The sequence below is a fragment of the Ambystoma mexicanum genome, chromosome 2p (assembly GCF_040938575.1).
Source record: "Ambystoma mexicanum isolate Mex_15411 chromosome 2p, UKY_AmexF1_1, whole genome shotgun sequence".
Taxonomy (NCBI): domain Eukaryota; kingdom Metazoa; phylum Chordata; class Amphibia; order Caudata; family Ambystomatidae; genus Ambystoma; species Ambystoma mexicanum.
Genome location: NC_090923.1, coordinates 554808273 through 555096630, shown reverse-complemented (window position 1 = coordinate 555096630; position 288358 = coordinate 554808273). Strand labels below are relative to the sequence as shown.

General features: G+C 45.5%; 1 protein-coding gene across 1 annotated transcript; it reads left to right on the top strand.

The window, feature by feature from the left end:
• Nucleotides 1-67654: 67654 nt before the first annotated feature.
• On the top strand, nt 67655-256689 carry ABHD14A (abhydrolase domain containing 14A). Its single transcript, XM_069644013.1, has 5 exons — nt 67655-67803; nt 119052-119340; nt 213901-214016; nt 228000-228235; nt 255055-256689. Exons 1-5 carry the CDS (start codon nt 67797-67799, stop codon nt 255235-255237), a joined length of 831 nt encoding a protein of 276 aa, XP_069500114.1. The 5' UTR covers nt 67655-67796; the 3' UTR covers nt 255238-256689.
• Nucleotides 256690-288358: the final 31669 nt, after the last annotated feature.

Sequence of the window (288358 nt, the reverse complement as noted above, 5' to 3'; positions counted from 1 at the left end):
ATCACATAATGGCCTAGAATATACATTGAACAACAATGGCAAAAGGCAGGAGCCCTGCAGTACACCTCACGTAAATGAAGCTGGCAAGGAGTGTGCGTTATCCCTAATGACCTTTGCCTGTCTTGGGCTAAGAAAGGATTTCAACCAGTTTGCAGCTCTACTAGAGCATGTTCCTATCCCGACCAATCTGTCCGCTAAGAGATCTTGATTAACTAAATTAAAAGCGGCAGAGAGGTTGTAAAGCATGATTAGAGCTGTACTGCCCTTATCAATGATTTACGAGATTTGATTTTAAATCTAGAAGGGCCATCTTTGTACCATGCTTTGAAAACCTGATTATCTGATGGCAATAATTCCTTGTTGTTCAACAAAGTCCTGGTATTGGCAACAAGTCACTTTGTCCAGGATCTTTAGCATAAAAGGCAAATCAGTTATGGGCCTGTAGTTGCCGGGATCGGCATGGTGAGATTTTCTTTCTTTAATAAAGGTGATATCCATGCCTCCTTGAGGCAATCAGGAACCTGAGCCTCTGAGAATGATAAGTTAATAAACCTGGTAACCCAAGGAACAAAGGATGTCAAGTATTCTTTAAAATAAGATGCCGAAAGAGCTCCCTATGCATGGGGAGGGTTTCATCCCATGGACAATGGTTAGGATCTCACTGTCTGATGCCTCCTTTAAAGAAAAGGATGTAGAGGAGGCCAACATATCAACTGGGGGAACAACAGGTGTTTCGGCCCCAGTGCTCCTCATGATTTTGGACTTGTTCTATAATGAGAGTTTGGTGGCGGGATATTTTCTGGACAAACTCATCATGGATCTTTTTACACAAATTCTTGTCAATTGCAGTGTTAGTTTTGACCGATGTACCTTCCAATTATTGCAGAATGGAGAACAATTCTCTTGAGTTAGATTTAGCTGCTTTAATACGATCATTGAGTTTAGTTTCCTCGGTTTCAAAAATGGTATCCTTAAAACCTTTTACTGCAACCTTATAGACCTTTAGAGTGGAGTCTGAAGGATGCTTTCTCCAGCTACGTTCGGCCATACGTTTAACCTTCCTGGAAGTTAAAACTTTGGGTGTAAACCACTGGTTCTGTTTAGTTGTTTGTTTCTGAGATCTGGTGCATAGAGGCGCCAAAGTATCAAATGCAATAATAGTAATATTTCTATTATTCTGTGCTGGCCTCTAATACCTTTTATAGCTAAACTTTCGCTTATTGCGTGGGCTAGTGGTTCAGGGGAAAGAATATACAAGAGGTGAGACAGTGGGTAACCTTTCCTGTACCTCTATTCAGCTTGAAGAAATTCAATTGATGGCAACTGACCTCCACACAAGCATGTAGCGTTTTAACAATGGATCTTCTTTTTAGACCAAAAACGTAATGGCGCAAAGTGGTGAAGAGAACCTTCCAGCATGCCTTTTCCAAGACTTTTTCTGCGTCAATTGAGAGTTCCACCATTGGATCAATTTTCTCAACACAGAAATGTAGCATGTCTAGAAGTAGGCATGTGTTATGTATTCCTTCCCTTGCACTCATGAGCCCCCCAGATCTGGCTTGATCTCTGTGTGCAGTGATTTTTGCATAGATTTTAGTGTTGCCATTAAGGAAGGAGATTGGCCTGTAACTCACACATTTGTACTCATGGTAACCCACTTTAAGTAGAACTGTAATTTTAGCTTGGCTTTGGCTTAGCATCATCCTCTCTTTGTCAGCATTTGGCCTCAGCAGAGCTGTTTATAGATTTCAGTTCTGTAACCATCTGAACCAGGACCTTTCTCGTTTCTCATGCTTTGGATTGGTATCTCCATTTCCACATCTACAAAAGGGAAGCTCAATAGTCTGTTCATTTTTCCCTCATCCAATCGTGGAAGGTTGAGCTCACCCAGGTAGCAGTCTTTTTCCCTGCTGTCCTGAATCCATATGTATACAGTTCAGTTGTGTTATTAGGATTTGTACCCCGCACCGCTGCCCTTTGCACAGTCTCCAGGCAGTGGCGGATCTGAAAGAGAGTTGGTGGGTTTGTTGAGTTATGCGGAGAAGGAAGGCACGATTGCAGGGCTTTGTGTTGAGGTTGCAGATCTGAAGTACCCCGGCTCTACATTTATGTCATATTTCCAGATGTGAAGTATAGGAGGCATCGATGGCTTTGTGGCCTCGAGCTTATAGTGTGTGTATGCATTGGCCAGAGTCTGAGTATGTCAACTGGAGTTAGAGGTGTAAAATTTTGCAGTATTCAAAGTCTGACGAAAGGGTCGTTTAAAAGCCGTCTTTGAGTTGCAGTTTTTTTTTATGTTTGGTAAAGTGGAGAGAAATTGAGGGATAGTCATGGAGTTAGGGGTGTTCTTGTGGGATTCCATAGTGTTGTTAAATTATTGGTCAGTTGCCTACAGAGGTTAGGAAACACTTCACAGATACTGCCAGATACTGAATACTTGCCTGTCCACAGCAGTAGTTAGTGTGCATGCATGGTTTCCTACCCTTTGCTGTCTGAGGTCATCAGCTAAACATTTTGAGCATTTTGCACCTTGAGCCCAGATGTGTAATCCTTTGGCAGGATAGCTCTGCTGTGGGTTGTCCGGGGTACAGGGTGTGCACTAGCATTGTGATTTTAGGATGCATATAAGGGGCTGCTGAAGGTGGCCTGGATTCTATGAGCGCTGACCTTGACATCTCAGCTTTGTAGCTCTAGACGAGATGTGCTTAGTAATGAATATGGACTGATGTTCTTTTCTGTCGCTATGTCTGTTTTTTCTTTTCTTGACCCTCTTGGCCACAGAGACAAGTGTGACCAATCTTCCTTTTTACGATGCCATTTTTAAGAGCCATTGCAGGTACAGCTCCCACATAAGGTCCTTACTATCTTTGAAGAAATAAATTCCCAAGAAACTAACTTGAGCTAGCCTGACACTGAGATGGTCTGCAATGGTTGGGGAGGCCATGCCCTCAGTAGCTCTTGCACAAGCAGGTCACATTGGACTACCCTCATGATTGCCAATAAATTCTTGTAAAACTCAATGACTCAGGGAGGGGGGTGTGGCAGCTGCTCCGAACCTTCTCAGAGGGAGTGACCGCCATCTTCCCCTGCTGGGTTTTCCAGGTAAGTGCGCTGCCATGCTTTCCCATGCAGCTGGCTCATATCCCCTACCCCACCCCCTTTTTCAATGCAATAAGGCATCCTCCACCCCCTGCCTACTTACCTTCTTGTTCCTTGTCCATTGGCTGTGCCGGGAACAGCATTGTTCCTGGCACAGCATCAACATCAGCAAGGCCGATGTATGTATAGTCCCTTCCTCCCAGTTCATGGCAGCATGTTTTTTCTTTTTTGGGGTAAATTGTGGTTTTGCAACTTACAAAATATTAGTACCCCGGTACATCTTGCTGGCATACTAATAGCAATATTTTACAGGCGTGGGGGGCATTACTGGGCCTGGTAATACCCCGGGGCTTTGTTAAATATGGCCCTGGGGGATTAGGCACGGTAATGCCCCCCCCAACCATGTAATATTGCTTACGTAAAAATAGTTGTGGAGGGATTTGAATACATAGTGGCAAGTGTGTATGGACTGAATGGGAATGATAATGTTTTGCTCTATGCCCTCTCCCAGACCCTCACTATGTGTGGCCATATAGTTATAGTGGGCGACGTGAATGTGCCCCATGACACGGTTTTGCATAGATCTGTAGATGGCAGATGCTCCTGCACTGTGAACAGGGAAGCACTGCAGCAGATCATGGTTGGCCGTGGATCATGTGGGAATTGGAGATTCAAATTCCCTGTGTAGAGAGATTGCACCTATTTCTCACCACCACATAATACTTCTCACCAGTCCTTCTGTTATTAGTTAGCAGGTCCTTGATCCTTCAGATACACTGCAGTTACATCAACAATATTAAGATTTCAGACCATGTTCAAGCTGAGCTGACCCTTTGGGGTCGGGGAGGCGACTCTAGAAGCAAGAGCTGGACATTTAATAACTAGTTGCAACTGGACACAGAATTCATGAGGCGTATAGAATAGACAAATGTGGACTACAGGAAGAACAATGAGGGAAGTGTGTCCTCAGCAGGAGTGTGTAGGGATGCTATTAAGTAGCATCTGAGGCAAAAGTGAAAAGTTACCCCTCCCTCGGGTCTCCAGTGCTAGTCAGAGCTTTATTCCCAAAGCATCTATACTTTTTCGAAATGCACTACGCCTACACAATCTCTTCTTGGTGCTTATAGGTTCATTGTATTCACTTTCTGTTTGTTAAGCACTCTCCATAATAGAATACAATTATTCATTACATGCATAACATAAAAACATAAAACATTTCACAACATATTCTCATACAATGTGATTCAAGCTTGTTCTCTTATAAACTTGTCATGTGGGGTTAGTATTCAAAGAAGTGCTTCTATTGCAAAAAGAGCATCAGTATTACACATTGTTTGTATAATTGGTTTACAATTGCCTGCAACACAACCAAACAAAATCTTATGGCTAATCGGGGCTGATTGTGTGTCACTTTTCCTTGTCTAGACCACAGTTTGTTTTGTTCAGTAATGGTTGCGTCTTCAGGTTTGCTGCACCCTGTGTTTCACATACTAGTATACAAAGTTGCCACTTTTTTAGTTTGTTGTTTGGATCTTGTTTTCAATAGAGTGTGTTGACACACTGTGTTTCGGCCTTTTGTGGTAATGGTTCGTAAATCCAGCGACCATACCATATGATTTTTTAGTAGGCCTTCCTCAGGACGGGTATAATTTGTAGATGGGATACAAATCAAAATTTGAACCCTTTGTTTTGTATGGTAATCTATAGCGCAATGACATAAAAAATTATAAAATCATTTCGAGACAGTGAATTAACACTGACACAAAATGATTTTATTAAAGGCCGAAACACACCGTGTTGATGCACCAAAAAAAGCCATAAAAAGAGATAAAGAGAGTTGCTGCAAAACTGAGAAAAGAGACTTGGAAAGCTAATAAAGAAATACAACAGAGATCTGTCAGAAAATAACCTGCAATCCCTCCTGAAATTGAAAAGCGAAAATGGATTTTCATATTGGAACAGATATTTCCCTTCGTGTCATCCTCATCTCGACTTTATGTACCAACAGCCACAGTACTCTGCTGTCTTGATTACTGTCACTCTACCTACCGTGGGTCAGAAGATGGTCATAGGCCCATTTTAAAAAAAAAAATGAAAAAGGGTATATTCATTTTTTTGGACGCAAGGTATTTCAGTTGGTTCAATTGTGTATCCTCAATGTACTTATATGAGTAGACAATCAATATATAATAAGAAATGGGAAGGATTGTAGCAAAATTGTCTGTCATACATCAAAACATTTTTAACTTGATTGTATTATATGCATGATGAAACAACATAATGTTAAGAAGGTGGCTTGCTTAGTAAATATGTGTATGCCCAGAGCCTCAGCTTGTGACTTGACTCTGCAGCAAACTCATAAAGCAATGAAGGGAGTGTGACATGCTGATTATCAAGGGATATATTTATTTTAGCTTGCACAGCAGATGAAAGAACAGCAGTCAGCAATGGAGCTTAACCCTTAATTGCCACTTAAGAAAAGCCATGAAGTTTTCTTTGTCAAAGTAACAGTTCTGGGGGCCCATTTTTATTGAAAGAGTTGAAGGGCCCAGACGCTGTCCCTGTTGCTCATTTCTGCTTCTCCGCATTCCCGAGACTCCCCTCTTCTCGGCTCCTTATCTGGGTGCTGTGGGCTAGATCCCCCCCACTATAGCTAGAATACAGCATGGAGGGCACTTCAGCACAGTTTATTGTGCAGTTCCCTGCACCAGGAGGGGATGCCTGGGAATGGTAGAACATTTGCTCACATTTGTAATTGCATTGTATTTGTGAATAAGGAATGTGCTCATAAATATGAGCTCCCACCTCTCTCTCGCATAAACACACACACACACACACACACACACACATTCATCTCCGATTAACACATGAAAACGCCCTTTGGCAAATTCTCAACTGCACATCTTTGCATATTATTTCACAAACCCAAGTGAACGCGCAAATGGAAACATATCTTTGTGAGCAGTGTGGTGTGCCACCCTTTTTAGAGAACGAGTCCCTCCCAGGGCTCATGCTAATGTCACATGTCTGTGACCTCCTAAATAAAAGGGACGAGCCATTTCCAGCTCGTCAGTCGATGCTAACTGACCCCTGCCTGCTGTGTTATATGGGCAACGCTGTCCCTGATGTCCTTGTCCACTGGTGCAATTCTGCAGGTGTGCTGCAGACCACCTGCTGGGCAACTCCGGCTTGACGGCCTGGGTCCCCCCAGGGGACCCCCAGGCCCTGGTCTGGGTCCATATGATCACGGCCCATCAAGGTGACCCACACCACAGGCTGGCGCGTGTGTCCGTGAGCCAGACTGACATGTTACAGCATTGTTTCACAGAAGAGTTTTATAATGGTGCAATCCCATTGATGCGATCTCTGTGAATCTGTCCCAATGTATCATGAACAAAGTTCCAAAACTGCACCCTGAATTATATCAGAAAGGCCTGCTGTCTCCACTGAAAGGCGTTAACATTTTTCTAAGAATGGACAGACCTCTCATAGACAGAGCCTGTAGTCACGTTGTCCCAGAATAATAATCCCACCAAGACAGGAGGAGAATGAAAGCTCTCTGCAAAGTAATCCTAGGCTCGTGGATCTCAACTGGGCGCTGCGCCCAGATTCTAGTGAATGCTTTCCAAATCTGTCTGGGCTAGGTGACTGTGCCTTCATTGCTACTCATTGCTACAGGGCCCAGCATCCTCTGGGCCCTGCTGTAATAGCGTGTACAAATATTGTAGAAAAAGTGAAAGTGTTATTTTTATCGCAGTTTTTTTAGATGTCGCAAAAAAGGTGCAAAATATATTCTTTTACCCATCTGCCGCTTTTTAAAATTAGTCTATTACACACAGTCATGTCAATTTCTGATATCCAGTGCCCACAGAAATATGGGCTCCAAGCCCTGTAGATCACTTACATGTTGTGCATTCCTTTGGTGATAGGTCAACTTCTCTTTACTACTCTAGCAGCAAGTTAACAATAAACAATTATGAAAAACCAATAAACAAAACAAAAAACTACAATTCCCAGCAGCCTGCAATGAATTCGTAGTTCGTTTTTCATAACTCAAATATCACGTGGTTCCTCAGTCCAATCATATCTCATCTCCTATAACCCCTGCCAGTACCACAGTCCTTCCTCTTTCTTTGCTGCTCGAGCAGCCGAGTTAAGTACCTTGATATGATATGATATGGCATTTGTAACGCGCCTATACACAAGTGTTTCAAGGCGCGACCTTGCATTCATTTCAATACGTATGTTCGGTGTGAGTGAATATAATGGTTTATTGAATATGTACATTTATAGAATGTTTTGATAGAATGTACACGCGTACAGCAGCGGCGCGTTAGGCAATAATGGCAGAACATATCCGCATAGAGTTAGACGCAACGGGATTTTCGTTCCGGCGTCTGGGCTTGCCTCGTTAGGGGACACTGTAAAAGGAAGTTCGCAACGGCGCGACAGGACTTTTCAGTTCCGGTGCCATTGTGAACGTTAGTACATGGAGATTAGGAGACCGCTGGTGATATATACCAGCGGAGAGGCAAAGCGACTTCAGCAACAGCTGATTTGAGACTCGCTCACTGCAAGATATACGGGGGAAGAGAGCAAATGAAGCTCTGGCATCAGACGCCACCTGACGGCCGAAAGCAGCACCGCAGGCTTATTTAGCCATCGCGGCAAGTCAAATAAGTGACAGGCTCAGTCCCAGGCAAAACTAAGATCAGACCCCTCATTGGCTGCCTGATTGAGGAGGGAATACCTTGAAAGGTATTGAATTGAGATACTCTCTCCAGTACTGACGGGCTCAGTCCCAGGAATAATGGTAATTTTACCAGAGACTCATCGAGCTACGAACAGTAGATAAGCAAATTGACGGGGGCAACCCAAGAAAACTGTGCATTAATTACACAGCAAGAATTTAAGATGAGTGGTTACTCTAATGACTCTGAGGAACCTCATGTGAGTGGTCTACGCATGAGTGAAGCGGTGCATAGGATGAGTAGTGCCGAGTAGTGCCGAAAGACCCCACAGGGAAAGGGGCATAATGCAGGACCTTGCTGCTTTGTCACATGGCAAAGCGCGCAGGGTGAAAGGGGGAAGGAAGAAGACCCGCAGGGATCCCAGATCCCTCGGGTTCGCCATGCAGGGCCAGAGCAGACAAGAGAAAGGCGAGGTTTTGTGAGAGACGTAACATCAGTTCAAGCGAATCAGATGATGAATGCTGCAGAAGCAGTTCTAAATCTGACAAATATGGTACGTCAGAGAGTCAGACCTCCTCAGAAGAGAAAGGGTGGGAGCCAAAGGGCAAGAAAGGCAGGAGGGAGGACGATTAGTCACACAGAGACCAATTTGACCCGGACGAGTTGGTACACCAAAGGTCAAATGAGTGGGAACCCCCCGAAAGAATTACGGAACATATAAGAAAGAGACTGAGAACACCCCTGAGCAAGCAGGCGAGAAACAAACTAAGAGCTGAGTGCCCCAGGCCTAGAGTGCTGGATGGGGTGGCTGATACCCCGGAGACTGATGAGAGAATAATCACGTTCCTGGGGAGATACGGCAGGGATGTGAAAAAAGGAATAGACAGGTCCTGGAGGACCTGTCAGGACAAACTGTTGGATATGCTGGGGCCTATCACTAGAATTTGGGAGCTCGCTAAGGAGGCCAAGACAAAGAAAGAGCCCATCGACCCGGAGATAGTGGCTGGTTGGGCACAGAAAATCCTATGCCTGTTGGAGAATGCCAACACAGCGTTGGCTACAGAAAGGAGGAGGTCCATATTAATGAAGTTGGACTCTAGGCTGGGAGAGCTGGCTTCATCTGAGCAAGCTGCAGCAGTGAAGGGAAAACTATTTGGGGATCTCTTCATTAAGGATATGGAGAAGTTGCCAACACATATGCGCCCATGGACAAGGCACAATCATCCCTTAGGAAAATCTTTGGGAGGAAGTTTTTTGACAGGGCTGGAGGAGGCAAGGGCTGCTTGTCCAGCCGCAATCAGTACAGAAGGTCCTATAACGACAGAACCAACTGGAAGAAAGAGGATCGGAGGTCGAACCCTTTCTTTTCTTCCAGGGGAAGAGGCAGGGGCAGAAGTTGGAGAGGAAATGGTAGACAGCAGCACCAGAGTAATCCAGGTGAGAGAAATGAAAGCAGCGAAAAAAAGGTAGAAACAAACATCCCTCCATTAGGAGAAGGGGTGAAGTTACATGTAGAAAGTTGGGAGGAGATATCCTCAGATGCATGGGTGAGGCAAACAGTTCGAGGTTTTCAGTTAGTTTTGGCAGGAACCGTCACAGGTAACCTCACCAAAGCAGATAAAGTTCAGCAAACTAGACGAGGATCTGTTAGACAAAATAGTAGAGTTACTCAAGATAAAGAACGCAATATGCCCAGCCTCAGACAGTCAGGAAGTTTCATAAGCTACCTTTTCTTAGTGAAAGTAAGACCAGTAATAAACCTCAAGGGTGTGAAATATTTCCTGATATACAGACATTTCAAAATGGAAGGGATACACCTTTTAAGGGACGTCCTTCAGAGAGGACATTAGTTAGCAAGGATAGATATCAGAGATGCATATCTACAATTCCGATTCAACGGGATCAGAGGAAGCTTTTACAATTCTTCTGGAAAGGAGAGAAATGGGAGTTCAAATGTCTTCCGTTTGGTCTAGAGTCAGCTCCCTGGTGCTTCACCAAACTTTTGAAACCAGTTGTAGGACACCTGAGAGAACAGGGGATCAGAATGATTATTTACCTGGATGACATTTGTCTGATGTGCCAGGACAGAGAGATTCTGGTGGTGCAGATTCGGAAAACAACAGCTTTGCTACAGCAGCTGGGTTTTCTGATAAACTGGGAGAGGTCGGAGCTACAACCAGCACAAGAGATGGAATTTCTAGGCTTCATCTTAGAGACAACTCAGGGTTCTCTCAAGCTACCGTTAGAGAAGGTGAATTCCATAAAGAAGGAAATAAAGTGTATGATGACAAGACAAGAAATCTCATTGCGAGAGATAGCGAGGTTGGTGGGTCGTCTGTCATCATCGATTCAAGCAATATTTCCAGGACCTCTGCACTACAGAGCATTACAGAGGTTAAAGATAGATCATCTCAGGAAGGGTCTATCGTACGAAAAAAAAGTGGCTATCTCTCAGGAGGCGAAGTTGGAGCTGGAATGGTGGTATTGCCACATGGAGGCATGGAATGGCAGGGCGATATTTGGCTCATCCCCGGACCTGGTAATAGAGTCGGATGCCAGTGGATGGGGCGCCAGATGTGGAGATCAAGCGATCGGGGTTAGATGGTTGAACGAGAAGTTGGGTCTGCACATCAATTGCCTAGAGCTTCTGGCGGGATCCTTCGCAGTCCGTTGTTGGACTCGGGAAGGAGTGAAATGTGCCATTCTTTTAAAGATGGACAATGTTTCGGCAGTCAGATACATAAATCGACTGGGCGGGATGAGATCCAGCATGCTGACAGAGATGGCCAAAGATTTTTGGCAACTATGTCTCCAGAGGCGAGTCAGTGTGAGAGCGGAACAACTGCCAGGAGATCTCAATCTGGTGGCAGACTGGAATTCGAGATACTTGAGGGACTCCAGCGATTGGTAACTGGACAACTCAGTATTTCAGGAGATGATGCATCAGAGAGGTCTGTGTCGGACGGACTTGTTTGCATCGAGATTGAACAGGAGGATCTCCAGGTTTTACAGCTGGAGACAAGATCCGGATGCGACAGCAACGGATGCATTTCTCCAGGGTTGGGAACTAGCAAAGGAATATGCCTTCCCTCCGTTCGCCATGATAGCGCGCACGGTGGCGCAGGTCAGGAGACAGGAAGCAGCAGTGATTCTAGTGACACCCGATTGGAGGGATCAAGTTGGTTCCCGGACCTTCTGGAGTTGTTGTATGAGGCTCCAATTCTGCTACCTCACAGAGAGGACATATTGTTAAGTCCTACAGGAGAAACTCACCCATTGGTACGATCAGGGAACTTGAACCTGATAGCATGGGCGATTTCAGGAAGACCTGGGCTAAGTCAGGACTTTTGGGGACTGCTCAAGAATTTATTAGAGTGTCATGGGCCCCAGCTACCGGGAAGGCCTAGAGAGTGGCATGGATAAGATGGAGTGATTGGTGTGTGGAGAGAGAAGTTGATCCCATACAAACGGATGTAATACACATAGTGAATTTTCTGCTGGCAAAGGCTTACAGGACTATTAACAGATCTGCGATATTGGCAGGTTATGAGTACATTGAGGGTAGACCAGCAGGTGAGCATCCCCTAGTTAGCAGGCTACTGAAAGGTGTCAAGTGCAAGAGACCACCCACACCTAGATATTCTTGTCTGTGGGATGTGAGCGTGGTATTAAGGATGTTTGAGGCTTGGCCAGACAATGAGAATCTTCGTAGGAAAGCGCTGGGGGCTAAGTTAACTACCTTGTTATGTTGGATTTCATGCAAGAGAGTGTCTGATGTGAAGGCTTTAGAGGTAAATAGGAAATCCTTCTCACCTTCAGGGGTAATATTCTATATAGAGAAGGGGACAAAGACAAACATTAAATCGGTTGAGTATATGGCTTTCCGAGGGAAACCTAAGTTATGTCCGGTTAGGTGTTAAAGTGTATGAAGCCAGGGCGAATATGGTGAGGCCCAATGGGGAATGTCAATTGTTGCTAGCTATTAGGAAACCTTTTAAAGCAGTAGCATCGGCCACATTGTCTAGATGGGTAAGATGGTGCATGGCAGAGGCAGGCATAGATGTGGGTCCGTTTGGAGCTCATTCCACGAGAGGTGCTATGGCGTCATCGGCCTTTCTGGCAAGAGGCCGACTGGAAGATATTTTAAGGGCGGCAGACTGGTCTAATGAGGAAACTTTTAGGAATTTCTAGTTTAGACCAGTAGATCAAGTAGGGTCGTTGGTAGTAAGTAAGCTTTAAACGAGCATAATCTGAGCCTCTGAGTCTTGACATAGAACACAGATTTTCCATACATTTGTTACAGAAAGTCATGATTCTATTAAAGACTCAGAGGCTAAAGATTATTCCACCCAATTCAATAGCTACATCAAAAGTGTGTAAATATGGTATTTAAAGAGTAATGTAATGTTGAAAATGGTATTTTAATGATGTTGTTATGCGATTGCCCACCCGTTCATGATGAGATAGGTAATGGTATATATATGTGTAAACAGGAGCAGAGCAGAAGACAACAACACCTTGAGAGGGGAACAAAGTGAAGTTAAGAAGTCGTCTACCAGTTGGGGCGCATGTTTTGGATGTTCGATCAGCAGAAGAAAGAGGAAGGACTGTGGTTCTGGCAGGGGTTATAGGAGATGAGATGAGATATGATTGGACTGAGGAACCACGTGATATTTATGAGTTATGAAAAACGGACTACGAATTAATTGCAGGCTGCTGGGAATTGAAGTTTTTTTGTTTATTGGTTTTTCATAATTGTTTATTGTTAACTTGCTGCTCGAGTAGTAAAGAGAAGTTGAGAGCATAATCTTTCCCCACCGAGTCTTTAATAGAATCATGACTTTCTGTAACGAATGTATAGAAAATGTGTATTGTTTTCAATACTTAGCAGCAATCAGGACATTAGAAATAGGGTTCTCTAAGTTTAGTAGGTACCTGCATCTGTTTGCATTAAACATAAATACAGCAAAATGTACATATTTTGCAGCAATATTTTCTTTACTTGCGCAACATTTTAAAATCAATTATTTCCTGGTGGGTCAGTGGGTCTGAATCGTAACTTAAAGAGCCATCAATATTAATTTCCAGTAAACAATAGTTTTCCTGCAGTGTCCTCTTGTGGCCCACTAGTATACTGCAGTGTTTTTTTTAAAAAAAAAATTAAGTAGTCTATTACGTACACTTGCTCTACCACAAACGTGTACAGTCCACACTTATTCCACCTGTACTACAATACCTGTGAATTGTTACACATTTGTTCACAAACACACCTACCGACCCTAACGAACACTTTGTACAAATCACAGTGTCAAAAGATGCCTAGGAGAATTACTAGTCCTTTAATTGGGTTAAGAAATCGAGGGGAGCTCCTAACGAAAACCTCAACAATATCTCAGGGTAGTGCCTAAGAAGTGTGTGGCACGGTACAACAATCGACACAGTAGCTATGGAACCTTTGAAAGATGCGTTGCGTATTTAACGAAAGGAGTGGCCGAGTTGAATATTATACGTGTTGTGAATGGGAGAACATTGATTGTAAAATATTATGTTGAATATAACAATCAGCGATACAAAAATGACAAAAAACCTTCAAATGTAAATAAATCAAAATAGGTCAAACTATGACTCTTATGTATTCGTTGAATTCGTTTTATTACATAATTATAATGACAAAAATCAAAATATATGTTTAAAAAATCAAACGCTCTATGCACTACATTATATTTTCCCTTCAGAGTTTTAGAAACCAAATTGCCACCGAAAATGTGATCACACACGTGGGTGACAGCAACATCAGCCAGGACTGAGAAACAGCTGGCAACGGCCTGCTCAAAGGCATGAGAGTGATTCTCCTTGACCTTCTCTATTCCATCAATACTCACTGACAAACTGGGGGTAACCTTTGTTTATCACGTGGTGCAAGGGCTATGCCACTTCAAGAACTGTGCATGTTCCTAAATGTAAAAATGGAAGAACATGTACAGAAGCGTTTTGAGTATGTTAAATGAAGGCCTTTGCTAATCAATTTTTAAAACACGTCATGCCTAGTGACTCCTTTGAGATCAGGAAACTTTCTTGTTTACAATAGTTTAATGGGCAGTCAATTACCTTGCTGCTGTCCAAAAGTGCAAACAGTGCCTGCCACTGTCAGAATGTTGTGTTCCTTCAACTTTAAAAAGTATCTTTTACAGGTGAATGCCCTTGCAGGACACGGCTGCAGTGTAGTTACGACGCAGGTGGGCAGGAGATGCTGCTCGTCGGTATGTAATATGTTGCACCTACGTCCACGCATATAAACCTTTAAAAATGGAAGATCGGACCTTCTGCGGCAAAGCCCTCACAGGACAAGGCCGTGGTGTTGTGCAACGCGGGTGCGCAGGAGACGCTGCCCGCCCATCGGTACGTAATACGCTGCACCTACATCCACGCATCTAAGCCTTTAAAAACGAGGATGGGAACCTCTGTGGCAAAGCCCTCACAGGACAAGGCCGCGGTGTTGTGCGATGCCGCTGTTTGGCGACAAAGGGGTCAGAACGCAGATTGCCAGCATGCAGCGTAGTCACCGACCAGAGGTGACCGGAAAGGTAAAACAGGTGTGGGCGGGGGACGCAGCCATTACTGCGTCCTACTAAACTGCCCTACCTCACGCTTATCTCCTTTTCAATGCATATCTCACCCTGCATTGTTTCTACATATTCATTGGGCTAGCCTGCTGCCGGGTAGTCATACTTTTGTTCTCTTCTGTTCTTGCAAGCTGTTTCTCTGTTTTTCTGTTGCATCTGTCATGTTTTCTGCCCGTCTAGGTTAGGCCTCAATCACTGCTTCTCTGCATTCCTCTGCTGTCATGCTTTTGTCCCTCTAGGTGAATGTATTGATCTCTATCGCTCTGCTTTGCATCTCTTATGCTGTGATCTCTATTGTTTCCCTCCTTTCTCTCTTGGTTGAGCTGAGCCTGGTTGGCTCCCATCGCATTTTCCACGCACTGCATTTTGCTGGCCATGCTGCTTGTTTTCGTCTGCACTCTGCTGTTGCCTGTTGCTTCCTCTGTTACTCCTCCCCTTGTTCCTGACTCCCCTCCGTGTGCACCCTGTGGGGCATAGCTCTGTGCCTGTTGCTGCCCATGCTGCTTGTCTCCACCTGTGCTATGCTGTTGCCGGTAGCACCCTCTGTTATCCCCCCTTGTTCCCGACTCCCCTCCTTGTGCACCCTGTGGGGCATAGCTCTGTGCAGTGCTTTGCTTCTCTTCTCCTCCTCTCGCTTCTCCTTCACCTCCCTCTTTCACACCCACTATGGTGCTCTAAATTTCCCCAATCTTCTCTAACTGCTTTTCTGTCTCCTATCCTTCTCTTCTCACTAAGTCGGGAATGAAGATGCTCAAGAAAGACACTCTGGTCTCCAATCCAGGCCTTCCCATTGCTAACACCTATGTCAGTGCCTCTTCCAAACAAACTCTCACAACATTCTCTTTGTCTTGTCTTATCCCGACCTATGGACCTTTCATATGGTCTCACTTCTCTCTCCTTTCTCCTTCTCTCCAATTAATGGTGGCACCCGGTGGGAGGTCCTCATAGGCCCCTTCCAGTCCTCCAGAGTCATCATTAATGTACATCTAAATGGCACTGTCATGGCCCAGGGACCTCAGCCCAATCTCCTTCTATTTGATCGGTGCTTCCCCCACCTCATCAACTTCCTTCCTTCTCCTGGTATTCTTTCTACCACTTCTCGGGCTACTCTGCCTCCTCCTCCTTCTACTGCTCTGGCTCCTATGCCATCCACTATATCTTTGGCTCCTCGGCCACCTCTGTCGTCTTCCTCCCAAGCCCCTTGCCATCCACTACCTCTCTGGCTACCTTGCCACCTCCTCCTTCCACCTCTCTGGCTCCTCTGCCACTTCTGTCTAGGACTCATCTCCCCTGCGCCCCTCACCCCGGAAGTCTTTCAAAAGTGGCAACCTGCTCCATATGGCTACTCTCAACTCTTGCTCTGCTGTAAAACACTCCTCTGACATCTTCCACCTCCTTGAATTTCTAGACTTGGATGTTCTTGCTCTTACTGAGACATGGTACAAGGCCTGCTCTGTCACAAGTTTTGATACGCTCCTCCCTGAAGGCTACAATATACTCTCTGAACTCAGGGCCAACAGGCCCAGAGGCAGAGTGGCCCTGATCTTTTCTGAGTGGATCCCTGCTTCCATCATCTCCACTCAGACCTACTCCTCCTTTGAATGCCTGGTCCGCAGGCTCTCTATCTCTCCTGGCCTCTCTCTTACCTTGGCCACCATCTACAGGCCAACTGGCCTGGTCACCCTCTTCCTCTCTGAATGGGCTGCTCTCTCCTCTCTCCTATCCTCTGCTTTCCAGCTTCTCCTCCTTGGGGACCTCAACATCCAACTGGACTCCCCAGACTCCTCTGTGCTCTTCTGCAACCTATGTGACTCTCTTTCCCTCTCCGTTCTACCCTCTTGTTCGGCTCACTCTGCCGGCCACGTCTTGGATGCTCTCATCTCTTCAGGCATTCACCTCTCTAATCCTCTCACTACTCCTCTCTCCTGGACTGACCATTTTCTTCTCTATTCTCACTTGAAACTTCCTGTCCCTTTGTCAAAGGCTCACCCAGCACTGCCACCTTCCTTCACAGTCATTCGACATATGAAGCGAGTGACAGCAGCCGCCTTTGCCCCGGCATTCTCCCCTCCACCTACTCCTGCGGCTGACTCCCATCCTGACACAGCCCTTTCCAACCTTCACCTCTCCATCTCTAACATTCTGGATATCATTGCCCCTGTTATGAGGATCCCCCTGAAGCCTGCCACAAAGTACAACTCTTGGTATGACTCCGATTTGGCTACTCTGAAATTCAAGTTCAATGTAGCTGAGCGGAAGTGGGGAGCTTCGGGAGCACTCTCTGACAAACTGGCCTGTCGCCTGCTCTAAAGGCAATGCAGACTCTCCATCTTCTCTAAGAGGGTCCACATTTAAGCCCACATCTTTGTGGCTTCTAACAACACGGCTGAACTTTTCAAAATCTGCAAGGGGCTGGCCAATCCTACTGCAGTATCCTCCTCCTCCACACCCACACAGGGCTTGTGCACAGCTCTGGCTTCGCAATTCACTACTAAAACCCAGGACATCCTGTCTGCACTATACACCACTTCCCTTCTCTCTCTAACCACCCCTCTCAGGTCTGCATTGCCCCCCCTCCTCCTCTCCTTCTCATCTCCTTCTCTCCTGTAACACCTGAAGATGTTTCCAGACAAGTCCGGTCGATGAAAGTCTCATCTAAACAGGTGAACCCCTGCTCCTCCAGAACAATTAAGGACAACATTGGTTCTCTCACTCCAGCCTTGGCTGGTTTCTGTAATCACTCCTTCACCACTGGCACTTTCCCCTCTCTTCTCTAGCACTCCTTTGTGCACTCCCTACTACCTTCTGCTGACCCTCAATTCCAGCAAACTATCGCCCGATCTATATCACTCTTTTCCTGGCAAACTCCTGGAGAAGTTGACTATGTCCCAGCTAACCCTCCACCCTGAAACTGTTGGTTGTCTCCATGGCCAGCAGTCTGTCTACAGAGCAGCCAGAGTAACAATAACTGCACTCCTGAGCACACGTGAAGATCTGCTCTCAAATCTCAGCTCTAGCTTTTCCTCTGTCCTCATTCTCCTTGACCTTTCCTTTGCTTTTGACATGGTCAACCACAACATCCTGATTACTTGTCTCAGCGAGACCCTTGGCATCACGGATCAGGCTCTGGCTTGGCAGACCTCCTTCCTTCTGGACTTACCCTCCTCGCTCTCTACATGTGGTGTTCCCCAGGGCTCTATCCTCTCCCCTTGGCTCTTCAAAAACTATCTGGCCCCTTTGGCCCTCCTAATCTCTAACTTCACCTCTAACTTTCAGTGTTATGCAGATGACGCACAGATCTCTTTCAGGCTACCCTCGTCCTCGTCCTCCTCCTCCTCGCTCATTCCATATTATCTGCTATTCATTCATGGTGCGCCTCTCACAATCTCTGCCTCAACATCAGCAAGACTGAGATCCTTCTCGTTGGGACCCCTGCTCCCGCTTTCCCTCTCTCACTCTGGTTGTCCTCCCTAGGCCCTCTGCCCTCACCCTCTGGTGAGGCAAAAAACCTTGGCTTTATCTTCAACTCCACACTCTCCTTCTCCCCACACATCACGACCCTTGCCAAGAAGGCCCACTTACAGCTGTACCTACTCAAGGGTATTCTCCCTTTTCTCACCTTCCCCCAGAGGCTCACTGTCTCCAGAGCTATGGTTCTCTCTAGGTTGGACTACTGCACCATCCTCTCTCTCCATCTCCCTACCTCTACTCTTCACCCTCTTCAACTCATCCAGAACAGGACATCAAGACCTATCCTTGGCCTGAAAGCCAAGGACTGCATCTCTCTGGCCCTGAAATCCCTCCACTGGCTCCCGGTGACTGCAAGGATCAAGCTTAAGAACCTCTGCATCGTCCACAATGCTTTTTGGGGCAGTGGCCCTTCAACTCTCTCTTCCTACGTACTTACCTCTAACTCTCTGTGTGTGAGTCGCTTCTCCAAGCAGAGATTGAGGGGCAGAACTCTCTTCTCTGCAGCTGATTCTCTCTGCAATGGCCTCGCGCCTCTCTCTCCGCCTTGAGCCCGATCTACTTTAGTTCCGGAAACTCCTCAAGACCTACCTTTTCTCCTCTTCTTTCTCTTTCCCTCTTCCCCGCTACCCTTCCCTTGCTCTGACTGCTGGCTGGCTGCCTGGTTGTCCTCTGAGTCTTACAGGACACAAGGCCCCCCACTTGACCAGTCGCCCTGCACTTGCCGCCTGGCCCTACTTGCACTACCTCAAGGCTAACCTTGCCCTACCAGGCTTGGATTGTCCCTTGGAGTCTCAGCCTCCCAGCACTTTACTCGGGGCCCTGCTGCCATGGGTGCACTTCTCCCTGTACCCTCTCCCCTGCACTTCTTGTTTGTGCACTTGCATGATCTCAGTGCAGGGATACCTCAGCCCAGAATACCTCCAGTACACCCGTGCTGCGGGCCAGTGAAGAGATGTTAGCCTCTGCTGTCACCAAGTGGGTGTCATTTTAGTGAGGTGTACTGAGGGGCCCATGCTCGCTGGTCCCCAAAGCTCAAGGTCTGGTGCACACCTAAGTATCTGAACCCGACAATCTGAGAAAAGTGCACTGGGACTGAGGGTGTGAAGATGCTATGTGGGTGAAACTGCCATGGAGGGTCGAGGTTCTTTAGGGTCAGTGAGCAGATTCGGTTAAATTAATGTGGCCCACAAGGAGTGCTGGTGAGTACACAGCCTCCCTTCTCCTGAGACGCTCTTCACCACCATTCGGTAGGAAACGCCTTCAAGTTTAACAATCTACGTTCTGCGGCAGACCACTTAACAATAGAACATGCCGAAGCCACGGTTTCCAATACAATATATATATATATATATATATATATATATATATATATATATATATATATATATTATAGGGCTACACTATACCAATGACTTTGTAAAAAGTCTATTATGAAAAACATTTAATACGTTTGACGTCTCTATATATAACGTTTTCCAAAGATGCTTTGTGACCTGGTGCCCCTCATCAGACTGGAACTGGTGCAAATTCATCCAACAGTTTAAAAGTTATAAAGCGTGAAGAAAGGCGTGCATTTTAGTTTTTGTATTAGTTTTCCCTTTGGGAAAAATTCACAATCATTGAACAGGTGCACAACCTAAACCGCTAGACAGATTTGCTTCAAATTTGTTTCAAAAGCAACACAAAGCATATATCTCCCATAGGGCACTGCAGCAACTGAGGCATTTAAAAATGAAAAGTCTCATTTTGTAACTTTTTTTCACGATGACATTCTCTTGTTTCCCTGCGAGAGCGGGAAATGACAACACAATTAAAATGGTATTGGGGCAGGGCGAATAGGATGCTTGACTTATGGATGGATGTGAGGAGCATGAAACAGAAGCAATTTGGGAAGTTTCAGGGTATGGGCCTTATCACGAGTTGGGCGGTAGCCCTTAAATGCGGCGATAACGCTATTATCGATACAATTAAAGCTATTATCGATCCACCCAAACATGAGTATGGCAGCATTTACCCCCAGCTATAAACTTTCGTGAGAGGCGTACTCTCTGATAAAAGAAATCCACCAGTTCCTGCGGTCTAACCAGGAGGCTTTGGGGGGGATAATAAATAACCAAGGAGTTTGCCATGGAGTACAAATGGCAGTTTAGGGGGGCCTGGTTGGTGGCTGTTCTGCAGAAATTCTAACAGCCAAAATCCAAGATGTTTGCTTTTCAAAGGAAGGTTTGCTGTTCACTTTTGGACTCCCTTCCCACTCTATAAATCCAGATAATGATGATAAAGACAAGGGTACTGGTAGGGGGGGTGGTTTTTTGGTAACAACTTTGTCAGAAACCCCTCTGCATCACAAGTCGTCTGTCTCCCCACGGTTCCCACTCGAGACTACCCCTTTTCCACACTCGAGTCGATCAGCCACAAGACAGAGCCATGACCAGCACCAGTGGGGGAAGAGGATCGCTTAGCCCCCTCATAAGTTCTCATTTCATTTGGCCACGTGGGAGGGGGGGGTCACCATTCATGAATACTCAAATGATTAATTGCCTGGGTCCTGAATTCTGCACGCGTCTGCCTCAATTCAAGGGGCGAACATTGTGCCCACCCCTGTTGCAAAACTTTGTGGCATGGAACTTACGGCCCAAGCGGACATGGAGGCTGACGTGTCTGAAGATAGATCCTCTTTCACCAGTAGCGCCTGGAGTGGGAACTTGATGAACATGTGCTCAAGGGCCTAACCCCACTAAGGGGTCTTAAAGAAACCAGCCAAGGCACCCAATCAAATGTTGACTCACCAGTTAAGGAGTCTCACACTGACCAAGCATGCAATTGTAAACTAGTGCTCTCAGAGCTCGCTGATATAAAACATGTCCTAATGGTCATGGTAGAAGCGCAGGGGAGGGGAGGAAGGGCACACTGGCCCATTGGATGTAATGGGGTCTCATAAATCACCTTCGAAACAACCAAAGAAGCTTCATACACAGGGCCCTCCGAACATTGAAGACTGTTGTCAATGCACCTGACACTATGAAACAATCCCCAGGCATCACCGTCTGTGAGCCCAATGTGTACACCCATGTGACCTTGACGCAGGAAGAGCAACCTGCCCAGATGCAAACACTGAGGGAAGCCATTAAGGAAGACCAGGATACAAACATAGGAAGAACCCAAGTCTCCAGTATAGTGGATAACAGCGCACAAAGTCTCAGCCCCAGGGATCGCTTGAATGGCTGTCATGACTATGGGGGCACAGTCTTTCTGCATGGTGTTCCCAAATTGGCTCCAAACCAGCGTGAATCATGGGATGCACTTTCAAATATGTGCCTACATTGGCTTCGCTCTGTAAGGGGCTGTACTTATGTGACCACAGAAGCCACAGTGAGTTGCTATAGAGTACGTAAAGTGACTGTCAGCTTCAGTGATTCTGGTAAGCTAGAATTCTGGGACCAACGAATGGCCAAGTGTGACTTGGGGAGAGCAAGGAGCAATGGCTGCACTGCAAACAGCAGGATTGGGATTAGCCCTTACCCCCCCTTTAGAATCGCTGCCCCATCTGGGAATACAGCATGTAACTCTGTTCTATATCGTGCCCATTTCAAGACTTTGGGGAGAAGGTTAAATGGCACCAGCCGTGGCTCTAAGTCTGAGGGGTTTCGAACTGTTACATGTCAAGAGAAAGGGATTATCCCTTCTTTGACTCACTGTGCCCGATTGTGATTATTAAATCGTTGGGGTTACAATCAATGTTATATTGTGTGATTTATTGTTAAATGTAAGTATATTTTGCTGTGTCAGGTGGTACTTTGATGGCCACATGGCCGAATAAAGGTTTGATGATGATGATGATATTAGGAGAGGATCTTGGTGCATTTAAGAAACAGGGAGGATGTGGAGAGTTAGATTAGCATTTGGGCACAATTAACATTTACTGTGGGCTTGGAATAATGCATATTTTCAATTCATTTTCGTCTTTTTGCAGGTACCAATGACGTGTTCACGAGCATCTTGAGTTCTGCATTGTGAAACCTAGGACTTTCTAACTTTCTATACAGGACTCTCAGACCTAGGCGTTTTTTTCTCTGGTGTTTTAACTACTTTGTGAAAGTATGTAAACTGCATTGTGAAAGTATTACGCTGCATTGTGAAACCTAGGCCTTTCTCCCACTATACAGGACTCTCAGACCTAGGAGCCTCTTAGCAAAGCATTCATCTAGCAAACTGTTCCACCATTGTCTGAGCTCCTGTCGTCTTGTCCAATTGTCTACTATTGTCTCGTCTCTCACGGTCTTGTCTGCTTGCGGCCCTCCCTGTGTCCTTCCCTAGTGTTCCCCCTACCCCACCGCCTCCACCCTCTTTTCCCCTCTCTCCTCTCCCCACCCAATCTATGGTGCTCTCAGTCTCTCCTATCTTTTCTAACTGCTTCTCTATCGAATATCCTGTTCGCCTCATTAAATCTGGTATAAAGCGGTTTAAAAAGGACATCCTGGTCTCCAACCTAGGCCTCCCTATTGCTGACACCTATACCAGTGCTTCCTCCAGGCAAACCCTTGCCGACATCCTCTTTGTCGTTCCCTCGCCCGACCTATGGACTCTCCATATGGTCTCTGTGCTTTCTTCTTTCTCTTCTCCCATTAATGGTGGCACCCACTGGGAGGCTCTCCTGGCTTCCTTCCACTCCTCTAAGGTCATCATTAATGTTTACGTGACTGGTACCATCTTGGTCCAAGGCCCTCAGGCCAAACTTCTCCTCTTTGATAGACGCTTCACACGCCTCATCAATTTCCTTTCTTCTCCTGCTGTCCCCTCTCTTCCCTCCATGGCTTCCTTTCCTCCCCCTGCTGTCTCATCCTTGGCTACCTTGCCCTCTCCTCCTTCATCTTCTGCCCCCTCTTGTGCTTCCTCTACTCCTCTGCAGGGCATAACTATGATTTATACCCCTCCACAGAAGTCTTTTAAGGATGGCAACTTTCTCCATATTTGTCAGATGCGGGCTCACCCTCCCAATTCTCCTCACCTGATTCTTCGGAGGATGCTTCAGTGGGAACCTTGAACGGGGTCTTGCGACTTAATCTCTTCTCCGTCGCCTGCTTATCCTTGGGCTTGTGGTCCTTCCAGTCGTGTAAATAGGGTCTGGCTCTCCCGGAGGCCACCTTGGCAGAGATAAAACCCTGCCCTCGGAGGACCCCGGGGAGCCAGCCCCAAACTCAGGGAAAAAGCCGAAAGGCAGAAAAAACCCTGGATAAACAATGGAATTTCTGTAGTCCAGGTGGGTTTGACTGAATAAGGAATTAGAATCAGGGATCAGCCAAAACAAGTCTCTCTTCTGAGTTCTCCTTGCAGAAGATATGGATCCCCAAACCAGGGAAAGAAGGTAAGTAAACAGAACTCCAGAGGATAAGGACTGGCTGTTCGTAGTATAAATTTAAAGAAACAAAGATAACGGAATAAGGAGGAGTAAGAGTAGTTAGAGAGGAACTGAGGAAACAAAGGATAGTCTAGACCAGAACAGGAAATTGTTAAGAAAGGAAGAAGGCAATGTGCACGGAATCTCACAGTGTACAACTTTGAATCTAAATATGTGCATACAAAACCCATGACTTGTGTATACTAAAACCCAGGAGAAACAATAATACCTATATATGAAAAGGAATGTGGGGTAAGCACTTAGAACCTCCTTATGACTGAAAGGAAAGTCGGCAAACTCCTTACCCACCATGCTATTACAGATACTGACAGCGCTAAACCCACGTAGAGGGCAAGCAAGGACAGGATCTGTGAGCTGACACTCTGGATGATACAGAATAAGGAACTTAGAAACTGTACTCACGAGGACCGGAAAGACCACTTGAATGTCAGTAAACTCACGAACCCAGTTGATCAAACAGGAACCCTGAAGGCTATAACAGCAATGGGTGGAGGAAACTAAATTCATAAGACCCTAGTCAAGGGGCGAGTAGAAATAGTGATATAAAATAGTGAGGAAACAAAAGGGCATTTACACTGGGACTAGTTATAATAACACCCACACCTAATAATCCATGGGAAATGAATGCAGAAGTGAGATGGAAAACATGGAATGGATCCCAATAGAAAGTAAGGATCAGGAGCAGGGAAAATGATATCACAAAAGGAAACCTTGAGGCAGGAAGCTAAATCTATAAAGGGAAAGACTAAAGCATCAGGTTTTTCAGTAGCAAAGGACAGCAACAAAGAAACAGAAAACACAGGCGAATTGGGCAGCATCAAAGGGTAAAGCACAGAGACAGGCTGCCTGCAGACAGAGGAAGACAGAAAGGGAAATCCAGTGAGCAGAAATCAATTAAGCACAAGAATCCGAAATCCAGGGCAGAGGAACAGGAAACAGGAACTGGGCACTAGGCACAAAAGCTAGGAACAAGGAACAGGAACTTGGTACTAGGCACAAAAGCTAGGAACAAGGAACAAGGAACACAGCAACAATGACCAGCGCTGGACTGAAGCAAACTGAGGCTTTTAAAGCTGCTTAACGAGCACACCCCTCAGGCGTGCCGCCTGCTGCACCTGCAGCCACAGGTGTTGCCTATCCTCCACCCAGCCTTGTCCTGCAAGGGAGGAGATGAAGCAGTGAGCCAGGCATTCTGGGAAGCATAGTCATTTGATTAAAGTAGCATGCTGGCTGCCAAAAACCTGGAATGGATCCGGAAGGGAAGTAATTTGGAAAATAAGGTTTTAGCGCTCCCAATTCATCAGGACACTGTAGCATAAGGTTCGGAGGAAATGTCCAGTAGGGAATAAACCCCAAAACATGCCCCCAAGTGGCGGGAACGGGAGCGAAGGGAGCGAGCCGAGACACTATACCCCCTCCCACGGCCGACTCCAGGCGGCCGTTACTCGCACAAAACATCTTCTTTCCATGACAGGAGCGCTTTGTCTTCAGAAGTGGCACTGACGGAAACGATGACCCACGGGCAGAAGCAGAAGGACTGGAATGAATAGAATCAGGCTGCAGTCTATAAGAGCCATAGGCAGGTTTTTGGTGAGGAAGAGACTCATGGGTCGAAGAAAGGCATGAAGGACTTGCAGGACCTGAAGCAGAGTTGGAAGGTCCAGGAAGCTCAGTCTCTGGGAGCGAACACTCATACATCATTGAGGAGGGAGGCAGGCTGGTGCAACATGCTTTGGACAATGATTGATGCTCTGGTAGCCCCCCTGCTGAGAGCGGACACACAGGAGGTGAGAAAACAGCAGGTTTCAGGAAATGTTCATGTTCAGACAAAGAAGGTGGCGGCCGAGGTAGAGGTTCGGATCTTCTCTCATCATCCATTCGATTAAAGGCCTGTGGTTGAGGGTGACCAAGGTTCGACTGCATCTGTCCCACGCCGTGGGGGTCTGGAAGTCCAATGGGTTGTACGAGGTTGGCACTCTTGGTGTCAGTCATGTAGCCACCTTGTTGCACATGGAATACAACCGCAGGAACGTTTGGCATACCGATAGGAGTGATAGACACAGTACTTGGTACATCAGGCACACTTGCAGCAGGAGCAATAACGGGCACATCTTGAACTGCAGCAGTCATATCCTTCATTTTGCTAATAGCACCCGAATGGTGCAGCAGTTGGGGGGCCGTACCCGTCCCTTCCTTCAGGCTCATGTGGGATCCGGCAACAAAAAGGCTGTCAAGCGGCTGATCCAAACCGGCCCCCAAATGTGAACCGTCCAGCCCGTTATCCTGGTTGGCTACTTGTTCGATGTCTGGGCCATGGCGGATGGTATCCGTCTCCCTCTTGTAACACTCCAGGCAAGTCCAACGGCCTTGCATGTAAGGCCTTCCCGAGTCGTGATCCAGCTTGATGTTTCTGGCAGAAGTCTCAGACTCAGATGTAGCATATGCGGGAGGTGCTGATTCTACAGTCAAGCAGTTGGGAGAATTAACTTGTGTAAGAGGCAGGCCTTCTGGTGATCCTCCTGAAGCATAAGAAGGGCAGATTGGACGTTCATCCGTAATAAATGGTTGGGATTTAGGAGGTAGCTCTGAAGTAGATTAATCTGCAACACGATCAAACAGAGCAGACAGGTGCACCTCCGATATTGGCAGCGAGGCTGAGCAGGATACAGGTCTTTCATGAACTGAAGCCAAACTAGCAGTAGGCTCTGGGACCGAAGACAGGCACTCAGGATGTGCTACCGGAGGCTCCATGGCTGAAGGATAATCCGCTGGATGAGTCACTGTAGCCGAAAACAGGCATGCCAGAGGAAATTCAGAGGCTGAGGGCATGCAAGCTGGAGCCGTCTCGTTAGCTGATGACAAACTTGTCAAGGTCTTTGACTCTGACCACGTACATGGTGAAGGCTCTTGAGTGATTGGCAGACATAGCAATTGTTCATTGATTGAAGACACGGTAGACAATGATGACTGCAGAGCCGTGGACTGGATAATCGAAGAGTCAATGGTTGTAGGAGGACAAACAGAAGTCCCAGAAGTCAACAGACACATTTGTGGCTCAGGAATGGAATGCACCTTTAGGGCGGTTGACTCCTTGGCACCAGTAACCAAAGACTGAGCTGTAACCATGCTGTCCCTCTCCTTAGTGGATGACACAGAGTCTCTTCCTTTGTAAAAGTCAAAATCAACCAGAGGAATCACCATAGTAAAGTCTCTGTTAATCAGGATTTCGTCAAATGTCCATTCCTCTGACTTAGCTTCTGAAAGTGGCATATTAACAATCAACAGTTCAGGAATTGCCTGCCGGGTCTTTGGTTCAGTATACTGTGGAATGAGTCCATCAAAACATGAATTTTGTACTGTCTTTGACTGTTCATTGAGACAAAAATTGGCAGAAGAAGGAGCGAACACAGAGGTAGCATCGTTTTCCACATCAGCTTGAATGTCTACTTCAGTCTCAGCAGCTAGATCAAGGGCTGAACCTAAGCCTACAGTAGTGACTGATTCTGTGTATGCCACCATTGTGGATTGTGTTTGGGAATCAGAAGCATGTATGTGTTCAAGCTCAGAATTATGACTGACTGCTAAACAGGAAATCTTAGGTAAAGGAGTGGCTTGTAAATCTTCAGTTAACGGCAATTCCTGACAAACGGTAGAACAATTGTCAGAACCTGTGCCCTGAATAAGCGTTGTGCTAGAAAGAGAACTTTCACTCCCAATAGAATCTTCATATTGACAAGTATCATGACCTACAAAAATCTTCACACTCAGGGATTGAACAGTATTCACTTCATCAACGGATAAAATTTGAGGTGTATTCAGAAAAGACCGTAAAGTCTTATTCTCCTCTAGTAAAGTAATGTATTCTTGTTTTAACTCCTCAAGTTCAGCTTTTAGCATGCCCCGCCTTAACTGTACATCCCTATCAGTAGGCACAGGGGAAGGCATGGTGGCATCAGGGCTGGATCCTGCCCTAATCATCCGGGTGTGCACTGATTGTACATTGTCATTTGCTGCTTGCAGGTTTTGTGATCTATACTCACTCTTACCGACTTGCTCTGTGTTACCCTTAAGCAGACTACTGACATCAGACCTCTTGACATTAGGGACTACAGTAAGTACTTGTGCAGAGGAGTAAGCAGTTGACTGAGGGCTGAAAACAGAAGATATGCAATGAACCCCTCCATTCTTTATGTTTGAATCATGAAACTGTTCAATCTGAGGTAGAGCACAACCGGAATCATGGGGTTCAACAACAGACGTTCTCGTGTGTAATAAATCTAACAGTGTGTTGTTTTCCGCTGCTAAGGCTTGTGCGGACATAGAATCTGGATCAAAATTAAAGACAGAACTAGGATCAGGCAATGTACGATGGGCCATCCTGTGGGTAAAATACTCAGCACGTAAATACCCATTTGTATCAATGAGTTCTTTTAAGTCAGGATCAATGATTTGATTGTCACAGGTAGACTTAGGGGAAACTTTCTGTACTAACTTGTTAGTGACCTTGCTGCCTTTCTTTCTTAAACTGGCCATATTCAAACGGGAATAACGGCTGGTCATTCTGTTAAGAAAGGAAGAAGGCAATGTGCACGGAATCTCACAGTGTACAACTTTGAATCTAAATATGTGCATACAAAACCCAAGACTTGTGTATACTAAAACCCAGGAGAAACAATAATACATATATATGAAAAGGAATGTGGGGTAAGCACTTAGAACCTCCTTATGACTGAAAGGAAAGTCGGCAAACTCCTTACCCACTATGCTATTACAGATACTGACAGCGCTAAACCCACGTAGAGGGCAAGCAAGGACAGGATCTGTGAGCTGACACTCTGGATGATACAGAATAAGGAACTTAGAAACTGTTCTCACGAGGACCGGAAAGACCACTTGAATGTCAGTAAACTCACGAACCCAGTTGATCAAACAGGAACCCTGAAGGCTATAACAGCAATGGGTGGAGGAAACTAAATTCATAAGACCCTAGTCAAGGGGCGAGTAGAAATAGTGATATAAAATAGTGAGGAAACAAAAGGGCATTTACACTGGGACTAGTTATAATAACACCCACACCTAATAATCCATGGGAAATGAATGCAGAAGTGAGATGGAAAACATGGAATGGATCCCAATAGAAAGTAAGGATCAGGAGCAGGGAAAATGATATCACAAAAGGAAACCTTGAGGCAGGAAGCTAAATCTATAAAGGGAAAGACTAAAGCATCAGGTTTTTCAGTAGCAAAGGACAGCAACAAAGAAACAGAAAACACAGGCGAATTGGGCAGCATCAAAGGGTAAAGCACAGAGACAGGCTGCCTGCAGACAGAGGAAGACAGAAAGGGAAATCCAGTGAGCAGAAATCAATTAAGCACAAGAATCCGAAATCCAGGGCAGAGGAACAAGAAACAGGAACTGGGCACTAGGCACAAAAGCTAGGAACAAGGAACAGGAACTAGGTACTAGGCACAAAAGCTAGGAACAAGGGACCAGTCACAACAGGAACACAGCAACAATGACCAGCGCTGGACTGAAGCAAACTGAGGCTTTTAAAGCTGCTTAACGAGCACACCCCTCAGGCGTGCCGCCTGCTGCACCTGCAGCCACAGGTGTTGCCTATACTCCACCCAGCCTTGTCCTGCAAGGGAGGAGGTGAAGCAGTGAGCCAGGCATTCTGGGAAGCATAGTCATTTGATTAAAGTAGCATGCTGGCTGCCAAAAACCTGGAATGGATCCGGAAGGGAAGTAATTTGGAAAATAAGGTTTTAGCGCTCCCAATTCATCAGGACACTGTAGCATAAGGTTCGGAGGAAATGTCCAGTAGGGAATAAACCCCAAAACATGCCCCCAAGTGGCGGGAACGGGAGCGAAGGGAGCAAGCCGTGACAGAAATTCGCCAAGTTAAGATTTAACAGGCAAAGAAACGGGGCAGTCTTTAGATGACCAAGCTAGACAACAGTAACGGGAGACAAAGGAAGGAAAGGCGAAAGTCGCCTGAAGAGTAGCGGTGAGTCGGGAAAAATCACACAAGGTAGCCTGAAGAAAAGATAATAAATAAGGGATAGACACTGGCTATAGACAGCGATGGTAGGAAGGAAGGTGCAGAGGTTCGTAAAATGGACTGCAACTCTCCGCTCTAGCCACTGACGGTGGCGGTGAAACGCAGGAAGAAACCAAAAGTAAAAAGCAGAGAGCGAGAGTCGCGTAAACAGATAGCAACGAAAAGTAAGGCTGAAGGAGCGAGAGAAAGAGAAATACAAGGTAACAGAAATGGAAATTACAAAGGAGGGCTGTAACAAGGAGCTTAACAAGAGGGAAGGCAAGTGTAACCACAGAGCGATGTTCTAAGGTAGAAAACACAGATACAACACACCGGGTAATGGGCGCAGTCTAAATTTATACGTGACTCTGCCATCTTGAGTGAGGACTAGAGCGGGGAAAGAGGTGCAAGTCTAATGCCTTCACAGTCTCCATAGCGTCCGTCCACACTTTCTGACAATATTAATAGAAAAGGACCTTGGCTATCAAGCCAGCGGTGTGGGCTGCACTCCCAATAGCAAAAAATAGGCTTTTTCGTTTCTTGAAGAAAAGAAAACTAGGTTTGTGTATCTTCACAATTAAATTATAATTTATTCTTCAATTTGATTCCTAAGTAAGTAGTCATTTTCATGAAAACATGCAGATCCATAGAAAGGGCCATTGCATTTCGGACATTGTTGAGCTTCATCAGGGCCTATTATATCCTTGTCATACAATCCCAATTCATAATAAGATTGTGCACAAAGCAAAGTATCAAAAAAGAATCAAAATAATATACAATTATAAGTAAATCCCAAAGGTTATGGCAGTCCTTTTGTCATAATGTTCAGCATGATATTTCATAGTTCACAAGTCAGATTAGCATATGGATTCTACAAAAACCCGTCATATTGTCATTTCGACAAACCATATTGAACAAACGCATTATAATTTTCACATCCGTTATATATTTGCCCCATGCCACATACATAGTGAATAGAAAAGTGAGAAAGATGTTGAGGAAAATGTTGCATAAGTAGTTCATACATACGTATTGTTGAGTGAAAAAGGTTGCACTGAAAAGGGAAAGAAAAGAAGAGTTGAACGCTATTGGATTTCAAACCTGTGGTAAGTAACCAGCATAATGTTGCCTCTAACACTTTACATTAGTAAGTTTCAAATATGTCCACAGACCCGCTCACTTTGTCTATGTAGCATGAATCTGTAAAACAGTCATAATAACGCATGGTTGGTAGGTATTAGATAAATGTTACGCCGAATGCCGTCGGCATCATGATTCACTTCTTACCTATGCAAGCCTCTCCGTCGTCCACGGAGATTATGTTACAGCTACGTTATCGGTGCTGTAACTCGTAAAATATTATGTATGAGATATATATATACTTATGTATGCAAGTGTTTACTGGAAGAAAGAATTACTTTTACCTGAAATGACTGACGTTGCGGCAGTCGTGAGTGATCAACTATGGAATTCCTTTATCTAACTGAGCCGCCTGCAACCCACGTCGTGTACAGCTTCTGTGTAAATAAATGCTAATTTAATCTGGAAGTATCTATGTACTGTATCTGTTATTCCTATTGCTAGTATCAAGGGGTCTCAACATCAAGTCTTCTTACCTTCAGTAAGCAGAAACACAACAGAGAAGAATCTGTGGGTGTCTGCACCGCGTTACTGTACAAGTAAACTCCTGGTCATCTTGGGAACCAAGACAGGTGTTTCTGACAGCCATATTGGCATGGGACAATACGTGTGTATGCATTGCAAGTTCAAACTTCTGTTTTGCCGTGATACTGAAGAATCATAACCAAACAGGTTTATTCTTTGGACATCTGGCTACAATCATGCCGTTATCAGGAATAAAATAAAGCAATATCTAAGATCCGTAAATTAAAGTGGATACTTTGCATCTAGACTGTTTAAAAAAAAGATGCTTAAGTGTTACATCTACCAAACTTAAATAGTAGATAGAAAAGATGGACTGTAGCTAGACAATATGTCGGTGAGCCTGGTGTATTCTGGGTACTGTGGTACTTTAGAAGCAAGTGCTTGGATACAAATGCTACTTAATGATATACATGGTGATATATGTGCTTGTGGTATCCAATAGTAAATAGTAGATAGGAAGGAGAGACTGTAGCTAGAGATAGCTAGACAGTGTACCGGCGAGCTTGATGTATTATGGGTACTGTAGTGCAGTGGAAACCTAAAAAGGGTAAATAAGTACTACTGAATAATATCAATGGGGAATATGTACTTGTGGTATCCAATATTTGGGAGTACTAAAATAGTAGAAAGAAACATAGAATTGTCATTGGGCATTGTATATTATGGGTGGAATGTAAATGTGGATAGCGGAAAAAAGGTAAATCCGTGGTTGGATACAAATCTTACTAAATAATGCCAATGATGATATATGTACTCATGGTATCCAATCTACAGAAATATACAACAGTCAATTTCACTACACATTTTTTCTCAACAAAACCTATTCACACATTGATGTTCATGTTAAATGTTCGCATTACTGATGATCAAACCATGGGCATCTTAAGTGATGTGATCAGACTGTACTGACAGGAACTTTGTATATGCATTATAAAGGAAACAGTAATCAGAGAAAACAGTTAAGATTCCATTCTTCGTTGATTTCTCCTGGTGAGAGGGCATCCAATCTTTTTATCCAATAGGCTTCCCGTTGTGCTCTTTTTCTCTTGGCATTAACATGATGTCCTTTAGTATCAACAATCTCTAGAATTTGGAACTTTAGTCAGTTTCCACAGGTCAGGCACGGGTAAGTTCCTGGATTTTTGTTGGGATGTTTGTTTGTTTTTTGGCCTTAAGTATCCACTAGCATGTTCCTTAAATTATTGCTTTTTTGGTAATCAAATACCGGTGGTTGGGACAAGAATTGTTTAGTTCTTTTGTCACTGGTTAAGATGCTCCATTGCTTCATTATGCTTTGCTTATTCAATCTGCTTTGGTAGAATATGTGGATACAAACACTAGTTCGGGACTCCTTCGTTCCAATTTGTTTTCCGAAAGATTGGTACAGTCCTTGGTGTTGGTTTTTGACAATGCACTTTGTAGATTTTTATCAGGATAACCTCGACCCCAGAGTTTCTCTTGCAGTATGGTTAAATGTTCATTACACTCTTCAGGGTCGCTCACTATTAATTTAACTCTGAGCATTTGATATGATATAATATGGCATTTATAAACAAGTGTTTCAATACACAAGTGTGCCCATAGGGTAAGTTACTGAGGATGTTCGGAGGATGAAAACTCATCTTGTGCAATAAATTGTTCTAATTCGTTGGTTTTGAATACAATGTGGTGGTAATATTGGTGCCAATTATTTTGGTTTGCACATCCAAATAGTGTATGTTAGGGTTACCGATCTCCAATGTAAATTCTTCTTTATTTCCACTCCATACGCCAAAGACATCGTCTATATATCTATGCCAATTTTTGACATACTTTTTCCAAATCGGTTGTTCTAGTATGTGTGTGGTTTCAAAATGATACATTAAGCTGTTAGCATACGCCAGCGCCATAGTAGAACCCCTGGCTGTTCCTGAAGTTTGTAGGTAATAAGTCTTGGTGTATTCGAAACAGGAGTTCAATGCAATTAAATTGAGCAATATCATTAAAAATTCTTCTGACGCTCTTATTGAATCCTCATGCCAAAGTAGCCATTCGACTGCCTCTTGTCCCTGATCATGTGGGATGCTTGTATACAAGCTATTCACATCAATGGTGAAAAGAATATCTAACGGTGCAAGTTGGATTTGACTTAAAATCTGTAAGAAATGCATAATGACCTTCACATATGTAATGGTGTTTTGTATGATGGGCTTTCCAACTTTAATTTCCTCAAGAATTTTGAAAATTGAAAATTAACAAAGTCTTTGCCAGCACTTGAGACAAAAGATAGCCCTTTAGTCAGAATTGTAATCTCGGTCTCAGTTAACTCTTGATTGGAAAGATCAACAACTAGATCAGAATGAGTTACTTCCCCAAACGTTTCTTTGCGTTGGACCTGGTCAGGATCCCTGGGCGAGCGGTGTCCTTGTCACTGGAGGGTTCATCCCCTCCTTATTTAATCCATCAATAGGTTTACTCTTCAGTACCCAAATGGCTCATTTTCCTTTTTCCATACCGAATGTGAGCTCACTGTTGTTTACATGTGATGTCATGCGTTTTAAACGCATGACGTCATCACGTTCAGCCATCACTGTGCGAGATAGTCCCTGTAAGTAAGGATGCCACGCAACAGAGGCTGTATACCACAGACTCTGCGCGCGCCAAATTCTGATCCAGGGATTTATCCCTTTTCTTAGGATTCACTTAATACAGGTCAGAAACCTCTTCTTTCGAGATTCACAATTGTAATGATACGATGGGGTATTGCGCATTGATACATTATTTGTCCATTTGCTATCCCTAGATGCAACTTCAGCAATTTGATTCTGATAGGGTGTCGCTGGTGATGTGTTTATAATACACCAGACAGGATAGTTCAAACATATAATTCATTTTATACACTTAATTCATTTAATTTTAGGTACAATAGAAAAATGGGCCTCATTATGATTACCCCCAAACTCGGATCTGGGTCCTGAAAAATAGGAATTATCGGGCCATTCTGACCTTTGCGGGCCCGGTAATTCCCATTTGCGGGACCCCCACCTGTTACATCCCCATTCCCATTTGAGCCCCCATAAGGCTCAATGGGAATGGGGAGGATGCTATCAACGGTTCCGTTAATGACGGGACTGTTGTTTACCTTTGTATGTTGAAATGCACAAATTGGATGCCCATGTATTGTTTTGGTTTTTACTGAATGTTTTGGATAATGAAATTTGACAGCTTTGAGAACGACCAGAGGGTCGAAACACATGTTGGCTGTGCACCACATCAAATATATTCCAGCTATCACAGTTTTATATGTTGTACATCTTTGATACCAAACAATTTTTGTTCTAAAACTAATCTTATCCCGAGCGCGAGTCACCTTCCCAAAACTTCCATTATTCGTGCATACCATTTTCAAACTCTAGTGGATGGGTTTGTAAGTTTGGGGTACTCGCTGCTGGTCTAGAACTTTGAGTGTTCTTCAAGTTAGGGTGGTAAGTAGCACACAATAATAATTTCAAACCCACTTTTTCTATTTATTGTTCGTAATGTGCTCTTTTGCTCCACCTTTTATCCCTGTGGGGAACGGAACGGGCCGTCAGGTGTGTGTGATTTTGGTCAATTGCCAGAATTTGCCTGACCCTTGAGTTGGGACATGTCGGGAAACAGGTTGCATATCAGTCCGTTTTCTTTCCTGTCAGGAGAAAGTGTTTGTGTCAGAAAAGGGGTGGGGCAGTGTTTTTGAAAGTCTTACGAAAGACGATGGGGAAAAGGTGTGCAAAGAAGGGGGATACCGCGTGTCACGCGTCAGTGTCCCACTTCCACTCCCTGAGGACTCCCCATCCAGGTGATGCTCCCTCACTGGTCCATCCCCAGGAACTGGATCCAATAGCGATGTCTGAGTCCTGGCCACCTGGATGACAGATACACAGGGTTTAGCCAGGGGGGAGACACCTTCAGGTTTCTCACATATCCGTACCCTATGCAAGGTGGATATGTCTTTTCTTTGGTTAGGTCTTTTGTTTTTAAAACTGGGCGGAGAACAGGGATGAGAGATGTCCATGAACTCTCATATATTCCACTGATCTATTTTAGTAGGTAGAATTGGAGTGGTTTTATCAGTCTCTCTACAATAACCTATGAACTGGATCGCAAGGATTGTCTTGGGTTTTGATGGTTCTGGGTTTTCCTAGTTCCATACTGGAGAGTTTTGGGAGTCGTAGGTCTCTTGTCAGGATCGTTGGCGTAGAAAATCTCTGAAGGGAGGTGGAGACTCCTGTAAGAGAGTAGAGAAGATGAGAAAGTCTTGCCCCAAAATAGCTTCCTCAGGGCGCCCTGGAATTATGGCTGATGGTATGTTTCAGGATTCACCCCGGATTTCAATGTGAACTGGGACTTTAGGATATACCTCATTTTCTCTATGTACACAGGTTACTCTGACTAGGGCCACGTGGTATAGTCTTTTGTTGTAAATAAATCAGCCCGTATAGTGGTCTGCTTACTACCTGAGTCGATTAGGGCCCTTGCCTGTTTCCCATTTACCCAAGCCCTTTCGTATATGAACTTTGTAGGGGTTTGACATAAACAGATGCCAAATGTTTCTAACTCTTCCTCAGCGTCCTCCCACGCTTCACCTTTCAAACAGCTTATTACCATAGGTTTGTCCTTTATATTCTTTGGACAGTGTCTAGCAAGATGTCCTGTTTCTCTACAGGAAGAACAGAACAGTGGTGGTGGTTTGCTTCCTTTTACTTTCTCCCTTCTACTTTCATCTTTGTAATTTTCCTGATCTCTATTCTCTCTCGAGGCATCCCTTCCTTGACCTTATATGAGCCCTCTTGTTTATCTAGTGCTTAGGTTTGAGGACGATGAATGGGTTTATGATCTCTTCGATCTTCCCATCGATGGGTTAGGTGGAAGCGCTTGGCTGCGTCCGAATGGTTTTGCGCAGTCTCTACGGCCATGGCTTGGGGATGTCAATTTAAATGTAGGACGGATTTTTGCAAAAAGGGGGTAAGGAATTTTAGATTTGTTCTAGGGTAATCATCTGCTTTAGTTCTCCTAAGGTTTTATCACTGGTCCACAGGGCCACATTGTTTTTAACCCGTTCACTCATCTCTAATGGAGTTTCTCCTGGGTTCAGCCTAATGGTTCGTAATGTTGGTCTATAACAATTGCATGTTTGTCCTACTCTTTTTAACAATCCTTCCTTGATGGATTGGAACGAGGCTCACTGTGCAAGATTAAGTAGTTGATAGGATGATTGGAGTTCACCTTTCAATAAGGGCCCCAAACAGCATGTATTAAGATTTTCTTCCCACCTTAATTGTTCTTCCATGCGTTCGAAGTTTAGGAAAACATTTCCTAACACTTTGCCCTGGCGATATCAATTGGGCGATGATATTAGTTAGGTCGGCCATTTCTTTCAGGGGTTTAAGGGTTCCCCCTGTGATGTCCGAATCAGAGAAGAAACAACTCTCGACACCCTCGGATAAGATCTTAAAATCCTTGCAGTCCTCAGACTCCGAGTCTGACGAAGGAGTAGATTGGAATCGATTTATTGTGAACCCTGATGGTACTGCCACAGGTGAAGACTGAATACCATGGAGAAAAAAAGTCTTGAAAGGAGGGGCATTCAAAGCACTGGATCTGATGAACGAAAAAAACGGTTGAACTTTTAGAATTATTCAGTCCCACGGTTGTAGGTTATAATGAGAGAGAGGAAGGGTATCTAGTAAGAATTGAGTCTTGAAGAATAGAGCCTGTTGACTAGATGGAATAAGTAATTGAGAGGATAACACCTCTTTTAATGTGGATACGTGGTCAGATTGTAGGAGAGCAACTATTCTATTTTCCCCTTCTGGTGGCCCCATGATTATTAGCATGGGTTTTCAATTTTGTCAGTTGAATCATATCCCACCATATGTAGGAACCCTTGGTGGCAACAGTAAAGACAGACACAAGTGATCACAGTTCAAGGGTGTTTATTAACTGTATGCAGGTTGGAAAAACACCTAATCTAAACCTAAATCTAAGATGGGAGCAAGTGTCGACCATCAAATGAAAAATAAGGCAGTGCTAGTGGGGTTGTGTCAAATAAAAAGGGCCTATACCAAGAAAAACCTATTGCCAATCCTTACAACTAATGCAAAAGAGTGTGGGATAGTTTTCACGAAAAGAAAGAAGCGTTCACAAAATAATACGGCAGGATGCAGTAATTAGGGTTTTCCTTTCCTACGTTTTGAGCATGGGTTAGGTGGAACAGCACACTTCTTGAAATTTCCCAGCACGAGATGACAATTCTGTTCTTAGCTCATCAGGAGCCTTGATGGCCAAGTCTCTTTTACTTAAAAGTCTCTTGCCTTCGAGGGTCAGAAAATAACAAACCAAAAAGTTCCTTTTATGCGATATTTGGGGTGATAATCGCTCACACCTGAATCCCCCTCTTCCGGCATTAACACTTCTCGATTCTCAGCCTCCCTCCGCCAGGTTCACTATGGCTCTTGATTAGGGTGATTATAGTTCACCCCTGGGTCACCCTCTTCTCAGCACTGACCCTTTGTTCCTCGTGATGTTGGGTGACAGTTTTTCACCCCCTGGATCTCCCTCTTCCAGGATTGGATCCCAAAACAGTTCTTCTCGATATCAGGGCCTTTAGTGGTTGCTTCTCCTGGTTCCGAGGGCCTGATAGGTTTAAAAAGAACAACAAACAAAAGTTCCATTCGGATTGCGCTTCAGGTGATGGTAGAACCCCTGGGTCTTCCCCCTCTTCTGGGCGCAGACCACTCACAAGTCGAGTTCAACAACTTTATCAAAACAGTTCCTTTCTCAATGAGCTTTGGGTGGTGCCTTTCCACCCCTGGATCTCCCTCGGCCAGGCTCATACCCCAAATAACAAGGGGAAACGTTCCTTCCCATTGTCTTGCAATTGGTGCTTGCTTTCACAAACCTTCACCAACAATTCCTCGTGGGTCTTTTAGACTTCGCCCTTTCCATTAGCATCCCTCGGACGGTTTCACTCTTGCTAATCTTCAGGAAACACAGTTAATGGGCTAATCTTTCACCATGCAGGATTCACTTCCCTTAGTGCTCATCAATCATCTGTCGGTCAAAGACTTTCAACAGTACAGAGGATTTTACAAGACCCCTGTATGACCACTTTGACCTATCTTCGCCTCTTCCCAAGGCCTTTTGGTTACGGTAGTCTTTTACTGTGGGGTAATCACCCAGAGATTCTTGAGTGAACACCCACATGGTGCCAGACTCCTCTACTACTGGTTTTCCCCATTACAAATTATTAACAGTTTTTTGTTTGTTCAAAGTCAAATAGCCACTTCCTTCTTTTCATTCAACACAGTTCTGTTTCTTTATCGGTTATCCCCTCGAATCATCGGCTCTGATGAACTGCCTAGCTTTCTTTCTCCTTAGGGTCAAGGCTGGTAGCACAGAGACAGGTGTCTCTCCCTGGCTTGGCAATCAGCAGAGAAGGGTCTCGCGTACTGTATACATCTGCTGCAACACATGTTGGCTATTGTTCGCGGATTTATCATTCGCTCTGTGGAGGCTTCACAGGCCTTTTTCGGAAAGGACAAGGTTGACTCTCCCCTCGTCACCCTTTCTGCTCCTCTTGAACTGGTGTGCTGAGTTAGCTCATACGTCGTGCCATCTGCCTTGCTCGTACTGTGCTCTTTTGCTCCACCTTTTATCCCTGTGGGGAAAGGAAAGGGCCATCAGGTGTGTGTGATTTTGGTCAATTGCCTGACGTTGCCTGACCCTTGGGATGGGACATGTCAGGTAAACAGGTTGCATATTAGTCCGTTGTCTTTCGTGTCAGGAAAAAGTGTTTGTGTCAGAAAAGGGTGGGGGCAGTGTTTTTGAATGTCCTACGGAAGAGGATGGGGAAAAGGTGTGCAAAGAAGTGGGGTACCGTGTCTCACCCATTGGTGTCCCACTTCCACTCTGCAAGGACCCCCCATCCAGGTGATCCTCCTACACTGGTCCACCCCCAGGAACTGGATCTAATAGTGATGGCCGTGTCTGGGCCACCTGGATGACAGATCCCCAGGGTTTAGCCAGGGAGACACCTTCAGGTTTCTCACAGCTATATCCACATTGCGAGCCTAGTGGGCGGTGATCAGACCTTTTCGGGGTTCTACCAGGTTGGGTGCTAAAGACTGTTCTTTGGTATCCAGATTACTAAAGGGTTTTCCCTTAATCAGACCTATAGCTGCTTCAGTGTTACCTTTCTGGATCTTCCCCTTCTTCTGAAGGCCCTTCAATCAGCTCCCTTTGAGCCATTGGAAGAGGTTTCCTTTTAAATCCTGACCATCAAGAGAATGTTCCTAGAGCCATCACTTTGGCCAGGTAGCTTGGGACAATCTGTGTACTCTTGTGTAGGCCCCCATATTTGGTTGTCCAGGATGAATCATTCATTCCTTGTTGTCATAAAGCCTTTATCCCAAACGTTTCTTCTAGATTCCACCTGTGGCAGGAGGTGGCGCTCCCTACCTTTTTTCCTAACCCTTGATCTCCCAAGGAAGTTGGTTGGAGCCATTTGGATGTTTGGAAGGCAGAGTTAGTCTATATGGAATACTCAAAACACTTTCCGAAAGCAGATATTTTTTTCATCACTTTCGGGTGAATCGTCCAGGGTTTAAGACCTTGGTTCTTACCATTAGTCAACGGGTAATTGTTAGGGAGAATTTTCATTTATGTGCCTATTCCCTTTAACCTTAGAGACCCACAGCTCTTTTGGTAGAATTTGGCTAGAATCAGGGTTATTTAAATGTTACTCCTGAGTGAGTGGGACTTTTTACCCCACTCTGTCATGTGTTTTTCTGACTGGGATATTTGGTTTCTTACTGTTTAATGGAGTCTGGTAAACTCCATAGACATCTGTTTTTTGCATTGTGACACATAGCACCTTTTCTTGGGTGAACTACTGTTCCCAAGAATAGTAAGATGACATTTGTCTTGCTTACCTTTTCTTTTGTGGGTCCAGCACACACCACTCTATGTGGAGTTCTAGGTGGGGGGAAACAAAGTAACTCCTATCCCACTTCTCATGTAACATTTTGTTACACTAACACACTTGAATGGCTGGTGGTAGTGGTTTCTCTTTCACTACCTTGATGCCATGTATTTGCAGGCTAATTTCTCACGTGTAGTACAGCACCCAAGGGTGAACTTTTTCCCAAAACGGCCCATGTCTTCTTTTTCATCATTTTGTATCAGTTAGTTCCTTCTGGGCTTTTACTCTGTTGTTTGAATCGGGTTTGAGTGCTTTGTGCAGTTTGCCTTTGGTGGGCTTCAGACCTGTAGCCCGCCCAGGCTCCAGTGTGTCTGGAAAGACAGGAAGTGAGGGAGGGTCCCGAAACGTCCCTGTCATTCGTCTCTAGGTGTGCCTGAGTGAAACCAGTTCTGATTGGCCGGCTGGCTGTCCCAGAGGACAGCCACCATGGTGGATGATTGACAGCCTAGGGCTGTGAATGAATGGGAACTTGCTTAAAAGTAGAGGTTTTTGGGAGAGTTGACCACTGGAGGGCAACATCCGACGAAGAAGTGAAGAGACACCAGCAGCACCCTCCTGGACCGCAAAGTGCCCGGGGGAAGCCCTGCAGCAGTGCTGACCCCATTTTGGTTTCGACTGGGAAGACCTGCAAGGACCAACTAGCCTTGGGACAAGCTTCATTTTGGCACAACCCCTGACTTGCCGTGTCTTTCCAAGGCTACAGAATCCCAATGCCTGGGGACCCCTGACCATCATCTACTGCATTGTCTTCGGAAGTGCAAATCAGGCCAAAACATGGTTGGCATCCAAACGACCCTACAGAAGCAGGAAATCTTCATCTTCATCTAGAGTCTCCCCTCACCAGAGTCCAGGACCGAGGGATCAAGTAACTTCCAACCGGAGCTGTTCGTTCTTCTTTGGTGCTGAGAAAAAGGTGCCAAAACCACAAAAGGCTGCTGAATCAAGGTGAATCCATTGTTGCAGAGTCCCTCTCTCTCTCTCTCTCTCTTTCTAATGCTGCCACAGTAGCCTGCCAGATGTTCTCCCTTTCCTCGCAGCGACCAAGGACCAGGTACAGGGTCTGCTACATTGCGACAGGAAGGCATCCAGCTGGAACTAATTCTTCAATTCTCAGGTACTGTGGGGCTTGGGGTACATCTACCTTTTGCCATTTGTGGTGCTTCCTTGCTTGGGCAGTACTATTGTAAACCCTTTGTAAACTCACCAGCACTATTTTAAACCCTTTTTAAACTCATCTGCACTGGCCTCCCAGCGTGTGTTTCTTCACGGTGGCTCCTCTTGAGCTTCTGTGATTTTCTCCTGAACTACTGACTATTTTAAAACATTTTCTAAGAATAGAGAATTCGACCTTTTAACTGGCCCATTGACTTTGGCTGTCATGGCTCCCTTAAGACCCCATTCTGAACCTACTGGCAGTGCTTGTTCCCTTACAGCTTTTACTTGTTGAACACTATTATTGCTGGGATAAAAGACTGCCTATATCCCTCCGGGAGAGTCTAACTATTTTACTACTTACAAAGTATGTTCTGATCTAACCTTAACTTTTTGCAACTCAATATTATAATGGTTATCACAAATATGTGCTAATACTGACCTCAAATGACATCACTCGGTATGCTGGAATATGTTTAGTATAAGAAATGTTTACTCACCTACTTTATTGCTCTTGTTGAATTGAATCTTAACTTTGTTACAAGTAGTTGCTGCTTTTTAAAGATTGTCTAATTATCCTTGTGTATATATATAAATGAACATTTATACTATAACTTTAAGTGTGTAAGTGCTTACTTGGACAACTGTATTTACTAATTTCATCGTACAGCTCTACAACTCACATAACCCCTCTTAAAATAAGCAGGCTGCTCAGTCACTCTACCAACTTGTGTAGTACAGGCCTATATTAAAATGTGGGTTACCTAATACCAAGCGATAAGTCTTGTAAAGTCTCACACCAAAAAGTAAAGTAAGAGAATGATAGTTCAGAGCTTAGCTCCAATCTGCCAAATGGGTCAGAAGGTGAAGTGGATTCTCAAGGGTTGAGCAATCCCTCTTCACAACCTTCTCCTGTGCCTCAACAACATCCTATCACGACCCCTGTGGGTCACAATGTAAACCCAGAATATCTCTCACTTGAAAGAATGAGACTGGAACTAGAATTTAAAAAACTTGCTGCACAGTGTGAGGACAAAGACAAAGAGAGAGGGCTCAGAGAAAGGGAAATGCAGCGGAGTTGGCTGCTGAGTTGCAGTCTGTGGCAGTCTACTCTCTACTCCAGTGAGACCAGAGCCTTTCTACAGTCTCCTCTACAGTTTCCTGTTTTGTGGGTGGACCTATAAAAACCTTTCCTAGCCGCGAAGCGGCCGCAGAGTTGGCTGCTGAGTTGCAGTCTGTGGCAGTCTGTGAGCAGGCAGGGAAGGCCCCCATCACCAACATGGAGGACAGACGAGGGGAAATGCCCTCCTCACCACCATCGGGAGGCGAAGATGAGGAGGAGCGGTGGATGAGAAGTTCAAGCTTAAGGCTTGCCTCCCAGAGACTCGACCTACCCCGCCCCTCATCAAGACCAAGGCATCCACATAAAGCGGGGCTTCATAACGCCAGCCTCTCAAAGCAACTGCATCATGTGCCCCCCATGGAAGAACTACCCCAGGACAAGGGTGAAGTCCAGGCGACCTGCCAAGGAAAAGTCGCATCCAGCGATAAAAAACTGCAAGCCTGCTTCACCGCTGTCAAGAACACATCTGCACTAGACCAGGAGGTCTGCGAGCCTAAATCAGCGATAGAGCCGGGGAATGCGGACAAGTTCCCAGTGCAGCCGACCGAAGGGTGGGCGGCGAGGGAATAGCAGGTGGCCCCCCCGACTCGGGACGCCGGAAAAAGCCCAGGAGGGCTCACAAAGTACTAACCGGACCATCCCTCCATTATTCACCATGAGCGTGGAGCCCGTCACGTCAGGGTTCGCACAGGATGGAGAGGCTGGCCCCAACCAGGGGATCCCTCGCCGCAGACGCGCAAAGTCGTCGGCACTTGTTTCCCCTGCTGCGAGCTTGCAGGGGAGCGTGGCGGCTCCCCGACTAGCTCTGAATGCGTCATCGGAGAAGGAGGCGGCGCAAGCTCAAATTCCAGGTGGACGAGAGCGAGGCTCCACTTCCTCAAGGGTGTGGAGCCAAGGATCAGCAGAATGAAGGGGCCAGACCAAAGGAAGCTGTTCAACTTGTTACACCGCAAATCCACTCAAGTCAAGAGAGTGAAGTTCTTCCCATTGACTCTCCGTCTACATTTATTTTCCCCAAAAAAACACAAAAAATACAAAAAAATGCATCCTTCCAAAAGAAGGACAAATAGTGAAAATAAGAAAAAGGACTGGCATAGCCCTAACCAGAGATATCCTAGAGGGCCGGAATCTCTAAGAGTGAAACTTGTGTCACTAAAAAGAAACTATGCAGAAGTAAAATCACCTAAGGACACTGTCGATGACCGGAAAGACGGTCTCAACTTGTACAAAAAACCAAAGGAATCCACTGTACAGAAAGGAAATAACTATTTCAGAGACAGCAGTCGGAACCAAAAAATAGCAAAACAACAAAGGCTAGCTCTTGCAACAGTTTATAAGCTGGAACAGATCCCGGCAAACCTCGAGAAGACAACTCTAAATAGGGGAACGGTACTGAAAATTTTGAAACGCACCAGAGATCTCGAAGAATTGACGATGGAGGATCTGATACTAGTTGAGCCTTACCACAAAGACCAAAAAGCAAAGGCGTACTTACATGTAAGAGCAGAAGCTAAAAGCAGATGGTCCAAAGAAGGCGAAGCAGACCTTCTAAAAAAGGGCTACTTTATTACAGAGGTGAAAAGAACATCGAACGATTGGAAACTTCAACCCAAAGAGAACACTTATCCGCCTGGGAAAATCCACTACAGGTCAAAAACAGAGTCAAATGCGCAAAACCTGATCCAGACCCCAAGGAGAGACTCTGCCCCATGGTCGGACAACATTGGCATGAGCAATAACCGACACTCTCCGATAAGGAGACCCAATGAAAGAAACTTACATAGACCAAGCGAAATGCAGGAAAAAAGATTCCCGTCTAAGAGAAGGAATTCGTCTCACTCAGAAACTAAGACTGGACAAAAACTGTCTGATAGAAGTTATAAAACCTCGAGACACTCGGACTGTTCGTCAGCCAAAGATAACCTGTCAACATTTGCACCAATTAAGCAGCTCTTGGTATGGCTTCCAAAAACCTCTTCAAGCCACCTAAAGAAATAGCAACAAATACCCAGTGAAATGGCGAAATTAACCAAAGATGGAAAAGCATAAAAGACCCAAGGCCAGAACCTGATCTCCAAACTCGAACACTTAAATGATGTCTTGGAACACCAGGGGTTATACTCACCTCACAAAACCAGGGGGAGTAAACCTTGGGGAGTTTGACATCATTACCCTCCAAGAAACATGGCTCCTCAAACCTCCAACAATTGATGGCTTTTCAGTTGTATTTTCCCCAGCAAACAAAGGCCGCCTGGGTCGTCCATCAGCTGTTCTCCTTGTGGCAGTCCGATCCGGTTCACGACTTTCAATTCAGAAGAAGCTTTCTGCTACTCAAACTCACTTAGCAGTACTAATAAAGTGGGAACGACTGGACGCGAAGAGTCACTCTATGAACTCCTCTTTGATTACCATAATCACAACCTATTGGAATCCTCAAGTCAACTCAGATAGACTCTTCCTAGCAACTATAGAAACCGAGATCGATGGCATCATGACTGCCCAAAACAACCCCCTTATAATTCTAAGTGGGGACTTGAATGCCAAATGCCCGACGGGACTCCCGAGAAGCACTTCACCACGTCCGACAAGCCAGGTGGAATCACGTGGCAAGCAATGGCAATCCCTCATGGATTCTAGAAACCTCTACAATATTGATCACTCTCTTCCTCAGGCCATATATATTAACACTTGGGAAAGAGGTTCTCAAGAAGATACGATAGACTACATATATGTATCAGAGCCGATGCTGAGCCGAATTACAACTTTTGAGGTCATAAGGGCAGAAGCAAGTGACCATAACATCCTGAAAATCACATGGCCGACTGAAGGGGGTGACAGAATTCAAATGCCAGAAAAAATTGAATCAAATGCCCAAGGAAACCGCTTAAGACTTACAGCGGAACGAATTAAAGAACTGTCCAAAAACTACGCAACTCACTGCTTGCAGGAAAACAGGGGGACAATAAATTCAACTGACTACCAACCCTTATTGGTTCAGTATCTGATACCCAGGAAGCCAAATCCAAAGGGTACCCAGCAACCATTACACACCTACGACAAAGTGTTGGTAATGAAACGTCGCACCCTGAGAAAGGTGAAGAAGCAGGCAGCAACCTCTGAATCAGATGGACCAAGGGAAACCTGCCTGAATGAACAAAAGCTGTACAAATCCTGGTTAAGATTCCAAAGAGCTCTCCTCTACCAACGTGAATCAGAAGAAATGCTGAGAAAATTGGCAGTTAAGAACTCAGGTGCTTTCTGGCAATTGATTAGGAATACAGGAGATGGGTCAACCTCAATAGGATCGAACAATGTCTCAGAAGTCTGGAAACTACACTTCTCCAGAATATTCCAGCTCCCCAGGCAAACTATTCCTCTTCTGGGGTCTGAGTCAAATCCAACTACCTGGGAAGACTTCTCAAATGAAGAAAACATTGTACTGGCCTTCAGGCGTCTTAAATCCTCCAGAGCTCCTGGCCCTGACGGAATCACCAACATAGACCTAAAAAACCACCTAGAGGAGTGGGCGAGCTTCATTGGCCAGGTGTTCAAAAAATGTTGCATTGCAAGATCGAATCCGAACTCCTGGCGCTGCCATCTATAAAAAATGAGACAGAACTGACCCAGGAAACTATCGCCCCATTGCGCTTTTGGACACAATTGGTAAGCTCTACAGATCATTCCTCTTAAAGAGCTTCCAAAATTGGGCTAAAACAGCCCCCTGCCGAGACCCCTTTCAAGCAGGGTTCATGAAAAACTCGGGGACCACAGCCAACATCATGATGCTAAGTGCTATAAAGGCCAAACTCACGTCAGGACCTGGGAAAGTATACCTGGCGTTTATAGATCTCAGTCAAACCTTTGATCAAATAGACAGAGCTCTGTTGTGGTCCAAACTGGAACAATGGAAATGTCCGAGCAAATTTCTTGACCCAATAAAGACTTTTCACAACAAGACGTCAATTAGGGTCAAGTTAGATCAAGCAGGCCGGTTGTCCGAAGAAATTCCGATGCTCAGAGGGGTGAAACAGGGCTGCCCGCTGGCCCTGGTCTTGTTCATCTCCTTTCTTGGAGATTTTAACGAAAACGCCAGCAAGACTAGATCTATACCTCCAAAAATTGGTGAGACTTCTGTGGCTCGTTTATTATATGCTGACGATATCATCCTTCTTGACCAGACTGAAATTGGTCTCCAAAGACAGCTCGAATACTTGGCAAAATACATCTCAAAAAACAACTTAGAGATAAATAAGGAGAAAACAAAAATCTTGATACTTGGACAGTTGCCAAGAAAGAACTCAAAAAACTTCAGATGGCATATTGAAAACTCGACCATAGAAGTGGTGAAGTTCTTTAAATACCTGGGGGTGACGATGGATAACTCAAAGTCTGAGACTTCGATGCAAAACCATCTATGGGACAAGACACGAAAACTCACTACCCAGGCAAAAATAATCGACAGGAAATACGGCCGTTTTTCACCCCTACCGGCCATAAAATTTTACAAAGGCAAAGTAATTCCGAGCTTGGCATACAGATGTGAGGCAATGCCAGCGATTCCCACTGCGATTTGGCCAAAATTGGAAGCCTATTTTTGACGAAAAGTCCTTCAGCTTCCCAACTCCACACCTATCTCAATCATCAGAAGAGAACTGGGAATCAACTCCCTGAAAGCTGTTATTGAGGCAGGTGAAGTGGCACTGTTTAGGAAAATAATAATGCAGGACTCACCGCCCCTGTATAACATAATCAAAACCGAAATGGCAGAAGGAAGGAACAAGTCTCTTACCACCTGGGCAGCCAAGCAGTGAGCACATTTGGTCAACAGTGGATGTTCTGAAGAGGAACTGATTCGAAATCCTACGAAAATAAAACGGAAAATGGACCAATTGGATTGGATAGAGACTCCAACACTAGCAGGAAACAACAAACTCCAAACTCCAAATGAAACAACAAATTACATTCAACTACTAAAGTCCTAAAAAGATTCCCAGATAAGGCCTTAAGATCTATTTTTCTGAGATCTCGTTTTAACCTGCTTCCGACCAATGAAATAAGGGCCATCCGGGGCCAATCGCAAACAAATCACTGTCGCTTTCACAAAACTGAACACGAGCCTGAATCGGTAAAGCACCTCCTGATGCACTGCTCTAAAACGAAAAAATGGCGATGAGCGTTTCTGAGACCATTGATTAATCCTAATCTCCTGTACGAAGAAGACGTCTGGTGGAACCGCCTCCTGAGTGGATCCAGGACTACATGGTCAATAGCAACAGCTAAAATTTGAAAGGCAGCCTTAGAGGCATGCTTCCTTAAAACCAACGAAGACGAGAGGCTAGGTTCTGACCAATAAAGGTTGGAACCGGAATCTGAATCCGCTGTGAACATCATAAGGGAACCTTTAAACTTTTAAACACTGAGAAGGCTGGAAAGAAGAAAACGAAACTTTGAACTTCAAGACTTTCTTCTTCCTCTTCTTTGCAAAATCATTGATTTGATAAAATCAAATAAAAAAAAAAGAAATGCAGCACGAGTATGATATGAAAAAGATGTCCTTTGATTCTGCTTCCTTCACAGTGTCTTCTCGGTCTACTAGTACCAAGAGATCTCACCTACTAAAAGAGGCTGTAAGTATGTATGATCACAGACTTGATGTGTTGGATTGGTTAAGAACATTTGAATGAAAGCACTCTGAGGGATATATCTACCCTCTACAAAAAGGAAATATTGTTGGCAAAACGAGAAACCTATAACACTAGAATAGCCCAAGCTAATTCTAGTATGAAGGAACTCTTTATCATCCTAAAGCAAATAGAATCTCCCATCCCAGTGCGAGACAACTGTGTCAAAGACAAACTCTGGTGCACCAATATTCAGCTAGCCCTAGCTAGCAAAGTGTCAACTCTCCAATCTAAAATTGCCAAGAGAAAATCCTCACTCAGTTTGGATACTAAGCCCAAAATGTCCATCACCCCCCCTAAGAACAACAATGAAACGCCTTGCTTTCATTTCTACAAAGTATCTATTACTGAGACTGAAAAAGTCATACTATCACTCAAACCTTCAAATTGCCAGAGGGACCAATGTCCATCCCAACTGATAAAGGACGCTGCCAGAGACCTTGCTCCCTTTATCTCAAAACTCATTAATGCCTTATTCTCAACAGGATCTATACCTAGTAACTTAAAAGAGTCCTGGGTTCTCCAATTGCTTAAAAAACAGACGCTAGACCCAGCCATACCCACAAACTACCGCCCAATCAGCACCATGCCATTCCTCCTAAAAATTATAGATAAAGTGGCGTACTCTCAAATTCAGAAACACCTTGAAACCAACAACCTGCTAGGAGCACGGCAGTCTGGCTTCCGTCCCTAGCACGGGAACGAAACAGCCCTTTTAGATCTAAAAGCACAAATTGACGAGCTAAGAGATCAAGGAAAACCAGCCCTACTCCTCCTCTTGGACTTATCAGCTGCATTTGACCTTGTTGACCACAAGGTCCTTTGCAGGCATTTTGACATGGCTGCACATTTCTCCGAAGAAGCCACTAACTGGATCCAATCCTTCCTCAATAATAGGACCATGAGAGTCTTCTCCACCGCTGCGGCAGCAGACTCCATCCCCATCACATGCGGCGTGCCTCAGGGACCCTGCGTTTCCCCCACACTCTACAGCATCTTCACAAAGCCCCTTTTCGATGATATGGACCTTCTTGGTATCACCTACACTAACCATGCAGATGATACTCAGATTCTCCTACCACTTACTGGTGATTATAATAAGGATTTGGCCTTGGTGAATAGGGTGTATCTCATCATCCAGGCATGGATGGCCAATCATGGACTATGCCTGAATGATGACAAAACTGAAATCATCATCCTTGGCACACCGGCCACCCTCAAAAAACTGGGCCCCAACTACTCCTCTTTTAACATAGATAATAACCAAATTACAACCGCCCACGCGGTAAAAACTCTAGGCTTCTACTTGGACTCTACCCTCTCTTTCAACAAGCAGGTGAACGCGATGGATTCTGACACCGCCTACACCTGCAAATTGATAAGAGCAGGCAAACCCTTTCTTTCCAATAATAGTTGCATCACACTTGCAAGAGCGCTCGTGTAATCAAAGCTGGACTATTGCAACTCGCTCTATATTGGGGCCAACAAGGAAGTGATCAAAAGAATTCAAATCTTACAGAACAACACGCTTAGAGCAGTATTAGGCATCCCCAGGAGAATTCACATTACTGAACTCAGAAGGGCCAACAATTGGCTTTCAACTCAGGAGAAAATCCAGCTAAAAGTGGCCTCCCTTGTTTACAAATGCCTAATCAATGCCGCACCATGTTACCTTTCTGAGAGATTCATAAGAACAAAACCAACAAGACTTACTGGATCTGCTAACGCCAACACCATTTCTACACCTAGATTTAGATTATCCAGAGTCGGTGGTTGTAGCTTCCAGGTAAAAGCAGCTCAACTCTGGAACTCCCTACCACCTACCCTGCGGACAAATCAACCATACTTCACCTTCCGACACAACCTTACAAGATGGATCAAAGACGCAGACAAATAACAGACCACCATTCTGCCTGGACTTATCCTGCATCTCTCTCCACTTCTGCACTTTGCACACACCTACTGTAAATACGTGCACCAGTACTCCTGCCGACATGTTTATGCTCTGTATATTTCTTGTTTCCTTTTGCCTGTGTATATTTCTTGTTTCTTTATGCCTGTGTTTGCCTGTAACTAAGCTGTAACTTGTCTTAAAAATGCATCCGGTTACCCTTGGGTCTGGTGCGCAATACAAGTAATAAAGACAAACAAACAAACAAAAACAAACAAACCTATGGTTTGCAGAATATTTGTGGCAATGATTTAGTTGCATGGATCATGTCTAGGCTTCCCCTGAATGGTTGTGATGCTATTATGGAGTTGAATGCTAATGAAAGGAAAGATTATGAACTAGTCAAACAGGCTCTCTGGGAAGACAGGTTTGGGAAGACTCCTGTTCAATACCATAACATTTTCAGAGACCATAAAAAGAAGGATGGTACCCCCTGGGCTACCTGGGTTTGTTTGTGAATGCCTGGAAAACCTAGATGGTTGGTGTAATGGTTACAAAGTGAACTCCTTTGAAGGAATGAGACATTTATTTTTACAAGAGAATATTTTTTCTGCCTGTTCTCCTGAGCTGAGGCAGCACCTGCCTGACTCTAAGGAACTTGATCCCAAGAGGCTAGCTCAAGCTACTGACATATGGGTAGCCAACAGGGCCACTCATGAGGATTCTGAGGAATCTCAGAAAAGGGATGAAGGAAAAAAGCACAAGAAAGATAGTAAAGAATATTCTAATCCTCCAGCACCTAAAGAGGGGCACAAAACCATAAGGGTAAATACTAAGGGTAGCCATAAAGGTCTAGTGAAACCTCTGGGGCCAAACCAAAGGGAGGTTACCCGAAACCCCCATTCCAGAAAAGCTTTCGTAAATGTGTGGTTTGTGGGTCTGTTGACCATGTGAAAGGGGGCCCCTTCAGGGGTCCACACTGTCTCCTTAGCCTTCATTCCTGAGGATGAAGCCCCAATGACAAGTGCTCACTTTCACCTACTAGCTGAAGAACCCATTGGAGTTCAAGCTAGTGTTTCTTTAGTGTCCTTGGGTCTGTCCGAACAACAGAGTATAGATGTGTACAATACCATACCTGACAAAACAAAAGAATATTAAGAGGACAGCGTACTTGTAGATGGCCAGGAGACTCCTGCCATCAGAGACACTGGTGCCAGCATTACAGTGGTATATGAGAGTTTCTTTAAACCTGAGGAAGTAAATAATGCAGTAAAAAAGGTCCCACTAAGATTACTGGAATCACCATCAAAATTGTTCCCTTTGCCAGCCCTTATAGAGTGCAATAACATGACCCTGAGAATCATGTTAGTGTGCAATCCGAAGTACCTGGGAGAGTCCTGTTGGGTAATGACTTAAACACTCTCAGATTAGCCTCCAGTACCCCCAGGCCTCCCAGCAAAAAGAAACATCGAGCTGACAAGATTAGCCAGAGAGGCAACCTTGAGAGACTCTCAGTTTGAGATCAAGGAGACATCCAGAATCTCAAACCAGCAGGCAGGTAAACCTTCGATTTCAAGAAAGAAGAAGGAGACCAAGGAGAAATCCAGAGTCTCTGGTAAGAAAAAGGGTCTCAATCCCAAACCCGCTCTGAAAACCAGGACCTCCCCCGAGGACAGTCCCAGGTCCCCCCAGTGACCCCATCCCCAGCTGAGGCTAAGTGGGTGAACAAACCAACTTATGAAGAACCAGCTACTGGTGAGACAGAGCTGGAGGAGGCCCTTCCCTGCTTGGAAGATCTGGATGCTAGAGACCATCCGGAGCTGCAGACTTTTCTTGCAGAAGGTAGACCCTCTAGGTCAGATTTCAGCAGAGGACAAAGAGAGTGTTCCTCTCTAGAAGGTCTGAGACAACAGACAGCTTCCAAGCTGGAAGGGCAAGAGCCAGCAGAGACTCTGCTGGGAGGATGGTCTCCTCTAAAGTGAGCCTACAGAATCTACCCAGGGGACTTTGGATGACTGGTAGTACCCCAAGAGGTGCAATCTATTCTCCTACGACTAGCACATGAGATCCCTCTGGCTGGTCACGTGAGTTCCAAGAAGACCACAGGGAGTCTTTATCTGTAATTTTACAGACCCAAGATGGGTGCAGATGTTGATAAACATTGTAGGATCTGTCAGACCTGCCACACCTCTGGCAAAAGTAGTTCCAAGAATGTGGCACCTTTAGTGCCCCTCTTAGTGGTGGGGGTTCCTTTGAGAGGGTGGAGATTGACATTGTTGGTCCCCTAGACCCTCCAACCTTCTCAGGCAACCAATTTATATTGGTTGTGGTAGACCATCCTACCAGATATACTGAGGCAATCCCTATGAGAACTGTAACTGCCTAGAAATTGACTAAGGCCCTCGTAGGTATTTTTACTAAGGAATATATCTCTGAAAGGGGGTCACATGTAATGTCCCACCACATGCAGACCATGTGGAAAAACTGTGTAGTAACTTACAAGTTCTCAACTGCCAACCACCCACAAATGTGGGGGAGAGGTTTAACCTTAACCGGACGATGAAGAGCATGATAGATGCCTTAGGTGGAACCCCTGAGAAGAATGTGGGACCTTCTACTGCCATGCCTTCTATTTGCTTATAGAGAGGTGCTTCAAGCTGGAGTGGGTTTCAGCCTCTTTTGGCTCCTCTATGGTCATTCAGTCAGAGGCCCTCTGGCCCTGATCAAAGAAGGGTTTGGATGGTGCTCCATCCCTAAAGCCAGTCCTTGTCACTGACTATGTACTAGGCCTTAAGAGGAGTAGGGTACTCTTGATGACTAAAGCATTCGAAAACCTGATCTCTGGTCTTGCTCTGTTCAAACATTGGCATGACCAGAAGGCCAACATGGTGGAGTTTGCTCCAGATCAGTTCCTACTAGTCATGGTTCCTACAAGGCAGAGAGCCTTACATGACAAATGGATTGGACCCTTCAAGGTTTTAGGCAAACTTGGAGAGGTGAATTATTTAGTGGGGCAACCCCAAGGAGGCCCTTAGGGTCTTTCACACTAACTGTCTGAAGGCCTATGTCTCTAGACCAGAACTTGGAGCTTTGCTTCTAGACTCTGAGCAAAGAGGAAGAGGAGAGTGAACCTCTCCCTGATTTCCTCAGGGGACACCCTTCAGATGAGAAGATTCGGCAGCAACAGGAGTAGTGCAAAGCTCTGTTGACTCAGTTTGCCTCCGTTTTGACCTCTGACACCAGGCTTGACCCCTTGAGGCCAGCATGATATACTCATTGGTGACAGTCTCCCTGTCAAAAGCAGGGGCTACATAATGTCTGATCATGCCAGAACTCACATAAAGGAAGAGGTCAACAAGATGATTGACCTTGGGGTTATAGCGCCATCTACCAGTCCATGTGCTAGTCAAGTTGTAATAGTGCCAAAAGCAGCAACCAAAGAGTTGCAATTCTGTGTGGACTACAGAGCTCTGAATGCAGTCACAAAGACTGATGCCCATTTGTTACCAAGGACAGATGAGCTGGTGGATAAACTTGGAGCTGACAAGTTCCTCAGTACAATTGACTTGACCTCCGGCTATTGGCAAATAGCACTGACAGGCCATGCCAAGAAGAAAACTGCATTTTACACCTCAGAAGGCTTATATCAGTTCACAGTTATGCCATTTGGACTAAAGAATGCACCTGCTACATTCCAAAGGATGGTGAATCAGGTTCTCAATGGGTTAGAGGACTTCTGCATGGCATACTTGGATGACATTGCAGTGTTCAGCCCCACTTGGGAAGACCATCTTCAGCGCCTAGGATATGTATTGCAGGTTCTTGAATAGGCCCATCTGACCATAAAGGCAAGTGAATGTCAAATTGGTCAGAGCAAAGTGGTCTACCTTGGGTATAAGGTAGGAGGAAGTGAGATTAGGCCCTTGCCTAGTAAAGTACAAGCTGTACAGAACTAGGCTACCCCCACCACACTCAAACCCAAGCGAGAGCCTTTCTAGGTGTCACGGGGTACTACCGGAAATTTAATTGAAAATTATAGGAGCATCGTTTCTCTCTAGAAGGTCTGAGACAACAGACAGCTTCCAAGCTGGAAGGGCAAGAGCCAGCAGAGACTCTACTGGGAGGATGGTCTCCTCTAAAGTGAGCCTACAGAATCTACCCAGGCGACTTAGGTCGACTGGTAGTACCCCAAGAGATGCGATCCATTCTCCTACAACTAGCACATGAGATCCCTCTGGCTGGTCACGTGAGTTCCAAGAAGACCACAGAGTCTTTGTCTGTACTTTTACAGACCCAAAATGGGTGCAGATGTTGATAAACATTGTAGGATCTCCCACACCTGCCACACCTCTGGCAAAAGTGGTTCCAAGAATGTGGCACCTTTAGTGCCCCTCTTAGTGGTGGGGGTTCCTTTTGAGAGGGTGGAGATTGACATTGTTGGTCCCCTAGACCCTCCAACCTCCTCAAGCAACCGATTTATATTGGTTGTGGTAGACCATGCTACCAGATATACTGAGGCAATCCCTATGAGAACTGTAACTGCCCAGACATTGACTAACGCCCTCTTTGGTATTTTTACTAAGGAATTTATCTCTGACAGGGGGTCACATTTTATGTCCCACTACATGCAGACCTTGTGGAAAAACTGTGGAGTAACTTACAAGTTCTCAACTGCCAACCACCCACAAATGTCGTGGTGGAGAGGTTTAACCTTAACTGGACGAGCATGATAGGTGCCTTAGGGGAAACCCCTGAGAAGAACGTGGAACCTTCTACTGCCATGCCTTCTATTTGCTTATAGAGAGGTGCTTCAAGCTGGAGTGGGTTTCAGCCCCCTTTAGCTCCTCTATGGTCATTCAGTTAGAGGCGCTTTGGTCCTTATCAAAGAAGGGTATGGAGAGTGCTCCATCCCTAAAGCCAGTCCTTGTCACTGACTATGTACTAGGCCTAAGGAGGAGGATGGTACTCTTGATGATGGTACTCTGCATCAGCGTTCAGCACCAAACTCATCAATGCCATTAAACCCTACTTATCCACCCCCAACCGCTTGGCCATAGCTAGAGCAACTATAGGAGCCAAACTCAATTATTGCAACGCCCTCCTAGCTGGCACCTCCGCCAAAAACATTCACAGACTGCAAACCATACAAAACAATGCCCTCAGAGCCGCCATGAGCAAACCCTAGAAGAGCCATATATCCCACGCCAGACGTGAAGCCCGGTGGCTCCAGGTCAAAGACCATATTACTCTGAAACTCCTCACCATCACTCACAGATGCATCAACAAAACCGCTCCAGCATACCTATCTGAAGCAATATCAAGGACCACATCCACTTGCCCCACCAGAGCTCAGTACACCAACCAGCTACACATACCACGCATAAGGAGAGCCACAGCGGGAGGTCTAGGCTTCTCCTATATTGCACTGAAACTCTGGAATTCACTCCCTGCCACCCTTAGAGCTGAAACCTCCATCTCTGTCTTCCGCAACAACCTCAAGGCCACTAACCTCAACTAGCAAGTGGAGGACTGCCTCCTCCACTTCTGCCATGTATATTGTAATATAACACAAATGTAATATAACTATATTGTAACCTGTATGTATACTGCTAATGACTATGTAACTATACTGCAACCTGTATATATATATATTTCTAATGACCATGTAACTAAGTAACTAAGCTTTGTACTGTAACAAGTGCCACGATGGCCTCTGGCTGTTGTGCGCTATATAAATACGAATAAAACAAGCAAACAAACAAACAAACTGAAGCATTCGAAAACCTGATCGCTGGTCTTGCTCTGGTCAAACATTGGCATGACCAGAAGGCCAACATGGTGGAGTTTACTCAAGATCAGTTAGTACTAGTTATGGTTCCTACAAGGCAGAGAGCCTTACACGATAAATGGATTGGACCCTTCAAGGTTCTAGGCAAACTTAGAGAGGTGAATTATTTAGTGGGGCAACCCCAAGGAGGCCCTTAGGGTCTTTCACACTAACCGTCTGAAGGCCTATGTCTCTAAAACAGAACTTGGAGCTTTGCTTCTAGACTCTGATCAAGAGGAAGAGGAGAGTGAATCTCTCTCTGATTTCCTCAGGGGACACCCTTCAGATGAGACGATTTGGCAGCAACAGGAGTAGTGCAAAGCTCTGTTGACTCAGTTTGCCTCCGTTTTCACCTCTGACACCAGGCTTGACCCCTTGGGGCCAACATGATATACTCATTGGTAACAGTGTCCCTGTCAAAATCAGGGGCTACAGAATGTCTGATCATGCCAGAACTCACATAAAGGAAGAGGTCAACAAGATGCTTGCCCTTGGGGTTATAGCGCCATCTACTAGTCCATTGGCTAGTCAAGTTGTAATAGTGCCAATAGCAGCAACCAAAGAGTTGCAATTCTGTGTGGACCACAGGGCTCTGAATGCAGTCATAAAGACTGATGCCCATTTGTTACGAAGGACAGATGAGCTGGTGGATAAGCTTGGAGCTGACAAGTTCCTCAGTACATATGACTTGACCTCAGGCTATTGGCAAATAGCACGGACAGACCATGCCAAGAAGAAAACAAACTGCATTTTACACCCCAGAAGGCTTATATCAGTCCAGGGTTATGCCGTTTGGACTAAAGAATGCACCTGCTACATTCCAAAGATGGTGAATCAGGTTCCCAATGGGTTAGAGGACTTCTGAATGGCATACTTGGAAGACATTGCAGTGTTGAGCCCCACTTGGGAAGACCGTCTTCACTGCCTAGGATATGTAGTGCAGGTTCTTGAATAGGCCCATCTGACCATAAAGGCAAGTGAATGTCAAATTGGTCAGAGCAATGTGGTCTACCTTGGGTATAGGGTAGGAGGAGGCGAGATTAGGCCCTTGCCTAGTAAAGTACAAGCTGTACAGAACTAGGTCACCCCTACCACTCAAACCCAAACAAGAGCCTTTCTAGGTGTCACTGGGTACTACCGGAATTTCATTGAAAATTATGGGAGCATCATTTCTCCCCTAAATGTCATCTCTTCTCCCAAATTCCATATGAATGTCAGATGGAATGAGGAGTGTGCCATGGCATTTGAAGGGCTGAAAAAGCCCCCCAGCAAAGCTCCAGTCAAAATAAAAAAAGGGTCTATACTAATAAACCTATTGCCAATCCTTATTTCTAAATACAAATAGTGTGGGAAACAATTGTATGCAAAAGAAAAAGTGTTCAAGAAATGATATGTCAGGATATTCGAGCCATTGGCTTCCCTTCCCCATGTTTTAGCATGGGACACTTGTGCTTAGCACACTCCCTGGCTTCTCTAGCACGAGGATGCAGTTCAAAACCTCAACATTAGGGTCTTCTGTGCCAAAGTCTCTTTGCCATTCAAACTCTCTTATTTCAGTGGGCCTGACACAACACAACAAACATTAAAGTTCCTTTCTTCAGGATTTCACATGTACAGCTTCTCGGGGGAGTTACTGTTCACCACAGGTCCCCCTCTGCCGGGCTCAGACCCACTTTAACACAAAACCTTCAATTGGTCTCCCTCCACCAGGACTCAAACCAAATGTATCTACTTTTCCAAACTTTGTTTACTTCATCAAAATCGAAAACTTTCGACTGTGTGCAGGATTTAACTCGATTCACAATTCTTTGTTCTCTTCCTAATAGAACCCTTTTAATTTCACTTCTGCCACTTCTCAGCTGGATACCTTAAAGAGACCTTCGATTGAGCACCCACACAGTGCCGGACCACTCTGTCAAAGGTATCGTATCTTGCTTTTAAAGTTCAATCACTCATCAGCAGTTCAACTTCACTTGTGTCTTTTATCACACACTTTTTAACAATGTTCTTTCCGGCGCTCGCCATACAGTGTTACTGCTTGCAACCTTGGCTTCAACACAGACCGTTCTTGTATCAGTCTCCCCAACTCACTGGCTGTGTTGATTTCACTGACGCTGCTTTGTTTTTGGAGCCAAGGACGATAGCACGGCGGCTTCTACTTTTCCCTGCCTTGATTGTTGACGCGGGAGGGACCCGGGTATCTCCGACACACAATGCAGGATTCTTCAGCCTGGTTTCCAGGTCTTACACTTTCTAATCTTGCGGGCTCTTGAAAGTAACAGTTCCTTATCGGAAAGGGCAAGGGAATTTCCATCCTTGCGATCCCCTCCTGTTTTGTTGTCTTTCTTCTCTCGTTCAGCTGCTGTCTCGAAACTGCTGTTTCCTCGTTTGCTTTGCCTCACTCAGAGTGTGCTCTCGTGCTCCTCCTTTTATCCGTGTGGCAAAGCTTAATGGAAGGCAGGTGTGTGTGATGGTCAGTAATTGCCTGACCTTGCCTGACCATTGTATTGGGACACGTCCGGTATACTGCTTGTGTATTAGTCTGTTTTCTCCCATAACGGGATGTCTGTGTGAAGTGTTCATGTTGTAAAAGGGCGGGGGTATAGTTACTAAGTATCCTACTTGGTAGGATGGGGTAAAGGTGTTACAGGGAGGGGCATACCGCATCTCACCATCCGGTGTCCCACTCCGACTCCTCGAAGACCCCTCACCCAGGTGATCCTCCTGCACTGGTCCACCCCCAGGAACTGGATCCAAAAGCGATGGCCGTGTTCTGGCCACCTTGAAGTCAGATCCTCAGGGATTAGTGGGTGAGACACCTTCTGGTTTCTCACATGCCCTTCCCCTATGCGATGTAGCTGCATCTGTTTCACAGGGAAACCGGGAAAGGAAATCGACGTTCCCCTGGTCTTTATATTTTTTTTGGTGCTCCAGAGTGAAACAGTAGGTTTGCAGGTCTAAGAACCATCACATTACTCAAGGGTTGGAGTCCTTTGGTTGGCTTATCCACACTAATGGATAATGATCTGTGATGAGTGTGAACTTCCTTTCTAGGAGATAGTATCTTAGATGGGTGATAGCCCATTTGATGGCAAGGGCCCCTAATTCTAACATAGAGTCGTTTATTTTCATGTGGCAAGAGTTTTTGACTAGTGAATAGGGTAGTGTGTTCTAATCCATCACAAACTTGTGACAAAACTGCTCCTAACCCTGTAAGAGAGGCATCAGTTTGTAACACAAACTCTTTAAAAAAATCTACTACCTTTAGGATCGGATTCTGTCACAGGCTTTGTTTTAAGCTGTTGAAACATACATCGTCCTCATCAGTCCAGTGAATCTTCTGATGTTCAGCGTTTTTTAATTTGTCTGTCAACCTAGCTGTTCTGTCTGGGAAATTAGGGATAAATCTACGGTAATAAGCAATTAATCCTAAAATGCTCTGAGGTCCCTCTTGGTCTTAGGTGTGAGGTTATCTAGGACGGCTTTCACATTTTCTCGTTCAGGCTGGGCACTGCCATTCCCTACAAAGAAGCTGAGAAATTTCACAGCTGATTGAGCCAGCTTACATTTGGATGGATTAGCAATTAAGCCGGCTTCTCTGAGGTCTCTCATAATAGTTAAGAGATGGAAAAGATGGTCTTCCCAAGTCTTACTATAAATTACTATGTCGTCAATATAAGCCCCACATAAATGGGAGAAGGGCTGTAATATCCTGTCCATAAGCCGTTGGAAAGTGGCAGGGGGCCTGTCTAGGCCAAAAGGGAGGACTTTGAGCTGGAATAGTCCCAAGGGCATTGAGAAAGCTGTCTTTTCCTTATCACGTCCATGTACTGGGACCTGCCAGCACCCCTTGGGTTGATAGGAAGGTGGCGTTTCAAAGTTTATCAATCAATTTGTCAGCGATGGCGTTCACATGTCGGAAGTCTATGCAAAACCTCCAGGAACTATCGGGTTTGGTGACCAACACAATAGGGGAGGACCATGGTCTAGAAGAGGGTTCAATAATATTTGAAGAAGCAGAGTCCCAGATCTCATGCGCTTGTTTTGGAAGGATGAATATCCACACAACTTTAGTGAAAAACCATTCAGGTTTTATTATTGTAAAACAGGCATGTAGTCTTGTATGGTCAGCCGACACAACTACAGGATTCACCAAATGTGGAACATGTTCCCTGGGGGAATATGCGATGAAAACTAAAATTGCTAAATTCATAGACTACAAAGACTTCATGATTAACAAGCACATTCATTGGTGAAGCAAATATGTGATTTATGCAATCATCTGCGTATGTGATAAAATATATATAAGCAGTACTATCCGGGAAATTCGCATCAGGATCAGAGAACACCTCAACAGAATACACTCTCAAGACCCAAAGCTTTCCCTGGCCAATCACTGGCAAGTGAACCACCAACTTGAAGACGAAAGGAAGATTTGCTTCTTGGGACTCCAAACTGTGAAATGTGGTACCAGGGGAGGAAACAGAGAATGAAAGCAAGAATCTAGAATGATATGCAGATAGATTCAGATGCATGAGGAATGGATTGTACACGGATCAGGACTATAATGTATTTTTGTAAAAAATCTTACCATGTATGTTACCCTCAACTGATATCCCCGGGGGCGTCTGGAAGGCTCTGAGATCTGAAACCCTGGATGAGTAATTGACCAGTGCTTAATAATGAATCTGCAATTACAGAAGGGAAGATTTGTGATAACTGTATCTAATGGGTGAATCTCCCACCGCCCTCTGACCGATTCCCTTCCCACTGGGTTCTTTTCTCACCTTAGTTATTTGTAGGGTGAGCTATCCGTCCTGCGTTTCTTGTGCAGGGGCGCTTGACGTTTGTTGGCGAGCTGCCCGAGTTGCTTCACTGGTGCAGTATGCCTTCTTTGGGCTTAGGCCTGCTGTGACCCCGAATCTGCCGTTAGGCAGGTAGGTTTGTTAATTGTAAGTCTTTGTTCTGTTTATGGTGGGAATTCGTTAATTTCTTTATTTCCTTCTTTACAGATGCGAAGGTCTTGATGCTGGCGTGCCGGATGGAGAGGCACGTTTCTAGGTAAGAGAAAACACGAAGTGCAACGCCTTTATTGTCTTTTAAAGCTAACTTGTGTTTTCTTCTTCTTCTCCTCACAGGCCGCTGAGGTGCTGCGAGTGGATGAGAGCGTGATGAAAAACAGGCCCCCGGAATCCGTTAAGGTAAGTACAGCGCTGTGCGGTTGTTTAATATTGAAAGCAAACCTGAATATGTCTCTTTTCCTTTGCAGATGTTGCTGTGGTACTCCGGATGGAAGCGTGGCGTAGCGCGATGGAATTCAGGTAAGACTGATGGAATTTGATGTTTTGGGAGCGCGCGTTCCAATATTGTTTTTCCCTTTCTCGTTATTGCAGGTCGCAATGTTCGAACAGTAGCTTTGGTGGCAGTTCACCAGAAGTCCTTAAGCTAGTACTCACAGGTGATTGATGTTACTTCTTTTCTCGGTTTCCACAGATTGCAGCCCAGTTGAGATGCTGAGTGCTGGATGGTATTTTCTCAGGTAAGACAGAATAATCTTTTTCTTGCAGGATTACAGGAAGATGCTGAAGACCAGGAGCTGGACACGGTGAGTGTCACGCTGCATGTTGCAGAATAACACAAAGCATGTTCTGCAGTCAGGGTGTGGTTTATATAGCCCAGGTAAAGTAGTACCAGGGAAAGTAGTTCCAGGCCTGCCCTGGTTCTTAGAACTAGACTGTGTGGGTGCTTCCATGTTGGATTTAAAGGCGCATGTACATAAATGGGACCTAGTCTGAACAGCCCTTCCTTCCTAAACATGAGCCTGGTGCCAAAAGCGCCAGGACTGGCTCCAGGAGCCCTTTTGCAGTGGTTTTAAGGCCCTCAGGGTTCTGGTGGGAGCCTGCTTGTGGCACAACGTGTGCCCCCTCACAGTGGTCATGACAGATACATTATAACACATCTAGAGCATATTTGAAGCAGATTAGATCCTACATAAAGGACAACAAATTTACATTGTACCTCAATGGACACTTTTATTTGCTGAGCGCTATGTACTAGCTCTTCGTACCCCAGAAGTAGTTCCTACCTAACGGCTGATGCTCGATACCCAGGAGCTGGTTTTAGCTCCTGCTCATCAAATCAATTTCAAACCATGATGGTGCTATGCCTTAGTTATGCTTAATCAGACTTTGTCGGGTTGGAGGAGGGTAATAGCATCCAGGGAGGAAGGGGACACAGGGGTCAAGCGGTAAAAAGGAGTAGAAAAGGGATTCCTGGGGAGGTGAGACACCTCACAAATAAGTACTGGGACAAGGAAGAGTTGGATTAGGAATAATGAAGAGTACCAGTAAGTAATCCCCACATTCCCAAGCGCACTACAAACCCTAAAGTACAGTTGAAAAACTGGCATATTATTTTGTTTGACGTACAATATCTGTCCAGTAAGACACATGGCTAGATGCATTCAGAAACAAGCATTGGCATTGCTAAAAGTTTGGGCTTTTGTGTAAGCACGGGAAAGACATTTGCCCAGTACTGCCGTGGATTAACTGGCCATCGTACCTGGCAAATGCCTAATATGTATACACAAACCAAAACTGTTGGCTTTTCCAATGCTTGTTTTTAACAGGACTTCAGTGAAGGGCACGCATAGTGCTTATAAATCGAGTGGCTGAAGATAGACCTGGTCAAGACATTTTTATTACACCCGTAGCTCGTTTACAACTCCAATTAAGTAATTGGCTCATTACAAGTTTGGTAGTGACGGAAAAAAGTGGCAGTAATTCTGTTACTGTCACTTTACTCGTACCGCCAACCTACAAGTTTACCAGTGGGGTGGCTTGATTTTCCTCCAGCCAAGAGCTGGAGGTAAGCCAGGCACCCGACTTGCAAAAAACAGCTGGTATTACATGCACCGGTATCACCAGTGGAATGGGGATTAACCTAACGTTGCTGGCACCTGTAAGTGCTGGTAACAGTATTACCGTTCAGGGGTATCTTGCCAGAACTACCGGTGGGATACCACCAAACCTATAATGAGGGCCATTAACCCTCAGAAGACTGGTTTCAAAAGGCACTGGCAGGCACTTCGCCCACAAAGTTTTATGGTCAGGCTTGATAAAGCTAGATTAAAGAGAGGATGTGTTTTGGGACGGGAGCGGCAGGAAGTGGGTGGCAATGGCCATAGGGACTAGCATGGCCGTGGGCAGGCAATGGGTGGGTAAGTGAAAAATACCTACAAGCTTTGTGTCCCTCCTCATAAGCCACTTATCCCTAGCTGTACGCCATTGCACTAATTTCCGTTTATAGCGCCAACCAATAACCAAAACTAAAAAGTTGATGTCACTGAGCACAAAACTTTCAACCAATATCTATAGTCATGAGCAGACCTGCCTAAACTCTAGGTCTGTCCTGAACATTCTGGGTTCTCATTATCTTCTCTGGGGAAGAGCATGACACCTCTGTGATGATTTTCAGGGCCTGCAATAAAACGTGTGGCTATCTTCCTTTTACAGTGATCAGAGGATACCTCTGAGAGAAAGGGTAAAGCATTTAAACACTTACCTCTTCTTTGTTAATGTACATTGTTAAGAACGGATGGGGGCATTGGCCATTTTGAATCAGAAAACCCAAATACATCTCCATTTAAGTACACAGTTCTGTGCCTTATTTCAAGATGAAAATATTTAAACTGTCACACATTTTCATGTGTTATTACTTTGCATTCTAAAACTTGTATGGCTCCATCCAAGGGGAGCGGGAGAAGAAAACTACATATGTAGTGTATTTGTTTAACATGTTTGTTATATCTTTCAACCTAATTAGTAATTATTCTTAAATAAAATATATATATTTTGCTTATTTGGTTACTTTTTGGCTAAACAGAAACCTTAATATGTATAACTGCTGCAGATAAACATTTTTTGATGCCAGAGCCATACATGGACATAAACAGTGGGGTAAACATGACAAATAAACATGTTTCTGCTTTGGTTACAACTGTACAGATAAACATGTTGTGTCCTCAAGCCTTATTTGAAGTTACACCTTTCTGTTGTTAACATGCCTATGGCAAATCATAAAAAAAGTGTTTTGTAATCTCCTTGGAGACATAGAATCTTCACGATGTTACAATGCTCTGTATGTGTGAGCCATCCTTCTGGGGCTTTATACTCCTACCAACTAGACATGAGAATATATGCGGTCACATGCTTTAGTTACAGACTGGTCCCTGTTAGGGAGAATTCTCAGAAATGTGCTAATTACTCTCTACCTTAGAGACAACTAGCACTTTTGCTGGACTCTATAGGACTTTTTAATTTTCACCCTGGAGAGAGTGAGACCTTTTTCCCACTCTCTCATGTATTTTTCTGTAATTTAAACACTGTTTCTTTTGATTTTGGATTCTGACAAACTCCATAGGCATCATCTTTGTATTGTGACACACAGGCACCTTCAGTGCAGTGGCACAGGGAAGTCTCTTAGATTTCCTAAAGGTTTGTAATACCTTCCCTTGATGAAACTACTGTTTCCAAGAGCAGTGAAGTGAAATTGACTTTACTTACATTTTGTAGCTTTCTAGACCCAGCACACACTATCTTACAATAGGGTGCTGGAGGGCTTACTTAGTATCCCCTTTGTCTAGTTTCTCATGTAACATTTTTATGTTACCCTTTCTACGATTAATGGCTGGTGGCAGTGGTTTACTTCTAACTACCATTGGGAGTTTTTTACTGCGGGCTGCGTTCGCAGATGCAGTAAAGCACCCATGGGTGCCCATGTTTTCAAAATGGCCCTGGTCTTCTTTTTTCACCATTTCTTGTTGGAAAGGTCCTTCTTGAGATTTACTCTGCGCGCCAAACAAGAGTTGGGCCCTTTGTTCGTTTTGTCTTTGCCGGGGTTCACAAGTAAAGCCCGCCTCTGGCTCCAGTATGTCTGGCAGGAAGTGATGGAGGTGCCTGAAAAACTCCCTGCGTTCAATCCCTTGGTTACAGGAATGCACCCAAAGGTAATTGGCCGGCTGGCTGTCTGGCAAGGGCAGCCAACCTGCTGTGTGATTGACAGCTAGGCTGGAATGAATGGGAGAAACCTGCATAAAAGGCGAGGCTTTTTGGCTTGGAAGGCAGAGTCGACCGCAGGACAAAGATATCCGAAGAAGCACTTGGAAGAGAAGTCTGCTGCAACTCCTGGACCATTGCTTTGCCCGGTGAAGCCCTGCTGTTGTGCTGAAGCTCCGAATTCACCTTGAATAGAGAAGCCCCGTAAGGATGACTTCTCCGCTTGAGTTGGTGGGACTAATCAACTCCAAAGTGAACTCGTTTGGACATCCTCTCGGAGCTGGCTGTACTTCCAATGCTTCTGCTGCTGCAACCGAAGAGCGAAACGGAGTGCATCACTTTTAAGTTGGACCCGAGGTTGTGGAAGATCCCCCAGACTCCCAGTAAGCAGGACTGACCAAGCCTGAGCCACCTCAACAGAGTGCTGGACCCCAGATGAGAGGAAAGTCCAGAGTGGTATCCGAGAGCCGGTGGTGGTGCGATTTGCTGAGACGCAAGGTGCTGAAACCGCAAAGTGCCGCTGAATTGAAGTTTTTCCTTTTCGGCTGCTGACCGTCCCATTGCAGTGCAAGAGTCCCCAGAAGTCCTGCCTCTTGTCCCCACGACTGAGGCCCAGGAACAAAAAGATCTGCAGAGCTGCACAGGAAAAGAAGCCAACTGGATCAATTTCTTCTAACCAAAAGGTACTATAAAGTTTGAGAGGACTTACCTCTTGTTGTGGTAGCCTTACTTGATCTCAGTTGAGACTTGCCTTGGTTGCTTCTGTAGAGTTCCTTGCATCTTCTACCTCTCACAAGCCTCCCTGCTTGTGGCCCTACATTGATTTTACTTTTTCTACAAAGACTTCTAAAACATTGTGAAAGACTTTTACTTCCCTGCAAGAAGTGCTTCAGCTCACCTAGACTTTTGCCCAATTGACATTGGCTGGCCTGGCTGCCTCAATGACACTTCTCTCCTCTGCTTGTGTCTTACCTTCCCTCCAGGAAAAAGTTAATTTACTTTGCATGGGGGTTGGGGGGGTTCAAAGGTGCGTACCTGCTTCAGAATATTTGTGTGATCTCCTGTTTTATTCTGAAACCTCTTTACTTTAACACTCATCTTAGTATTGCTCTAAATGTGCCAGTGATATATTAATGTCCAGTGTCCTAGCTATTTAAGTCACCTGAGGGTGAAGGAAATGTTTGTGTGCCATCCTAGTGGGTATTTGCTGATTTAGAGAAACTAAAGAGTGTGTATTTTGGAGTGTATTTGTGTGTTACTATTATATTGCCCCTTCTGAAGAAGGCTTATTCAAACTGACTGTTAAATAAATTAATAATTGTTTAATCAAGAAACCTTCAGTGTGTTTATTTGGATACTTGTCACTGAATCTCTGTGTAACCACCCTACTGCTCACATTGACCCTTCTTGAGACAAGCCTGTCTGCTAAGCCACACTACCAACCTGTGTAATACAGACTTATAGCAAAGATTGGGTTCCTGTTGCCAGGAGGTCAAGGATGTTGTAGTGCACCCAAAGGGTACTGCACCAAATCTTGACTAACAGTGCCAAATCCTGGCTTCACCACTTAACTAAAGTACACATACATGTCAACCCTCCCGATTTAGGTGGGAGACTCACGATTGTTCTGTCAAAATTGTTGCTATTTTTGACTGTGTCCGACCTAAAATATCTCAAACTCCAATGCAGTTCAATGGGGAAATGTCATTCTCCCGCTTCCCGTGATAAAATCTCCCTCCCAGGGGATCCAAAATGTTGGCACATATGAGCACACAATCTTGGACAAATGATTCTATTTCACTGTGCCTTATTGTAAAGCTAGCGCTCGCGAGCCGCTTAAAGCGCAAGGAAAGGAGAAGCGTGAACGCAGAGTTCAGCGCGGGCACCAAGGAGAGCAATCATCCAGCTCTCAACTCACCCGCTTTTGGCGGGTGTCACCCGCCTTGTAAACAGGTGAGTCACCCGCCAAGCCTCGTGCACGCCCATTCATTTCAATGGGCCTCTCACCCGCCAAACACAAAATCGGATGATTTCACCCGCCTTTGCATCGAAAAAGGTTGAGAGCTATGATCATCTGTTGGCGCTCCTCCACCGGCAGGAGAGAACTTCTATCCCCATGAAGCATATGGCCCGCTCCAAAACATAAGAGAAAATCAAGACTGAACAGCATTGAGTTAAACGCTGAATGTATATAGTTGCTGTGAAGCAGTTGAATAAAGGCAGCAGTTCCACAGCCCTGAGTGTATCATTATTATACACAACTTATCTACGGAAATGTAATACAAAAAGCGTAAACCCTGCTTTTGTGCGCTTAATGGTGACCTAATAATTAAACAGAACACATTTGTGCTGTTGTTTATGATTAATAATCATTATTAACAAAACAGGAATATTCATGTTTTCCCCTTAAAAAATAAACACATCCATGATGGGGAAAAAGAAGATACAAGTCATGAAAAGCAACAAACAAAGCTCTCAGCATATACCAGTTACAGGGAACGATGGAAGTTAGCCGATGTATGAAGATGGGCTGGCTTGCCAAAGATATCACAGTTCACAAGATGGAAAGAGAAGAAGCACTACTATGTATCTGCAGAAACTGCTAAACCAAAGCTTCAGCGTTGAATTATGCTAAATCATCTGTAGTGCGAAGGGGACAAATACATATTAAAAGATGTAAAAAAAAAAAAAGGTAGAGACATCTCGGCGTACTATTTAAGATTTTTTAATGAGTTAACTTTCTAAATAGAAATCAGTAAAACAAATATACATGAGAGTTAATTAAATTATTTCTTTAGCAATTAATAACTAGTTTATAAATTCATAAAACATATTTCAAAAAGAAATTAAACGGAGGAATCGGGCATGTAGAGTTTACATAAAGAGACGCGAACAAATCAAGATGGCCGGCGCAATGTGCGTACCGGGGAAGGTTTCTGTCCCGCGAATGCTTCTATTTGATGGGAGGGGGGCCAGAGATTACGGATGTGACGCCACAGGGGGTGTGACCCAGGCCGCTGCAGACGCAGAAGTAGCAGAGAAGACTGAATCGCCGTGATGCCCGGTGAGGAGATGGGCCGCCTATTCACCATATAAACAGGGCATTTAAATTGCTACTTAGTCCCATCCCCCGACTAAGCTATGTTGCGCCTGGAAGGTTCTGTCCGTCCACCGCCCCATGATCATTATGACAGGAATAATATTACTATGACAGGAATAATATCACCGTATGATTAGAAGTGGCACCTTGCCTCTAATCTTCCCAATCAGATTAGAAGGAGTAATGTTCCTAAAATGTTGTGGCACGCGCTTCTAATCCCATGTGCAATATAGCAGCATTACGGACGCTGTGCAGACACTGGTTTAAACACAATCTTTGACGCCCTTTAAGAGATTAGAGGAGATACTCTGCCACTACACATGATTAGAGGATGCCAGTGATGGAAATGAGGGAAAAACAATCGAAAAAACAACCAGTCGTAACTTTTGTATAGAGATTTTTCAGGCACTGCCGTTATAATACTACCTTGACATAAGGTGGCAACATCTGACAAATGGTTTTAATACCTGGGGTATTATGGCAGTGGTTATGGTTTGAATAGTTGGGCATATTATGGCAGTGGCTGAAAGAGGCCTATCTAATGCACATACAAGAGGCAAAACTTCATTACTCCTAGTCTTACTTTTCATCGTCCCAGTACTTGCCTCTTCTCGGGAACCCTTTTTCACTTTTTTTTCTTCTTTTCAAATGCTTGCTACAGGAGTTCAGGCAAAGGAATATATGCTTAGATTATTTATTGGTGATCCTCATAACTAATAGTCCTACTTTTCCTAATCGCTGTACTTCCTTTTAAGGCCCTGCCTCCAATGACAGAAACCTATTACCCAATTAAATGTTACGTCCCTAGCTCCAGGAGGTCTAATACCTCTCCTCACCAACCATCCCCAATTAACTGGTGATGGTAGGAGGACTATTATCCCTTAGAGGGAAAGAATACATTTAATGAAAATAACCAGTAAATAACCTGGGCTTTACATCAATTTCCCCCCTTCTTCATCCCAGCGCTCACTTTTGCGGCACACCAAATACAAAAAGGATAGTCCCTATGAAACAACACCCCACACGATGTATGTTGTGACTGTCATTCAAACTGAAACCTTTTTTCCTTAGCGCGTGCCAGAACTCAGAGCACCAGCACAAGAAGCATAGGCTTCTTGACTGGCCACATTCAAATGATAGTGCCTGATGAAAGTATTCGGGTTGTCCTGCTTAGGAGCCTTGCAAATGTCCCAGAGAGATGCTCCCTGTGCACCCCCTTAGGACGTGGCCATGCCTCTGGTTGACCTCGATGTATGTGATTTCTACGAATATATTTTCTGTTTTATTTTCTATAAATCCCCCTCCCCTGCCTGGGCACTTATGGGTAGAACGTTTTCCCTTTGCTTACCCTGGTTCTTGAGGCAAGCGTCTTAGCTTGCATTGGTGGCCTTATGGCTCCCACCAATACTAAAAGCCTTTTCTGGCCTCACTTGGCACCTAATCTTGTGGGCAGTGGGTATATCGATTAAAACCCCCTCCACTCTTATTACCTAATATCAGATATGTACATGCATTTAGCCAAACTGTATAGTGGATACATATTTTGCATTTATGCTGTGTACAGTAGTCCTATATTGTATTTAACATAATTATGTAGGGTAGCGATATTTGTGTAGCGTATCCATATTTTGCATTTAGCCTGACTGTGTAGGGTAGCCATATTTTGCATTTAGCCTGATTTTGTAAGGTATCCATACCATGCGCTAATCGTGTAGGGTAGCCATATTTTGCATTTGGCCATATTGTGAGGTAGCCTTTTTTTGTTGTTGCATTAAGCCTGATTGTGTAGGTTAGCCGTGCCTTGCATTTGGCCTGACTTTGTAAGCATTATTGTGTTAATTAACCACATTTTGCATTTAACCTGAACATATATGTTAGCCTTACTGTACCCTCATCTTGTAGCTGGCCCTGCAGAGTAAATGTGCCTACCTCACATCTGGCCCAATGGCATAGGCAGTCAATGGGCCCCCTGCCATGCTCTGGGATAGGCTTGTGTGGCATGTATATTGTGTATTGTCCTGCTTGCTGCCACATTAAGAGACATATTGTGACATAGTTACAGTCAACTGGACTCTACCTCCTACTCTGCTCAGAGGTAGGTAGTATATTATACACGATTTAGGGACAACCTGCCTGAGATTATACAAAGTGGGATAGCTACTGTACAGTATCTCGCTCCTGAATGCCCTCAAGGGTAGCCACACTGGCTCGTCGCCATCAAATCTGCTAGGCCCCATTAGGATCTTGCCCCCTTTCACACTAGTCAGTTACATTCTCCTTGACTCCCGACATAGTCAGTGTATCACCTTAAAAGCCACCACCCCTAACCTAGACTCGCTCTCAATTAATCAAGCTAATTGCAGACACTGCAAAGAAATATCCACAACATAAAGGGACCCGCAAAACAATAACCACTGCGGAATCGACATGGCCGACAAAATCCGCTCAACGTCCTAGGAAGGTTAAGGTCTTTGTGATACAATAACTTATACACCAAAGACACAACCAAAGGAACCTAAAAGAAAAGGAAAGAAGGCAAACAAAAATAGACCATAGAAAGAACCTTGCATTGATAACCAATGCTCTTGAAACCAAGCCACCAGAAATTAAGAGAAAACGTCAGACTCCCAGGAAGGAATTAGCAACTGTGAATGCAACAACAAATCCACATACGGAACGGAAAACCCAAGGAGCAACCCAGGGACAACAGCAAACCAGCAATTACCACCTCTGGAACAAAATCATAGAATACTCTACAATAAAATATCAGCCTGAGATTCAATGGAAGGCATTTACAACTGTGAAATACTCGTACACATCCAAGTATTCAAAGGAAAAACCACAAGAAGACACAGAAGTACAGAAGATGCCACGCCACAGGAGAGGCCGACTTAAGAAAAACCACAGAAAAAGAACAACCAAAATGGAATCCCACTAAGATACACTAGTAAACATTAACACTGCCATGGAATGCACACACACGCACCCAACGAAAATAAGAGCAACCACAAAAACCAGACAAAAATCACTTTGCTTAACACCCTACCTGTCAACGGACCACCCTCCAGAACACCCAACAGTCGGAAACATTACACGTCAGCAGGATATCGGGACTCCAAAGGGAAAGGCAAGAAATAAACAGAAGGAAAACAATGGAAAACGCCTCCACTCAGTACATTACAAAAAACCATCAGCACCATCAACCTGAAACAGAAGACGATGTGAACCCAATACGAAACCTAACCAAACTACTTAAAACTGACCCAACAAAAAAACAACCTGTGGCCCAATAACAGCAAAGAGCGTCGCCAACAAGACCAGAAGACACAAGCAAGGACAAAACAGGCCGCATTAACGAAAACCATACACTGCAACCTAATCGATGCCAGCTCTCTGTCCAAACACACAACAGGGATCTATGATCTACTTTGTGACACAGGGATAGACATCCTATTCACAGAAACCTGGCTAGCTCAAAACTTCAGTCATACTGCACAGCTCCCTGCCTGACAACTTTAAGTGCCTACTGGCAAACAGAAAAGGAAAAAGGGGAGGATGACTCGCAGTGGCAAATAAAGAACAATTAAAAATAACAGCCGATCCAATAAACATCCAAAACTGCTAATCCCTTATCCTACGCCTGACCCGCAAACAAGCCTCACATTTGTGCTTGTCTAAAGACCCTCCACATTTGACGCAACCTTCGTAAACACTTTTGTAGAAGCAAAATCCACAGCAATGAGGAGGCGAACCCCAAGCTAAATCTACCAATGGATGAACACTAATAACCTCAAAAGTAACCTAGACAAAACAGAAATGATTTCACCGAACAACTAGAACATCCTAAGGCCCACAGAACTGCAAATCCACATGGAACCATCCAGAGGAATCCTAATGGACAACGAGCTAACGCTAGAACGACAGGTCAATGCAATAAGAAATTATTCTTCCATCTGCACACTATCAAAAAGCTAATACCTTTCTCTTCAAGCACAGAGCACTTGCCGTCCTCTCCCTAATCATGTCTAAGATAGACTCCACCAACAGCAAATACCTTGGAATGCCGGAATACTTGCTGAGGAAACTGCAATGAAAATAGAATATGGCTGCCAGACGTCGCCTCAAACTCTCCCGAAGAGACCACATCACACAAGCGCTAAGGATGCTACATTGCTTCCCGGTCAAAAAAAGAATCACCTTCAAAACAATGTGCATAACACACAGAGCAATCCATGGCCATAGAGCAGAATTCATACAAAAGAAAACCATCTACAAACCAGCACAAATACATAGATCCAGCAACGACATCCACCCAGAACCGAAACTCTATGCAAGATAGAAACTTGGAGGAACAGCCTTCTCTTGCATAGATGTAAAACTCTGGAATTCGCTCCTGAAAGAAATACGAACTACGGAGGACCATTTATAATTAAGAACATTTCTAAAATCCACCTGTTTCTTCAGCACCAAAGGGGATGAAAACGCTTGAATAGCATGTATGTACCGCGAAATGAAAAAATACACAGAAAGGAACCCTCAAAACTAGAGACTAACACACCCGACATGAAGCGGGACAGAGCAAAGGAATCTACCCCCTTCAACACAATCCAATGTGATAATCCAAGCAAAATCCAACAAGAGAAAACGACCAGTAAAAAGGGGAAACCAACCACTAATGTAGTCCAGAAAAACACCCTACTCTAATTGCCTAATATCAAATACCAACTAACATTTGGCGTTCTCGTATAGGCTATTCTTATTCAGCATGTACCCTAACTGTGGAGGTTGGCCATTTCCAACCTTGACCCGAGTGTGTGGGATGGCCTCATTCTGCATCTGGTCTTGTGGTGTAGCTGTGCCCTGTGCACCCTTCTGTACACGGGGACAGGCCCTGTGTGGCATCTGTATCATAATGGGTTGACTGAGACAGACTGTATGGGGTGGAAGGCGCATCACACTTAGTTGGACTGTTGGGGTCGGGAAGGGTGTTGCACCCAGATGGATTGTTTTGGGTTGGGGACGGATGGATTGTTTTAGATGGACTGCAGGGGATGAGAGATGCATCACACGCGGATCGGGTGCTGGAGATGAGAAAGGTATCGCACTTGGATGAAGTGTAGAGGGTGGGAAGTGCCTCAAAGGGATAGACGGCTAGGGGCAGGAGATGTATCGCATTTGGGTGGAACGCTGGGGGTGAGAGTTAGTGGCACTAAGAGGGATTGGTTTGGGGCAGAAACCGTGCTGTACTAGGATTGAATGCTGGGGACAGGAATGGGTATTACCTGGATGAACGGTTGGGGGTAGGAAATGTATCCCATTTTAGATGTAAATGTTGGATGTAAGAAAAATGTATTGCCTCTCACTAACCATACTAAAAACTCACCGTCTGCATACACACCCTCAAACTCTGAACTAAACACAACCGTACCTGTACCGCATGCACGCACTTCACAACACCCAACATGAAACTAAACCATACACAACCAAACCTCAACACCACATGACGGCTACAAACCGAAAACCCCCCATGCTCAGTGACCGGTTTCTGCGAACTGAATCTGCCAACGGCACATCAAATATCTCCCTCTCAACCCCATTAACACGCCCCAACCCCCTCCCATTATAGATCCGCCAGAGCGCCAACAGTCCACACATGTGGTGACAGTAGCGCCAACAGTCCACACATGTGGTGACAGTGAACCGTGCCAGACCAATTAACATATTGTGCTACTCGGTTCACGCACCTTTTGGGATAAAGAACCACTACCAGCTTCAACTCCCAAGGGATAGAACGGCCTGACTCACTTCTCTTTTCCTGTAACCTTCTAACTGGCCTCTACCAGTCTGCATTTCTCATACGCCAGCCTGGACTCTCCACCTGGCCTGATATGTCATGTCATTTATATCGTGCCTGTACACAAGTGTTTCTAGGTGCTACAAGACGAGGAAAACAGAGGGAGGACAAGACAAACAATCTTACTAGGCCCTGTGTCATTCAGACCGTGCAAATGCGCTACGCAAAGTGCAGGGGGAAGGTAGAGGGAGGCGTGCCAGGGAGAGGAAAGGGAGGGGGGGTGCAATCAGGGCCGCAATGCTCTGATTAAGTGCAGCCAGGGCAGCGCGGCTCGGGGTAAGTGCAATGAGGCAGGGGACTATAGGTGTTGGGGGCTAATTATGTGGCTTTCTTGGCTCGGCTGCTTCACTCTACCTCTTTCTCGCTCCAGTTTTGTCACGGCCCTTGCCAAGGCAGCTCCTGTCTCACTGGTACTCCTCCTCTGTCACCATCTCGACTCTCACTCTGAAACACTGTCCCAGCCCCCACTATGTCAGGAGATTTCGGCCTCCTTTTATACTGATGATTATAGTTGTGTGATTAGGGCAATAAATGCTTCGAATCATGGGTCCGCTCCCACCTCATTTCCTGTGTTGCTAACAAAAATGAACCCGAGCGAAATGAGATCAGAACATCTGTACACATTTAAACAATACCAAGTCTTGTCAAAAAAATATATATTTATTTATAAGCAATTTACAAATATTTATTGTTCTCAACATCCACATTTAAACACCACCATTCATTCCATCATTCATTCACAATTTCACTATACATGTCAATATTCGGAGTGGTTGCAACAGAACCATCCGTCTCCTGAAGAAGGTCGCTTATATTTGCCGGCTTTAATTAGGGGCCTATTGTGACGACCGAAACATATGTTGAGTTACAGCAAATAAGCAATATGCTATTTGTTTTTCTATTAACACTTACTGTAATCACCAAGAGGTGTTGAAATGTATGTTAATATATTGGTTCTAGGTGGTCTTAGTACCACACGTGTGGAATATTGACATGTATAGTGAGATTGTGAATGAATGATGGAATGAATGGTGGTGTTTAAATGTGGATGTTGAGAACAATAAATATTTGTGTAAATTGCTTATAAATATATTTTTTTTTTACAAGACTTGGTATTGTTTAAATGTGTACAGATGTTCTGATCTCATTTCGCCCAGGTTCTTTTTTGTTGTTCCATTATATTTATCCTGTAGAACCTGTGGCAGTAAGGCAATCCCTATTTCGAAATTCTGTGTTGCTATTGGCCACGGCCCCTTGCCCCACCTCTTCTCCATGTTTGTTGATTTCTCCCTCAGCTGGTAATTTAGTTTGGCTCTGTCCTGAGCCCACCATGCTAGGCAGGCAGATTATGGCAGCTTCCTGCACCAGCATCGAGTTTGCCACGATTGTGGTTCATTGGAACTCCCGTTTGATAGTATTTCGCAATGCGGGCAAGCTACAGCTATCCACGTTCAAATGCAAACGTTTTTTGCTTGGATCTTCCTGGCAGATTTGCTTTTGTAGCATCTTCAGTGAACACCAATGAGACACCAAGGCACACTTGAGGAAATATCCCTAATGATTCGACAATTCAGATTTAAACTAAAAAGATGCATGTGTTTAAAAAAATAAATAAATAATAAAAAAAAGTTTATTCCATTACTATGTAAATATCCTGCAATTACAAAATCTTCACAAACAGCAACAATGTGTACATACATGATTTATACAGTTATTAATCGTGATAATTTAATCACTATATTCAAAAGCAGTCCACAATAATAAGCGAAAAACATCAACTTTTGTTTCTGTATCCACTCAAACGTTCACTACGCATTTCAGATATGCATCCTTCATCAGGTGAATGTGTTAAATAGGCACTAATTTAGTGAGCACTTATAGATTGGAGGAATTTCCTTACATGATGTTGTAATGGAATAAAAAAATAAAGCATAACACATGCATCTTAAGCTTTTGAGTTAAAATATCAATTTGAATTTTTTGGATCATTGGGAATATTCCTTCACGTGGGTTCCATGTGTTAATGTCGCTGTGAAAAAGTGTCCAGGTAGCCGACTTATTTTTTCCTGAACCTAAAATTCTTTCCCCGAATATTCTAGGCGGGGTATAATATATTATTACTTCCATTCCTAGAATATTTGGGGAAAGTGTTTGGTTGTATGGAGGGTGCATTTTTAGGGAAATGTTGCCACCAGGCGGGCATTTTCACGGCAACATTATCTCTGGATATCCTCACTTGTGCATGGACAGAAGCAATGAGAACATTGGTGCTTAATTAGCATTTTGTGCACTTGTGTATATACAGTCCCATAGCCCAGGATTTACCCAGAGCATATTAAATTGATTGAGTGTTTAATTTTCGGAAACAATTACTTTACTTTGGTAGTGCAACCCTACTCTTCTAGTCCCATGTAGCTTCTTCCCCAGCTTACATACTCTGAGCTTGGAAAGCCCCTACACATATGCAATCATGAAATAAGCCCATAGCGTTCGGCAAGTCACCCGATTTCTCTTCCCCTTTCTTCTTACATGTTACTTGGTTTTTTGGTCTTGGTCTCACCCATCTGGGGCTCTGGAGTCTACTGTACTGCTATTAGCCCCTCTTTCACATTTACGCAGTACTTTTATCTCTGACCACTGTTTGGGTTTTCCTGGTGGGGATGGAAACTGTTCTTTACTCTCTGCTTTAGGAGAATTGGGTAAACTCTCTTTGTGGGCCAGTGGATGTTTCCCTCATAAGCGGACTCCTGACCTTGGCCAAAGGAGGACATGGTAAACTGTGGGGGTTTACCATATTTCAATTTCATGGTGTGGGTTGCTTCTCCACTTACATTCCAAGGTGTCTATTCTTCCCTTTTTGGCTCTGCTCAAGCAACTTTGTCATGGTGAGTAAAATGAAAAATTATTTTAGGGACTAAAAATAATTCCCATTACCAATGTGTATTTCATTAGAAGAGTAACTCTGAACGGATATCTATACTCCTTTGCACCTAGCAATCCATGCAAATTAAAGGATACATGTTTACCGTACAGCTGCGCTTCAGGTGAAGCAGTAATAATATTAGAGAGCCTTCCCATGATAGTTCTCTGCTGGGATCACTATCCGAATATGTCCCTGGATCAAGGGTCTGACCCAACCATGCTCTTTGTTTCCAGTTCTGTTGTTGGAAGCATTTTTACTTGATTTTTATTTGTTGGGATTTACATATTTTTGGTAAATAAGTTTCACTACAAGCAACATAATCGGCAATATTCTGATTCTTGTCTATCCACATTCTAAGTGCCCACCCTCCATCTCCTTTCCCTCTCAAGGCCAGTTGCAGACAATCATCGCAAATCATGTCTTTGCTCCAAATGTCCTGCATTTGTTCTTTCTGTTGATTCTAATAATGGTTGTCCATTTGATTCCAATCATTATGGCCAGGGACTCTTGAAAAATCTCAAATAGCACTGATTATAGTGGGCACCCCTATCTTGCTGCTTTGGTTAGAAGAAATGTGCCAGACTAATGCCTGTCAATCCAGTCATGACAGAATGTGACTGGTAGTTTGCAAAAAACTAACTGAAGAGCCTTTATTACATTTTGTTATTTAGTACATTAGATGGACAGTCTTTCAGTTATTCTGGAATATTTAATGATCCAAAGTAAACTCTCCCTGACAAGGGAAAGGGTAACTCTTCTAAGCAGTTGACCAGCACCTTAAGAATCTTCTCAGATCCCAAAAAGACGGTATGTTTATTAGATCAAACCGTTTTTGTCCATTCAGGTAACTTCATAATGGAAGTCTGTCCCAGCCTCAGTGTGCATACAAATAGATCTGCAAATATAAGATAGGATTCCCCAACTAACCTCTATTAACAGGACTAGGTAACTACAGCCCAGGAGGACAAAGGTAGATCAGGCTGGACTGTGCAAATTATCACTCCAACGAGCCGACCCTCCGCCCAGGACAAATCCTAACTTCCTGGATAATTATTACTTTCTCCACAAAGCTCTTAACAGTCTTAAGAACTTCCAGGCAGCCCACTCCATAGCTTAGTAACGTTTCAGATCAAATCCCACTCGCATTTAGGAGCTCCTGCACTTCAGCTTTCTTCTCTGGGCATGGTGTACAGGGTTCATAGGCACTTGACAGACCAGTATAAGACTGTGCAGGTACCATCCAGTGGCACTCTCACATCTTAATGAAGAAGTATTGCTTGACAACAGCATGTCCGTTTTGGGTTTAGAAATTAGGTAGAAGAGTGTGTGCTTTTCTGTTTCCTTGGCTTCACAAGGCATACATTAGTTTTAAAAAAATTGATTCGCAGAGCGTGCTAATTACAAACTTCTTGATTAGCAAATCTACATATTTGAATAGCAATTGTGTGCTAATATTTTAAATTTCACCAGTTATTTGTACCCAAGACATACAATGAGTAACAATACAGCATTTTGTGTACTGCTGAAGTGAGACATTAGTGAGATGAGTGTCTGTAAAATGTAAAGGTTAGCTGCATGAATGGTCACAAATAGATATGATAAAAACAAATATGAAAACGGGTTTTCAGTGCAGGGCTCTGTGCAGCTGCTCGGTGTTGCATATGGCAGTGTCCGTATATTGTAGGATTCACATGCTTGTCCCATCGTTTGCTATGCAAGGAGAGGTTCGGATGTTTCATGAAACAAAAAGTTCACAAAGTTAAAGGAAAGTCATAGCCTGAGACTAAGTATATAGTATGGTGTTGCAGCAGGAGGGTAATTGTCAACTTAAGGTGGACAAGATGGCCTTTGCCTGCCATTGATATGATTTTCAATATAGCTTTAAATACCACCATCAGGGGAAGGCAGGGCTGCTAATAACCTCAAGCTTGGTAGGCTGAAGGACATCATTTCAGCCCTGTACATCCATGAAAGTGGCATTTATCACTATTAGTACTCAGAGCCACCATCTGTGGTACCAATAATATTTGAATGGCCTTTGGCACTTTTAAGAGTGGAGAAGATTATTACTGTTGCACTCTCTCTCCATTAGCCACTTTAAACTTGCAGGGAACAGGGAAAAGATGGTGGAGAGCACCCTGAGGGCAAGAGTGGAATGCAGGGTGAGCTGTGCTTTCTTTGAACATGTTAATTTAAATAGCAAGCTGTGCTACACAAGTGTCAGTTTAATTAGCAAATCATCAGAATTGCATAGCAAATTGCTATGCGACACTGCTTATTTTATGCCTTGCTTCAGCTGAACACACATAGGCCCTGCAGGAAGTCCTCAAATCTTGTGGCTAAGGTAGCCGGTTGTTTCTTCATGAATGCCTTATAGTGGGCAGTTGCCATCCTGCGAATATCGCCTTTGACTTAATTAGCTTGCATGCATCATTATGTTACAAGGTTACCTCCTTATTTAATTGGCTCATACTACATTCCATGATTTGTCTACCAATTCCTTGCAGACAAGGGCAACACGCACTGCCCTTATCTATACTAGCCCAATCTAGTTTCGCTCATGGCGCAGTAGGTTTCTTTGTCAAACTCTCCTTCAGTGTCCACAGCACTCCATTATGCACAGAGACAGTTCCTGGCTCTGACACCCCCATCAGTGTGCCTGTCTGTGCCAGAACTGGCATCTGCTGGAGCAAATCCAAAACTGTTCTCTGGTTATTAGCCATGATAGATTACAATATGGCTGCCATCTTGGGTGTGGTCACAATTCACCTCTACTTGGACAGTGGTTGGTGCTTTAAGGCCACTACCGTGGTTATGTACAAAGGACGTATAACACAGCAGAGCGCACAGTGCGTCTATTTGAATGATTATAAGAGCGAGTGGGAAAGGCGAGCGAGATAGACAGGGTTTGACAGTGACAAAGCAAGAAAGTGAAATGGGACCTAACAGAAGCCAGTGAGTGCCGGTAGGAAACCAGGTTGTTTTTGTTTTGTTTGTCCTTTTCGTGCTTTTTTATTACTGTGAATGCTTTGCACCTTTCATTCCCTGTCATGCGCATATCCTTTCTTGATTGATTGTGATGCTCACTAAACCACTCACCCTTATACTTTCTTCCTTATACTGTACTGCTCATCAACTGTCCCACTGTGATTATGCCCTCTGGGATTTTCTCCCATATGCCCCACTCTAATTAAGCTCCTTGTTGTCCTGCAGTAAATTTGCTCTGCCGTGGGTTTGCTTCTGGTTGCTCCACTGTACTTTAGTCTCTTGTGGGGTTTTCTCCCATGTGTCACATTGGGATTTTGTCCACTGGCCCCCTTGCAATTTGGGGCCCTTTTGTGAGTTTCTTCCCATGTGCCCATGATATTTCATGTGACTAGTTCCTATATAACGCTTTCTACAAATTAGGATATAGAGTTGTTCCTAGGGACCGCACCAGGATTCTGACCTTTCTGGAATCCATACCTTGTACTATTCTCACCACTTTCTACTTGGTACCCACTCTGGCATGCTCCCCACGTTTTTCGCTCCTCCCCAGCGTCACCCCCACAGTCGTCCACCAGTTGCTGGACACTGTCCTCTGCCAGAGGTGCCGGCCGACACAAGGGTGCCTCAGAATATTGCCTTGCAAGTCCCATAAGCGAATGGCACCACTACTTGGATGTCGGCATGGCCACACTAGATGAATGATTCAAGTTGCCCACTCGGCCTTCTACTGTCCTCCCAGTGCTAACATTCATTCTCAACTGCAGAACACTCTATAGGCATCCCATCTAAACCACTCATAAATAATGGCCATTAAATAGCCCTCCCAACAAACATCAAACTTAACACAACACCTCTAAAATCAACTTGCATAACCAATTTATTTTAGACTACAGTCATAAAAGTATCCCTTCTCTGCACACAATGACCGAGAATGGAGACTTTTGTGTCCGTAGTATTAAAATGAATTGGCTATGCAAGATGATGCCTCTATGTTCTCGACACAGGACAACTAGAAAAAGATTTTCACAAAGAGCTTAGGGAGCTAACTGGAAGCATCAGCAGAGCTATCGTACATGTTCCTCTCCCCACTAACATAACCCTCCCCCTGTTTCAGATCATCCAGGGCTCCTGATAGACTTTGCAGATGGCATTGGAGTACAGTGTTAATCCCAGTGACATACCATATATGAAATTCATGAAAGGTCTCTAATACCCAAGATGGGTATATCAGCTTGCTAAAGTAAATCTATACTTTACGCATCAATGTGTGAAATGCTTTAGAAATACATTAAAATAAAATTTTGGTATCCAGTTTAAGAATAGCAGTTGGCCTAGAGGATTAGCGTTCTTCATTGTATTGACCTGGCTTCCGTACCACAGAAATGGCAGCTTGCCTGCCCACCCCATTGAATCAGAGTTTTTGCCAGGCTTCAACATAGGGTTTAACAGTTTTCGAAGGAGCTTCACGAATTTGGGGGTTTAAAGTACACTACGCATGATCCAGTACTCCATATTTATTTTTGCATTTTTTTAAAGCGCTCACACAGCCCAGGGGCATTGAGGCGCTGTTGCAGGATTTTTTTTTTTTGTTACAGGATGTATTCTCCTTAGTTCAAGGGAAACGTCTATAGCTTCAAGTAAAACTCTATGGGCTCAAACATGTCTCTGGGGTTGTATACTCTTCAATCCAGGGAACCCTTCGGCTACATTCTTCTTTCTCCATCACTCATGCCCCGAAGTACCTTTTCAGTCCCCCAGTCTGTTGATTCAGCTCCTCTTCTCGTCTCTTGGGAGACTTCCTTGCCTGGATCTCTGGTTCTACGCTTGACATGTGCTTGAATGTTAGGCCTTGACAATGGCACGCGCAGGCAGTGTCCCAGCATCTTCAACCAGGAGACTGATTGCCTGAACTTCTCTACAGACTGGGTCTGCTTCTCCTTGCCACATACCTATTTTAGGGTACTAGATTCAGTCGCCAAAACTCTGTTCTCATCTACTGCCTTGAAGAGTTGCAGTTGTCTCGTGCATGTACCTTGGCCTCCACATCTCCTTCACACACCTCTACTTGGAGTATGCATAAAATTCTTGCAAATCCAACTTTTATTTTACTATGCATACCATTTATGCACCAGTTGAGAGCGGAGGACACTGCAAAGGGCAGGTTTGACATAAGCTAGAACACATGCGTTGATATATCTGCATGGATGAAACTGCAGGCCATGAAGGAACAGTTCAGACGTTTTTCACTGAGCTGTGCGCTCCTAGCCTGTCAGAGCACACAGTGAGATGAGAAATGGGTTCTTTCTTTCCAACTTCTGCTATGTTTTGTGTCTAGAGGAGAGAGGCATTTTACATGCATATTTATTTTTCTAGCATTTTAGGATTGTTGCAGTAATAATATGGACAATTTATAGTTAAAATTGGGAGTATCCCTTTAGTAAACAAATGAATCCTTGCTGGCATTGCACAAATGTATTTTTCGGAGCTAATGTGTTGTGTGCATCATAAAGTTGCATTTATGTGGTGTGATCAACACATTCATGTGCAGAACATTTTCCACAAAAGTAATATTTGTTTAAAGCCAGACCTGTCTGCTACACAACGTTTTTGGTTATGTGTTGTATTCATTTTTAAGTTGGGTAATGTTCTGGTTGCTTGTCTCATATTATTTACACTCTTGCTGAGGCAAATTATGTTTACTCTTACAATTTAATTTGATTAAAACGATGTGTAAAACTCTCCCCAACCTACCACCGTACCTGGGGCACAGATTAGTATTCAATGTCCAGTTTAAACCCCCATTAAACCTTAACTTGGGGTCAGTATGGTAAATGGCTTTATATATTGTCGACTACAGCAGGGCCCGTGCTCAAGGGTAGAGTGATCATCATTACACCAAAACCATGTGTCGCAGCCTCTTTCAAATCTTCAAGGCTCCCTTACATTCAAAACCTGACTCTACAGCCAGTGTAATGAAATAGAAACTCAGCAAAACATGTTTTGGTAGCAGTAATCCAGATGGGTATTTAATTTTGTATGTAGTGCTTCATGCAGGCGTTTTCCAACTTCTAAGCACGATCAGATGATTTCTGAAGGATGCCAGGCTAACTCGGGACCGCCAACATTTGACCATGAGATTAGATGTAGATTTTAGCATTCAGCTCTTTCCTCTCTGCGCTATTGTGTTGCAACACTGGCTTACCATTAAGCACGACTAGTTCCAGTAAATGAGGGTTTTCATTAATCATCAACAAGCCTATGCTGTTCACGGGAGAGTAGCTTACCTTTCTCAGGACCTTCGTTTCTGTTCAGTGTGGCGCTGATTGCATTGCTGCATCCCACTCTTCTCTATGTGAGTGGAACCTGTACTGTGGCCAACTTCACTTTGGTAATCTTGTACTGTTCAGACCGATGATGTTCCTGTTGCATGTGAGGAAAGAATGATCTTCGAGGTCCATGGCGTACCTTTTCCTTATTAAGAGTGGAGTGTGCACTCCTGAAGCCTATATTTCATCTGTTCTAGAGAGCAATTCCTTCTGTGTGGGTATTTTCTAAACTTGCTTTACTTGCACGGATCCATGCTCTGCATGTTGACAGCTTGCATTGCTGTTGCCCTGATTTGCGTTTCCTGTTTCTGCAAGGGAAGTCCAATTTGGCTTCTTCTATAGATGACGTATTATGTGTGAGCAAAGCATTTATGTTGCTGTTGTACCTGTTCTTTGCATGCAGGGGAAGCTCACAGTGTTGGTGCTCATCTGCTCCGTTTGTGAGAGGGTGTTTGTGAGAGGGTGTTTGTTCTAGTAGTGCACACTATGATTTATCTGTTAATTTGAGGGAAATCTGCTATTCTGTCATGATGTGGGCCGATGCTGTATAACGATTTCCATACAGTTTTAAATTTTGGGTGCGTCGCCTGGATTTTCACATACTTTTAAATCTTTTGTGGAGAACAAAACTCTTTTTTCCGCCTTTGAAGTCGCGTAAAGTTTAAAAATAGGCATTAAAATATTCCCACTTCAAAACGGAGCACTGGTTGTTGTCTCCAAACTCCTTCTGAATACTCTCCCCTTTCTCTCTTGATATCTCTGCGCTTCACTCTACTATCCTGGACATTAAATGGGAGAGTACCCCAGGACGGGCGACTTTTGGGTGGAAAGCACTTCTGTGGTTGCTTAGGTATTCCCCATGGTCTTCCTGGCTCCAAATCTGTAAATGGTTTAGTATACTGTGTACTGGTTTTCCTTCTGGAGACGAGAGGGATTATGGTACATGTAGTCCTTTTTTTTTCCCGTAGGTTTGTAGGAAGAATCTGAGTAAACCGGATTAGAGACCTATTCTCTGCCATTCCTCTTGATTGCACAGATCCAGTTAGGATTGTATAATGGTATTTCGCTTGCCAACTCCAAAGTTCACTCTTCCTGATCCAGTTCAGGTTTTCCATCTGGGCAGGGGGATTTCTGGTGTTGTTGTCATTTCCTATAGGCCTTTCAAATATCGACTGGGTGGCTTGGCCTGGGGATATATTTCTGGTCTTTGGGGCATTGAGATGTCATTTAGTCGCAAGGAAAATAATTTGTAAAGGGATATTGAAATTGCTCGGCCCCAAGACCTTCATCTTTAGCAGGCGAATAGTGAGTGCATTTTCCTGGTTGGTTATGGGCAGTAGAGGGCTGTCTCCCAGCTCAAAAGTTACTTTGGTGAAGGTAGTCGAGCCCAGTTAAATTCTGAAGTCCCTTTTAACGTATGTTTATGAAGCCTCCTGGCCTCCACCCCTTCAATCCACTGTACATTTGCCTTGTTTTTCCAAGCTACAGGCAATGAGCTATTAGGCCAATGACTCCATTGCCTTTCTCATAAATTATCTGGCATCACAGGACTGTGCCTTGTTAATTCAAAGAAATATATGCTGTTTCTCTAACCATGCATCACCTTTCTCCAGAGTTTTTTAAAATAATTTGTGTGCTTGAATTATGTTGTATAGATTTCAATCCTTTATTCAATGAGTCAATTAATATGTTATTGAACCGCTTAAGTAGGGCCTTAAAACCATCCCAATTGGTTGGAAGTGACTCAATCAAAGACATTTCCTCTAGGATATATTTTGTATTATTGGATTGCAAGGTCTCCAATGTCTCTCGGTCATCTCTGTGGGTGTTCTACAATTTGTTATTCCCCAGGCTGTTGTCTGATATTATTGTTATGATTATGGTTTAGTCCCATGACTGCCCTAATCAAACCCACTGTTCTCTGTGCCTGTTGTTGTATAATCCATACAAGTGCTCAATTTATGAATATGTGAGAAAAATATGAAATATTTGGTGTTTTGTTTTCAGTGCTTGCAAACCATCCACCGCAACTGATTATTCTAGCTCGGTTGGGACCTGCTAAACCGCTATCCATTGTGACCAAGATCTCCTCTGATGTGTAATGGGCCCTCCACAAATGACAATCTTTGGTGTAATCTCAAGTGGAAAATCGGTGTTAAGGTCATAATTTTAGTATAGCGTAACCCCTGTTTCACATGGTTTCACTAAAATATACCTCCTCTCCTATTGAGACTGCTTCCCACCAGTATGCTACCCCCCACCCTGGTCCAAGTGGACACAATATTGTTTTGAGAACATTGTGTTCCCAAGCATACCCTGATCCCTGCATGAGGAGCAGTTTCCTGTAAAAAAAACAACCCCCTACTTTACGATTCTCCACATAATTAATCTTCCTTTGTTAGGAGTCAATCCAGTGCTCTCGCCATGTTCACTTATTGGGGGTCACCAATGTAGCCATGAAGCAAACCTTGAGCCATCATACAGATTGGACACTTGCAACACATCTTTCGTTATAAGGGAATTGATGCTTTGTGTTTATATGCTTTATTTCCCAGTCACATGATATAGTTGCATAGTTGTGTGGTTGGAATAGTCTATCCCATATTTCTAACACCAGTTTTGGATCTCTTTGTTTTTGTAAGCGTGCGTTAAGATGCACATGAGGCATAATTGCCCATTTATATTAATTTGCATCTCAGTGGAAGGTAACTTTCTGGAAAGCTTTTTCTTGGAGCTTCCACAAAGGTAGCTCCTGCCTATTGTAATAATTATAATTGTAAAATGTCCAAAGCTAGATGCTGCTTTTAAACCTTACTCATGAAATCTTATTTTGCTACCTGGGACCAGCCCACTAAGATCATCTGTAAAGTTAAAATGAAAAGTGAGATACCACTTCCTTATCATCCCTCTCTGTCTTGCTTGATTGCCTGCATGTCCCTTCTGAGTGTGCTCTCATAGGGATCTTGTGTCCAATCCATGCTGTATGACCTCTAGCAACGTTCTCTTCTTTGGCAGCATCATTTGGAAGCAAAAGCTTTAATTTCACCTAAGTCCCACTAAGACTGATCAGAGATGGACTTTCACTAAACACCAATAAGGACCACCAAGTACCACTTTCTAGGATTCTGCCGTTATACAACAGTTTGCATTGCACCAAGGACAGTGAGCCCTTAATAATTAAACAAAGGGTATTATCACACACTCAACTTCCATGCAACCATGTACAGCACTGAGACAGGTTAAAAGTGGCGGATCAGCACAGTGCAAGGGACAGTAAACCGGTCTAGCTGTCCCTAGTACTCCCACTCTCTAGTACTAGGGCCTGCTGATGTGCCGCCTATCTATAAAACTGATGGAACAAGAGAGATACTTCATTTTTCGTTCACTCTTCTGTCAAAGTTGTCTAGCACTCAAGCCTCTTGTGTCTCAATCATACTAATTGGTTATATAAGGTGTTTTATTATTATATATTCCTAAATCATAAGTACCCCACTCGACAAATAACTAAAAAGAGAGGGCATGGTCTACTAGACTCCAGTTTATTCTTTCCGGACCTATGGTTTCTCAATCTAAAAAAGATTTTCTCATTTAAAAGGACTGCAAAAACGTGAATTAGATCTGCTAGCAGTTCATTAACGTTCTATACTACAGAGTGCACCCTATTATGCATTGTTATGCTTTTTCCGCAAGGCCAAGATAAACCCCTATTGGGGAGCTGCTGCTTCCCATCTCAGTCTGAGTTTTCCCTCATTTGCACCATGCTTGCTCTGTTTTCAGCTTCACTTTATTTGTTTCCACGTGTGTCCCAGCTTCTGTTTTAAACTAAATTAATTTAATTATGGGCACCGGCCTGCTCCGGGCATCCACCTTTTTACTTTATTTATTCACTGCGCCTTACCTTTTCCAGCATGTGCTTTTTGTTTTGATTATCCTCTTCGGAAATCCCCATGGCCTTCCCCCTGCTCCGCCTCCCTCCACCTCTTCCAACAACCCAAGACAGGTTGGATCAGGGGTGTAGACTTTTGCTTTTCCCAGCGGGGGCAACAAAAAAAGTCCCATTGTAGCGTTTAGGGACATGACGCAATTGGCCTTTCCTGGGAGGGGGCCCAGAGCACCTGCATACTCGGCACCCATGGTGTGGATAGGTCCGTACAGGCCCATGTGGCCGGAATACCCAACCAGCCTCGAAGACCGGTGTCCATGCTGGAATACGAGGAAGTCCTTTCTCCCCAGCATTAAGGCTGAGAGAAACACCTGCAAATCCCCATGGCCTTCCCCCTGCCCTGCCTCCCTCCACTGGCCCAGGGCAGCGCAGATAGGCCCACGTGGCTAGAACACTTCAATTAAGGATTCTACCCAGGGCAGCCTTTCTTTGCCCGGGCAGCCAGCTGCCGAAGGACCACAAGGAAATGGGCAGTTCCACTCTGGGCAGCTCATCTCCCCGTTTGCCCCTGTTCGCCCAACAAGCCATCCAACTGCGACAGCCAGGTAAGGTGGTATGTGTGGGGAGCACAGCCATTACCATGCTCCAGAAATCCCTGCCACTGTTTTTAATATTGTGAACTTCTGTTCCCTACAGTTAGCCATTTCACTGCACCTTTTAGATGGCCCTTTCACTTTGCCTTATAGTTGGCCATTGTGTTGAACTCTGCTGCGCCCGATGGCCATTGTGTTGAACCGTGCTGCGCCCTTCAGCTCGGCACTGTGTTGATTTAGTATATTGGTGAAGATTAGCCATGCATCATACGCTGTTTAATCTTGCTGCACCCAGAAGAATAGTGGCATTTCTTGCTGCACAGAGAGGGGCTAGTGAGATGAGCCAGAGGTTTTCGCATTTAGAGCAATTTGTGGGAATGGCTAGTGTGCCACGCGGTGGGCGCGACCAGTGTATTTTTGAAAATGGGAGGGCACCAATGATTTACAGCTGGGGGATCTCTGTGGAAACTTGGAAGAATTAGAGTACCCAATGTACTAACCACCCTGCTCCTGCCCCCCCCTCCAACATTCCCAAGTACTATGCACGCCCTATGGGCTAGCCAAACTAAACACAAACGCACACCAACATTCGCATACAACAATCGATCCCAGGCACTGGACCTTACCCCTGTGGATACTACAAGCCAGTGCACACAACCGTAACTACCGGCTAAACTACACATGAATCAACAAACACCCAACATAACACTTGCATACAACAAACCTAGGCATTGGGCCTCACCCTTACGGATACAGCAAGCAAGTGCACACAATCGACCCACCTTCAAGCCAACACACACTGACGCAAGTTTCTCCTGGTTCTGGACGTATCCTATCCTTCTACCTCACTAACCCACCCCCTTTCTTGCAGAGACACGTGAGCACCTGGAGACTGCCCCAGTGGTGGTAACGGTACACTGTATAAGTCAACATAATTTAGGTCATCATAATAGCCAGTTAGGACAGCATGACCATTTCCGTTATAGCACACCATTTTCAGTTTTCATGATAACCAGTTAGTACATTATTGCCTTTATCCATTATACACAAGCTACATTATACCCAATTAAATCCTTGCATTATGCCCACTTTAGACCCCATTTCCAGTTTGTGTTTGTCCCAGTTGGCACATCTTAGCCAGTTTAAATTATTCCCACTTAGTGTACATTGCCTGTTTACGTTTTTCTCTGACGCATCATATTGTGCCCTCTTGGCTTCCCTTGTAACCAGATTGGAGGCTCTTACGGCACTGTGCACTAACCTATCTTGTGAGCAGCAAGGTACCAAGGAAACGGTTGAAAAGGTCTATGAGTGATCACGCAGTTATGACATGGACATATATGCTGCCTCATGCACATAACCTTAGGGAATCCCATAACCAAAATCAAATCGGGCTTCTATAAATGCATCAGGGAATTGCATTTTATGGAATGATAAGACCATTGAAAAAATTAGTTCCTACGTAGATAACAATGTTACTAATAGTGCATTGGTTTGGTAACAGTAAATGGCACCTCTCATTGTTTATGCGTTGGCTGACATTGCAAGTCCATTATTCATCATGACCATGTCTATGATTCAGAGATACAAGTGGCCAAAAGTATGTTGCGTAAACACCTCAGAGTAATCGACAAGGACATTCATCTCACTGAATAAAACAAAAAAGGCAGATTAAGAGCACTGCATTAGGAAAAATTATGACAAAACATTTTGGGGGATGGTGCGAAGATTCCTAAATAAATCTTCATTAATCAAATTAAGCCTGATGGCAGGCATATAGCCATTAGGAGCATGTTGTATGACATCATCTCCTTATGAGACGCACAAATGTGCACCTTCACCGGAATTTAGTGAGCGTTTCATATGGGAGGACAGCCTCCTAATTATCAAATCTATTAAAAAATCACTGGCGCCTGGTCCCGATGCATTATCAAGCACAGTATTAAAAAATAATCAGCTTTTTTGGGCACATATATTGGAGTAGTTATTTGAGAAGAAATTGAACGAAGGTAACATTACCCATGGTTGGAGAAGGGCTATCTTAATTCCCGTCTTTAAAAAACAGCGAGAGAGCAGAAGATGGAGCAGACTTCAATCGACGCGAGCCAGAAGATGTTACTTCTGAAAAAAAGCATCAAAATGGTCTGTAAAAACAGGCAGGCAGTCACCTCTCCAATCAGGAGTTAGAAAAGGTCTTAATACCTTACATAACATTAGTACTACGCAATATCTGATCTCAGAGTGCAAAAGAACCTGCAATTACAAACTCTATTTGTGTTTTATTGATTGCAGTAGAGCTTTGGACACAGTATCCCGCCCTAAACTGTGGTCAAAGCTTAACGGTTGGGGCATGGACTGTTTGTTATTATATCTGATCATGCTTCTGTATACAGAGAATAGTGTGGCAATTCGGTTGAGCCAAGATGGAGTGGTGACAGTGGACATCCCAATGAATGAGTCCGGCAAGGATGCGTACTAGCACCCTTGCTGTATAAGTTATACGTGAGCAACGTGGGAGAGGCATTATTATCGATTAGCAATGTTCCGCCCCCAGAATTGGCGCAATGAATGTGTATTGCCTCAGTTATGCAGATGATGCCATCCTCCTAGATAGAACAGCAATTGGCTTACAGTGATCGATCTCTGCCATTGCTAATTATTCCCAGTTAAATAATCTCAAGATTAACACGGGGGGAAAACAAAGGTTAAGATTGTGGGTCACAACCACAACCATAAATTAAATAAATAAATGGACGTGGTAGATAAAATATACTTACTTATGTTTTTCAATATGTATTTCTCTATCCAAAGAACTCTATTTTAATATTGGGAGCTCAAAGATTGTAAAATAATGGCATGTATATAAAAAGATAATGCTGCTGAAGGGTGGTAACAATATAGAAGGCCAAATGGCTTTGTTCAGTAAGAGCATAGTACCAGCAGTATTGTATGAATTGGCTGTTCTACCTGAAGAAATGATAATATGAAGGGATAAACAAGAGGGGAAAATACTTGGATCTATTTTAGAAGTCCCCCAATCTGTGCCGGTTCATGCATTCAGATGTGAACTGGGTGTAGTTGCTTAAAATGAATTGGATAATACAATAGTGCCAACTGTATGTTACGATTAAACAAACTGTGGAGGTTCCAAAATCAATATATTGCCGGTTGGCCCATCTGGCTAGAGCAGACAGTAAAAACCCATTCTTAAAAGGGCTAAGAAATACAGTTGGGAGCATTTTGTGTCAATTAACTCACCCATCGAAGAACTGTCAGCCCTTCCAAAATGGATTGCGGTATTAAAGAGGAGATCTAAACGTTTAGAGGCTTCAAATATTTTGGATAGCCTAGCAGTTAAACCAATGTACTTGGAATATTCCAACCAGCCGTTCATTGGGCATATGCCAAGGAGCTACTTGGCGGGAGCTGGGGGAAATATTGTCCAAAAGCAATCTGCAAGTTCATCATATATTTTAGGATGAATGTATTGCCTACACTGGAACACACAGGGAGGTGGACAAAGATCCCCCAAGAAAAACATTCCTGTCGACTTTGTGGAAGCCCGCCATGTCCTAACTCGCTGTACAAAAATGTTTAATACATCAAGGGATATGTACAGTTTACAACAAACCGAGACCAATGGGAGGGTGATAATTTCTGGAGCACTATCATAGTAGCGAAAGCAGTGGTCATTATGGCAGCTGTCTATATAACATATGGAAAATAGCCACTGATTGTTTTAATGTCCAGGAGGAAGTGTATATACATCCTATATACATGCTCAAAAGACAGTCTTGACAAGACCTATATTGTGAACAGCTTTTTTGAAATGTATTTAAAAAAAATATGATCTGTTATACAGTTTGTTGTACATAGTGGATTTTATAGTGTTTTACTGAAATGTGAACTGTATCTAATGATTTTTATTTAATTGAGTATTTTAAACTATCTACTTTGTACTTTGTATTTTATATAAGTGTTGATTACATGTGTATAAGGCTTATATTAACCAGAATTGCACAATACAAAGAATGTGCCCCCTTACTTTATTGCCGTTTTGCATCACGTCTAGTTGGTACACCATTACCAGCTTACAGTCTGCTCACTTTCCTTTGGCATTGCCAGATTTCCTTCTACCCACCTTGGTCATTTTCTTTTATTATGCTTACTTAACGCCTTGCTGGTCCTTGTCTCCCCTTACCAGCTGTTTCATACTTAGCCGTTTGTCACCAAAACAGTTCTACCCTATGCTGAGTGCAGCTGCTGAGACTGAGGGCATGGGATAGCTGCTATCTGGGTTAGTCGGACAGCAGTGCTGCAGCCTGCAACAGAGTCCACAGAGTAAGCATGATGTGATAATGCTAGCCCACTTTGGCGCTTTGCTGTAGTGAGCTGGGTGCTCATAGCTTGCAAGACAACAGCTACTAACAACACTTCCGTGCTCTAATGCATCACTTGTTCAATGAGTTGGTACAAGCACCAGCATAGTCACTGTATGGTTATAGTATCATGGTGCTGCCCAGAGTTGTGGTGCTCTGAGCCTGTGTTAATGGAGGGATTTGCATGTATGTTCGTGTACTACAAATCGGGTAATTGTTCCACCAACTTTTGTTAGAGTTGATGCTGAAATCTGAATGTTGCACCTATTTCCGTTTGCCAAAAATGATCCTGCTTGAAAAATATACACAAAAGCTACTCCTGCCATAAACAATATCAAGAACTATCCCAAACCAAAAGTAAATAATCACCAAGTGCAAATAATTAAAAGAAAACACCCCATGGAAGCTGTAACTCACACCCCCATATCAATATGCAGCCCTTCCCACCAAACAAAATCTTAGTAACAAGAAACGATAATACCACTAGACAGCATTAATGCGTAACCTAGCCATACAAATCCAACCAACCCTATTGTAACAACAACAAGAATCATTTTAACCTGCAAATCCTTAAAACAAAATACTGGCACAAACCAAATAATCCTTCTACCCTCCTCATAAAGGAACAAACCTGAACCCTCCAGGACCTGGCCCATTGTGTCACAAACCTTTCGGGTTTGCAGTATATCCCTCATTACTATTGATGAGAGAAAATCATTCTGCATAAATGTATTACCTGAATATTAATAAGGGGTACTCCGATTACCTCGAGGCATGTCCTTGAGCACCCAAAATAACCCACCTGCAATCCTGCTAGAAAGAAATGCCAATCCAAACAGCATGTCGAGCTAGCTGCTGCTGGAGAGACAAGGCTTGTGTAGTACAACGCTAAATAACATACACATATCACTAAGCTTCTTCCAAGATAATGGTGTCAGATTGGGACCGGGCCAAATCACACTGATTTATGAATTTAGACATGGCTATGACCCAATCTACAAAAGAGTGCAATACACATGACAAGGTGTGAACAGCTGTGCCTTTGGATCATAATAATATTGGACACAAGTTCAATGACATTGTACAGCCATTTTGGTGGAAGAGTTTGAGGTTTAAGACAACAGACTTCCAAGTTGTTTGAGCTCTTCTGGCAGGGTGTTGACAGAGATATGTTTGAAGGAGCAAAAAGTTTTATGAAAGAGCAGGTGTGGAGTTAAGGCTTTAATGAAATAAAAAAAATGTATCTAGGCAGGCAAACAAAGAGATGACAATATTGGAACAACATGAAATTAATTCATGCATGAATGTATGTCTGTTAAACGAGAAGAAAGGGCATAGCCATATGGACATTAACCCATTTACAGAGTCAGAATTGAGCCTCAAATTACACTAAACCTAGATATGGTAAAGAGGCCAAATGGAATTTTTAGACAGTAAGAGCATACTGTTTGTGTATGTGGGAGTTTCACAAATCGCCCATATTGACTTCAACAGTGTACTCGAAACCTGTGTCAACAGTGATGCCCGCAGGCTATGATAAATATGACGATGTCCTTGTGAACGGCGTAGGTGAAATGAATGATTTAACATGAGACAGGTTATGTGGCCTTAGATCCCCATCCCATGTTTTTGCTGCTTTCATATTGTCTGTCGTTATGTGAGCATGAGATTTTGATTCAGGGTGTCCACCCCCCCCCCCCAGCTGTTGGCTTTGACAGGGCTTTCCTTGTGTGAGAAACCTGAAGTTGTCTCACCCATTAGTCCCGGGGATCTGTCATCCAGGTTGCCAGGACACAGCCATCGCTTTTGGATCCAGTTCTGGGAGTTGGGGGGGGGGGGGGGCAATGCAGGAGGATCACCTAGGTGAAGGGTCTTGTGGGATTGGGACACCGGATGGTGAGACACAGTTTCCCCTTCCCTGTAACACCTTTTACCTCATCCTATCAGATAGGATACTTAGAAACACAGCCCCCCCACCCACCTTACAACACAAACACTTTCTCACGGACAGCTCACTATGAGAGAAAACAGACTAACACCGAGCCATGTACCTGACATGTCCCAATACAATGGCTAGGCAGCAATTACTTTCCATTATACACACCTGACTTTTATTACACTTCCCCAACACAGATAAAAGGAGCTATGAGAGCACACTTTGAGCAAGGTAAAACACATGAGGAAGCAGCAGTCCAAGATGGCAGTTGAAAACGAGGAGAAAGATGGCAAAATAGAAGGGGAACACAAGGAGGGAAGTGTCCTTGACCTTTTCGACGAGGAACCGTTACTTTCCCGAACTGAATAGAAGATTTAAGACCAGGACCATGCTGAAGAATCCTGCATTATGTATTGGAGATACCCGGGGCCCTCCCACATCGATAATCAAGACTGGGAGAATCGCTTGCCGCTGTGGTACTGTCCTTGGCTCCTACAGCAAAGCCGTGCCAGTGAATTCAACACAGCCGGTGGGTTGGGGAGACTGATACCGGACCAGTTTGTGCTGAAGCCAAGGTTTCAAGCAGCAACATTGTATGGTGAGTGCTGAAGCGAACCGTGTATGAAGCGCATGTGATGACAAACGCAAGTAAAATTGGACAACAGATGAGTGATTGAACTTTGAAACGAAGATACAATACCTTAGACAGTGGTCTGGCACCGCGTGTATGCTCATTCGAAGGTCTCTGTGAGGTATGCTACTAAGAGGTGGAATAAGTGAAATAGTGACAAAGGATTGTGAATCAAAGTGGTCCTGCAACGGATCAAGCTAAATCATGTGGATAATCGAAAGTCTTTGATGTTAATAGAGTAAAGAAAGCTGATGACAAAGTCAATTTAAAGTTGATCCGAGCCCGAACGAGGGAGCGCAGATGACAACCTTTGGTTACAGTAAATTAAAATTGGTCCGACCCCGGTGGAGGGGAGACTGATTGAACCTTGTGTTGAAGCGGATCTGAGCCCGGCAGAGTGGGATCCAACGTCAATAGTGAATCACCTGAGAAATATGTGAGACATTCAGAGTGGAAAATAACTTGTTTGTCACATCAGGCCCTCTGAAAGAAGAGACCTTGGAAAGGCAAAGAGACTTGGACACAGAAGACCCTAATGCTAAAGTTTGAACTGCACCCTCATGCTAAAGAAGCCAGAGACTGTGCTAAGCTTGAGTGTACCGCCTCTTCCCGTGCTGAAAATGTGGGGAAGGGAGGCAAACGGTCTGAACATCCATTTCTTGAGCACTTTTCTTTTGCATAACCTTGTTTCCCATACTATTTGTATTTAGAGATAAGGATTGGCAATAGGGTTATTAGTATAGGCCCTTTTTATTTTGACGAGACACGGGTAGGACTGTATTATTATTTGATGGTCGTAGCTCGCTCCCATCTTTAGATTTAGGATTAGATGGGCATTTTTCAAACCCTTTCTGAGGTTCAATAAACATCCTTGAACTGTGGTCACTTGTGTCTGTCTTACTGTTGATACCATGCCTTCCTTACACTTTTTACACCAATAAAGGACATGCACAATAAAAAGCACTAAGCTCAGCACTTTGCGCCGGCCAGGGTTACTGTGTGAAGGTCATCCAGGTGCCATCTTTGAATTAGGCCAGTTATAACTGGCTTGAACAATACTCTTATTGCCAGGAGGAAACACATCGGAGGGCGGTGCACCTACACCCCTCACCTGAGACAGGAGGAGATTTGCGTACTGGAGAGTGACGACTGAAGTCAATTCCTGGAAGAAGTTCATTGTTCTTTGATTGTGGGAATAATTGGCCAGAGGTTTTGTTATGACCAGACAGGGACCAGCCACTGGGTGCTCTAAGGGGAGGTGAATTGGAGGGTCGGCCGAGTTGGCTTGGGTGATAGTGTGCGATGAACATCTGTCCGTTTTTTGCAAGTAGAGCGGCTTGTTTGTACATCCCTCGAGACTAATGTGTATTTATTTTTTGATTTTGATACCATCACTTACATGCGTCAATCCAGGTGTTCTGGTGACTGTTTCAAATAGGAGTGTGCAGTGTTCACATTTATCTGTTGGTTTTTATTCTTTCGGACATTTAACAGTGAAATACCAGAAGGTTATAGAGAAATATGATGGGTAGAGAGAACGAGAGGGAATGATAACTGACTAGCACATTCATGAGAGCAAGGGAAGAGGACCCAAAGTTCGAGTCCTCCCGTCCCCTGCACACTCTTGGACTACGCAACAAGGGCGTAGATTCTTAAGGATATAGTTAGCAATATTCGTTTTTAAGCACTCATTAGAGAATTGATTCAACAAAATGTATAACATCAAACAGAGGAAGAATGGTTTCTGTATTTTAGGTGTACAGGGGTGAAGTGAGCACCTATTTATTTATACATAAAAATGTAGTGAAGACAGGAGAAATTGCATTACAACATTATGTCAACATAATCAAAAGTTGATGGAAATTCCACTCTCAATGGCTTGACGCGTTTCGAGGTGATACCTCTTCTTCAGAAGCCTCTGTGGATCTACTGTCTAGTCAAAATGCATTTAGGGAAAAAAATCAACAGAAGGTATACTTGTAAGTTCGCCAACCAAATAAACAACAAGCAGCATTACTTCATTCAAATTAAGTATCTACATGTAGTGTGCTAAACAGTGCAAACATTCAATTTAGTTTGACCAGAGTAACTATCTGGCCATGTTTTTTAAAAATTCAAAACACAGTCTAGTATAAACCCGTGCACCTCTAATGGGAATCCAACCAAATAGAATATCAATAGTAATCTAAAAATGGAAGCTATAATGAAGGCTTCTAAAATTCAATTCAACAAATGAAACGTGATTTTAAGGGCATATTCAACCAGTGTAGGTTTACTGTTAAGCATGGTAAATACGAACTACACACCAAAGGAGGTTTTTTTTCACAAAGAGGATATTTTACGTAAAAAAGTACTAACCTATTGAGGTTTAATGTTGTAGCAGAAACAAAGAGGTGATGGCTGGAAGGTTTAGACTTAATCTTAACCACTGGCAATGCTCTGGGCAACCCTCCAGACCACCGTTCTTCGCGTGCCAAGCCATTACAGAAGGGAAAGACCATATGCAAATCAGGCTTGGCCCCACCCCAAAAGGGGCAGTCCAGCCCGAACTGCTAGGCTACATCCCTTCTGCACGAGACCACAAGCATCCCCAAACATGTTCCGCCCTTGTTGGGGCTCATCAGTGAGGAGTAGCTTGGGTCTCTAGGCCCAGCAGGCACGGGACCCACGTCTGGGCATACCCGTCCCACTCGGGGTGACATAGCAAAAACAAAGAGGTGATGGCTGGAAGGTTTAGACTTAATCTTAACCACTGGCAATGCTCTGGGCAACCCTCCAGACCACCGTTCTTCGCCTGCCAAGCCATTACAGAAGGGAAAGACCATATGCAAATCAGGCTTGGCCCCACCCCAAAAGGGGCAGTCCAGCCCGAACTGCTAGGCTACATCCCTTCTGCACGAGACCACAAGCATCCCCAAACATGTTTCGCCCTTGTTGGGGCTCATCAGTGAGGAGTAGCTTGGGTCTCTAGGCCCAGCAGGCACGGGACCCACGTCTGGGCATACCCGTCCCACTCGGGGTGACATAGCAAAAACAAAGAGGTGATGGCTGGAAGGTTTAGACTTAATCTTAACCACTGGCAATGCTCTGGGCAACCCTCCAGACCACCGTTCTTCGCCTGCCAAGCCATTACAGAAGGGAAAGACCATATGCAAATCAGGCTTGGCCCCACCCCAAAAGGGGCAGTCCAGCCCGAACTGCTAGGCTACATCCCTTCTGCACGAGACCACAAGCATCCCCAAACATGTTTTGCCCTTGTTGGGGCTCATCAGTGAGGAGTAGCTTGGGTCTCTAGGCCCAGCAGGCACGGGACCCACGTCTGGGCATACCCGTCCCACTCGGGGTGACATAGCAAAAACAAAGAGGTGATGGCTGGAAGGTTTAGACTTAATCTTAACCACTGGCAATGCTCTGGGCAACCCTCCAGACCACCGTTCTTCGCCTGCCAAGCCATTACAGAAGGGAAAGACCATATGCAAATCAGGCTTGGCCCCACCCCAAAAGGGGCAGTCCAGCCCGAACTGCTAGGCTATGGGTTTCGGGTGAAAGCTGGTAAAGTGTAGGAGATTATTGGTATCTGTGGGTTTGTGCTCAATGGTGGTCACTACCTTTCCTTTATAGATCTTCAAGCTGACATCTAAAAAGTGGAGGTCTGGTTCTCCAACGTCCATCGTGAATTTGATTTTTGGGTGTACTGTCTTCATGTAGAGTAAAAACTCGTCCAATTCAGTTCTTGTGCCGCACCAGATTCCAAATATATCGTCTATGAATCGTTTTCACAGTATGATCTTACATGACCATATTTGATTATCTAAGACGTGTTCTGTTTCAAATCTATACATAAAGGAGTTTGCATAGACAGGTGCCATAGCAGAGCCCATGGATGTGCCAGATATTTGATTGTAGAAGGTCTTTTGGAATCTAAAGTAGCTATTATGTAAGATGAGTTTAAGTAGTTCAATAATGAACTCTGGGTTACCTCGTATTTGTTCAGAGTTAGAGAGTAACCATTCCACAGCGTTAATGCCTTCATCGTGTGGTATAGAGGTATATAGACTGCATGCATCCATACTGAATATGATGCAGTCGCTACTGATAGCCGAGATTTCTGCTAGACAGTTGAGGAAGTCTGTGGTGTCTTTGAGGTAGGTAGGAATTTCCTGAATTAAAGGCTGTAGAAGGCGGTCAACATAGATAGCTAGGGGATCGAAGATGCTCTCCGTTCCTGCAACTATGGGTCTTAATGGAGGTTTCTGATTGTCCTTATAAATTTTTGGAAGTCCATAGAATACTGGTGTTATCGGATGTTTATTAATGAGAAATTGACTGGTTTTAACACTTATCCAATCATTGCCGAGTGCATTGTCAATTACTAGAAGAGGTAAAAGGGCCACAAAAAACAAATAACTGAAAACATAGTGATGAATATTTCAAGTAAACATCTATCAAGTGACCAACTGTTTATTCTGAATCGGGGCCTATCATTTGTACCCACGAGTAACACGTCTATGTTTGAAGAGCAAGTCTGTCTACACCAACTTATGAGAAAGATTAGATTAAAGATGTTTTTTGAAAATGATCCAGGACAAGATGATACTCCTGAAGACAATCTAGAACTACGACCCAAGAGCCTGTTCGATCCACCTATCCAAAATCCTATACTCGATCTATTTGAGAAAAAGGTACTTAATGACTTGAAACGGATCAACTACCGCAAATTATCTCCGATCAACATCAAGAATAGTCAGCTTGAGCATATTGAGACCTTGGCAAAAGATGAAGATATCACCATTAAACCGGCAGACAAGGGCGGAGCCATAGTAGTCATGGACACGACTTACTACACTAAATGCCTCGAACAACTCAACGACCAGACAACTTAAAGTAGATTGAATGGCGACCCCCTTCAGGGTATATAGACTATTATCGAGACCTTAATTGACAATGCACTCGACAATGATTGGATAAGTGTTAAAACCAGTCAATTTCTCATTAATAAACATCCGATAACACCAGTATTCTATGGACTTCCAAAAATTCATAAGGACAATCAGAAACCTCCATTAAGACCCATAGTTGCAGGAACGGAGAGCATCTTCGATCCCCTAGCTATCTATGTTGACCGCCTTCTACAGCCTTTAATTCAGGAAATTCCTACCTACCTCAAAGACACCACAGACTTCCTCAACTGTCTAGCAGAAATCTCGGCTATCAGTAGCGACTGCATCATATTCAGTATGGATGTATGCAGTCTATATACCTCTATACCACACGATGAAGGCATTAACGCTGTGGAATGGTTACTCTCCAACTCTGAACAAATACGAGGTAACCCAGAGTTCATTATTGAACTACTTAAACTCATCTTACATAATAGCTACTTTAGATTCCAAAAGACCTTCTACAATCAAATATCCGGCACATCCATGGGCTCTGCTATGGCACCTGTCTATGCAAACTCCTTTATGTATAGATTTGAAACACAACACGTCTTAGATAATGAAATATGGTCATGTAAGATCATACTGTGAAAACGATTCATAGACTATATATTTGGAATCTGGTGCGGCACAAGAACTGAATTGGACGAGTTTTTACTCTACATGAACACAGTACACCCAAAAATCAAATTCAAGAACAGACCTCCACTTTTTAGATGTCACCCGGAACCCATGCTAAAAAGTCTCCCTTACAGTCAGATATTGAGACTGAAAAGAATCATATCAGACCCAGCTGGCCTTGACATTGAATGCACTCAACTAATTGAGCGATTTGAGAAACGAGGATATCCTCAGGACATTCTACAAGAAGCCAACGATAGATCGAACTATCTAACACAGAAAGACCTGTTAGCACCTGTCCAGAACTAATTCTACTCCATTGATGTATATTTCCAAATATTCACGTCAAAGTTTCCAGATTGGCAAATCTATAAGAAAGCACTGGTCTTTACTACAAAGTGATGAACACCTGAAAGAACTCTTCCCAAGAGTACCAATGATGGCATTTAGAAGGGGCCGCAACCTTAGGGACAGACTTGTGAAAGCTGAAAGACCAAATAAGGATAAACAGATACTTTTACAGACTAAAAAAAATGGGCACTTTTCCATGTCTTAATTGTACCAACTGCAACAATGTATTTAAGGGTAATACCATCTCTCACCCATCAACAGGCAAAAAGATAAAGATCAGAAGCTTCGCCACCTGTATAACAGCAGGTGTCATATACGCTCTGAAATGCCCTTGTTGCAAATTATACATTGGACAGACTACGAGGTCTTTGAAAGAACGAATATCAGAGCACAAGTCCACCATCTGGTGCCAAAACCAGAAATCACCAGTAGCCAGACATTTTATGGAAGCAAAACATAACATCAGTCCATTAAGATTCCAGGGCGTTGAAGTTGTAAGCAAACCACAGCGAGGTGGCAACTACATAAGACTATTGGCACAAAGAGAAAAATATTGGATATACCTTTTAGACACCAAATACCCAAGGGGTCTCAACGAGGAGACATCCTTGAACTGCTTCATTTAGATACTTTTTAGATATTTCTGTCCTGTAGACCCTGCACTCTCTACCATGCACCAATAATTCACTATGCTTTTGGATATGGGAAGGCAGCAACGTCCCCACAACTGACTGTCTAGTGAATGGGATAATTAATATCACAAGGGCACCCTATTGAAATAACTAGACATTTGACGAATCAGCAGCACTAATCAAGTGGTCATAGCCATTGAAGAACAGTCTTCACGCCACATATTATGCATATTTTAATGCATTGTTGCATGCTAGGACTTAGTATTGTTAGTCCTAGTATATGATGGAATTTACAGCAATGTACATTCGCCACTTGTAATATTGAACAAGTAAACAGTGTGCATAACCAAGAATGTGAGGACATCTGGTCCCGTGTATCAGATTGTCCAGCAAATTAGATAAAGGGATGTAAATGGACATATTGTGATGTTTGGATACACTCGAACGATACAGAAGTGCCATACGCATAAGTAGCACCACGTGTAGAAAATGTTTGGTAAAATAACTTTGTTTTTCGACCGCTGCTGTTATCATCATATTGTTCAAACTTATGCTACTCTTAATAGAATTTTGATTATGTTGTCAGAAGATGACTTGCAGAATTTTACATACGTAACCACCTTTACTAACAGGGTCCTTTTACATAGCTAAAGATGGCTGCCACATTTCTCGAACATCGGGTTAGTCCGTTGTTGATTTCTACCCCCAGAATCTAGCCCGCCAAATACTGGGCTGTTTGAACACGTTCCCTCGTTTCCATGGGCACCGTGCAAACAACGAGCAGAGAGAAGCACAACTGGATGTACATAGAGGCTGTACAGGTACGCGCTATGTATAGAATACTGTACACGTTTCTGACCGTGTGATCAATGATCCATATGATCTTGAATACTCACTAGCACCACACTGTCCTCCACAGAAAGCATTCGCACTTACGAGCTCCCAGATCTATCTGCACCCGTTCTTCCTGCAACGTTAGATGCAACACAGAGGAATCCTGCACGTCCGCCGTACATTGAACCCTGCCGCAACATACCCACGTGCTCTACCGCACGAATTATAGCAGGTATATGGTCATTTCCTCACTAACAAACGCATTATTGTACTTGTGAATAGATATTTAGTCACACACAGTGACCCGTACATTAACATTGCTATCCACAGAGATTACCGGAAGTATTGAAGTACCTTTCTGTACCAAGAAAACGCCTAAATCGAGGTCTTGGCACTGCAAGCATGTCCACTTGGACTTATTTTTCGCCATAGATGGCTTTTCTGCTACAACATTAAACCTCAATAGGTTAGTACTTTTTTACGTAAAATATCCTCTTTGTGAAAAAAAAAAACCTTCTTTGGTGTGTAGTTTGTATTTACCATGCTTAACAGTAAACCTACACTGGTTGAATATGCCCTTAAAATCACGTTTCATTTGTTGAATTGAATTTTAGAAGCCTTCATTATAGCTTCCATTTTTAGATTGCTATTGATATTCTATTTGGTTGGATTCCCATTAGAGGTGCACGGGATTATACTAGACAGTGTTTTGAATTTTTAAAAAACATGGCCAGATAGTTACTCTGGTCAAACTAAATTGAATGTTTGCACTGTTTAGCACACTACATGTAGATACTTAATTTGAATGAAGTAGTGCTGCTTGTTGTTTATTTGGTTGACGAACTTACAAGTATACCTTCTGTTGATTTTTTTCCCTAAATGCATTTTGACTAGACAGTAGATCCACAGAGGCTTCTGAAGAAGAGGTATCACCTCGAAACGCGTCAAGCCATTGAGAGTGGAATTTCCATCAACTTTTGATTATGTTGACATTATAATGTTGTAATGCAATTTCTCCTGTCTTCACTACATTTTTATGTATAAATAAATAGGTGCTCACTTCATCCCTGTACACCTAAAATACAGAAACCATTCTTCCTCTGTTTGATGTTATACATTTTGTTGAATCAATTCTCTAATGAGTGCTTAAAAACAAATATTGCTAACTATATCCTTAAGAATCTACGCCCTTGTTGCGTAGTCCAAGAGTGTGCAGGGGACGGGAGGACTCGAACTTTGGGTCCTCTTCCCTTGCTCTCATGAATGTGCTAGTCAGTTATCATTCCCTCTCGTTCTCTCTACCCATCATATTTCTCTATAACCTTCTGGTATTTCACTGTTAAATGTCCGAAAGAATAGAAACCAACAGATAAATGTGAACACTGCACACTCCTATTTGAAACAGTCACCAGAACACCTGGATTGACGCATGTAAGTGATGGTATCAAAATCAAAAAATAAATACACATTAGTCTCGAGGGATGTACAAACAAGCTGCTCTACTTGCAAGAAACGGACAGATGTTCATCGCACACTATCACCCAAGCCAACTCGGCCGACCCTCCAATTCACCTCCCCTTAGAGCACCCAGTGGCTGGTCCCTGTCTGGTCATGACAAAACCTCTGGCCAATTATTCCCACAATCAAAGAACAATGAACTTCTTCCAGGAATTGACTTCAGTCGTCACTCTCCAGTACGCAAATGTCCTCCTGTCTCAGGTGAGGGGTGTAGGTGCACCGCCCTCCGATGTGTTTCCTCCTGGCAATAAGAGTATTGTTCAAGCCAGTTATAACTGGCCTAATTCAAAGATGGCACCTGGATGACCTTCACACAGTAACCCTGGCCGGCGCAAAGTGCTGAGCTTAGTGCTTTTTATTGTGCATGTCCTTTATTGGTGTAAAAAGTGTAAGGAAGGCATGGTATCAACAGTAAGACAGACACAAGTGACCACAGTTCAAGGATGTTTATTGAACCTCGGAAAGGGTTTCAAAAATGCCAAGTATACCTTCTGTTGATTTTTTTTCCCTAAATGCATTTTGACTAGACATTAGATCCACAGAGGCTTCTGAAGAAGAGGTATCACCTCGAAACGCGTCAAGCCATTGAGAGTGGAATTTCCATCAACTTTTGATTATGTTGACATTATAATGTTATGCAATTTCTCCTGTCTTCACTACATTTTTATGTATAAATAAATAGGTGCTCACTTCATCCCTGTACACCTAAAATACAGAAACCATTGTTCCTCTGTTTGATGTTATAAATTTTGTTGAATCAATTCTCTAAAGAGTGCTTAAAAACGAATATTGCTAACTATATCCATAAGAATCTACGCCCTTGTTGCGTAGTCCAAGAGTGTGCAGGGGACGGGAGGACTCGAACTTTGGGTCCTCTTCCCTTGCTCTTATTTGCTATAGGGTTTTTGTGCCAAAACCCTCTTTTCCTCCTCTGCACCTCATAAAAGTATCGACACCACTCCTTGTGGATTTCAAAATAATATTTTCAAACATCTCCTCTATTTGGGTGTGCACTCACTCCACCACTAGCACATTCATGAGAATCAGAAATCCAAAACAGTTGTCCAGACATTTATAATCTTTGTGGCTATGTCAGCTGTCCTGGTCCATATTGGAGTGAAGAATCGGCTAAAATCCCTAAAACCAATGCTAACCTTGAATCGAGGGAGAAAAGCACCTGTACTGTCAAGTCCGAAGACGCTCATTTAGATTGGCAATTGCCGTGAAGCCCATCATGCAGGGATTAAGGGATGTGGTTATCTTTAATTGGCGCAACATTTGTACCCCATATTACAAATCATTCTACAGAGCCAGGTAAATGGTGTGGTGTCTAGAGTGAGGTTTAATCACTAGGAAAGACGGTAATGCTGCCTCTGAATTAATGATTGCTGTGTGCCACTTTGTGCAGATCTCAAGGCCACATTTCAATACAGATAAATAGAAAGATTTTAAAATGTGCAAAGTTTATCTACCTAATTGCTGCAGCCATCTGTGCTGTGATTGGTTGCCTGCTGGCCTTATGGGGAACGAGACCCCGAGCTGGCAGACGAAGCCGCCCACCTCCCAAGCCCCACATCTGAGGCCAGCTCTTCCTGTCATGGCCCAGCTCTTCCTGTCATGGCCTATCTGGGCATGGAGGGGGCTTTACACCCTTCCCTCAGCCGCCCCCTCCCCTCTCATAGCAAGACCAGCCTCGCCAGAGACCATGCCGCTCTCGACGCTCCCTTTTGCAGATAATACAGCCTACTGTTGCCTAACGCCTCACAACAGACTCTTCAGCAACACTGCCACCCTATTCCTCCCGCCTCTCCTGGCTATGGTGGATGACCACAGCTGGGCTGACATCTCTGCTAGCGCTGATTTCGACATGCGCGCTTCTCTGCGCACACCGAGCACCGCTGGCTGGTAAAGGCAGATGTACATCTGGACTACCCGCAGCCCGAGATCCTGCTCTCATGACACATTGTCACCCACACCATCAGCAAGGGCACTCTGAGGAGACTTTGCTGAGCTCAGCCACCAATGCCCCGCACAGCCGATGTAGCCCCCAGTTCCACTGGGTGTGGTTTTGCCAGCATGTGCCATGTGGCCCTCTTCACTGTGAGTTTTGTATATCACCCTTCACTTATGAGGCAACAGCCCTTCGCGGCCCACCGTGCTACTGTTATCCATGTATTCTTTGCTGTGATCCCGCACGCTCACCGTGCTTTAATATGGGGTTTGTCTCAATTAATATTGTACAGATCTATGTCTCAATGTCTTGCAACATTCTTGTAACTACTAGTGCCTAGATGCCTCGGGACTTGGTGCGCTGCTATAAATGTAAAAAATAAATAAAGAAAAATAGTTGGTGTGGTCTTTTCACCACAAGTTATGTATGATACAATGAGCGATTAGCATGGAAAGGTGAGCGAACCACAGATAATGACAGACAATATGATGGACCTTTTTAAATATCAAAATGGTGTAAACGCAAGAGGCGCAAGTATATTCCATTGTTTGTAATTGTAATCCTAAAGCATCAATGCATGAGATTATCTCTTTTTGCTGGGTGTTATCACAGATGGCCTCAGGAACACACCAACTCTCGACAGTTAAATGGTTTTTATTGAAGGTTCAGCAAAGAGATTCCTACTCTCTCATCTTCCCCGAGAAGGGAAAACCCAAACCCTGGCGCCCTTCTACCCCGCCAACTCTTATCAAAGGACTAGCTGGTCGTTCTGACCAAATGGTAAATCCCCTTCCTCTCCGTCACCCTCTGGGAACAATCTAGATGGATCGTAGGTCCCATAAAATGAATATAAGATGTGCCTTCCAGGCACGCTGGTCCAACATGGCCCTTTCCTTGCACACTCTTATACTCCTGATCTGTCGTTTCTCGCCCTTCTATTTTCCTCCCTTTTTGTTTCTCACACTTTCCTTCGTCTCTCCCTCTCTCAAGCTTACCCCCTGTCTCTCTGATGTTCTCTCTCTACTCCTACTTGTCTTCTCTCTCCCCACTATTATTCTGCCCTCTCCACTACCTCCACACTAATACTTTTCACCTCTCTAAGACACCCGACGCATACCTTCTCCCACAGTCACCTTCCTTTTACTGTCTCCCTTCTGGGCCACTTGTGCATCCCCTACTCTCCTTCCTATTAATTTTACTCACACACCTGGCATGCACCCTAGTACCACTTTCTTCCGCCCACCAACCAATACCTCCCCTTGCACACTCCTTCAGCGATTTCTCCATGCTCCTCTGCGCTATCCTTCCGCTGCTTGGTCTTTTGGTCCTCCTTCTCCTTCCTTTTCCCTTACCCCGAACAACCCACACCTTCCTGTTTCGTACCTCTTTGTATCCACCCCTCCTTGCGCTGGTTCTCTCCATCAGTTGATTCTCTGGGCCAACTGCTGGCTTTACTCTCCATGGGGGTTGGATTACAGGTAAGCAAACAACTAAAGTGGGCTTTAAACTCTGTCCCCTTGCATTTGGCAATAGTGGCTTGCTCAAACTGCAAACAATAGCACAGTTCGTATCAGAGCTGAACGGAGTGTCTGAAATGGTGGATTGATACGGGGAATGCTCTGTGGCCATGCTGAAGCTATGACTACTGCTACAGTTCATGTCGCGCTACTGCAGGTAAGCTAATGATCACTGATTATGTCCTGTGGAGTGTTGGATTCGCCAGTTTGCTGTGTAGATTGTTTTGCAATCCTGTAGTTCCCTGCCGGTCGAGTTGCTGGCTCCCTCTCCTCCATCGCCAGGCCTTCTAGGTGACCTAGTCCTACAGGACAAATGGAAAGTAACTGGTGCAATTCAGGTACAGCGCAAGAAAAGGTGGTGCTTTTTTCAGTCAGGCAGGCACAGATAGAAAGGACAGAGCCTGGAGCCATCCCAACTACCACACCCCACCTGCGGGGTAAGTCTGGCTCTGGTAAAGCCCTGTTACATCTCCCGCTCCAGGTGTGAGAGATCACCATCCCCTCCTGACATTGTCGGGTATCTGACCCTGCCACACCCCTCCACCCTTTTGTCTAACTCCACTAACTATTCTGGGCCTCCGGCTACCTGGGGATACCAGGAGAGGATGTCTACATTGGCCTGTTACCCGGCCTGATATCAATGATTAAGAAAATGGTTGGAGGGCCAGGAACCACCTTCAGATGTAAAGGTTGTTGTCTTTGTTCCAGGTCATTCACACCAAGGAAGCTTTGTCTGTGGTTCATTTACGTTGGTGGCCTGTGAGGTAGTATCACTCATGGCTCATTTTATTGGCAGGCATTCCAACTTCAACACCAGATAGTTTTTCTCCCTGGGAAAGTGCTTCCAGCTGAGGAATAGAATGCATCTCTCCTCCCCTTTGTGAATCTGTGAAAAGACTGCTCACAACCCCACTATGGCGGTATCGGTCTGCAGCAAACATTTCTTGGAGAAATCCGGCATGATTAGCACTTGGGCTCTTACAGAGGGTGTTCTTCAATCTTTCAAAGGTCAGTTGGGCTCAGTGGTCCAACTGTCCGTGTTAGGATGGAATTCGGTGAGTTTATTGGTTAATGAAGCTGCCAGTTGTGAAAAGTTAGGGATACATCTTCAGTAATAACCAGCCCCAAGAAGGCTTGAATATGTTTCTTGGTGATGGGCCACTTGATGTTCTGGATTATCTCTGCTTTGCTGGTTTGGAGCAACACCAGTTCATTCCCCACTTGGAAACCAAGATACTGATGACTTGTCCAGGTGACTTAATTGGCTATGAAGTCGACGTTCCTAAGTTAACAATAGACTGCTTTCAGGTGATCTTCCCAGTTTCTGTGCATTTGTTCTGCTGAAGAGATTAGCTGCTGCTACGTTTAATCTGTGCTGTGCCTTTAAGCTTAAGGACTGCCTTCAAATACCGACTCACGGCGCATAGTGCTGCAGGAATTCAGTCTGCTTGCAGCTGTGCAGTAGACGTGTAATCTGCGGGAAAGTGTTTTACATCTGCATTCCCCCAAGTTGACCTTCGTGAAGACCGAAAATGCCTGAGACCGTTGGCCCACTCACCTGGCAGAAACTGATGCTGCATCGTCGTCGGCTGGACCCGGAACAACTTCACAACGACTCTGATCGAGGTGAGTGCTGTGAAAGATGTTACTGATGCTGATAAAGGAAATGAGGCTAAGCCTGTAGTTTCGCCGTCTGCCCTCTCAGCAGCCCAGCTTTCCGGCTTGAACTCACCCGACGTGTCAGTCCTTTTGCCTTTACAAACTCCCCTGAATCATTCAAAATCAGTGATACCGAAGTGCGTACACGAATCCGACACTGGCAAAGAAAATGACTCGCTTCATCTGGCCAAATCTGTTGCCATTACGGCACAGTCGCAGTTCGACATAACTGACAATGAATTGCTAGAATTAGGTATGCCAAACATGTACACGGTGCAAAGTGACGAGAAAGGAAAACTACCCTACAATATTGTGCATATCGCTTGTCAAAGCGAACAGACTATCGATTGTTCGACACCTACTGGCCATCCCACCACAAGTGTGATGGATGATGATGATGATGTCAACGCTACTCCATTGCAACCATTTCCAGCTATGACTGAAATGTTACGAGTGTGTCTCATATAAAACATGGGTTGGTTGCCGCAGAAATGCTGCCATCAAAAGAAAGAGATAAAGCGACTTCCAGATCCTCGACAGTAATATGTGTGATAATCGAGCCTGGTAATAACAAGCAAGATACGCGGCCAAGTGTCAATGACTGGTTTGACGTATCATGGCCCAATAAGACATTAGATAGACAACGCATCCAAGCTGAAATTGCCAGAGAAACGGTTGGCCAAGACTCTAGGCACGAAAACCAACCCTGTTTTGACCCTGCAGTGAGAGCGGTATGACTAACAGAGCGCCTTAAGAGAGATTTTTTAAATCTGAGAGCAACGCTCAATAAGAGCACCGAGTCTCCAGCCACAGTTAAGCATTCCAATGTTCACACAAACTGTCTTCCGAATCACAATGGTGAGAAATGGAGAAAAAAAACCTGGTCCAGTACTAGTACTAGTACTAGGACGACATATCAGGTTCCAAACAAATCTGATTGGACAACCTTGAAATGCACACAAAACATTGAACATGCTGCCTCCGCAAATGGCGATTTCCATGAAGTAAAGGCTTTCGTTTGAAAGGCCTCCACCATGTCACACGACAACTCTACGGCAAGTTGAAGTCGATAACAAAGCGATCAACAAAAGCAACCGGAATACAGATTCATAACAATGTGCTTGCAGCTACAACCATTGCAATGCTACCTTTTTGTAAAATTATATGAGGCTCTGAACGATACTCTGAAGGACCAAGGGTCCCTGTCGGCGATGCTTAATTCTAAATTAACGGCAGTCGAAAATTCACTGAGCGATCTCAAAACCAGGCTAGACGGTGAGGCGGAAACCTCTTCAAAATGGCATAATCATGTAAGTGATCTAGCCAGGAACGAGATGTCCAAAAAATCAGAATTAATGGAAGCAGTACTAGAATGCACCAAATGGATGAGACATAACTTTGACAAACTCGGACCGACTGCAAAGACTGATGTTTGCAAATGTTTAAAGAGACTTTTAGATTAGACATTCTAAAAAGCAACTCTATGGCTTTGTCTAATTCGTCCAAGGTGCAGAACACGCCCATAGTAGGGGTAAAAAATATACCAACTACCATATTGAAGTTTAAACCTATGAAAGAAACCTCCAAATGCTTGGACTTGCTAACCGAGCAAGCAGGGACAACGTCGGAAAGATCTGATGAGCTATCAATACCAATAACAAAGGTTAGTCCCCCTCAAGGGCTATTGAATGACACCTCAAACGCTGCCAGCCATCTTCAAGGACAGCAGTTATCAAATTTAGGAAAAGATACAGCTTCCCATGGCGGTGTGATGGGAAATACACAATGTCCACCATTGTCAAATGTTATTCGTGAAACCAAACTAAGGTTTGGAATTTTCACAGGTTCAACGAAGCAACGATCTACAATAACTGAAAAAAAGAGGAACCCTTGTCAAAACAAAGGCTTGGCTAAAAAAAAAAAAACTAATGAGAAAGCGGGAACCCGAACAGTTCAGATTTTTTTATTAGAATGTGTCTACTCCTACACAACTTGCATTGTTTGAACAACCCACTCAGAAAAACCAACGAGAAAAAACAGTCACTGCAGAGAAATGTCTTTCTTGTACAAGATTATACAAAAGCACCCATCAATCCGAAAAAACAACCAAGGTTGGAGGCTGATGATGTGAGAAAAATGGAAAGAAGTACATAATTTGATCTGGCAGATCTCTCCACATATTCTATTGAAGATTCTGAGCAGATCGATGATGTAGATGATCCCCTCAATGAGATGGAGAGCCATAGTGAATATTCGGCGACCGGTCCCGCTCCAAAGAAAGTAACCTAACAGCTCACCTTGGAATGAAGGGTGAGTTAGGCGATCAGAATTCTGGAGCTATAACACATAATGGTGAAATATCACCAGAAAAAAAGGAGACAAGTTCTAAGAAAAGAAGATGGACCTCGGTCGAATGACCTCAATTTAAACTTGAATCCAAAACTCACTCTAGCAAAAGCACAAAGAAATTAAGCGAAAAAGGAACAAGTCAACAAATCGGCAAATACTCATTCTTGTCGGAAATTACAATTGGAAAACATTTTTGTGATGAGAAGTAGGTGAATCTAAATAAACACCGTCTTTTCACTGTGTACCTTCCTTGAGAACCATCACTACTGAAGATATTGCGATTGTGGAATGAGTTTCAGAAAAACGATCTGACTGGGTAATCTTGCATGTATATTCCCAATTGATCGGAAAAAAACGTTATAGGTTGCCAGAAATGAACTTTTATTGTTTGGTTTTTAGATAACTGGTTATATTGACACTGAGTCGATAACCTGCAAATCTACTGAACTTTAGCGCGAACCTGACCAATAATGAACGGAGGAGAGCCTTGCTTCAGAAAAGAGATGAAGAAATAAGTGACAGTTATGAAGTATCAAGATGACGTATTGACAACCATCAAAGATCAAAAAAGCCAGAAGATGGACAACCAAATCGCTGTTAACTTAATACTCGGACGCCAGGCGCGGAGTGCCTGCTCATTTCATGGAACACCCGAGGGTTCTTGGATTTATTTCAAGATACTGAGCTAAAGAAAGACTAGCATTTTCTGATTTGCCTTCAGGAAACTTGGCTGCGTGAAACACCAACATGTGATGGATATACAATTCTTCTTGATGCAGCTAAGAAAAACATGACAGGTTGTCCCTTTTCTGGTCTCTTGACTGTGATAAAGAATACCATAAATTGGAAAGTGATACAAATCTCAAATCCACTGACCCAGTAGTCCTTGTCTGTGGAGACTTAAACTTCTCTTGGTTCGATGAAAATGGGCTGCCGAAAGATCTTGATGCAAACTGACACAATGGCAATGTGAAGCATGGGAAATGCTGGGAGAAAGAACTAGAGATCCAAAACTGTGAAATGCTACATGGTCACACAAGAGGTGATATTCCAGCATCCCATTCCGGCACAGAAATCAAAGCCATAAAATGTTGGATTCTATCTGGGCTTCGAAAAACCTAAGCAAAATGAACTACTTGAAAATAATTAAAATGAGAAACAGTGACCATGATGCTGAGTTGACTTGGAAAATGGATTCTCAAGAGGCTTGCTAGCTGTACACCATTTGAAGTTCTTTCCTCTTTTACTCAGCTTTGTACCAAAGGAGACAATTTTGTTCACGTTTATTTGCAGGTCCTTCATTTGCAAATAAGCTTCAAGGTTGTTTACTAGCCTCTGTAAGCCGATTATGAGCACCAGGTCGTCTGATTTGATGACCATTGATTCTCGGGAGAAAGGAATTGGTTTTCAGTAGGGCAGTAGAGACCGATCTAAAATATATATTGAAAATTAGGCCTGTTTTACGCCTTTTTCTGTTGGAATTTTCCCTGTTAATTCACCTTCAGCATTGATTGTTAACTGAATCGATATATTAGAGTGTAAAGCCTTGAGTGGTTGTAAGAGGTCCGGTGGACAGCCCGCCTGCTATAGTTTTTGCCACATCATTTGAGCCCTGTTGGAGATTACTACGTATGTAACATAGAGATTAACCAAGGCCTCAATAGACTAAAAATAAATAAGGAGATTGATAAATGCAAATACCCCTTTAGCAAAAAAGTGGCTGAGGAGAAGGAAAAAACTGAATTTGGGCATTAAGCTCTTAAAAAGTGGTGATTCTGAGCATCAATCCCAGTTCGATCAGGAAAAAAAATATCGAACTGGCTTATATTGTTTAAACTGATTCACGATCAAGAGAGAGCAGATGTGATGTTAAGATTCATATGTACTCATCACAGCAGAGATACCTGGGGAATAATCATTGAAGGAGCCTTAAACCAGGATGCGATGATGAGTAACGGAGTAAACACTGATGTTTGGGTACAACACTTTACAAGTGTATTTATATGCTCCAAACCAATAAAAGCCGTCTCCACAGTAGTGACAAAAGAGCCATGGATTGTCTGTTACACGAAGGACGATATTACAGATGCGATTTCCAAACTAAAGAAATCGGGGGCAGCAGGCCCCGACGGTCTCACAAATATTATGCTAAAGAGAAACAAAGAGCAGTGGGACTGCTTTATTGAAGTACTCCTTTAGAAAAATCTCAGTGACAAGGACAATTCCATCGTTCTGGCAGTCAGCGGTGGTTGTACTGATATTTTACAAAAGATCGGGACGATCCTTCCAACTACTGCTCGATTGCCCTGCTCGATGTCCTCAACAAAAGTTTTGCAACCTTCCTTCAAAAAAAGGTTTAACGAAATGAGCAAATTAATTTCAGAATCTTGACTCGCGCCAAACAGGCTTCACAAAAGGAGTAACGACTCAATTAATTCTAATCCTGTTAAATTTTTTGAAACTTGAGATGATAAAAGGCAGTAAAATCTATTTCTTGAATTTGTTGATCTGCGTCAAGCCTTTGATAGTGTTAATAGGGGCATGATGTGGCAGAAACTACAGCAGTGGGGCTGTCCGCTGGACCTCTTACAACCACTCAAGGCTTTACACTCTAATATAACGATTCAGGTAAGAATCAATGCAGAAGGTGAATTAACAGGGAAAATTCCAACAGAAAAAGGCGTAAAGTAGGCCTAATTTTCAAACTATATATTTCAGATCGGTCTCTACTGCCCTACTGAAAACCAATTCCTTTCCCCCGAGAATCAATGGTCATCAAATCAATTGGGCAATCTATGCAGATGACCTGGTGCTCATAGACGCCATGCAAATCGGCCTACAAGGCTACTAAGCAACCTTGAAGCTTATTTGCAAATGAACAACCTGCAAATAAACGTGAACAAATCAAAAATGGTCTCCTTTGGTACGAAGCTGGGGATAAGAGGAAAGCACTTAAAATGGTTTACAGCTAGCAAGCCTCTTGAGAATACAGAATGCATTCGATACTTGGGAATTCTCTATAACAAATCAATAAGAGAATGTGAGTGGACCCAAGATTTTAAAATGAGAATGTGAAATGTAATGCTTCAAGGTGCAAAACTACATGCTGAATATGGCAAATTAACCTTGAAACCTGTGATGTTCTAAAGGTTTTGGCGACCATAACTTTCGCAGTGAAGCAGGCTTTAATATAAATGGTGATATTTGTCACCAACTTAGGACAATTTTGGCGAAAAGTACTCAGACTCCCTCAAAATGTATCAGTGACTGCCATTCGGTATGAACTTGGTTTAGAATCATTATTCTCAACAGTCCTTTGGAAATCAGTGGCAGCATTGAGGAAAATGCAATTGGATTCTGCTTTATTACCTTATCGTATTTTGAATCCGACCTCAAGAAAACCTTATATTGGGCTGTTGAAGGATTGGACAGACAAGATCCATAAGCATCTGACTGACACCAGTGTCGAAATGGAAGCAGTATTGAACAATCCTTGTGCGGAAAAGAAAGTTAAAGCTTAGCGACCGGATACAAACCATCGACGGAAGATCAAAACTTTCCACAATGCTAAATAATGGCGGGGATGGACGTGGAGTGAATCAAATTCTGAAATATCTGGAAAAATTCCCCTCAAGATACCATCGAGATCAGTTCCTGAGGCTACATTTAAACTTCTATCGAACAAAAGAGCATATGTTTCTAAAACACTGAAAGATCACTCTGAATAACCATTGTCGTTTCTGTGAGAACTCAGTGGAGTCGTCTAAACATTTGGTCATCAAATGTTTAGCTTTGAACAATCAAAGAAACAACTTTCTGAGAGAATTTGCTCCCCTAAATTGCAACCTGGAGGAGTGGTGGTATGCTCTGCTTGCAGGCAAGAATTTCAGGCTAACCTGTGCAGCGATTGATTATCTTGATAATGTTTTGATAGATCAGATGGATCAGTGAGAAGCGCCTGAAATCTGCTTCCCGATGAAAGGCGATGAATGTAACAAAGTTTGTAATAAACTACAGTTTACAATAAAAATAATAAAACTGTGTAATTTAGGGAGGCCCCAGCAAAACTTTGATAGGTCAGGATGTGCTCCTTAAATCGTTAAAATGTAGCAGGCTCCCCAGGGAGGCCAAACGGACTGACCATAAATTTAAATGGATCTCTGGGAATAGAAAATGCTGTCTTTTCATTTGGCCTCTTGTTGAAATGAATCTAGCCCTTCCAAGGATTTCCACCAGCACTGAATTTAGAGGTCTCATTCAATCTTAGACAGTCGATAAAAAACCTTCAATTGTTGTCAGGCTTGGGCACTAACTTGATCAGAGAGGACCACTCACTGTAGGACGTTTCTGTTGCTCCAAGTTTCAGCTTTTTATTCCGCTCCTCCTCGACTATCTTCTTCCTGACCTCTGCCAGCTGATATGGTTTTAACCTTATGACTCTTCCGGGTGGCATTTGGATGTTATGAAGCACCCCTCATGCTCATCCTGGCTTTGGGGAGAATACATCTCTTCTTAGCAAATCTGCCAATTATGTGAATTTTCTTTGTCAAGGGAGTCTCCTGGGTGTTGTTTTCATAGATGACTAAGCACTCTGGGTTGCTATTCTCTCACCAGGTTTTTAGCTAATTGACATGGTAGAGATGAGATGTCGATCAGGTGAGACGAGACACAATCTCTGATATTCGATCCGTGCCATCTGGCCTATTTAGCTTGTTCTGAGTTGTGGGTAGCAAGTGCATGACTTTGTCCCCTATTTCAAAGGTGTGTAACTGCATTTATTTTATTGTAAGCTTTCTCTTGGCATTCCAGAGCTTCTTGAAGCTGATCTTTGACCTGGATTGAAGTTTATCTTTGACTTGCATTTGCATCTTCTCTATCTATACCTTGGTGTTCTTTACCACGCTGGTCTGTCGACTCCTAGGCCATTCCCACTCTTCTCTCCATAATATCCATCTCATCTCTTGGGTTTTGGGTATATACAACAGTTCATAAGGAAGAGAAGCTAATTCAAACCGGCCACTGTTGAAAACATTTTCTTTGGACTCTAAAGCTTTTGGCCAATTTTCGTCCCACCCCACTGTTGCTGTACTTGATGAAACGCATCATGCAGACTGTGGTTTCTCAGCTTCATTTTATTTGCTGAAGCAAATGGTCTTCTCCACTATTGACAAGCTGGCTTTCATCCGGCCATGGGAATGAGAGTATCCTTGTTGTTATCTTGGATGACCTGCATGGAGGGATGTGTCCTCTTGCTTTGGCAAAGTCGACTTAAGGTGCTTCTGAACTGACTGCTCCATGAGGCTTTTTCTTGCAATGTTTTGAAATGGCTGGAATCATACATGACTTGTATCCCGATGAATTCCCTTGGGCCATATGAGTCTCCGAAAAAAAAAACCTGTGCCCTGTGGTATTTCACAGGTTTTCGCTTTGATGTTAAATCTGTATGTGTCACCCATGGCAGACATTATTCAGTACTTTTGCACTTGAGTGCTTCTTTTAACCCACCCACCATTTTAAATCCTGCTTCGTGGCTATAAATTGCTGGATTTATTTTTTTAACCAGTTTATATTAAATGCCAGTAAAACTATTTTTGTCTTAAATGACCCTCATTAGCAATGGACTGAATATTTCTGGCAACCATGTGTGAAATGGCCACTCGCCATGCGTTTGTGAAGATGTTTGGAGTTGTCCCGATCAGCACAAACCTCATTCATGGCACATAAACGTTATTTACAGCTATGATTGCTACATAAGCTTTTCAAGTATTTTACCAGTAAAGCAACATTTAATGGGCAATGCCTTGGTTTTGTTAAGATTTGGCTATCGTAATGCAATATACTTTTTACTTCCTCAGTATGGTGTTCACAAACCCCAATAAGTCCAGTGCTATGCTGCGTATCTGTTATGCAATCTGGGTCACTTTGATCATGTGTCACCAGCCCTTTATCGTCTGCAGTGCTATTTGAGACATTCTGTACGTTACACAATACTACTAATTAATGGTCCCAAGCTAACTTTTTATCCAATACACTCCTCGGCCATCACCTCTTGTGGTGCTAGTTTATCCACAGACCAACTACTCAAACTCCCAGTTTTACTGTGTCCACTCGGGAGGAAGGAGGTCCTCCTGTCTTGGAATGTATGGGTCCTCTCCCCCTCTATGTAAATCACTTGCATGAAACTGAGCACATAATGTATCTATGCCAATAGTTTGGTCAGTAAATCACTTTCATAAGGCTGAGTTTATGATAGATTTGTACTTTGCTTCTGTCCCTACCATACAAAAAAATAGATGCATACATTGTCACACCCTGAGGTCTTCCGCTCGCTCTCTCTAGTTTTCTCTCTCTAGGTCTTCTGGTCTGCATTGCTTTTCAGGCAAAGAGGGAGCTCCACAGGAGGGTACGAATATAGGGTAGCAGCGGCTCTTGCTGGAAGGACTTGAACACACAGGGAGCGTTGGCTGATCAATTTGGTTGCTTACCAACTTTTGCGACGTGACAAGTTAGGCAAGCACCATTGCCAGCACTGCGGTAGGCAGGGGGCACACCAGACCTCGATGAGACGCCAACGGTAAGAGGGGCACTGTAAGTAGCAGAATTTTCAAAGGAGTGGTGATGATCTGCATTACACTCGCTCTCTACCCCAGAATCTGACTGCACATTCCTAGACACATCACCTCCCTGCTCCGGGAACAAACATCGGACATCCTTCTTCCAAGCATTCCCTTCTCCTTGTTGCACTATTGCAACAGAATGTGATAATAGTGTCGGGCTGTGCTGAGAAGGGACAGCATTAAATTGGAATGATGAGCCACAAGTGGCCCTGATCTCACCAGAGGATGTTCTCTGCAGGGTTGGTGTCGGGCACGCCAGGTGATGCTTGCCTTCTTTCCAACACAGCCCTTGGGAAGACATGCTTCCCATTCTTGTTACAATGCTTTTTTTTGCCTGAATCCAAAACAGTAAAACATTCAAGGGGAAGGTCAAGCGGGTGGGGTATGAGGGTGGAATGCAGTTTTATGTTGTCATTGACCATCCTATTTAAAGGAGCACAACTCTTTTGAAAAATGTCTCATTCCAATTCATTGGACCCACTCTGCAAGAGTGCCATCTCTATATTTATTGTTTGTGCTTACCTTACCTTTTGCAAAAGCCATCCAGTGATTCTGGGGGGTGGGAAAACGCTTTTAACAGCTTTGGCCTACACAAAGGTAAGCGGATCATTTTGAGGTTTTGTGGCAATTGATTGTTTCTTTTGGGATACGTAAGTACGCCCTGCTTGGCAACTGAAACTGTATGGAATGTTTAGCTTAACAGGGCTTTTCACTTCTTTTAAGCTATACCACAAATGTATGCTTGCGGTTTATAAAATCTTCAAAAGGCAGGTACCGCTTTTGTTAATCTTTCGATTCTCCCAATATCTGAAATCCTTGTGAAGGAGTTGGTTTAGACCAACTGCAAACATAATGTTCTATCTTTGTGTTTGCATTATAGCTAATTCTGGAAGGAGTTCTGAATACATTGTTCGCATGTATCGCTCTTCCAGCACTCTGTAAAGACCAAAGCCAACACCCTTCGCTTGGATTTGGTTTGTGTTTTTTTTTCAAAATGGCATTGTTCTTGTGAACACTCTCTTGCACACCAGGAGGTCCACGTTGTACTTTTTGTGTAAACAACCACTTTGGCTATTAGGCGCACAGATACTTCTGGCCACACCAAGATCGTAAAGGCATGCACTCCCAGTTGTGCTTGTCTATCTAAGAAGTGTTTATGTATCATATAACATTATCAGTTATGTGTATGAAATAGTTTAGCAACATATTCTTCTCATTTGAAAACAACATTTCTACTTGCTGACTACTCCCATATTGCACTGTTACATAACACATTTGGGGACAGTACCTCTGGTATAATAGCGGCTGTGACCTGATGCCTTTCACTCTGAGAAGAGCATACTTCATACATTACAATATGACATGCAGTGGTCATCCATTACTGCTGTACATTACTGATGTCTGGCTGGAGTCGAGAATTAGTTTAGATGTTTTTTGCATTAGCCTAAAGGGGTATGTCAGCGTTTGGAGACATCAAGGGAGGGTTGGATTAGGAGAAGACATGCAGGTTTCTATTCCCAGAACATTTGTAAGATACCTGTGTGATACAGCGTCTATTTTAGATTCAGATAATTGTCATTACCTCAGTGGTTTAGCAAGTGCTAGATGTTACTCCATCCAGCATTTGCAAGAGCGTATGTTTTACTTGAGCTAGTTTTTGTTCACCAGTCCCAAAATGCAATATCATCCATAACTTTTTGTTTCTTGCAGATCGAATGAGCCTGGCTATGATCCGAAGCAGATTGGCATTCCTCGGTCTGGGATTACTGGTCTCCTTCCTGCTCTACTTGCTGCTTCCTGCTATTCAGCAGGAGTCGTCCTCATTCTCTGGCGAGCTAAACCCCCCAAGGCTCAGTGTGGCAGAGGCCCATGTGGAGGCTCGTGCAGGGCCACCTCAAAGTAATGTCAGCCTCAGAACTGGGAAGACAGCTGGTGACTCACCCACCTTCTACATAGAAGCAGTACCAATGAATAAAGCTGCAGGGCCCAAAGCAGACAGGTGAGCAAGCTCTGCTTTTGCAAAAGGCCTCATGGAGTGAATGCTGGTGATAGTCTGCATTATTGTCTGTTCTCTAATCTTACAATTGAGTTTTGTGAAGTATAGGAATTGAGGTACAAATTATTCTTATAATCTCATCAGGTTATACAATTACAAATGGGCTGTGGGCTGTAATTAACTAAATAACAATCATTTTGTAGCTGTCATCAGTCAGGATCCACATTGTAACTTGAAAGGACAGTTTATCTGGCATTATTTTATGGGAAACAACTTCCACAAAGCACAATCCTGTTAGAAATGTTTTTTCGTTTTCAGTACGTGGCGCAGTTGGAGGATGGGTTCTGCTCAGAGCTGCGAGGGTTGAGTTCATATGAGCAGCTGCCAAGTCTGGGTGGACTGAACATTTTGATAATCTAATAACAATAAATTCCTCTTGGTCTGGGCCCCCTTCAAAATAATTGCCTAAAAGGGCAAACAATTCCTTCGAATTTGGACTAGGGCATCAAACCTTTTTTTTTTTTAGATGAATATCAACACAGGCATAACCTTTGGGCTTTATCCCTGTAAATGTTGCAATGGATGTGGTTCTCTTTTCATGTTAAAATGATAGAAACGCTGTCCTTTAATAACTCAATAGGTCTTGAATAGGCATACTGATGGTCCTCCTGGACGAGTTCTCTTGTATTGTGATCCAGTAAAGGGCAGCAGTGTTGTATCACGAGAGCATACATCATAAACTGCACAGTGTGGCTGGGATTGCGAATCCCTACCCTTTCGTAGATTAGATTGTTCCTGAAAGACTCCAATCAAAGTGTGATCCTGCAAGAATATTGCTGCACCTCGTGTTAACCAGGTCAAACCATATATAAACTTTGTGCCCAAGAACTGCGAGGGGTATCGCAAAACCTTCTTACCCTGGAACACAGTAGCCATAGGAGTTCATAAAAGGAAGGGCGTGTCTCAAGTTTCTGGACATGTGCGATATATGGTATTACACATTTTTTTCAAAAATTCAAATTTATACAAAACACAAGTGATAACATCATAACATCACAGGCATTGAAAATAACATGTGTCAAAATATCAAACATCCCTGACCCAAGAAAGGAAATAAAATGAATTATTCTTGGGACATCAAACACAGTTGAATGAAAAAATATATCAATCTGTTCAAAATATAGCTCAACATGTTTCTGTCCTTCTGATGTAACCCAAAACACAGGACATGCCTCAGGGGCTGAGCATTAAGAATGTGTGTGTTCCTTATAATTCAATGGAAGTACTGCTCATTTTCTTAACTGGTACGTAATCCAGGGTACACAAATGGCAGCAAGAGTTCACCAAATCATCACTTCAAATGTGGAAATCTTCTTCAATTAATGGCCAACTTAATATGGCTATTCAACTAGGCACTCCGTGCCATCGCCAAGATGTAGCATAAGGTAGACAGACTTCAGACCCTTAGCAAAGTCCATCAACAAGATCTGCTCTCAAATAGCCAAAGGTTACAAAGTCCTCCTCAGCTGGCATAAGCAGCTGGTTCCACTTTACATATGTACATTAATTTATAAGGGATTGACGTAGTCCTAGTTGGGTTTGCCAACCTCTGGTTACCCACAAGTGGAGCGTGGTCTCCCTTAACAGAAGGGACAATACCGTCGGGTTTGTCACAGTTGCAAGTAGTAGCAACCAAGCCCCTTGTCGAGACTCTGTCCAAACTAGTTTTCTTTTTTGAAACATTAATGGTGCTCTGTACTCTTAATATTAACTGCACAGGAGGAGGCATGGATGAGAGCAAACTGACCTAAACTTCACTACAATACCGTGGCCTGACTGCCCAAACCCGTCTAACATGATAAGAAATCTTGGAATGAAAATGGACAACACCCTCACACTTGATCCACAGGTCAAAGCCATCGTCGGCAGCTGTTTCTCCCAGCTGTGCATGCTACGCTGCTTCTTACCTTACTTAACATTCACCCACAGGGCCATGGCCATAATTTCTCTAATACTATCCAGACTGGACTATGCAAACAACCTCTTTCTTGGACTCCCAGATTACCTAATAAGGAAACTTCAAGAGTTCAAAATGCAGCGGCAAGAGTACTGCTCAGAATCGAGTGATTTGAATATATCACGCCAGCATTACATACCCTCTAGTGGCTACCAATAAAAAAAAGGCTGCATTTGAAAACCTTGTGCATAGCCCATCGTACCATGCAGTGGGCCTGTCTGGTCCAATTCCCTCTGCAATCTTCCGTCTGAAGGGAATTTTCTTTAGAGAAACTGCTACACACTTATTCTGTAATAACAACCACGACACAGAGATAAGGGTAAGTGAGCATTTGTTCATTTTTCACAGCCATATTTATACACAAGCAGGAAGGTACATGTTTAGACAAGATAGGGAACGTTCCTTTCCACCAGAGCCCATTGCATGATGACCTATTCAAAGGAGAGGAGCTGAATTGCAAATACAAGTCACACTGACTGTCCGTTTTTATCTGAGCAAGAGGAGGAGGAGGAGGAGGAGCTTCGCGGACCTTGCAGCGTTTGAAAAGTTAGGCCGAGTTGCTAGATGTCGCAGAGATGTGGCTTGGATGTAGGCTCTCTTCCTAGACAGAGGGCCTCATTACAAGCATGGCGGTCCGGGAACTACGGTACCGGTAAGCATGCCGGTACCATAGTTGCAGGACCGCCAACCTACGTGCTCTGCTCGCGGGTGTAACGGCACCTTTGAGCAGAGCACGTCGGATGCACGGGAACAACTCTGTACGTGCCGTTGCATCCGACCTCCCCATCTCCATTCAGCCCTATGGCCGCCAAGCTCGGCATGACCTGGTTCTTACCCATTCGCGGGTGCTGTAAAAAATGCAACTCCGGCGGCAGCACGGCTACTGCCAGAGTTGTAATGAGGCCCAGAGTCTATACTGCCTTTGGAGCAGGCAGCAGGCCAGTTTGTCAGGGGTGCACCGGAGGCCCTCTACTTCTTCTTAGACACCCTACACTTGTGTTTGAGGGTGGGGAGGTTGGAATCGTACCAAGTGTTGCACTTGGATTTGGGCTTCAAGTGGATCCTCATGACGGGGGCAAGGGCATCCAGTGTGTTCGAGATGGAGAGGTGATGGTTGGAGTGGACTGTGTCGGGGTGTGAGTCAGCCAAAGGTGCAGGAGGAGGAGAGAAAGTAGCAGCAAAAGCCTCAACTGACACCCTGACACCCGCTTCATGGGTAGGAAGAAATATATATATATATATATATATATAACATCCAGGTTGTGCCCTGCAAAGTGATTTGGGCCAGAGAGAGGAAGAGAGAATCACAGAGGTTGCGAGAGTCCCCATGATGGGCTTGCAGCATCCAGCTGGATGTTCAAGTCTCTGAGGAGGAAACATTTGGAGCTAGAGACGAGGAGGAGAGGTCAGCCCACTCGGAGAGGAAGAGGGTGACCTAGCCAGGCGGCCTTTAGATAGTGCCCACAGTGAGGGAGAGCAGCCAGGAGAGATGGAGATCCTGCAGACCAGGCCTTCAAAGGAGGTGTAGTGCTGCATTGGAATGATGGAAGCAGGGATCCGCTCTGGGAAAATCAAGGCTACACCCCCATTGGTACGGTTGGTTCTGGGTTCAGAGAGGATCTTGTAGCCATCAGGAAAGAGTTTTGAAACTCGTGACCAAGCTGGCCGCGAACCAAGTCTCGGCGAGAACGACTTCACCCAAATCGAGCTTGTCAGGAGATGGCAGATGCCAGGAGTGTTTGACAGCTGAATGAGAGTTGAGAGTAGTGATGTGGAGGAGGTTGCCACATTTGAAGGACTTGCAGGGAGGGTTACAGGCCAGAGGTACACCCTGCGGAAGTGTTTGAGGTGCCTGAGGATGGGCCGAGGAGGAAGCAAGAGAAGGCAGGGTAGTTAGGGAGAATTCTCATTTCTGTGCTAATTCCCCTTCAACCTTGGAGACTCCCAGCTCTTTTGCTGGACTTTAGGACTTTTTTTATTTTAACCCTGGAGTGAGTGAGCCCTTTTTCTCACTCTCTCATGTGTTTTGACCCGATTTGGATTATGTTTACTTTGTTTTCCGAGTCTGACAAACTCCATAGCCATCTACTTTTTGTATGGTGACACACAGCACCTTCAGTGCAGTATCACTGAGAAATAATTTAGATTTCTCATAAGGTTTAAATACCTTTCTTGTATGAACTACTGTTCCCAAGAATGGTAAAGTGAAATTGACTTTACTTACCTTTTTCTCTTTGTGGGTCCAGCACACGCCATTTTATGTGAAGTGCTTGGGGGGTGAGGGGGTTACTTAGTAGCCCCTTATCCTACCTACTCATGTAACATATTTATATTACCCTCACTGCTTTAAATGGCTGGTGGTAGTGGTTTAATTTTCCTACCATTGTGCTTTTCTACCTCAGGTTGAATTCTCTGCTGCAGTATAGCACCCATGGGTGACCATTTTGTCAAAATGGCCTGGTCTTTTTTTCGCCATTGTGTTAGGGATATTCTTCACCACTGGTCTGATTACTGCCGCTGTCTGGCAGGCTTACTATGCTTTCTGTGTGATGGCATCTCCCTCTACTAACATTTCCCCTACAATGGCTGCAAGGAGCACGGTGTCAGGTGGTGCAAGTAGCACTGGGTCAAACATAAGGAGGGATAAATGTAGTGTTTCCATTTACGTATATGGGGTGGACACTTCCCTCACAGAATGCACACACGTCTCCAACAACATGTGGTACAAGCACATGTCCAAAATTGGTAAGGACACGACAAAGGACAACTGCTATGTGTGCCCGTTGATCCCATACGCCAAGAACGCTTGTGGCAACTGAGTACCTGCAACAATTGCCGAATGCTTGTTATATCTAGCATTGTTCCAAACGCGTGGGCGATTTCAAGGGAAAAGAGCAACACTAAGGTGGAAATCCAGGTCAACCTACCCCTATGAAGATAACTTCATCAAAACACTACCAATGTATGACGAATCGTGGCAGCAGACCAAAGGGCTCAAGTACATAACAGAAGGACCCGACAAAGGAGAGACAGAAGAAGTTACACTGAATTACCTACCATGCGAGTGGTACGCAAAATAAGTCGCAGGTGAACCAGTATGCTGGGAAAGGCCACTAATATTAATATATGGCAAGGTAAACCCGACAGGAGGATGGGTGGATAGAGTTGTAGGAAGTAAAATGTTGACTTTGGCAAAGTAACCAGTGATGACAGTGCAAGAAGAAAATGACAAATGCTACAAGGAATGGACAAAGAGTGCAGCACTGGTGACATGGCTAGATAAAGAGGAGGAACCCATAACAATACTCCCACTCACAGCACCAACACTGTGTTACCAGCATGATGGAGAAGTTGATGTTGGAGCAAATGAAGGTTGCACGAGAACAATAAAGCTTCCTGAGGGCGGGGTGCAGGAACAGCAGTTCTGATGGACCACTATTGGGCCTGCGGAGCGTAGGCATACAACAGCTTGACACCGTTGTGGAATGGAGTGTGCACTATGGTATATCAACGTACCATCACTAGTAGTACCGCAAAAACACGTCAACATGGAGAACTTCCCTAAGATGGACGAAGGGAATAAAGGGAAGAAAGGATCACTGAAGATGGTAGGAAGCAAGCAACGGAATGAAACTACACACTTATCCAGAGTAAAAAGACAAGGAGAACCGCTGACCGGAAACTACCTGTGGGGAAAGTCAGAAACAGCTCCAAGTGACATTCCACCAGCACACAGGCTGTTTAACAGAGCGGCAATGTTCTTTTCCTCCATCGTACATCCAGGTGTGCAGGCATATGCAAATGCAAAGTGGCTCCAGATAACAAGATGGGAGCTAATGATGACCATCAACTCTACAGTTACGGATTCAACGCAATAAAGGAAGAACAAAGAGAAATTGGGATGGTGGCCCTACAGAACAGATATGTGCTGGGCCTCCTGACAGCAATGGAAGGAGTTGTTTGCGCAAAAATTGGAAGTTCGTGTTGCACGTTTAGCCCTGCCAACGACGAGGACAACGGTAAGTTAGCTGAGGCAGTATCACAGCTGGCCAAGATGCATGCCAAGATGGAAGAAGCAAAGGGAGTGAAGAAGGACATAGCTGGTTCTTACATCTGGTCCTGGAAGCCGTCATGGCTCTCAGATGGCCTTAAGGTTGTGGCAGGATGCATAATTTTAGGAATGGCTTTTCTGATATGGATAAAGGTATGGAAGACAAGATCATAGCGTACTGCTGAAGAACCGATCTGCATGCATGTCCTAATGCCAGCTGAAGACGACAACACACAGGCATCATTATTAAGGAACGTGAACGGCTGCGCCAGCAGATAGTAGAAGCAAACTTGCATCCACCATCAATAAAGGTCGAGAACCCAAGGAACCGGAAAAGCTAAGTTGGAAAATGGGTTTATTGCAAACTCGGTGGCGGATGTTTATATGTACTGGTCATTTGAAGAACATGTGGACCGGTACAGACACTTGGCAGGAATAACAAAGGTATGGTGATTACGAGGAGACAAGAGAGTGGACAATTTTGTGGTCGACAAGTCGATCAGAGGGAGGACTGAAGAGGGAAAATGGGACGGTCCCTTCCCCCGATTGTCATCCAGACCATGGCCTAGGGCGTCACGACCCAAACACCCACCGCAAGAGGAATTCGACCCCACTCATTGCCACCCCAGATGTCAAGATCCACTGTGGCCACGCTCCACACACCCAGGGAAGCTGCCCGTCAATCAAGCCACGTGCTGGAACCTCAGGTGGAGCTGACATCTACCATATGGATCAACTCGATTAGACAGCGCCTACAAATACCGCCATCGTTAGAGATGCCGTGAAGACATAGCCAGCTGTCATGATGCATACCCCCGGGCATCCAGATCACGTCCATCAGCCCCGGGAGCAGGCATCATGTTGCCTTGAGAAAACCCAGCAACCCCTGTTAGGGGCTGTCTGGGTTCAGTCCTGGTGCCTATGGTGCCAGGCTCATAGGTGCACACTTACCTGATGCAGACCATGCTGCAAGAAGATCCAAACCGATGTGAGGCCTAGAAGGGACTACTTTACCTTAGGGACTATTTTGTTACTCGGGTGTGGTCGGGGAGGAATACCTACCTGGGACTACTTTGGAGGCTATTTAAACTACGCCCGAAGAGCAGCACACGCTTCGCGTTATTCTGCATCCAGCAGCGTAATGTTCACCGTGCCAGCAGCAGCATCCAGCCTTCTGCCACGCCCGCCTCGAACCTGGAGCACTTTGAAAGAAGCAAAGGTTAGAACAAGAGTATTACCTGATTTCTTACCTGATTCCGGATTCATCGCATCTTCAAACCAGAGGAAAGACTTTGTTTTAAACGCGTCGCATCGCCAGCAGCAGCGCCGCGCCATACTCCCCGTTCTACGCAGCATTTCTTCGATCCGGCGCTGTCTCCATCTTTACATCGCCGAATCCCGGCACCTAAGGGGGACAAGAAACAACAAGGTGAGCAGAGAGAACAGACAGAGACAATCTCTTTAGCCGCCATATGCTTACCTGATTTTACCGCCAGAGGTATTATTCATCAGCACGCCACATCTTCTTATGCCGCACCTGTAAGAAAAGGAGAAAGCAGCAAGTTTCACCCTTGGCATTATTTACTGGACAGTGTTGGGTGACAGAATTTTACCGAAGCGCTTTCAGCAGTCAATCTTCTTTCTTGGGTCAAAGTTGCAAGATAAAAGAGGAATTGGGCAGGAGTGAATTCCAGACATTTTGAACTCTTACGAACTATATACTTACGGCTCTTTCGCCAGGACCTTTTGGAGTCAGGATTCGTCTACAACTCTTCCAATATCTTCAGGCCAGTGAAGTAACTGGTCATCAACGCGCCCCTGCGTGCTTCGCAGGATGGAAGGCTCATCCTTCAAGAATAAAAGGTGAGGTTGCTGAGAGAACACAGAGGTGATTTAGTGGGGAGGACAGTGGGGGAGCTATCATTTGAATCCACAAGTGGCTAAATCCATCCCTCCACTTGTAGGAGAATATTTCTACAGGTCAAGCAGACAAGATTAAGAGGGCAGATCCAGTCGGTCATCGCTGCACTACGCATCACGTGGGTGGAGGCCGCAGCAGTCCGGGTCCGACCGACGCCCCTGTGGGAGCCAGGTGAGCGTAACATAACGCGAAGCCTACCAAAAAAACCCACCCGGGCGTTATGGAAACCTCTGAAACCGATAAACTAGCCCAACTGTTAGGGGGATTTAGGGCAGAGGTGCACTCTGCATGCCAAGAGACTAATGCCCTCAGGAGAGAACTTATTTTGTCAAAGGAACGCACTGATGATCTTGCTAGACAACTGCTGCAAAGCCAAGCCGGCCAAACACCACTACCTGGACTCGGAGGGAATCCAACTCCTGTCTCTTCGAGCAATCCTGTGCAAGTGGTTCTACCAGGGAGCATTCCTTTAGCTCCACCCGAACGTTTTGCTGGGGACCTGAAAAGGTTCGCCGTGTTCATGAACCGGTGCCGCTTGCACTTTCTATGCAGACCAGGAGCTTTCCCAAACGACCAAACCAAAGTAGCCTTTGTACTATCGTACCTTAGTGGCAGCACGGCAGATTGGTCAATCCCGCTGGTCAACTAGGATGACCCTCTTCTTCGGGATTTTCAAGGTTTTCAATTGAGCATGGAAAAACAATTTGCCAGACATTCACAGGGTCAGGCCCTGGATAACAAACTTTTATCCCTACGACAAGGCACACAGGATCTGCTAACTTATATCGCAACCTTCAAAAGGTTAGTGGTGGAAACCGGCTGGCCAGAGGATAAAAGAATTACTTTATTTCATCATGGGCTTCGGGGTTAACTCAAAGATGTTTTGGCCCAAGTGGTGAACCCATCCCAGGATTGCACAGAATATATAGACTTAGTAGTCCAGTTAGACCACCGACTCCAGAATCGAAAGGCTGATCGAGCTAAATTCGTGAATCGAGTACTGGTCAAACCACATGTTACCTCCAAAGGAGCTGACACATCAGAACCCATGCAGATCACGGGGGTTAAGGGACCCTTAACGCAAAAAGAGAGAGAAAGAAGGCGACAAATGCAATTGTGCCTTTATTGTGGGGCTTCAGGACATTTTCTAAGGGATTGCCCTATTAAGCCATCCAAGAAAGTAGCCGGAGTAGCTGTTAGAAATCAAACAGCCTGAATCGGGGAAACGACCACGCCCGACAAGCGTAGAGGTCCGCTTGCCGAGCTTGAAGAAGGACACTCGGACCTCGCATCTAATCATACCAATGGTCCTCATTGATCCAAGACTCCCATCACGTATGCACGCAGCAAGGGCATATATCGATAGCGGGGCCGTAGGAAACTATATGGACCATAAATTGGCTTCTAGGATGAATATCCCTCTGCAAAAAGACCGCTCCGGATGTCGTCACCACAGTCGATGGAACTGAAATTGCCTCAGGGCCTGTAACTCATTTCACTACAGAGATGACATTGCTGGGTCAGGACGGGCATCGAGAGACTATTGTGTTTTACTTAATCAAAGCCCCACAGTTCCAAATAATACTGGGGATATCTTGGTTAGAATCACATAATCCTTGTATTGATTGGCGAGAGAAGAGAATAACCTTCCCGGATTGTGCACACACCTGCTACCCGGAAAAACCCTTGAACAAAGGCCTGGCCACAGTCACTACTCCAATTGTGGTTACCTCAGGAATACCAGGAATTCCAGGATGTTTTTCAAAAAGAACAGGCAAATACCTTACCGCCACATAGATCATACGATTGTCAAATCGACCTCATCCCCGGTGCACAACCCCCATGTAGCAGAATCTACGCCCTCATGGAACCAGAAAACCTGCACCTACGACAATATTTAGACCAATACCTTGCTAATGGTTTCATTCGTCCATCCAAGCATTGTTCTTCGTGCCAAAAAAGGAAGGTGACCTTAGAACGTGCATAGACTACCGCGCACTAAATCAGATTATGGTAAAAAACCAGTACCCATTGCCTCTGATCCCCGAATTACTAGACCAAGTAAAGGATGCTTGTATCTACACTAAGTTAGATCTCCGAGGGGCATATCATCTGGTACGTGTAAAAAAAAAAAAGGCGACGAATGGAAGACGGCCTTTCGCACGAAGTATGGATTATTAGAGTATCAGGTGATGCCCTTCGGGTTGTGCAATGCACCAGCAGCCTTCGTTCATAAAATACTGGATGTCTTTCGTGAACTCATTGACGTCTGTGTTGTCGTATACATAGACGATATCCTTGTGTGCTCCTCCTCAGAATCAGACCATGTTAAGCACATACGTGCAGTCCTTAAGAAACTACGCCTGCACAAGTTATATGCAAAATTGGAAAAATGTGTTTTTCATGTTACGGAAGTTGAATTCCTTGGATTTATCTTGACTCCAAAAGGAGTCCGAATGGACTCACGAAAGGTGGACGCAATTCTCAAGTGGCCATCAGCTAGTTCAGTTAAAGGGGTACAAAGCATGCTCGGGTTTGCCAATTTCTACCGCAGATTCATTCCGGACTTCTCACATGTTGTATATCCCATCACAGCACTTTTGCGAAAGAACAAACGTTTCTTGTGGACCGAAGAGGCTGAAAAGGCCTTCCAAGAGCTGAAAGCGAAATTCACGTCTGCGCCTGTCTTAAAGCATCCACGCCCAGAGCTTCCATACATAGTGGAAACTGATGCATCCAGTTTAGCCATGGGAGCTGTCATGTCCCAGAAGGATCCTGAAACTGGTTAACTTCACCCCGTGGCATTTTGTTCCAGAAAGTTCTCGGCACCCGGGTTAAACTATGCGGTTACCGATAAAGAGTTGTTAGCCATTAAATCTGCCTTTAAGGCTTGGCGACACTATCTTCTCGGTGCCAGGCATACCATTACTGTAATCACCGATCACCGGAACTTGCAGTATCTAAAAACAGCCAAAGCCCAGTCATCGTGCCAACTTCGATGGGCATTATTCTTTGCCGAATTCGATTTTGTGATTACTTATCGACCATGCTGTAAAAGTGGCAAGGCAGATGCCTTATCCCGAATAGGAATGGAAGAAGCATATGCGAACCCGGAGCCAGTGCCTATAATTTCTGAACAAAGAATTCTTGGCATAACTACTTTACAGACACTAGAAGAAATACATTTAAAAATCCAACAACTCTTCGATCCAGCAGCCCTGTAGGACTGGGTAAAGAAAGGCCTGGATTACTCAGTCATCAATGATCTACCCTACTATCAAGGACGACTATTTTTATCACACAAGGAATTACAGTAACTTGTCATCTCCAATTATCATGATACCCTGATGGAAGGTCACCCAGGTATCGCAAAAACCGAAGCTAAAATTAAAAGCTAATTCTCTTGGCTCACCTGGCAAAAAGATATAAAGTCATTTGTGATGTCTTGCGGCATTTGCACCCAAAACAAAAGTCAGAAGAAAAAAACCAGCTGGCCTTTTACAACCTTTGGATATTCCACCTACACCATATCACACCTTATCTTTAGACTTTATTACTGATCTGCCTACATGTAATGGATTTAACACCATTCTTGTTATCGTGGATCTTTTTTCCAAGATGGCCCACTTTATTCCTTTGAAGGGATTACCTTCTGCTTCAATTCTGGCCAAGGAGTTCCTCAAACATTGTTCGAATACATGGGTTTCCTTTCGTATTGGTCTCTGACCGAGGTAGTCATTTCATTTCACATTTTTGGAAGAAATGTTGCCAATTGGCGCAAATCGACGTAAGGTTATCAACCAGTCACCATCCCCAGACCGATGGTCCGACGGAAAGGACCAACCAGACCCTTGAACAGTACCTACGTTGCATGCTTCACCAGACCGAAAGTAATTGGAAAGATATTTTATGGATTTCCGAATATGCATACAATAACTTTGTACATTCAGGAACCGGACAAAGCCCCTTTTACACCATATATGGACACCACCCTCGAACCTCAGAACTCGATTCGCCTCAGCACTTAGAAATGCCTGCAGTTAGTCATTTACATTCTACTATTACACAAGCCTTCAAGAAAGCAACAGAACATTTAAAGCAAGCAAAAGAGAACTACAAGAAAAATGCTGATCTACATAGAAGTGAAACTCCACAGTACCAAATTGGAGATCAGGTTCGGCTAGCTACAAAACACATACCTCTGAAAGGAACTCGGACGTTTAATCGTAGATATTTGGGACCTTGCACCATTAAGGCCATTATCAACCCGGTGGCCGTCAAACTGGAATTACCGTCCAATATGCGAATTCATCCTGCCTTTCATGTTTCACTTTTAAAACCAGTTCAACCAGGAACAAGACTAACCAAACCACCAGATCCTATCTTGATAGATGGAGAACCTTAATTCGGGGTGAAAAACATCCTGGACTCCAAGGTGGTTGAATTAAAACTTTTTTGCTTAATCGATTGGAAAGGTTATGGGCCACAGGAAAGGTCATGGGAGCCTAGTGACCACGTTCATGCACCACGATTAGTGAAGAGATTCCACCAGGACTTCCCAGACAAACCAGGACCAAGGGGAGGAACGACTTTAGGAGGGGCCTTAGGGGGGAGTGCTGTCATGATGCATACCCCTGGGCATCCAGATCACGTCAATCAGCCCCGGGAGCAGGCATCATGTTGCCTTGAGAAAACCCAGCAACCCCTGTTAGGGGCTGTCTGGGTTCAGTCCTGGCGCCAGGCTCATATGGGACATCAGTCATGGCGCCATAGGCGCCAGGCTCATAGGTGCACACTTACCTGATGCAGACCATGCTGCAAGAAGATCCAAACCCATGTGAGGCCTAGAAGGGACTACTTTACCTTAGGGACTATTTTGTTACTCGGGAGTGGTCGGGGAGGAATACCGACCTGGGACTACTTTGGAGGCTATTTAAACCACGCCCGATGAGCAGCACACGCTTCGCGTTATTCTGCATCCAGCAGCGTAACATTCACCATGCCAGCAGCAGCATCCAGCCTTCTGCCACGCCCGCCTCGAACCTGGAGCACCTTGAAAGAAGGAAAGAAGCAAAGGTTAGAACAAGAGTATTACCTGATTTCTTACCTGATTCCGGATTCATCTTCAAACCAGAGGAAAGACTTTGTTTTAAACGCGTCGCATCGCAGCAGCCGTGCTGCCCCATACTCCACGTTCCATGCAGCATTTCTTCGATCCGGCGCTGTCTCCATCTTTACATCGCCGAATCCCGGCACCTAAGGGGGACAAGAAACAACAAGGTGAGCAGAGAGAACAGACAGAGACAATCTCTCTAGCCACCATATGCTTACCTGATTTTACCGCCGGAGGTATTATTCATCAGCACACCACATCTTCTTATGCCGCACCTGTAAGAAAAGGAGAAAGCAGCAAGTTTAACCCTTGGCATTATTTACCAGACAGTGTTGGGTAACGCAGACTTTTACCGGAGAGCTTTCAGCAGTCAATCTTCTTTCTTGGGTCAAAGTTGCAAGATAAAAGAGGAATTGGGCAGGAGTGAATTCCAGACATTTTGAACTCTTACGAACTATATACTTACGGATCTTCGCCAGGACCTTTTTGGAGTCAGGATTTGTCTACAACTCTTCCAGTATCTTCAGGCCAGTGAAGTATCTGGTCATCAACGCGCCCCTGCGTGCTTCGCAGGATGGAGGGCTCATCCTTCAAGAATATAAGGTGAGATTGCTGAGAGAGTACAGAGGTGATTAGTGGGGAGGACAGTGGGGGAGCTATCACTTGAATCCACTAGTGGCTAAATCCATCTCTCCACTTGTAGGAGAATATTTCTACGGGTCAAGCAGACAAGATTAGGAGGGCAGATCCAGTCAGTCATCGCCGCACTACGCATCGCGTGGGTGGAGGCCGCAGCAGTCCGGGTCCGACCGACGCCCCTGTGGGAGCCAGGTGAGCGTAACACCAGCAGACAAGAACACACGTGCCACCAAGCACATTGGTCTTACGTACACCAATCCACACGAAGAACATACTCCAACTACAGCACCGCAGAAACGCAAGATGCCAGAAGAGCTTGTGTACATTCTTGCAGACGCTTCCTCGCCACTAAAACCAGGAAGATGTAACCCTGTATATGGACTAATGCATATGAATCTGTCGCCCCTCGCGACCCCCATATTATGGACTATGTACCGCCACCCATAAGCCAGGCCAAGGTAGGTGGCAAAACCAGAGTCCCCAGGCCGGAGCAGCTCAGACAAAGCTGCAAGGTGCTGATCATGCATAACTAGCCTGACGAGAGCCCACAGCTACGGCCACAATGTTGCAATCTGCATGCCGCGCTCCCCGCGCCAAGGTTACAGCTGCCACTGCTAAACGCTCCTCCAGAGCCGAAATACAAATCAAATGCTCATAATTCTGCTCTAGCCACGATCTCGCAACACGTGACCAGGCCGACCTGATACGATGCCAAGCCCCAAGGACCAGAGAAGCGCTGGGGTCTCCCGTCTGGGACACAGACTGCAACAATGAAGTGACAAATTGGACACCAACAGCGTTGGAAAAGGCATGGACACCAGCTAATAGTCGGACCTGTCCATTGTTTGCCACTGACACCTAGTCATACTTTGTTGCCAGCACCAGGTACACCACGAGCTGGGAACAGCGATGGACCCAGGCTTGGGGAATCGCGGGTGGACCAATCAGAATACGAGGTGCTCCCCATTGACGCCACTATAGTTTAGCCAATCTCTAATTTTCCCCTTGTAACAATTCTCTTGTAGCAATTATTAGGGACGGCCCAAGTGTACCAGCTGACCCTTCCTCCACCACTAACCGTTTCCTCTATATGTGCCTATACTGACCCTACCACTCGGGGAGCCAACCCGAGATGGCGTTGGGTTTTGGGGCCAGTTTTCCCAGGTGGCACACGTAGTTGCGTCATACAGCTAGAAAAAGGGCCTGCGAGCCCACCACGAACGAGAGGTCTCCCGGATGCCTATGACCGGAGAGCTCGTCCCTGTCTGTTTTTTGCAATAAACAGCAGTAACTCTTTGCTCTTGTGTGTGCCTCATACTCCTTTGCGACACAGGAGGAGTTGGGGCCTCCCCAACCCCAGATGTCCGCTGATGGCCCTGCCGGCCCCCGGGAAATTACCCCGACAGGGCTTTCTTGGGGTTTGCTCTGTACTGAAACCCGCCTCTGGCTCTAGTGTGTCTGGAAGGGCAGGAAGTGAGGAGGCTTACCGAAACTCCCCTGTCTTTTGTCTTTAGGATTGCCTGAATGCATCCAGTCCTGATTGGCTGTTTGAGTGAAGCTAGGCTGTGTATGAATGGGAGAAACCTGCTTAAAAGGCAAGTGTTTTGGGACTGAAGACAGTCGACCACTGGGAAGAACAACCTGACGAAGAAACCATGAACAAAGCTTGCTGCATCCTCCTGGACCTTTGAATTGCCCGATGTAGCCCTGCTGCTGTGCTGAAACTCCTTTTTGTGATCGATAAGAGAAGATCCAGAAGGGACGACTACTTCCCTTGGGTCCGTAGGACCAACTAACCCTGAGACAAACTCCACTGGACAATCTTCCCGACTGGCTGTACTTCTTTGCTGCCTGCTGCAGGAACCGAGTGCCAGGGGTCGAGAAATCTGTAGTCGAGTGCAACGTCTGCTATCTGGCCAGAAGCTCCAGGAGTCTCCCCAGGACCCTCCAGAAGCAGGACGGCCAGAGCTAGAGTCCCCTCACCAGAGTGCAGGACTCAAGGATTGAAGGAAGCCCAACCGGTATCCAAGATTCGTGGTGGTGCTGTTTACCGAGCACTGAAACCGTGAAGTGCCGCCGATCTGCACAGAGCCCATAGCTGCCGCTGAGGTCCAAATTACTGCCGCAGTCCTCCCTCTTGTCCCCATTACTGAGACCCAGGAACCCAGGATCTGCATCACTGCAACCAGACAGAAGCCAGCTGGGCCACGCTTCTGGTACTGTTCTGACTTGTGGTACTTGCTTCAGTGTATTTACCTTTGCTCTTCTAAGTTGACACTTGCAATAGCTACTTTGCTAGAGTTAATTTCAGCTCTACCCTTCCCCTTCACAAGTGTAACGGCTTGTGACCCTAAAGTGATTTTTGTTCAACAAACTCTCTAACTTTGTGCAAGACTTTACTGTTTAAGAAGTGCCTCACCTCCATAGGCTGTGCTCCAATTGAAGTTGGCTGTCCTGGCCCCCTGCAGACTCTTCTAGCCCATTTGTCTCCAATACTTACTGTCCCTCATAGGTGATAACTTGGTATTTAACTATTGTTGCTGGGAAAGGTTTTTATCTAGACTTCATTGGAAGATTAAAGTGCTCACATGCCTTTTGAGAACTGGTTTAACCTTTTTCCTTTCTACAAACCTCATAATCAAGTGTACTAGTGATATATAAATGTCATTACTGTCCTAGTTAGTGAAGTCACCGCAGGGTGTAGGAAGTGTGTAAGAAACATTTCTAAAGAGTATCTACTAGCTTTTTGTGTTGATTCTGGAAAAGTATTTTAAAGTATATTTGATTGTTACACATATTGGCCTTTTTAAAGAATGTTTATTTAAAACTACTGTTAAATAAATACATACCTATTTATTACAAAAACATTGAGTGTAAGTGTTACTTGGCTACTTGTATGGGTGGATTTCTTTGTTACAGCTCACATTTACCCCTCTTGAGATGAGCCTGGCTGCTCAGTCACACAAACAACTTGTGTAGTACAGGCCTATACCAAAAGGTGGGTTACCTAATACCAAGAGGACAAGTGTTGTGTAGTCTCCCACAGGGTTACTACATCAATTCTTGCCTAACCCTAGTCCGAGAGGGAGAAGAGAGTGCCAGGGGGGTGGCAGAGGAGGGAGGCAACAAGTTAGCGAGAGAAGCATCAGCGGCTGCCGAAGAGGTGGAAGAGGAAGGAGGGGGCAGAGGAGCCAGAGAGGGATAAGAAGGGATATCGGAAGAGGAAAGGAAGTTGATAAGGCGCAGGAAGAATCTGTACCAAGACGGTGCCATTTAAGTAGACATTAATGATGGTCATAGAGGAGTGAAAGGGGGCCAGCAGGGCCTCCCACCGGGTGCCACCATTGCCACCATTAAAGGGAGAAGAGAGAGAACAGAGACCATATGGCATCCATAGGCCTGGAGAGGGAACAACAAGAGTATGCTGCAAAGGGTCTGTCTGTAGGAAGCACTGGTATAGGTATCAGTGTTTGGGGGATGGGGGCAGGGCGGTAGGGACCTGGAGATCCGGATGTCCATTTTGAGCTTCTGCCTGCCAGACCTAGTGAGAGGGATAGGATAGTTGATAGAAAAGCAGTTTGAAAAGATAGGCGAGACAGAGGGCACCATGGGGCATGTGGGGAGGAAAGAGTGGGGGTAAGTAGAGGGGAACCCAGGCAGGGAGGGGAGGTCACACAGGGGGGAGGTGCAGACAGGAGGGAGGCACTGGGTAGACCTGAAAGCGGGGGGCACAACGAAGAACAAGAACTGACCTACAAATCGGAGGCAGTACAGAACCATCAGAAAGAATAAAAGCACGAGAGGGAACCTAGAAGTCGAGAATGCAGATGTAGTACAGAACCAAGGCAAAGCACAACAGGGAACCTGGAAGTAAATGCAATACAGGAACAAAAGCAAAACGCAGGGGTCAGCAGGGAACCTAGAAGTGAAGAATGCAGGCAATTGCAATGTGATGCCACAAACCGTGGATAGCAACAAAATATCAACAGTACAATACAAAGAACTTCTAGCATACATATGCTCCAAAGAAACACTGATACACTGATGTATTATAAAAATAGAGGTTTATTTTGTATACACACGCAAAGAGTATTTGTCAGAAAGGTAAGTGCTGTTATACATCATTAACACAATATAAAAACCAACACAATGCTTATGGTAAGCAAACCAAAGCATAAACCACATTTAGAATAGCCGTATGCAGTTCAGGTTGATTAAAACCTAGTGATACGCATTTCGAATTACCATATGCTATTCAAGGGGAGTAAATCCACATTAGGTGACTTTTAGAATGAGCAGACCCTATTGATGGTAAACTGTAACTTATTCAGTTTCTAGAATAATATAGTTACACCACCATTACTTTTTAGAATGTATTTATTTTAATTTGTATAATGCGCCACACACCCGCAGGCCTCGGAGTACAACACAAACGCACAATACAAATAATGATGCAGGAAATAAAATTGAAAATTCATGCCCCGCGGACGGCAGTACCATAAGACAGAAAAATCAACAACCAACTTCAAGTCCGATGAGTCTCTTGACAAGTCATCACAGATGGACAGAAAAGATGGCAGGCTTCTGGCTGGAACTGCAACCCACCAGTATACACTTCCTATCATTCTGAGTGCACCACTGATCTATCTTGACCCTGCGCATCATTTTAAGGTCTGAAATTCTCACGACGCCTGACCCAACCTTTTGACATAGTCATGCCAGAAACTTTTTCCTCACGCCATCTCTTGCCTCATATCCCACAGAAGACTCAACGTTGGTAATGATGACATTTCTATGGTCCATAACCATCTTCTTCAAGTCCTCAGCAATTGGAGGCATGCAGGGTTAACCAATGGGCACATTTCTGGGAAGACGAAAAGTTAGTTAAAAGGATTCTGTTGGAGATTTAATACAGGGACTTGGGCAACCTCTGCTTCCCCAATCCACTGAGCGGTTGCACATGCTTTTCTAGCTGTGATGTCGGGGGCCGGAGCTTGCAAATCAGACAGCTTTTTTGCTGGTTTTTGTATTGTTTATGGTTTAAAAAACCTTTACAAAATTATTTGGTACATAAAAACAAAATATAAAACTTACTATAAACAATTACAATACATCTTTCTGAGCGCACATAAAACAATTGAACACTACAAACGATGTGTAAAATTGGCTTCTCATTCCAACAAACAAAAGAAATAACAAAGTAAAACAAGACCAAGCCACCAGAAGATACTTGTCTTACACTAAAAGGATAGCCAATACCTATAGCATCACATCAATAAATCACAATCATCATTTTATATAGAATTAATCCTTTAATTACAGTTCCTATAAAACTTAAAAAGGCATTTGATGGATAGGATATCAAGTCATCTGATTACTTTCTTCATTTAAACGATCGTAGTGCCCTAGTTAATCAATTCCGGATAGTGAAGCTCAGCAGTGAAAACACTCCTCCCAAGGAAAGGAGATTCAGACATATCCTCATCTGCTTTTATAACTAATGCTTCATCAATAATTATCAAAAATTGGGTTAACCTTATCAGAAGCCGTTGGCTGGTACCCCACATGCATCGCTCCAACAAAGATTGTTTCCATGTACTAGTATCAGAATACCAAAATGAACCAAATATGGCCACCCGCTGAGAGGCAAAAAAAGGGCAGGTCATGTCAGATGGTTAGAGTTTCCAATTCACTAAATTCGGTACAAAAACGACATCGCCCTGATGTAGACTTAGCTTCATCATTTCGCCATTGTGAAAGTCTTTCATTGGTCTTTCATTGATTTAACTTAAATCTTAGAGATTTTCCCGTGTAGTATTGCTAGAAAGGTCTACTAAGTAGCGGGCACGATCACCAAATTTTCTAGTGAATTTGGCATACTCATAGAAGGCCTTACTCTGACCTATTTTATCCAACAAAAGACATCAATCAAAGATTTGGAATTTCCTTTTACACCCTGGAGTACCAAGCATCAATTCATCTTTATCTATCATGGCCTCGTCCAAGATTTTTTCCATTTTACGTTTGAATCTAATAATTGAAGGCAATCGTCCCTCCCTTAATAGTCCTGCCAGCTCTACGTATAAAGATTGTTTAGGTGGCCTCAACATTTCAACAAACACCAATGCCATTTGACCGATGAAGGCAATATTCCCAGTTCGTGGCAGATCAAGATGTTAGGAATGGACATTGCTAACCCAAGTACCTTCTTCCACAATATACCTTGTATGCGTTCCAGAAAATCCTCCATGTCTAATGTGCAGATATCTAAGGCATACAAAATAATAGGTTCTACCTTTTATAGGTAGAACTGAATGCATGGTAATAGAGAAAATTCACTGTATTGATGATAGATTATTTTCATTTGTGAGGTCATTTGCTTCACTTTTATATTAATTACCTCTTTCCACATGGTTACCGAATATTTGTCTGATGGCTGATATCCCAAGTATCTTATAGATTGAACCTTCGGTATTACAACCTCATTGAGTGTCCAAGTGAATCTAGCCGTTGCTCTCTTTCCATCTGCGAATATGACAATAAAGGATTTCACTGAATTTACCACAAGATTATTTTTATGGGCATAGTTCTGGAATGATGTTAATTTCGCCTGGAGGCCAAAGGGAGTGCGATCAAAAAATAAAGATTGTCTGCCAATCCCAACCAGTTAATTGTTAACTTGCCCAGCTTGACCGGGAAAATGACTGCCGCGTCCCAGGCTGAATCCAGATCTGCTAAATACAGGTTAAAAAGAACAGCGCCCAGGTTACATCGCTGCTTGAGGCCTATGGCAGTTGGTATCAGATCCGTCATAACCCCCTCTTTAGTCATCCAGATCCTGTAGTTGGTATTTTGATGAATGAGAGCAATCATCGCTACTAAGTAACTCGGGATACCCATATCTATCATTTTCTCCCATAGGATCGAACGTATGACCGTGTCAAAGGCGGAAGTCAGATCTAACGCCGCCATGTAAATTGGACCAGTACGTGAGGTGTTGGTTTGGGCATATACGAGACACAATGGTGGCATTTAGTGGACATCCTTTATATCTGCGAAAACCTATTTACCATCGTGGGAGTAAGTCCAGATGAACTATGTAGTGCTGAAGGGTCTCAAGTAACAGTAAAGTCAATATTTTGGCGGAAGTATCCATCAGGGCTATAGGCCTAAAATTATTGGGGTCGTCCCAACTCCCTTTTTTATAAATGGGGTTAATGATGGCAACGCACCAAGATGAAGGAATCGGCCCCCTTTTATAAATGCTGTCAAATTTGATTTGTAAGATCTTACCCCACAGAAGTGGATCAGACTTAATCACACACGGCGGAATCCCATCCGGGCAGGGGTCACGGGAACTCTTCATAGCCCATATGCCCTGGTAATGTCATCTGCCAACCAAGGGGATCGTCTCAGAATCAAGGATCGAAAATCGCACACTGGGGCACTTGCAAATCGCGTGGGTAGTGTATATTTGTTTTGTATGAATTTAACCCAGGTGGCAGCCGCAACCGCGGCTTCCTTTATCGGTTCCCCGGGGTCAGCCATAGCTCGCAACATAGACCCCACCTGTCTCGTGTCAGTTTAAAAGATTATGACACATCCTCTGATTATCACCAAGCATTAATTCATTCCTCATCATCTTTATACGATATCGATACCGTTAATTAATTCTTCGTTTCAATTGTTGGTAAATATCCCAATCAAATTTCCCTAAGGACAATACTCGCAGATCTTTTCTTTTTGCATTACGCAGCTTCACTACTGTGAGATTATAAAAGTTGTGATGGCTGGGCACTCTATTCCTCGTTTTCTGTAACAGAGCCAACTGCTGTATGTGATGCAGAATTCTCATGTTGTTTTGTTGTTCGGCAAAAATACAGTCCGCACCTCAGTTGTAAGCTGGAAAAACGAGCAAGGGGCCCTCGCTTAGATGGACAGCCAACCTATGACATGTATTGTAGTCCCATCTCACTGATATAGCGGTCCGATCATTAACAACGAGGCTCAATGAAGGATTAGGAGGGAAACGCCTTATGCATTCATTCAGGGTAAGCTTCAAAGCCAAGTGGTCCCTTTGGCAAGATCACATATAAGCATCCCATCAATATTAGCCAAGCGGGTAGTGGAGACAAAGAAGTAATCTATCTGGGAGCGACCAGGCCCACGCGACCAGGTATGGGCAAACATCCCTGAGTTTGCGGGCACTATTAGAATGTCCCATGTAAGAAAATAATCCACCCATCTTTGCCCATTAAGTCTAGAAGTCACACCTACATGGAAGTCAGGAAGATTGCAAGGGTCACCCATCACACATGTAGAATAAAATCCCCCCCCCCGCAATAACCCTGATTTTAGGGTCATTACAAAAGGCCTCCTCAAAGATTTTGTCCCGTTGATTCGACACTTCACAAAATGATACCACCACTTTATTCCAATAAAGACAAATACCCAGAATCTCTTTCGAAGCGTTGGCAGGGAAGCTAATACGAACTGCTATAATGGAGTACTCTGCAAAAACTGCTACGGAGGAGATTCTGCTAGCCTTATCTATCAAAACAGCCAGACCACCTGACGGTCGTCCCATTTGCCCTTCACAGCAGGATGAATGTAAGAATAATAACCACCCACCTCAATTGGGCCCAAATGCATGGTTTCCTGGATAAAGACGATCTCAGGGCGAAACTCTTCGTCAAGGTGGGCGGCCCATGCTCTAAGATTATTTAACCCACAAGCGTTCCATGACATAAGCATCACCCCCGATTGTTCATACTAGGATTGATCGACAGGATGGTGAGCCGAAGTCTGGAACCCCTTAGGGGCAGCAAACGCTGCGGCAAAGCTCATAAATTGTCTGAATAGCTCATCACTTAATGGTGTAGATTTGTTACTCGACTCTCGTCCTCGGGGTATCGTTGATCTCGGTGGCGGCTGCTCCACAAAAATGGTAGCTTCAGCCTCAGTACAAAATATATATATGGGGTAGGGATGTACCGGTATTACGGTATACCGTTAAAGATACCGTGATCCACTTAATTGAACAATAATAACCGTCACATTGTTTATACCGGTATACCGTTCATACCGTTAAGTGTGCTTTTCAATCTGATTTGGAAAGGCTGCAGTAAGCAAGTGCTGTGCAGTCTTGGTCTTGCAGTGTTGGATGTGCTGTCTGCCAAGTAGTTTCAGTTGGAGCAATTTTTAAATGCCATTCCATAAACCACACGTGCCTGACACAAAATCAATAGGTTAGCAACAGGAAGAATAAATACAGTGCCAAGAAGGAAAAGGGTTTATTTTGGGTTGGCGGCTTTAAGGTTTATATATTTATAATGGATAAAGTTTTCTAAACGTATGACAATGGGGGATTTCCCTGGTTCCATCATTGAATTTACATATAATAAGTCACACTGCGAAATTTACTCATCTCTGTGGGTATTCCCTGCTGCCATACCAAGGTGTAACATGTCCGTGATTACTGAACACCAATTGGCCCGCAAGTAAACTGAAGGCTGTAACGTAAAGAGAGTGCGTGTTCGTGTGTATGCACAGAAGCGTATACTACCATCAGACTCCATTGATCTGTGGCATGCAGGTTATCAAAATGGCAACATGTTCACCAGTAGCCAGTGGGGGGGCTAAAAGCCTAAATGACCACTTCAGAAAAGCCATTCAGTTTGCTTTGCCAGTCGCAGCAGGGCTCCCACCACCCCTCCTCCTCTCCACACATGTGTTTGAGTTTGGTGGAAGCAAGGGGTGGCATTTCAGTGGAAAGTATATTGAAAAGCCCAATTCTGGCCCTGGGTGCCTGGTTTTGTTTGTGATGATAAATCTGGCAATATGACCTTTTAGAAAATATTGGTTAAGATTAGTTAACTCCACCTGCTACACCGCGATAACCATGATATACCGTCATTTGGCAAGAAGGTTATTGTACCGTCATAAAACTAATACCGCAACACCCCTAATATGGGGTTAATCCAAGCAGTTCAGAATACCATCTTTGGGACCAAATCAATTTCATAATAATATGGGAGTGATAACCACATATCATCCTGGCGTAATTGTTGGGTGCGAGGCGAACCCAATCAATGTCGTCTGATCGAATAGTTCTCAAAGATGGTATCGCCTGAAATGCCTTTAATATCGCTGATCTATTTAGGCTAGTTTTCCCAATAAATGGTGTCTTACATTCCCAACCCATAATCGATGGTGTTTCTAAAGTCAACATAGGGCCTTCCTCCATATGACCAGTGTTACTATAAGGCGCTTGACCTTCCTTATGGTCCATAGCTGTTGGCATAGTCACCAGCGCCTTTAGTGGGAGCGTGCCGGGATGCATTTAATTTTCAGTCCCCATGTTTCCAGCAGATTCAGCACTGGCGGGTGGCAATGTAACCTTTGGGCTATACTCCATACCCTTAGGGGGAAGCAAGGAAGGAGCGGCTACAGCTGCCACACCAGGAATTAGTGCTTGCTTCAACGTTAGCTGCACTTTGAGTTGGAACCAGCTTCACTTTCCCCTTTGTTGACAGATGAGCAGCATTAGAGCCTCTGCACCCTTTAATTATGTTGCAAGCTTTTTTTATGTGCAGGGCTGGATAGAAGTTCAAAAGATTCAATTGTTTCTGGGCTCCCAGGGGATGCATTCTTTTCCGACCAACCCCACCACCCCCATCCTCAGTATCACCGCTACCAGGAGCTTGATGCCCATTCCTTTTAGGTTTCTTTTTTGCTTTACCTTTGGCATTGCCTATGGCTGCAGTAGACGTGCCCTCCAAATTCAATAGTTCCTTGGATTCTAGATCCAGTTGGTGGAGATCAATGACACCCTCCTCGGTTGCCCCAACTACCGGGATGTTCTCAGCGGGAGTCAGTTTGTGATTGTGTTTTAGGAAATCATTAGCACCCTTTTTCGTTAGTGCATTAAGATTCTTGGCCTGATGGTACTTTCTTTTTTGTGCCCTTGCAACACGTTTTCTTTGCTTTCTGCTAAGGACAATCCTAGGGCATGTGTCAGCATCAATAATAGGCATGGCCGCAACCGGTGGTTCCTTGGAGGCCAGAGGGTCGTTGTCCAGATCAATTAAGTTAGTAAGATCAGATGGACTATCAATGTGATCTAGATATGGAAGAGGGCCCTCCCAGACCCAAATGAGATCCAGACCCCTGTGTCATAGGTACTTCGTATCCCTCTGCTGGGCCTGGTCTAAATTATTTTATTAACTGCTGAATGGCCGCCGCATTGGCTTTCACCGCCTCCAGTATTTCCATTGAGTCAATTTCACCCTTGGTCATTCCTTTTGCGTTATTCCTTTTGCGTCATTCCTTTTGTGTGGGTCCCTGCAACCAAATCAGCGAAGGACCTGATGTCCTCTCCCACCATTCTTGGGTCGGCTAATGTTTGAGTTCCCAAGTCAACTGTAACTGGGGTTAAGTCTTTGTGGGCATCGCTAGTGCAGCCACTGCATCACATGCAAATAGAAATCCTTCAAGCTTACTTATTTTGGTTAAGACCTCAACAAGAGCACCCTTCAGTACAATAAGTTCACAATGGGTCTGCTCATGGCCTCTGTCCAGCAGATTCAGAAGTCTCGACATTACTGGGAACTCTTTATCCAGAGCTTCTATATCTGAGATCTGGTGTTCAGTCAGCTTACCCATTTTGAAAGGCCGTACCTCAGGGTTTTGGGAGGATGCGAGCATAGCTAATTCATGATCAGACAGGGAAAATGTGCCCATTTGGATGGGATTAGACGTTACTTCAGTTGGTGAGTTAGATATTATGTTACCAAAATCGTTGATAGAGTAATCCCCCTTGTGGTTTACTGTAGGGCGACTATATTGCTGCCTTGACCTTTTCTCTTCCATTTTAGTATGCATATGTACATTCTCCATTCCAAATCTAGAGGGACCTAGAAAAAACCTCACCCGTTTCCTCAACTCGGCTTCTATCACTGGTGCAATCATAGATGCATCAATCATTAAGTTTCGTTCCCATGGGCTGAATTCCCATATGATTTAATAGGTTCCCTAGACCAGCCGATATTCCCTTTGCTGGTGGAAGACATATACCTGTCATGTTATCACTTTTGTTCAATTCAGTAAGCTTATATGTTTTGGTAAGAGAGGCTTCTATCAACTCCTTCATACCTTTCCCTTTCATTGAATTGGTCATGGAGACATTTTCTAAAGCTACTAGAGGCCGGGGAGCCTCAATACACATCAAATGGGGCCCATCTTCACAATATGCTACCCCTCTCTAATAGATGCCATCTGCACAAACGAGCCTGTCGAAACACAATCTGAGGCGTCAGAGTGAAACAATGCTAATTCTTCTTCGCAATCCTTAGGAGAGTCATGAATTTTCCGACCACTACGCAAACCATTTACCATAGTGCCGCTAATCTCTCGAGCCCAGAGCCTACGCCTGGGTTTACTGGCAAGACTTGCGGCAATACTTTAGAAATCCCTTGAATGGTAGTTTAACAAGTAAAGTGATTTAGATTAGGTAGCTATCATCACAAACCCACTTGAGCATACAGCTCAAAACCAACCTAAATCAAATGGGCATTCTGACTCAATAATATATGTGCACACTCAGCCCTTGAACGCAATCTGCAAGGAGATAACTCAAATACCCAGATTACTTTGAACTAGAGCAAGTCATTTTCACACACCCCCTCTTACCATCCGGATAATCAAGGAGTAAGATACGAAATAGGAGCCAGCAAATGTTACCGCCTTGAGCAATAACTGCACCTAAGAGCTTACGTTCGTTGGCCCAATAAAAAACGTCTGCTGCGCTACCCCAAAGACCGTAAGGAACCTCGTCGTGACTCAGCCCCCACCCTCCCAGCCTAACAGTACTTCCGAGATGTGTGCGCACGCACAAGGTGCGATGTAGGCTGGGAGAAAGGGTGGGCAGGCCAGCAGGGGGCGGCGTCCCAAGAGTCACAAAACAGGGAATCTAGAGAGAGAACAGGATATCACTTAGTAATTCATGTTAACATAGTGAGAAACCCCCTCCCCCCAGCACCAAGCACAAGTCCCAAACCACGGTCTCAGTCCACGAGAAACAACAAATGGTGTCCGCCAAGGGTTCAATCCATCACAAATATTTACTCTGGTAATGGAAGTCCAGTGTCCAGTGTTTCACTTCCGAGTTCCTTCCTCTCGCGCATACAGCTCCGTTCTCAGCAAAAATCCTCTATGCAGCAAACGATCCTCGCACACAGAGCCCTCAGCACACCAGCACAGCACAACAGTACTTCAGAGTACTTCTGAGGTTGCTGTTATCCAGAAGCAGTTTAGTGTTCTCCAGCTCAGTGGTTGTTTGACAAGAGTTGTCCCCAACTCCCTGGCAATTGTACTCTTCCCTTTCAGAGAAAGCTGATCTATTGCCACAGGGGACAAACCGCACATGAGAATTATAGTTTTATCAGTTTGGGATATCTGATCTTTTTATCTATGAATAGATCCATTGGCAGGATTTGTCTACTTTCACTGGCTGGAATTGCACTGCCAGTTAGTCCATAATATCTATCCAGGAGCAGAATTAATTGGCCTATCCTCCATTGGCAACCATTGTGTAGGACTACTCGGATCAAATTGGCAGGTTTGTTCAGCTCTTCTCTAGCAGTTTAAGAGAGGATTGCACAAGGGGTTCTGCAATAACTATTTCTGTGTTTTCCAGAGTTAGTTGATCAGGGACTAATTCGTCTTTAGACATATCAGGGACGGTCAGTCAGAGGTGACATCGTAGCATCAGGCCCTTGAACACAGCTTTCACTAGCCTTCTTCTTGATGGGACATCCCTTCTCTTCAGTATCATCAGCTTGTCTGTGATTTTCCTGGTGAAATGGCCAGTAAACAGCCAGTGTCATCCATGTCAGCAGAGAGACCTGATCTCATGTCCTGTAGTCTTTGCTTCCTTCGGGCAGTCAGTGCTATAACTTCCATTAAGTGGCTATTCTTGGTCAGGAGCACAGGGGGTCATACAGGTAATGTAGGGACTTTTCTAACTTTGCTGGCTTTAGTAGCAGACATAATACAGGACATAAGAAATAAAGAGCAGGTAATGCTCAGCGAAATCAGAAAAAGAAAATAAGCAACTCCAGTTGAGGCCCAAAACCTATTTCATGACACCTTCAAGCCCAGTCACCATAGTGGAACACAATTCTAAGGTAAGCACAAACTTATTAAATAATTTTCAGGATGGCCGTATGCACTACTAGGATAAGTAAGAACTCGGTATTACACATTTAGAATGGCAGAGAGCTATTCAATGGGAGTAAAACCCTATTGGTAATAAACTCTTACACTTATTTTCTCTCTGACATATGTAGTTATACCAATGTTACTTTACAGTATAGTGGAACAAAATTCTAAGGTAAGCAAGAGCTCTTTAAGACTTCAGAAAGGCAGTAAGCAGTTCAAGGTAAGCTAAACCTAACGGTACACATTTAGAATGGCAATATGCTATTCAAGGTGAGTAAAACCCTATTGGTAGTAAACACTTACACTTATTATTTCAGGAATATGTTGCCACACCAATTTTAATTTTTAGACCAGTGGAACACAATTCAAAGGCAAGTAAATGACATTGTATACTTTTCAGAGGGGCAGTAAGCAACTCTTTGTAACTTATTCTGTTTCAGGAAGTAAAGTTACACATACACACACTTACTCATAGCAAGTAAGTACTTTGCAACACTTGTTAAATTTTCTCTGCACAGCCTTATACTTTGAAGTCCTTCACTATTCTAGAGCATGGGTGTTCACAGCAGCAGAAGGGGGGCCCTGGTCGTCCAGGAGCCAGCTGTAGGCAGGTCAGGATAATGCAGAATTATAGGAAAGTCAAGTTCAGAGGATTTCTCATCCGACAAGTATCATACTTTAAAGTTAGTGTAAGTGTTCAGGAACTTCGTAGAAGGCTCCCTATATGTGTTCCAGCATTGGGCCTGGGCGAACAGTATGCATGAACTCCCAACTCCACGAATCACCCCTTAGCCACACAGAAGTGACACAAGACTTTAGGTAAGTATTACACTAAGCCATACAGTACCTCAGCAGTGAAGAAGAGCTTGCTACAGTAGTACAGGACCGGTCTCTGGATTCTTGGTTGTGATGAAAGACAGGACACTGGATGGGAACTTGCAGCAGCAGTCGATGGAAAAGGCTCCCAACAAAGGATTCCTCAGTGCTTTGCGTGGCTCTGTGATTTTGGCGCCCTTTTCAAGGTACCAGTTTAAGGACATTTATCACGGATCAGATTCGCCTCTCTTCGGTCCAGTTCTCTGGTGAGGGGACTTCAAGGAGTGGTATTGTCTCTGGAGGTCCAGTAGGAGTCCATCAAAGTTTCAGCAAGATTCGTTCTCCGGAAGGCATTGCACAGCAATCTGGCTTGAGGTCACAGGGTATTGGTGGTTTGCAGCCCAGGAAGGTCATAGCTCGTCGTGGGATGGCTCGAAATGCAGGTTGTCATAAGACTGACTGGTCCCCCAGTCTATGGGGCCGAGGTGTCGACTTCGGGACTCCTCTGTTGCATCAAAGAAGGGGTGGGCACAGGCGGCGGTTACACAGCAGGCATCTACGATCTCTGGAAGGAGCTACAGCAGTGTTCTCCCCTTCATTGGATTCAGTTACAGTGGTCGACTTATCTTCAGCTTGCAGATCCAGGCCAGGTGTTCAGGAACCCACACACATCCTCTGCAAATTCTCTCTGCAGTTTGCAGAAAGGGGTGGGTGACTGTCCAATCCGGAAAGCCAACCCCCTCCCACACTCCCCAAGACTATCTCTGGCACATCAGAAGACAAAGGTGAACAGAGTTGCAGACTTCTCCCATACTTCCTGTCTTCACAGACACTCTGGAACCTCAGCGGGCTATACAAAGGGTTCCCAGCGAAGACAAAATGTACAACCAGGACCCCCCCCCCCCCCCAGCCAGGATGGCAGAAGGAGGATCGGGAAAGGACAAGCACTCCAAAAAATGACGAAGAAAGAAAGCAGCAACCATTCTAGAAGAATGGTGACCCTTCTGTGCATTACTATGGCTGTAATAACAGCCTGCGAGTAAAAATTAAACAAGTCAATAAAGTATGTACACTGCCACCAGCCATAATAGTAAGCTTGTCACTGTAACAGAAATTGTACAGTAGCATTGAGAAAGGGGATCAAGGGTAACCCCCCCCCTTCCACCCAATCCCAGTACACCACATATGGTGGGGTGTGCTGGTCTCACAATATAAAATGTAGAGGGGTATAAAAATCCCTCTCTTCCCTTAAACGTGTGTTCTGCAAGCTACGTCAAGAGAAAATAAAAAGGGAATCCAAAGGGGCACCCCAGCAATACTGCACAGAAAGTGCTTTGTGCTGCAATAATAAAATGTAGATGGCCAAAAAGTTATAGGAAAGTATAGATTCAAAAATGAACTATAGAGAGTCAAAATATTGACACCCATGGAAGGGGTCAGAGGGGAGAAAGGTTCACAATCACTAAAAAGAATCTCCAAGTCCAGCAAAAGTATTGTAGGTCTCGCATGTGAAGGTTATTTGGCAAATAAATGAAAATCGAACCGAGCCACCACCACCACCCTCTTGCCTTTCCTCCAGACCTGCTTCTGTGCTACTTCATTCGTAAGCCTTGCACCACAACTGACTTTCTCCTTCCCCTCGAGTACCCGTGCTGCTAGACTCGATCACTTGTAGCCGCAACTAGCTCTGTCAACTCTTCTACCTATTGGACACTGTCCCTCCTCCTCCTAGTCCTCTACCTCTCCCCCGACACTTTATTTCTACCCCTCTGCTATTCCCTTGCTGACCAGGTGCATGCAAACTAAAGCTAAATATTTGCTTCAAGTGGTATCTCAGTTGTATTCCTGCACAACACCTGATGCTCTCTAAGCACATTGGCTAGTCTCCATTCCTGCTCCCACCGAAACGTACTATTTGTTTTGAATCAAGGTGCACTATAATGCTGCAATTGTTTTTAATCTAGGTGCATTATAATACTGCAATTGTTTTAATCTAGGTGCTTTTTAATATTGCAGTTGCTTTTTAAATTGAGGTGAAGTTAATATCGCTGCTGTTTTGAATCGAAGTGCATTGCAAAATCCTGCATTTGTTTGAATCTAGGTTCATTTTAATACTGCAGTTGTTTTCAAAATTAAGGTACATTTAATACTGCAATTGTTTTGAATCTAGGTGCCTTTTTAATACTGCTGTTATTTTGAATCTAGGTACTTTTTCATACTGTGATCATGCCTAGCCACAGTTCAAGGCCTCACATGCTCTTTGGTGCACCAATAGAAAACCTTGCTCCCCCTACTCATCCCTCCCGCACATGACTTCCCTTCCAGCCCCTTCAGCACTCTCCCCCTGCATCTCCACCACCCCTATCCTCCCCAGAAGCCCGTTACTACCCACCACTTCCCAGCCCACTCCCTCACCCAGCATTCCCATCTCTAAGCACAGCCCTAGCAAAGGTTCCCCACTCAACAGCCCGGCCTACCCTCGCACATAAACCCCCCATGCACACTCCTCGACCTGCCCCTTAGAAGCTCGCCTCCCCGGCATGCTCTGCCCCCACTCCTAGTCGCCTCTCTGCCCCCGCACCGCTGCTCTCCGCACCCCTTCTCATGCAATCAATGCCAGATCCTTCGCCAAAAACAAACTCATTATATTAGATTTTATCGCTTCCAAAAACCCTGACATTCTATTCATTACTGAAACATGACTCTGACTTCCTACCCACCGCACACATGGGCTCCCTGTCCCCCTGCCTCTCCCCCTGACCTCCCCACCCGTGAATACTCCCTGGTCATACACAAAAGATTGAGCAGAGCAGGCAGGGGGCTAACCATCCTCCACAAACTACACCTTACAGTCCTACACACTAAGAATCAACCCTGCAATGCTGACTGCAAATATCTGCTAGTTAAAATCCAACTTTCCACTGCCCTAACCCACAGCTTCCTACTTCTTTAAAGACCCTCTGGCTTTAACAGACATTTCGCAGGCTCCCTTAGTGACTCCCTAGCGGCCATCCTGATCTCTCACCCTTCGCTTACCCTGCTAGGAGACCTCAACATCTGGTTTGACACTCCCTCCAACCCGATGACCCGTCCGCTCATCGACAACTTGGAACCCCCCACCATGATCCAACTTGTATCAGGAGCCACCCACATATAGTAGGGCACAACCATGACACTGTATTCAGCTCCGATCTTCCCACCATCCATCCGCCTCCTAGTGTGGACAGATCAGTCTGCCATCTTCTCACTTATGACATCCAAACCCCACCATCTGCGGCCCTTCCATCCCTTCCGCCGCCTACTGTCCCGCCTTTGGTACACAGTCAAGGTTTCCCCTGGATAATTCCCTGATCTACTCCCTTCCCACTCTCCTTCCCCCAAGGAGGAATAATACCATCCATCAACCTCTTCGACCAATGGCTCTCTGGTGCTCTCAACCCTCTCAGATCCTCCTCCGACAGAATAGGCCCTTCTCTGAAGTGGTTCACACCGTCCCTCAAATCCCTCAACCACTGGCTGGAACGCAAATGGCGAGGAGTTCCGTCCCCCCCCCCCCCCCTTAACAAAGCAAACCTTACCAGGCAGATCCAGGCATACAGGGCCGAAGGAAGGAAAGTCAAAAGATCTTCCTATGGTCCCCGACTCTCCAACACCTTCAACCCCAGCAGAGAACTCCACAGAATTCGAGGCCTTTCTGCTCTACCACCTCACTCCCAATAACTCTGCAATGCCCTGCCATAACACTTTTATAACATCTCCATAGAAAGGAACCTCACCATCGGCACCAGATAAGCAACAACCCCCCCTCCCAACTCCTGTTCACCCACTCCCTCTCCCACCCCTCTTCCGCTACTCCTGCTCTGGCTTTTCCCTCCTACAACCTGACTTTTCCCCTCCCGTTCACGCCTAAACGAATATACCTAGACCAGGACTCCATACCCACCCATCCAGGTTGATCATGGTTTTGTGACTAGAGGACTCCCGTTTTGGTGACCTACCCAGGGCTTGCCGAAGCAACCACTTTCTGGAACTCCCTCATGTTCAACCTTCGCCTCCTAGAGTTTCTCCTCTCCTTCAGGATGACCCTTAAAAACCTGCAGTTCCCTCCTGCAAGCTGACTCTTCCGCCCCCACTGTCGGGAGTCTGGCCGGTGAGCACAGGGCACAAGCTAGATCTCAGAGTATGCACTGTATATTAAGGGAGATTCCTAAGGCAATGCTAGCATATAAAAGAAACAAGGCACATACCAAGTTGATCGGAGTTGAAACGGGTATTCACAGTGAAGGCATATACCCTTGTGCACACACTCCTGAGTAAAAACAACCAGCTAGGGAATAAAGCCAAGAGAGAGTCCTGCAAGGATAGGTTTTACTCATATAAAATATTTGTCAGCAAAGAACTCTGCTGCCCGAGAGCGCTCTGGTAAAAATTACATGGGCAGCACATTAAGAAGGCCCAAAGCGTCATCAGTGACATCATTATATACAGTAGAAATCCACACGGCTGATTGGTGCAGATAGATACATGGGCCTACTCCATAGGAGATGCCGGGTGCTATAGGGGATGCCGGGGGCTAATTGACTGATCCTTCTCCGTCGATCTTGGTGCATGCGAGTCATCTGGGCTCATCCTGGCAGTGAAGGTCAGGGCAAACATAAGATACAATATATCTAGTCTAAACTAAACAACTGTAACCGGTTATTCATTATGACGGGCACCTGGGCAACACAGGAAAGGCTCGCCAGGGCGAGGGGAAGATAAAATACAGTCGTGCTGACCCCACATTAAGGGCTTCGTTAATACTGCAGCTCCCTCACCCAAGATCTCCACCCTGGGGTTTGATATATGATTTACCTTCCTCAGTGCCTTATGATAAGAAAAGTCATGTGTTGCTATTAGAGAGAAATACAGTCCTGCAGGGTACCTTTGGGGAGGTTAGGGTTTTGGGGTCAGGTTGGTGAAGTGTGGGCGGCTTCGGCCTGGCTGGATGGGGGGGTCAGAGGCCCAATGGCAGTTTAGTGGAGATGGGTGGACAGAGAGCTGGAGTCTGGTACTGTCTCGCACTCTTTGCAGGGTGCATTCTTGGAAGCAATACTAGATATTCGCAACACTAGTGACAGAAGGGAAATGGGCTGTGGGTCGATGTCAAGCTAAGCACCTCTGCGTGAACTCGGGACGTGCGCATCGCAGGCCAGCAGCATGTCTTTTCTTGGCCTAATACAAAATGGAGTCGCGGGACAGGGTTAGTGCTATTTGCCTACTTCTATGTGCTACAGGGCCTTTATATGTGTCCTATGTGTGGTGTCTGCTCCCCCCTTGTAGGTTATATCGCTTAGTGTGGGGTTTGCCTAACCTGGTGGGATAGGCTCATTTCTATCCCAACAGGAACTGCAGGGGCAGGAGCTGGCTGTAAGTTAAGAGACAGAGAGAAAGCAAAGACAAGCAAATATACTGGACAACACGGATTGGTCAGAATGAAGGGTGTATGGGAATATATTAATGGGTCTCCAGGGATTAGGGAGAACCCTTTGGATCGGTACCAGCAGCTCTCAACTGTAATACAGCAGCGTAATGCATTAGGCATGCCCAAGATACTGTTGTGCTCAGTGTGAAGGCTAAGACTGGAGACCACATACTGAGGCAGGTAAGACTTTAGCGGACTAGCCAAAGGACACAGAAGTCTTTCCCTTATCTAATCTGAACGGAGATCAACCCAGGGGTCACACTGTAAGGCGGAGTGTGGTCTACGAGTGTGAACGCAGTCATTTTCAGTCCGTGCCGTCTAGGAGTGCTTGGCCTGCTCTCCTGCTGTTTTTTCCATCCAGCAAGCTAACACTAACTGTCCGTATTGAGACTGCTAATTCCTGCCCTTACTTGTTTTCAGACTATTTGCAAGTGTTTCCTGACATTTGGTGTACGCTCCCTCAGGGGTGACTTTCAGTTTACCAAGATAACTGTATACCTGCAGGGAAGGATTCAAGTGGGGGGATCATTTCGGCTAGCGCCGACTGAGTGTCTCGACCTCTGTACCGCTTTGTTTTATTTTAGCTCCTCCTTCCGGAGTGTCCTTCTGTGGAGGGCGGCGACTGCGGGCCTTTGGCCTTTTGAGCTGCATGCCTTGTTGATTTAGAACTGTTTTTACATTCAGAGCTTTCATCCGTTTTTACCCGTTTGGCAGAACTGTATTTCTTGTTAAAGAAGAATTATCTGTCGACTTTTTAGACCATCCAGGAGTGGATTTGGGGTCAGTGTTTGTGAGACAGACTCTGCTACTGATCAGTTATCTAACACCGGTGCTAAGCCAGTCTCCAACTCGGAGCAAACATGGGGGCCTTCGTCTACGCCCCTGCCCGAGCAAGGAACAGCTTGATTGATATTTTATTTCTATCGCGCTCGTACACAAGTGTTTCAGAGCGCGACAAGGCATGGGAGGGGAACAGGGGAGAACAAAACGGCGATCTTACTAGGCCCAGTGACATTGCGAACGCGCAAGTGCATGGGAGAGGGGGGAGGGGAAAAGTGCATGGAAGGGGGAGAGGTGGAAAGTGCGAAGCAGAGGAGAAACGGATAAATAATAAAGGCAACAAACGGTGGTAATGCAGCAAGCAATTTGCAAGTGCTAGGTTTAAGGCAGCAGACAGGGTAGGTCTGATAAGTGCAGGAAGAAAAAGGGGGGGCTGTATGGGTACAGCTTGCTGGTTGCGGGTGTTTTAATGAATGGAACAGACGGTAAACCTCTAATTACAACCACCGCCCTGATCAATCCTATGCTATCTGGACAGGCTTTGGGTGAGTCCTTTCTGGACATTCCACCATCAAATATAGAGGCAACGGATACGTTGGCAAATGGGCCTACTGGTGAGGGGCTTCTGGAATTGGCTGATGCTGAGTGAATCCAAGAGGCGGAAGAGGTTTCACTGCCTCACTATTGAGGAAAATAGTTAGTTAGGTTTCATGCTTCTACTCCACAGCCTTATGTGAATTTTAGGAAATTTGGAGTAGTGGGCGGTACTACACGCTTTAAAAAACTGCATGATGCCGGAGGCATGGGCGGTTCTTTTACTGACTGGGGCGCTTCCAAAGCGACTTCTACATCTGATGTTTCTAATGTGTTTATTTTTGGAAGGGTAAATGATGAATGGACATCTAACAGACACTCATGCCTGCCGGAAACTGGTGGATCTTTGAGCCAGCAGAGTCCCTGCTGATGGAGCAACACTAACATTGCTCTGGAGGCTGGTCCTCAAGAATGGACTTGGGGAAAGTTGCTTAGAGGACTCATTCAATATGGTTGCTAATGCTACAAGGAATCTGTTGAGGGACACTATAGATCTTTATATACCTCCTACTTTAGCCGTAGCTTACCATCAGAATGGTTTGTCATCAACGACGACTGCTACTATTGACCTCATTGCATCTAATAGTTTAAATCTGGGGGTGGGTCCTGAAACTCTGCCTTGTTTGGGGAACACAATGGCCACTACTGAGATGGGGATCTCCCCCCTTTATCTAATTTACATGTCAGTCTGAACATGGCGTTAAAAACTTTAGGTGATCCGCAGGACAGTTTGGGTGGGATTTTGGCTGGTCAGCAAACAGCTTTTAACTATCTATTGGTACAAATGGCTTGTTTTGAGGGACTTGTTCGGAGCATGAATCTAGTTAACAGAAACATACCCTTGGGGTACAGATGATTATAATTGTAGATTGACGAGGATGGATGAGAAAGTGTCAGCGATACCGGATGTCCTTTCACTAAGGCCAAACGCTGACCTTGAAGACAGTGGCACTCCGAGCGGGACCTCAGCCGTTCCATGGAGACTATTCAGGAAATTCCACCTGGGACTCAGGTTGAAATTGCTCCTGATAGTCCGTCGGTTTTGGTGGAGGCCATGGGTCCTCTGAATGTCCAGGTAACCGAACAGGAGGTAATAGTAGTAGCTGATTTAACTTCCCCCTCCTATTGAAAATGAAGTTGATCTAGACTCATCAAGGAACTTTTTAACGAGAGGAAAAAGCGTCGGAAGAAGGCTAAACAAACTAAAAAACATGCCCACAACGAAATTCAAGGGGAGAAATTCCAACCGTAAAGCCATACGGCAATTACAACATCATGATATGCGCACAAATAACAGTAGCTCATGCAATTTAGATGGGAAATGGTGGTACTACTAAAGTGCGAATGGTTTCTCATCCACTCTGTTAGAGGTACAGGTGTGTGTAGAGATGCGAATACAGAGAGCCCTGGTATTTCATTGAGAGTTCAGAGGGGGGTGGAAGGCGAGAGTCTGATTGATCGTTCCCAAACTAAGCAGACAAAGATGACGGCTTTCAGCAAAATCCATCCGCACAATGCATGCTCGTACATCAACTGGCCCACAGCAGACTAGTGGTGCCTCTGTTGCACCTATGCCTATCTTGTCGGCTGTGATTTATGCAAACAGCTAGGAGGAATTTCCTAAGAGTCTCACCTCTGCTCCTAATAGAGTCGCTGGGCAGGTCACCTCTGGTTGAGGGGGTTAGCGTGGACATTCAGGAGCAACATGTGGTCAGTCTTGCAAATAGTGAAGTTTTGAGAGGGGCCACACTCTCTAGTAATGGGGCCAGTTTGGGACAACAGGTACAACAGGGGGGCACAGAACCGGCGGATGGAGAAACTGCCCGTTCTGGTAGTAAAATCATTGGCTGGGTGCCGAATGCTAAATTTGTAAAAGGAACTAAACTAAATAGGACAGGATTGCTGGACATTTTTAAGAAGGTCTGCTTCTTAAAACAATAACTACAGATGATATAGATGCTATATCTTTGCCTAGAATTGATAATGCTAGAATGGTTAGTGATTTCCACTCAGTAATGGCTGCTATTATGGTGTGGGATCAACAGAAAAACCTTAATTCCATGGGACTTGATCTAGTGGAATTATAAAATGCTGTTGAAGCCAATACATTTCTTATTTGCCAGGAATCTGTTGCACCGTCTCCAGATGTAGTGGCAAGGTCCACTTTTGTACCACTGAGTGATTCTGGCACTGTGCTGTCTCTTATCTCTAACCTTTTGGGCAGTGGTCTGGATTGGTCCTGGGTTCAGACGGTCCTTAAGGCCTTAGAGAGCATAAGGCAAGGTCCTGGACATGCATGACAGAATTGAGATTGAAATAATCTCTTGGAACACATGTGGCAGCACTAATTTGTATAAATCCCTGTTCAATTCTGCAGGCAATAGACTATCGAGAATCTATCTGTTCCAAGAGTGTATGCTCATGGCTAATCCACTACTGGATGGTTTTTATACAATTTCATGTACGGCGGCTAGGGGCGACGTGGGCGTGCTAGAGTGGGCCTTACCATTGCTGTAGATTCCAATCTGGGACTTATATTGGAAACCATATGTAGCACTGAATGGCTTTTGGTAATCGGGTTGAAGCTGGGGTCAGGCCTCATATCAATTTTAATACATAATCTTTACTGGAACCCCACTAGAGTAACCTTTTGAAGGATGGCCTGGGTGATATTTTGTATGACTGGACTCAGAGGGGATACAGCAATCTAGTAATTTTGGAAGGTGATTTTTGTTTGTTTGTTTGTTTTTATTATTTATAATGCGCGAGCGTACCCGGGGGTATCAGGGCGCAGCCTTTACAAGAATTTTCGAAGCTTGGTTACAGTACACGAGGAAGATACATAATACAGAAATATGTACACAAATGTTATATACAATATATACAAATCAGCAGTAAGGCCAACAGGCCGTAATATAATATACAGGTAAGCAAGAGGCACACGTGGTTACAATGTGTGCGTGTAGCGCTGGACACTACCTAGTCTTAGTGGATCTCCAGTTTCAGCCAGGAGACTAACTTGGAACGGAAGTTCTGAGAAGGCAGGTCTACTCTAAGGTTTGGAGGCAGGGAGTTCCAAAGCTTGGCAGCTTTTACCGGGAAGCTGTTGCCTCCTATGGTGGCCCGTTTGTAGTGGGGAACAGATAAACAATCTTTGTATGCGGTTCTGACGGGTCTTGAGGAGGATTGTTTGTGTAACCTGTTGATCAGGTAGGTTGGGGCTGCGTTGTTAAGAGACTTGTGGGTGAGTGATGCCGTTTTTAAGAGAATTTTATCTCTGGTGGAGAGCCAATTGTTCTGTTGGCTGAGTCCTGTGATGTGTTCTCTTCTGGAAATGCCCAGAGCTGCTCTGAGAGCGTTGTTCTGAAGGGTTTGCAGTTTATTGGTGGTGGCCTTGGTGGATCCTAGGTAGAGGGCATTACAATAGTCGAGGCGAGACAGTATGAGGGCTCTGGCGAGTGTCAGACAGCTAGTATCCGACAGGAAAGGTTTGGCTGCACGGATTAATTTGCACGTGTAAGCCGTGGAGGATGCAAGGGAGCTCACTTGTCTTTTGAGGGAAAAATTGGAGTCTAGATAGAATCCCAATGTTTTGACCTCCTGTCCGACTTTAATGTTGTTCCCGTCAATCATGAAGGAGTTATAAGCCGGGCCAAGTTTCTTTATACTGATTGTGGTGCCTAAGATGATGAGTTCTGTTTTATCATCATTCAGGCATAGTCCATGAGTAGCCATCCATGCCTGGATGATGATGTACACCCTATTTAGCAAGGCCAAATCCTTTCCATAATCTCCTGAAAGCGGAAGGAGGATCTGAGTATCATCTGCATAGTTAGTGTAGGTGATACCGAGATGATCCAAATCATCGAAAAGGGGCTTGGTAAATATGTTGTATAATGTGGGGGAGACACAGGAGCCCTGAGGAACACCGCATGTGATGGGTATAGGGTCTGCTGCCGCCGTGGGAGAGAAGACCCTCATAGTCCTGCCGTTAAGGAAGGATGTGATCCAGGTGATGGCCTCACTGGAGAAGTGAGCTGAAGTGTGGAGGTGTGAGCAAAGGACAGAGTGATCGACCAGATCGAAGGCTGCAGATAGGTCGAGGAGGAGGAGTAGGGCGGCTTGCCCGTTGTCTCTGAGCGAGTCGATCTGCGCTTTCAAGTCAATAAGGGCGGTTTCGGTCCCGTGTTGGGGGCGGAATCCAGATTGTCTAGAGCCTAAGAGGTTGTGTTCTTCCAGGTGCTTCTGTGTTTGTACATAGGCAACCTTGTCCAGAATGTTTAATAGAAAGGGAACAGTAGTTATGGGTCGGTAGTTTGTGGGTATGACTGGGTCAAGTGTGGGTTTTTTCAGTAGAGGTAGTACCCAGGATTGTTTTAGGTTGGTAGGAATGGAGCCAGTGGCGAAGGAAGCATTGATCAGTTTTGTAATGAAAGGGGAGAGGTCGCGGGCAGCATCTTTAATGAGCTGTGCAGGGCATAGATCTCCCTGGCAATTAGACGGTTTCAGGGACAGGATAATTTTTTCGACTTCCAGTATGTTGACTTTGGCGAATTGGAAGCGGGCTAGGTCGGTGGGCATGGGTTTGTCTGGAATTTTTGAGTTGGGGGTGTCATTCAGGGATGCTCTTTTGCTGGAGATTTTACTTTGCTTTGAAGAGTTGCAATCTTGTTTGCTAGGGCACTTTGAATTTCTGAACACCAGTTTTTATCTTTGGTGCACGTGTCAAGGGGTGCTATGGGGGTTTCTATTTCTTTAAGGATGGAGAAGAATTCTTTCATGTTAGATTTAGCTTGGGATATACGAGAGTCAAAGGAGGCTCGTTTGGCCAGGTAGATTTCTTTTTTGTAGAGTGCAGCTAGTTTGGAGAGTTTTAGTTTGTTAGAGACTGAGGGGGATTTTTTCCAGATGGCCTTGCAGTTTCTTTTTTGCTGTCTTAGTTTTTTGAGGAATGGTGTGTACCATTTGTTAAGGGGCGTTTACGGTTTACTGGATCTCAGTTTAAGGGGGGCGATGCGGTCCAGTGAGGTGGCCATAATCTTGAAATATAATTCTTCAACCAAGGACTCAGGGTCCAGGTTATCAGGAAGTGAGTTGAGTGTGGGGAGTAGGTTAGGGATAAGTCTTTCTACTGTCATGTTCTTCTTGTTTCTAGTGAGAGTGGGTGGGGCCTTAATGGTAGGCGGGGGTGGAGGTCTGTCGGTGGGGAGCATGAATGATACCAAGTGGTGGTCAGTCCAGGCTTGGGGTGAGATATTTGTGATGTTCGCTAGGCAGTTGTGGTCGGCCACCCAGTCAAGTGTTCTACCTTTCGTATGCGTGGGTGTCATACATCTTTGCACAAAGCCTAATTCAGTAAGAGTATTAGCTATGGTGCTAGCGGGATGGTCTTCTAGGTCATTGTAGCCCAGGTTAAAGTCTCCTAAGGTGAGAACTTGAGTGGAGCTTTTGAGGTTGCTGGATAGGATGGAGTTAAGGTCTTCATCGAAGGTGCCAATGGGGCCTGGCGGGCGGTAGATCAAGTAGATGTTAAGAGTTTGGGAATTAGTGAGTGGTATTTTGACTGCTAGTGATTCGCAAGAGAGGGCATCGGTCGAAGTAGCTAGTCTCATGGTGAGACTGTACTTATGGATAAAGGCGACACCACCTCCTCTAGAATTAGGGCGGTATTATCTCAGGATAGAATAGTTATCTGGGACTGCCAACATAAGCATAGGGCCTGCTGCTGGGTGTAGCCAAGTCTCAGTGATGGCGAGGAAGTCAAGGTCTTCAGTGAGGATTAAGTCTGCAATTTCTGTAGCATGGGCTACTAGCGACCTAGCATTGATCAAGGTTCCCTTGATATTAGGGCTAACTATGTTTTTAGAAGTAGTGGCTATGTTTTGTGAAGTAGTAGTATGGCGCTTGTCTTGTGTAGGTTTTAGGGGTACCCTGGTTGCGGGGGTTCTGAAGGGTTTGTAGTGGGTTACTGGTTTGTGTGGAGGTAAATGGTCGTGGTGGCAACGTTCTAGAGTTTTGTGTAGTGGGCAGTGAGCGGGCAGGGGGTTTTGGCTAGTCTAGCTCGAAGTCCTAAGTTCCTTTCTGTAGTGGTGCGAGGGTGACTGGAAGGTAGCAGTACCTGAAAGTCGTTTAAATCTAGGTATGGTACTTGGTTGTTAGGCCTAGGTAGGGCTGGCAAGTTGGGTAGGTGTGGAGCCATCTTGGTCGGAAGTGTGAAGATCAGGAAGTAAGCAGGCAAGATAGAGGTGAGTATACACATGCTAAATGGTGGGGTCGAGAGTGTTATGAAGCGCTAAATAATACCTGAATTAAGGTGGCCACACGTGGTTGGGATGGTCTATGTAGCCCCTAGATAAGGGTAGTTGATAGGGCTGTGATGGCGGGGGCGGCCTGGGTTAGAAGTGTAGGGCAGAGTTACTGATAATACATTGAATAACACCTGGGAGGTAGGACAGATATGGCAGGATAGCTGCAGTGCCTGGGTCGGCAACTAGGTGGAGGTGGTGTATGTTGGCTAAAATATGAATGACGCCTAGATTAAGGCCGCATAGATTGGCCACAGTACCTGAGTACTAGCTTCGAGGTATGGCAGTTTGTCTAGAAAGCATGGATAGGCTGCAGGATTCAAGATGAGGCAAATTGGCTGGCGTGCATGGATATACAGTTGGAAGTCAATCAGGCAATCTGGTGCCACTTAGCAGGTGACATTAGGATCAGCATATTCACACAAGATGAAAATGCAGTAATTCAAGTGCAGTTCTATGCAGAACAGATTTGCAGGCAGTCTGAATGCAATTTCAGCAAATGAGGTTAGAATCAGAATAGTTGCAGCTTAGCAGCTTAATATAGTCAGATAGACAGGAGTCATTGTAAGACTATACTGGAGGTCGTGCTGACATCTAAGTGGTAGGTTTAATGTGTGTAGAGGGAGCTTCAGTGCTATGCCTAGCAGATGCTAGTTATGGTTGGAACCCTTCTAAGCTAGGCAATGCAAGAAAAACACAAGTGCAATTGTGGCGCGAGGCCCAACTAGACTAGTCAAATGTGAAAGCACACAAAGGCTAAATGCAATTGTGGCGCGAGGCCCAACTAGGCTAGTAAAGTGTGAAAACACACAGAGGCTAAATGCAATTAAAATGCAATTTTAATTCCTTCTGTGCAGCGGGTACACGGTGGAATACTATGGGGGCTATTCCTACCTGTCAACATGTGAACATCAAACAAGGTATCCGATGGGATCTCCTCCTGGGGGATTGGGAAATGTGTCTATTGGATCATTCGCCCTCTTCTTTTTCCTCCAAACACACTTTGCACAGAAGGGAGTCGACCTCTGGGATTGATTTCATCTATCTCTCTAATGGCATTAGGAATAATTGCAGCTCACTGAGCCATATTTCCTCTGAGTTGGGGGACCATCTGCCTTTATCCTTTCCCTGTTTGTTTCCATGTATACCCCTTTAATAGGACCGGACCTAGCAGGTCTGGAGTCTAATACTAAGGGAACGAAAGTGGTGTGGAATAGGGAAATTATTCTTAAATTCAATCACTTATTGCTTATGTCCTTGAAGGAGTCTGTTTCTGCTGCCCCTGTGTGTGTTTTAAGGGAAGGATGTAAGGATTCCACGTAAATTATTATCCTGGTCTGTACTCGTCAAATTAGAGATCAATACACTTCTTTGAGTATTAGTAAAAGAGTCTATGTGAGCAATGACAGAAAAATCCTCCAATCCAAGTTTCGTAAAAGAAAGGAACTTGCTGATCTGAGAAGGTTTTGACTGTTTCTAGGTACGTTGTGTGTATGCATAAACTCCTCCAGAGACATAAGAACTATGTAAAATCTCTCAAGATGGATGCCTACCATAGGATTCGCCAGAATGTGCTAGAAAACCTGTGTGAGGGGAAAGAGGCCAATTCTGGTCCTCTGTTAACAGGATATTGGGGAATGTTAAGGGTAGTATCGATTGCCCGATAGAATCTGCCAACTGTGTGCTATTGTACACCAATAAATATTCCCTACCTGAGGACTTTGGGGCCTCTGATGACTTTGATCTGGGTACTCCTGTTAAGGGCCTATGCACTTGGGATAGGGAGGACATTGCGTGGGCTATCGGTCGGCTTAAACTGTCGATGGCCCCCGGATCAGACGGCATACCTCCTTTTGTTCTTAAAGAAGATCCGGCCCTATGTGCTGAGCTTTTGAAGCCTATGTTCGATTACATCTTTTTGTCCCATACTGTCCCCTCCTCTTGGGTACAGTATTATTGTACCGATTTATAAACATGGGGATAAATTGGACTTGACCAAATACCAACCTATAGCACTGATTGATGCCACTAGCAAGGTGTTCTCTATCCTCCTTCTAAGGGACCTTAATCATGCTATTAGGGAACATAATCTTCTGAGTTAGTGTCAGGTGGTGTTTTGAGAAGAGTTGGGCACCTCGCTCAACGCGCCCATCTTTTCTCACCTTAGAAATTTTGTTCAACACTCTCAGGTGGGGGAAGTGTATCTAGCCTCTTTAGATATGACTAGCGCCTTCTATGGCGTCATAAGGTCCAGGCTCCAGCATAAAATGCTTTGTTTGAACATTTCCCTTAAATTGGTTCAATTGATTGCCCACCTTCACTCCCATACCACCATACGAGTTTGTCTGTCTGAGGATGGGGCTTTGTCACCCGAGATACATACTTGCATTGGGGTGAAAACGGGGTGTACTCTGACACCTACACTGTTCAACCTATACATATGCGATGTGGAGAGACTGTGGCAGGGTCCTTCCATCGCGCCAGTTAGGTTGGGGAGTGTTCGGTTGGAGTGGATGGCCTTTGCGGACGACTTTATACTCCTTGATAGAATTCTGCGAGGCCTTAGACCTAAAATGCAGCTGTTTTTCAAATATGCTCTGGGCAATAATCTTTTGCCAAATGCCTCTTAAATCCAAGATCTTGGTCCTAACTCGTAGAACTAAGTTCCAGCACTATGCTTGGAATATGTGACCAGATAGTGTGGAACAGGTCGAGACTGTCATCTATTTGGGCTATCACCTGTCTAATGGGGCTAGCATTGAATACTGGAAAAACATCCTGACATCCTCTTTTTCGTGCCTTCGCCTGACCTATGGACCCTTCATATGGTCTCTGTGCTCTCTCCTTTCTCCTCTTCTCCCATTAATGGTGGCACCCATTGGGATGTCCTCTTGGCCCCCTTCCACTCCTCTAAGGCCATCATTAATGTGTACGCTAATGGGACCGTCTTGGTCCAAGGTCCTCAGGCCAACCTTCACCTCTTTGATAGACGCTTCCCACGCCTCATCAACTTCCTTTGCTCTCCTGCTGTCCCCCCTCCTCTGTCCTCGGCTACCTTGCCTCTACACTCCCTCCCTGCCCCCTCTTGTGCTCCTTCTTCACCTCCCTCTTCTACACCTCTGCAGGGCGTACCTCTGATCTGTACCCCTCCCCGGAAGTCCTTCAAGGATGGCAACCTTCTCCAGATTGCCACTCTTAATCTGTCACCTTCTTGAGGAACTGGACCTTGATGTCCTCGGTCTCACTGAGACATGGTTCACAGCCAGCTCTGTCACCAGCTTTGATACACTCCTACCTGACGGTTACAAGATCCTATCTGTGCCCAGACCCAACCGTGTAGGGGGGGGTGTAGCCCTTATCTTCCCTGAGTGGATTCCTGCCACTGTCACTCCTACGCAGACCTACTCCTCTTTCGAATGCCTTGTCTGCCGCCTCTCTCTCTCTTCTAGCCATTCCCTTACCGTGGCCACTATCTATCGACCACCTGGTCAAATCTCCTCCTTCCTCTCTGAGTGGGCTGACCTCTCCTCCTCACTCCTGTCCTCAACCACTCGACTCCTCCTTCTTGGTGACTTCAACATCCACTTGGATGCCTCCTGTCCCCCCACGGGACTCTTTCGTGACCTCTGCGACTCTCTCTCACTCTCTATTCTCCCGTCTGGACCTACGCATTCTGCAGGGCACACTCTTGATGCTCTGATCTCTTCCGACCTTCCCCTCTCCGTCCCTCTCTCCACTCCTCTCTCCTGGAGTGATCACTTTCTGCTATCCTCCCACCTCACCCTCCCTACCCCACAGGCAATGCCCTCATCACTGCCACCCACCTTCTCGGTCATCCGACCCATGAAGCGCGTGACAGTTGAGGCTTTCGCTACCACCTTCTCGCCTCCCCCCCCCCCCCTTCGGCTGACTCCCACCCTGACACAGCCCTCTCCATGCTCCACTCTGCTATATCTGGTACTCTTGATATCCTTGCCCCTGTCATGAGAGTCCGCCTGAAGTCCAAAGCCAAATGTAACTCCTGGTATGACTCGGATCTCGTCACCCTTAGACGCAAGTGCAGGGTGGCAGAGAGGAAATGGCGTGCCTCATGTTCATCCTCTGACAAACTGGCCTGCCGCTTGCTCCAAAGGCAATACCGTCTCTCCGTTCTCACCAAGAAGAGAGCCCTTATCCAAGCCCACATCTCTGCGGCATCTAACAACTCGGCCGAACTCTTTAAAATCTGCAAGGAGCTTGCCAACCCTGCTGCTGTCTCTACCTCTCCTGTCCCCTCCCAGGCCCTCTGCACTGCACTGGCCTCTCACTTTATCTCTAAAACTCAGGACATCCTGTCCTCACTCTCCTCCTATTACCTCCCTCCCTCTCTTCCCGCCTCTTCCTCTGGCCCTTCTGCAGCCACCCCTCCCCCCTCCTTCTCTGCCTTTCCCCTTTTTTCTGCTGACGAGGTTTCCAGACAAGTCCGATCTATGAAAGTCTTGTCTAAACAGGTTCACCCCTGTTCCTCCAAAACTATCAAGGACCACATCGACTCCCTGGCTCCGGCCCTGGCTGACTTTTGCAACCACTCCTTCGCCTCTGGAGTCTTCCCATCCCCCCTTAAGCACTCCCTTGTGCACCCTCTTCTTAAGAAACCCTCTTCTGACCCCTCCTGCCCGGCTAACTATCGCCCAATCTCCATCACTCCCTTCCTGGGCAAGCTCCTGGAGAAACTGGCCATCTCCCAGCTTAACCTCCATACGGAATCTGTTGGAAGTCTTCATGACCATCAATCTGGCTTCAGAGCTGCCAGAAGCACGGAAACTGCTCTCCTGAACATCCGTGAGGACCTGCTCTTGAATCTCGACTCCAACGCTCCGTGTGTTCTCATCCTGCTCGATCTCTCCTCTGCCTTTGACACTGTCAACCATGCCATCCTGCTCAACCGTCTCCGTGATAATCTGGGTATCACTGGTCAGGCTCTGGCGTGGCTGACCTCTTTCCTCTCCAATCGACCCTCCCAGGTCCAACTGGGGTCCTTCCTCTGACATCTTTTTCTCAACCTGTGGTGTCTCCCAGGGATCTAATCTTTCCGCCTGGCTGTTCAACCAGTATCTGGCACTCCTTGCCCACCGCATCGCCGCTCTCTGCCCCAACTTTCAGTGCTATGCGGACGATACCCAGCTCATTTTCAGGCTACCCTCGGCCTCCTCCTCTCCTTCCCTCATCTCTGACTGTCTGTCTGCTATCCAGGAATGGTGTGCCGCCATTGACCTCTGCCTTAATGCCAGTAAGACTGAGATTCTACTCATCGGCACACCCACCCCCTCCTTCCCTGCAGCTCTCTGGCCGGCCTCTCTTGGCCCTCTTCCTGTTCCTACCTGCAAGGCAAAAAACCTCGGGGTTATCTTCGACTCCACACTCTCCTTCTCTCCGTATATATCAGACGTCTCTAAGAAGTCACACTACCAGCTGCACCTCCTCAGAGGTATTCTTCCCTTCCTCTCCTTCCCCCAGAAGCTCACTGTCTCCCGAGCCCTGGTTCTCTCGAAGCTGGACTACTGTAACAGCCTCTATCTTAATCTGCCTGCCTCCACTATCCGCCCTCTGCAACTCATCCAGAACAGAACTGCGAGACTTGTCCTTGGCCTCAAGCCCAGGGACCGTATCTCTCCAGGACTGAAATCTCTACACTGGCTCCCAGTGGCTGCGAGGATAAAGTTCAAAACCCTCTCTTCCTAAATGTCTTCCTTCCCGATCCCTTCGCTCATCCGTCTCCAACTCCCTCAGGGTCAGCCGCTTCTCGAAGCAACGTGCTGGGGGTAGATCTCTCTCCGCGGCAGGGGCCTCCCTCTGGAACAGCCTTCCTGCCTCCCTGAAACTTGAGGAGAACCATCTCCGGTTCAGGAAGCACCTCCAAAACCTTCCTCTTTGCTTCTGCTTTCTCTCTCCCTCTCCCTCTCCCCTGCTAATTCTTCGCTGAAACTGCACTGAATCTGCAACTGGGCCACTCTCCCCGACCCTGGGCCCAGCCACTCTCCACTTGCACTGCCTCCCTGGCAACCCCTGCACTGCGGGACTGTCTCTGTATCCCTCCAGCCCCCCCTTCCCAGCACTTACCTGCACGTACCTTGCACTTGCCACCAGCTGGCCCTCCTTATTTATTTATTTATTTATTATTTATTTTATTCTACTTACTTTGTACTGCACTTCCCCCTCCCTTGCACTTCTTCCCTTCCCCCTACCCCTGCACTTGCGCGATCTGAATGACACCTGGCCTAGTAGGATCGTTGTCTGTCTTCCCCCTGTTCTCCCCCCCCCCCTCCCTGCCTCGTCGCGCCTTGAAACACTTGTGTATAGGCACGTTACAAATGCCATATCATATCATATATATCATATCCTGGCCGACAATGTTGAAAAACTCATTGCTCAATTGAAGTTTTTGAAGTGCAAAGCTTGTAAATTCTCCCTGCTGCCCTTGTGGGATATATTTACCCACTCAGCAGTACTTCCCCACATCACCAAGCTGCGCAGCTGCAGTCAACAGCAAAATGGCAGCGCTGGCTCCTCTGAGCACCATGGCCTCAAAACTGCATTTTGGCGCGACAAAGGGATGGCTGCACCATCTTGCCAAACACGAAATGGGCGATTTGGAACAAGGCGCACACCGAGAAAGGTGCCTGTGTGTGCTCTTGTGCGCACCCAAAAAGAAGCAAATCAAAGCAGCCCTGCTCTACCGGTTGCAAAAAGTCCCATTGAAAAAGGGAATATTTCACCTTTAAAATGATGCTGTTACGCTCACCTGGCTCCCACAGAGGCGTCTATCTGAACAGGTCAGCTGCGGTCTCCACCAGTGTGACGCGTAGGGCCGAGATGACGGACTGGACTGGCCCACCTAGCTTCGGTTGCTTGGCCTGTAGGAATATTCTTCTGCAAATGGAGAAAGGGAATTAACCACCCGTGGAGTTGAGTGTAAATCCCCCCACCCCCCGCCACTGTTCTCCCCACGGATCACCTTTGATGTCCCCTCTTATAGTCTCACCTGATGGTTTGAAAAGATGAGCTCTCCATCCTGCATTGAGGGCAGTGGCGTGTTGATAACCAGTTGCTTCACTGGCTCAAAGGAATTGGTGAGTTCCAGAACAATATTGACTCCGAAAAGTATGTAGTTCGTAAGAGTTCAAATGCCTGACTTTAACTCTTGTCCGATTCCTTGCAGATTGACCCTAGTGAAGAGTTCCTCGTGTCAACCGGTAATATTCTGGTAAGGATTTGTATTTCCAACACAGTTCGAGAAATAATGTCAATATGTAACCTGTTGCTTTCTCCCTTATTCAGGCACTGAGAGAAAGTATGAAGTCTTGGGGAATAATACCTCCGGCGGTAAAATCAGGTAAGTCTAATGTGGTGCGGAGGGTTCCCCTTGATAGTCCTTTTGTTTCACCCTGCTGTCCTTTTGTTTCCCCTTAGGGGCCGGGGTTCGGCGAAGATGCAGTGGAAGCTGCGCCGACCCGTGAAGAGGAATAGTACCCCCGGTGGTAAAATCAGGTAAGTCTATGGGGGGGGTTACTAATATTCCTCTGTGTATTCCCTTGGCTCACCTTGCTGTTCTTGTCTACTCCTTAGGTGTCGGAATGCGGCGGGAACATGCAGGAGGATGCGGTGGAATGTGAAGATGCTGCGATTTTCTTGTGTAAATCCTAAGCCATTAGTCATATTTTGAGTAGTCAGACTAGTTTCCGCATAAGGTGGAGCGCTGGGGTGATAAGGTTGAAGTCGCAAATCAACCTTGGATCTTGATGTGTCCCTCTTTGGCGGTCTAGTCTGAATTATCTAGTTTAAAGTAAACCTGTTCTTTTCTGAACTGATTTTCTTTCCTATTTCACGGCTTCATTTTACTCAATTCAAACCTTTTTCTATCTTGCCTATCTCATCCAGTTTCGTAGCTAGAGACCTCACCTCTCACTTCTCTATTGTCCCTGTGATGTACATCTATTCCCCAGCCCAAAAACCGTACTCCAAATCGGAGCATTTCACCCGTTTATTATAGAAACCGGGAATTGACAACATATGCAATTTTCCAAGGTGTCATTCGGCTGCAGCATGTTTTAACTTTCCACTTGTTTTCGAATTGTATGCTTCTTGTTGATCCCTTGTGATTATTAGTGGTTATGCATTCATGCTAGTGTTAGAAATCAGATTTGCCTCAAAGAGTTAACCGCACATTTAATTATTTTGTCAATTTCATGCTATTGCAAGGGGCGTTGAAAATTTTGTGAGGATTTTGAATCCCTTTATTGCCTCCTATTCCTGACTACCTACTTCCTCTTTCTATCTTTCTATCCACTCAGAATCTGATTATTTTTGGGTTGAGGGAACCTTGCAGGAGGAAACCTTACCAATGGAGCTATCTATACTAATTCAAAAAGTGCTCCTATTCAATTGTGCTTTCTATATGTGCTACTAGAAGGTTAATCAATTGCATAGCTTCCATTTCCATTGTCATTATCACCCCATTGGTGATTGCTGCCTCATATTAAAATTTTAGTGATTTTTGTGAACTTTAAAAATAAATATTGGATTTTTCACCAACCGGCCTGGTCCATTGTGACCTGGGGTATTTATAAAAGGGAGTCGGGTACTGGCTCAATTTGAATTCATATAAATTAAAGAAAGCATTCCTATTGAGCATCACAAGTCAAGACTAAGTGTCTTGTGTCTTTGAAGGCTAGATATGTCTGGAGACAGCTTTCCTTGTATAGAAGAATGATCGACCCCTCCCCTAAGAATTCCCTTCTTGAGTATTTTAATTTAGCAATGCAGGCTGGTACTGTCCCGTCCATAGAAGATTTCAGAGAAAGGATGAGCTCAGTACTGGTTTGTAATGGGGTCTCATGAAGATTTGGTGCTAAGACCGGGGCAGATTAAAAAGAATTTGTTTAGGACCGATTGGGGTGAGACAGTTGATTGCATTTCTTCATATTCCAGCTATGGGGCATGCTCCTACTTTGTCCATGCAAAGAGAATGTTTACTGTTGTATCTCCAGTGATTTCATTGTCCATCATTCGTATGACCTACATGCGCTTTCGGCTCAACCAACTGCCTGTTTATGAGAAGATCAGGCATTGGAGGGAGCCTACTGTCTTGGATGATATGCATACGTACAATAGCAAATGTAGGTTCTGCAGAGTTTTGATTCCTTGGAAACCTTGAGGCTCTTGGTTGTTGTGTGTCCTTATTTTGAGGAAGAACATGCAAAGTGTTTTAAGGAAAAGATTGCTGACGGCTCAGAAGTGTCCAGAATTTTGTTTTGGTGTAGGTGTATGTGGGGTAGTAGTATTTCTTTGGTTTTAGCTTTGAATCTTTTTCTTATTTTATAGGACAAGATAATTTGGAATTGGGTGGTTAGTTTAACGAGATTAGATTTTGTCTAATAGATTTGCACTGACATGAATGTTTTCTGTTCTAATAATCTATTTTCATTAGAATTATGTATTGTTTTTTTGTGATTGTGTGACTTATGTATTTCTCAGTTTTTATGAAATTTGTTTTCTTTTCTCTTCCTTCTACTTTCTGAACTTTTAATGTTATTTATGTTGTGTAAGCTTTCCTGTAAACTATATAGGCAACAATAAAAAAAAAATATAAAAATAAAAACGAAAGCACCAGAGTGGACGAAGGCGGAAAGCAGCATTAAAAGAAATAACCAGGTACAGGACAGGATAGAGAAACAAAGTACAAAGCAGAGACTGGAATACCAGAATACACAAGGCAAAGGACTTCGGCAAGATAGGTTGCTGCCAACACAGCGAATACGAGGGGTTCAGGAAGCTCGGAGTACAGACAAGCAACAAACGGGAACACCTCAAGAGACTGGGATAGCAGACAGACCAAGTCTGTGAAGCAGAAATGCTTACAGAAAACAGGGTGTTTATAGAAAGGTTATCAGCAAAGAACTGAATGTCTTTTACAGCAAAACAGGGCAAGGTTTCAGAAGTCAAAAGCTGGAAAGCAAGGAAAAGGTTCAAAAACAGGCAGACTGCAAAAGCAGACTGGAAAGGTGCTACAAAGCAGCAACAAGAACCATGATTCAAAAGCCAAAATCAGGATATTCAGACAAGTTCAAAAGCACAAACTCCCAGTGGAAGTAGTTGACTGAACAACTGGTTCTGTTTAAAGTGAGCTTATAAAGGCTGCCCCAGCCAACAGCCCAACAGGGTGGAGCTGATTGTAGTCTCAGGCAGCTGTGTTCAATTAAGCCTGCTTCAGTACCCTGCAGCAGTGGATTGTAATTAACGTGTTTTTAGCTCTCAGCAGCCTAGCCTGCAGTGGCTTGGAACAGGTGAATGCAATCCGAGCCTCTCCAGCTCTTAGTACCTTGCTGCAAACAAATGTACTCAGCATGCCTCCTCCAGCCCTCTGCGTCTTGGACAGAATACATTTACCAGAATGCATCTGCTGGTTTAACCCAAAACCCGGAATGTAACATGAAATTAGATTGGTCCAAAACTGTAGCAGTAAAACAAGTAAATGAATGCAGAGGCAGTTTGTAGGTTTTAACGGTGCATTATGCTATAAACAGAGTCTCTGAATGTTCCCATGTAGCGGTGCTGGGTGGCAGGTGGGTAGGATCCTGACACCCACCCCCTCTTATTCACGCCTTCATGAAGACCCCTAGGCCAGGACTCCATCCCCATCCAGATCATTCCTGCTCGATGACTGGAGGACTCCCGCTTCGGTGACCTGCCCAGGGTCTATCCAAGCACCCACAATCTGGACCTCCCTCCTGTTCAACATCCGCATCCTTGAGAACCACCTTGCCTTCAGGAAGGCCCTTGAAACATGGCCTTTCCACCTGCATCCTGAAATGTCCCCCTACCGTTCACGTGTACACGAAGATACCTAGGCCAGGACTCAACACCCGCCCACCCAACTCCATTCTGGGTAGGGACTGGAGCACTCCTGCATCGGTGACCTGAGCAGATGGTTGGGCCTGAGGGCTCCTGGGTCAGCACATTGGTTACTGTCTGGTCCCTGAGTCGAATCTCATGAACGGAGAACACCCGCTTTCTGTGGCTCTACAGGACTGTCTACCCAGGTTCTCCTGCCCGGGTGACCAGCTGAGGGATGAGGGGTGGGGGTTGTCGGGGTCAGCTCCCCTTCACAGCCTGCCCTTTTTCGCCTGTGGGAGGTCACTTCCAGGCATCGAGACCAATCGACAGCAACTGCCAGGTAAGAGATGATGCCCTAACTCATTGTCCCTGGTTACATGCAGTCAAGTGACTGTTAAGGTGTAGGCACTGTGTTCCTTCTAGTTGATTGTCATAGTGCAACCAGTGTATCGGCATCAGGTGACTGCAGAATGCAACCATGCTCAAATCTGGGTAAAGGAAGAATACAGCCAGTGCATTGATTCTAGGTACCTGTCTAGAGTAGGCAGCACTTTATTCTAGGTCCTTATGGAATTCACCCACTATATTAATTTCCAGGTGAACTTAGAATGTAGCCATTGCACTGAATTTTGATGAACGCAGAATAGTCTACAGAATCTAAGCTAACTGAAGAATCCTGGATGAAGAATGTTAGCCATGTTTGAATCTGAAGAAAGTGGAGTGCAGCCAGACGTTGAATCGAGAATAATGTTGATGGTAATCTTTGCACTCCTGCACCACTTTAAGACCCTTAGCACAACACCTCTGCCATAAGAATGCAGCTACCATTCAGGACAAAAATTAGATAAGTAGCTGCACACATTACTCTCCGGCTCTTGCATATCCCTCAGGACCACTTATCTCCACCCATTCACGTGGCAGCTTCGACATGGGTGGCTTGCTGGGACTTGGTCACCCCTCATATCATCGTACTGACCAGTATGCACACATGCATTCTAGTACCACTTCGAATTTCTTCCCATATCTGACTACGGTCCTCCCTCACCATCGAGGGCGTTCGACCTACAGCGCGTTGTGACCAAACAAAAGGTGATGGGTGCTACACAAATGACTCATTACATTATATAATGGCGCTCATACCCGTCTCCGTGATAGAGCGGAGGAAAGCATAAGAATACCCAGAAGAGAGAATCATCATGTGGAGGTTAATCAAGGGAAACTAAGCCAAGAAGAAAGAGTGAAAACAAGAGAAAGCATCACAGGAGAGATTCATGAATCCCTAACCAGCTTAGCAGAGGCAAAAGAGGAAAAACGCTATTAATAGAAAAGGTCACTAGTAGAAGAAGCAAGAAGCAGAGAGTTGTAGTATCAGAGAAAAGAAAAGAGGACCCTCAAAAGTTCAGAACAAACTGTACGAATTGTTAAACGCAGCCACCAGAGACTATTGGAAAACATTGTATTTAATTTTTTAAATTTTTAATAAGTCGCCTAATACCATACCAGAGTTTGGATCTGGCATTCAAACCGCTGTTGCTCTGTGTTGTCTTTCTTTCAAGACCAGCGCCTTGCCCCTGGTTAGTTTACATTTACTCCGACTGTACAAATGATCTCTAAAGAGACAGCAACATTTGAAAAGGTGGTACTGCAAGATTTTAATTCAATCTATGATGATAAAGACAGAGACGAGATACACAAATACAGCTACAATTTTTCCAAATCAGATTGGAAAGTGTTGAAGAGCTTAAAAGAAGATAAGCTATGGTAATAAAAAAAGCAGACCAAGGAGTGGGGATTGTTGTTTGGGATGTCTTAAAATAAGATCAAGAAGTAATGAGGCAGTTGAACAATAAAGAGGTGTATGTCAAATTGAGAGGGGACCCGACGGATAATATCTTAAAAGAAATTCAAAGGCTATGTAATGTAGCTTTTGAAAGAGGGATCCTTAACAAAAAAGAATAAATGTTCTTGACTCCAATTAAAATAAGAACTCCATGAATCTATGTTTTGCCTAAAATATACAAAAGCACCAGTGAGCCACATGGTAGACCAATTGCATCACTCTGTGGGTCTATCCTGGAACCAATTGGGCAATATCTAGATTACTTTTTGAAACCCCTGGCCAAACAGACTCCTACCTATTTGGCAGACACTACCAATGTAATCAGAGAGATAGAATATCTACCGTTCTATGCAAACTGTTATCTCTTAATTACTTTAGATGTAGAATCTTTATATTCTAACATCCCACAGACTCTGTCATGAAAACCTCTTTTAGACAGAAGAATGGATGGAGATAAAGTTCAGAGTAACTTTCTAATAGAGCTATTCAAGATTGCTCTGACAAACGTTTTTCGATTTAAGAATTCTTATTTTATGCAAATTAAGGGCACAACGGTGGGGGCTGCCTTCGCCCCAAACTACGCAACATTGTATATGTGGGATGTTGAGGAATGCAATATAATGGTGGATACTAACCCATTCAAAAAGGCCCTTAAATTTTACAATAGATATATTGACGACATCTTAATATGGGATGGCACAAAAGGTGACCATCATGCCTTTTTTTGATTGGCTGAACCAACTTAATTCTAACTTGGAATTTACCATGCAGGAAAATTGTAAAGAGATCCCATTTTTGGATTTGCTTATTAAGGAACAAGAGGGAATCCTATTGGCTGATCTTTATAGAAAAGACTGACAGGAATACTATTTTGCACCATGAGAGTTTTCACTCTCAAGCTCTCCGATCAAATATCCTTACAGACAGTTTTTGAGAGCTCGTCGCAATTGTTCAAAGTTAGATGGCTTTGCTAAGCAATCCAACATTATGGAAGAAAGATTGAAAAATAGGGGGTATCCAACCAAACTATTGAAACATTCCAAAAAAAGAGCCAGCTATCAACATCGAGATGTCTTACTGAAAAAAGACATTAAAGTAAAGTCTACAAATGACCGGCTCGTATTCGCATTAACGTATAACGCTCAACACAGCCAAATAAAGAAAATTATAAGTCACTGACATTTACTTTAATTAAAATATTTCCACTTTGACTAAACCCATGTATGCCTTTTAAAAAGGGTAAAAATATAAATGATTGGGTGTCAAAGGCTGACAGAAACCTGATACAAGATAAACAATCAAAGATTACCACCACATGGGGGATGTCACCTATTTTGGGACACTATCCACGTGGAAGCTGTTGTAATTGCGCTTCAACCTTGGCAAGCACTAGTGTTACCATCAATAAGAGAAAATGGATACTGAGGAACCATACCACATGTAAGAGCAACAATCTTATGCAATAACGGGCCCCTGTGAGAAAACATGCATTGGAAAAACCTCTTGTGCAGTGAAGCTAAGAGTAACGGAGCACAAATCTAAAATTAGGAACAAACAAATGAATGCACCTCTTGCTGTACATTTTGCTGAACTGGGCCACAGTTGTTAAGATTTACGATTGTGGGCAATAGAAAAAGTTGTAGGCATAGATTCAGCAAATGTAGCTAGAATATTATCTCAAAGAGAACAATGGTGGCTCTACCACACCCAGATTTACATGAATGGCCTTAATTTGCAGGAGGAGTGGAACCAATGCATTAGTTAACACTCTGGACTCTTTGATTTTATTGATTTCTTTCCTTTGTTCTTTCTTGTTTCTAATAGAACAAAAGAGATGAAAATTTAACAACACCTCTCTTTTTTAGGCTATATTTGTCTTCTTCCTTTAAGCTATATTTGTCCTTTTTATGTATATTAATTGTATTTTTATATTTTTTCATTTTATTTTTATTTTAGTTTTGGGCTTTCTGAGATAGAAAACTCCTTGCTTTTCTACAGCGTGTCGAGTTAATGACCCTAACACATGTTAGCAGGTCTAAGGCTTTAATAAACTACACTTGAATTACGAACAAGTGTCCCTTTGTTCGCTGCTAATAAGAGCAGTGAGGAATTTTCTCATTGTTCGCACTTAGAACTGCGGAACACTGAAATCGGCTATTAAATGTATGTACATCTTACTTTAAGAAGTAAATTTGAATTGGAAGTACTGTGGGCTGTGGCTGGATCATCCTCTATTGGAACGTGAAGCCAGCGACACCTTGCTGCAGTGAACGCCAAGCCTTGGAGCTTGAATCCGATCATACGGATATTACACCGTTGCTACAGCGGAGGACGTCTTTGGGTGGAACACCAACCTTGCCTGACCTTACTAGGAGGAAACACGAGGTAATCGCTTGAGGAGGATTGCCCCTCCCCTTCCTGCCAAGTGACGTGCAGTTAAATAGCTTCATTCAGGCGCACCAGGAAAGTACGGAAAAGTGCTGTTGGCTGTTCGCGGTTCGTGGCGCGGGGCACTGAATTACTGGTTTGTAAAAGCAGATTATTGATGTATTAATGGTACAAACAAACTGGTTAAAAAAAAAAGCCTCCTTATTAAGAACGTATAGCAGGGGGGTGACCCTTTTTGAAGGAGAACTAGGTTTTGGCTAAAGTACGTAGATAAGCACTGAAATTGTTGATGCTGTGAACCAAAATACAATTCCCGTAAGAAAGAATCATATAGAGTTTGCTGTAAAAGCACAACGAGCGAGGCTTTGCACTGATAACTGGATGTGATTTACTTGCGGGTCCCTTTGATATAGGGGAAGATAATTGTCAGTTACAGAATAAGTGCTTTTGTCTTTTTTTCTTTCCTGTTGAATAGCTTAGTAACACAGTAACATACGAGCATTGGAAAGCTAGTATAAGATGGAAATTACCTTACGCAATGGGAAAAAAAATCAGACTCCCTGCTAAAAGAATCAGTAGAGGCAAATTCTGTCATGAAGAATAACAACAAAAAAAGAAAAATAATCAAACTGAAAGTTTGTTAATTCTTCCTGCACAAAAATGCTCATTTCTGTCAATGTCTGTTCAACTGGCAGATAACTCTGTTGAACTGAATCCTAATGCTGAGACCCAAGAGAGTAAAGTTGTCTGCTCTCTCAAAGATGCAAATGAAGATATTACTCACAACCCATTTGCTGAAAAAGAACCAACAAAAAAACTAAAAAATAAAAGAGGCAGAAATGCAAGTGGACAGCTCACCTTTGACTGCAGACATATCCATGCTAGCACCTGTCATTATGGCTGATTTAGACAAAAGGGTACGCCTTTCACTAGGGCCATCTACGCCAGTGTCCACCTTTGGACAATTTTGAGAACATGTGCACTTTCACAAAATAAATACGAAAGAACACAACAATGTATCACATACTTTCTGCCAAAATGAAGAGGAACCGAATGCTAAAATGCCTTATCAATCTACCAGTTCCCCTACTTCAATGGTAAAACAAAAACTGGCAGTTTTTACAGAAACCAGAGGAGTTACAAACATCGATGCCTGTTTTCACAAACAGCCACTCATTTGAAGTACCGGTTCAAGTAAAAAGAAAGCTCTCAGAAGCTTTTGAGAAAGAAACACAAGATTTTCTGGTAATAATACAAATCCTTAATTTATTAGATAAGGGACATGAATTTACCCATATTCTATTGAAGGAGATAAAAAATAATATCTCTATCAACTCAGAATAATTATGTAAAGTTGAAGGATATATCTTGGCGCAAGAAGCTTGCCATATGTTTCATTCAGATTGTCCTTTAAGAACTGCTCAACTAGTTAATCAGGAAATCTATGCAGCAAAAACATTGGCCCTAGGCTCACAGGGGACTTCAACGAATGATGATCCCTTATTGCATCATGGAATTCCTAAAACATTTGCACAAATGTCTAGAAAGCAGTCTAAAGAATTAACCAGGGACAACAATGGGGACGAGCTGGATATTATTGAAATCACTAAATTACAACATGAGCGTTTATTGCAGATAGAACAATTCTTATTTCAAACTAACGCGCAATTACATCACCCTGAAATTCCTCTTATGGTAATTCCACCAACACCTGAAAGTGAACCAAAGAATCCGTCTCCTGACAGTCCTTCAGAGATAGTAGATGTTATCGAGAAGGAAACAGAATTAAAAATAATTGCAGAAGAGGCAGAGAATACACTTGCATCTGCTGAAGGAATGTATCACATCTCAAGAAGAGCCAAATAAAATGATCAAAGAGCATTAAAAAGAAGGCACAAGAAAAGGGCTGACATTACTGGAGTACAGCAAGGAGGAAATGAATCTATTGTGAATAGTAAGAACTAAATGAAATCAAAAATAGTAGATGCACAAGATGCCCACACTTCAACAAATAGTTGCAATACACAAGAGATAAGTCCTTTTGTTAAAGAACACAACATCGGGTGTTGATTGTCAAGCCACAAATTCTCAACCTTTGACTATTGCTAATTCAACTCTAGTGGCATTCAGCAAGATTCCTGAGGGTGTGAAAAAAACAATTGGATGGAAAAGTGATTCCATGATCAATGTAAAGTAACGAATCAATTGCTCCTTACTAATGAAATCACTCTATAAAATTCCTCCATTAAGAAATTTAGTTTCCAACGATATTGAAAGCATCCGCTTGTCTAATACAAACAATAACCGAATGCTTTCGAATCTCCTCTCTCCCATTATTGCAAAATTACTTTGGGAACACAAATCTGACTTAATGTTATTGGGACTAGAATTACATGCATTTTTCTTAATGGAAGAAGCGCTGAGCTTTCTGGATTTTCAACCACCAATAATACCGACTGTGAGTAATAATGCAAATCAAATGGTCTCTAATATAGATACCTCAAAACAGATGATTGAACAACTAGCTTCGCTTACTACAGCATTAAATGGCTTATCTTGGCTTGAACCATTGATAAAAGCCGCTTCTGTAAAGTTCGTCGCATACACCATCATAATTGAAAGAGCTAAAAATTATCACATGGAATTGTTGTGGCTTTAATAATCTGAGGAAATGGTTGCAGCTTATTCAAGCGAATATGCGACCACACCTACTGTTGGTTCAAGAAACAATGTCAATGTCTGAAATGCATTATGATGGCTTTACGTCTATCGTTTACCAAGCAGACAGGGATGGTGTTGGCAGACCTGCAGGGGGTCTAGCAGGGGGTCTAGCTATTCTTATTAATAATGTATTGTCCTTCAAGGTAAATCATGTGTATCATTCAGACTTGTTAATCCTGGTAGATGTAACAATGGATTTGTTTAATAGTCTTAATGTTTTTTTGATTCCACTGTATTTGAATCCGGCTCGAATGTCACTTACACAAGCTTGTGATAAATTTGACATGGTCCTACAAGAAGCATATGAAAAGTCTCCACAATCAGAAATACTGATTGGAGGAGACTTCAATGCAACATTTCTGTCTGTTTTGGAACTTAATAATCATTAGAAACCGAAAGTGTATTCTAGACTTACCCAGGAAAGGGGGAAAAATGGATTCGACAACTTGAAAGTCATGACCTTTTTACAATTGAACCCGATGCAATACACAAGGAATATACTTGGAAAAGAGGGTTGTATTCCTTGTGGATTGATTATTTAAAACTTGTCTGGGGGGATGTCTCCAGCAATCACGATAGATCCAGCAATGGGTGACCACCTGATGGTTACTTCATCGTTGGGACGTACCTTTACCAAACATGCACACGTTCCCATGCTCTCATTGATTCAAACGAATAGAAAAAGGCTCTCAATTAACTGGAATATAAGTACTTTCTAGTTAAGCGAGACCTATGGATGTGTAAGAATATGATGCCAAGTGAGATGGATTCGATTATGCAATGGAATTTAAGGATGATTGCATTTCATCTAAGTTCTATAGCCAGCACACACAAATCTCTAGAGTCCAACAAACATGTAACTGTCCTTGGTTACTCTGAAATTGTGGAACTTAAACGCAAAAAGAACTCTGAATTAAGGAAAATAAGGAGGTCGTTGGTACTACATGATTTGAGTCATTTTACAACTGCGAAAAAGAAAATAATTGCACAATTTAAAAATGACTTATTACAAATTCGAGCATTTGTGTTATTGAACCAAAACCAAAAGATTGCTATGTAAACGTAACACAAGAGATATATGGAAACTACTTAGAACGAGTAATAAAGATCAATATCTAGAATTCGACTCAGCAATTAACGGAGCATCATGGACCTCCTGTTTTCTATCTAAATATAGAATTCCTTATGAATTCTCGCATTTGAAAAGAGATCAATCATACAAATGTATTTCTGACATTTGTCCTTGGAATATTACTGATATTTTGTACGCCATTAACAAACTAAAATGCTCCAGATGCGCAGAGCCAGATAGCCTACCACCCTGTGTTATTAAAGATGACCCTCTATTCTGGGCTCAAGTGTTCTTGCAAAAAATTTAAATCTATATTCTATAACCAAAAAATCCCAGTATCGTGGCTTACATCCATTACTACACCAATACATAAAAAAGGACCAATTGATAATCATAACAACTTTCGACCCATAGCTTTAATGGATGTATCTGCCAGTTTTTGCGATATTGTTGTTGCAAGAAATAGAGTTGGTCATCCGTACCACTGATTGTTTAAGCATAGCCCAAATTGGATTTCGGAAGGCGATGGGAACAACATTAAATGCAACTATTCTTGCACATTTGATTGCATCATGTAAAACACCGGACAAAAGCCCCATTTTTGTCACTTCGCTTGACCTTGAAGCTGCTTTCGATAGCGTCATTGGAGAGATCTTGTGGAAGAAAATGATAGAAGATAAATGTCCATCTCAGTTGGTAACGCTGATTTCCATGCTTCATCATAAAACAAATTTTATGTTAAGAATAAACCGGGAAGGAACTGTTAGACGCCATCCCAAATGAGATTGGTGTGAAGCAAGGATGTAATCTAGACGCCATTCTTTTCAACATACATGGCCGATCTCAATTTCATTTGGAATACATATAAATCGTTTGCAGTGCGTTTAGGAAATCTGACGATCATGGATAGCTTATGCAGATGACATATTGTTATTTGATAGAACGCAATCTGGATTACAGGCTAAGCTAGAGAGTTTCCTTTCGTACTGCAGCGATGATGATCTCAAAATCAATCCTCAAAAATCAAACATTATGATTTTTTCATATCGAAAGAGAATACACCACTTCTGGAGTATAGAGACTTTACAGATAAAGGTGCTTTCGGAAATGCCTTATTTGGGGTATAAGATATCAAATAATATTTCCCTAAAAAAAGCTAAGGCACAATTGTTGGAGAAAATGTGTACCCTCAGAGGCCAAATGAGGATGGTATATATAAAATGTTGTTGTTTTCCCCTTATTCCACTTTACGAATATGATCATAAGAAAGCGGAGGCGATCCTACTATATGGGGTTCAACTTCATTTAACAGACTTGGGACCCCTGTTGAATAGCTTGCAAAGAATTCTGTGGAAGAATGCTCTAGGCTTACCTCAGTATCTCCCAAATGAAATTCTAAGACGAGAATTAGGTTTAACATCTTTAGCAGCCCGCTATCACTGGCTGTTACTATCACTCTACTTTAAGATGTTAAATCCCCCGCGTAATTTAATTTACACAGAATTTACAAAGATGTTAACGCAGGACTATCCGCTATCCGTGGTAAAATTTAAGGAAAGAATGGACAAACTCCTAGAAAAGATCAATTTACGGATCGATGACTTGGAGGTAAATGCAAACAAAATGAAAATAAAATTGTTTGAGAATGGCTGGGTAGAATGTATTTCACAAGTGCAGGCATATACATCCTTTTCCGAATACGCAGCATTTACTCATAGACAAAGTCCTCGGTTGAAATACCTATTACTCTGTCCAGACAAAAAAATTTGAAGAACGTTTGTTATTTCGTATGGACTTGATTCATACTAAGGTCAGAACTAAATACTGGGATAAGGAGCAAGATACACAAGTTGATCAAGCGTGTAGATTCTGTAAGGAAATTTCAGAATCCTTGAAACATTTATTTTTATATTGTTCACATTTTGAAAATATACGTGTAATGATGCTGAAGAATTTACAAATGCTAACACATACTTTGCAAGAAACTGTATATGGAATCACTGTATGTGGGGAGAAAGTAACACTGCTATAATAGCAACTGTCCGCTTGGTAGATTACATTAGAAATGAAATGGAAAAAGATTGTTTTGTGATTTTAAAAAAAAAATATGTATCTTACTTTGTTAATGTTTTATATCTCTGTTTTATCAAAATTATATTTTACTAAAGCATTTGTAAAGGTGTGACACACCAAAAACTAATTTTTAAAATAAAAAAAATAAAAAATATGGGTACTGTTAGCGCCTTCCTTCGAGTACTTAAATATAAAAAATATGGAGGGGTCAGTTCTCTATCTACGGCTTTATGGACCTAATTGTCCTCTTTCTATGACTTTCGTAAAGAACATGGAAGAGTGCGCTCTCTATGCTCACAATTTTACTGTGAGGCATTCGTACTTAAAAGAATGCATTGCGAGTAGCCGCGCATTACTGAAACGCCAAGAAAATCTTTGAAAGAAGATATCTATTTGGCACAGTAATATTTTCATATACATACATCTGTATTTTCGACTGAGGACTGTCAAGGAAAGGACATTGAGAATAATGCTTTTTGTTTCTCCAAACGTAGCCTACCTCTTGTTTCTTTATGCATAGATAATGAAGCCGACTCTGGGTACAAATGCAGATGTAATTCGGCTCTGTTACAGATAGAAAGCAGCTTTTCGCTAACGCACTCGCAAAGTGAGTGCTATTCTAAGAATGGCCAAAAACACGAAAATGCAATCAACTACCATTGAGGTAAAAGTTATTCTCTCTTCAACTTGGTTGCAACAAATTGTGGAAAGGGAAATTACCGTTTTCACTAATCTGGCTTCTCTGTCCTTGTGTTCTGTTAGATTAAACACATACACATGGTGTTAATATACTGAGACAGAAGAGGCAGCTTGAAATTTCTCTCAAAAGAATTATTGCGAAATGACAAAGCTCTCTTAAATTTCGAGGCTTTTACGTCCAACATTAAGGTAACCAATTTAATATTTGTTGCTTTAATCTGTGAAATATTTGGGATATGAGGCTTTGGAAATCACTGGTCAGAGCTATGCATTGTCAAATTCTGCGGATTTGTTGTGCGCAAACTCGGGTGGGGAAGGGTGACCTGTTGATTTGCCGCACCAAATTGGAACTAGTTGAGTTTTTTCCTTTTTCTTGCACACTTATGTGCTGTTCTCACACGCTTGTATGTCTACTGGACGTAGCTGATTAATGTCTAGTTAAGAATCCATAGATGTATGCAAATTTGAAAGTAAAAAAATCAAACATATATTCTTCTTAGAGTTTATACCCACAAGAATTTGGGTTTAAACTAAGATACTGCTCCCCGTGGTATTAAAGCAAAACTATGAAGTTAAATGGAGAAGAGATGCAAAACTGCAGTTTTTTAACTGTAATTTTAACAGATTGTTTTATTTGTTTTTAGTGTTGGAAAAACTATAAAGTGTAAATTGGTTTAAAGTTCACAAATCCTGAAGAAGACGCAGATCAGCAACTGGAAAGTAGCTAGATGTTGCTAAGTCAAAACTATGAGATAAGGGAAGTCCTATATGAAGATGTTGAATATTTAGCACACCTATAGTTGAGGATTATGTGTGGACTAATAGTAAGAGTGGCTAAATCACTCATATTAAGTATGTAAATCAGAAGGCTTGGAAAAACTTTTTACCATTTGTATGTTGTTCTATACAGACCTTCACTTGCACAAAAATGGTCTTTATCGATTAAATGATTTAATGTTTTGAAATGTATTATGTATGAATGAATGAAACTGTATTATATTGTATTTTATTGAATGTTTTTCTATGACGGTTTTTATGAAACAATAATAAAATTGAATAATGGTTTTTTGAAGAATGCAGTTCTAGTCTCTTCTCCAAACCTCATTCTCTTGTAAGAAACATAGTACTAATGTTGTCCATAGGCCATCACACTTGTTCAGTATAGTTTTGGACACTTGACTGATTACTTTGGACTTTCACTAACTGACGAGCACCTTAGCGTTAGGTAGGGACGTTCCATGGCATAGGGAGAGGTAGACTGTTATCTTTTTATTTTAATAAAACGTGAAATGAGTGACCAGCGTCCGCATCCTTGTTCTGACCCGCCACAGCAGCCTATTACTAATATGAACATACAAATCTTTGATTCCCCACCAGCCTCACAGATAAGGGGTGTATCAGCCACTTTTACTCCCTAAAAGTAGGCGAATACCCCCCCCCCCAAAATAGGGAGTAAAGATACTCCCAATAAAAAATGTCGAATGGACACATGACCTTGTGCCCCTGCTTTCACCCAAACAGCTGCATGGATATGGTTTGACCAATAGTATACATAGCACCACACGTAGAAACTACTATAACTATGAAAGAGGTAAAATGTATTTTGTAATGTGCAGGAATAACTTGGAGCAAAGATGTATTTCTCACAAAATAGTTTCTGTTTTGCAGTTAAACTAAATTTTTCATTGCCTATATCGCTGTTTTATCCCCGACAAAATAATTTTATTCCCAATTTTCAAAAATGGGGAGTAAAGCACTCTGACTTCAGAATCTTATTAGGAATACTGATCCCCCCCCAAACCCCCCCCCCCCCCCAAGCTCCAAAAATATTCATAAATGTTGACCACCAGAACATAGTGATCTGTAGGGATAAAGGCAATGTTCCTAATGTGTGCTGCATGATCGTGTATATCTTGTTTGGTATCAGGTACAAATACACAGCAATGATCTTTTATTAAGCCGTACACACCTCCTTGTGGTGGTAACATCAACTCCAGCGCCATCCTTTTTTGCAGGGTCATTGTCTTTATTTCCCCTTGTTCTTAGCAAGGGCATCTAGCATGTAACTGGTTTCATTGGCTGCTAGGTCAAGCACGGCCTGTAGTCTCAAAAGGGCAGTTCCTGTCCATGTAACAGCAAATGTACTACCTCCCAGTCTCCCAAGCATGCACCCTACTCTTCCCCAGGTAACCTCCCCCGCTGTCAAGCACAGGGGATTGTCCCCTGTGCTTCTCTTGTGTAGGGAGCAGGCGTTCTGAAATGTCCCTGTTGGGAGATCTTTGAACACGTGTAGCCTAGGAAAAACATAGGTCAGGGTGCACCATGCTATCCAGGGGGATGGTAGGACTTTGCACACTTTGGTACCGCACAGCCAAAACACACCTTGTGACAGCAGACGGCTGGTATTGCTGAGGGCACATGGATTGGAATACGAAGTTGTGCTGCCTATACCACAGTGGTGTTGCCACACCAACCTAGTCGGGAACACTGCTGTTAGTGTTAATATAAGGGATCTGTTTAATACATACCCAACAGTCACTGACAGTCAGTACTTGGTAACATTTGGTGCCTGGAAACAAGTGTATAGGCGCCAATCAAATGTCCAGTAAAAAAAAATAGGCGCAATTATGTATGCCAATTTCATGTACAAGTTTCCCTCTAATGAAGGTGATAACTTGGTGCTTCCCAAATGAACAAGGAGGAGTCCACTGTAACCCAAGTAACACATGTTCTGTGTGGAACCTTTCGATCCCCCTACAGGTTCACGGGCAGACTGTAAGACGGAACCTTTCCTGTTCTTGACTCAGGTTTACCAGGAGAGCGTGCAGGTTAATTACAAGTGCACTTGTGGCCGGGCTTGCAAAGACAGAGGAACAATGTCCTGAACAGTCCTCCGATAGTTATGCGAGAAAGGCAGCAAATAAGTGATTGGTTTGTATGCCTTGAACTGAGGGTAATGTATCTTGGCGTAAACCCACTGTTGTGTCCTTAAAGGGCCTGCCCCCCACCCAGCCAGCCAGGCAGGCTGTGCAATTTGGCAGCGTTCAGTCATGTCGGACAAGTACCTTGCAAATATAGCAATGACAGGAGATTTCCCTTTGATAGATTTGAACATTTTCCTCCGGTGTACATTCCCATCTAGTGTATTCAGTTAGTGTGGTGAAATCTATGTTAGCTGTGCGTTTAGCGAGTTTTGCCATTTCTATTGAATGAATGTTTATGCCTACATTTCCCTTCTCCATTTGCCTCCTCCAAGCTGGCAGAAATTCCCAAAAAGGGCGATCCGTAGCTACTGCTAGAATCGTTTGCCACAATCCCAATAACATTCATGTACTGACCATCTCTCTAATACCTGCATACGTTGGTAATTGTTGGATAATACATCATGTGGGTCTGCCTTAATTAATTTTGCATCTTTAATGTCTACGAGGGGCGTTCACAACTTCATCGCTACTATCTACTTCTACTTGTTGGCGTGCGCAGGTACAAGTGGTTCTTTCCCACCAATGTGCAGCTAACTGTTATCTAATATCTTAGACTTTTCTAAATTGCCCCAATAAATCTGCTGGGGGCTGCTGGTCTTCACTGTCAATTTACTTTTCTGTTCCTAAGGTTCAAATGAAATGTTCTTGATACATCTTTATTCCTCCAGACCTCCGGGACTGTTGGTAAGGGTGCGACTGGTGGTGGTGCGAGGGTGGGGACCTCCTTCTTAACATGCAATGCGTGGACCCACTTCGGTATGCTTTCATACTTCAGAGAAGTGTAAGATGTCATGAGGACCACATATGGTCCATTCCAGTGTGGTCTCAGCACTGATTTCTGGGTGTGAGCTCTCTGGAACACCAGATCCCCCCCCAGGTTGGATATTGTGAAACGACTGCTGAGTTCTGTGATTGGAGAGCAGAGGTCAAGGAAATAAAGTACTGCAGCATATTATCATCAAACAATGGAAAGGATGAAAAAGCTTCTGCTACTGCAGGTAAATGCATAGGGCATGCATCAATAATTTCATGAGTGGTGGGGCCAATGGTTCTGTTAATGAAACCTTGCATGCACATTAATGCAATGGGCAGAGCTTGGACCCAATTTAGCTCGGTGTCTGCGCAGATCTTTGCCAATATGAACTTTCATTGCGCCTCTCCCCCTGAGCATTCGCTTGGGGGCGGTAGGGTGTGTGCAAATTGCGATATATGGGCCATTAAGGATGGATGTCCCCATCGAGGTGAAAAGTACCCCCCCCCCCCCCCCGTGCACCACTTTACAAATTTGACCAAAATCAGGATCTACGCCCGAAGCATATCTACTGTCTGTATAAATGGTGACTGAGTCAGTGGATGCAAGATGGCATGCAGATTATAACGCAATGAGCTCAGGGACCTGCCCTGAAGTGGGAACATGTCATTCGGGCCATCAAAACAATGAAATCCTCATGTAACCATTCAACAACCGCATATGCAGACGAAAGTGATCACAAAGAAGGGAGGAGCAGGGATGATCCGTCAATGAAAATAGTGCACACCCCCACCCCCAAGGTAACCTCCCATACGTCAGGCCTGACCGTAGTACATTGGGAATGCTTTCAATTGGTTGCGTGTGCAAAGTTTGGGAACTGCCAGAGTGAAGTGTTGCATTCCGGATTGGTGGGGGGAGGGCTAGACAATCAGGGGGCTGGGAACACAAACACTTAGGCCTTTACAGCACATTTGGGGGCCAGGGACTGTTATGTCCTATGAAAGTAGCCAAAAAAGCTGTAAAGGGTCTAAGTCCATTGCTGTGGTGCAAACCGTGGAAGTGGTGATGGGAGGGAGAATTGGGGGGGGGGAGAAAGTTTTCACCTCAGACAACCTTGCCCTCAAAGCGATGAAGGCCTCGTGTTCTCTGGCCACATTTTCTTTTGTCCTCTCCTCAGCAGTGAGTGGTGTAGCCAAACGAGGAAAGAAGCTTCACCACATATTATGCTATCGGGAATGGATCCAGCAGACTGTGGGGTGTGCAACATTCTTGGATGAGGACTTCAGGGTTCGCACAGGATGAACAGTTGAAGCGCCTGGACATGCCTGTTGATGGGCATAACCCCTTTGAGGCCAAAGCCAAATACTCCTTGCAGAGTTTTTAATCATCGAAGGTAACTGCCACATCTTCCTGTCTGAATGCTCAATAACCCTCCATCCCATGAGACAAGGGATCGCGAAATTCGATCCTACATCTTTTACCCAATGTGGGAACCTGTCAAGCTCTTCCAGGTAGATGGCAGACTTGCCATTTCCCCTCGTATAGGGGAAGAGGTTATTAAAGAGGTGGGATTGCTGCTTCCCCAGTCCCCTCGGCTGCCCCGCGTGCAAAACCCCTGTGAGAGAGACTTCACCTGCAAGTTACCATTGGGAGGGATAATTTCCCATTCAGCACAGAATGGTCCTGTACCACATCCGATGCTTAGGTGTCGTTTATCAGGGTTATTGGCTCCCTTTCATTTAGTGTCTTCCAGACCATCCTCATTCCAATGTTGCATGGCCTCCAAAACCCCTCCTTTGGTTGGAAGTCTGCCTGCTTCTGATAAAGAAAGCAATCGAACTGGTGCCGCACACAGTCCAAGACAAAGGATGGTACCCCACTGCTTTTCCTGTTCCAAAGAAGGACGGGGCATGTGTTTCATCCTAGATCTGAGACTTCTGAATCTGTACCTGAGCAAGGACAAATTCAAGATGGTCATTGAGATCATGTAAGCCATAAACCTGCAGGCCTAATTGGTTTCTCTGGGTCGTCAGGCTGCCTACTTCCATGTGTCAATCAATGTGAAACGCAGGAGTTGCACAAGATTTGTTGTGGGCCAACATCACTCCCCAGTTCAGTCCTGCCATTCTGTCTTTCTTCAGCACCCAGGTTTTTACCAAGATGCCAGCAGTGGTAGTGGTTCACATCGGGAGAGAAGGCATTTATTATTTTCCCTTCCTGTACCACTGGCTCGTCAAGGCCAGTCCCCAGACCAGGTGTCAGCACACCTGATCCACACATGAAGCCTTTTGCACAGTTTGGTCTTTTCCAAAAAAGTCTCTGGTTATGCTGTCCCAGTCCCTTCGATTCATTGGGGTGGTCTTGGAAACTCACCTGGGCAGAACATTTCCACCCAAGGACTGAGTGGTAAGCCTCTCTAGCATGGTCCAAGTTCTCCAATCCAGGATCAGGTTTTTGCCTTCCTGCATCTGCTGGGTTTCATGGCCTCTGGCCCCAGAAGTACGGTGCTGCATGGGGCTGTTTCAGTGACTGCTCTGTTGCCAGTGGTCTCAGTTTCAAGGGAACATGTCACATCTTCTGAAGGTATCGAGTGAAGTTTCTCGTGACCTTGCATGGTGGTCCCTACGAAGTAACCTATTAAAGGGTGCGTTGCTTCAGCCCGAGAGATTGGGGCGCTCAGCTGTCTGATCTGACGGTGGGTGAAATTAAGGACTCTCAAGGCCTCTCAGTAACACGTCAACTTGCTGTTTATGGCCATCATACTGACCCTGGTTGCTCCCCTCCCCCTTGCTCCCCTCAACATACTTTCTAGCTGTGCTCCGATGGCACCAAAATGTATTTTCTTTTTTACATGCTACACACTTCTGCTGTGTTTTCCTGTTCCTCCTTATGCAGCTCTGGATTTTAAGACCATCCGGTCCTGATCACATTTTCGATTGCTTACCCACACAAGCCGTGCCATATGTTCTTGAGCCCAGGAACCTCTTGCATCCTTCATGGCTTATTTACTTTCATTCTGCCAAGCTGTGCTTCCAATGGTGGGGTGATGTATGTTTTAGTTTGTATCAGCGAGTTATTCTGGAAAAAAATAAATCTATCAGTTATTTTATCTTTGTCCTCTCTCTGCACCCACAGCCCTGTGTCCTATTCCATTGGTTTGATGGTCCCAGAGGGAATTCATATTGATTTTCATTTCCACCGCAGAGTTCATACAGCGGACACCTCCAAGCTGCCTCTTCTTTACCTCACAATCCACAAACATGTGGTGTTGTTACTGTTAGGCAGAATTATATGCAGTAACCTTTGGGAACACTACACACAATTAAGACTACAAGTGACAGTACAATTTCACCTTTGGTACAAGCCTGTACTACACAGTTATAGTGGTAGCAGTAGCGGAGCAGCCAGACTTATCTCGAGTAAGTGAGCAGTACAAATAGTTACACACAGGACAGCAATTACTATGATTCAGGCAAACACTGACTCAAGGTTTCTAAGTAAAAGAATATATATTTATTTACTCAACAGTTGTGTAACATTTCACTATTCTAAGCAAGTCAAAAAATCAGTCATAAATACACCTCACCACTTCCCTTAAATTCCAGACAAGTTAAACTCACAAATCAAGTGGGAGCAAAATGGCACTCCAACAATTTTAAAAGGAGGGAAAGACAAAGTTATTAGAAATTAGGCAAAACCAACAGGTAAGTACTCCGGGCAATTGAACAAGAGAGACTACAGTGAGGAGATCAGCTAGAAAAGGCTTAGGGCCAAAGTAAATGGGTCGAAAAGTCTTTTGCTCAAGATCACACATTTCAGGGTAGTTCGCGGTAAAGTTCGTGGCACAGATTCCGGATGAGGTTGGTTGGTAGAAAAGTTAGTTCAAAGAGAAGGACAAGCCCTCGGTATGGATAAAGATTTCAAACACTTTCACTGCGGCTGAGAGAAGAGCACAACCAGATTTCCACAGTACCTTAAAATGGAGAGGTGGGCTGTAGCTGAGGCAGACGTTCCTGGTAGTTCCTGCAGGCTCACGGTTCCTGAAGCGACTGTCGGACTGATCAGAAGTAGGAAGACTGGAGGGTCCTGCACTACCCAGGGAAGAAACCAGCAGCAGCGCCAAACAACGAATAAAAGTTGTGCTCCTTAAAACCCAAGCAGGGGCCGACCTTCCTGGCTATCCGGCCCACTGTAGCTCTGTACAGCAGAGGAGGGGTCCTGGCTTGTAGTTTGGGCAAACTGGTTGGTCCCACCAGCTCAAGGGAAGAAGTTTCCTGGAAGATCTTCTCTGTCATCGGATTTGGAGATTCGGACCTGCAGCAGGGCTTCACCAGGCGGTTCAGTCGTTGGTTCTTTCGTTCCTGTGGCGACTCTGCACTTCCAGTCCCAGAGACCTGCTTTTTATGCAGTTTTCCCCCATTCATACAGCCTGGCTGTCAATCACACAGCAGGGTGGCTGGACTGGCAGGGCCAGTCCCCTTAGCCAATGCAACTTGGGTTACCAAGGGAACCCATGGCAGGGGTCCGAAGATCCCTCCCTCACATCCTGCCTACCTAGACTATCGGGCGCCTTAAGGAAGGCTTTTGTGCAGAAGCCCGCGAAAAGACAGCGAACAAAGAAGTCCTCCCCGGTTTGGCACGCAGAGAAAACCACGAGAAAGACTTTAACAAAAAGAAATGGAGACTAAACCCAGCCGGAACCAAAATAAGATGTATTTGGTCAAGCGAGTTTATGTTCGAGGCTAATATAATAGCCTAAAACATTACCACGTTTATATAAGATAATGCGGTAGAAAAGCTAGGGTAGATACCACTGCCACCAGCCAAGTCTTAATGTTAAGGGAGCAAAACAAGGCTCCAAGAGGTACAGACAAAAAGGGATAAGAGTTAACCCTTTCCAATACTCCATGTAAGATGGGGTGTACTGGGTCTGTAGTTTAAAGTGACTATATAAAGTTAATGCAACTTTACCCGTTTCTGGGGGACAGTAGTCGGCCCCAGAAAAATTGAGTCAGGGGGGAAGTCTCAAAGACAACCGTGTCACTGCGCTGAAGGTGCTGTGTAACACGCATACAAATAGGCCATGGAGTAGGTGAGGCTCCAGCGCTCAAGATCACACAAAAAGTGAAAACACACACAGCAAAACACATGTAGAGTGGGAAAAAGGCTCACACTCTTACCAGGTGAAAAAAATGTATCCTAGAAATCCAGCAAAGCTGCTGAGGGACTCCGTAGGTAAGAGAAATTAGCCATTCTGGAGAATTCTCCCTAACTGTTACCAGGCCCACTGCTGTGGTGTCTCTCAGGTGGCCTAACCCGCCTCACGTATGGGGGGACATCACAGCCTTGAACCTATGGATTCTCAGAGGTGCTGAAGATGTGAACTCTGTGCACACTGAACAGACTTAACACAGGGTGGCCCCAAAGTGTGGTTTGAACCTTGACTAGTGGTTAATGTCGCACCCCATGGTATGAATGGCGCAGCTCAAACTTCTGCTTTCCCGCAAAATAGGCCCATTGTTTATGTATTGTCATGAAAAATATGGTAATGTGAAAGGAGCGGTAGGAGGAGGGACTATTTGTACCCGAAGATTGCCCTCAGATTTGCCCCAGAGTATTTTCTGGTGCCCTCTCTGCAGTAGTGACATCCCACAATACCTGGCCAAATGTCATTTTCATTTCATTTTACTAAACCGGCTCAGAGTTTAGACTTCTTTTTTTTTAAATAAGGAACCCAGAAATATCTGACAAAACAAGACACCACTTTGACATTCCATAATTACATTGATTTAAACTCTACTAATAACTACCGTCAGAAAAGCTATGAATGGCATCTCATGCTTCAGTGCATTCATTTGATGCTTCAGCCATTGTATAGCTCAATGGGCAATCCTTCTCTATCTCTTTTTCACTGGGAAATACAATTGGGTTACATTAGTTACACCCTTTTCTGGGCTCTGAGGAGGTCAGGGGACCAGGGATCCCCACTTGCTACCTAATGTTCTGCCTGGAGGCAGTAGACCGGAGATACCCCAGAGTGGCTCTGGGCAATCAGGAAAACCTACTTACCAAACCTTTCAGCCCACCCATCGACCTGTACAGCGCGTGAGTCCATATTCATGCTGCCACAGTAAATGTGGCCGCCTTATATTGTCACAGCCCCCATATAGAACGCTATCCAAGACCCACACCTGTTCATACTGATTCTCTCGGTCCCACTTAGACATGCTAGCTGAATCACAATGAATAGGACAAATGCACTTACTGCTGTGTAGGTCTGCATGCACTGTGCAGTCTCTACCAGCTGTACACAGGGCAATCTGCAGACTTGCACAACAGTAAGTGCACTTCTGGTGAAAATAGAACGCGTAGTCCCTTCTGGGCCATTCAACCTGATAAAAAGGCGGCCAGGTTCTTTAAGCCCTGTAACGCCGATGGCCCAGCCCTAATCATCCAAATTGCCAAGAGCGAAATAATGATTTGGGACACTGGATGATTATTAGGAGGTGCAGGGAGACACTTGTGTGAGAGATAGGAATATGAGGGAATAACCAATCACGTTCTGGGAAAGGTGAGATACTGGGAATAATCAGTCTGGGCCCGTTAGTGAATAGCCAAAGGAATCAAGGGCATCGTCCTCTGCAGGGAGTTTGGCAGTCCAGCGCAGAGGCTGGAAAGTAAAGAAATACTCAATAGAGTTAGAAGCGAAGTGAGGCAGCACTGGATGGCTGATAGTAAATGAGATAAAAGAGACTGCTGAGAGCTTGCTAAGCGCCATACTTCAGGCACTGGTAAAGATCCCATTCAAGAGAGATTGAAGAGATTTTTTGGCAGCTGCCATCCGGAAGGAACCGGGTGCGAGGTTAAACCAGGAGGATAACCTGACGAGTGAGGACATCTGACCACTAGAGAAACAAGAGGCTGGGGCAGGTGACCCATGGCTCCTGGGAAACCTTACCATAGACTGAGAAAAGCACTCTGCAACGACGAAGACCTACTTGCTTTTTGGAGGGGGTGGAGAAATACTTTTTGAAAGTGATTTGGTCAAGAAGCAAGCAGGGAGTAATATGCCTAGGACAGAGACTCTTGAGAAGCTTCTAGATGCTCTATGCCTGAGACTCTTAAGTGTCAAGCAAGAAGCATACTAGGTGCTATAAAACGGAGACTGTTACTTGATTGAGGAATTATGGGAAGGTTGTCATTGCCCTAGCTAGGTCTTTGTGTCCCTTTTGAGTTAATCCATTCTGACACTGTTTTGCTTAGATTGTTTTCAGAGCGGAATATCCCGTTTTGTAGAAAGACCCCATTACTCAGAGGAGAGTTTCCTGACCCTATACCGACAAAGTTAATAAAACATCTTTGAACCTTACATATGCCTCTTGTGTTTTGTTGAACATATGTCACTGCAAAGAGAAATTGTTTCTGTAGGTCATAGAGTAAAAGGGATCTACGTTTAAAACCCGAATCCCAAAAGCTTGAGTTTAAAAAACAATTCGAAGCCCACTTGTTCACATTTTGTAACTCGAGTTTTTGGATTTTGGTTTGTCCCCCGCTGCGCATTCAGTGTATGTGAACTAGGGGATCGGGGATGCCCCAGCTCTCCTTGTTCGGTATTATGGGCTCCAGTCTTTTTTACCATGCTGAATGCCTCCGAAATGCGCATTGGGCTTTTTTCCTTCTACCTTTTCGGCCAAAACGGAGTAGAATGTGTATTAAAATAACGAGTAATGCGAGAACTCCAAAACCATCTTGGCAGGCAGCAGCTGGCCTTCAGAGCAGCTACTTGTGTTAGCTGATGCTAAACTAGAAAGGAGTTCCCCTCTGCATGCTTTAAGTGGCCCTTCCTCATGTGATACCGCAGTGACTGGTATGCGTTTGGGGCGTTTGTCAGAAAGCAGGTTTGGCTTTGTGCCACCAAGGTAAGCCTCGACTTAGAATCTTGACATTCCCTTTGAAAAGCTAGAGTTGTGCAGCTCCACCAGTGATAAACCAAAAGCACTACTGTCTAAACCACAAACTGGACCACAAAAAATCTTGGTAGCTAATACCAAGCGACTGCCCCCTGCTATTATTTCAATGTTGTGTACTAAGCTTGACTGTTCATGCTGCCTCTCTGGGTTTTGGGGCTTTCAGGCATGGAGAAGGCAAGGTACTTGTCATACTCTGGCAAGCTCCATAAGGAACATAATACTGACTAGTTCTTCTTTCGGCAGAGTTGCAAAGTTTAACGATTGCCCCTCCCTCCATTGTAGTTCATCCAACATGCATACAGTGGCAGTTCCGCTTTCATCTTCTGTCCAAATCAATCACTGAGCGTTCGCTTGGTGCTGGCGAGTAGTTAACGACTTTGCCACTTGATTCCCATTCACTCTACCTACTCATCAACGTATCTGATTGGAGGATGAAAGCTCATAGTTTCTTGTTTTGCAAGTCATTAAGGAAGTTCTCCGAGGTGATTTCTTGAAGTAACTCTTCTTTAGATTTTTTGCAGTAAAGAAAGAGCAATGTGTGCATGCAGAAAATGTTATTGATTACAATTCAACCTCAGTCTGTTAAAGTTTAAGAGTGGTTCCAGCACAGATCTGATTCTCCCTTCAGTTGGCGTTCTGCTTGGTAGAGCTCAAGACTCCTATTTCCACATTCCCATGTGGTCACCTAGTCTTTGCTTTCCCTGATTAGTAGCAGGAAAAAATGGGTACTTCTACAAAGAACTCCATTTTAGGCTTTGCCTCGCATCCTAATACCTATTCAAAGGTGATGGAAGTGATGTTGGCTGTTCAGATGTAAGAGTATACAACTCTCTTCAGTGAGTAACCTGTGCATCGGCTTCCTTGATGTTGTTCTCATCTTCCATTTCAGTCGCTGCACAGTTAATACGGCCTGCACCAGTGATGGAAACCTGTACTAAGGGGTTAGATTTATTATCTGATAAGAATTGTGTGGGATACTACTCAGCCCTGTTTAATTGATTCCTTGCCAGTGGGAGACCACCAAAGCCATTCCATCCTCCGAACTGAAATTTTGTCTGGCTTGCTCCGTGTATGTTTTGCCCTTACTGACTTCTTTACACTAAATTTTGAAAAATGGCTTTCAAAGTTTAATATCATCCAATATGAAATCCGAGAGGTGGTGGTAGAAGGTGTTTGGGGAACCTTTGTGTAGTCCTTTGCATTAGATTTTCAATTGTTGTGTGGCTGCCATTCAGTCTGTGGTGCTCACTTCCTAATCTACTCAGCCAGATTAGGTTTGGATTTACGTGCAGCTAGTGAAGGATCAATTTTGCTGTTATCACTGCTAAGACCAAATCGTTATGCTTTCTAGCTTCTGTAAGCATGACTGTTGGCTAGTTTTATGTCTTTATGATATTATGGTGGAGAATGGGTATGGGAGAGGATATTTGACAAGACCAATATTGATCAGAATTATTCACTCTTTATATTGGTTGTTAATTTCTGTCCTGAGATGTTGTAACTGAGGCCTGTGGAATTAAGGTAGCATTTCAAATCTGGATATTATTTCTGAATTGGTTCTTTTTCATGCATTTTTCTACACTTATTTGTTCCATTTGTTCTGTAAAATCCAAGTCTTCCATGTCTTCCAGACTCTACATGTCTGAGGCTAAGGGTTGCTCTGTTTGGCCTAGGGCAGCACAACTCACTTGGGTTTTTAACAGAGCTTTCAGGAAAGTTCCCTAATGGCCCAGAGGTGTGCCAGGAGATGAGGTTGGAGCTTTCTTGGAGCTCCTCCCTGTATCACCTACAGGAGCAGGTGGAGTCAAAAGCTCTGCCAGAGAAGACCAAGGGGAAGAACTAGTCTTCCTGTTTCTTTTGTACTTCAGCAACTTTCCAGGCTTAGGGGTAGCCCATTAGCAAGTGTACCATCAGAAGGAGTGTAACCTCATAACTCCTGGGATGAGAGGGTTGTCTTTAATGGTACCTCTGTCAGGAAAGTAATTCCCAAGCAAACCTTTGCCAGGGACGTGTTTCAGGACACTAATTCTGAGAATTACCTTTGTTAGATATTTTAAGTGACATGTTCACTGCATGAAATGCTTTATAGGGGGCACTAGTAAACCTAGTGGCCTACAGAGGAGTGTTAAACAAAACCTCTGGCTCAAAGAAAGTTTTGTTTACAATCGTCATACTAGCAGTAGTATCTCCAATTCCAGTTGTAGACTTGGCCCCCACTATAATGGAATTCGAGATAATGTTGAGTATTGGGAGGAACTCCAAGTCACTTACTGAGACTTACCTCCACCAATAGAAGAGAGGCTGAAGAAACCATTGTGATGTGTGCTGCTTAGCAGCAAGTGTCGCTAGAGTCGGAGGGCATGCACAAGGCACTCCCCTCTGCTGTCTTTTCGGTACAGCCTAGCGTTACCTCTGAGATGGTTAGATTTACCCCAGTCCCAGCAAGTGCTAGGGAGCCTGAGAATTGAAGAGGGACCATCACTTACCTTTGAGTTAAAGGTGCAGTCCTTCTTTTGGGACACACTCTGAGGCTTGGCTTATCCTCTCTTTTGCAGACCTTTAAGGAGGGAATTCTTTTAGCCTGACCTACCTGTCCTCTTGTATTTGTAGAATGATCTGTGTGTGGTTCCAAATTCAGCTATATTCGATAGTTCACTGATGCAATTCAGCAAAATAATTCATGCTTTCACCGGGGTGCACTATGTGGCCATTCACCCAATCCTTAAGGTTTTATTTAGGGCGCCAGTCAACAAGGTCACCCACCCAAACATCCTACTTCCTTTAGAGCTTTCTAAGGTTTTTCTGATGCTCATTGGGAGTGTTACCAAATCTTGCCACACAAGCTGCTTTTGTGCTCTCATGCTTCATTCTCTCGCCTCATTCAACTCATGAAAAGTAGCACATGCATTCAGGGAAGATGGAAGAGAAGGTATGCAGCCTTACGGTCGTCTGAGACATTGTGCACTGCCCAAGCAAACTCAAACTATTCAACCACTCATAAAGGCCTGTGTCTTCCACATAAAATACTTGTCCTACGTCCCCAATCCTGAACTAGAACCATTGACTTTGAGTTTCTCCAAGCTTGTGGACCATGTCAGCCTCCTTCTCAGCCAGTTTGTGTTTTGAGACCGTTCTGCCTCATCATTTTTAAGGCTATCTGTTAAGGTTTACATTCGGTCTCCAGGTGGACATTTTCAGCTCTTACTCTAAAGCTCTAATTTTGATAGTCTCTCTAGGGAGGAACAGGTTTCAACAGTAGGGGCTGACGCAATAGTGCGAGAAAGAGAGGTTCCCTTCTCCTGCCTTAGCTTCGGGTTTGCACTTCAGTACAGCTGAATGGATTTAATTAGTTCACATTGAGCACCTGTAACAGTGAGGCATCTGTCAACACAAGCAGCTGTTTTTCTCACCATTCATCTTATTTGGAGTCCCTCTGCTAATTACTTCCATTTTCAGCACAGGTGCTTGGTAGCTAACCTAAAGACAAGATAACCCACACAAGGTAGTTAAAAGCAGTCTTTTCCTAAGGGATCCCAAGCAAATGGAACGCTACTGACTTTGGAATGTTTTTTGATGGCTATTTGCATGGTATGCGAAACCTCCCCAAAACAGTTAGAAACGCTCCAAAGAAACCAGGAAAAGTTGCCCAACATGAAACAACACACCATAAATACAACCCACCCACAGTTGAGTATAAATATTTTTGTTGGTTGGCAGTGAGGTAAATTGCCCAGCACAAATAATTCAAACGTAAGGAAAAAAGTTGCTACAGGATAAGATCACACTGCATGTACAACTGTGAAAACATACTAAAACCTAATTGAAGGTATGTGTAAAGTTTGTCACAATTTACAGAATGCCAAAAGTGAGTTAGCACACTCTAGTCAAAGAACTTACCAGCAGGTAAGTAGTAACTTAAACAAGTTAAGTAACATATATTTCTACTAGATGTGTCTAGGTAGGTAATCTGTTTGAGTGCCTATGGGGAGGTCACAGTGTAGGGGAGCAGGTAGACTCTATCCTGCCAGCTCCCGCCCCCTCACCGCCATCGTATTGGAACAGTCGGAGAGAAGCCATAAATGGGACCCCCCTCTGCATTGTTCCTAGACCGCCTCAAGTGTATGAGAGTCGTTATGCACTCAGACTTCCATACAGAATGTACCCTCGCACTAAAGGTGTGGAAGGATGTGCATGGAAGGATATTGCATGCCAGTGTGTCAGAAATCGTAGATTGGCGTTAAAATGAAATCTGAGAACACAAAGATGTCACAAAGATGATATATGAACCTATGTTTAAACGATATGAAAATATTGAATAACCATGTAATTGAAGCACTAAGAGTAGCGTGAACCTAAAGCTAAAGTAATCATGGATCTAAAAGAAAATTAAGTAACTTACTGACCAGTAACTGTAAATACGCAGTAACGCAAGGTAGAAAGACAACATATAGAAGCTTGCTATACAGGAATATATAACGTGGCCAGGATGTCCATATTAGGAAAATGAACGATGGCTCATGTTGAATTTAACCAAACTACCTCAAACAGGCCGAGGCTGTAAGAATCGGTAGACATGGAAAAACATTCCCGATGATGAGTCAAGGTTGGCCCAGAGCAAAGATGCTATTTTGAGGGATAAGCACAACGCACAAAGGGAGTGCATGGATAAGCTCTGAATGTGGGACATGCTTTAGAAATGAAGAAAGGCGAAAACCTCTGTGAGAGCCAAACTGTTGGTCAATTGTAAGTGTACAAAGTTCATATGAGATGGAATGAACAATTCTCTACAGGCTGAAAGGAGCAGCAGCACCCTGCATAATTAAATCAAATAGCAGTAAATGGGAGGCTACAATTGACACATTTGTGGTCTTTTCACATGTGACTCGGAAGTTGAAAAACAAAGACTATTCATTAAAGCTTTAAGCTACGATAGCGGTGTGCTCACACTCTCTTGACTGTTCTAGGAAAGGGGCTGAAAGTCCAAGCTTGCCATAGCATGCCAACCAATCAGTGGGGTTGGGGAGAAACCAAACACATAATGTTGAAGGAGCTAATCCACTATCATTTTGTTTGCTATAATCCATACTGTATGCATTTACAGGTAGTTCAAGACGTGCCCCGCAGGCAAGGGGTAGCCAATGAGGCACTAATTCTTAGATGTTCTATAAGTAGATATGTTCCCTTCACCAATCCTTACACTTAATAGGTTGTGTATTTTGCCACATAGAGGGACGTCATAGATATATTGAGTTTTAAGACGTTATGCAATCAAAGGAGTGTGCAAGCATCAGTCTAATGTCTGCCAGTTTGCCCTGCTTCATTAAACTGAGAATAAAGTACTACTTTGCCATATTTTTTGAGTCTGTCTGGTTATTTGGTTTGTGACCATTATTGTAATTCCATCTTGCACAAAACGCGCTTCAAGGTGCTACAGCACAACAGCATCCTCAACACCATGTATCCCACTGCTTCGCACTCTGGTGAGGGGTTATGAAAACATCTAACCTAATGGCAGAACAAGGTTCCAACCAAAAGGTTGACAAACCTTTCTATAATTGTTACTAAGACTGAGCAATCTGGCTTAAGGGAGGGAGGAAGGCTAGCAATGATGTGCAATTATACTCAGTAGTCCTTTCATTGTTAACTCCCAAAGAATAGCCTACTCTGGTATTCTGAAAAATATACACTTCATCATAAAATCACACCTAGAATAAAATAGTGTTTGCATATACAGTAATGGGCATTCAAGCCTTTTCTCACAACTAATTCTAAGTGTAAACCTGCTACCTGGTGACGAGCATTGTACATGTCGGTTTAGTCGATGGAAAGAAAAGGTAGCCCTAGACACAGTAAAACAATACCTTCATGTGGTCCTGTTCAGGACCCAATGTGCCACACAAGTCTTAAATTGTAGACTACAGGTGTGGAGAAAATCTTAACCAACCCATGGGATTTCAGTGGCCCTCCCTCAGAAAGCTTCAGCTCTAGGTTCGAGACCCTTAAACCGCATTAGGAAAGGAAACAGAGCAGGATTTGGCCCAGCGTAAGTCTATGGCAAACTGCAGTAAAAGGGGAACTGCAGACAGTTATGACCATAGACCAAGGGCACAGTTGAGAGTGTGTTTGAATAATGACTTTCTAGGCCAGGGCCCAAAGATAAGTACACACAATGCCATTTTCAGATAGCACAGATTAGGAAGGCGAAACAACCTGGTGTGTAGAGATCTTCTGTCTCAAGTAGTTACAGGATCTGGTCACCCAGGGACTTGCACCCCAGACCAACGATGACCAAGACGACCCAAAAGAAGAGCAGTTAGCTTTCAGATAAGGGTTACACGCAGCCCATTAGTGAAACCAATGGTGAGGAAGACTCCACGAAGATGGCGGTAGCAGGCAAAATGGTTCTGGACAACTCGAAGGGCAAAACTGGCAGCTAGCCAGTGGAAAATGGTCCAAATAAGGAAACTGCTGACCCAGGACAGACCGTGGGGTAGTGGTATCCCACCATCCTTCTGGGTGACTGCAGCGTGCTAACTCAAGGCGCATTACTAAGGGAATATTTGGTGAAACAGCCCAGAAACAGTGCTAGCATGGGACATCCAGCCCATCCAGTAAGGAGGAGCAGAAGGAAGATAGACAGCCCACGCGGGACATACAGCAACCAAATCCTGAACTCCGTGAAAGGACAGAGGTCCCAGCCAGTATAGTTAGTTAAATCTTGTCCTTAAAAGCAGTTACATAGCTTCAAAACAGAAATCATACAGAAAAATATAAGTAAACCTGCAAAAATCTCTACAGGGGTTAATAAACTCCCGCAGACTTGAGGAAGTATTAGGATCTCCCATAGATCTACCCATTCACACGTGGGCTGGCCTAATCCATTCCTTCAATAACCTGCATTGGCGCTAAGATTTCGGGAGCCAGTCTATCAGGCTTGACTTAAAAACCACCAATAACCCAAGTCCTCTAGGGGCAGGGACCTAATACCAGCCCAAACCACTGTAAAGGTTGCTGGTTTCCACTCAGACCGAATACATTGAGCTATTAATGTGGAAAAACATGATCCATCCGATTAAGCAAAACTAAATTACAGGTACCACCAGGCTACTCCACAAAGCCAATATTTACTCTTTGGTGCCTGTGGGTGATTCTCTCATATTGACAGTGGGTGTGCACTCCATATTAAAAACTCATAGGCAGAGCCCTATATTTCAGGTGTTGCTCATTTGCATCAATCTCTTTAAAACAACCATTGATGTTTAAATGAAGCTTTGTATTGTAAACATGTTGAGGGTTCTCTTTTATTGACTGTTTTGTGCATAGAACTATTGTGTTCTGATACTATTGCTTGAGCTCAGTTATGTAGAATTTTGACAGGCTCCTCTTTAATTATTATTAGTATTGTATTTATTGAGCACTGACCTAGCTTCGAGAAGCAACAGAGCGCTTTACAGAGGTATTCAACAATACAGATACCTAACAGAGCACTTTTCAGTGGTAATAACAGAACAGATTCACAGCGGGGGCTGCGGGTAGGACACGGATGGGCACAGCGGAGGGGTACAGCGGCGAGAGGGCAGGCGGCATCTAGTGAGGTGGCACGAGGGCCGACGTGATCGTCTAGGTGTTGAAGAGTAGAGACTCCTTGGAGAGGTGCGTCTTGAGTTCTTTTTTTTTTTATTGTAGGAGAATGGGGGCGAGTCGGATGCTGACGGGGAGATGGTTCCATAGTCTTGGGGCTTTAAGAGGTATGTTTAAAACACTTGATAGCTTGTTTCAGACGTATTTTCTAAAGCAGTAAAAGAAATTTCCCTTGTGTGTTCGTCTCCCTTGTGTATGGGCTGTCTTGCAAATGTCTTCTTTGAGCACCGTTCTGTTCTACTTGGTCACAAGGGCACAGAATTGTTGTAGCACAAAGTTCTCTTGGACAGTGTTCATTGCCTTTAGATGAAAGAAAAGTGCGGATTGCAACCCAACTCCTTTTTTTAACAAATTATTTACATGACTATTCACAGATAGGGTGAGGGAAGAATCTGTAAAGAACAGTTTAAAAAAACGAATAAAAGGAAACCTGCAAGAAAGGAGCATTGATGCAGTAAAAGGTACGGGTAAGAAGTGGGGAGGGGGGCCAAATCAATTTTTCAAAAAAATTCCAAATTGACAACATATTTGTTCACAGTTCTTCACAATGAGTCGCCATTTTGACATTGGCCTTTCGTGGGCACAAGGCTGGTGTTTTATCGCTTTTGTTTTATTGCAAGGGTTTTTCCCTAGGCACAGGTCTAGGATTTCGTCAATCTTCTCATCACACGTCTGTTTCATTGATACGCTCTCCTGTGTACAATTGATAGTCAAGTAAACTTGTCTCTTGAGCCAATGGTTTCACAAGCAGAAATCTGCTTTATTGCAAGCAAGGGCTAATCTGAATATGATTGTTCTACTCCTGATCTTGTCAGCACAGGAGTTTTGTACTACAACAGTGTCTTGGCTGTATGGCTGTTGTTAGTGTCCCGGATAAATGTCTGTCGTATTGTGAGGGTCTTTCCTAGTATATTGTGTCGCAGCCTATTGGGAAAGGGCTCTTGCAGACTTGGGGAATGGTTAAATATTCCCATAGATCTACCCATTAACTCATGGGCCAGGTGTAAATCCATGAGCTAAGCCCATGGTCTAAGCCAGCCCATGAGTGTATAGGTTTATTGGATTGAGTGTTTCCTGGTCACATAGATGTTTTACTGTGAGAAGCTTCAGGCAGGATACTCATTTTGGGTGCAGCAAGAGTCTCTTGTGCAGACATTTTCTATATCTTGAGTGTCACTTGACAAAGGAGTTCTTTGTGGTATATGGCTACTGTATTTAGAGGATATACCAGGGTCATTGATATGTATTTTGAGGATGTTATGAGTATGTGTCACTAGTATTTCAATTAACCACAAAAGTTGGATGGTAGGCACTGTTCACATGCACTCTTACAAACCTAGAATAACTGACTTTATATTCGGCAGGATCACCTAGTATCGAAGTTTACAATAACCTCTATCTTCCCTAAAAAACACTTGATACCCTGCGTTTCAGATCTCCTCTCTGGGTCCAGATTTCACCTCTGTCCCACACTTTAAATTCAATATATAGGCCTTCATCAGGACATATAAAGTTGAATTTCATAGACCGTCAATGTTTTCCCCCTCAACAGCAATGTATTTACCGATGCTGTAAATAGAATCACAAAATACAATCTCATTCCAACCTAAAAACTGCTTTAGTGACAGTCTTGTAGGGCCATATACTCCTTGGTGATCCTGCCAAATATAGTCAGTGATTCTATGTTTGTTATGACCATATAGAGTGCTTTTGAATTAATGTGATGTGGCATTGGATTTCGTCTTGTTATAAAATTGTAATCTGAGATAACTTGGCCCGTATTTTGTTTCTGAGGCTTGTGGAATCTGCTTAGATCACATGCTGTGCATATGCCAACATCTAGTGGAAGCTGCAGAGTATTACAGTTTGTTTTTCGAAACTCGAAAAGGGGCGTCGAACTAGGGCGTACCAGTAATACTATCCCTAGTGTGACGTCCACTGTACCCATGATCCCTCACGTGTGTAGGACCCTCAGATTGTTTTTTTCCGCCATACTTGTCGGAAGCATAATCGCGGAGTCCCTGGCTTTTAGCCATTTATCATATAATTAACAAAAATCGCTGTTCTCCAACCCTATGTCGAATATCGACGACGGTACTCGAGACCGAGGAAGAACAGCCGTCGGGACTACACGACAGACTTTGGGCCTTGGAAGGCATCTGGCCTCGCCCCATGCCTCGGAAGGCCTCTGGCCTCGGCCCTGTGCAAGTAGGAAGAGTGGGGGGTGGATATACACACACACACTCGTTTCCTACATATACCCGCCCGCTGCCTAATATTGACATATGGAGAGTACTCCCTTTTAAATTCTGCCTGAAGTGCAACCGTAAGTTTCCCTGGGTAGACAAACGTAATACCTGTAACCTGTGTCTTCCAAGGGACCACCCCGAGGCAAATTGTAGAGCTTGTAAGCTCTTCAAAGCCACGACACGCAAGGACCGCTCAACCATGCGTTGGGCCCACTACGCCAGGCAACTCAAGGCCATGGACGCAGTGGGTTCCTTCAGCGATGGCAGCAACGCTGCCGTATCGGACGGCGAGGGCACAGGGGTGTCGTCAGGCACCCACGCGCAAGCCCCCCGACCTCGGAGGACTCACCGGCGGTTCAGTTATGGGGACAACACCCGGCGGCAAGAGCGCTACCCACACCTCTTCCACCAAACACACTAATCCCGACCGAGATTAGACACGTGTGTAGAGTGATCGGCATAAGAAGGCACAAAGAGAGCGGTCCGCCGATTCGGTGTCCCCTGGGCGTTTCAGGTCACGGTCGCCTCATGACACACAGCAACCATCCACGATTGCTAAGGTGCTAAAAGTGCCACATTACCTAAAGTCACGGAGGTATTGTCGTCAGAAGACTAATCCGACCTTTACCCCCAGGCAGCACGTTCGCCGGCTACTCCTGTAGTCCGTTCGACGTATGCTTCCAAGATTCAACGCCTACTAAAAGATTCTGTACTGAGTCTCCAGCTCAGGGGTTGATTTCAGACCCTTTTAGTGTTGAACCTTACTAGCAGTATGGTGAGGATTCAGAAGTACAAATGCTGGACGACCAGACTGGGGTTGATTACTACGGAGACGATGAGGACCAGGAAGAGGAGGAGGAGGAGGAGGAGGAGGAGGAGGAGGAAGACGAGGCGGAAGCCTATAGTCTAGACTCCCCTATTCCCAAGTACCCCCCCCTGTGCATGACTCACCGGTTGACAGTCAGCCTTTACTTAATGAAGTTTTAGCCAAGGCTGCAGCCCATTTCCAAATTGACACTCAGGGTGCCCTAGAAGAGAGAGCTTGTGCAGAGGAAATTTTAGGAGACAAAAGATCCATTGCTCAAACTATCCCCATTCTAAGATCTATTCATCGCAGAATCGATCCTTCTCTGGTGACCCCTAATCTTACTTGGTCAGTTAACCCACAAGTAGAAAAACTGTTTAAAGCCGCTCCCTCGGACCCACTGTAGATAAGGGGTCAGCTAAAATCTGACTCATTAGTGGATAGAACCACCAGAAAGAGGGCGGGAACACCACTAGCATCTTCGGAAACACCCCCGGACAAGGGGAGCAAGAGAATATATGCTCTAGGGAGGAAAGTGGCATCCACGTTGGCATACCAAGCGCGCATTGCCAATACCACCACTCTGCTAGCAAGCTACAGTTGTCACCAATGGGAACAGGTAGCTGCCCTCATTGCCTCCGCACCAGAAGCTCTAAAGAGCCAGTTGGCCCAAATTGCATCGGACGGTAGATCAGTGTCCGAATGCATTCTCAAAGCTAACTTCGATGCAGCAGATAATGCAGGAAGGCTGATGGCATAAGGCACAGTGCTTAAACGACACGCTTGGCTAAGGCAGTCGGGGGTTTAAATCCGAGACCCAAACAACCCTCATAGACATGCCGGTAGAACCAAATGTCCTGTTTGGGAAAGCAGTGGAGGAAGCGCTGAAGACTGCTAAGGAAGAATATGACACCTTAAAGTCCCTTGGCCAACTAACAAATAAGCCCCCAAACCAGCAAGGAAATAATACTTTTCGTCACTTTTGCGGCCAAAATTCCCAGAGAGGGTCCAATTACTATCAGAACCAAGGAACCTCGTGGGGTGGCAACCAACAGGCTACCCAAGGTTTCTCCAGAGGTCAAAAGAGGGGCCGCGGTAGAGGGAGAGGCAGCCCAGGTAGAGGCGCTACGCCTCCCAATAAACAGCAGTGACATTCCACTCCGGGTCCCATCCCATGCATCCCCAGTAGGGGGGGCGCATTTCCATCTTCACCCAGGCATGGGAAGGAATCACTTCGGACAGATGGGTGCTGTCCACAGTGTCCGCGGGATACTGTATAGAGCTACTGGAACGCCCCTGCAACCATCCTCCAAGACAGAAGATACACTCCTTGGAGCACCAAAGAATCCTCCTCGAAGAGATCGTCATTCTTCTTGCAAAGGACGCAATAGAACTCGTCCTGGGCAACCTTACTCCTAGTCCATAGTCCCCTTTCCTCCATATGCCCGCCCGCCGTCCCCTCTAATAAGGTTCCTCTGTTCTCCAGCATGGGGTCTGGCATGGATTCACATGCTCATGAATATTCCCCATCGTCAGGCTGGGAATCCTCGGTAAAGAAAAAAACCAGTATCAGTTTCGTTTATGATCTGTCTTTCGTAGTAATAACCAATCACTGGTCTCTGCGTCATACTGACCACAGCCAATGACTGCCCTCTACCTAAGCACCGTCTCTGGCAGCCATCTTCAGATTTTTACCGCATGTTCATGTGTTGGGATCCTCGTGCTATTGCTCTCGAGCGTTAGTGCTATTTTTTTCACGTTTTTTCTCAAAAACTTCGTTTTTTTCGGTCAAAAGAGCCTCAAGCTCCACCGACTCTCCATCCGATCAACGGGGACCTGTGTCGGATTCGTCTGCGCCCCTCAAGGGTGAAGAATTCGTCGAGCTACGCTTTTGGAGGACTCCAGAAGCTTCTCAGGCCCGGACATGGCCCAGGAGAAGGGAAGCTCGACGCCCGGAAAGCTGTTCAGGGTCTGCCCTGGATGCCAGCTGCAGAACGTCTTTAAGGAGGACGAACACTCCTTTTGTCTCTACTGCTTACATGAGGACAAGACGCACGTGGAGAAGGACTGTGCGTTTTGCGGCAATATGTCGGAGCGGACCATGAAGGACCGCCATCAACGTCTCGCCAACTGGCTGGAAGGGAAGAGCCTGTCGGGCGAGAAGAAGAGGCAATCCGAGCGGTCTTCTAAGACCTTTGAGGACGCCCCGGCGACGGGGGTCCAACACAAGGCCAAGCACCGCGAGTCCGCTGGCACCGGGAGCGCCGAACGGTCGGGCTCTACGGGCGCCAGGCAGGGCGCACCCTCCCCGGCACCTTCAGCCACGAGCCAACGCTCTGGGTCGGGTAAGAGGAAGGGCGAGCACCCGGCGAAGCTCCTGGAGAGGTCCCGGTCGAGCTCAAAGGCCCCATCGGAGGGGGAGCGAGGCAGTGTCCCCCCCCCTCAAGGATAAGGCGGTGAGCGCACCTAAGGTGGTGAAGGCCTTAATCCATCCGGCCAAGCCCTCTATCGAAGCTGTCACGGCGGCCCTGGCTCAGCCTGTGGAGGCTACACCAGTGGTGGCGACCTCGGGGCTCAGTCTCCCTGCCACCTCGGAGGGAGTCCTCTTTTGTACCCATCGATAGGACCCCCGTGAAATCCCCGGCGGGGAAGAAAAAGGGGGGGCAGGGCGTCGTCGTAGATTCGGCTTCAACCTCGGAGGAAGAGCTGATCGAGGTCTTAAGCCAGGGCCTTGGCGTGGAAGGCCGGCCCGTCGGGATGGATCCCGACGCAGGTGACGACAACATCGTCGAGGGTGCCGACGGGGCCACTGATCGCCCGTCGGATTCCCCTCTGCCAGCGCCGCAAGACAACTCGGCGGCCATTTTGTTGGCTATGCAGTCCTTATGCTCAGAGATAAGGACGAGACTACCGTTGCCGACGGAGGAACCTCTCCCGTCGGGGGATCCTGAACCGGGACCTTCTGGTGTTCCCCCGCCCAAGAAAAGAAGGATTCACCCTCCACCTCCTTTTCAGCCGTCGCGCCCCGTCCAGCCCTCCTCCCCGTCCACCCGAGGGGATGATACGGGGACTGACACGGCAGCGACGGGCACGGACGACTAGGTATACGACGAGGATCTACCGTCGTCACCTCCCACCAGGGCTTCTCCGCCCGACGAGATTGGATCGTTCCACTCCATGATCGCCAGGGCATCCGAGCTTTTCCAACTCTGCCCTGAGGAGAAGAAAAAGGAAGGATTTCTTTATCAACGGCGCGAGGCCAAGAAGAAGACGGTCCTCGCGGTGCCTCTACTGGACGACATTTGGGATGAGGGCCTCGCCCTCCTCAAGAACCCTTCCACGACGCCAGCTAGAAGAGACCGGTACGAGAAGAAGTACCGGGTCCCGGACGCGGCCCCCCTGTGCCTCCGGGCGCAGCCTACCCCGGACTCCGTCGTCTCCGCAGCGGCCAGGAAGAAAGCGGGGGGGGGGGGTGCGGCCTCCACATCGACTTCCCCACCGGACGGCGAGGGAAAGAAATTGGACGCTATGGGACGCAGGGTCATCTCGTCTGCAGCGACGACGATTAAAGCGGCCAACGCCTTGGCTATCGTGGCCCGCTACGACGGGGAGCTATGGTACAAACTGGCTCCCCTGCTGGACTTCCTACCGGACGACAAGAGGGCGGATGCCCTGGAGATCCTACAGGAAGGTGAGGTGGCGTCAGACCACGCCATCTCTATTGCGACGGACATCGCCGACACTGGGTTTCGCCAGTTGGGCAACGGCGTGTGCCTTAGGCGGCGTGGATGGCTCAAGGCTACAGACTTCCGTCAAGACGTACAGACCAGAGTCCTGGACATGCCGTTCGATGGGAACAACCTGTTTGGGAAAACAGTGGACGATTCCCTTCAGGCCATTAAAGCGGACACTGAGACGGCCCGGGCCCTTGGGGTTCTGCAGCAACGACGGACGCCCTTTCGGAGCAGCGGAGGCAAGGGCGCCTCCAAAGGTTCCGGCGGCGGTTTCTCCACCTACCGTCAAGCGGCCCGCTCGTCGTCTCAGGAGGCCTACAGAGGACGAGGCAAGTCTGGCGGACCCCGCCGTCGTCGCCAAGGAGGTCAAGGCGGCAAAGCCTCGTCGAAACAGGATTGAACCGGCCGTGGGGTCGGGCCCCCACCGAAGCACCCCGGTGGGAGGCCGGCTGGCGAGCTTCGTCAGCGTGTGGGAGTCCATCTCCACCGACCGTTGGGTGCTGGACGCCTTAGCCCGGGGCCACGCGCTCGAGTTTCAAAGAAGGTGCCCGCGCGTCCCCCCCGTGGCCAGGAAAGAGCTTCACGTCCCTCAGCTTCTCCTGGAGGTAAGGGCGATGCTCAGGAAGGGCGCCATCGAACTCGTCCCAAAGAGGCTTCGGGGCTCCGGAGTTTACTCGAGATACTTCCTCGTGAAGAAGAAGACGGGAGGATGGCGCCCCATCCTAGACCTGCGACGTCTGAACAAGTTCATCAGGGCGCAGAAGTTCCGGATGGTCACCCTCCAGCACGTCCTGGGTCAGCTGGAGGAGGGAGACTTCCTGTCGTCGTTGGATTTGGAGGATGCCTACTTCCATATTCCCATCCTAAAGGGGCACCGAAAATTCCTCAGGTTTGTGGTCCAAGGGCGTCACTACCAGTTCAAAGCCCTCCCCTTCGGACTACCGTCGGCACCCAGGGTATTCACCAAGTGCCTTGCACCGGTGGCGGCGCAGCTGCGCCGCGAGGGGATCCACGTCTACCCCTACCTGGACGACTGGCTCATCCGAGCCAAGACGAGGGAGCTCGCCGTGGAGCACACGGCAAGGACCGTCCACCTTCTCACGGACCTGGGATTCTCCGTGAACTACGCCAAGTCCCACCTGGTACCCGCGCAAAACGCACTGTTCTGGGAGCGAAGCTCGACACAGTGTCCCTTCTGGCCTCCCTGTCAGAGGAAAGGACCAGGTCCATCCTGGGCAAGGTACAGCGGATGTTGGTTTCCGACGCGGCCAAGGTGAGGTCCATCAAGTCTCTCCTCGGAATGATGTCTTCTTGCATCTACCTCATTCCCATGTGCAGGCTCCGGTTGCGCCCGTTGCAGGAGTTCCTGGACGCGCGCTGGATCCAAACGACGGGCGGCTTCTAGGAGAGGATCACACTCGACGAGAGTTTCCGCCGAGCGGTCCGGTGGTGGGGCACCCGCGCGCATCTGACGGCGGGCATGGACTTCCAGACCCCAGACCACCAGGTGACAGTGACCACGGATGCCTCCCTGGAAGGGTGGGGAGCGCACACCGAAAATCTGCACGCGAGAGGCCTTTGGCTCCCGACGGAGAAGTCCCTCCATATCAACGTCCTGGAGCTCCGTGCAGTGTTCTGGGCCCTCGGGTCCTTCCTTCCGTCCCTCAAGGGCAAGGTGGTGAGGATCTTCACCGACAACACCACCACCATGTTTTACATCAGGAAACAGGGCGGAACCAGGTCCCCAGCACTGTCCAAGGAGGCGCAGGACCTGTGGCATTGGGCCGTCGCCCAAAGGATGTTTCTGGTGCCGTTTCATCTGGCAGGGATAAAAAACACCATCGCCGACTCACTCAGCAGGGAGCTGTGCTCGTGCCACGAGTGGGAACTACGGCAGGATCTAGTGGATCGCCTCTTCCGACGGTGGGGCACACCCCAGATCGACCTGTTCGCGACGGCGACGAACTCCAAGTGCCGGAGGTTCGCCAGCAGGTTTCCCCAGGCGAGGAGCATGGGCGATGCTTTCTCGTTCCCCTGGGAGGGCCTGTTCCTCTACGCGTTCCCTCCTTTGCCACTGCTAATCCGGCTCGTCAACCAGCTCAAGAGGTCACGGTGCAGGATGATCCTCGTCGCACCTGCGTGGCCGAGGCAGATATGGTTCCCGGACCTTCTGGACTTGTCAGCGTCCCCGCCAATCAAGCTGCCGGTGGACGCGGATCGACTCTCCAGGGAAGGAGGCGCCATCCTCCACCACGACCCGAAATCGCTGAACTTGCAGGCCTGGCTCCTGCAGCGCTAGAGTTTGGGGGATACGACATACCGGCCGACTGCAGAGAGGTTCTTGCAAAGGCCAGGGCGTCCTCGACTCTTAAATGCTACAGACACAAATGGAAGAGGTTCTCTGTCTGGTGCCACGCACAGAAGATTAACCCTCTACGGATTACGGCTCCCCAGGTACTGCCGTACCTGCTGACGCTGGCCAAAGCTGGTCTGGCACACGCGTCCATCAAGATTCATCTTGCTGCGATCTCCCGATACACCAGAACCACGGGGCGGACGTCCTTGTGGTCTCATCGTCTGGTGAAAGATTTCATGTAGGGACTGTTCAGATCGTTCCCGCCGGTGAAGGCTCCGGCCCCGGCGTGGGAGCTCAACGTGGTACTGACCAAGCTCATGGGACCTCCGTTCGAGCCTCTGCACTCGGCCCCGTTGAAGTTTCTGTCGTGGAAAACAGCGTTTCTTGTGGCCATCACCTCCGCACGACGGGTGGGAGAGATCCACGCCCTTTCCTGCAAGGCCCCGTACTTGACTTTTCACGACACGAGGGTAGTGCTCAGGACGCACCCCTCCTTCATGCCCAAGGTACCGTCGGACTTCCATCTCAACGAACCCTTGGTGTTGCCTGTGTTCTTCCCATCGCCTTCGTCGCCGGCTGAGAGGACTTTGCACTCGCTGGATGTGGCTAGAGCGCTGAAGTTCTACGTGGACCGCACGAAGTGTTTTCGGAAGACGTCACAACTCTTTGTGGACCTGTCAATCAGGGGAAGGCTCTCTCGAAGGCTTCCATTTCCAGATGGCTCTCCGGCTGTATCATGTACTGTCATCGGTTGGCAAACCGACCGCTGCCTGGCCGTCCGAGAGCCCATTCCACCAGAGCGATCGCAGCTACCACGGCGTTCCTTTCTGGTGTGCCCCTGCTGGACATATGTAGGGCTGCTACGTGGAGGTCGACGCACACCTTCACGAAATTCTACTGCGTCGATCGGGATTCCAGGGAGGAGTCCAGGGTCGGCCAAGCAGTGCTGCGCAACCTGTTCGCCTGAGGTGAGCCTGGTGAGGAGGTAAGATGCTTAATGTTGAGTTTGATGTAATGCTTAATGTTGAGCCTTTGCCACCTCCCGTGGTTGTGCATGTGTGTACTGCTATGTATTCTTTATTCATGAGCATGTGAATCCATGCCAGACCCCATGCTGGAGAAGGAACAAGTTACTTACCTGTAACTGTTGTTCTCCAGCATGGGTCTGGCATGGATTCACATGCGAACCCTCCCGCCTACCCCTCTGCGGCTCTTCACTTGTTCATACTGCCACTTCACGTGCTTCCAAATCTGAATATGGCTGCCAGAGGCGGTGCTTAGGTAGAGGGCAGTCATTGGCTGTGGTCAGTATGACGCAGAGACCAGTGATTGGTTATTACTACGAAAGACAGATCAGAAACGAAACTGATACTGGTTTTTTTCTTTACCGAGGATTCCCAGCCTGACGACTGGGAATATTCATGAGCATGTGAATCCATGCCAGACCCATGCTGGAGAACAACAGTTACAGGAAAGTAACTTGTTCCTTATTGCTAATAGGTCTCTGACCTGATGATAGAAAAGGACTGATGGGCGATGCGCGGGGCGGAGCCAAGGTGGGCGGGGTTACCGCCGCATGCCGGGCCCCGCACAAGAAAGAGAGGAAGGAGACATTTTTGGAAACATTTTTGGATGCTTTTTACAAAGTGCTCCGGTCCCGTCCCACAGGACAGAGAGATGTCCCATAAGTATGGAGGAAAGGGGACTATGGACTTAGGAGTAAGGTGGTCACTACGGTGAGTAACCTGGTTAGTTTGTTCCATAACCTGTTGCGGTCAATGGAATCAAAGGCTGACTGTAGGTCAAGGAAAGCAATATACAGTAGCGGGCTGTTCTTAAATATGGACTGTTCTCTTACTTAGAGTTTTCATCAAAAAGCTGTACAATCCTGTTCCCACTCGGTTCCTAAAACCTGTCTGAGAAGTGGTTACTCTGCCGAGGGCCGCACCCAAGCTTCCAAGTGCTCCAAGAACAAAGATTTTACTTGTAGAATCGAGCAACGTTATGGGACAACAGTTAATCGAAGGTGCACGATTCTGTTTTGTAATCCATGAATAATGGATGGATGATGTGATTTTTGGTTTGCAATAAGAAATTCACATGTATGGGTGACAGTCAAGAGGGCTTTGATATCATTTGGGGACATAAGATCCAAAAGTGGATTAATCACCAACAAGAAATATATATGTTGAAAGTGAACTGAACCTGCCACCCATCTTTTGTTATATAGGCCCTGATACGGTAAGGTCATGATGATGGGATTTCCTCATTGTGTATGTTAATTTTACTAGTATTTCAAGGACATTTAGGGGGTCACTCTTGATGACATATGCATTGTATTTGGAGGGTCTCTCAGCTGCAATTTTTATGTTGTATGTATAGGGCCTCTTGGGCACAAGGATGTGTTGTATTGAGAATTTAGGTCTATTGTATTGTGAATGTTTCTATTTTGCCTTAGACTTTTTCTTAACACTCTCCTTTCTTTCAGGATCGATGTTCTGCTTCTCCATGGCCAGTCATTCACTTCCAAAACATGGCAGGATCTGGGAACGTTGTCACTGCTAGCTGAAAATGGGTATAGAGCTGTTGCCCTTGACTTGCCAGGTAGGGTCCTGCAAATCTAACTGCCCTCATGACTGTTTAGAACGGGTTGGGTTTTGACAAAGCACTTACGTGTCTGTATTGAGGAGCCAACATCTCTTTTGCATGCTTTTATGGACTCTGTACGTTCTCAGTCATCACCATATTTCCAATCTCAGCCTCCCTCTCATTTTTGTTTACTGATTGTTGTTCGGGCCCCTCCTTTATTGACATCGTCATATACAATTTTCTAGTTACAATTGTCATTATAGTTCCTAGAATGCAGTTGTGATTTTTCAAAATAGCTCAATCACTACTTCTGTTTACACACCATATCCTTTCCAAATTTGACTTCACTAATCCAACTTTAGGCCAAGGTGCACTCACGCTCTGGACTAATTTACCTATAAACATTCAGCTAGCTCCTACCTCCCGCACCTCAGGATGTAACTTAGGGCCTTACTGTGCACGGAACACTTCACCAGGGGTGTGGGGTCTCTAACCTTTGTGTGTTTGGGATTATGAATCCAATGGTATCTCACTGTTCAGTGGGTAATCAGTGATTAAGGTGCAATAATAGAAGGTGTAATTACATCGAAAATAAATAAAATGGGGGTATTAAAAGTCGAATCGATGTAAAAAATCTTTCATTTTTCAGGTGTGACTTCCATTTTTTTAAAACGGCAAAATAGGGTCCAGCTTAACTGTGCCAAAAAGAGAGATAAAGGGTGGCTTCAGAATTAGAGGGGTGTGGGAGGATCCACCCCCCCTTAAATGATAATTTTGAGGACAAGCGTAGAAGAATGAAAATTGGTTTAGGGATATGAAGTTAAACCAGTGCAGAATCTTTGTAAGAAAAGGAATTACATTACTGCAAAATCCACTCAATGGCACCGTGACACCATAGATAGTGATGCCAAAGATAGTAAAAGGATGTACGTAATATGCGCGCTGAAAAAGGCATCGTGATATTTTTTCTTCAGTTATTTGCAAATTGTTAAATTGCCATTTCAGGGTTTTAATAACAATTATATCACATAGAACCATTCAGTGTCTTGGCTAGGGCTGATGGGGAGTTGTAATCCAAAGCATTGGGCAAGACGGTTACAGATCCCTGCGCTACACCAGGTAATGATGTTGAGATACAGACAATACTCAACTCCCCTCCCCCGGCCTCTTCTTCCACATGTACCACTTCATTGGCTTGTTAATGTGCTCTGCTGCTTTTTAGTTGGGAAGGCTCTATCTAAATTGCCTACATTCACACTTTTCTATGAATGCCATGTTGTTGTGAAAGGTATCGCCTGCCCCTCTTTATTTTATTTCATTTATTGGGTATTTATAATGTACCTATACAGCAAATGATGTTTCAAGGCACCACAAGACAGAAAAGGGGGGGGGGGGACACGCACGAAGAATAACAAAAAGCAGTCCTACTAGTCCTTGTGCTATTCAGATGGTGCAAATGCAGTAACCAGAAGTGCAAGGTAGTGGGGATGTGGGGGGGGGGGGGGTGTAGTGCAGGTCAGAGTGGAATGCACTATTGCCGAGGAGGCAAAGGAAGTGTCGGGCGGAGTGGAGAGCGCCCAAGTGCTGGGGGGGGGGGGTGAGAGGAGGAAGGTGGGGGGGAGAGGGCCCCAGGGCTAAGCGAGTGCTAAGGGGAGGCCAAGTGGACATGTGCCAGGGGAATGAAGGTCTCATGCTAGGCGTGAGGGCAGGGCTGGATGGGTTCAAGTGTTGCAGACTAGTGCCTGGGGGAGGGAGCCCGGTAGGACAAGTGCAGGATAGGGTATGGGGGTCAGGGGAGACCAAGGTGCTGGAGCAGACTGGGCGAGGGGGCCCTTGTGCCCTGTATGAATGGGATGGAACCAGGCAGCCAGTCAATACGACAGAGGGGAACATTAGCAGGGGAGGGGAGGCAGGGAAGGAAGAAGAGAAAAAGAGGGTCTTGAGAAGCTTCCGGGACTTGAGGCGATCCGGCTCAATTCTGAGAGAGGCAGGGAGGCCATTGTTAGGAAAGCTTTCCATTTCATGTGTAATTTTCCCTCCACTTGTGTACCCCCCAACTTTTTGCTTTGTTTAAACACCATAGTTTAACTTTACCAGAGGAGCACATCCTTCTGCTGCACTCCCCTGGGCTTTTTGCTCACTTCTTATGGGGAAACTGACATGCCCTTAAAGACAGTCAGTACTGGGAGACTTTGTTTCCTTTAGTCCTTGTCAATGTTGAAACTTTTCTGCAACATGTTACAAGTGCACAGAGTACCTTACATACTCTTACGTCCTATCCCCTTTCCTCCATACTGCATAGGCGTGCCTCGTGAGGGACGGGAGACAGAACCTTTTTCACCAGAAAAATCTTCTTCGCCTCTAAATTTAGAGGTGCGCGGAGGTGCGGCCCTGGGAGCATGCGCTGCCCTGACTCTGCCCTACAGCGCCATACCTCGGACGGGGAACGGGCCGAATTCACCAGCGCTCCTGGGTTTGGCTTCGACCATGTAATGCCACGCACAGATTCTTCCTCCGATTTCTTCTTTTGTCTTTTTTCACTAGGTACTCGGTCCTTAGACGCCACAGCTCCTCCCTGGCGCATTTCGACTTTGACAGGATTCAGCAGGTGCCCATCCTGCAACGGGCCCTTTCCAACTTCAGACCCCAACTTCTGTCCTCGAAAGCGCGGAAGAACAGACTAGCCAGGTGGTGGAGGGAGCTCTTTCAGCGGTCTCCTTCTGAGGATCTCAAGAACTTTGTGAAGCTTCGATCCAGGCCTGATGTAGGGCCTTTATTTTCATCCGCACCCCGCAAGGGAGACTCCTTCCCATGGACTCTACTGCGCGGGAGGGACCGGTCAGGTACTTCTACCAGCACACGCACTAAGGCTGTCACAGCTACCGGGTTCTGGGCTGAGGGGTCCTCGTATCCTCCAAGTGCCATTGTTGAGGGGCAACTAGGCTCTATTACCGGGCTTGCGCCCGAGGGGCTCTGCCCTTGTACTGGCATCATGGCCGAGGGGGCGCCTGAACGCAGCTCTAACGACCCCCGGGTCGAGGTGGATACACCTACTGGGCACGGGCCCGAGGAGCGGGGCAAGTCACACGCTAGACTTGGCAAGGACTCGCACCAACGAGCCGAGCAACACATTGCAGCCACGTGGTAGGCAGCTCAACAAGATGGCCGATGTGCCAGAAAAGGTCACCCGTTCGCCGCTGCAGGACTTCGGCAAAGAACTAGTATCGAGGTGGAACTGGCATCAACCAGGTACGTGGCCTACGGCCTACCCTTCTAATGCGCAAGGTTGTTTTCCCTTGCGTCCGTATGTACAGGATCGGCAGCGGCTTCAGCTGCCTCTAGCTACCCGTCAGTCCCCTCCTCCTCCTCAGCCAGCGAGGACCGGATCTTTGAGAGGTTCCTCTGCCTCATGAAGTCTCCAGATATGGGGACTATCATCAAGGACGCAGTCAGGGAAGTCCTTCCCGCTATACTAGCGGCACCACAGACGCCGGCTCCTCAGCCTACTCCGCAGGCAGTTCCATACCAGCCTCTTCCTCAGCCTCTGGCGGTGGTCCCTTCGCCCCTGCCTCCGGCTCCAAATATTCCTACTCCTCCTCTTCCTCCTCCTCCACAGGATCCCCAGACCCTCAGGTTACTGATGAGGAGGATTCTGACATGCCATAATCAGCCAGGGCCTTCCACGAACGGATCTCGGGCCTGGCGGAATACCTGGGCCTCCCCCAGCCCCAGGTAGAACATCTGGCAGAGGGCATCCTTGCCGAAGTCCTCACGAGGCGCCCTCGCCGAAGTCCTCACGAGGCGCCCTTCTGCCAGACCAGGAATTCCACTGCAAACCGATGGGAGTCTCCCTTGCCAAGAAGGGTTGGCTCAAACCCCACTCCGTCCAGCCGTTCAACCGCTGCCTGGACGCCAAGTACAAGTAGATGGAGGGGGATACACTCTTGCTCTCCTCCCATCCTCAGCCACGCTCTTCGTGATTGCTGCGGCATCACTGTACTCCAAGCCTCAGTCGTCTTCGTCTTAGTCATCAACGGCGCTGTTGGGCAAGGAGGAAAAAACCTTGGAGGCATACAGTAAGAAGCTGTATTCCAAAGTCTCCTTGCACCTGCGACAGGCCAACGCAGACGCCATGCTGGCAGCCGCTAACCAGCGACTATGGTGGGAAATTGCTAACTTCCTCCCGGAACTCCCCTCCCACAGCCAATCACGTTTCAAGGCGGGGCTAGCCGAGGCCAAGCTCGTGGCTCGGGATATCATGGAGTCCACGCTGGCACACATTGATACCTCTGGACGTGCCATCTGCCTTGCCACAGACATGAGAAGGATGGCCTGGCTCCGGGCAACCAAGTTCAACCCGAATGTCCAGGAACGTATTCTAGACCTGCCCTTCGAGGGCAGTGACCCCTTTCACTCCAGCACAGACGAAGAGCTGGACAAGAAGAAGAATAGCTCTCAGACGGCTAAGTCTTTATCCATTCTGACAAAGATCACGCCAAAAGCGTACTCCCAGTCTCTGCAACACTTGGATAATGGTCGCTCATCTGGAGGTTTCCGTGGCTTCCAGGAAAGGAGGTCCAGGCAGCCAGAACGCTCGCCGACCCCTAGTCAGCGCAAGCATCAAAAAGGGTGGGGGGGGGGGGCAAGGGCTTTTTCCAGACCCCCTCCTCCGCCTCGGCCACTGAGGGTAAAAGGTCAAGGCAGACCCACTCGGGTCCACGTATCGCCAGTGGGGGGCAGGCTTGCTCTTCACGCACACTTTTGGCGACAGAACTTTGCGGACCCCTGGATCCTGTCAGTAGTATCATCGGGGTACAGTCTACCTATTCCTGACTCTCCTCCCTCCTCTCCTCCTCTTCCGCAAGTTGGGACAGCAACTCTTTTGGCAGAGATTTGGTCGCTCGCCCTGAGCCAGGCCGTGGAGGAAGTCCCAGCCTCCCAGCGAGGCTCCAGCCTCTACTCCAGGATCTTCGCCATTCAGAAAAAGAACCAGACTGGCCTGTCATGATCTCTGCTTCCAAAAGGTCAGGGTTTTCCCAACTCCCTTGGAAGCAGATCCATAACCCAGGTTCCGAGTGCCAACCAGTCCCAATTGGGACCTTTTGGACCCAGTCCTGGCGCCAGTGGCACCAGGCTCATAAATATGCCCAGTCCCAGCGCTGGAAGCGACGGGCTCATAATGCTTGGGTGGACTTACCTGCAGCAGACCATGCTGCTTACTTGCCTGCCAGTTGAGTCTCTGATCCTCTTCTGTTTGGAACTACTTTTCCTGTTGGGTGGGGCAGGAGCCACTCCCTAGATTCAGAACACTGGAACTCTTCTGGAAAGCAGGAACTCTTTTCTTACCTAGGCGTGGCTGTGGAAGGAGACATCTAAGCACTACAGGAGGCTATTTAAACCACACCCGATGGATGAATCTTGCTTTGCGTTATTCTGCATCCTCAGCAGCAGAACGCTCATCGGGTCTTCTGCATCTGATCCTGGGCCTAAGGAAAAAGGATTACCATTCTGAATCCAGTCTTCAGCAACACCTATAAAGACAAGAAAGAACAGGTTAGCATTACGGTCTTCAGTGACAGCTCTTCACTTACCTGGTCCATCGGCTGTCACCAACGCCTCGCGCTGCATTCCGGCATCTGAAAGACAAAGGCTTACCTACTCTTCGTGCGCTCCGGAGGCCTTCGGCGCTGCATCCCGCATCTGAAAGACAAAACAAGGTGCGTTTAAAGACATTGGGGAACTTTAATACTCACGTGCCATTACTCCTTTCCACATCTAACCCAGTGGGTATTCCGGCACCCTGCAGCCGCCCCGAACTTGTACCTGCAAAATAAAAAGACAGTTAGAGCGCATCGTGAAGCAGGCAACAAGCGCTTACTTACGTGCTTCCAGGCGCTTCTATTCATCACACGGGCTCCATTTTCAACTCACTTCAGCCCGCCATCCGCCATCGCCGGAACCCTGCAAAACAAGAGACCTCATTACTAAAGACTTTAAAGACATTAGAATTACTCGAAACTTACCGTTCGTGCAGTAAACGACGGACAGCAGTCCTCTGAAGTCAAGAGGCCTGCTCCCCTTATCCAGTGAAGAAACTGGTTACAGCACCCTGCCTCGAGGCAGATGGAGAGCATGGCGTTCACTTACCTAAGGTGAGAGCGTTAACCTTTGGGGTTCTACAGGAGAAGAGAAAGGGAAGAAGAGAGAGACATTCAATAACCCAGTTCATTAATCCCACATTTTCTATCTGCAGACATCTTACCCTTCGAGCCAGACATACAGTGCACAGTGGTCCAGCCCAAAGAGCCAGCCGTGTGTTACACATCACCTTTGAAGATACGGTATATGCCCAGTCAAGACCGGCGCCTCTACGGGAATCAGGTGAGCGTTACAGGCCTGAGAGTGGTATTGGACCTTTCCACCCTCAACCTCTCCTTACCTCTCCAGAGGTTCAAGATGGTGACGCCAGCTTTTATTGCCGAGACATTATGCAGGGGGAGACTGGATGTGCTCCCTGGATCTGATGGACGCATATCTACACGTCCCGATCTGCCAACCCCCTTGTTCCTTCCTCCGGTTCAGGATCATGGGCTGCCATTTTCAGTACAAGGTCCTGCCTTTTGGCCTCAACTCGGCCTGCATATATACCCCTACCTAGACGACTGGCTCATCAGGGCTGCATCTCAAGAAGCAGTTCACCACTCCTCCCAGGCACTGATGAACACGGTACACGACCTTGGCTTTTCGCTCAATCTCAGGAAGTTACAGCTACAACCCACGCAGTCTTTGACCTTCCTGGGCCTCATCTGGGACATGCGCTCCGAGAGGGTCTTCCCCTCGGAGGACAAGATCTCGGCCATCAGGGGGGCCACGTCCCACTTTCTCAGCCGAGGCGCTACCTTGGCTTGGTGGTAGCAGCATCTACTGGCCCTTTTTGCAGCGGTACTGTTGGCCGTTCCCCAAACAGGGCTCAGGATGAGAAGGATTCAGCTCCACTTCTCAGCGGCGTGGAACCAGGAGAGTGGTTGGCAGGCCGAAATCATCAAGATCCCCATTTCTCTCCACCCGGACCTCTCATGGTGGTCCAAAGACTGCAACCTGCGGACGGGCAGGCCCTTCAGACCCCCTGTTCCGCAGGTGATGATTACCACAGACTCCTCCCTCGAAGGGTGGGGAGCCACCCTGGAGGATCTCTCGGTCCACGGCACGTGGACCCGTCAGGAACAAGATTACCACATCAATTGGCTGGAACTGAACGCCATCTGGTTAGCGCTCAGAGCCTTCCTCCCACGTCTGAAGGGAAGGGTTGTCCTCATCCAGACAGACAACTCGACCAGTATCTACTACATCTACAAGCAAAGGAGGGGACCAGGTCCCCTGCCCTGTGCAGACTGGAGATCAACAGGTGGGAATGGGACTTGGAGAACAAGATTTTCCTAATGGCAGTCCAACTTCTGGGGGAATCCAACCTGGAAGCGGACCAGCTCAGCAGGTTGGGAGCAGACAACTACGAGTGGCAGCTGAACAACCTTGTTGCACAGGAGATCTTCCACAGATAGGGCCTCCCCCAGGTGGATCTCTTTGCCACCAGGCACAACAAGAAATGCCCTCAGTTCGCCTCCTGGCAGGGACAGGGCCTGTGCTCCCTGGGCAACTCCTTATGGATCCAGTGGAACGGCATGTCAGCATACGCCTTCCCGCCCACTCCACTGATTCACAGAGTGCTTTGCAAGTTCAAGGAGTCTCGCCAACTCCACATCATTCTGATAGCCCTGTGGTGGCCAGCTAGGCCATGGTTCTCAGAGCTGCTCTGCCTTTCGGAGGTCCCTCCAATCCACCTCCCGACGGGCCCAGCACATTTTCTGACTCAGCAGGGGGGCAGGGTTCACACCGCCCCTCCAGAGCTGGCCCTCACAGCGTGGTTCTTGAGCAGGGGACGCTCAGCCACCTCAACCTATCCCAAGCCAATCTGGAAATCATACAGGGGGCTAGGAGCAAGGCTACCAGAGCCCAGTATAAAAGTAAATGGACCAGGTTCTGCCACTGGGTGCACTCCAAGGATATCGATCACTGGCTTGTTCATTGGACGACGTGCTGTCGTTCTCGGCGCACCTCGCCAACACGGGAGTGCAGGTGGACACCTGCCGCACATACCCCTCAGCCATTGGGGCCTACAGGAATTTGGAGGAAGGGGACTTCTCCTCATCCAACCCGATCGTCAGGAGACATTTGGCCGGACTTGCTAGACCCTACCCGCCCATCAGGAAGCCACACCCCGTGTGGGATTTTAACCTAGTTTTGGGCACCCTCGCACGCAAGCCGTTTGAGCCTATGACGTCCGCGGACATCAGGCTGGTCACCATCAAGACGGCGCTGCTAGTCGGCCTCACATCGGCATGCAGGGTCAGCGAGATCCAGGCTCTAGTACCCTCAGAGCCGTACACTACCTTTCACAAAGACAAGGTGGTCCTGCGGACCCATCTGGCATTTCTACCTAAGGTGCCATCAGCCTTTCACTTAAACGAGGAGATTCTCCTTCCTACATTCTTTGCTGACCCGAAGGACGAGCCTCAAAGAGTTCTGCACTGCCTAGTTGTCAGGCGGGCTCTGAAATTCTATCTGGACAGGACCAAGGGCTTCTGCAAGTCAAGGCCCTATTCATCACTTTTTGCGGCGCCAGGCCAGGCCATCAGGCCTCCATTTCCCGCTGGATGGTCTCAGCCATCCAGGAAGCCTACGAGGGCCAGCATAGACCCCTTCCGGTGAATATGCATGCCCACACGGTCAGGGCCAAGGCAACGGCCATCACCTTTCAGCGCCATGTCCCCTGGCAGGTCATAAACAGGGCGGTCACATGGGCCACCCCATCGGCTTTCTGCAAGCATTACTGTTTGGATGCCAGCTCCAGGTCGGATGCGGCTTTCGGACAGGCGGTTCTCCAGAACCTGTTTGCTTAAGGAGGGTCTCCTCTCCACCCTGGGGCTACATTCAGTTGTAATCGCCCATGCAGTATGGAGGAAAGGGGACGGGATGTAAGAATAATTATGTTACTCACCGTAGTGACTATCATACTCTTAGTCCATAGTCTCCTTTCCTCCATACGTCCCACCATCCTCCCTCTAATAATTTAGTGTCATTTGGCAATTGTATATCTTTTGTCAACGCGTCTTTGGGGACTGAGGTGTGGCGCTGGAGGGCGCAGTCAGGCCAGCGCATGCTCCCAGGGCCACGCCTCCGCATCTCTAAAATTAGAGGGGAAGATGATTTTTCTGGTGAAAAAGGTTCTGTCTCCCGTCCCTCGCGAGGGACGCCCATGCAGTATGGAGGAAAGGGGCTATGGACTAAGAGTACGTTAGTCACTATGGTGAGTAACTTATAATGTACAGTGCACTTGGGTCTTCCTGTCATTTCTAGAGGCCCTAGTTACTCTCGAAGGATTTTTTAGGAGAAGTGCAGATGTGCCTTGGGCAGGGCTCGGGGCAGATTATCTTTTTTGTGTATTTTTAACCCTTTCTTGCCAGGTAAACCACGATTACCGTGGTTAGGTGGCCTGGCTCCAAAATGGCCACGCCGCAAGGTTCTTTGTCCTGTCCTTTGGCCATCTTGCCCCTTCACCTTCACAGGTCGAGCCGACCCGGGTCAGTCCTTATTTGGGCATGCATTTTCCCACGGAGCGCCAAGCTTTTGCGGGCTTCTGCTTGCCTAGAGTGTGCGCCCACGGGATGTGGGCTGGACTGTCTAGTTCCAATGCACACCCTGGGTGCCAGAGAGTGGTGTGCTGTGAATGCCTGGGACCACCGTGGTCCTTGATTGGTCAGCGTATGGTATGCCTGTATGTGAGAAGATCTCCCATTAAGTCCTCTTCGTTTTGGCGCGAAGGAGATTTTGGATAAGAGAGTGCCCCAAACACCCATACCATGTCGATTTCTGGAGTTCTCACTGAATGAAGGACAGGATCCAAGTATCCTGAAACTAAGAAGCCGAGTCGAGGAACCGCTGGTGACCAGCTCGAAGGTTTGGCACCCTGAGCCCGCTGTCATCCCGTGGGACCCCTTTGCATCTGGTCGTCTTAGAAGGTCTGCGAAGACACTTCCACCCATTGGAATAGTGGGACCAACTATTCACGGCACCTCCATCATACCCTGCAAGTAAGCCTTTTCGGAAGCGTCTCTGGGCCAACCAGTGGGCTGACCAGCTTGCGCATGTGTTTTGCCCGGATACCGCCGCCATTTCGAGGAGGCCCTTGAAACTTGGTACATCGCAAGCTCCATGTTCGCGGTACTCTAACACCAAATTACATACACTTGGTGTTCCCGTGTCTGGAGTAAAGTGAGTGCGCCCCCGAACCGGTTCACATTACGGTTATTTGTCACCCAGCCGTAAGTTCATTGCATGGTCCTCAGTGCCCTGAAGCCTGCTATAGCAGAATTGGCCTGATCCGTCCACCAGGAGCTGAGAAATCGCCACTGTCCCATAGGGGAATCAACACTGTATCTTCGTCGCTGAAAGACGCAGAGCTGCGAGATTGCTGCATTTGGACCTGCAACCGAAGTGGACTCGACTGCCGAAGTTTGGTCTGGAGTGCGCCAGGGGTCGGTGAGTAATTGTAACCCTAACCAGGTGGCCTTCTAGCGCATCAATCAATTTTTACACAAGTGGCCCCTGAGAGCCCCTCCCCTTTCCACTGCTAGTGCGAACTAGCAAACTATTCTCAACTCTTGGAATCGACTCTGCCCTCAAGTGGAGGCCCTCCTCGAATAGTGGGAAACTATTCTGCATCACCTTACCTACCTTTCTGAGCTGCTATAGCCCCTACAAAAGACCCTGTTTTGCCCCTTTGAACTACTGCGTGCGCCAGTTTCGCAAGTACATTTGAGCATTGTCCTAACCAAGAAGAGCGCTTGTATACAAACCCGCGTTTTTGCGGCATCCAAAAACTCGGCAGAACTCTGTAAAATCTGCAAGGAACTGGGCAATCCTGCCGCAGTCTCTACCTCTCCTGTCCCTTCCCAGGCCCTCTGCACGGCACTGGCCTCACACTTCATCTCTAAAACTCAGGACATCCTGTCCTCACTCTCCTCCTTTCCCCCCCTCCCTCTTCTCCCTGCTCTTCCTCTGGTCCTTCGGCAGCCACCTCTCCTCCCTCCTTCTCTGCTTTTCCCCTGTTCTCCGCAGATGAGGTTTCTAGACAAGTCCGATCTATGAAAGTCTTGTCGAAACGGGTTCACACCTGTTCCTCGACTCCCTGGCTCCTACCTTGGCTGATTTATGCAATCACACCTTCGCCACTGGAGTTTTCCCATCCCCCCTTGAAGCACTCCCTTTTGCACCCTTTTCTTAAGAAACCCTCTGCCGACCCTCGTGCCCGGCTTACTATCGCCCAATCTCCATCGCTCCCTTCCTGAGCAAGCTCCTGGAGAAATGGGCCATCTTCCAGCTTAATCTCCACTCTGAATCTGTGGGTTGCCTTCATGACCTTCAGTCTGGCTTCAGAGCTGCCAGAAGCACAGAAACTTTTCTCTTGAACATGAATGACCTGCTCTCCAACCTTGACGCTAACACCCTTCGAGTCCTCATCCTGCTTGATCTCTCATCTGCCTTCGACACTGGCAACCATGCCATCCTGCTCGACCGTCTCCGTGATAACCTGGGTATCACTGGCTGTTGAACCAATACCTGGTACTCCTTGCCCATCGCATAGCCAGTCTATTTCAGTGCTATGCGGATGACACCCAGCTCATATTCAGGCTACCCTCGGCCGCCTCCTCGCCTTCCATCATCTCTGACTGTCTGTCTGCTATCCAGGAGTGGTGTGCCGCCAATGACCTCTGCCTTAATGCCAGCAAGATTGAGATTCTCCTCATCGGAACTCCCGCTCCCTCCTTTCCTGTAGCTCTCTGGCGGGCCTCCCTTGGCCCTCTTCCTGCTCCCACCTGCAAGGCAAAAAACCTCGGGATCATGTTCGACTCCACACTCTTCTTCTCCCCTCACATCTCCGACGTCTCTAAGAAGTCACATTACCAGCTGCACCTCCTCAGAGAGATTCTTCCTTTCCTCTCCTTCCCCCAGAAGCTCACTGTCTCCAGAGCTCTGGTTCTCTCTAGGCTGGACTATTGCAACAGCCTCTTTCTTAATCTGCCTGCTTCTACTCTCCGCCCTTTGCAACTTATCCAGAACAGGACTGCAACTTATCTCTCCAGGACTGAAATCTCTGCACTGGCTCCCAGTGGCTGCAAGGATTAGGTTCAAAACCCTCTGCATCGTCCACAAGGCCTTCTGGGGCCTCAATAGCGTCAACTCTCTCTCCCTAAATATCTTCTTTCTCAAGCACTACGCTCATCCCCCTCAAACTACCTCAGTCAGTCGCTTCTCTAAGCAACGAGTTGGTGGCAGATCTCTATCTTCGGCTGGGGCCTCCCTCTGGAATAGCCTCCCCGCCTCCCTTAAACTTGAGGAGAACCATCTCCGGTTCCGGAAACACCTCAAAAACATTTTTTTCTTCTGCTTTTTCTCCTCCTCGCCTCTGCTGACCTCCCGGGTGTTACCAGATTTGCACCTGCTACCTGGACACCCTCTGATCCCGGACCTTGGTCCCTCCCCCGCCAGCACCACACACCTGCACTGCCCACCCCGGCACTTGAGGACGGTTTCTGTATCCCTACAGTCCCCCACCAGCCCTTGACACCTGACGCCTGCACTTACCCATGCACTCGCCACATGATGGCTGTTACTTACTTTTGTTAATCTATTCCCATGTACTGCACTGTCTCCGCACTTGCGAGATCTGAATGACACCTGGCCTAGTAGGATCGTCGTCTGTCCTCCCTTGTTCCCCTCCCTTGCCTCGTTAAGCCTTGAAACACTGTATAGGCGCGTTTTAAGTGCCATATCATATATCATATCATTAGGCTCCCCTCATTTTAGGGATTGGACTGCCTTTCATTTAGGACCGTGTTTGATGCAGAAGGGCCTAAAGACTATTTGCACTGCCTGCTTCCTTACCCGTTTAGGTTGTGAACCCATTAGGTGCATTCATCCTTTAGACCCCATTGGTCTTGTAGATATGTGTATAGATAGGATTGTATTGGTTTAATCGTATTGTTGTGATTTTCTTACTGTGTTGAATTTCAAAGGCCTTGGAACAAATGTATTTGTATTTTCTATATACATACACCTGAATGGGAGTGATTTGTAAGTGTCCTTTACTCTGTGTGCTCATTGACCCCTCCTGAGACCTAGTCTTGACCACCGCCAAGCTACCTTGATTGGTCTGGCTTGTCCAGAAGGTTACCCTGTTCCAAGAAACTAGGCTGGTCTTCTGAACCTCTGCCTACCAGGTCAGAGTACAGAAATCTGTCTTAACCGCCATTCCTGAGGGAGGCTCCTGCAGAAGAGAGATCAACCCCCCACTCTATGCTTGGAAAAGCATCAGATCTGTAGAGTGTTGAAGCTGGAAGAGCAGGGAGGTATTTAGGGAGAGAGAGTTGGATGTAGCATGGTCCCAAGCTCCAGAAAGCCTTGTGGTCTTGAACCTGATCCTTTCAGCAACCGGGAGCCAGTGGAGAGATTTTAGGGCTGGAGAGATGCAGTCCCTGGGCTTCAGCCTAAGGAGAAGTCTTGCAGTCCTATTCTGGATTAGTTGAAGGGGGCGAAGGGAGGATTTAGACGGGCTGTTGCAGTAGTCCAGCCTAGAGGGGACCAGAGCTCTGGAGACATTGAGTTTCTGGGGGAAGGTGAGGAAAGGGAAAATGCATCTTCTTTGCTCATATATTTGTACAGGAGCCATTGTTTACAAATGTTTATCTCCTTGAGTGTATGCATTTCAAAACGAAAGCTTGTGGAATACACATGACCTGGAGCATCACTTCTGCTGATGACCACACTAAAGACCCGTTTTGGCCAGAAAATAAATGTTCTCTTCCGATTGGTGACATTTTTAATTGTATTTTGTTATGTCTGTTACATGTTAAGTTCTAATTTATTTTCTCTTGCTGGCAGGTTACGGAATGTCCCTCGAGTCAAAGGCCAAGGCATCGGATCAGGGGCGGGTGGACTATATCCTCCGCATCATTGAAACACTGGGCCTGAAGGAGCCCATACTAGTCAGCCCTTCTATGAGTGGCATGTTTTCCTTACCCCTCGTCCTGCAACACGGGGAGCACCTCAAGGGATTTGTACCCATCGCCCCAGTGGGAACAAAGGGCTACAGTGCTGAACAATATCAACGTGTGCAGGTAAGTTGGAGGTCACGCCTAGCAGGACGGATATAAAGAAGGGTGTTCTGAACGTTTGTGTGTTCTGTAAAACCTGTAATGAGATGTTCCTATTGTGATGCTGGAAATGCATTGGAGGGACAGGGCCTCGCTGTACTTGTTATGTAGTCCTTTTTTGCGTATGTTCTGTGTTATTTTCTGCCCAGGAGTCCATGTGGGACTCCTGGCAGTGCAACTCTTCCTCTTTTTGGTTTGTTACCCTTGGGATACCCTTATGGCACCCATGGGTGGGGGTACAGTGTTTGTATGTTTCTGGGCACCTGTTTGTGGCCCACAGAGCAGGGTATGGGCTGGTGGCAGCTCCATGCTGAATTTGACAGGTGTTCTGAGCATCCTCCATTTTGGGGATACCCAGACCCTGCCATTGGACTCAGTTGATTCCTGATAGGAGGCAAGGTGGCCCCTGTGGCCTCTTGCTTTCTATTGCCTGTTACTTTGTTTTTCCCAAAATCCTGGGAAGCCCTGACTCTGTCACTTCCCCCTGACTGGCTGTTGGGTGGACGTTCCATATATGGTATTGTGGGGGAAGTCCAGGCCAGACTGGCTGGAGCCTTCCCAGTGACTTTATGTTGTGGGTACACCCTTGGGGTGGGACCTGGGTGAATGATGTGTGTGACTAATGTGCACTTCATGTTATGGGTGTCTGGTCTCTGGTATGTGACACAACGACTGAGACAGCCCTGCCCGAAACTAGTATGGATGCAGTGTGGAGTGCTAAATGGCTGGGTACTTGTCACAATGGCCTGAATGCACTGTGAGCCTGATTGGCTGTCTGCCTACATGAATATCCTTCTGAATGATTGGTTTCCTGAGTGTGACCCAGCAGAGTGAATGAGAGACCAAACAGTATATCTGGGGACCTCTCACTGATGGAAATCGTTCAGAAGCTGAAGTTGATACTTGATGCTTAACCTTGAAGCCCACTGGAAGAAGAATTGCTGCTGCTGTTCTTTGCTATCTGAAACCTGCGTGACTGTGAAGGAACTGACCCAAGACAGGACCTTGCTAGGAGACCTCTCCCCGAGATACGAGGGACCATCGTGCACCTGCTAACCTTCGCCGAAGTTCCCTGGAAGTCAGTCTTCGGATGGCTGCCTACCGGAGATGGGGACCGCCGCGGAATCACAAAGCAAAGCCTCATCTTCGCAGGATGTCCACGACTGATTGTCGATGAGCATCGCCAGGACCAAAGCTGCTGCCTCGACGCCTTTGTTCGCCTTTTCTTCGTGGGATCTCGACGATCCGTGACTCCTGACTTAAAGGGGGTCGCTCAAGAAGGATCCGTCGACGACCCGACCTCGAACTTTGCTATTCCAGGTACATTGGGGTGGTAAAACCTTTTTAGAGGGAAAGAAGACTCATTGAACAATATATGGACTGGGCTTGTGTTATATCTTTATTTATAGGTTGCCCAGGTGGGGAGGAATCCTCATACAGAACTTTGCCTAGTGGTAGGGGCCCCGTATTCTGCCTATTGTTTTAACCAACATGCTTTCCTCCTATGTCTATTTTGGTTCACATTATTTACTGATTTATATGACATTTGAACTGCGTACAGTTGATGCTTTTTAATGGAATCATAGTAATTGTGGTACCACATAGAAACTGTATATATTTACCATTTTAGATCAACTCGAGCACAAAGTGTATTATTGTGATTGTGTACATAGCTTGTATCTTATTTATATAAAGATCTGTGTTTTCACTAGCATAGTGTGTGGACATTCCTTTGTGTGTGCTTGGGGACTACACTGTACTTAGGAACCAGCCTGCATCACCTCCTGAGAGCTTAAGCCTGGATTGCTCGTCCACGATACCAAATAGAGATTCTTGGCTAGGGTGCTCTGTGCCATATAGAGAGCAGGAGTCCAGATACCCCCCTCCAGTCTTTACACCTATGAATCAGTGTCTTTGATATTGCTGCCATTTTAGTTAATTTCTTTCTTCAGCATGGGGTCTTCCATGGATTCACATGCTCATGAATATTCCCCGTCGTCAGGCTGGGGAATCCTCTGGAAAGAAAAAAATCCGTTTCAGTTTCCTTTCTGAACTGTCTTTCTCCTAATAACCAATCACTGACCTCTGGGTCATACTGCCCCCAGCCAATGACTTCCCTCTACCTAAGCCCCTCCTCTGGCAGCCATCTTCAGATTTTTACTGTGTTTAGCTCTCAAGCTTTTACCATGTTTATCATTTTTTTGGGTATTACTCTATTTTCCGGTCAATCAGCCCTTGTGCTCCATCGATCAACCCATCCGATTAACGGAGACCTTTGAGAGCGCCCCTCCCGCGGGGGTCCAACAGAAGGCTAAGCACCGCGAGTCCACTGTCACCGGGAGCGCCGTTGCGATGGGCTCTGCGGCGGCCAGGGCACGTTCGATGTCACCAGTCTCGGTCGGCAGTCAACGCTCAGGATCTTCAGCCAAGAGGAAGTTTGGCCATCCAGGCAAACTCAAGGAGAGGCTCAAGTCCGTCCTACCGGAGAAGTCTACGGGGGAGCGGGGCTTGGACCCTCCTGCTAAGGAGAAGTCCAAGCGGGACAAGGCTCTGGCCCTGACCGTGAAGGCCCAGGTGCACCCGGCGAAGGCCCAGTCTTCCATCGAAGGGGTGGCAGCGTCTCTTCGAAGGCCACAATGGTCTGGGCTCCCAGCCGGTGCCCCAGTGGCCTATTCCGCCTGCACCTCAGCTGCCACCCCCACCTCAGGCACCTCCTAGAGACCTCTCTGTGGACATCCTTTTGGCACTGCATACGCTGGTCTCGGAGATCCAGCCAAGGATGCCTATCGCCTTGGCGGCCACTCCCACAGTGCCAGCCCCGGATGACCCCCACACCCCCCACAGGTGACCCCCCTCCTGCCAAGAAGAAGAGAGTACACCCTCCACCTCCTTGCCACCCTTCGCCCCCGTTGCGCCCCTCTTTCCCCTGGATGAGACAGACCAGGACACGGCGACAACTGGCACGGATGACGACAGCAAGTTAGGAGACCTCCCATCTCCGCCACCCAGATCTTCACCGCCGGGCGAGATTGGCTCGTCCACTCGATCTCCCGAGCCTCTGAACTTTTTCAGCTCGCTCCGAAGGAGAAGATTGAGGGCTTCCTATATCAGCGCAGAGAGGCAAAGAGGAAGCCCATCATTGCGGTCCCACTTCTGGGTGACGTTTGGGACAAGGGTTTGTCTCTCATGAGGAACCCTACCACGGCCCCCGCGAAGAGGGATCGCCTTGAGGAAAAGTACAGGGTACCGGACCCTGCGCCCAAGTGCTTTTGGGCCCAGCCTTCTCCAGACTCTTTGGTGTCCGCGGCGGCCAGGAAGAAGTCCTCGGGTGGTTAGGCCTCAGCATCTTCCACCCCACTGAACAGCGAAGGCAAGAAGTTAGATGCCATGGGACGACGGGTCATCTATTCTGCGGCGACTACCATCAAGGCCGCCAACGCCCTTGCCCTCGTGCCTCGTTACGACCGGGAGTTGTGGTTCAAGATTGCTCCCATCCTGGACTTCCTCCCCGACAAGAGGTTGGAGGCACTGGAAATTCTGCAGGAAGGTGAGGTGGCGTCGGACCACACCATCACGCTGGCCACGGATATTGCCAACGCTGGATTCCGTCAAATGGGCAACAGCGTGTGCCTTCGTTGTGGCTGGCTCAAGGCCACCAACTTTCGGCAGGACGTTCAGTCGAAGATGCTGGACATGCCCTTTGACAGGGACAATTTGTTCGGGAAGGCTGTGGATGAGTCTTCCAAAGCCAAAAAGACAGACACGGAGGCGGCACATGCTTTGGGCACTCTTCAGCAGCGGAAGCCGTCCTTTCAGACCCCAGGCAGCAAGTCCCAAGGATCCTCCAAGGGGTTTGGCAGGGGATCCTCTTACTGCCAACCCTCCCGCTCTTGGGCCCAAGAGACCAACAGGGGCCACTCCAAGACCACCAGAGGAGGTCATTGTCGTCGCCATGGTCCCTAAGGCGGCCCTTCAACATCCAAGCAGGATTGATACGGCCCTGGCGTCGGGCCCCCACCCGTGCACCTCGGCGAACAACATGCTAGCCGCAGCTATCCCTATCAGAAACAAAAAAAACATCTCGGCAGAAAAACTAATACCCCTCATTCTCCCAACCTTGAATTCTCTCACAAAATCCACCAACCCCTTCACCCTCGTAGACGAATACAACAAAGCCATGGCCTCAGCATTGGACTCCATTGCCCCATTGAAACTCAGAAAAAGCAAAAGACATCTGAACACATGGTTCTCCCCTCACTTGAAATCACTCGGACTCGAAAAATGACAAAGGAAACAGGCTTGGAGACAATCGCCCTCAAACAAAAATAAGATCAACCTCAACAAAATAACCGCCCTCTACAAAAAAGAAATTATACGGGCCAAGCAAAATTCCTGCAACCTAAGAATCTCACAAGCGAACTCCAGCACTAATGAATTGTTCACCATCCTTAAAGAGTTGGAAACCCCCAACTCCGTCCCAGACTCATGTATGCACCAGCATCCAAAACGCCCTATCCAACAAAGTAGTAGGCCTACAGGTCAAAATCTCTAACAAAAAAGAAACCCTCTGCAAGGATCGTACAGCTAACTCCACCCCTCGCACAGAAAACCACACCTCCAATCCCCCACTCCGCTTCAGCTTCTCTAAAGTATCCACCCCAGAGGTCAAAAAAGTAATTCTCACCTTTAAACCATGTAATTGCCTGGGTGACCCCTACCCCTCGCAAATCATCAAAGACGCAGCCAGAGAACTCTCACCCTTCATCGCTAAGCTCATCGATTCCTCCTTCTCCACAGGTACCATCCCTAGTAATCTCAAACAGTCTTGGGTTCTCCCTTTACTCAAAAAGCAATCTCTGAACCCCACGATACCCACCAACTACAGACACATCACCACTATCCCCTACCTGCTCAAAATTCTTGACAAGGTAGCCGACCTACAAATACAGTAACGCCTAGAAAGAAATCACCTCCTGGGTATCCGTCAGTCTGGTTTCAGACCAAAACATGGGACTGAAACAGCCATGATCGACCTTAAGGCACAAATTGACACACTCAGAGACCATGGGGAAAACAGCTCTACTCCTCCTCCTCGACCTGTCAACTGCGTTTGATTTGGTAGACCATAAAATACTCTGCAACCACTTAGACTCGGCAGCCCATTTCTCACAAGAGGCAATTAGATGGATTCAATCCTTCCTCAATTACAGAACCATGTGTGTCTTCTCGACCATGGCTTCTGCTGACATCACCTGCGGGGTATCCCAGGGATCCTGTGTCTCCCCTACACTGTACAATGTGCTCACAAAGCCCCTTTTCGACGATCTCGATGGTCTTGGTATCACCTACACTAATTATGCTGATGATACTACGATCCTCATACCGCTGACGGGAGATTACGACATGGATTTGGCCTTGGTGAACAAGGTGTATCTCATCATCCAGGCATGGATGGCATGTCATGGACTATGCCTGAATGATGACAAGACGGAGCTCATTCTCATTGGTACCACCCTCAACCTAAACAAACTTGGTCACACCTACTCGAGCTTCATCATAGATGTAAACTCTTAGTGTAGCCAAAGAATTCAAAACGCTAGGCTTCTACATAGATTCCACCCTTTCATTGTGTAAACAGGTCTGCTCCATGGCCTCCGCCACAGCCTATACCTGTAAATTAATTAGAGCTGCTAAACCCTTCCTCTCTACCGATAGCTGCACCACCCTGGCCAGAGCCCTAATCCTATCAAAACTGGACTATTGTAATGCCCTCTACCTCGGAGCTAACAAATACATTACAAACAAAATCCAGATCCTGCAAAACAACGCTCTCGGAGCAGCACTGAGCTTGTCTAAAAAAGAACACCTGTCTGACACTAGGAGAGCCAACAACTGGCTCACCACAACAGACAAAATCCTATTGAAAGTAGCTTCACTGACTCACAAATGCCTCAATAACGCAGCCCCTGCTTCCTCGTAGATAGAGTCAACATATACTCCCCCAACAGACCCACCATAACCGCTAATTCCAACCTCCTCACAGTGCCAAGATACTAACGCTCAACAGCTTCCAGGTGAAAGCGGCCCAACTTTGGAACTCCCTCCCACCCTCCTTAAGGGCTGACCAAATTTACCCACATTTCAGAGGCAGCTACATTCATTGGATGAAAGAAAATTATAAAACATTGTACAGCACTGTAACCAAGCTATAAATATTCTTGTTATTTTCTGCGCCCTGATACCCCTGGGTCTGGTGCGCACTACACATGAATAAATAAACAAACTTCATCAGCGTGTGAAAGACCATCTCCACCGTCTGTTGGGTGCTGGACGCTCTTGCTCACGGACACAGTTGAATTTTAACTGAAGTGTCCCAGAATACTACCAGTGGCCCGGCAGGAAAACCACGGCCCTCAGCTGTTGCTGGAAGTGCGGGCAATGCTAATGAAAGGTGCTTGTTAATCTGCTTAGAATCAATTGCTGTGCATATGGTCCAACATCCAGTGATAACCACAGAGTATTGCATCTTGTCTTTCGGGGACGTCGACATAGGCGTGTCTGTAACACTATCCCGATCGTGGCGTGTAGTGTACCCAAAATCCATCACGCACGAGGTCCCTCAGATAGTTTTTTTCCGCACAGATAACTGGTCGCCCCATTGCAGAGCTCTTCATAAGAGACATTGTTTATCCTTGTTAACCGACTTTGTTGGTTTATTTCCCTTAAAGTCACTTTGTTGCTTCAAGATACTACATCGAATTAACTGCGGGAACTTTCGACGACTTTGGACCTCGACGCCTCAGATCCGGCGGCAGAGTCTTCCACGTGGCCAGGCCCTCTGGCCGGCCTACAGTTTCGAGAGTGGGGTCGGGGTGGTCATATCCTTCGCTATGTCTCTCCTATTTCTCCCTCTTTAGCCTCTAGGTCTGGTCATCATTTTTATTACCTTTTGCTATGGAAAGAACACTATTTAGGTTTTGCCCCTCTTGCAGGGTCAGATACCTGTGGAAAGACGAGCACGAGAAGTGCAATAATTGTCTGCCTCTTGACCATGACGAAGCATGTAGACTCCTTCGACCCAAAACTCTTAAGGAGCACCGCGTTAAGCAGTGGGCCGCCTACGGCATGTCGCGGCTGGATCTTCTTCCCCCACCGCTGCACCCGCCGAAAGTGACGGGGATACCAGTGATGACCAAGAATCCATATCGGATGCCATTGACCTGATGATGGCGACCCCTCCAGTCCTGACGCAAGTCACCATATGGGGACAATACCCGGGCGACAGGGGCGTTCATAAAACCCACACAACCCCCTCCCCAATTTCAACAGGTTCATCGAAACGGGTGAAAGCACCAACAGGGCCGCCGAATATTTTGACGGTTTCCTCTGATCTTGCAGATCAACAGCCTTCCCCGCATCGCAGCAGCGTCTTGCGACTGGGCCTTCGAAAACTAAGGGCACTACCTCAAAATCACATTTGGCCGTGAAGCGCGCTCATTGGATGCTCTGAGGCCCCTAAGGCCCTAGTAGGACAAAAAGCTACCATCAGGCCTTCTGGTCAATCGGTAGGTGAAAATCCTACCGCTGGGCCTCCTTCTACTGCTAGGTCTACGGCGCACCCCGATTTGCCGGACATCGCTGAAAGTATTGCGAGGATCACTTCGTCAGTGGGGTTGATGCCTAGAGAACCGCGGAAACACAAGGAGCGTGCCGCGGACACGTTTGAAGACGTGTCACAGCACCCTGATGCTCGCGAATACTATGAGGCTAGTGAGGAGCCTTTGTCTAGCGCTATTGCTAATACATTTCTGCGCCAAAGGCAGAGAAATGAAGATTTTCCACCTTTTTGCTCTTTCTACTTCGTCCAAATGGACCAGGGAAAAGTTTGAAGGGTGCATGGACCGCCTGGAAAGGATTGTGTGGCTCTCGGAGCAACCTACACCTAAGAGACCTCGTGTGGATCCTCTTTCTATGTCAACCTTAGGTTTTCCTGGAAATTTAGAATCTTCTCAGGACCATCTCATTTCTACTCACCCTGAGGAAGAAATTCAAATGGACACATACCAAGATATTTATGATGAGGACGAAGAGAATACCTTCCTACAAACTATACTGCAGATGACCAGGTGGATGCCACGGACAATTGGGAGGATTCTCACCAAGTTAAAACGGAGCCATGGGCACTCCCTACCCACAATCAGGACACAGATGTCCTATGTATGGACTCCCCTCTGTCCGGCCCGCTAAGCGTCACCAATGGACTATCAAATGGCATTTAATACATTGTTAAGGAAGGCAGCCGATCACTTTCAGATTGCAACCCAAGAAGCCATACCTGACCAGATTTTCTGGATGACATTCTTAAAGAACCCCCCCCCCTCCAGTCAAGCCATCCCTCTCCTTAATTCCATTAAGAGGAGACTGACCCCTTCTCTTGTCACACCAGCCCACGCCAGGGTAGTCAATCCAAGGGTGGAGAAATTATTTCGGCCATCGCCTACAGACCCCCAATATATTAATGGCCACACCACCCCCGGTTCCCTAGTGGTCGCCACCACCCGGAAACAGGCAAAGAGTACCCCTCGCTACGGGAGAAGCACCTCGATAAGGAATCAAAGAGATTATATATCTTCCTGCCTCTCCTCCGGCTCTTTCACTGTCTCCTGGGGAGGCCGGTCCTCTCCAACCCAGCCGATGGATTACAGTGTACACCAAGGCTCGGTGCTTGGCTCTTTCCTTTTCTCACTCTACACCTCCCTCCTTGCCCCTGTTATCTCCTTGTTCGGCATTTCCCACCATTTCTATGCTGATGATACTCGGCTCTTCCTTTCCTTCTCTCTCAACCTCCACCTAAAACTCTCTCCCTGTCTTTCCGCTATAAAAAACTGGATGTCCTCCCGCTTTCTCTCTCTCAACACTGACGAGACTGAAGTCTTATTCTTCCCCTCCAACTGTATTCCCCCCTGCTCTCCTCCACCTTTCATTCACTTTCCTCATTCTAATCACCCTATTTCTGCCCACGCTCGCAACTTAGGAATTCACTTTGACTCTCTTTTTTTCCCACCACATCTCTCACCTCTCGATCCTGTCGCTTCCATCTCTTTAACATTTGCAAAGTCCGCCTCTCACTCACCTTCCATGCTACTAAACTTCTAATCTCCTCCCTTATCTTCTCTCGCCTCTTCTTCTGCTCCTCCTTATTCTTTTGACTACCTAATTCCCATCTCGCCCCCCTCAAATCTATCTACCATTCTGCCGTCCGTACCCTCTGTTTCCTCTCCTCCCGTGACTGCATCTCTGCTTCCCATTACTCCCTTGGCTGGCTCCCCTTTCACTCTCAACTTAAATTTCACTTCCTCTGCCCAGTCTTTAAATCTCTCCATGGTCTTGCTCCCCCTTATCTCTCTTCTCTCCTCTTTCCACACTCCCTCCCGCTCCCTTCGTTCTGCTGACCACTTCCTTCTCACCGTCCCTCCATCCCCCTGCGCCCCCTCCTGCTTCCGTTCCTTCCAGCTCCTTGCCCCCCTGCACTGGAACTCCTTACCTCTCTCTATCTGCTCTATTCCTTCCTTCCTTCTCCTCATTCCACACATCCCTTAAATCTCACCTTCTCCATTCTCTGCCATAAACCCCCTTCCACCTCCTGACTTCATCTCGCCCCTTGATCATCTCCTTCCTCTCTCCCTCCTCCCCACTCCCATCCTTTTCCCCTTAACTTCCCTCCCTCTCTTCTCGTCCTCCCCCCTCCCTCTCCCTCTCAGTTCTACTGCTATGCTTCCACTCCTCCCTCCAGTTTAATTGCTCTTCTCACTGTTTTGTTGGACTGATTCGTTTTTGTATGTTGCTTCCACTGTTGTTTTATGTATCATGTTGTTCTGATCAGTGCTTTGGCGTAAGGCGCTTTATAAATAAAATAAAATACAAATATATGCCTTCGGTAAATGTGTTACCACGGCAGCGGCGTTTGCCACACGCATAGCGAATAACACCATTTTGCTTTCCACTTATGCTGTTGCCAATGAAACCTTATACAAGGAGGTCTCCAGGAGGTGCCTGAACCCGAAAATCCAGATTACTCGCCATTGTGGCTGAGGGCAGACAAGTCAATCAGAATGTCTTGAACACTCTAGATACTGCGGAGATGGCAGGAAGATCCCTGGCGCAGGGCACTCTGCTTAAACGGCACACTTGGCTCCGAAACTCTGGCTTCAAACCGAAAACCCAGGCTCCTCTCATAAACAAACCTATCGAAGAATCGAATGTCTTTGGTAAAGCAGTCGACGATGCTTTGGAGACTACCAAAAAAGAGCATGAGACTCTTAAGTTCCTGCAACAGATCACACAGAACCCCTCCCAAAATGGGAAGTGGTTCCCGCCGGTCCTTTCGACGCCAATCCCGTTCCGCCCAAAACAGCTACAACACGGGAAACAAGTGGAACTCAAATCAAGCATCCAGCACCTCCGCCAACTATCCACCTAGAGGTCAGCGACGCGGGAAGGGCAGAGGCCCGAACTCCAGGGGTGCTGCAGCCTCCGGTCAGAATTGACCTACGGATCCAGGTCCCCTCCCATGTCACCCCAGTCGGGGGGTGCTTAACATCTTTCCTTTCGGCATGGGAGTGGATTACTTCACACCAGTGGGTTCTAAAGACGGTCGCCCACGGGTATTGCATGGAATTTGACCGGCCTCCACAGTTCAGACCGTCCAAAAGACGCCTGACGCCAGATGTGAGAATCCTGAAGTAAGAAGTGGAAGCACTTCTGGAAAAGGATGCCATAGAAGCCGTCCTTGTTCTTCAGGTAAACAAGGGTATTTATTCAGTGTACTTCCTTGTACCCAAAAAGGACCTTACCATGTGCCCTGTACTAGACTTGCGCCTCAGCGCCAAGGGTGTTTAAGAAAGTCCTGGCAGTGGCAGCAGCACACCTGCGCAGACTATCCGTCCCTGTCTACCCTTACCTCGACGACTGGCTCATAACAGGGGACTCTTTCGAGACATGCCTAGGAAATACTCAGAAAACAATAGACCTCCTATTCAGTCTAGGATTCTCCATCAACGAGAAGAAATCCAGCTTAGACCCCAGTCAAGCCAAACAGTTCATGGGTGCTATGATTCAGACAAAGGAGGGTCTCGTGTTCCCCTCCAACGAGAGGGTTCTGAACATGCTTTTTCAGATCCCTTTATATCTAGCCAGTCGGGAAGTGACGGTACGCAAGGCTATGCGTCTGCTAGGTATGATGGCGTCATGCATTTATTTAGTTCTTCAAGCACGGCTGTTTATGCGTCCCATGTAAGAGTGGCTCAACAGCCAGTGGTGTTAGGCCAGTGGACAATGGAAAGATCTGGTAGTTGTCTCGCCAGCCCTCGTTCTCTCTCTGCAGTGGTGGTCGAGGGAAAACCTCTTGAAGGGGAAGACCTTCTCCACACCCGCAGTAGAAGCCACTCTCATGACACTCATCTCTCACAGGGTGGGGGGCTCACCTACTTCAGCAGACAGCGAATGGAGTGTGGTCCCCACAAGTAGCATCCAACCATATAAATTTGTTAGAGCTAGTAGCAGTATTCAAGGCACTAAAGGCCTTTCAGACTCAACTACAAGGGAAGACCGTTCTAGTCCTGACAGAAAGCACCACAGCCATGTATTACCTGAACAAACAAGGGGCCACACGCTCTCCAGGGCTATCCAAGCTGTCCCAAACCATTTGGATGTGGGCTCTCCAACACAAGATGTTCCTGTTGTTCAAACACGTTCCAGGGGAACTCAATCTTCTGCCAGACGACCTCAGCAGAGATTTCTCACTGCCCTTAGAATACGAATGGCGTCTACACTAAGACATTGTCTTCAACGTCTTCGCAGATTGGGGTTTCCCAGAGATAGATCTGCTCGCTACTCAGGAGAATGCCCAATGCTAAGACCAAGACTACGCCTCCAGGTATCCCCAGAACCGCTCCAAGGGGAACGGACTCTGGATAGCGTGGTCAGGAAAATGTGTCTGTGCTCTATTAGGAGGGTTGGCGAACTACAGGCCCTTTCAATCCTAGACCCTTTTGTTACAGTGCACAGGCTATAAGGTGGTTCTGTGCACTTATCCCAGATTTGTGCCTAAGTTAATCTCGAAGTTCCATGTGAACCAGTCAATCGAACTACCCACTTTCTTCCAGAATCCCACTAGCATGGCCGAAAGAAGCCTACACTCACTAGATGAGCACAGGGCAGTCATGTTTTATGTGGAAAGAACGAAACCACTGAGGAACACAACCCAGTTTTTCGTTTGTGGCAGCTGGTAGAGAAGGGGATCCTGTCTCTAAATCAGCTATCTCAAGGTGGATTGTCAAATGCATCACACTGTGTTACACTCTTGCTAAGAGAGGACTGCCCTTCAAGCCTAGAGCATGCTCTACTCGGGGCACTGGGGCTTCCATAGCATTCATTCCAAATGTTCCCCTAGAGTGCATTCGCAAAGCGGCAACCTCAAGATCTCTACACACCTTTACAAAACACTATTTCCTAGACACTCATTCTAGATCTGATTCTCAGGTGGGACAAGCAGTATTAAGACATCTTTTCTCTACTGTTCCTTCTCACAACCCTCCTCCAACTCCGGGTACTGCTCACTAGTCTATGCACAGCATGTGATTCTAAGCAGATTAACAAGCATCAGAAGACGTGCATTACTCACTGTAATAGCATTTCTGATGATTGTATCTGCTTAGATTCGCATGCGCCCTCCCTGCCTCCTCGCTCGGGGTGGAAGGAACATACACGTCTTACTACTTTCTCTCTTTTTATGTACTCATTCACAATTGCCTGGGGCTCCTTCATGGCCGATAAAATACAATCGGAGGGACCTTGGCACGTGAGGGCTTTTGGGTACACTACACGTCACGAAAGGGATAGTGATACAGACAAGCCTATGCCGACGTCCCCTTTCGGTCCCCGTGAGACAAGATGCAATACTCTGCGGTTACCACTGGATGTCGGACCATATGCACAGCATGTGAATCTAAGCAGATACAATCAGAAATGCTATTACGGTGAGTAATGCATGTCATAGAGCTCGTCCCGAAGAGACTCTGGGGCTCCGGAGTGTACTCAAGGTACTTCCTTGTCAGAAAGAAGACCGGGGACTGGAGGCCCATCCTCGACCTTTGTCGACTAAACAAATGCATCAAGTCCCAATAATTCCAAATGGTCACTCTTCAGCACGTGATCGGACAGTTGGAAGAATGGGACTACCTGTCGTCGCTGGACTTAAAGGATGCATACTTCCACATCCCCATTCACAAAGGACATGGCAAGTTCCTAAATTTTTGGGGTGCAATGGAAGTACTACCAATTCAGAGCCATTCCCTTCGGACTGAAGTCGGCGCCAAGGGTCTTCACCAACTGCCTGGCGCCGGTGGTGGCACAGCTGCAACAACGGGGGATTCACGTCTACACTTATCTGGATGACTGGCTCATCTGGGCCAGCTCGAAGGAGATCGCTGTCAACCACACGGCGAAGACTGAGCGCCTCCTGATGGATCTGAGGTTCTCAGTGAACTATGCAAAGTGCTGCTTGATTCCATCGCAGGACGCGCTGTTTCGGGGATCCCAACTCAACAGTGTTGTGCCTGGCGTCTTCGTCATAGTATAACAGCCATCTTAAGCAAGGTACAACGGCTGTTGGCCCTGTAGTTGCCGAAAGTGAGGTCCATCAAGTCTCTGCTCGGCATGATGTCGTCATGCATATACATCATTTGGCTGTGCAGGTTGCGGATGCTTCCCCTACAGGAGTTCCTCGACGCGCGTTGGATTCAAGTGTCAGGAAGCTTTGAGGTCAAGATCACTGTCAACGATAGTTTCCCTCGAGCGATACAGTGGTGGGGCGTTTGCGCACATCCGTCCAGAGGCGCGGATTTCTAGACCCCCACCGCACCAGGAGACGGTCACGACGGACGCCTCCTGGAAAGATGGGTAGCTCACACCGGAGGTCTTCGCACAAGAGGCCTGTGGCTAGCCGAGGAGAAAACATTGCACATCAACGTGTTGGAGCTGCGGGCAGTGTTTTGGGCCCTCAATTCTTTCCTTCCGTCCCTCAAGAGCAGGGTGGTGCGGGTCTTCACAGACAATACCACCATGATGTTTTACATCAGGAAGCAGGGGGGCACCAGATCCCCTGCACTCTCCAGGGAAGCACATGACCTATGGCACTGGGCCGTCGCCCAGGGGATGTTCTTCACTCCTGCCAGATGAAATAATGAACACCATTGCCGGCTTGCTTAGCAGGGAGCTGCGCTCTTGCCATTAGTGGGAGCTTCGGCAGGACCAAGTGGATCACCTGTTCCGCAGATGGGGCAATCCCCAGATCGATCTATTTGCGACAGTGACAAACACCCAAGTGTCGGAGGTTCGCCAGCAGGTTTCCCCAGCCGTGGAGCATGGGGGACTCATTCTCCTGGGACATCCTGTTTCTGTATGCGTTCCCTCCGTTGCCATTGCTTCTTCGACTAGTCAACTCAGACGGTCCCGGTGCAGGATGATCCTCGTCGCACCGGCGTGGCCGAGGCAGATATGGTAGCCGGACCTACTCTACATGTCAGCGTCCCCTCCAGTCAAGCTTCCGGTGGTCGCAGACCTTCTGGCCAGAGAAGGAGGCGCAATCCTGCACCACGACCCGGGATTGCTGAACCTGAAGGCCTGGCTCCTGCGGCGTTAGAGTTCGGGGTTACGACCTCCCAGCAGTTTGCAAGGAGGTACTTGCCAAGGCCAGGGCATCATCTTCTCTTAAATGCCACAGACATAAATGGAGGAGGTTCACCATTTGGTGCCGTGCACAGAAGATCGACCCTCTGTGGGTGACGGCTCCGCAGGTGCTATCATATTTGCTGTCATCGGCCAAGGCAGGACTGGCCTATGCTTCTGTCAAAGTTCATCTGGCGGCTATCGTTGTCACACCGTCTGGTTAAGGAGTTTATTAAAGGACTGTTCCGTTTGTTCCCGCCGGTGAAGGCTCCAGCCCCTGTGTGGGAATTCAATGTGGTGCTGACTAGGCTCATGGGCCCTCCATTCGAACCTATGCAGACAGTTCCACTGAAGTTTTTATCGTGGAAGACGGCATTCCTCATGGCCATCACATCTCCACGACGAGTGGGTGAGATTCAGGCCTTGTCTTGTAAGCCAACTTATTTGACATTTCAGGAGGGACGCTCCCCTCCTTCATTCCCATGGTGCCGTCAGACTTTCATCTAAACAAGCCCTTGGTGTTGCCTGTGTTCTTTCCAATGCCTTCGTCGCCAGCCGAGAGGACTTTGCACTCACTAGATGTGGCTAGAGCGCTGAAGTTCTACGTGAACCGCACAAAGAGTTTCCGGAAGACGTCACAACTTTTCGTGAACTTTGGCCCTGTGAACCAAGGGAAGGCCCTCTTCAAGGTTTCCATTTCCAGGCGGCTCTCCGGCTGCATCACCCATTGTCACCAGTTGGCAAACTGACTGTTACCTGGCCGTCCGAGAGCCAATTTGACCAGAGCGATAGCTGCAACTATGGCATTCCTGTCTGGTCTGCCCCTGCTGGACGTATGCAAGGTTGCTACGTGGAGGTCGACGCATACGAGATTCTACTGCGTCGATCGGGATTCCAGGGAGGAATCAAGAGTTGGCCGAGCAGTGCTGTGCAACCCGTTTGCTTGAATGTGAGCCTGGTGAGGAGGTAAGTGATGCTTATGTTGAGCCTTTGCCACCTCCTGTGGTTGTGCATATGTGTACTGCTATGTATTCTTTATCCATAAGCATGTGAATCCATGCCAGACCTCATGCTGGAGAAGGAACAAGTTACTTACCTGTAACTGTTGTTCGAATGAATTGTGTCCTCCAACGTATTCCATATCTTTGACGTATTCCACATCTTTGACATGTAATGTCCACAGCTGCGCACTTCGGAAACCTTTTGGGCAGCGGGCGTCCTGCGTCGATGGAGTCGGGTCGATGTCCCTCGAAGGCCTCCGTCGAGGGCAACGTCACTGGATGTCATCAATAGGACGCACGGTGCCCGTAGCCTCAGTTCCGTTTTTTCCTTAACGTGTTTGCTTTGAGAACTGGGCGTGCTCTGTGTATTCTTCGTGAGAATGTCTTCCTCTTCGACCCCTCCGACTCTGTGGTCTGGCTTCAAGACCTGCCGGGACTGCATGTCTTAACATGTCGATCACCGACCCGCATCGCATTTGTTTGTGGTGCTTGCCGAGAGTCACGACACTGACGACTATTCTAAATGTCAGTCGCTGACTGCTAAGGCCTTGAGGGAGGGGAAGCTTCAGGTAGGTAGGGGTTCAAAACCCAGTAAGCCTCGTAAATCCACGTCCAAGGGTATGTCCACCGACTATTTGATGGGTGACTCTCTGTGTCGGAAGGAGTCCAGGAGTCTCGGTCCCAGAGTAGTTCCCGCCGTCCGTCCTCCTCGTCTCGGCGTTCTAGGAAGCGCCTTCCCCGTCCTCTTCGGAGGATGGTGCCGCAAGGAAAGTGGCTTGGCCGACTAAGTCCTCGACCCCGGAGAAATGGGCTGCTTTTTGGGAGCAGATGTTGGCAATTTTCCAATCGCATGGAACAGTTCCGTCTGCGCCTTCCGACGAAGCCATCAAGGAACGGTCTCGATCCGTGGCCCGCATTCCTTCGGGCTCGGGTCCTCGGCGTGATCCTCATCGGGAACCCTCAAGGTCACGTTCGGACAAGGCTCAGGGTGGTCGCAAGAGACGTGCTTCCAGGTCTCGGCCCTCGTCCCCAGCGAGACCGCAGAAACCTTCTTAACTCTAGGTCGGCGTCGACTCCGTTGGCGCTGCGTCTGTCGGATGCCGACATCGAAACTGTGCCTTCGTATCAGCCCACGGCGCCGTAGCACCAGTGTCGACGTCGATGCCCTTGATGCCAAAACCATCAGCGCCCTTGACGACTTCTAGGCTTTTTGGGCGAAATTTACCGTCGGAGATCCTTACTGCTGTGGATCCTCCTAGGAAGGCTACTTCCAAGTCTGTGAGGCCTGTTATGGACTCCAGGTCCTCGGCTGTTCTGAGACAGGACTTTTTCCTCCCTCTGGATGACATCTATGAGGAGGAGGAGAGGTCAGATTTTGATCTTGACCCTGTTGAGCCTGATGGGGCTCCTGTCTTTTCAGGGGATAGCCAACTGGAAGAGTTGAGACAAACTCTTCCAGAGAAGTGTCCAGGCCACTAGTGTCATGAAGTGGAATTTGGCAGGCCTGAGCCTGTGGCTCATGCTGAGTCATCCTACAGGAGACTTGTGGCTAGGGTCTCAGAGTATCTGGGCTGGTCCAGTCCTCCTGAAGATTTTGTGCAAGATGATCTCACAGACATTTTAGATCAAGGTCCGTCCTCTGACCCGGTGTTACCTATCTAACCTTACATAAAAGGGTGGCCGTTGCTTGTCAGTCATCGCAATCTCCTCCTGCTGTTAACAAATCGTTAACCAAGAAATACAGCCCTTCCGGTAGCGACCCCAGCTACCTATCCACTCACCCCACTCCCGAGAGTTTGATGGTTCAGGCGGCTAGGGCCATCTCGAGGCAGGCGGCGTACCCTATCATCCCTCCTGATAGGGATGACAAACGCTTCTACGGTTGGGCACGCAAGGTGTTTGCTGTGGGAAGAATGTTGCTGAAATCAGCCAACTCCACTTGTGCCATGGGAAGATTTTCACACACTCTGTGGAACTGTGTTTCTCTTGCGGCTCAGCATATTCTCGAGGGGGAAGAAAGGGATGGGTTTCTTGCTCTCGTGCATGATGGCAAGGATGCCATGTGTGAATCCCTTCAGTCGGGGTTGTACACGGCTGACTGTGTTAGCCAGTCCATGGCTGCGAGCACTGTTATACACAGATTTGCGTGGTTGTGGAAGTCAGGTGTTTGTGCAAACCCATCTTTTGAACATGCCCTTTGGCGTGCATTTGTTTGGCAGCAAGGCTGACGAGAGCCTTGAGAGGTTGCAGACCTCAAAAACTGCAGCGAAATCTTTAAGCACAGCCGTGCGTCAACCTCCGCCTTTTCGTCCTAGGGGACAGCAGTGAAGGGGAGATTCTTTTCGTTACTACTGCTCCTTTAGTAGAACGAGAGGAGCCGCCAGTCAAAGGGGTCAGCGTAAAAGTACCCATGGTAGTCGGGGAAATGGAGGTGCCAAAGCCACTCAGGCAGCTGCCTCTTTGCCTTCAGGCACTGCCGCAGCCGCTCCAAAACAGTCATGAGGCCATGCCCCATGGTTCACCAGTTGGGGGCAGACTGTCCCAGCATCTCCAAGAGATGCGAGCCATTACTTCGGATGCATGGGTTCCGGATACAATTGCCCACGGCTACTGCCTTCCCTTCCTAAAGTGGCCTCACGACAATCCTCCGGGGAATCTCTCTTTGAAGCTTCCGGATCCGATCCTTGTGCAGGAGATCTTGACCCTGCTAGAGAAAGACGCTATAGAACTGGTGCCTGTAGCAGAGAGGAACAAGGGTTGGTAAGACTGGGGATTGAGACCCATCCTGAACTTGAGTTGGTTGAACAAACTTCTCAGGAAGGACAAGTTCAAGATGGTCACTCTTTCTCCAGTCCTCCAGGTGCTTCAACTTCAGGATTGGTTGGTGTCGCTCGACATACAGGATGCTTACTTTCATGTGCCGATTCATCCCAAGCACAGAAAATAACAGGTTTGCGGCTGGCGACTTGCACTTTGAGTTTCGGGTCCTGCCATTCGGATTGACCTCCGCCCGAAGGTCTTCACCAAGCTAATGGTGGTGGCGGCAGCGTATCTCAGGCGAGGGGGGGGTGTTGGGGTAGAGTCGAGTCTACCCCTACCTGGACGACTGGCTGATCTGTGCGCGCTCTCCCGAGCAAGCATTGACTCACCTCAGTCTCACCTGCTGCTCCCTCCACAGGCTGGGATTCTCCCTCAATTTCAAGTAGTCTCCTCTGACACCTTCCCAAAAGCTCCAGTACATCGGGCTGTGTTGGACACGTCCTTGGGGAAGTGCTCGCCTCCCAAGTGAGGGCTCATCACATTGTGCAGATGGTGGACAAGTTTCAACGTGCCCAGAGTCTCCCGGCTTTTGAATTTTTAAGGTTCCTCTGCCTCATGGCATCCTGCATTTTACTGGTGCCAGAGACCAGGCTGACGATGAGATCCCTGCAATAGGTCCTCAAGATGCAGTGGTCGCAGTTCTCAGGCAAGATGTCGGATCCCGTTCAGATTCAGCTCTCGGTCTCCCAGGATGTTCTGTGGTGGGCCCACGAAGGGAACCTGATGAAGGGGGAGCCGTTTTGGCAACCATGGCCGGAGGTGACTGTAGTGACGGATGCTTCCCTCACAGGATCGGGAGATCATGCCAACGCCTTGACCGCCAGCGGTCGTTGGTCTCGGTCAGAGTCCAAACTCCACATCAACCTGTTAAGTTTAGGGCCATCAGGCTTGCCATGAAGGCTTTTCTGCCGTCTGTGCTGGGGAAAAGTGTCCTGATCATGACAGACAATAGTGGCCATGCATTACCTCAGCAAAAAAGGGGTGGGTAGGGTCACTCCCGTTGTGCAGAGAGGCGATGCAGCTCTGGTTCTGGGCCATCCAGCAGGGAATTTCGCTCTCAGCAGTTCATCTTGCCGGAGACGAAAATGCAGCGACGGACGCTCTAAGCAGACAGAGCACAATCTCTCACGAGTGGGAGTTGGCTCAGGAAGTCCTTCTGAAAATCTTTGCCCTTTGGGGAACTGCACAAGTGGATCTCTTCGCCACCAGTGCCAACCAGAAGTGCAAGAGATTTTGCTCAAGGGAATTTCCTCAGAGAGGAGCCTTAGGAGACGCGTTTGTGGTGGACTGGTCATTCCCACTGCTGTACGCATTTCCTCCAGTCCCTGTCATACCTCAAGTTTTACAGAGGTTACGGAGGTTCGGGTCCCACATGATCCTCATTGCTCTGGATTGGGCCAGGAGAGCTTGGTACCCGGACCTTCTAGAAATGTCCATCTGCCCTCCATGCCGTCTTCCCTACCGAGAGGAGCTGCTCTCGTGAGAGGGGGGTCAGGCTCTCCATCCAGAGGTCAGGACTCTCAACCTACACGCTTGGTATCTGAAAGGTTGAGATATAAGGATTGGGACCTCCCGGATGATGATGGAGGTGTTGCTTTCGGCCAGGAGGCTAGCAACAAAATCCCTGTACTGTTGGCGTAAGTTTTGCGACTGGTGCAGAGGACAAAATGTTTTCAGTGTTCCATTCCTATGGTTTTGTCTTTCTTACTTTCTTTGGGCCACAGGGGCCTTCGAGTTGGTACCATTAAAGGTTACCTGGCGGTGCTATCTATATTTAAGCGCTCGTCTGAAGAATGTTCTTACTTTAAGATTCCTTTGATTTCTCAATTTATTAAAGGACTGACTAATATGTTCCTGCTGTCCCCTTTCCAGGTGCCAGTTTTGGATTTGAATTTGGTTTTGAAATTTCTAATGGGTGCTCCATGCTGGACACTGATTTGGCCAGGCTGTTACCAAACAGACCTTGTCCAGGTGGATTATCCTCACTATTACTGAGTGTTACCGATTGGCGGGCAAGGCCCCCTCCTGAAGGGTTGCAAACTCATTCCACTAGGGGCATGGCTACTTCCACCGCCTTCCAACGGGGGAGTTTCTATTAGGAACATTTGTGGTGCAGCCACATGGGTTTCTATCCACACCTTTGTTAAACATTACTCCCTGGATACGATCCATGTCCAAGATAAGGCCTTTGGTAAGGCGGTTCTTTATTCCGCCATCTGATTGGATATTCTGAATTCTTTCCCCTCCATTTTTATGGCACTGCTTTGGGAGTCTGTCAAAGATGTGGAATACGTTGGAGGACACACTCCATCAAAGAACAAGTTACTTACCAACTGGTAACATTCTTTTGATTGGATGTTCCTCCAACGTATTCCACATCTTTGACATATTCCACATCTGACATGTAATGTCCACAGCTGTGTACTTCGGTAACTTTTTCAGCAGAGGGCGTCCGGCATCGATGGCGTTGGGTCGATGTCCCTCGAAGGCCTCCGTGGAGAAACATCCAATCGAAAGAGTGTTACCAGTTGGTAAGTAAGTTGTTCTTCTCCAACATGGGTCTGGCATGGATTCACATGCGAATCTTACCGCCTGCCCCTCTGCGGCTCTTCTCTTGGTCTTTCTGCCACTTTATGTGCTACCAAATCTGAAGATGGCTGCCAGAGGAGGGGCTTAGGTAGTGGGCAGTCATTGGCTGGGGGCAGTATGACCCAGAGCTCAGTGATTGGGTATTAGGAGAAAGACAGTTCAGAAATTAAACTGATTTTTTTCTTTACCGAAGATTCTCAGCCTGACGACGGGGAATATTCATGAGCATGTGAATCCATGCCAGACCCATGCTGGAGAACAACAGTTACAGGTAAGTAACTTGTTCCTTGCAGGTAGGTTGGGAATCCAAACACCGTAAATCCAAGAAGTCTACTGCTCTTTCCACCGACGACTCGAGGGGTGACTCTCCCTGCCGGAAAGAGTCCAGGGCTTCTCGGTTCCGGAGTGGTTCTCGCCACTCGTCCTCCTCGTCGAGGCACTCCCGGAAGCAGCGTCACCGGTCGCCTTCCCCGTCCTTGTCGGATGATGGCTCAGTAAGGAAAGTGGCTTTCCCCACTAAATCCTCTACTCCGGAGGAGTGGGCGGCATTCAGGGAGAAAATGTTGATTTTAAAATCTCAGGGCACTGCCCCGTCCGCGCCTTCAGTTGAAGTCGGCGGGGAACAGTCTCGGTGCAACGTTTGCGTGCCTTCGGGCCCGGGTGGTCGGCGCGATAAGCATCGGGAACCGTCGAGGTCCCGTCCGGACAAGGCTCTGGTAGATCTCCAGAGACATGCCAGATCGAGGTCCTCATCCCGGCGAGACCGTTGACGTCTGGGAAGGTGTCGACACCGTTGCCCATCAAGTGCGGCTGTCCGGACCTTGCCCTCGACCAGGCCCTCTGCGCCATTGTTGATGCCAAAGCCATCAACACCATCAGGGCCTACAAGTCTGAATTTACCGGTGGAGGCCCCTAGAGCTGTGAATCCTCCGAGAAAGGCTCTGGCTAAGACTGTGAGGCCCCCTGTAGACCCCAGGTCTACTCCTGTACCTAGGAGCGAGTTCTTTCATTCTCTACAAGATATTTGAGGTTGAGGAGAGGTCTGTTGTGGAGTTGGAGCCTTTTGATGCTCCTGAAGCTCCTGACGTGGTTTTCTCTGAGGACAGTCAATTGGAGGATCTGCGTCAGTCTTTACATGACGCCAGTGGCCTGGACACATCTCCTGAGATGGGGTTTGGCCGGCCAGAGCCAGGGGCTCATGCTGAGTCCTCCTATAGGAGGTTGATGTCGAGGGTTACGGAGTACCTGGGGTGGTTCAGCCCTCCAGTTGAATTCGATCAGGATAACCTGACTGACATTTTAGATCAGGGTCCGCCCACTGACCCAGTGTTGCCTTTTCACGTGGCATTACAGAAAAAGGGTGGCTGCTGCTTGGAACACCCCAGACTCGCTTCCGGCGGTCAAAAAGTAATTGACTAAGAAATACCACCCATCCTGTAGCGACTCCAGCTACCTATCCACTCGCCCCACTCCTGAGAGTTTGGTGGTTCAGGCGGCCACGGGCACCTCGAGGCAGGCAGTGTCCCAGATAGGGACGACAAGCGATTCAATGGATGGGCACGCAAGTTATTTTCGGCTGGGAGTATGGCCCTTAAATCGGCCAACTCCAACTGTGCCTTGGCCAAATTTTCACACACTCTGTGGAATTGTCTCTCTAGCGGCTGAGCATATTCCCAAAGGGGAAGAAAGGGATGGGTTCCTTGCTATTGTGCAGGATGGCAAGGATGCCATGTGTGAATCCCTTCAGTCTGGGTTGGACACGGCAGACAGTGTCAGCCGGTCCATGCTGCAAGCCCCGTGATACGCAGGTTTGCGTGGTTGCGGAAGTCAGGATTTTTACCAGACGTGCAGACCAGTCTTCTCAACATGCCCTTTGACGGCTCTTAATTGTTTGGCAGCAAGGCTGACGAGAGCCTTGAGAGATTGCAGACCTCCAAGCAGCTGCTAAATCTTTGGGCGCAGCTGTGCGTCAACCTCAGCCTTTTCGTCCTACGGGACAACGGTGGAGGGGTCCCTTTCGTTACTGCTCCTCTTTTGGTACAGCGAGAGGAGCAGCCAGTCAAAGGGGCCACCGTAAGGGTCTTCGCAGTGGACTCGGATGAGGTGCCAAAGCCCCTTTGCCTTCAAGCGGTGCCACAGCCGCTCCAAAACAGCTGAGGCCAGGTTTCATTGTTCGCCGGTTGGGGGCAGACTGTCTCAGCATCTCAAAGAGTGGCGAGCCATTACTTCAGATGCGTGGGTTCTGGAAACAGTAGCCCACGGCTACTGCCTACCTTTCCTAAATCGGCCTCACTACAATCCACCGGGGAAACTCTCTTTGAAGATTCTGATCCCGCTCCTTGTGCAGGAAATCTTGACCCTGCTGGAGAAAGGCGCTATAGAACTAGTGCCTGTGGCGCAGAGGAACAAAGACTGGTATTCCCCATATTTTTTGATTCCCAAGAAAGACTGGGGACTGAGAACCATCTTGGACTTGCGTCGCTTGAACAAGTTCCTCAGGAAGGACAAGTTCAAGATGGTCACTCTTTCCCAGGTCCTTCAGGCCCTTCACCTTCAGGATTGGTTGGTGTCATTGGACCTACAGGGTGCTTATTTTCATGTGCCGATCCATCCAAAGCACAGAAAATACCTGAGGTTCACCCTTGGCAGCTCACACTTTCGGTTTCTGGTCCTGCAATTCGGGTTGACCTCCGCCCGAGGGTCTTCACCAAGCTCATGGTGGTGATGGCAGCGTATCTCAGGAGAGGGGGATTCACGTCTACCCCTATCTGGACGACTGGATGATCCGAGCGCGTTCTCCCGAACAGGCCTTGGAGCAGCTCAGCCTCACCTGCCACTCCTTTCACAAGCTAGGCTTCTCCCTCAATTTCAAGAAGTCGCATATGACACCTTCCCAACAGCTCCAGTACATTGGGGCCGTGTTGGACACGTCCTTGGGGAAGTGCTCGCCTCCCAAGGTGAGGGCTCATCACATTGTCTCCCGGCTTTTGAATTCTTAAGGTTGCTCGGCCTCATGGCATCCTGCATTATTCTGGTACCGAAGGCTAGACTGCGCATGAGATCCCTTCAATGGGCCTTCAGGACGCAGTGGTCCCAATTCTCGGGCAAGATGTCGGATCTCTTTCAGATTCCGCTCACGGTCTCACCAGATCTTCTGTGGTGGACCAGCGAAGGGAATCTGATGAAGGGAGAGCCATTTTGGCAACCGTGGCCCGAAGGTGACGGTAGTGATGGATGCTTCCCTCATAGGATGGGGGGCTCACGCCAACGAGATGACTGACAGTAGTCGTTGGTCTCCGTCAGAGTCCAGACTTCACATAAATCTTTTGTAGCTGAGAGCCATTAGGCTAGCCCTGAAGGCTTTTCTGCCGTTTGTGCGTGGGAAGCGTGTCCTGATCATGACGGACAACACAGTGGCCATGCATTACCTCAACAGAAAGAGTGGTGTAGGGTCGCTCCCTCTGTGCATGGAGGCGATGCAGCTCTGGTCCTGGGCAATACAGCAGGGAATCTCGCTCTCGGCAGTTCATCTGGCCGGAGAGGAGAATGTGGTGGCAGACGCTCTGAGCAGGCAGAGCGTGGTCTTCCACGAGTGGGAGTTGGCTCAGGAAGTCCTTCAGGAGATCTTCGGCCTTTGGGGAACCCCTCAAGTGGATCTGTTCACGACCGGTGCCAACTGGAAGTGCGAGACATATTGCTCAAGGGAATTTCCTCCGTGAGGAGCTTTAGGGGACACGTTCCTCGTGGATAGGTCATTCACACTGCTGTACGCATTTCCTACGGTCCCGTCATTCCTCAGGTTTTAAGGAGGTTCGGGTCCCACACGATCCTAATTGCTCTGGATTAGGCCAGGAACGCGTGGGACCCGGACCTTCTAGAAATGTCATTTGTCCTCCATGCCGGCTTCCCCACAGAGAGCATCTCCTCTCACGTGAGGGGAGGGGGGGGTCGGGTTCTCCATCCAGAGGTCAAGACTCTCAACCTTCACGCTTGGTTTCTGAAAGGTTGAGATATAAGGATTGGGACCTCCCGGATGATGTGGTGGAGATATTGCTTTCGGCCAGGCATCCGGCAACCAAATCCCTGTACCGTTGCTGTAAGTTTTGCAACTGGTGCAAAGGACACAATGTTGATCCTTTTCAGTGTTCCATTCCGATGGCTCGCTATTTGTTGCTTTCTTTGGCCCACAAGGGTCTTCAAGTGGGTACCATTAAAGCTTACATGGCAGCGCTGTCTATTTTCAAGCGCTCGTCTGAAGAATGTTCTTATTTTAATATTCATTTGATTACCCAGTTTCTAAAAGGGCTCACAAATGTGTTCCCGCCGTCCCCTTTTCTGGTGCCGGTTTGGGACCTGAATCTAGTCTTGTAATGCTTGATGGGTGCTCCGTTTGAACCTTTGCACTCTTGTCCTTTGAGACTGTTGACATTCAAGACCGTTTTCTTGATTGCATTTACATCTGCTCGTAGAGTGAGCGAGTTGCAGGCACTTTAGTCTAAGCCACCCTTTACTGTGTTCCATAGGGATAGGGTTGTACTGATGGTACGTCCTTCCTTCCTACCTAAGATAGTGTTGGAGTTTCATTTGAGCCAGAAGGTGGTACTTCCTTTTTTCTATCCTTTATCCTGGTAAGGAAGAGAAGAGACTCCATAATCCTCCTCCTCATCCTGGTAAGGAAGAGTAGAAACTCCATAGGTTGGACCCTAGCAGAGCTTTGAGCTTTTATATTTCTAGGATGTCCAGGGTCAGAGTTGACGACCAACATTTTGTGGGATACACTGGACACCGATTGGGCCAGGCTGTTACCAAACCAACCTTGTCCAGGTGGATTATCCTCACCATTGCTGAATGTTACAGATTGGCTGGCAAGGACCCTCCAGAGGGTTTGTGACCTCACTCCACCAGGGGTGTGGCTACATACACAGCCCTACAACGGGGAGTTCCTGTTAAAAACATTTGTGATGCTGCATCGTGGTCTTCCATCCACACCTTTGTCAAGGATTACTCCCTGGATACTTTCCATGGTCAATATACGGCCTTTGGTAAAGCAGTGCTCTATTCTGTCATCTGATTGAGTATATCCAAATCCTACTTATAACATCCGATGACATCTCCCTCGACGGAGGCCTTGGAGTGACTTCGACTCGACGCAGGACGCCCTGTGGCGGAAAATTTCCGAAGCACCACAGCTGCGGACATTACATGTCAAACATGTGGAATACGTTGGAGGAACATCCAATCGAAAGAACGTTACCAGTTGGTAAGTAACTTGTTCTTTCTTGGGTGTGTGGTCACTTCTTTGACATTCAAGATTGATGTACACTGCACTTTTTATATTAATAGGCAACTATTTACATTTTAACTAAAGAAAAATGTATGCCACAAGTGCTCTTGTGCTGAAATATAGTACATTTCTAGAATTATGCTTCTAATGTAAGAACATTGTCCACCGTCTTCTTTCCTGTTTCTGCTTGTCTACATGTTTTATCTCTTCTCCAACTCATCCTTTCATCCTTATTCCTTTGCACCCCATCACCCATAACATTTCCGGTACCTTATACATTTTTAATGCTTTTGCTGTTGACCCACCTTCTTCTACCGTTCTTTGGTATTGCATCACCTGTTTTTTCCTCCTTTGTCTTGCAGACTCCAACCCTTATTGTTTATGGTGAACGTGACACAAACCTGGGGACCCAGTCACTGGAGAACCTTCGCCAGATCCCCAAACACACCATAGCTATGCTTGCCAATGCGAAGCATGCCTGCTACCTGGACCAGCCCCGCCACTTTCACCAGGCTCTTCTTGGCTTCCTCAACAGCCTTAAGTGACCTTCCACCTCTGCCCACCCACCTGAGAAATGTGTGGGCATCAAGTGGGGAGAAGGACCCGAGGCCTTGATTCAGGGCCTCAATGCCCCCAGAGCTTTGGAATGTCTCATCCCAAAACCATCTGGCTGGGATAACTGCTGGACATAACAATCTTCGAGGGCACGCATCATTATTTATTTCACAGCTTGGCAATGGGGTTTGCATAGCTGATTCCTCTATCCCAGGGGTCTCGAGAGTGAGTTTAGGTCTGGAACTTGGACGATGTGTTGCATTCCTTCTCAGAAACGGAGTGGCGGTTGATTCCATTTTATGGATGAGAGATCAAACAAAATGAACTTATTGTATTCTTCCTACATTTCCCTTTCAGTTGGCAGCCTTTACTTTGATTTTCTGATAGTCATGATAAGCATTTCTCCATCACCATCCAGTGTGTGGACAGCCTCACATTCGGGTTTGCACTTCTGTGGCATTTCAAAGTTTAGCACAAACTTATCAGTTTGGAGACCTGAAACTTGGAAACATAAAACTAGGAAACGATTTGTTTTAATTTGCATGAATAGAAGGTAGCCTCAAAATGGTTTGGTTTCCTCTTCCCACCCCCACCAACAGAACTGAGCTTTCTTACTGTTAGCTTCATGTCCCTGGCTGGGACCTTCCCTCTTCTGGGTATACCTCTAGTATTGGCCACAGGCAGCGTAGAGACGAAGGCCCCTTTTCGTGTGTCTCTGAGCCTCTCTTTTCCAAGACTTGGTGATGGGTAGGCAGAGTTACTAGTCCTAATATGCACAACAAGCTTCCTGCTTCTTTTTTTGGCAGTCTCTATGTTGCTGCTACCAGTGTTGGGAATTTGGTCTGCACAATGTTACATGTTACTTTTTTGTTATTTAACAACTCTTGGTGATAACAAGATGCATCCAGGCACCACAGTGATGGGTAGTGTTTACAACCAGTAAACCGCAAGTTACAATGCTTATCTGCAGAGCAGCCAAATCCTCCATGCATGATAGAAAAAAGTAAAGCTCCATTTTGGATGTTCCCTAGGAATGTGTACTCTGTGAAGATTTTCTACATTCATATTTGAATGGGGACTATGCAGTGCATTCAGCCAGCCCTTCCGCAAGTACTCCAACCCTGGATTTCTGCTATATGATTTGTTAATTTCTGTGCATGTTCATTAATTGAATGGAAGGATCGCGGTGGGAATCGCATCTAAATGTTTAATTATGGGGCAAGTTCTCTGATGTGATTAGTCTTGCTATGAAATCTTTTGGAAGTACATTGCAATTCTAAGGAAAGTGGTGTTTTTTTGTGTGTATCTCTAATATTTGTAAACGGCTGCACTGCACAAGAAGACACGCTTGGAGACATTGGTTGGTGGATGTATCTGCTGACAGGTTATAGATTTTGCTCGCTCAGTGTTTGGATGCAGCATTAAATCTAGTTTGCATTTGTTGCATTTCCTTCAGTTGATTCTGTAATACATGATTTAAAAAATTCTTAAGTATAAAAAGTAAACATGTATCACTGCATACAACGCACATAACGCTAATTACTTTATGGATTTCTCAAAGCTAGAAACTGCTGAGCAGAAACCTGTATTCAGGATGTCTTATTTTCTGCGACCTGTTTTTCTTTATTTAATTGTGGGTTTACATTTACAAAGACATCATTAATTGAAACCATGTCCAGAAACCTCAGTACACCAATCTGATTCTGATACAACAATAAGAAACATTAAAAAAAAATGCTGCACGTATCTACATTCCTATGGAATCGGGAAAGACTGGAATCTTAAAATGGCATATTTGTAGTGGAACAGCGCGCTTCTAAATCTTCACAACACAAAATGCTGGTACCTTGTTGCTTGATTATTCTGCAACAAAAAAAACGAGACTATAGTAGCGTTGGTTCTGCATAAGGCCATTGTGATAAATATACGTTCAGTATTATCATTAGGCTAAATACCCATGACTTCAAGCAAAGCCCCAGTATAGGTTTAGGTAATGGCACTTACTCCAATATCCCATTCGTTTTCCTATTTCCATACTAATGGGATATCTGGACCATTATTATGGAAATGGCATGCTGTTTAAGGTGCAACTAAACATCTTAGAATTCGCCTTCTCACTTATCCTCAGAGTTTTGGCTAAGTAATGCCAGACGATCAAGATGGTAGCAGACAAATTAAGATCTGTTGCACTTGAGAAAAAGAGGGAATTCCACTTTCAGCCACCCAAGGGAGGGTTTTCCTGAAAAGTACAGTGACAAAGCGATCAAAACCGAATGCTACGGTATCCATAGAGACGGGGACTGCAAGGCTGTGTAAGTGGTGATTAGCAAGCCCACTCCTGTACTGAAGGCGTTGATTTTGCAATCTTCCCTCTGACCAAAGGGTACCCTGTTGGGAAGTTTATTATTATAATGGTATTTAGTGAGCGCGGTACTAGCTTCGAGAACCAATGGAGGGCTTTACAGAGCTATACAAACAATACAGATAAACCACCGGGGCGCTTTACAGAGGTGTACAACATTACAACAATAGAACAGATGTACAGTGGGGGGGGTAGGATAGAGAGGGGCACAGAGGAGGTATACAGCTGTACGGGGTGGCAGGGAGGAGACGGGTGTACATCGTATAGTGAGTCAGGTGGCGACGTGATGGCCTAGGTGTTGCAGAGAGAATCCTTAAAGAGGTAGACCTTGAGTTCTTTTATGAATTGTAGGAGGATGAGGGCGAGTCTGATGCTGACAGGAAGGTTCCATAGTCTTGGGGAGTAGGCAGAGAAAGCTTGTTTTCTTGTCATTTCTTTTTTGCGGCAGCAGATTTCAAGTCTGCATGTGTCCTGGCTTTTGGTGGTGCGATGTCTGTTGAAGATGCTGTGTTTCTCCGCAAGGGAGTGTAATGAAACTTGCCCAGGCATTGGCTATGGTCACCAAGGCTGCCTGATTGTTCTAAATCTGGGGTCTGGAACCTGTGGCCTTCCAGATTGTATGGACTACAACTCCCTTGAACCCTCACTGCGATCGCATGTTCCTGACCATTCCAATATGGTTGTATTTCTGAAAACTGAGCTTGGGAACCGGCAACCGTGATACACGACGTTGCATGCAATGCGCCAGTCACGTGACGGTTACAATATACTTTATATGCTGGTACAGGAGAGGAGGCTGTGCTTGCAGCCGTCTCCTTATTCCTGTATCGAACATTTCAATTGAATCTTAAAGGTAAGGAATGGACGTTTGTTTTATACCGGGGTGGTTCAGTAGACCACATGCCTCTTTTATAATAATGTCCGGTTTACTGTGGTTATGTTTTGATAGGCAATAGAAATAAGATGGACTGAATTTTGGTTACCAGTGTGGCTTGGAGGAATGACCAGACTCTTGACACGTTGGGGGGAATTTTTTAAAGGAAACCGGTTAGTTCATTGATGGCTGTTGTGAAGTCCTTAATTTTATGAACAACATATATGAGGCATATTCACTTGATTATGAGATTCTGTATTTGTATCTTTCAGTTTTTCTAAATTGGTACGCACTTGGCCAGTTTAAGAACAGCCAGGTCAGCATTTTTGATTATTTGTATCTGTTTAATCCGAATGAGATGTTTATACATTAGCTGATTAGTACTTCTTTCTATGTTTTTTTACTAGATTGGTACGATATGATATGATGGGTTATTTCTAACGCACTTAATACCCAGGGGCTTCTAAGTGCGGACTTGGGGATCGAACCTTTGATGGTCTGTGTTGTCTTGCTTCCAAGTCGATCACGTTGCCCCTGAGCTATCCTCCTGAGAGAGTGGAAAGTAGAACAAGTTACACCTGATGAAGGGGCTGATGGTCCTGAAACGCGTAGTGGTGGTGTTAATGGTGGGAGTATCCCATTAGGAAAAGCATATTTTGCTGATGTGATATTGCTCTTATTTGAGCACAAAATTGTTATCCATACATATCTACATACAAAACGTTTCCCGAATGAAATGTGAGGATTAGGTCATTAAATGTATTACTTTGTTTCTCTTCCTCTTGAATTAATTGACATTGGTACGATTTGTTTACCATAGCAATTTATGTTAAGCACAATGAAATATAACTTTATGATGAAGTATTTATTTGTTGTTTAGTACAACATTCTTTGTTTAGACCAAATTATTTTCAGTTAATACGTATGATTCAAATGATCTTGATGAACAAGTACATTTATTGTGAAGGGGTTTCTTTTCCTCGAGAAGAGTGACTGGGCTATTCACCAGTGTTATTGATTAATTGTTGTCTATGTATTGAACTCTTTGGAGCGAGAGGTGACCCAGTGCACCTGAAACCTTCTTTTTAATCAGTAGAAACATAGAAACATTACTTTGATATGAAATATAGTAGTGCACCCCAGTGAAGTATAGATTGTTCCAGACATTGGCTATGGTCACCAAGGCTGCATGGGTGTTCTAGATCTGGGGTCTGGAACCTGTGGCCTTCCAGATTGTATGGACTACAACGCCCATGAACCCTCACCATTGGTCATGTTGGTAGGGCGATGGGATTCATGATACAAAACATCTGGAGAGCCATATGTTGCAGATCCCTGCTTTAAATGATTAAACAGGGACATCAAGCTCATGTGTTTTTCCTGTTTTCACACATCAGAATATATGTGTCCCTAGAGGAGGTGTTTTATTTTATTTTTGATTGTATTCATTTATAACACGCTTAATACCAGCGAGTGGTTTCTAAGCGCGGGATCGGGGTTCGGACCTGTGTTGCTCTGCATTGTCTTGCTTCCAAGAGAAACGCGTTGCCCCTGAGCTATCCTTCCTCCTCAATGGAAGCCCTAAAGAGAGAAAAAACCAGGAGACAGATGGGCAGCTTTGAATGTTAAGTTGAAAAAGGACGCTGCCACTTAATTTGGCCACTAATACCTGACCCCTATCATGCTCAGCACTTAGATAGAGTTGATGTCAGTTCTTTTTTCTGACCTTGTGAGGAAGATCTGGGAAAACTTTCAGAAGCAATTTTGTCAAGTGGACGGTCCGTTTTGGCAGCAAATTTCATTTCATCGGCCAAACCTTTTTATCCTTTAGGTAAGATTTTGTTTTAAGTTGAATCACCGTTTCAGTCTTTAAATCAAATGATTTCACCTTTTGACAAATATGCTGTGTGTGGAAGCAAGAAATTGGTAAGGAACTGCATTCAATGCCTGCTAGGCAACCAAACTGTGGAGGAATGGCCTTTTTGTGTAAAAAAAATAAAATAAAACATTTTAAAAAAAAATAATAGAAAAAAATCTTGAAGCGGCATAAAGGATAGAAAGTGGGTAAGACTGAGAGCACTACTTGAAATGGCTAATGCTCGTTTTCTGGCTACTTCTGAGGGTTCTTCTGCCTCTAAAAAGCCAAGATTCATTCTGCTGGTAGCAGAAAACCTCATTGTGACACCCTTGCGTGGTGCCTCAGGACATCACTAGAGCTATTGCCATCACTGCAAAGAGCAATCGACATGGAAGGATTCAACAGTCAAGGTTCTGAGGTTTAAAAGCAGTACCAGTGACCTGCTCACCTCGACCTCAAGTCCCAGCAGTGATTACCCCATAGTCCATGATCACAGCTCAATCATCAACTTCGAAGATCTTGCCTGCATTAGGCTCACCATTGATACATTTGACATTGACCACGAGCACTTAATGTCTTAAGCATAACGTCTCAATGTTAATTAAGCACTCAATTTCATGGCAAATCACGGTCTGAAAAGAAAAACTTACTGAGAAGCCATGGAAGTGTTCGCCTACAAGACCAGTAGAGAAGCCATTTGTCTTGTGTCACCTGCATCCCCATTTAAGGAGTAGCCGATGGATTTTTCACCCGTGAATTTCGTACATTCGCCCTAACATGGCATCCTAACCTTTTATCTCTTTTCACCTTAGTTTCAAGACGTATATAGCCCATAATGGATATGTGACTAAAGGACTACTACTCTGAATATAGGGTTGAGTAGTGTCTAAAATGCCTACTCGGCCCCACACTTCTGCTAAACCAGCAGTGGTCCTAATCATAAAGGTGAAACAGACATAGTCTGACAGTTAGTTGGCTTTTTATCAGTAATCTTTCAAAGAGCGTTTATAATCTAACCAAAAGCTGAAGGTGCTCTCAGACACAAAAGAAAGTACAATACCCTTGCCAGTTAAAGAGGCCAGCAGTGAATGTATGTGTTCTTCCTGACTTGGGGGTTCGAATAGATTGAATTCAGTCTTGCGAGAGTTAAACGTGAGGTTTTCTAATGCCATCTACCTCTCCATATTAAATCAATAAACCTTGTGATCATAGATCTCATCAGCGATGGGCACAGAGACACTGTTGAGTGTAATCTGTATATTGATGAATAGACATGTTTCAATATGTCCCAGAGTTTCAACATAGAGAGTAACCCAAACAGGGGGGAAAAGTGTAAACCCAGTGGAACTCCACATTAGGACTGGGCTAGGTCACATTTGAACCTTGAAGTTAGACGAGAACCATCAGAGCCATCTGACCTGTAAGGATGGGAGGACCGTTTCGGTAGTATGAAATGGCTTGTATGGCAAAGTGCAAAGATGGTTTCTTAAGAAATGGTGTAATCAAATCCATTTTCAGATATGATGGACAAAATCCTTGGGTCAAGGATGACTGAATTGGAATCAGAAAAGATTATGAAGATTGATTTGTATCTTTCAAAAATGTGGCAGGAATGAAATCTGCATTAAATGTACATTTGATTAAGGTGAGATAACAAGCCATATCTTCTATCGAGGATAGATGGAAAGTTCCAAGTTGGCACTGAGCAGAAAACATAGAGGGAAATCATCAGACTGCTATTTAGAAACTCGTTTCGGATTGAGTTTATTTCTGGGCTTTGTCACTGTGCGTACACCTCCTCCTCCTGTTGTGGCTTCTTCCCTAAATCTGTTCTATGCACAAAGTTGCCTGGTGCAGAATTGAATAATCTCCTGCCACCACAATTTAATCCAGGAACCCTCTTGGCCATTAGAGGCAGCCCAGTGTACTGTGACGGTCACATAGTCCGTGCTCCGACAACTGGTTTACAATCCCATGATTAAGTGGGCATTTTGCTGTAGTACAATGCCCCACTGTAGCCGTAACCTTGTTGCACGATCTGGTCCTGCTTTTAAAGAACAAAAAATGTAGCCTGGGACTTCCCATAAGTGATCGATTTTGCCCATAAGCCGCTGGAATCCCGGGTTTTTCACAAAAATGTAAGGCAAGAGATATGTTGCCAATATTAAAGCAATATAGCAATGAGTAGGGAATGTGTGTCATGAAATGTTATATTTATGGCCAGACTTCAGTGCTTCCACAGCACAGACCTGATGCCAAGAATAATAAAAGCTATGCGCAAATGTGAAATGGGAGGTATAGATTGTGTCCCACTACCAAACACCTTCACAGCTGTATTGCTTTAATCAATTGTGCAGACTGGTGGAGGTATATTGCTTGTTTGATGGAATTGGGAGGGATGCAACTCATGTTCATTTCCCCATGTCTGCCTGTTCCTGCGCATTTGTGCCCAAGTTGTTCCCTACTACTCCCTCAGCACACTATTTTCTGGCAAGTGTGTAAGTGGCAAGATTTGGTTGTGTATTCTATATAAAATACTACCACACTTTGACTTTTGTTGTGAGCTAGTACATAGGCTAGGCTCATCTGGGTGTGATAGTTCTGGCAGTAATCTGTATGCCACGTAATGTGTTGTGCTTTCAGATCTGTGATGAGGTTGTTTCTCATAGCAACTGTACCCAGGTGGGGGACAAATTATTAATATTAGTCTCTGCATTATGAAATTCTCCTGCTCCTGAGTATCCTTCCTTTCCCCGCCTGGGGGAGGTTGCAAACAAGAGGTTACAAAACGGGGTCTAATCACCACTCCGTCCTCCTGAGTGGGTCTGCTGTGTTTTGGTAATGTCGATCAACATTGGGTTCCGTGTAATAAGGTCCTTGCAAAAATGTCGCCTGGAAAAAAAAGTCACAAGAAAATAGCAGTTTTGCATTGAACATGCAGGGACACCTCTTCTCTCCTTGATCCCATATGGTACCCAGTCAATATGTCGAAAACCTAAGTGTTACATTTCAGAGTGGACAATAATACCGAAAAACACCAAAACATTAAATAACTATATAAAGGGTAGTCGGCTAAAGGGGTTAAAATGGGTCGGGATGGGGTTGTGCTGGCGTCATAAGGGTAAAAAAAACAGAGGGATAGGGGGGACCCCACTGCAGACTGCTAGTAACTATTCAAGCTCTGTCACTCAGGAAAATGTCTGTTTGTCTCTTAAAGTTGCTTCTCCTCGCAGGGAATGCTGGATAATGCAGATTTTGTGCAGTAAAAGAACCACTGACCAGCATTGTGCAAGAAAATTATGATGAGATTGTCAGTGGCACTGTAGGCAAGCAGACTGGTGCTGTGAGAAGGGACAAGGATTGGATCCCCCCACCTGTGAAGGATTCTAACCGGGCGTCACACACCGACCAGGGCCTTCGCCCTCAGTCTTAGCTGTAGCACACTATTAGAATGTTTTTTTTCTTTAATTTCAACTAATTCGAATTGAGCCGATACCCAACCCGTCTCACACCCCTTTTTACAAATACCCGGGTCGCAATGGACCATGAACCAGGCCGGTGGGTGGTAACACAATATTTATTTTAATTTCAAAGAAAATCACACTATTTTTATATTGGGCAGCAATCACCAATGGGGTGGTAATTACACTGAAAACCACTGAAATACACTTGGGTAACCTTCTACAAGAACCTATCCAAAGCACAAATGAATAGGAGCACTTTTTCAATTGGGATAGATGGATGGCACCAGAGTTACGATTTCCTCCTGCAATGTTCCCTCAACCCACAATTAATATAATTCTGAGTGGATAGAAAGAAGCAGCAGGTAGTCTGGGATAAGAGGCAGCAAACAGAATGAACATTTTGCAATGGCCTAAAATGACACTCGGGTTTTAACAAATAATTATGTGTAATTAAATAATGATGTACATATGTTTTATCACAGTCTTAGGGATGGCATATCACTAGCAACTATAATTTAAGGTATCACCAAAGGCATACAGTTCACAAAGCAGGTTGAAATTGAAAACCCAGTGCAGTGAAATCACACATGGAAAAGTTGCATTTTTTCTAGTTTACAGTTTTAAATGTCAAAAATGTTTTTTCAGAAAAACGGGTGAAATCCTCCGAATTGGGCTGGGGGATAGAGGCACATCACAGGGACAATATAGAAATGAAAGGATGGCTATAGCTGAAGAATTGAATTAGATTTTCAAGGTGGAATGACGTTCGTTTTTTTTTTTTTTTTAAGGAAAATTAAAGCAGTTAAAAACTAAAATCTGGAAGGAAAGGAACAGTTTTACTTACACAAGATGTAAAGGCTAGAAAAGAGGAACTGGATCACATTCAGGGAGGCGATGAATTATACTTCAAAGTTTTTCCCGAAGTGTTATTTGAAACAATGTTTTTAACACACATGAACACTTATTGGGATCCACCTTTTCAGTGTCGAGGCTGATCCTTATTCTGGTACCATTTTAATGGGTGATCTCAAAGGACAATTTTCACAGGAGATTCCTCATACTATATGGGACTTCTGTCCTTAGGCGTGGGGTGTATGGGACTGCCGCCCATTTCGGTGTTTGTTGTGTTGTTTCAAAAGAACTTGGGGCCACATTTCAGAGAGGAACAGTTTTTTTCTTTTATTGACCTTCATAGGAAGTGTGTGGTCCCCGAGTTATAGATCACTTGATGGTTATTTGAAAATGAAATGTTCATAGAAGAAATTTTAAAAACGAGAAACTTCATCTATAGTACAAAGTTGAATGGTCTAGTTCACGGGGTATCCCTGGTTGGTTTCTGGGATATCCTTGGTTAAAAAGTGGTTGACCGGTTTCAATGAAGGCTAGTTCTCATCTTCTTCAGGACCGTGATTTTAGCTTTGTCTCAATGAGATCAAGGGTTGGGGAGGGTCGCAGACACCATCATCCCATCTACCTAAGAGAAATAAAACCAAAATGGGTTTTAGATATTGAGGTCACTATAATTCCTTTTGGTTAATCTTAGTCTTATTCTAAAGTGCTTTCTATTGATTTTAACCAATTTAATTGATGAACTAATATCTGAACAGTCATGTGGCTTTTTTGGCTATATAGAGACACATATTGGCTACTGGTGATTACCTTATATAGGTTCTGGCGTGCAGGCTGTCAGACGGATCTTTTGATGTATGCGGCTGTGGCCATGCGTATCTCAAGTCCTGTAAGACAGCAACAAGGCGTTTTGTTAGGAATTGCCCACAGGCGACCCAGTGGTGCTGTATTCACAAATTAGTCGTAATGGGATCATTGTGCGTGGTGCAAGGACATCCTTTTGTGTTTAGCACAATCTTTTTAAATGGGGGTGGCCGGCAGTCAGGACGCTGGTGTGCGCCCGACGATCTGTAAATGGTAATCATGGCTCTTGTTCCATTCGCGTACGCGGCTGTCAATGTGGCAACTCGCGGTCGAGCGCGAGGAATCTCTGTTCTATAGGGAAGCTGCCTTCTATTGAGAAGAGCATGAGTGTAATTAGAAGGCGCAATCATGTGCGTGGAGGCCTTGGAGGCATACCGCCGCTTGCATTCGTGCGCGGTGAAAAAATATATATAGAGAGCAGTTTTGGCCCGCTGGGGTGCGCCCGAATGCTTTGGAATGGTGATGACAGTTCTTATTCCATTCGCGTGCGCGGCTGCCAAGTGGCAGCTCGCGGTCAGACGCAAGGAATCTTGGTTCTATAAAGAAGTTCTTTTGGGAGGGACATGAACCAAATTTGCAGTTGCCAATGCGTGCGCGAAAGCAGTGGTTGCATACCGCTGCCTGCGTTCGAATAGGAGGCATTTCTTTTGTATTGAAAGCTAGCGCCACTCACCGTATGTCACGAGTGTCTGCTTGTGTCTGCGGGACGCGGAAGTTGTTGCTCTGTTTTTGCAACTGTTGCCCAGCAACGAGGAAACTTATATGTGGTCCTTTGTTGCTGTTGATGATCCTCCTTCATGGCGGCCATTTTGGAGTGACTTTAGACCCATTCAGAGGATATGGCTTTGCATAAAGTAGTCTTGTTATAGACTGCAGGATTGCTGAGGCGGTAGCCTCATAATCTCTTAAGTTTGTGTAGTTCTAGTGGGAGCTCTTATATACAATACAGTGAACTCGTTATCTTATTCTAAAAATAATGTAAAAATAATGTCCATGGCTGACTTGTGCCTCATACATATGTATTCGCCTTCTTCCTTCGTCAGTGATGCTGTGCTGATGGTGGTCCCAAGCCAAAGGAATGGTTATGGTTTTGATTTCTTTTAAAAAAAAAAAGATTTTAGAATTTTTGGGATTATTGTGTTTTTGGAAGCACTGGCACCAGTTGACTGCGGAGAGTAGGTTCCACATATGTATGGGATATACATTATCACTCTGAAGATGTCACATCAGGCTGTGTCCCTGATAGACAGTGTCATATATGGTGTTTCTTGACATTCTTTTTTACACATTCATCTCATTAGCGCAAATTGTTCCGTGTTGTGTGTTCATTTCATTAGAGCCAAATTGTTCCACTGGATTTCTTCGTTTAATCCATTTTTATCTGTATTGAGTCTAAAGATCCAAAGTTGTTCTTGTTTGAGGAGCATTTTTCCAAAATCCCTGCCTCTTCTAGCTGATGGTAGTTTTTCCAGGATGGTCCACGTGAAGTCTTCTTGTGTGTGACCTTTTTTTTTTGACTAAGTGATTCACAAGGGGGGGCTGTCAGTTTTTTTGTTCGAATGCATGATTTATCCTCAATAAGTCTTTTTTTCACTTCCCTTGTTGTCATGCCCACGTATCGAAGGGTGCATGGGCACGTGATGAGGTAGATTACCCCTTTGGATTTACAGTTGGTGAAGCTCCTTGGTTGCCATGGTGTGTGCCATCCGATCTCGATGGATTTGCTTCTTGAAGTTTGGGCGCAAATGGAGCACCCCCCACATGATGTATGTCCCATTGGTTTATTTGCTCCCCAAATTGTGTTCTCCGCCTCATTATCCCTTGGTTCTTTCATGGTGTGTACCAAGCCATCCCTTAGGTTTCTGCGTCTCTTAATGGCAAAGGATGGTAAAGCCAAGGAGCTGGAGCCTGTGTTTAGGATGGGCCAAAGTTTTTTTCTCTCTTGATGCAATTGAACATGGGGGGGATAGCTCATTACTGCCGTTATTTCTTCTCTTTTTTCATCTTTTTTGTGTTGTTGGAGGGTGATTTCTCTCGGTATATTCCTTGCCCTTTTGCATGTGTCATTGATGATTGTTTTCGGGTAACCTCTTTTTTTCAGTTGTTTTTTGAGAGCCCCCAGATTGTTCTTTGAAGTCTTCCAATCTTGTACATGTTCTGCGATATCGGAGAAATTGTCCAAAGGGGAGGTTGTCCCTCAGGGCTCTTGGGTGGTAGCTGTTGTATTGTAGCAGTGAATTTCTATTGGTGTCTTTTTTGTAGATCCATGCCAGCAGTTCATTTCCTTGGTTGGTGATTTGGAGGTCCAGGAAGTGTGCCTCTGTCCTGTTGGCCTCAATGGTGAATTTCAGATGATCATTGCAGTTATTCAGCCACTGGTGAAATGCTGTTAGTTCTTCTTCTGCTCCTTCAAATATCATGAGGACATCGTCAATGTACCTTTTCCAGACCTTTATTTTATCCCGAAAGGGGTTTGTGTCTTCATACACAAATTCCTTTTCAAAATGTTCGACATAGAGAAGGTTGCGCCCATTGCTGTCCCGGATATCTGCTGAAAGAATGTATTTTCAAGAATGAAGTTTCTGGTTAGGGCTATTTTTGCAAGTTCAGTGATGAAGCCTGCATGTCCTTGGGCTAAATTCTGGTCATTAATCAGAGTTCTTCGACTGTCTCCTGCTGGGGAATACTGGTATACAATGCCTCGATGTCCATTGTTACTAGCCATTGGTTGGTTCTGTCAAAGGTGAGAGTGGTAAGCAGATTTAGTATGGCCGTTGAATCTTTTACATAAGATGTCATCTTGGGAATCCTGTCCTGTAGAAATCTGTCTACATATTGGGACAGGGGTTCCAGAATTGAATTGATACCTGATACTATAGGTCTTCCAGGTATGGGTGTTATTCCTTTATGCATCTTTGGTAATGCATAGAACGCTGGTAACCTTGGGTGTGTCGGTGTAAGGAAAGAGGCTTCTTTTTCGTTGATGTACTCCTCATTTAGAGCCTCTTCCACAATAGGTGCAATCAGTCTTCATAAAGATGGGGTGGGGTCACAGTGAAGGATTCTGTAGCTGGTCGGATCTTGTACCAGGGTGTTAACCATCTGCTGGTAGTTGTGTAAATCCATAAGAACCGTGGCTCCTCCCTTGTCTGCTGGCTTGATTATTATTGTGTCATCGTTTGCCAGTGTTTTTAAGGCCTCTGCTTCCGCTTTACTGTAGTTGTTGTGTATGAATTTGTGTTCTTTTTCTATTATTTCTAGTTTTTTAAGGAGTGCTTGTTCAAAGGTGTTGCAGTCTGGGGTATTACTTTCAGTAGGTGGAAAAAATTGTGAGGCTGGACGGAGGTCTGTGAATTTTCCAGTTTCTATTTCTATGGTGTCTTGAAAGAATTGTTTTAATCTTATTTTCCTGATCAGTTGTCTTATTTCAATTCGTGTTTGGAATGGGTCATACCGGGCAGTTGGTACGAAAGAGAGTCCTTTTTCCAGGATATTTCTTTCTGCTTCTGTGAGTACATGTGATGACAGGTTCATGACTAGTGAAAGTTTGGTTGTTGGAATCCTTTTTCTGCGGCTGCGGGTTGTCATTGGGGAGAACGGTTGCCACCGTGGTCTCCCTCGTTGGTTCCCTTGTTGGCCTAAAAAACAGACCTTGTTAGTGCCTCGCCCTTGTCCCTGGTTGTTCCGAGAGTGGCCATATAGTACGAGGAATCTCCTGTGAAAATTGTCCTTTGAGGTCACCCATTAAATGTTACCAGAATAAGGATCAGCCTCCACACTGAAAAGGTGGATCCCAATAAGTGTTCATGTGTAGAAAAGAGGAACACCACCCGTGAATATAAAAGTTGTGCTGCAGTTGTAACCCTTTACGCAGTGTACCCCTTTTCTTTAGGGAAAATGTATTTATTTAATCAAAATATTGCTAAGGAGTTACAAGATGGGGTGAATGAAAGAATGTCGCTAACACTAGAAAAACAAGGAAAGGGTGCACAGAGCATTAGAACAGTTTAGACAAGTTATCAGGGTATGGATAGGATTATTTAGAAAATAGGGCAAAGACAAAGGTGTCAAGATGGGGTATGCTATGTGTTGTTATGGGATAGGGAAATACTCACAATCGGCGCTGGAGTTTGGAATTTGGGACAGCCAACCGAATTCTGTACTCAAAAGGTTCTGGTCACCGGATAGCGGGCTCTCTTGGCAAAAGACAGCTGGGCAAAGGTCTGGTCACGGCACAGCGATGCCTCAGCTGGATGGAGCGTGTAAGCAGGGCAAGCAAGCAGCACTGGAGAATCCCAAAGTGGGCTCAGCCACCTTTCCCCTTTCTCCCTGAAGTTAGTGGGATTTTGTTATGGGGTTTTAGTGCTGAAGGGAGGATCTGCCTGGATCGGAAGGCCTGGGTCAACTATCCCTTTTCTGGCAGTGGGGTCTGGAATCCTGCAGACTGAAAGTGGAATATCTGGATACGCAGGCGCTGGAAAATTAAGAAGAGCGTCTGTAGAGTTCTGTCAGCCTCCCTTATTTAAAAGACATGGTGACATCATAGGATTATACGGTGGGATAGGCTTAGCTGGGCACGTCTCTAAACAACTGGATTGGTCAGGGGTGTTTGTTACTGCCTTGCTGTCAGCTGGTTTGATTTTTAGAGACATGACATCAGCTTTATGACATGGCTTTACAATGCATAGGATCATCCCACAGTTACTTTAGCTAAAATCATTCTTCACATAAATCACACATTTACGCAATTGTGAGATGTTTACAAATTACCTAGGCAGATTAAATATTTCACGCAGAGCATGACAGCCCAACTCTCTAGTTTGTAAGACTTTGTTTTGTCCATCTAATAATTTTTCATCCTTTTCTGTGATAAATATTCAACCTAAAATTCTATAATTTTATACTTGGGTATAGATAATCCTAAATCATGTAAGTATTGAATTTCAAAATGGCATAATGTACACTTTTCTCAAAATATCCAATTCTCTGCCATTTCTGTTCCCAATATGGCAGAGAAGGCTAACACGTCTTGTTTGAAAACCACAAAAATTACAATTAAACTGTATCTTTTTACATTCCTGCGAAGTCCTGTTGCAGACATAAGTCTTAAAACCTTATTAATAAAATAGTATTTTGAGACAAATGGTAAGCATTGTCTCCCAAATAAGGGCATAGCTTACAAGGCTGCTCTTGAGTTGGCTTTGATGCTCCCAGTAAAAGTTGCAAGGACTTGCGATTTTCTATTACACATACGTGTCCCAGAATCTCTATTGTAGGAGGCCTCTGCCCAGACAAAAGTCTAATGGGCATCGGATGTTTAGTGCTTTTGGTCCATTCAAAGTTTTCAAAGGTAGCAATTATCACACATGTGCCCCAGATCTATGGTAGCTCCTTCTGTTGAAAGCCACCCCCCCAAGCAGAACCTGTTTGGTTAGTTTCAGAAGGCAGCCCATGTCTTTATTTCTTTATTTTGAATCAGAAGCCAGCCCATCTGTTTCCCAGCAAAACCCCCTTTACATTACTAGGCAAGGACACGTTTTTATTCAACATTGTACTTTTAAAACAGGCATTTTTTTTTTTTGGTTTGCAAAAGCCCATTTTGACACATGGTCAATCCTGCTGGGATTTCTCTTTCAAATTTGTTTTTTCTCTTCCATCTGAATTCCCAATATTGTTCTCTAGCCCTAGCCAGTTTCTCTTATAGCAATCTGTTTAAGACACAGATCCACTGGAATTGACATAGGCCCATCAAGCTGGGGTTTCTTTGAAGCATTGATTTTTTGACATTGTGTAACCCAAAAGACAAGTGTTTTCCCGTGCAGCTGAAGGTAAAGCTTCTGTTAATTTCTAGTTCTGGCCTGACACTGCCTGTCCTGCAAGGGTAATGCTCTCTTCTGCTAGAGCACAATCTGGATATGGATGGGCAGGGCCTCCATGCAAGGGTAATGCTCTCTTCTGCTAGAGCACAATCTGGATATGGATGGGCAGGGCCTCATTGATAAAAGCAATGTAATGTTGAATATATGAAAATAGCGTCAGGGCAGCATCCTTTTCAATGTAAAATATCCCTTTTCAATCAACTTTTTGCAAGTGGCAGAGCAGCGCTGCTTTTCAATTAGCTTCTTTTGGTGCAGACAAGAACACATACTGGCAGCCTTTCTCAGTGTGCTCTCTGTTCCAACTTGCCCAATAGTTGAGTGGCAAGATGGTACAGCCATCATTTTGTAGCTGCAAAACGCAGTTTTGATGCGGAGCAATGGTGCTCCAAGGGGCCAGCGCAGCCATTTTGCTGTTAACTGCTGAAGTGCAGCTTGATCATGGATGGGGATTCTGCTAAGTGAGCCATTGTGCCCCACACACCCCAACTTGCCACCTTCATTCCCTAGGTTTGAGCTGGCTCTGGTTTCTACCGTGGTTAGACCTCTCAGCACAGGCTGACTGGGCTCCCCATCCTCTCTTGACAAGGTCTTCGTACTGATCTTTCACAAGGTCCATGTATTGTAGAGCTACTGGTGATAGTGGCGTGGAAAGTAAGTTGGAGGATAACTTTGAATTGACCATGTGCAATTCTGGAATCCCAGGAGCACACAGCAAGTGCTGCTGCAGAACTAACATGACTGCAAGTAGCACTTCTACCCCTGCCTCTGGCCTGTTTGGTTGCTGACCTGTTCCAAATGTTTTATGCACTCACTGTCAGAATGACTCCGTGGTCATCATGGAAGTGATGGCGCCTCTTCCGCAGCGTCACTCTACTACAGTACTTACCAGTTTTGCTTTGGCGGTCTAATGTTCATCCAAGAGTTTTTTCACATCATGTTTTAATTCATGAAAATGGTGAGCCACGGTGCAGACCTCACGTCTCAAACAGGCAATTGTCTTCCCTGTTAGACATTGCTCTCCCTTCCTAGTTCATTCGTCCTTACCTTCTCCTCAATCCTTCTGCCTTCCTTTCTGTGTTACCAATTGTTCTGCATCTTTGCGGAGCCCTGCTGACTTCTGCTGAATTCATTGCTATTCCAACGTCTTCTAATTCTGAGTCCTTCTGTCCGTTAAACCAGCCTTCGAGGGGTTTTTTCTGGCATATGCCTTTTTCCCCTCATGGACTCTGTATCTGTCTACGAGTCTCTTCATCTGGGATCCATAGAGTAGCAGATCGCTCAGTGCCCTTTTCCTCAAGCCGTCTCCTTACTTCAAAATTCAAGACAGTTAATGGGTTTTCCCTTTGTCTCGTTAATCCTGACACACTGGCTGGTTTGTCACTTGCCTACCTAATATCTGCTTCTCCCTCCCATCAGAATTGGGCATTTGTGTCTCATCCACATTCTGGCCTTACGGATTCAGAGCTCCTCTGGCTCTTCTTCCCAGATGTTACCTCAAGAAACAAGCTCAGACTAGTATGTCACCTGCCTCCCCGAACCTCAGCTGCTTTTGCACATCAAAATCACTGTCACTTGTATCTCCCGCAAGCTGCACTCCAGGATTCTTAGCTCTTGTGTAACCAGTCGCACATGCCTCGTCCACTCCTTTCAAGAGACAGACGCTGACTTGTGTGCCACTGGCTTCCCCGAATCTCTGCTGGCTGATGGCACTATTGTTCACCCACTTCAAATCCTTGATTGCGCCACACGGCTCTGTGTAAGAAAAACCAACTCTAGTGCAGTCAAGTGTGTTAGATTTAGTCAACTACTGCAGATGAACTCCAGTTTGTTATTCCTTCCCTACATTTTCCAAGTGTGTCTTCAGCAACAACCTCCTACTCTGATAGCTGCTTGAGACTGAAATGAATCTCCAGCCCTGTGTCCCACTTCAAACTGTGTGGTTGAACTACATACACAGTTATCAAATGTTTCCCCAAGTTCACCCTATTACAATCCCCTGAAGTTCAAGTGATACAAGGTTCATGTGGGAAGTTCATCCAGGCTTAGTGAGGACTTCTATATTTGAATGTTTCTGGACCTCCATTCCACCCTGGAATCAGTTTGAGAAAGGAAAAGGAACTTCTGCAGAACCGATAAGTACATGTGGATAAGATGACATGTTAGTGGCAAGCACCATCTCCACTTCCAGCTTCATGTGAATGGTGCACTACTTTCCCTAGATAAGCAGGCTTGGGCAGTGGATCTTTACTGACAAGGATCGACACATATTTTTAATTGTGTGGGTAAAGATTCAATGACCTTGAAGTGAATGGTTAAGAAACAAATATTGCATATACTTAAAAAAAATATATATATTGTTGCATTATTAGTTTACATGAAACCTTATATGACATAATACACATAGTAAAAATAAACAATTAATTTTAAACACATACCATTGTACACATATCAAAAGATCACCAGCCTACATATAAGCAAATACTTAGTTCCCCAATGTCCATTCATCCTCCATAAAAATCTATCACAAACCTTAATTTACCAATTTAAAATCATTGCGTATTAGATTCCTTTTTTCCAATTCCTCCGTGATATCCTGGATTAATAAATTCAAGGCTAAAATTAAAGAAATGTTTACACCCCACATACAACGGCTCCAAAAGAAATGCATAGACATTTTGAGATCCTTGTTGAATCTGTCTTTCAGATAGACCACGCGTTTAGGCTCAAAATATTTACAAATGAATACAAGGTGCTTAAGTGTCTCTTGCAATCTGGTTTCTCCACAAAATCGACATATAAAATTGATTTGTTCCAGATTAAGTGCCACGTCCTTGTATCCCCAGTACTGTATCCTTTCTAAGGTCGGTATCTGATTAAGTGTAAAGCGCATATACGTGGATCTCGCCCTGTCACAAGGGAATCTTTGTAAATAGAGGGGAAATACATTCCCTGGCATGTCCAAAACACACGTACTCCTTGTATGTGGAGTAAGGATCCACCCCGTTTACCGTATGTACCCAATCAGCCTTGAATAGAAGTCTCTTAACCAGCCCTGGTCGCTGGACCAGATCCTCTAAACAAAGACCTAGTGTACCCAACAACAAAATCATATTGTCGCTAAACTTTCTAATAGATACTGCTGACCCAGATTTTACAACCTCAACTCGTTGCGGATAATTGCTTTGGGGATTGCCATCGGTAGACCAAGAAGTTCTTTCCGCATTTTCCCCTGCACCACATTAAGGGTTAAACTCATAACATGGGTACAGATGTCCAGGGCATACAAGAGGACCGGCTCACATTTTGCAAAATAAAATTGGCTTATAGGTAAGAGCGAAAATTTGCATACCCTGACCTTCAAGAATTTCATTTGCACCTTGAGTTTAATCGCCTTCTCCTCCAGGCTCAATTTCCACATCTTCAGGCTAGATCTATTAGTAAAATTATAGCCTAAATATGTGATTGCATGGACCTGTTCAACTTGATCCTCACCCATCCTCCAACTATAGGATTTGATGGTTCTTTTTTTTTGTGACCACAATCGTCTGGGATTTGGATGCATTCGAGGAAAGATTGGTTGCCATTGCATAATGATAAAAAAATGTCCATCTTTCTACGAAGCAAAAGCGGAAAGATGCAGGAAAACTCTATCCTCTGGACCAGAGTATTATCGTAAAACGAGAAACTGAAGAGATATCCAGAGACCAAAACACTTATTTACAAAAGTATCAAATTATTTTATTTATCATGATACAAAAATTTAAGCAAGTCAATTAATGGCATTCTACTTTGTAGACCATCAATAAATCACGTAACACAACAGCATAGATGAACAAATAACTGTGACTAAAATACCTCCATCTCAACAAACATTCATAGTGCAGCATCCAAACCATACATCATACATAGTGACATTCAACCAACCAACAATGGCTAAAAAGATAACTAAATTAATTAACATTATTTGCCAATTGGAAGTGGGGCAAACATTCATCACATCCCATTTGAATATTTTAATGTTTACAAATATATTAGACAAACAGCAATAGAATTCATTAAAAACAAGCTATCACAAGGGCGGATCTGTGAGGAGAAGTGTTGTGTAGATCACATCCCTAAAAGAATAAACTCAACCGGTTTCGACGTAGAGTGTGTAGTAAACAACGTCTTCATCAGGAGATACAAAGCGAGAAGCTGCAGAAAAAGAACATTACTACATAAATATGCGGCAGTGTCCCATCACATGAACTAAACTCAACAATAGATTGTATATAGCCACCATGTGCCACCTGTTACGAACCAATAAAACTAGACATTTGTGCTGGGGAAGTATATCTAAATGAGAACAACCCCAGAAGCAGGGTTTTATTTAGAAAAGCCAGAGGCGAGGCACCGACCCTGAGAGTGTAAAAAATATAATTAAAATTAATAAGGTGCACCATAGGGGCCACAAAGGTCGAAATGACCCAGGCAGGAAAACACTAGACACCCCCACATGCGGCATACAAATATCATGGCTAAATAGATGCAATATGCTAGACTAAACAAACCTTATATAAGTAGCCATTAATATGCAAAATGCCAAGGATAGATCGTATGCTGGAATCGTATCGCCAATGGAGTTATGACTAGTGGAAAATGAGAAGTTGATTGAAGCACACATAAGGTAAAAAAGTCACTACAACAACCAAAGAAATCAAATGCGAGCGGTCAATTGTTACCTGTAGTTAACATGACACTGCTCTCAGTAGCCCCCTTCAAGGATTATGGTACGGTGGCTTTCTGGAGGGTGATGCAACGAAGCAAATCGTGTCAGCAGATGTACGCCTAGTGTACTAACAAACAAAAAATAATATTAGCCTAAACCGCATATGACAAAAACAAACTAAAGATATCCCAATAAAGTCATATACAGTTAAAAAGTGGCTACTAATTAAAAAATTAGCTGGCTGCTGGCAGAAGTCTGACAGACAACCTGTATACACAGACTTAAGTACGTAAATGAGAAGTGTCTATGATACTGCAGGCTAAGTAAAGCACGAATCTTCATATACGAATGCAGCCGAATTTGTATATTCATACAGACGACAAAACTTCGTCTCAGAACAAGAATTGTACAATACTAAAGCGGCAGTGTGAAGAGCGGCAGATCATATTCGTACTTACTTGAAGTTAACACCCGGATTGGCGTGGGCGGCTGGAGTTACTGAGCACAGCCTAGCCGTAAATCTCAATGGCCATGCTACATCGGCCGTGTACAAGCAGCCGACTGAAGCCGTCGCTGCTGTGGACCTAAGTCACGTGAAAGATCACGTATCCTCAGTGGGAACGTGTTGCGTGTGCGTAACGAACCCAAAACGCGCCCAATTTAAAAACTCTATACAAGAAGGAGCAGTGTGACTCATAGAGGTGACATGGAACTAGAATAGAAACTATGTACACCATACAATGTCTGTACAAGGAAATTATCTATCTGCTATTGAACTCCCATGTTTCCATGGAGTTCAGGCCTTTGTGGAGGGTGCCTAAATTAAAAATCCACATTTTGTTCTTTGTAGGCCAATTTGTTGGCAGTATGCACATGGCCACTTGCTGTGATTTTTTCGATGCAAAACCATCTTAGTGAATCTGCATCATGCCCCATCTCGAAAAAATGAGAAACCAGGGGGGCAGCAAAACAACGCATCCTGATCTTGGAACGATGTTCATTGATGCGCACATGTACCTCCCTCGCAGTCTTGCCTATATAGAACAGATTACATGGGCACTGGATGGCATATACAACATTCTTGCTTTTACAAGTGGTGAATGTACGCAAGTCCCATCTTCTGCCAGCATTCTCAAAGTGTGTAATTTTTTGGGAAAATCTGCAGGCCATACAAGAGGTACAAGGGTAATGACCTACCACAGGTTGAAGGTTAACATCCCTAACCATGTTACCTTGTAATGGTAACCTGTTGGCTCTCGTGAGTTTCTGCGCCAGGCTCTTGCCCTTTTTAAAGGCAAAAAGAGGTTTATGCAAGTTAATCTCAGCAGAATTCAGAATTCTCCAATTTTTAAGGATGATCCCCTTAATAGACTCACTGAATTTGCAGAATGTAGAAACACAGACAATGTGTTCTCTCTCTTTGTTTTTGGGGCGTACACTAAGTAGGGCATCCCGGTTGGTATACCGCGCTCTTTTTCTGGAATGTTTGATCAATTTTTTGGGGTAACCCCGAAGTAACAATCTGGCTTGTAGTACATCTGCATGTTTGTCAAAATTGGAAATATTAGTGCAATTACGTCGTAACCGTAAGAACATACCATACGGTAAATTCCGTAGTAGGCTTTTTGGGTGTTGACTCTTGAATTGCAAAGTTGTATTGCGTTCTGTGGGTTTCCTATATAATTCTGTTTGTAAGCATCCTTCATCCACAAAAATGGATAAATCAAGGAACGCAATCCTAGAGGTGGAAAATTCAAAAGTGAATTTAAGATTGGGATCTACCTGATTCAGCCAAACCATAAATGTATTCAATGTAGCAGAGTCGCCCTCCGACAGCATTAAGATGTCGTCTATGTAGCGACGATACAACTTAATATGTTTGACTCTTACGTTGAGTGAAAGAGGTCTTCATGAAGGATTCTTGTCCTCTAAGGAGTATGAGTTCATTAATTCGTCTGAAGAGAATTCCGCTCTTTTACATTATTCCTAAAGTACACAAGGACACTCTGAAACCTCCCGGTCGTCCAATTGTTTCTGGCTGCAGTTCCATTTTAGAGCCTCTGTCCAAATATATAGACACCTTTATTAAACCACTTGCTATGGCCACTCCCACGTTTCTTTTGGATTCTAGGGATGTTATAAATCTGGTTGAAGCACGCCCTTTTGATTCCTCCACACAAATTTTGGTCTCTTTGGATATTGAGGCGCTTTATACTAACATCCCCCAAGACAAAGCTGCCTCCAGTCTACGCATTATGCTAGACAGACGGTCTTTACCTCATGCTGTCCCTACTGAATTCCTTATTAATTGTGTTGAACTAGTGTTGTCCAATAGTTTTTTTAAGTTTGAGGATGCCTACTTTTTGCAAACTAAGGGCACGGCGATGGGCTGCACTTTTGCCCCTAACTTGGCCATCATTTTTATGTCTTTGTTTGAAGAAAATCATGTGCTTAGCGTCACCAACCCCTTTGTCAAACATATTAAGTTGTATCGTCGCTACATAGACGACATCTTAATGCTGTGGGAGGGCGACTCTGCTACATTGAATACATTTATGGTTTGGCTGAATTAGGTAGATCCCAATCTTAAATTCACTTTTGAATTTTCCACCTCTAGGATTGCGTTCCTTGATTTATCCATTTTTGTGGATGAAGGATGCTTACAAACAGAATTATATAGAAAACCCACAGAACGCAATACAACTTTGCAATTCAAGAGTCAACACCCAAAAAGCCTACTACGGAATTTACCGTATGGTATGTTCTTACGGTTACGACGTAATTGCACTAATATTTCCAATTTTGACAAACATACAGATGTACTACAAGCCAGATTGTTACTTCGGGGTTACCCCAAAAAATTGATCAAACATTCCAGAAAAAGAGCGCGGTATACCAACCGGGATGCCCTACTTAGTGTACGCCCCAAAAACAAAGAGAGAGAACAAATTGTCTGTGTTTCTACATTCTGCAAATTCAGTGAGTCTATTAAGGAGATCATCCTTAAAAATTGGAGAATTCTGAATTCTGCTGAGATTAACTTGCATAAACCTCTTTTTGCCTTTAAAAAGGGCAAGAGCCTGGCGCAGAAACTCACGAGAGCCAACAGGTTACCATTACAAGGTAACATGGTTAGGGATGTTAACCTTCAACCTATGGTAGGTCATTACCCTTGTACCTCTTGTATGGGCTGCAGATTTTCCCAAAAAATTACACACTTTGAGAATGCTGGCAGAAGATGGGACTTGCGTACATTCACCACTTGTAAAAGCAAGAATGTTGTATATGCCATCCAGTGCCCATGTAATCTGTTCTATATAGGCAAGACTGCGAGGGAGGTACATGTGCGCATCAATGAACATCGTTCCAAGATCAGGATGCGTTGTTTTACTGCCCCCCTGGTTTCTCATTTTTTCGAGATGGGGCATGATGCAGATTCACTAAGATGGTTTTGCATCGAAAAAATCACAGCAAGTGGCCATGTGCATACTGCCAACAAATTGGCCTACAAAGAACAAATGTGGATTTTTAATTTAGGCACCCTCCACAAAGGCCTGAACTCCATGGAAACATGGGAGTTCAATAGCAGATAGATAATTTCCTTGTACAGACATTGTATGGTGTACATAGTTTCTATTCTAGTTCCATGTCACCTCTATGAGTCACACTGCTCCTTCTTGTATAGAGTTTTTAAATTGGGCGCGTTTTGGGTTCGTTACGCACACGCAACACGTTCCCACTGAGGATACGTGATCTTTCACGTGACTTAGGTCCACAGCAGCGACGGCTTCAGTCGGCTGCTTGTACACGGCCGATGTAGCATGGCCATTGAGATTTACGGCTAGGCTGTGCTCAGTAACTCCAGCCGCCCACGCCAATCCGGGTGTTAACTTCAAGTAAGTACGAATATGATCTGCCGCTCTTCACACTGCCGCTTTAGTATTGTACAATTCTTGTTCTGAGACGAAGTTTTGTCGTCTGTATGAATATACAAATTCGGCTGCATTCGTATATGAAGATTCGTGCTTTACTTAGCCTGCAGTATCATAGACACTTCTCATTTACGTACTTAAGTCTGTGTATACAGTTCGTCTGTCAGACTTCTGCCAACAGCCAGCTAATTTTTTAATTAGTAGCTACTTTTTAACTGTATATGACTTTATTGGGATATCTTTAGTTTGTTTTTGTCATATGCGGTTTAGGCTAATATTATTTTTTGTTTGTTAGTACACTAGGCGTACATCTGCTGACACGATTTGCTTTGTTGCATCACCCTCCAGAAAGCCACCGTACCATAATCCTTGAAGGGGGTTACTGAGGGCAGTGTCATGTTAACTACAGGTAACAATTGACCGCTCGCATTTGATTTCTTTGGTTGTTGTAGTGACTTTTTTACCTTATGTGTGCTTCAATCAACTTCTCATTTTCCACTAGTCATAACTCCATTGGCGATACGATTCCAGCATACGATCTATCCTTGGCATTTTGCATATTAATGGCTACTTATATAAGGTTTGTTTAGTCTAGCATATTGCATCTATTTAGCCATGATATTTGTATGCCGCATGTGGGGGTGTCTAGTGTTTTCCTGCCTGGGTCATTTCGACCTTTGTGGCCCCTATGGTGCACCTTATTAATTTTAATTATAATTTTTACACTCTCAGGGTCGGTGCCTCGCCTCTGGCTTTTCTAAATAAAACCCTGCTTCTGGGGTTGTTCTCATTTAGATATACTTCCCCAGCACAAATGTCTAGTTTTATTGGTTCGTAACAGGTGGCACATTGTGGCTATATACAATCTATTGTTGAGTTTAGTTCATGTGATGGGACACTGCCGCATATTTATGTAGTAATGTTCTTTTTCTGCAGCTTCTCGCTTTATATCACCTGATGAAGAGGTTGTTTACTACACACTCTGTCGAAACCGGTTGAGTTTATTCTTTTAGGGATGTGATCTACACAACACTTCTCCTCACAGATCCGCCCTTGTGATAGATTGTTTTTAATGAATTCTATTGCTGTTTGTCTAATATATTTGTAAACATTAAAATATTCAAATGGGATGTGATGAATGTTTGTCCCACTCCCAATTGGCAAATAATGTTAATTAATTTAGTTATCTTTTTAGCCATTGTTGGTTGGTTGAATGTCACTATGAATGATGTATGGTTTGGATGCTGCACTATGAATGTTTGTTGAGATGGAGGTATTTTAGTCACAGTTATTTGTTCATCTATGCTGTTGTGTTACGTGATTTATTGATGCTCTACAAAGTAGAATGCCATTAATTGACTTGTTTAAATTTTTGTATCATGATAAATAAAATAATTTGATACTTTTGTAAATAATAGTGTTTTGCTCTCTGGATATCTCTTCAGTTTCTCATCTTTCTACGAAGACCACGTGGGGTGCAGTCAAAAAGAATAAAATCGTCAGCAAAGGCCATCCACTCGATAGCCAAACTCCCCAACCTAGCCGGTGCAATGGGAGGGCCGTGCCACATGCCCTCCACATCGCACACATATATGTTGAAGAGAGTCGGCGCGAGTGAGCAGCCCTGCTTGACCCCAACTTTAGTATCAATGGCCTCAGAGAGAGCACCTTCATGGGTCAAACAGACCCTGACCGAGGTGTTCCTATGAAGCAGAGCCGAGTTGGACAATCTTTCGTGGAAAGCTCATTGCTAACATTTTGGTCCATAATCTCGCTCTAATAACTCCATCAAAAGCATTGGAAAGGTCAGAAGATGCCAAGAAAATCTCTCCTATATTAGATTGATGAACCGTATCTCTAAAGATGGGCCAGGATATTCCCATTCAAGTTAGTTCCCAAACCCTCTCTAAAACCGACCTCTTAAGAGCAAAATACCGAAGACCTTACTAGCCGTGTCCAAAAGTGCATTGGTCTATAGTTATGGGGATTGAGAACATCACCCTTTTTAAATATGGGTACTATAATACTTTGAGCTCAGGAATCGGGGATGGTATGGGTTACAAAGATGTCATCAAATATAGGTTTAAACAACTCGGCCCATATTTCCGGCGCCGCCTTTATGACAAACGGGGGTATGCCGTCCGGGCCCGGTGCTCTGGATGGCTTAAGTTTATTAATGGCCCAAATAATATCCTCAAGATCCCAAGAGCATTCACCCACAACCGGAGGACCCAAATCCGAGTCCTGTTCCCTAGCAAAAGTGGAAGGCAATTCAAATGTTTTCTTGTAGTAAGTTCACCACACCTCTGCTTGGATAGGACATTCAAGTCTATCCTTAACAGGGGTTAGCGTGTTATTAACAGTAGCCCAAAATTTAACATCTCTGCCCTTACTTAGATTTTCCATCATCTGTTGATGGGCTACAAGGTATTGATCCATTTTCAGAGACTTTACCAAGTTTTTGTGTTTCAGGATGATTTTTTTTTCACCAACTGCAGTTCAACAAATGAGATGGGTAGCGTCTTCAGGATCCTCGGATCCCTGCATTTAATTAGCTTGGATCTATGGATTCTGGAGTCCCCACCCCTCCCATTAGGTCTATGTACCGCCGTGCCACACGCCTTACTAATTTTATAGGCACACAACATCATAATATTATTGTAGTAATATCCCCCAATGTGTGGTCCCCCCCCCCCTCGAAATTTGGTAGGAGGCCAGGGTCAGATTCTCTAGAACACGGGCGTTAAATTTCAGAACCGTTTTCTTGTTCCAAATAATCGTTATCCCATTGTTCGCCACCTCTAGGCCCATGAAATTGGGTCTTATATGAAGATCGGGACATGCCAGCAATAATGAAAAAAGTAGAGGAATATGATTGTCCAAATTTACCTCCATAAGTGTCAATTTGCCGCACGCTTGTTTCCAACTATTTGAATCATAAAAGAAATCAATCCTAGAGCTATTGGTTCCCCTTTTCCAGGTATGTTTGGGTAAATTTCAGTCCGGGGAGTGATCTAGGAGTCCCAAATCCCAATGTTCTAGGAGTTTATCCCACCATATACCTCTCCTAAGATTAGGGTGGGGCGTTTTCGGGGTAGCCCCTCTCTCATTCCACATGGAACCCTCTGCACAGGAGGAGTTGAAATCTCCTCCCATGATAATACGATTGCCAAAGCCCTTCTCAAACCATCCTCCCAGAATATCTCCAAGGGAGTCCTCCACTATTTCGAGAGGCACCCTTAGAGGATTCCAGTATAGGTTCAGCAAGAGGATTGGAACTACATCATTCTCTGAAGATAAAACAATGCCCAGGAGCCATTCACTCGTAAAGATCATATTACCCTGAAGCCCCAAATTGCGATTGACAGCAATAGTCAAACCACCACTAGGCTGCCCGGCTACCCCCTAGGCGCTAATGAGGAAAAAGTATGGAAACCTTCCATATAAATTTCAGTGAGCGTCATAGTTTCTTGGAAAAAAAATAAATGCAGGGGCGGGTATAGATCTCTCCTTTAGTCAGGAATGTATTCAAATGTAAGCCTCCACACGAATTCCAAGAAATAACCTCAATATTAATACTGTTAGGAGCGTCCAGTACCCTGTCTAAGGGTCTCTAAAGTTTTAAGAGCTGGCTGCAACCACGACCAATCCTGGCAACTATTAAGAAGGCTAGAGATTAAAGCCAATGCTGGATCAGAATTTTCAAATTTTTTGGCGCCCAAATGTGCAATTTGTTCCATTTGGGTGTTAGTCGGTTCCTTGTGTTGTAGAAAACTATCAGCCTCTTTATCGCCTGCTAGTGTAAACGGACCAAAACCCAAAGAATCAAGATTTTTTTCTTGGGCACGAACTATATCTGCCACCATCACCGAGGGAAAACAACTTACGATTCGATGATTATTGTGACTTGGTAGGGAAATAGCGTCTATATCGTCAGTTGTTATTGCACACAGTAAAGGATTTTTTTAAACAAGTTTAATAGATTCGTTGTATTCAGACTGGCCAGAGAATCTGTCTTATTGTTATTGAACCAACCCAGGATCTTCCCTGTATTAGTCATTGAAGGGGGCTATACCTGAACAGGCTGCATTTTAGCATTTCCTAAAAGTGGTTTTGCTAGTGCATTTCCCTGTGTGTCCTGAATATTAAGGGCCTGTGTGTCTATGGGGCTTTTCCCTATATTATTCGGTGTAGAACCACTCCAACTCTCAGCCATAGTGGTCAGCCCATTGGAAGAGAGGGTCTCAGTGGATATAACAGGGGCCAGTACTTGCGCACTGGGTAATATATTCATTTGTTGCGTACCTATAGATGTTCTAGCATGCTCAGTGCTGGTTATTTTGCCAAAGGCTGTCATCTTAGTTTGCTTAGTTTGTGGGCGATCTTGACCAGCCCTCAATTGATGATTACCGTCTAGGATGTTGGGGTTAATATTCCCCCCCCCCAGCCAGTGGGGATTCCTTATTGGCCGCCCCCTGCTCCTGACTCTCTCCCCTACTCGGGCCATTAACTGTTCCACTATCACTAGTCTCTTCTTTAGCTGGAAAATTTCTAATTGCTTTGAGGTTAGAGTTCCTACCCCTGAATTTTGTATTGGGCATGTTTTTAGTTTTCTTAAGTATCCTAGCCTGTTTTTTTTGTTTTTTTCCGCCTATAAACAGGAGATTGGGGTACCTCATTAATGTCATAGTTGGAAGTATTGGCAGGGCATTCTCCGTGGGGTCTGGAATAGCTACCAGTTTCCGATTCCGGGTCTGTTGGTATTTTCTTCATATGTTTAGTTTTTTGTTTGCACTTTTGCCCCCTTTTAGGTGGTGTTTGTTGGATGACTGTAGAGTCATCACCACTAATGTTCAAACATTACCCCCCCCTTGGAAGTTTCCATGACGTGCTCCTGGGCATTGGAAGTTTCCATATCTTGCTCCTGAGTACATCCCCCTGTTGCTATCGCATGGCCTCCAAGAAAACAGACGGACTGTCAGGACACCTCTGTTCGTTTTCATAGTCGTTGTTCTGTAATGTTTTTCCTCCTGGGCCTGGCAATTCCTGATCCCTTACCCCTCTATCTGACGCAGTAGGGCGGTCCCCTGAAAGCATAAATTCCAACAGAGTGGTAATTTTAGCATCCATGGTTGCTAGCCTAATGTTTTGTTCCTCCCTATATTTATCATATCGATTATGCTCTTTAATATTATGGTCATTATTGGTCTTACCCTCCACAAGGCCCTCTAAAAATGCCAAACAAGTTACTAATTGATTAAAGGCAGCTTGTTGACCTACCATAGAACCCCCAAACATCTCTTGGGACTCACCCAAGGTTTTCAGAGCCAAATTTAAACTAATGTGCAGGTTAGATAGAAGGGGTAGTAGATGTCTTCTCTATCTTCCTTACCCGGTAAATGCTTTTCCTGTCTATCTTTACTTATAGGTCGAATTTCTAATATCGCCTGGTCTGGTTCGGTGGATCTATCCACTGTTTCCGGCTGATCAATATCATCTCTACCTTTATCAGTTTGAGTAGTGCCAACCTTCATATGTATATGAGACTTCAGGGGCTTCAGTGCAGATATAGTGGGGCCTTTTTTCTTCCCGTCTTGTTGTTTCTCCAACGTAATAATACCTATAGTTTCGGAGAGTGCACCACTAGGTGCCCCCTCAGATAGACTCCTCACACCCTTACCATTAGATAAAGGTCTCCCAGTCGGCATCTCTAAATCAATAATTTCTTTACGCAGGTTCCCCCGTAGCATCAGCCATAAGCATAAAGGAATCATCCATATCGTCCGTCCCCCCCCCAATTGCTCGATCAAGGTTAAGTCGGGGAGGAATAGGAGTCCCTTTAGAATGTTCTCCCCAACTAGCATATTTAGACTGGATAGGCACAGTAGAGCATTGCCTCCTATCCTGTTTACCTTTCACAAAAATAAACACAGCTGGGGAAATGTGAGTGAAGGAGTTTGTACCAAATGGATATTTACCATTGATTTTTTTCTATCATATTTCCCTTTAATGAGTCTAAAATCGGAACTTGCTTAGCTTTCATTTTTTCCCCTTAAATCAGCCTTCTGGAGGGGGGTAGATGCGTGGAAGCGAACCACCCTTTTAATGCCTAGGAGACTTTCTTGAAGACATTCTGCATCAGTAAGTTCCTGTCTTCTATCCGCCATATCCATATCACCAATAAGTGTCTCTGTATATAAAGCATCTGGATTTTCCACAATTGGCGATTGCTCCGCAAGAACTGTTAAATTAATAATAGGGGGTCTCCCAATACTCACACTGGGCTCTATAAATGTGAGAATGTCCCCCCTATCATAAGTTTTTTCCACAGGTAAATTACGAGCAACATTATTATCCATGGGGTCTTTGGTGATAACCTCTTCACACTCTGATGGGGGAGATCAGCTGAGCTTCTACCGCCTTGTTCTCTTGACACTCAACCGTTTCAATCCCGCTTCTAAGCGCTGGCATATTCAAATAGGTCAGCAATACAAGCACACCCCCTAAGATAAAAAATCTGTTAAGTAGTAAAGGATGGAGTGCAGTATAGAAAAATCTACCCAACCAGGGGAGAGAACAACTCGCAGCCCCTGGAATATAAAATGGGGAAATAAAAAGTTACACAAAACACTTCATCAAAGGAGTTGGCATAGAACATTTCTAATATAGTAAAAAGAGAAAAAACACAATGGTAGGAGATTGGGGGTTAAAGGTTATGCCGGTGGTAAAATGACACTTATGTTAATAATCCCTAGGGGGAGAAAGCTCGCAACCCCTAGATAGTATTAAGGCCAAAAAGGGTTGAGATAGTATACAATATCAATAAAATATATTCAACATTCAAAAGGTGCCAAGTGCAATATGATTATGGTCAACATTTTATATATAAAATATTTGCTGTCTTGGGAACGCCCGATGGCTTGAGGAGCAGCCTTAGTCCGTCTCTCCTCCCGAATGACCAGCCAAACAAAAGAGTTAGGAGAAAAGTTCCCTCCTTTCGGAGGTTAAGTTGAACGTAAGAGTCCCAATTAATAACAGCAAGAAAGCTAATTCCTGTAAGCCAGCAACAATAAGGCAGTACCTGGGATCAAAGAGAACTCCTCTGCAGTCTCCCAGCCACTTGTCCAATAGTATAACAGATCAGAGTCGAGTAGTTCTTTCAGAAAATTATAAAGTGTGCAGTATCTTGCCGCAAAGGTAACTCTGAGCAGTGACTCCTTTATAACAGTATATGGAGGGTGTACAACTCCTACCTCCTTCGTGTCCCAGAGCCTGAGCCCCAGAGCCAAACAGTGAATCAGTAACAATGTTGCGCCCTTGTCACTGCTGCAGGCTTAACGCTGCAAGGGTGGTTGGGCCGGCAGTAAATACAAGATGAGGGTCACGTGATCCATCACGTGACTGCAGCAAAGCCCGCCTCCTCCAGGAAGCGAATGCTGTTCAGCAAGAGCTCAACACGGCTCGCAGTGCTGTAACGGCTAAAGATGATGTGGGCAAAAGTACACGTTCAGCCAACAAAGCGGTCCTTCAGGGATTCACAAACACGCCGCTCGGGCGGTTGGGCCGCCAGTAAATACAAGATGAGGGTCACGTGATCCGTCACGTGGCCGCAGCAACGCCCGGCTCCTCCAGGAAGCGAATGCTGTTCAGCAAGTGCTCAACACGGCTCGCAGTGCTGTAACGGCTAAAGATGATGTGGGCAAAAGTACACGTTCAGCCAAAAAAGCGGTCCTTCAGGGATTAGCAAACACGCCGCTCGGGCCCGCAGTAAATACAAGATGAGGGTCACGTGATCCGTCATGTGGCCGCAACAAAGCCTGCCTTCTCTAGGAAGCGAATGCTATTCAGCAAGAGCGCAACAAGGCAAGCAGTGCTGTAACAGCTAAAGATGATGTGGGCAAAAGTACACATTCATCCAACAAAGCGGTCCTTCAGGGATTAGCAAACACGCCGCTCGGGCGGTTGGGCCGGCAGTAAATACAAGATGAGGGTCACTTGATCCGTCACGTGGCCGCAACAAAGCCTGCGTCCTCCAGGAAGCGAATGCTGTTCAGCAAGAGCTCAACACGGCTCTGTGCTGTAACGGCTAAAGATGATGTGAGCAAAAGTATACATTCAGCCAACAAAGCGGTCCTTCAGGGATTAGCAAACACGCCGCTCGGGCGGTTGGGCCGGCAGTAAATACAAGATGAGGGTCACTTGATCCGTCACGTGGCCGCAACAAAGCCTGCCTCCTCCAGGAAGCGAATGCTGTTCAGCAAGAGCTCAACACGGCTCTCAGTGCTGTAACGGCTAAAGATGATCTGAGCAAAAGTACACGT

Bases quoted from the DNA above. Each gene is read 5' to 3' on its own strand.
- ABHD14A (XM_069644013.1), top strand. The intron at 119,341-213,900 runs GTGAGCAAGCTC...CCTTTCTTTCAG, and splicing joins GCAGGGCCCAAAGCAGACAG to GATCGATGTTCTGCTTCTCC. The intron at 228,236-255,054 runs GTAAGTTGGAGG...TTTGTCTTGCAG, and splicing joins AACAATATCAACGTGTGCAG to ACTCCAACCCTTATTGTTTA.